Source organism: Bufo gargarizans, chromosome 1 (genome assembly GCF_014858855.1).
Source record: "Bufo gargarizans isolate SCDJY-AF-19 chromosome 1, ASM1485885v1, whole genome shotgun sequence".
NCBI lineage: Eukaryota > Metazoa > Chordata > Amphibia > Anura > Bufonidae > Bufo > Bufo gargarizans.
The window spans coordinates 382315668-382579131 of record NC_058080.1 but is presented as its reverse complement, the minus strand read 5'-3'; the positions used below and the strand labels follow the sequence as shown (position 1 = coordinate 382579131).

Sequence of the window (263464 nt, the reverse complement as noted above, 5' to 3'; positions counted from 1 at the left end):
CTTTTCTCAGACTCTCAGAGATATAAGCACGCATAGCGAGCCTTTCAGGTTGGGAAAGATTGTATAAACGAGATTGAGGCAGCTTGGCGCCTGGGATGAGATTAATAGGGCAATCGTACTCCCTGTGCGGGGGCAAATCCTGAACTCCACTCTCAGAGAAGACATCCGAAAACTCAGAGAGAAAAGGTGGTACAGTCTTAGTAGAAACCTCAGAAACAGATGTCGTGAGGCAATTCTCTCTGCAAAAGTCACTCCAACCATTTATTTGCCTCGCTTGCCAATCAATGGTGGGGTTATGTTTAGTGAGCCAGGGTAGCCCCAACACAAGAGGAGTAGGTAATCCGCTAAGGACGAAACATGACACATTCTCAACATGAGCATCACTCACAATTAAACGAATATTGTGAACTATGCCCTTTAATGATTTCTGAGAAAGTGGAGCGGAATCAATAGCAAAAACAGGAATATCCTTTCCCAAAGTGCATACCTGGAAACCATGAGTTATCGCAAAATGATTATCAATGAGATTGACAGCTGCTCCACTATCTACAAAAATCTCACAAAAAATGTTCTTGCTCTCTAGCGCCACCCTGGCAGGCAGGACAAAATGGGAACTACAAACAAACGGAAAACCTTCAATTTCCGCCTCAACCCTGCCAATAGTAACAGATGGAACATTTTTAAAAGATTTTTCCCTTTTTGTTTCTTTATTACTCCCAGAAAACTGCCTGAATCTCCTAGAGGGACAAACATTTGCCAAATGATTTATACCTCCACAACAAAAACAAACCTTCCCATGCGGGCTGAATCTTCTATTGTCAGAGGCAATCAACCCCAGCTGCATGGGCTCCTGCTCAGAAGGGGCTGACAGCAACTGAGACCCCTGCGCACAAAATGAGACCGCTGCACTGTCCTGGGACTGAGTATGACAGGAAGGAGAGATCTCTCCTCTCTCTCTAAGACGCCTGTCAATACGAACGGCCTGAGACATAGCAGAGTCCAAGGAGATAGGCCTCTCATGAAAAGCAAATGCATCTTTCAATCCCTCAGAAAGACCATGGCAAAATTGACTTCGGAGTGCAGCATCATTCTAACCAGTATCAGCTGCCCATCTCCGAAATTCTGAGCAATATATCTCTGCGGATTGTTTACCCTGGCATAACAGACGTAGTCTAGACTCAGCCAAAGCAACACGATCCGGATCATCATATATCTGACCCAGGGCTAAAAAGAATTCATCCACTGAACGGAGGGGCCGTGCACCCACCGGCAGCGAAAAGGCCCACGACTGAGCGTTACCCCTGAGCAGCGATATAATGACCCCCACCCTCCGTTCCTCATCACCAGAGGAATGGGGAAGAAGGCAAAAATGGAGTTTGCAAGCCTCTCTGAAACGCACAAAATTCTCACTACCCCCGGAGAACGTATCTGGGAGCGAGATCTTAGGCTCAGAACAAACTCCATGAACGCAAGCTGAACCGGTCACTTGAAACTGAGAAAGAGTCTTACGGAGATCAGCTACCTCCAATGAAAGACCCTGAAAGCGTTCAGTCAAAAGTGAAACCGGATCTATGCTTGAGACGGTTTAGGCGGCTTATAATGTCACGGAAGGTGTACAGGTAACAAGACAATGCAAAATGAATGTATGACTCACTGGATCCAAAACTAAGGAACAAAAGGGAGACCCCTGCATAAGACCTGCCACTCTCCCTGACTGCTCAGCCTATGCGAAAATCCCAATGGTAGATGATCGCATATCCTCGTACCTCGACTGTATAACACCTGAACACCCTACAATAGTGAGGGGACACGACCACCGGCTCCCTACACTAGACACAGAGGGAGTCAGGGTCACCTGGGATCCAGCAAACAGGAAATCACAAAAGAATGTAACACTTATCTTGTAGCAGACTGGGAAATAGGATCAACAAGCACACACACTCTGAGAGAGGCTAACGAGATGAAGAACTGAAAACCAAAACAAAGAATAGCTCAAGGAGGAGGTTCTGAAAGGCATCTGTCAGAGCTTCTCAGATGTCTGGTTGTGACACCCAGGTGGTGGTGTTGCTGGCAGATCCTCTGTTTGCTGGGTGGCAGGTGGCACTGTCACTCCAGAGGTGGATGAAGAGGCTGTGACTGCAGCAGAAGAGGAAGCAGGAGGAGCCAGAGACCTTTCTTGGTTTTTGAGGTGTTTACTCCACTGCAGCTTGTGCTTTCCACTTAGATGCCTGGTCATGTAAGTTGTGCTCAGGTTTAGAAAGTTTATGCCTCGCTTCAGGCTCTGATTGCACAGCGTGCAAACCACTCGTGTCTTGTCGTCCAGCACATTGTCTGAAGAACTGCCACGCCAGGGAACTCCTTGGAGCTGGCTTTGGTGTGCTCGGTCCCTTGCTGCAGTGGGCAGTAGCAGGCATACTGTCTAGGGGACGGCCGCTCCGCTTTTGCAGCCTGCTCCCTCTTCTGCTGTGCTGGTAGATCAGTGCGACCACTGCCTCTTCCTCCGAACTACACAGGTCACTCGCATGACCTTGATTCCATCGTCCTCCACATAATCTTCCACCCAGTCTTCATCCCTGCCCTCCTTGTCGGTCTGCACCTATGTTTCATCATCATCCGAGACGTGCTGCAGTGGTCCTCCCATGTACTCATCTTGAAACATAAGTGGTTGGGCATCGGTGCACTCAATCTCTTCCACTTCTGGGGCAGGGCTAGGTGGATGGCCCTGGGAAACCCTGCTAGCAGAGCCATTAAAAATCAGAAGAGATTGCTGCATGACTTGGGGCTTAGACTGCTTGGCTGATTTGCAAGGGGGTGAGGTGAAAGACTGATGGACATCGGCTGCAGGTGCAAACTCTGATCTTTCAGCATGAGACTGGGTGGGAAACAATGTAAAGGAACTGGAGGCACTGTCAGCAACCCAATCTACTATCGCCTGTACTTGTTCTGGCCTCACCATTCTTAGAGCTGCATTAGGCCTAACCAAATAACGCTGAAGGTTCTGTCGCCTACTCGCACCTGAGGAAGGTGTTTCACTTGTGCGTGTAGCTGGCACAGATCGACCACGTCCTCTCCCTGCAACAGGAGCTCCACCAGCAGCACCACGACCGGGGCCACGTCCCTTATTTGACACTCTCCTCATATTTCTCAAATTTAGGATCTTGCCCAAAATGAGAACAACAGTATCTAACGTGTGTATTTCACACTGACAGATGCAGCAAAGGCTGCAAATTTAGTTTTTCGCCCAAAATTGATGTTTTTTTAAATAACAGAATATAACACCAGTATCTAATGCGTGTATTTCACACTGACAGATGCAGCAAAGGCTGCAAATTTATTTTTTGGTCCAAAATGGGTGTTTTTTTTTATATCAGAATAGAACACCAGTATCTAATGCGTGTATCTCATACTGACAGATGCAGCAAAGGCTGCAATATTAAGTACTTTGCCCAAAATGGGTGTTTTTTTTATAACTAAATAGAACAGCAGTATCTAACGCGTGTATCCAACACTGACAGATGCAGAAAAGGCTGTAAATTTTGTTTTTTGCCCAAAATGGGTGTTTTTTTTATAACAGAATAGAACAGCAGTGTTTAACGCATGTATCTCACACTGACAGATGCAGAAAAGGCTGTAAATTTTGTTTTTTGCCCAAAATGGGTGTTTTTTTAATAACAGAATAGAACACCAGTATCTAATGCGTGTATTTCACACTGACAGATGAAGCATTGGCCCCTGATGTAGGGTATTGCCAAAAATGGGTGCTTTATTAAACCCAGAATATTATTGCAGTATTTTAAGCCCTTATATGTCACACTGACAAATGCTGCAAAGGCGCCAGATGTAGGATATTGCCCAAAATGGGTGTTCTTTTAATAACAGAATAATTCATCAGTATCTAATGCGTGTATCTCACACTGACATTTTGTTTTTTGTCCAAAATTAGTGTTTTTTTAAACCCAGAAAATTATTGAAGTATTTCAAGCTTGTCTTTCATACTGACAAATGCTGCAAAGGCACCAGATGTAGGGTATTGCCAAAAATGGGTGTTTTTCTTAAAACCAGAAAACTATTGAAGTATTTCAAGCTTGTCTTTCATACTGACAAATGCTGAAAAGGCACCAGATGTAGGGTATTGCCAAAAATGGGTGTTTTTTTAAAACCAGAAAATTATTGAAGTATTTAAAGCTTGTCTTTCACACTGACAAATGCTGAAAAGGCACCAGATGTAGGGTATTGCCAAAAATGGGTGTTTTTTTAAAACCAGAAAATTATTGAAGTATTTAAAGCTTGTCTTACACACTGACAAATGCTGCAAAGGCACCAGATGTAGGATATTGCCAAAAATTGGTGTTTTTTTAAACCCAGATTATTATTGCAGTATTTCTAGCTTGTATGTCACACTAACAAATGTAGCACAGGCTGCAAAATTAAGTATTTTGTCCAAAATGAGTGTTTTTTTTAATAATAGAATATAACACCAGTAGCGATATGTCAGAAAGTGCGGGCCGTCTGTGCGTGCTTTCGGCGTTCTCACCCTACTGCTGCTCGCCTGTCAGCGCTGCAGCGTAACTTCGGCCTTCCAGTTCACCGCCTCATATGCGACGTGCCCACAAGGTGCAGCTCCACAGTACACATGCTGGCCAGACTGTGTGAGCAGCAGCAGGCGATAGTGGAGTTTCAGCTGCAGCACGCACAGGTAAGTCGCTCTGCGGAACAGCACCACTTCACCACCAATGACTGGGTCTCCATGCGAGACCTGTGTTCCTTGCTGCACTGTTTCGAGTACTCCACCAACATGGCCAGTGCCGATAACGCCGTTCTCAGCGTTTCTATCCCACTTCTATGCCTGTTTGAAAAAACGCTCATGGCGATGATAGAGGAAGATGTGGCACAGGAGGAGGGGGAGGAAGAGGGTTTATTTCATAAGGTTTCCTCCGAGGGTGGGTTCCTGCACCCACAAATAACGCATGTATCTCACACTGACAGATGCAGCAAAGGCTGCAAATTTATTTTTTTGCCCAAAATGGGTGTTTTTTTTAAACCCAGATAATTGTTGAAGTATTTCAAGCTTGTCTTTCACACTGACAAATGCTGCAAAGGCACCAGATGTAGGATATTGCCAAAAATGGGTGTTTTTTTAAACCCAGATTATTATTGCAGTATATCAAGCTTGTATTTCACACAAAAAAATGCAGCATAGGCCCCAGATCTAGTGTATTGCCAAAAATGGGTGTTTTTTAAATGTAGAAAATTATTGCAATATTTCAAGATCGGATTTCACACTGAAAAATGCTGCAAAGGCCCCAGATGTAGGGTCTTGCAAAAAATTGTGATTTTTTAAACCCAGAAAATTATAGAAGTATTGCAAGCTTCTATTTCACACTGACAAATGATGCAAAGGCACCAGATGTAGGATATTGCCAAAAATGGGTGTTTTTTAAACCTAGATTATTATTGTAGTATTTCAAGCTTGGATTTGAATGTCACAAAAGCACATATGCTGTGCTGGTGCACTGAGCTTGCATAAAATGGCCGCCGCCACCCACCTAACTAACAGACGGATAAAAGTAATTTTTCTGAGTCACTGGGCTCAGGGCAGGGTAAAAATTCTGTGTACTGCACCCACAAAACTAAATCTAGGTAGATTGCTGAGTTAACAAGCACTTCTGATTAAAGATTCTTTCCTATATTCTCCCTCACAGCAGCAGCATCCTCTCCCTACACTAATCACAGCAGAGTGACGTGCAGCGCTACATGACTCTAGCTTATATAGATGCTGGGTCACATGCTGCACTGGCCAATCACAGCCATGCCATTAGTAGGCATTGGCTGTGATGGCTTCTAAGGGCACAGAGTTAAACACTTGTTGATTGGCTGCTCTGCAGCATTTCAAAAAGCACCATAAAATAGCCGAACACCGAACCCGAACTTTTACTGAAAAGTCCGGGGTCCAAAAATCCTAAAGTTCGGTACGAACCCAAACTTTACAGTTGGGGTTCGCTCAATCCCTAATTATGAGGTATTAAGTGCAGATCGATGAGGGAAAACGATTTTTTTTTTATTTTAGCACAAAGCTCCAACATAACAAAATGTGAAAATAGTGAAAGGGACTGAAGACTTTCCGAATGCATTGTGTGTATAGTATGTGTTTATATTCTATTGTGATCAAAATATGGGTCTATGAGATTTGCAAATCACTGCATTCTGTTTTTCTGTTTTTATTTAGTTTACACACCATCCCAACTTTTATGAAATTGAGGTTTTCTATATATATACATATACATATATATATATATATATATATATATATATAAACATCCCAACATCCCAACCTGCAAAAACTAATTTCAGGGAGGTACTGTAACAATAAAGCCTGGAACGCAGCGACCGCCTGTGTTACGCTGGCTTGCGCTCCAGCGTGGAACGCAGTGGCCGCCGGGCCTTCTGTGACTCCGCCCACTTACTGCCCGGGCCTTAAATAGTAGACAGGTGCTAAGCAGGGTGTTCCACTAATGGAGTGCGCACCCTGCTAGCTCCATTGCATCTGAGGACTCTGTCCACATATCCAAACCTGGATACCTAACAACTTCGTGAAGGACTGTCTACCTTCTTCCCACAGGCTTCTAGCCAGGATCAACTAACCGCAAGTATATGCCTGTTACCTGCTCTGATTAATGTCCTGGAACACAGAGTGGGGTGGTTACTGCTGGTGTGAGGCGATACTCCCAATTCAACTCTAAACCGTGGACATGCTATACTAACTCTGAACCTACTGCATAGTATATACTAAACTGTGGACATGCTATACTAACCCTGAACCTACTGCATAGTATATACTAAACTGTGGACATGCTATACTAACCCTGAACCTACTGCATAGTATATACTAAACTGTTGACATGCTATACTAACCCTGAACCTACTGCATAGTATATACCAAACTGTGGACATGCTACACTAACTCTGAACCTATGGCATACTATATACTAAACTGAGGACATGCTATACTAACCCTGAACCTACTGCATACTATATACTAAACTGAGGACATGCTATACTAACCCTGAACCTACTGCATAGTATATGCCAAACTGTGGACATGCTATACTAACCCTGAACCTACTGCATAGTATATGCCAAACTGTGGACATGCTATACTAACCCTGAACCTACTGCATAGTATATGCCAAACTGTGGACATGCTATACTAACCCTGAACCTACTGCATAGTATATGCCAAACTGTGGACATGCTATACTAACCCTGAACCTACTGCATAGTATATGCCAAACTGTGGACATGCTATACTAACTCTGAACCTATGGCATACTATATACTAAACTGAGGACATGCTATATACTAACTCTGAAGCTATTGCATACTAGATGCTAACTCTGAACTCTGCACTAGATTATACTAACTTGTGACTCCTGTAATTCTGGGAGTCCCCCCTTGCCATCAGTAAAACTAATTGGATGGATAGCGGTAAATGATTTTGTTACCCCAAACTCTCCACCTAAGACTGAGAGTGACGCCTGGGGTACATACTGAGTAACCGCGAATCCCACAGCCAAACACAAGGGTGGTGGGATAATAGTGGATGTCCATTGCTTCCGCAGTTGAGATCCTAACTGATCAACTAGGTGCATTACAGGTACACTTCTCATTTCAGGGAGGTTTTCTTTTTTTTTCTTTCACAAACTTTTTATTACATTTTCCAAACATATGCAGTATCTGCACACTTTGCTCTATGGTGTGGAGGACTGGGCTCATTACCCTGCCCCAAATTATCATATTTCTGTATATGATTAAAGGGATTCTGTCACCACCTATAAGCCCTGTGAGCTAAACATATGCTCATGTCCAGGGTAGCATTCTGATTTCTAAGGTGGCCTTATAAAAGCTATTTGTGGCTTTATTCTGCGGAAAAACAGGTTTTACTAACCTGTCAATCATTGAATTAAGGTGCCCAAGCAGGGGAGGTCTGTGGATGCATGGTGCCCGGGCGCACGCATCGCCATTCGTGCCCAGCACCGCCTTCTACTCCTCAGTGCCATCTCTCCCTCCCCTCCCGCTTTGAGATCCCACACGTGCGCACAGGCTCAGCCTGATGCGCCGTTGCAGACTGCTGGCATCGGTTTCTTCTTGCACTGTGCGCACGCGCTTCGATTCACTTCCTGACTCGCTGAGTCGGCTCTTGGTCTGAGTCAGGAAGTTTATTCTTTAAAACCCTGTGTGTAATTATCTACCCCACTGTAGGGAAAAAAACAAGCATCCAGGAGGTGTGAATTTAACACTGGGCAGGGGTATAGCTATAGGGGGTGCAGAGGTAGCAGTCGCTACCGGGCCCAGGAGCCTGAAGGGACCCAAAGACACTTGTGCCGCATAAAAAGACACACAAAGCACTGAGGGAAGGGGGCCCAAGCTGAGCTCTTGCACCGGGGCCCATGAGCCTTTAGTTACACCCCTGACACTGGGGTAGATAATATAATTAAAATGGAGGGTTAAATGTGTAAATGTATTTAAAAAAAATACATCTCTCTCAATAGTTCTATAGCTACTGAATGAGACAGAAGAAGGGATGCCTTTAACATATATATCTCCTTGAGAAGCCAATTTGACCCTAAAGGGTTAATTCAACCTGCAATCTAAACTCTGTCCTGTCACTTCTCTTATCTCTCTGCTCTGCTATCAGTAAACCTTTCCGGGATATATTGTTTCACATGGGGTGTCAGGGAGCCGCTATCTAATAGCGGGAGACTCCCTGAACCTCCGGGAGACTTGAGATCCCTGTATATATCTTGCCTTTATCATATAAGCGGCCCTCTGGTAAGTGGTTTCCACTTGTAGTAGGGTCTGGCTGTCATCCTCACCTGCTCTACATTTATATACATGCCGTCAGATAATGTGACGTAGGTAATCTATTTTGGGAGCCCTTCTGACATCCTGGGTACAGGGTAATCACCAAATTCCCACTGCAGACCTGAGAGGCCAGGCCACAGAAGACATGCCTTAGGGTTGGAACATGCAGTGGTGGAGGGGCATCTGTTAGCATCTCCTCCATGCAGCATGCAGCAGGCAAGCATAAGTGGCTGCTGTGGATGACCACTAGTTATTTTGCCTCAGCTTTTAACATGATGGGAATGTTGGATGGCCATATCATCCATCATCCTCATTGAGGGGCACACAGGGAGAAGGGGTTGAGGGCATATCATGGTCGAGAGATGGGGCCCATTTAGGTTAAAGAAGGGCCCATCTTGCACAAATGCAGGACAAGTTGGTAAGGCTGATTAGTCAGCCTGCATTTGTGGGAGGGGCGGAGGCTCTTCATATACGAGCCACACCCTCACTCACAGGTGTGTGTTTTCAGGTGTCATTAGCACACTAGCTTCTCTGGTGGTAGGATTCTTTCTTTGCAGCATGGAGCTCGTTATTTTGCTCTCTGCTACCGTAGCATGCACACTCCATACTACGTAAGTAGGTTGGGCCGGGGCCATCTCTCCAGGCCGGTCGGATCCAACTTTGCTAGCAAACGGGAGGCTTCGCCTCAGAATCTGCTACCTCAGGTTTGCTCGTTGGGCCTAAATACTTCCATTTGCTTTTTATTTGTTTGTTGGTAATAGGAGTTGATTCCTTTAAATCTTACAAGTTTCACTTTGCTTCGTTCGTCTCGTATGAAAAGTTACTTCAGCCGGTTTGCTGTAAAGGAAGAGTTACCTGGGCTGCACGTGACGTCATGTTTGGAGATCGGACGCAGCGTTTATTGTTTAGGCCTTTTGCTGTAGCTGTTCCTTGCCATGTGTCTACCCCCCCCCCACCACCATCTTTAGACTTTTGTAAGCCGTGTACCGGGGTGGGCTCCCCAGGATACAGCAAAGTCACAGACAAGGAAAGCAACACTGACACCAGCTTTATATGCAAGAATATAAACTTTTTTTTGGAAACAGTATTAACACAAGTACAAACAGTATAAGTAATACCCCAGGCCCACAGTCACCGTCCCTGTCCGAGGGACAGGCCTAGCCCGTTGGCGTACACAGCAGAGCCTACAAGTCGTACTGTGCCGCTATAGAGGACACACCTAACCGGTGGCAGATGCAGCAGAGCCTGCAAGTCAATTACTGCGCTGCAGTCCAGTACAGTAAGGCCTAACAAAGCTATAACCCTATCTAACTAGCTAATACAAGGCCTAGGCTAGTCTCTGTTACTTTAGGCGCCAAACAGTAAAGTACAATTGGTAATCAGGTGTACTGACCTGCGTCCGTTCTGGGCCCTAGGATGCCGCTTACCCGGGATGGCCACCAAGCTCTCAGCAACCGTGCGGCCTTGCTTGATGCTAAGGTTTTCTGTCCATACACTGGAACTGGTCTTCCTGGGACAACCTCTCTTTCAAAGAGCTGGATCCAGACAGGGGACAGCAGATACTCTCCTTCCTTGAGTGTCCATTCACTGCCGGACATCCGCAAGCCAGGATGGAATCGGATTCAGCCCCTCACAGCACAATCCTTCCACCATGTCAGATCAACACTTCCTGGTTCACCCAGAAGCATGCTGACTGTGCTGCAAAACAGTGGCCTCTAGTGCCCGGAATGCCAAATGACAGCTCCAATACAATTTAAACATAAATATACAGGCAGAGCTTATCCACAATCTCACACTTTCATGCTCTGCTGTTATCCTGAGCAGCATTTACACTTTCGGCTTTTATTTCATGTCTTATGCTGCATCCGCACGTCCTTACTGTACTGCACTTTTCTACTCTTGGTTCATATTCACTCAGATTGGTCTCACATTCAAGCTGCGTTCACCTGTTGGCTGTTACATCTCATTCCGTCCCCAGCCGACAGCCGGATCCGTATTACATGCCTTCTATTACATGTTGTATACTCGGCTTACAGCCATAGCTGCTACTGTTACTCCATTTTCATGCTCTGGACGCACCACCCTGGTGTTCCCACCTTGCTCCACTCACAACCAGAGCTGCGTTATACCAATTTTCATGCTCTGCTTATACCCAAAGTTGTGTTCACTCTTCTACTGCTTCACCAGGTCGTATACCCCACTCACCAAAACCGCTTTCCATGTCTGCTGTCACATCAAGTTAATATTCCGTTCACATCCAAAGCTGCGTCCGCATGTCTGCTTTTCACATCTTGTCCCATACTCCTTTCACTACTAGAGCTGTGTCCACGTGTCTGATTTCGCATCACGTCAATACTCTGCTTCAGGTTGCATTTGTACGTCTGCTTTATACCATGCTTTTCATGCGCTACCCATACTCAGAGCTGCGCCTATACCATGTTTTTTAGGTACCACTCACATCCAAAGCTGCATTCACCCATTTGTTGTTACATCATGTGTTGTACTCTGCTCCCACTCAAAGCTGCATTCTCCTGTTCATTGCTACATCATGGTTTTGCTCAATCTCACCGGGGCAGTCTGCACCCACCGCTCTGGTACCTCTCTCCTGACAACCATAACTGCGTTCTTTTCAGGCTTACGCTCCCTTCCTCGGTGGTCTGTCACATTCAATAGGCCTACTTTCTGTTTAATCCTGGTTTGTAATCACTCAGACTGGTCGCCTGTTACTTCTGGTTCGTATTCACTCAGATTGGTCTCCTGCCCCAGTTCACCAAACAGCTCCTCAGCGGAGGTCAGTGGGCCAGTAAGTTTCCTGCTATGTTTTCACAAGCTGTTCATTTGTCACGATAAGAGACTTCTCTTAGCGAACTTGCAATGCCCCAGGCATTTCATGTTTACGTTTATGGTTCGCGGTGGTTAGTGTTTTATGTATGCACGTGCTTCGGATTACTAATGTCCATATTTTAAACGCCTGTTGGCAGTCATGTTCCTTAGGCCACCTTCCAGCCAATCCAATCATTCAAGTCGCTTCATATGCCATCAGGTCCGGCTTACGTTTTAATTACTTATCATCACCGCAACGTCATACCTCTGGCTTCGGGGGCCCTATGACTGATCCGGCCTCATGGCTCCGGGGGCCCCATGACCGTTTTTTCATGTTTTGTTTGTTAAGGGTATGACATGGTTGTAGGCTGGTTAGTGTCCCAGGTTTTCTGTTGGAGGGGGTCATGGTTATGCGAGTCCCCAAGGCATTCTGGTGCTGCATAAGTGGTTTATTAAAAAATAAAAAATCATAAGAGGCTCGCACGAGTGGCTTTTCGCTCATAGGACCTCACGACTGGCATTGTCATTCATAGTTCGCACGGTCATCTGATACTTGTCCCACCATAACGGGCTCTCACGCATGGCTCCCGCCATAAGGGGCTCGCTGGAGTGGCTCTTGGCTTAGAGGATTTCACAATTGTCATCAACATTGGTAGGTCATACAGCCATCTGCTACTATTTTCCATGGCACACCTTTCAGAAGTTTTCTTTTCATTTATATTTTACAGATTAGTACTTGCGGTTCATTTCAGCCTCATTTCATTAATAAGCTTTACCCCATGTCTTTGTCTTTCTAGGTTATCGAGTCCCGGTTGATTACTAAACCCGTTGGGTTAAGCCCCAATCTTTTCCCCAGCCGTCCTTAATTCTAAGGTTCGCATCCCGGTGGCTGCCTGGCCCCATGGGCCCCTGGTGGTTGCTTCAGCCCCATGGCTTCAGGGGTCTGACCAATGGTTGTCTGTCCACCTGTGCAGCTATACTTTTGAATGACTCATATCTTTACCTGCTTGCCAGCTTATGTTATTAATTTTAGTTAATGTCCGTTATTATCTCCATTTTCTGTCACGTTTCCCTTAGTCTTTTCAGGTCATGCAGTTGAACTATTGGGGTCACCTTCCACGTCGGTCAGGTCTCGTTCCTAACAATATTTCGTCTTGCATGTTATTCAGGCCACGTAGTTTATCTTGGGTATCGCCTGTCACAACTTTTTATAGTTTTAATTCTTTAAAAAAAAAACTCGGCCCCGTGGCTTCGGGGGCCCGACGACTGCTTCGGCCCCGTGGCTTCGGGGGCCCGACGACTGCTTCGGCCCCGTGGCTTCGGGGGCCCGACGACTGCTTCGGCCCCGTGGCTTTCCACGATCTCCTGACGCTAGGGCATTGCCAGTACTCGCACTAGAACCAAACTTTACAAGTTTCAGTTGGTTTTTATGATCCATTTCACAACGTATCCCCGGTCCTCCATTCCGCTTTGGGGCTGTATCCGCAATATTGAGCATCATGTCTCTGGCCTTGTCATCCACAAGATGGGTTGTAGGTTTCCTACTGGTCTTGCCTAACATACCCCGAATTTTCGCTCTAGATCCCGGACACCTTGCAGTTGGCTTGGGGATTAGTTTGTACATGCCATTAAAATTCCTTTTCTTCCCTACTTGACTTGGTTTTTGCCCACTTATAGGCCTACCCACAATCATTGCTTATGGCACACAACAAGCCATTTAGTCAGGTCAGCTAAGACACGCCTAGCTGGGTTAGGTTGTTCCCGTTGTTTTCTCCCTAGGGTTCTTCGGATATCTCTTGGCCGTAGCCATGACCACAAGTTGGTAAGGCTGATTAGTCAGCCTGCATTTGTGGGAGGGGCGGAGGCTCTTCATATACGAGCCACACCCTCACTCACAGGCGTGTGTTTTCAGGTGCCCCACCCTCCCTCCCTTATCTTCTCATTTCCACAGGGTATGCCCACTTATAGGCCTACCCACGATCATGGCTTATGGCACACAACAAGCCATTTAGTCAGGTCAGCTAAGACACGCCTAGCTGGGTTAGGTTGTTCCCGTTGTTTTCTCCCTAGGGTTCTTCGGATATCTCTTGGCCGTAGCCACGACCACAAGTAACAAGATGTTGTTTCAACTTGCCACTTACTACTCACATATAGAGATGTTGCGAACATAAAATTTTCCATTCGCGAACGGTGAACGCGAATTTCTGCAAATGTTCGCGAACGGGCGAACCGCCATTGACTTCAATAGGCAGGCGAATTTTAAAACCAACAGGGACTCTTTCTAGCCACAGTAGTGATGGAAAAGTTGTTTCAAGGGGACTAACACGTGGACTGTGGCATGCCGGAGGGGGATCCATGGCAAAACTCCCATGGAAAATTACATAGTTGAACAACGTGGTTTAAAACATCCAGTGTGTGTATACGATCAGGTATGATGTTGTATCGATCAGGTAGTGGAAGGGTTACACCCGTTTCACAGACATTTGACAGACCAAACTCCCCTTTTAATGCACAGCAAACAGTCCATTTGCCCAACAGCAAACTTTCCATTTGCACAAATTTGGATACCAAGCTAGCCATGTCCCGTTGATGTCATTGAAGGTTTCTTCCTCCACCCAGCCAAGTACAACACCAAGGGTCCCCGAAAGGTGAATTGAATTGATTTTTCGAATGGGGAGATGGTTAAAAAAACGCTGGCTCCCTCCCCTTTGTTTGAATCCACGCCACGGTCACTGCGTCTGCGCCGTGCAATTTACTGTCACACCCGATATGAGTAGTATTTTCTGTAGTACTATTCTCATCAGTTTAATCCCTGTTATGTCCCCTATCCGGGGACGTGTGTCGAATTGATTAATCATTGTCGAATTAACGACATCCTGAAATAATTTTGTTCTGAGGTCTGTACTTGCTTTGTATTGGAATTGATGGTTATTTTTTAAATTGTCTGCATTATTTCTAATAAAAAAAAATCATAATAAAGTCTCTTAAAAGTATTTTTTTTATGTATTAGAAACCCATACAACTTAAAAAAATAAAATAAAAAATAATGTTTTTTCTATGAAAAATTATCCAGCCGCTTTTAGTCTGATCATAATGAAGCAACGGCCTTATCTGGGGTGTGGCAACATTGCCAACACACTCCTAGAGGTGAAGGTACCGATCACGAAGGGGAATTGACACATGTATGTGCCTTTTTTTGTTTTGTTTTTGCAGCCACAGTGCAGCACTAGAGGCCAGAAAAATGTATGTTTTCCAGGCAGAAAGGTGACTAAAACATTGTGGCTTGAACCCTAGTTGGTGGCGGAGAATTCACGAAAGTCATCCGGTATGCAGACATTAAATACAGCAGCGTGGGGACCATTTTGAGGCCAAGGCATGTCATCAGGCCTTTTGTTAGTCAAACGTATCCCCCACTGTCAGTCCCTTCGGGATCCATGCCTCATTCATCTTAATGAAGATGAGGTAATCAACACTTTTTTGACCGAGGCGACTTCTTTTGTCAGTGACAATGCCTCCTGCTGCACTGAAGGTCCTTTCTGACAGGACACTTGAAGCAGGGGCAGGCCTGAAGTTCTATCGCAAACCAAGATAGTTCAGGCCACAGGTCAAGCCTGCACACCCAGTAGTCAAGGGGTTCATCACTCCTCAGAGTGTCGATATCTGCAGTTAAGGCGAGGTAGTCTGCTACCTGTCGGTCGAGTCGTTCTCTAAGGCTGGATCCCGAAGGGCTGTGGCGATGTGTAGGACTGAGAAAGCTCTGCATGTCCTCCATCAACAACACATCTGTAAAGCGTCCTGTCCTTGCCGCTGTGGTCGTGGTAGGAGGAGGATTACTTTCACCTTTTCCCCTGTTAGATTCCCATTGTGCTGTGACCTCCCCCTTATAAGCTGTGTAAAGCATATTTTTTAGTTTGGTTTTGAACTGCTGCATCCTTTCTGACTTCCGGTAATTTGGTAACATTTCCGCTACTTTCTGCTTATACTGGGGGTCTAGTAGCGTAGCCACCCAGTACAGGCCGTTCTCCTTCATCCTTTTATAACGAGGGTCCCTCAACAGACATGACAGCATGAAAGACCCCATTTGCACAAGGTTGGATGCCGAGCTACTCATTTCCCGTTCCTCCTCCTCACTGATGTCATTGACAGTCTGTTCTTCCCCCCAGCCATGTACAACACCACGGGTCCCAGATAGGTGACAACAACGAGCACCCTGGGATGCCTGCTGTGGTTGGTCTTCCTCCTCCTCAAAGCCACATTCCTCCTCTGACTCCTCTTTCTCATACTCCTCTTGCAGCGTTGCCGCAGGGCCGGCAAGCGATGATGACAAGGCTGTTTCTGGTGGTGATGGTGACCACAACTCTTCCTCTTCACGCTCATCTACAGCCTGATCCAGCACACTTCGCAGGGCACGCTCCAGGAAGAAAACAAATGGGATGAGGTCGCTGATGGTGCCTTCGGTGCGACTGACTAGGTTTGTCACCTCCTCAAAAGGACGCATGAGCCTACAGGCATTGCGCATGAGCGTCCAGCCTCCGCAGAGGCTGTCCTAGCACCCCGGTCATACAAATACTCGTTGACGGCTTTTTCTTGTTGGAGCAGGCGGTCGAACATTAGGAGTGTTGAATTCCAACGTTTCGGTGCTGAATGTCTGAAAAGTGCGCCATGGCCGTGTAGGAACGCCTGAAATCGCCACACACCTTCCTGGTCTCCTTGAGGACGTCCTGTAAGCCTGGGTACTTAGACACAAAGCGTTGTACGATGAGATTCAAAACATGTGCCATCTTGCCCAAATTCAATGCCGCCAACAAATTGCTTCCATTGTCACACACCACTTTGCCGATCTCCAGTTGGTGTGGGGTCAGCCACTGATCCACCTGTGCGTTCAGGGCAGACAGGAGTGCTGGTCCGGTGTGGCTCTCTGCATTCCATGCTTGGCAGCCGTCAGCAGGTTGACCCAATGCGCAGTGTAGGTGATATACCTGCCCTGACCGTGCTTTGCAGACCAGGTATCAGTGGTCAGATGGACCCTTTCCCCAACACTGTATGCCAGAGATGCCATGACTTCCTTTTCAATCACTGAGTAAAGGTTTGGGATTGCCTTATTTGAAAAAAAAATTCGGCCGGGTACCTTCCACTGTGGTGTCCCAATAGCGACAAATTTTTAGAAGGCCTCAGACTCCACCAGCTGGTATGGTAAAAGCTGGCGGGCTAAGAGTTCCGTCAAGCCAGCTGTCAGACGCTGGGCAAGGGGGTGACTCTGTGAAATTGGCTTCTTACGCTCAAACATTTCCTTTACAGACAGATGGGGCAGATGAGATGAAACTGCTGAAGGTGAGAGGCGGAGTGGCGGGTGGTTGAGAGGGGGCAAGGAGGACAGCAGTGGTTGACGTGGCTGAAGATGCTGGACCAGGAGGAGGATGGTGGCTTTGAGCTTGTGTGCTGCTTCTACTCGCCATCATGTGTTGATCCCATAGGCGTTTGTGATGTGCGATCATGTGCCTTCGCAAAGCAGTTGCACCTAGGTGGGTGTTGGATTTCCCACGACTCTGTTTCTTTTGGCACAGGTTGCAAATGGCATCGCTGTTGTCAGACGCAGACACACAAAAAAAAATGACCTCCCCCTGCTTCCAACTCATCTCCTCCTTCTCTCTGTCTCCCCTTCTGAACTTTCCCCCTCTTCTTCTTCTCTTCGAGCAGGCACCCACGTAGCATCCACGGACACATCGTCATCATTAACCACTTCACTTGTATCTGACACCTCAGCAAAGGAAGCAGCAGCGGGTACAACATCATCATCATCATCATCACCACATTGTACGTCCATGTGTGTAATGCTGCCTGACTGAGACATATCCCTGTTATCTACATCCCCTGGCAATAATGGTTGCGCATCACTAATTTCATCCAACTGATGTGTAAATAACTCCTCTGAGGGATCAAGTGAAGCGGCTGTGGTGGTAGTGGTGGCGGCGGGCGGGAGAGTGGTAACTTGAGAGCAGGTGACCAAAGCTGAGCTGGAGGAGGATGGTGCGTCAAGGTTCTTAGCGGAAGCTGTTGAAGATTGGGTATCCTGTGTAAGCCAGTCAACTATTTTCTCCGAATTTTTTTTTCGGTTTAGGGTACGTGGCCTCTGAACACTGGGCATTATTCCAGGGCCAGTGGAAATCACAGCACCACGACCACGACGGCCCCTGCGGGATAGCCTGCCTCTGCCTGACATTTTGTTTTAGATAAGTGGTACTATGCGTGCAAGGTACTGTGCCACCCTATATAAGTTGTGGGCAGTGGGCACAGTACAGTCTGTGTGGGCCTGACACACACGGCCTTGCAATTTTCAAATGTGATTATTTTTTTTATCTACAAGGTATTTGAGTGAATGACACCCTGTAACGGTATGGCGGAGGCCTAGCCACTAGCCAGTGGCCACAATACAGTCTGTGTGGGCCTGACACACACGGGCTTGCAAATGTGATTATGTCACAGAAAAATGTTAAATAGAATTTTTTTTTATCTGCAAGGTATTTTCTGTCACACCATGTATGAATGGTGTGCACTGTAGTGCTGTCTATGACTGAGCCTGCAGCCTCTCACACAACAGCAGCCAGGCAACTGCAATATATATATATATATATATATATATATAAAAATAAAGCACACTGATGTACCAGCCCTGAAAAGGGCTTTTTGGGGTGCTGTCAGGATGCTGTCCTTACAGCAGATGAGTCTGTGGACACAGAACAATGCTCTAGCTAACGCTTTCCCTATTGAATCAGCAGCAGCAGCACTGTCCCTCCTCTCACTGTGAATGCAGATTCCGAATGAATCTTAAAATGGATGCTGTCCAGGAGGTGGGAGGGTCTGGGAGGGATGGTCTGCTGCTGATTGGCTGGAATGTGTCTGCTGACTGTGAGGTACAGGGTCAAAGTTTACTCAATGATGATGTATAGGGGGCGGACCGAACATCGCATATGTTTGCCGGGAACTATTCGCCGGCGAATAGTTCGGGACATCGCTACTCACATATAGTATAATAGGATGGCCAATTGCGATTCGGGCGCCAGGAGGAGAGGTGCTGTTGAATGCATTGGTAGCGCTTGTGGGTGCAGGAAAAGGCTGTCACTCATCGGCTGCCCGGTGGTCCAAACTTGGGTGCTTAAATGTAAATTTCTAATCTGATGGTGCTGGAGAATTGGTAAAACTTCTTATCTTCTGGTTTAGAGATTTAAATGACAACTTGCTCAGCATTTTGGACAAAATCCCTGGTACCTGATACCTGCATACTGAAAAAATATAGTCCCAAAGTCACTCCAGTAGGTGGTGGTATAGAAAACTGGAGTAACATTTATAGACAAAAGTATTAGTTTGCAGTGGCGTTAATAGGGCTGGTGTCACCCGGTGCTGTAGAAAATGGTGTCACCCCCCCCCGAAGCAATCATTTTTTAGCCATATATGGTGGCTATGGTGGTGCTACTGTCATGGGGGCAGTCAGTGCCTCTCTCCTCCCCCCACATGTCCCAGTATCATAGTGCCATCTCCCCCCCCCAAAAAAAAAGTTCCAGTATCAAGTGCCTCCCCCCCCCCATGTGCCAGTATCATAGTGCCAACCCCCCCATGTGCCAATATCAGGTGCCTCTCTCCTCCCCCCCATGTCCCAGTATCATAGTGCCAACCCCCCCATGTGCTAGTAGCCAGTACCAGGTGCCAACCCCCCTCCCCCCCTTGTGCCAGCATCAGGTGGTGCCAACCCCCATGTGCCAGTATCAGGTGCCTCTCTCCTTCCCCCCCCCATGTGCCAGTATCATAGTGCCATCTTCCCCCCCCAAAGAAAGTGCCAGTATCAAGTGCCTCTCTCCTCCCCCCCATGTCCCAGTATCATAGTGCCACCCCCCCAAGTGCCAGTATCATAGTGCCAACCCCCCCCATGTGACAATATCAGGTGCCTCTCTCCTTCCTCCCCATGTGCAAGTATCATAGTGCCAACCCCCCATGTGCCAGTAGCCAGTATCAGGTGCCAACCCCCCTCCCCCCATGTGCCAGCATCGGGTGGTGCCAACGCCCCCATGTGCCAGTATCAGGTGCCTCTCTCCTTCCCCCATGTGCCAGTATCATAGTGCCAACCCCCCACCCCATGTGCCAGTATCATAGTGCCAAACCCCCCCATGTGCCAGTATCAGGTGCCAACCCCCCCCCATGTGCCAGTATCAAGTGTCTCCCGCTCCCCCCATAGCAGCAACAGTAGGGTATAAAAAAAAAAAAAAAACACTTCTACTTACCTCCATGTCAGCGATGCAGCCTCTTCCTGTGTCCCGCCCTGTATGTCCATATATGGAGTCAGGTGCTTGTATTTCAGAAAAGTTTCGGCTGGGCTTCGAACCCACAACCTTCTGTATCAGAGGTAAAGCACCTAACCACACGGCCATAAAAGCTGCCTTGCTGCTGACTGAAAAAATATGAGACTTCTACTGTTATAGCTGGCTAAGTGTACATCTATACCCATGACAGCTGCCCCAACACACCCAGCACTGCTATATCTCTATATGACACCTGTCCCAGCACACTCAGCTCTGCTATATCTCTATATATGATGTACACTTAGCCAGCTATAACAGTAGAAGTATCATATTTTTTCAGTCAGAAGCATTGCAGCTCTTATGGCTGTGTGGGTAAATGCTTTGCCTCTGATACAGAAGGTCATAGGTTCAAAAACTGTTATAGCTGGCTAAGTGTACATCTATACACATGACAGCTGCCCCAACACACCCAGCACTGCTATATCTCTATATGACAGCTGTCCCAGCACACTCAGCTCTGCTATATGTCTATATATGATGTACACTTAGCCAGCTATAACAGTAGAAGTATCATTTTTGTGTATTTCAGAAACTTTTCTGAAATACAAAGATACAGAAGATCGTGGGTTTGAATCCCAGACACATTCTCTCCTGAGATGACTATGCCTGGGATTCGTAAATGAGAAGTGTGCAAGTTGCCGTCACTGGTGTCACCCGGTGCGGCCTGCACCCCCCTTGCAACGCCACAGGTCCAGGGTTCAGTCACATCAGGCCAATCAAAATATAAAGCATTCTATTAAAGAAAGCTTTCAGTGGCCTCTGTTTCTGTCCCCATCCACATGTCGTACCGCCATCTACTGCTGCTATAACCATGGACAGGAGGTTCTTAGTATACATTGTTATCAAAATGTATAAGCCCACTTGCCACGTCAAGGCGACCTCCTTCAAGTGGGTTCCTACACTAACACTAATGACTATCCTATTATTTATTATATACTATTAGAATTATTACTATTATTCCCCTTATACTACTGCTATCCCTGCTGTATTATCCTGACTTATTTCTATTATATTACTACTGATGTTTCTAATAGTATTTAACTAGATCCCTATCCCTAAAACTGTTGATCCAGAAGAAGGCAAAAAACCCTGGACACATTCAGCCAATTCGTGTCACAGGGGAAAAATTCCTTCTTGACCCCTGGAAAAGACGATCTGTCCTAGAACCCTGGATCAAACCCCCTGATCCCTATCCCTAAATTAGTTCCCTATCCCTAAACCTGTTGATCCAGAAGAAGGTGAAAACCCCTGGACACATTCAGCCAATTCGTGTCACAGAGGAAAAATTCCTTCTCGACCCCGGGAAAAGGTGATCAGTCCTAGAACCCTGGATCAAACCCCCTGATCCCTATCCCTAAATTAGGTCCCTATCCCTAAACCTGTTGATCCAGAAGAAGGCGAAAACCCCTGGACACATTCAGCCAATTCGTGTCACAGGGGAAAAATTCCTTCTCGACCCCAGGAAAAGGCGATCAGTCCTAGAACCCTGGATCAAAACTCCTGATCTCTATTTTAATTTATTACTATAGCTAACTAACCTACATATGACATTTATTATTACTAATATTTCTATTGTCATTTTCCTATAACTATAATCTAGATCCCTATCCCTAAAGTAGTTGATCCAGAAGAAGGCGAAAACCCCTGGACACATTCGACCAATTTGTGTCACAGGGGAAAATTCCTTCTCGACCCCGGGAAAAGGCGATCAGTCCTTGAACCCTGGATCAAACAGCCCTAAATCCTGGTATAATTTATTATTATACTTAATTAATCAAAATACTGCAATTACTTTTGTTACTAATATTACTATAGATATTTTACTATAAACTAGATCCCTATCCCTAACATAGTTGATCCAGAAGAAGGCGAAAACCCCTGGACACATTCAGCCAATTCGTGCCACAGAGGAAAAATTCCTTCTTGACCCCTGGAAAAGGCGATCAGTCCTAGAACCCTGGATCAAGCCCCCTGATCCCTATCCCTAAATTAGGTCCCTATCCCTAAACCTGTTGATCCAGAAGAAGGCGAAAAACCCCTGGACACATTCAGCCAATTCGTGTCACAGGGGAAAAATTCCTTCTCGACCCCGGGAAAAGGCGATCAGTCCTAGAACCCTGGATCAAAACTCCTGATCTCTATTTTAATTTATTACTATAGCTAACTAACCTACATATGACATTTATTATTACTAATATTTCTATTGTCATTTTCCTATAACTATAATCTAGATCCCTATCCCTAAAGTAGTTGATCCAGAAGAAGGCGAAAACCCCTGGACACATTCGACCAATTTGTGTCCACAGGGGGAAAATTCCTTCTCGACCCCGGGAAAAGGCGAATCAGTCCTTGAACCCTGGATCAAACAGCCTAAATCCTGGTATAATTTATCATTATACTTAATTAATCAAAATACTGCAATTACTTTTGTTACTAATATTACTATAGATATTTTACTATAAACTAGATCCCTATCCCTAACGTAGTTGATCCAGAAGAAGGCGAAAACCCCTGGACACATTCAGCCAATTCATGTCACAGAGGAAAAATTCCTTCTCGACCCCGGGAAAAGGCGATCAGTCCTAGAACCCTGGATCAAACACCCTGATCTTATTTCTAAGTTTACTAATTATATTTATGTTATTTATTTTTACTACTTTTATAGATTTATTACTATATTACTACCCTTTGACTTATTACAATATGCTACATATTAATATTTAATAATTATGATTTTGTTTTTTTTAGATTTGGTTGCTGCTGGTGGTCTTACAGCTCCTTACCATCCTTCACCGGCAGAATGGTTTGAAGAGGATGGTCCAGAGGATGTTCTTCTTTCCTCTCAGGTTGGTGTTCACATACTGGAAGGTGGTTGGCTGGCGGATCTTCTGTCTTCTTCCAGGCTGATGCTGAACTCTTCTCAGGTTCTTGCTCTTCACGTCCAGTTTCACCATCCTCTGCTCCTTGGCGGATGTCTTCTCAGTCGTTTCATCCTGCTGCGCCCGGGTTGTGTCTGCCTCCTCTCGCTCTCCCTTGCCCTTCTCCACCGTCAGGTCTTCACACAAGCGGCTTGCCATCATCAATGCCGGCTCTGGATCTTCTTCCTCCAGTGGAAAAGGCAGGTATTTCCTTTGAGCTTCGCGGTTTGTTGGCATGAGGCGCTAAGAACAGATTCAGTAAATGGTCTATGAGACGTTCCTATAAATCCTTCACATCTATAGACAGAACATGGAGGAATCTGGAAGACAATATGACAGGCAGTAGGATCACTCACCTCCATCTTGAAGATTGGCGATGGGAGGAATCTCATGGAGTAAATGAGACGTTGTTGGTCTCTCTCCTCCACGGTGCGGGGATAAGCTGCAGAGAGAAGACAACCAGATCATGAGTTTACTTCAGATCAGTCTAAACCTCAAGTTTTCATAGCTGAGTCTTATTACCAAAAATACTCACTTAAGAAGGGTGTCAGGCCATAGATGAACTGCTGGAGGCAGTAGATGTCCTAAAGAGAAGAGAATACAGTGATTGACCACTTACCACTCCTCATGGGTGATAGGACAAAGGGCCAGTATACAATGAAGCCACTTACCTCCAGAGAAGTGCGGCCTGCTACAATCCTATACTCGTCCAGAATTGAAGAAATCATAGCGCGATCTGTTAACCCATAAAAGAGACTTAGTCACAGATCTGATAAAGGCAGTGAATGTTCTCCCAGGTGTAGGACCCTCGTGATCACACACTGATGGCCGGTCCTAGGGGTGGTAATATGGAAGTCCTGGAGGACCATTTATAACTTCTTCATATATCTTTATAGCAGTCATTCAGAGATCAGCTTTCCTTATACAGAGCTCCAAATCACCTGCAGAACCTTAGAATAAAATGATAAATTGTAGCTTCCTGCAGCCACCACTAGGGGGAGCAGAGGAGCGCACTGTACAGGCAGTCATCAGTCCTGAGCTCCCTCTAGTGGTGTCTGCAGGCAGATCTAATGTTACCATTTATATCAGTGCTGAGGATTTGGAGCTTTGTATCAGTAAAACAGAGCTCTGATCACTATAAAAATATATCTAGAAATGAAATCAACATAAAAATTTCCTGATGATAAAAGTCGGACATTCACGTTACATATAAGAGGATAATAATCACATATGGTTATGCAGTATATATATATATATATATATATATATAGTGCTGTCTTTACTGGGTATTTGTAGTGTCCCTTATAGCAGAAGGGCCCATATACGTAATATCGCACATAACACAGAGGGGAGATTTATCTCAACTGATATGACGGAAAACTGTCTCAGTTCCCCGTAGCAACCAATCAGATCGTTCCTTTAATTTTCCAAAGCAGCTCTGAAAAATGAAAGGTAGAATCTGATTGGTTGCTATGGGCAACTGAGCCAGTTTTCCTTTGCACCAGTTCTGATACATCTCCCCCATAATGCAGACTGGATTGTACTGGTGCCGTATACAGATGTATGACATGAAAGATTGTTTTCTAGCCCATAAATAAATCAATACTCCAAAATGTGAGGTAAATTGCCTCAACAACACCATAAACATACCCCAATTAATAATAATATCAGTATGGTGCCCTCAATACTCAATACAAACAATACTGGCAGCAGAGTGCCTATATAGAAACACCTAGCACAGAATTTCCCTTCATAACATTAAATTAACTGAAAAAAAAAATCCAGTTTCCTGCACCAGTCACTAGGGGGAGCTCACTACACCCTATAGTATATAGCTAATATTGGTGCAGTACACATATACAGCTAGCTCCCCCTAGTGGGATGAAGGCTAAAGCCCTCAGCAGATCCCTAATCCTGTGAGTGAAGCATCATGAGAGATGAGATAAGCGTCACTTCTGTCATGAGGGGTATGAGAACTCACCGGCGTCCATCTTCACCTCTCGTCGTTCTGTAACGGTCTGAGGACCACTGACCGTTGGTTTCCTTTCAAACTTCAAGTCCAGCAATCCCATTGGCTGCTGAGCAGTGACATCTGGAAGAGGAAATTTAAAGGGACAGGACGCTGTTATCTCACTGCAGCGCATGGTCCTGTATGTGTGATATCATGAATTTGTGGAGATAATCTGCGGGGACCAGCTGCTATCACTCCTCATATCTCCACCAGGGGGCGTAATATCTGATCAGTGTTATATCCTACATATTATTACACTATTAATGTGCTATGAAGAAATTCATCTAAAACCACAGGCTTTTAATTAAAACATCTTTTTAACCCCTCGCCAACCAGGTGATTTTGAGTCTCTTTGATTATATACTGAGGTTTTTATCTTTTGATCAGTTGGTGTATTTCTCGATATTATTCTGGATACTGAGGGGCACGTGAGGGAAAATATACCCAAAAGTCCTTCATGGTTAGAGGTGCGGTGGTGTCCACAGCATCAGAAGAGGCTCCATTCATATCTTTGCTGCTTCCAAGGGCAGGACAAGCTCTCATGGTGGAGAATTCAGACTGTCCCCTCACCTTTTATCCCTAAAGGACATTTGTTGGATTGACTATCCTGAATGACGTCCTGTCCCTCAACTACACAGACCCTACATTTCCCTCCTTCTCAGCATCACCACAGATCAGTCTACAATGTAGGAATTGCTGGGTTGGTGCTGTGGATATTATTGTGCTCTGGCTACAGAAATAGTGAAGCTCGGGCCCACCGAAGGATCATACACTTCTGTAAGCTCACCCTCTTGCTTATATATGTTTTGTAGCTGCATAGTGGCAGTGTATACACCATTATAGCCATGGGTTAAAGATAGCTTTTTTTTATCCACTCCTTGCACAATTTTTTTATATCATGCAATATTTTTGTCAATTATCCCCTTAGAAAGTACCAATGTCCCTTGATTGACTCTTAAATGTACCTTACTCTGATCCCCCGACAACAAAGTGTTCTCTTCTGGTCTTCAAAATTAGTGGCATGTCACAATTATGTGCTTAGTCATGTGGTCTACAAGTTGGAGTGTAGTAAAAACTGTACAGTTCAAAGCAGACCTGGACCTTTAGGCCAAAAGTCCGAGACCTGTCCTAGTGCCAGCACCCAGGTCTGTGTCTTGATGTTCAGCCTCTGCAAACATGGATAATATATTTAATATGCTATCGAAGGCTATCAGTGGAAACCCTCTTAAGTTATGGAGATCTGAAAGGAATCCTTCAAGTTTTAAAACAGAGCTATAACTCCCCCAAACCACAGGATCTTGTGTTAGTGTTCCTTGAAGGTGTCATTAAAGGTTTCAAGAAGTGAGTTGGGGCGGTGAAGAAGAAGTAGTGACCAAGGAAAGCATGCACCCAGCACCTAGTGGCTGCTAACCTTGACCAGATAAGCTTCTAGCAAGGACATGAGATGATCTTGCTGATATTCTTCATCTCCTTTATCTCAGGTCAGTAAATCTACAACTTTTTATATGACATATTACCCATGCATATTATGACCATTGTTAGACCCTGTGGTCATCCTGAGTCGGATAAAAAAAATTGACTGTTATTTGATTTTGAATATATTGAGAAGTCTTAGTATTGAAGAATGTTCAGCTTCATCGACCTCCTGGTTTGCACCTGAGCCACCTCCATCTTGTCTATGATCATACGATCACTGGTGGAAGTATTCTGGTCACAATATACCCACCAGAGAGAGGCATGGTTCTTTATCATGTCGCTGGACCCCTGAATCTAAGATATTTGGTGAACATTGTCTCCAAAATATGAACACCTATGGTCTGCTTTTAATGTATACACAGTATCAGGGCCGGTTCTAGGTGAAATGGGGCCCTGGGGCGAAAAACAATAAGGTGCCCCCCCCATGACACTTGATGACTTTTACAGAAGAAACTGTATATTGTGGGGCACTGGTGTATGCTATATGAGTATAAAAAACATATTTTATATGAAAACTTCACAATACTTGGCTTGACCATTGGGGATCTCGGACGCCACTTCCACACTTTTGTAGGGGGGCTCGGCGGAGCTGATGTGTTTTATCCTAATGAGAAAGCTTTCAAAATAAGGATTTGGAGAAGGGGCACAGGGATAGCAGAGCAGGGAGAGGCTGGTGCTACTACTAGGGGGCTCATACCATGGGGGAGTAATAAAGCCCACCATAATGCCCCCCCAGTAGTAATAATTATCCTTATAATGTGACAGTGCAAAAAATACCCACTTGTAATGCCCCCAGTTTAGCTAATGTCCCCATAGTGCCCCCATAATGTGGCAGTATAAAATACCCCTATATAGTGCCCCCAGTAAATGCCCCCATAGTGCTCCTCTCCCCCCTCCTAGTGGCCCCCATAATGTACCAGTATAAAATACCCCTTCTCAGTGCCCCCGTAGATTACCCCATAGTGCTCCTCTCCCCCCTTCCCCATAGTACCCACCATAATGTGTCCCAGTATAAAATGCCCCTATACAGAGCCCCCATATAAAATAACCGTTCTTTGTGGCCTCAGTAGATGCCCCTATAGTGCCCACCAATAATGTGCCAGTAAGAATTGACCCCATAGATGTCCCCTAATAATGTGCCAGTAGCCAGAGCCCCACTTATATCATGTGCCAGTAGCCAGAGCCCCCCTATCATGTGCCAGTAGCCATAGGCCCCTCCTATTATGTGCCAGTAGCCATAGGCCCCTCCTATCATGTGCCAGCAGCCAAAGGCCCCCCTATAATGTGTCATTAGCCAGAGCCCCCCCCCCTATCATGTGCCAGTAGCTATAGGGCCCCCCTATCATGTGCCAGTAGCCAGAGCGCCCCCTATCATGTGCCAATAGCCAGAGCCCCCCTTATCATGTGCCAATAGCCATAGCCCCCCCATCATGTGCCAGTAGCCAGAGCCCCACCTATCATGTGCCAGTAGCCTGAGCCCCCCATCAACATGTGCCAGTAGCCATAGGCCCCCCTATAATGTGCCAGTAGCCAGAGCCCCCCTATCATGTGCCAGTAGCCATAGGGCCCCCCCTATCATGTGCCAGTAGCCATAGGGCCCCCCCTATCATGTGCCAGTAGCCAGAGCCCCCCTTAACATGTGCCAGTAGCCAGAGCACCCCTTAACATGTGCCAGTAGCCAGATCCCCCCTATCATGTGCCAGTAGCCTGAGCCCCCCATCAACATGTGCCAGTAGCCATAGGCCCCCTTATAATGTGTTAGTAGAGTAGCCATAGGGCCCCCCCTATCAAGTGCCAGTAGTCAGAGCCCCCCATCATGTGCCAGTAGCCACCAGTATTGACACAAAAAAACTAAAACACTTATACTTACCTTCTTGGCAGCGATGTGATGCAGGCCTCTTCTGGCCTGTGCCCCGCGCTGTACGGCTCAGGGCTCAGGCGGCGCGATGACGTCATCGCTCCGCCTGCGCCGGCCTCTGATAGGCTGCAGGCACTAGGCCAGCAGCCTATCGGAGGAAGGGGAAGGGACACACCTCTCCCTCCCCTGCCCTGCTGCACAGCCATCTGTATCGCTGTCCTGAGGACGGCGATACAGATGACTGGAGATGAGCTCATTCACAATGGAAGCGCTCATCTCCGTGTGACTGTCACTGTCCTGCCTATAGTGAGTTGTGGGCCGGCGCGGGGGGGGGGCCCTAAGGACTCGGGGGCCCAGGGGCAATTGCCCCCCTTGCCTCTATGGAAGTGCCGGCCCTGCACAGTATGACATTAGAGATTGCCAATCTACAAATACCTCACCTCTGTATGTAGTAGCAAAATCCAGTCCAGGCCTTCACAATCCCAACGCTCCATATGGAGACTTTTTATATACCTGTGTGTGCCAGGGAGCCCAGGCAGCTCCAAAACTTGTCTGGCGAAATATTGGCAACACTACTGACATCTGAGGTGTCCTCTGTTATATGCTATCATTCAGACTATTGCATGTTTACTGAAGCGACACCCAAATGATCAACTGAGAAGGTCTAGTTCAGTGTTCTTCACATACTGTGCAGCTAATAAATGGAGATGATCACTTCAGAGCTCACCAGTATATTTTACAGTAGGGTACAGCAGATTGGTCAAACTTATCTGAGGAGTTAGGTTAAATGTTCTGGTAACCTGCAGAGGAGCAGTGAGAATTGATTAGAGGGGTCATCTAGCATTTTACAAGCCTATCCTCAGATTAGGCCATCACTATCTGTTCAGTGGGGGTCCAACACCCCGAACCATCAGCTTTAGTACAGCTCAACATCCAAGCTACATACAGTATCTCTGTCCTCATATCTCCATCTACTGTGCATCTAGTATTCTTACAAGGGAGTAGCACTGCAGTAACCAGCAGCTGCGACCACTACACAGTGGATGGAGCCGTTTAGCTTCTCCGCCAGAGCTAGTGATAGTCTATCCCAGGGGTGGCCAACCTTACATACACAAAGAGCCTAAAAAAAAAAGTATGACTACCAGGAGCCACAGGCTATACATTTACACAGTTACCGTATTTTTCACCCTACAAGATACACCTAGGTTTTAACAAAGAAAAATAAGATTAAAAAAATATATTTTTCATCTGATCTGAGGTCTGCAAAAAATATTTTTTCTTATTGTTCATTAGCAGAGAAAAAATAAAAAATATATTTTTCATCAGACCCCTAAATCAGATCCCCAATCCTTATCTGACCTACAATAAGATCCCTAAACCTCATCAGACTTCCAAATCAAACCCCCAAAATCAGACCCCCAATGCTTGGATCAGACAACACAAATCAGACTCCCAGTGTCAGACCCTCAGTGCTCAGATCTCCCCCACATGCTCAGATCATTTCCCTCATGCTCAGATCTCCCCCTTCTCAGATCTGACCCCCCCATGCTCAGACCTGATCAACCCATGCTCAAACAAGACCGCCATGCTCAGATCTGCCCCCCATGCTCAAATCTGAAACCTCATGCTCAGATCAGACCCCCATTGCTCAGATCTGGACCCCCCCATGCTCAGATCAGACCCCCCATTTTCCAGATCAGGACACCCCCCCCCCCCCATGCTCAGATCAGACCCACATTCTCAGTTCTATCATTTAAAAAAAATCTCTTCCCTCTCCTGATCAGGAACTGGGCTCCTGCTCGGTCGGGCACCTGCTACTCTGCAGGTCTGACATGCTCTCCACTGTGACCTGATGAGCGCAATGTCAGGTCATAGTGCGTGTCTCCACGTACTACGTTCTTACACTGTGTGCATCAGAACATAGTGTAGAGTGAGCTGGAGCTGCAAAGTAGTAACAGTGCCTGATCAGGAAAAGAGATCTGAGCATGGGGTGGAGAGTGCTTCCTGGCTTCACAGCTAGAGCCTCACTTGAAGAAGCAAAGAGCCGCATGTTGCTCAAGAGCCACAGGTTGGCCACCCCTGGTCTATCCTGAGGTTAAAGAGTCCAACCAGAAATAATTGTGCTTTTCTTGACTAGCGTCGACTCTTAATCACAAGCACCCCACAGTGTTTTCCTGTGCCAGGAATGCTCTATATATTTTAAGTTATTGCATATTTTTTAGGTATTTTATAACTAGCTAGATTTTTTGCTATGAATATATTCTAATTTATTTTAGTATCATGCAACAGGGTATCACTGAGTACTATTGTTTGTTTTTGGGGTTGCCAGTCCCTGTGTGTAACCCCCTTAACATTAAGATGATCATACAGTGTTCCCCAGGGATCGTCGAAACCTGGCAGTAAGTGTTCATTTTTCCAGCAGCGCCACCACAGGTGAAATAAAGCATTACACATTGTCCATTCAAAGTAATAGGTTGCCTTTGTAATGCAGGATAAAACAGGTCTTTGAGACGACTGTCCAATGTTTCACCCAAATTTTTTGTGAAAAATGATCTACAGAAGTGATCCTCTCAAGGAAGATGACCACTATATAGAGCAGGCATCCTCAAACTGCGGCCCTCCAGCTGTTGCAAAACTACAAGTCCCAACATGCCCAAACAGCCTACAGGTATCAGCCTACAGCAGGGCATTGTGGGAGTTGTAGTTTTACAACAGCTGGAGGGCCGCAGTTTGAGGATGCCTGATATAGAGTATACAATAGAACTGAAAATCTGTCTGGAGGTGGTCCTTTGGAGAGGGTCACCATATGTGACATTCCCAGCAGGTAGGTCTTTCAGGTTTCATTAATTCTGCCTCAATTTGTGTTTTGCACGAGAAGAAGAGGGTGCTAAGCGAGTAGACGGTATTCTCCACCATTCAGTAGAGTTATATCATCCGGATCTATCAGTTCTTGTTCTAGATGTTATGTGGCAATTTTTTAACCCAAAATAAGACAACCCAAATGGTCAAGTATCATAAAGACCAACTAACCATCTACAGTCCTCAGTTTGCCGACTGTCTGGAGCTGTCCAATAATGGGACCAAGTTACATATCCACGACCTGAGGATGGAAGACACCGGGGTCTACACTGCCATAATAACCTTCAGAAATCATGAAATACATCATTGTTTATGGTATGTCCTCATGCTAAACCCATTCCGTATTTTATCGTCTTTTCCCCATTATGGTCCATTCTTGTTTTAATAAGATAAAAAGGAGGAGGAATGGACCAAGAGTACACTCTTCATGTTCCTTATTTCATTATAACCATGTAATGAATGACACCATTGTCATGGATGGGCTTTTGGACAGATAGTGGACTCATCACATCGCTTGAGGGCTAAACTCAAGGCTAGAGTCTAAGGGATTGTCCATTCTCATAAAAGGGAATTCAAGTCTTTTCCGTCGAGTGGACTCCAATAGCAACAGCTGTTCGCAAGTGGATATTAATTCCAAAGACAGGTCTCAGAAATTATAGGCAGAAGAGTAGTCTTACAAAATGGAGGTCAGGGCTGGGAAGTGGTTGTTATATAGAAATAAAGTAATAAATCAGGAAAGGCAGTAATCAGATGTCCAGTGTGCGGTAGTCAAAGATCTGAGTAAAGAAAAATAAAGCAACTTAACAAATATCAATTGAACCAAAGAACCTTGTTGCTAAGCAGTGGACTAGCTAGGCCCCAAAGCCATGGGATCCCACAAGCCCCCCCTCACAATGCTAACCCTGACTGGGCTGCTAGGGAGCTGTGCCCAGCCACTTCTCACTTGACTTGTCACTGTGCCCTGTGTAGAAGGTGGAGGGGCAAGCCTACAGGAAGAGCAAATCTTCAGTCCTACGGCCAACCTCTGGAGAGCTCAAAAATCTGCAAGCATAGAAGTTGACAGCCCTAGAACCCTGGTCCCTAGTCCTACTTGCCTGTAAGTAAGTATGCCACAGTTGCTAAGGTAAAGTTTGAGAATTTCAGAGCCAGCCGGAGAAAAGAGAAAAGACCAGATGGGGACCAGAAAGCGTTAGAGATTCGTAAGGGGACTTGTGTCTTCTTTTGTTATTTTAGAACTTTAAGAGCTGTTTTCTAAGTATTTTTCCTGCATAGACAATCCCAAATTTTTTTCAGTTCTTGAAAACTCAACAGATATGTTGATGGAGAATGTGGTTTGACTATTGGCTATGTGTAATGACCGGTGTCACGCACAGGGAGGAAAACAGGGAAAGCCCTGCCCAAGGGAGAGGGAAAGGTGGTGACCCCTAACTCACCTTGCGGCTGGCACCTGACTGCCCTGACGTCCCTAGATGGGTTCCTCACCCGTGCGGCGATCACGTGCCTAAACCCTGGCTTTCCCTGAAATGAGCCCTAGATAGTGAACGGGCCGGTGGGATCGCTAGTCCGCACCACTGCACTAAGAGGGAAACACCAGGGAGAGGACAGACAAATACAGACAAACACAAACACCCAGGTGGACGACCACAGCAGTCCACAAAGGTCCAACAGGGATCCGGAGGGTAGCGTTCTGAATCAACAGTCAGAGAACGCAGCAACACAGCTCCAGTGGGTCAGGATAGATGTCCAGGCAGGAAGCTCTATCTCTGGCAACCAGAGAAGTATGAGAGGGGAATATAAGGAGGTTTGGGAGTGCTGGACAAGGAACAGCTGAGGAGAAGGAGCTACGGATCCCTGAGTGAGCCAAAAGGGTTTGCAAAGCAAACTCAGAAAGCTACCATAAGGAAAACAGCCCTATCTTAAATAGAGCGTGCAGCCAACCGCTGCGACTTCCTGACCCCGGGTATAACGGAGTCAGGCGTGATTCTCGATACCCTCGTGACACTATGCCAATCAAGAAGAGTCCCTAAAAAAATTGTGATAGATCGTGTGGTCAGTACCTGGTGTTTTCATAACCAACATGGTTTTCTCATTTCAGTCGGTTCCCGCTCCGGCTATATGGACTAAAGTGATGCCAAACACAAAAAAAATGTAATGTGACTCTCCGTTGTTCTGTCCAATCAAATATATCAGATTTCTCCTATTCTTGGATATACAGACTCCAGGACTCTGGGAACAAGGATATACATAGTACTGGAAGCTCCATCCAGATATCACTACCACCAGATCACCAGGACATGAAAGTCACTCACAGTGTATAGTTCAGAACCCAGCTGATCAGAAGAACATCTCTATCAGTGTGAAATCCTTCTTCTCAACAGATGGGTATACATACATACCAGATCACCAGGACACTGAAGTAATGTCCCTAACCGACCAAAAGAATGTCTCCTTTTAATGTCCCTCATGTCTGCCTTGCCCTAATTAATAAAAAAAAAGTCATGAAACATTCCATAATCCTTTAAAAATAAAGTTCATCCTTTTTTTATTTTAAATAAAGTTAATCATTTTTTTAATTATTTTTTTTTAAATAAAGCTTTACTTTTGACCAACGTTATTTCTATTGGTGAGAAGTGGGAAATCTAGAACATACTGTACTTGACAGCTCTGCAGGAACATTAGGGAGTTCTCAGAAAAAGAAGAGAGTTCCTGGACTCCTGGGAAAGAAGGAAAATCACTGATTATGGGGTTGGTGATCTTGCCTGAGTTGCTGTTAACAGCATTTAGAGATTTGCTTTATAGCAGCCACATAGACCATGAACACAATGGACAGAAGATGGTCATTGATGTCTATGGAAGAGTGTTGTGGGCATGCCCTGTGACTTATGCAAGTGTCATTGTGCAGGGAGGGGGAGTAGATAAGCTGTGACATCCCCTATTGCAAATGGTGGACCTTGTGTTATCTATATATAAATATATTTCGTTATAAAGCTTCCTTAAATGATAATGAGATGACTGCTGAAAAGTGATCCGTACAGAACAGGAAGTATCAAAGGATTGATTATTAGGCTCAGTGTGAAAGATTGACTTGAACATTAGGTCATTTTCTGATGACCATTTTATACTTAATTTCCACTGCGGGTTTGGTCAAGTGTTCTCTCAGGAAATTAGCCATTCCGTGAATCATAAACATAAGAATCCAGGAAGCTGAGGTGAGGAGCAGCTTGTGACTGTCCCTGTATCAACGTGGGACATAGTGGCAACCATGTGGTCACTGGTGCTCTACACTTCCTGACCATGAAAAGAGCAGATCTACAGAAAGAGAAAACTTCTTCTTTTGACTATAGAGACGCTACTTTGTGGAGAACATTCTCTGCATGTCATGGACAGATACAAGGTCCCTAGATACAGTCTGTGAGGCCTCCACCAAACAACACCTCATATCCGAGCTCCAGGCATCTCATAGAGCTTGGCCTTTAATGACAGATCCTACACTGAGAACATTGGATCTTCCTAGTTTTATGGAATATCTTCATATTCCTGACTGCCGTCTGCAGAATACAAGCTGTACATAATGTTCTGCATGTCCTTACAGATGTACCTTATCATAGTAACGTCTCCCATGATGCTTCACTCACAGCATTAGGCTTTGTCTTTTTTATTCTCCTCCTGACTGCACTGCTCATTAGAATGTGGATGGAAGGAAATAAAGGTAAAAATAATAAATATTCACAGTTCTGTAGACCTCAGGTAAAACTTACCCTGCTTGTTCAGTATCTGCAAAGAGTTTTGTTGACTTATAGTCTGGGCGGTGTCATAATTACCCCAGGCACAGTCATCTGATAAAGGAATGACTCCCTGTTTTCATGACAATCAGCAGAATAGTGAGTACAGCTCTGGGGTCTAATATATATAGTGAGGTCCAGACAGGAAAAGGCAGGGCAGTGTAATCCAGGAGGCTAGTGAGTGCAGACTAGCCAGCCTGAGGGTCCTGAGTAAAGCAAGCTCAGAAGTTGCCCCACCAGGAGAAAGGTTTGCCTCCTGAGAAACCAAGTTCCCATAACAAAGCAGAGCAGAGCCAGTATTTCAGCCAGACAAGAGAGCTGAAGGGCAGAAGGATTATTTGGAAAAGCAAGGATATATACATGAGGAAGTTTTCTACCAAGGATAAAGCCAGCATTAGGGCATAAGGGCCTTGGGATTAAGACAGACAGGATTTCTGAGGAAAATTGCACAGGATTTCTGAGGAAAAGGTGCAGCCTGGTCTGTAAGTGTTGTTTTTACCCTCTGAGTATCTTGCAAGAACATTGTGCCTGCCGTTTATGAAAACCTGCTTATTATTGCTACTGCTATGTGGAACTGAACCCAGAATGTACAAAATTAACTGTTTCCAGTAAAGGAAGTTTTGGATTCACCACAACAACGTGTTCCTCAATTATTCCTATCATCCAAATCGGTGTGCCACCATTACAGGGACTGGCGTCACGAACCTTAAAGGGACCTTGCCCCGGCACATTAAACACCTGCAACATCCAGGGCACCTCATCTACCATTTGGCCTGGTCCCTATACACAGAGAGTGCCCCAGAGGTCTCCTGTGCCAGCCTCTCCATCACTGCTGTACGCCTGCCCAGGGTCTTCCAAGAAACTGTGAGTAACCCAGAGCAACCCTCGTTTGCCTAAGTAACCGTGACCTCACCATCGCAATACCCTGCAGGGCTGCGTACTGCACAACTCCCAGCATGTCAAGCCATTATTATTTAATATCAGAGCACATTTTACAGGGGGACGTATAGGAGGATGGGACTACATTTCCCAGCATGTCCAAGCCGTTATTATGTAATATCGGAGTACATTATAAAAGGAAGTATAAGAGGAGAGGACTACAACTCCCAGCATATCCAGGGTGTTGTAATGTACCCTGTTATTATATAATAATGGCCTGGACATGCTGAGAGTTGTAGTCATCTCCTGTTTTACCTCCTCTTGTAATATACTCTGATATTACATAACAAGCTGGACATGCTGGGAGTTGTAGTCCTCTCCTCATACCTCCTCTTGTAATGTACTCTATTACATAACAGGAGGTATATTAGTGATATAATGTTGGCACTATGATAGGCTGCTGGCCTAGTGTCCCCCATAATGCCTCCCAATAATGTGCCAGTAAGTGTCCCCATAGATGCCCCCCATCATGTGCCAGTATCAAGTGCCTCTCTCCTCCCCCCTCCACATGTCCCAGTATCATAGTGCCATCTCCCCCCCCCAAAAAAAAAGTGCCAGTATCAAGTGCCTCTCTCCCCCCCATGTGCCAGTATCATAGTGCCAACCCCCCCCCCATGTGCCAATATCAGGTGCCTCTCTCCTTCCCCCATGTGCCAGTATCATAGTGCCAACACCCCCATGTGCCACGTAGCCAGTATCAGGTGCCAACCCCCCTCCCCCCATGTGCCAGTATCAGGTGCCAACCCCCCCCATGTGCCAGTATCAGGTGCCTCTCTCCTTCCCCCCATGTGCCAGTATCATAGTGCCATCTCCCCCCCCAAAAAAAGTGCCAGTATCAAGTGCCTCTCTCCTTCCCACCCCCCATGTGCCAGTATCATAGTGCCACCCCCCCAAAAAAAAGTGCCAGTATCAAGTGCCTCTCCCCCCCATGTCCCAGTATCATAGTGCTACCCCCCCAAAAGTGCCAGGATCAAGTGCCTCTCTCCTCCCCCTCATGTGCCAGTATCATAGTGCCTAACGCCCCCCATGTGCCAATATCAGGTGCCTCTCTCCTTCCCCCCAATGTGCCAGTATCATAGTGCCAACCCCCCCCCCATGTGCCAGTAGCCAGTATCAGGTGCCAACCCCCCTCCCCCCATGTGCCAGCATCAGGTGGTGCCAACCCCCCCCCCCATGTGCCAGTATCAGGTGCCTCTTTCCTCCCCCCCATGTGCCAGTATCATAGTGCCACCCCCCCAAAAGTGCCATTATCAACTGCCTCTCTCCTCTGCCCATGTGCCAGTATCAAGTGCCTCTCTCCTTCCGCCCCATGTGCCAGTATCATAGTGCCAACCCCCCATGTGCCAATATCAGGTGCCTCTCTCCTTCCTCCCCATGTGCCAGTATCATAGTGCCAACCCCCACCCCCCCCCCAATTTGCCAATATCAGGTGCCTCTCTCCTTCCTCCCCATGTGCCAGTATCATAGTGCCAACTCCCCATGTGCCAGTAGCCAGTATAAGGTGCCAACCCCCTCCCCCCATGTGCCAGCATCAGGTGGTACCAACCCCCCTCCCCCCATGTGCCAGCATCAGGTGGTGCCAACCCCCCCATGTGCCAGTATCAGGTGCCTCTCTCCTTCCCTCCCATGTGCCAGTATCATAGTGCCAACCCCCCCACACCCCCATGTGCCAGTATCATAGTGCCAACCCCCCCATGTGCCAGTATCATAGTGCCAACCCCCCCTCCCCCATGTGCCAGTATCAAGTGTCTCCCGCTCCCCGCATAGCAGCAACAGTCAGGTATTAAAAAAAATAAAAAAAACACTTCTACTTACCTCCATGTCAGCGATGCGATGCAGCCTCTTCCTGTGTCCCGCCCTGTATGTCCATATATGGAGTCAGTGCTTGTATTTCAGAAAACAGAGGCAAAGCACCTAACCACACGGCCATAAGAGCTGCCTTGCTGCTGACTGAAAAAATATGAGACTTCTACTGTTATAGCTGACTAAGTGTACTTCTATACACATGACAGCTGCCCCAACACACCCAGCACTGCTATATCTCTATATGACAGCTGTCCCAGCACACTCTCTCCTTCCCTGCCATGTGCCAGTATCATAGTGCCAACCCCCCACACCCCCCCCCCACACCCCTGCTATATCTCTATACATGATGTACACTTAGCCAGCTATAACAGTAGAAGTATAATATTTTTTCAGTCAGAAGCATTGCAGTTCTTATGGCTGTGTGGGTAAATGCTTTGCCTCTGATACAGAAGGTTGTAGGCAGGGGCGTCGCTAGGTTAAAACATTCGGGGCCTGGGCCCCGGATGTTTTGTCCCATGCCCCGAATGTCCTGCCTGCCAGATACAACTGTATTGCAGTACACAGAACGGCAATACAATTGAATCTTACACTAGGAAGAGGTGAAGGACCTGTGGTGACATCACAGGTCATGTGATCAGCACAACAGTCTGTGATAGGATGACCTGGATGATGTCACCATCATGTGACCAGTGCAGGATTGGACCAGAGTGAAGAGGAGAAGGAGCCTAATGGTGATGTCTGTACACGAGGAGAGGTAAGTTAAGGGAGAGGCAGATGCTGGGAGTTGTAGTTATTTAACTGGGATGTATGTTAGGGCTGAAGGGAGGGATGTTATTGACATGGAACTGTGTGCTTGAGGTGGCTGGGGGAGGGAGTGATGTTATTTACATGGGACTGTATGTGGAAAGTGGATGGTGGGGGGGGGGATGATGTTTATGTACATGGGAATTAATGTTTAGGCTACGTTCACGCTTGCGTTTGGGGATCTGCTTGTGAGATCCGTTTCAAGGCTCTTACAAGCAGCCCCAAATGCATCAGTTTAATCCCATTGCATTCTGAATGGATGCGGATCCATTCAGAATGCATTCGTTCGGCTCCGTACGGTCCCCCGTTCCGTTTTGGAGGCGGACCCCAAATTGCTGCACGCAGTGTTTTTGTGTCCGCATGGCCTTGCGGAGCCAAACGGATCCGTCCTGACTTACAATGTAAGTTAATAGGGACAGATCCCTTTGCATTGACACAAAATGGTGCAATTGTAAACGGATCCGTCCCCCATTGACTTTCAATGTAAGTCAGGACGGATCCGTATTGGGACTTAGAAATTCAAATCTAATACAAACGAGTCGGTCCTGAACGGATGCATTAATTTGTATTATATCGGTGCGGATCCGTCCTGTACAAGTACAGGACAGATCCGCACGAACGCAAGTGTGAAAGTAGCCTTAGGGGGTGATTGTTTACATGGGATTTACATGTGCGTTAGAGGCGGCTGGGGAGGAGGTGATGTTATTTACATGGGACTGTATGGTGGAGGGAGGATTATAACTGCAGTGGGCACTGCAGACCCAGGGGACATTATAGGCGGTCTTATTACTACTGGGGGCTCTATAGGAGGGTCTTATAGATCCGCCTTATTTCTATTAAGCGCACTATGGGGGCCTGATTACTACTGAGGGGTCTGTAGGGAGCTTTATTACCACTGGGGGAACAATAGGGGCCTTATTTCTACTGGGGACTCTGTGAGGGTATTATTAATATGGGAGGGCTCTTCTAATAATGGGGGCATTGTTGAGGAGCATTATCACGGTTGGGGCAGTGTTACTAATGAGGGCATTCTAGAAGGGAATTACTATTGGTGGGACTATGAGGAGCACTATTACTATGGGGGGAAGTAATGTTTCCTCAGGATAGTATTTGGGGGTATTGGGGGGTGGCAAGGGTGTAACTAAAGGCTCATGGGCCCCGGTGCAAGAGTTCAGCTTGGGCTCCCCTTCCCTCAGTGCTTTGTGTGTCTTCTTATGCGGCACAAGTGTCTTTGGGCCCCTTCAGGATCCTGGGCCCGGTAGTGACTGCTAGCTCTGCACCCCCTATAGCTACACCCCTGGGGGGGGGGGGGGGGGGGCACAGCAAGCAGCAGGATAAGACTGTTGGGACTCCAGTTGGGGGATAATGATAGAATGTGAGGAAGCTAAGATGTCTGTGTGTCACACTCTGCAGAGACGAGGCGGCTGAGAGAAGTGTCCGGACCGAGTGGAGAAGATCTACAGAGAAGATGATGACAGAGAGGAGACGTCACCTGGAGGCCCTGGATGTGACAGGTAAGTGCTGCTGTATAGCAAGTACAGCAAAGTGCAGGGGGGGGGGCAACATATTTATTGGGGCTTGTGCCCCGGATCTTTTGAGACCCTAGCAACGCCCCTGGTTGTAGGTTTGAATCCCAGCAGAAACTTTTCTGAAATACAAAGATACAGAAGATCGTGGGTTCGAATCTCAGATACATCCTCTCCTGAGATGACTATGCCTGGGATTCGTAAATGAGAAGTGTGCAAGTTGCCGTCACTGGTGTCACCCGGGGCCCGCAACGCCACTGTTAGTTTGTTAAATTTGGTTCATCGACTTCTGCCTAAATTTAGGTGTACTTTTTTACATCAGAAAACTGGTGTGGGGGAAATGATAAATCCCCCCATTGTGTTTTGGGAAACATAAATTGAAAGCCATTACAGAATATTGGCTTGCTAATAGTGTTGAACGAACACGCCCACTTTTCCATCATAGAGAGAGGTAACAAATGGAGCAGACACTGTATACACGTGGAACCTGTTTACACTCAACTAGGAGGCCTGATGGAATAGAGAGAGAGGTATCATAGAGTAGACTCCCATACAGACAGAGGTCACCTTGCCTTGTTCATTTTATATAGTGAATACAGTAGTACTTCATTTACAGGTGCATCTCAATAAATTAGAAAATTTCATAGAAAAGTTAATTTATTTTAGTAATTTAATTTAAAAAATTTAACTCATATATTTTATAGATTCATTACACACAGAGTGATCTAATTCTATTTCTTTTAATGTTGATGATTATGATTTACAGATAGTGAAAACCCAAAAGTTAGTATCAGAAAATTAGAAAATGATTTTTAATATAGAAGTGTTGGTCTACTGAAAGGCATATGCACTTGGTTACCGCTCCTTTTGCTTGAATTACTGCATCAATGCAGCATGGAATGGAGATGATCAGCCTGTGGCACTGATGAGATGTTATGGAAGCCCAGGTTGCTTTGATAGCGTCCTTCAGCTCATCTGCATTGTTGGGTCTGGTGTATCTTATATTCCTCTTGACAATACCCCATAGATTCTCTATGGGGTTTAGGTCAGGTGAGTTGGTTGGCCAATTAAGCAAAGTGATACTTTGGTTATTAAACCATGTATTGGTACTTTTGGCAGTATGGGCAAGTCGAGCTGGAAAATGAAATCAGCATCTCCTTAAAGCTTGTCAGCAAAGGGAAGCATGAAGTGCTCTATAATTTACTGATAGATGGCTGCGCTGACTTTAGATTTGATATAACACAGTGGACTAACACCAGATGGTGACATGGCTCCCAAACCATCACTGACTGTGGAAACATCACACTTAACCTCAAACAACTTGGATTGTGTGCCTCCCCACTCTTCCTCCAGACACTGGGACGTTGATTTCCAAATGAAATGGAAAATTTACTTTAATCTGAAAACAGGACTTTGGACCACTGTGCAACAGAACAGTCCTTTTTCTCCTTAGCCCAGGTAAGACACTTCTGATGTTGTCTCTGGTTCATGAGTGGCTTGATACATGGAATGCAACAGTTTTAGCCCATGTCCTGGATGTATCTATGTGTGGTGGCTCTCCCCAAATTCTTAAATAGCCTGAAAATCCTTTGAAGGCTGCGGCTTTCCCTGTTTTCATTAATATGCTTGGATACAGTACTATGTGAACAGCAATGACCTTTTGTGGTTTACCCTCCCTGTGGAGGGTGTCAATGACTGTCTTCTGGATAACTGTCGTGTCAGAAATCTTTCCCATGATATTGTAGCCTAATTAACCAGACTAAGAGACCATTTAAAGGCTTAGGAGTCTACAATATTGAAATTTTTCACAATATTATAATTTGCCGAGATACTGACTGTTGGACTTTCATTAGTTGTAAGCAGTGTCGGACTGGGGTACCTAGGGGCCACCAGTAAAATTTATTTTGGGGGCCCACCGTACGGATACATTCAAATATAATAAATAATCTACCAAGTTTTTTATATGAACATAGGCTGGTTCCGGTGCTGTACATTGAATATATGTATGTAGTGCAGTAAATCTACTGTGTTATGTGCCACTTGTGCAGGGGGTGGGAGACTAGGGGCCCACCGGGGGATTCCCCTGTACCCCTGTGGGCCAGTCCGAGCCTGGCTGTAAGCAATAATCATCAACATTAAAAGAAATAAACGCTTGAAACAGATCACTCTGGGTGTAATGAATAAATCTATATAACACCTGTTGTCTGAAATAAATTAACTTTTTGATGATATTCTAATTTATTGAGATAAACCTGTATTCTATGTTTAGAGTGCTGTTGCATTGTATTTGCTATAAAATGAAATATGGCTTGGACATGCCAATAAGAGCTTGGAATTACAAAATGTACCAGTTACATTTTATAGATTTGTAGGATGTTTGCATCATATTATTATGAACTAAATGTTTAATATAATCAATTATTAATATATACACAGTATATATAGTTTTTCAATAATATATACCAATTTATGTTATCCTTTTGTTATTTTTGGCATTTAATACATGATCTGTGCTCTATATATACATATCAGTGATTTCAACAGCAATTATTCCTGTGGTAGAGTGTATTGTATAGGTCTAGTAAGCTCCACAGTCTCTTCCTGGGTATGTCATCAAGAAACCTTAACCACATACTATGAGAATCCATTTTTTGCGACCTCATGGAATAGCTTTCCTGGTGTATACAGGTCCTTCTAAAAAATTAGCACATTGTAATAAATTCCATTATTTTCTGTAATGTACTGATAAACATTAGACTTTCATATATTTTAGATTCATTACACACCAACTGAAGTAGTTCAAGCCTTTTATTGTTTTAATATTGATGATTTTGGCATACAGCTCATGAAAACCCATATTTCCTATCTCAAAAAATTTGCATATTTCATCCGACCAATAAAAGAAAAGTGTTTTTAATACAAAAAAAGTCAACCTTCAAATAATTATGTTCAGTTATGCACTCAATACTTGGTCGGGAATCCTTTTGCAGAAATGACTGCTTCAATGCGGCGTGGCATGGAGGCAATCAGCCTGTGGCACTGCTGAGGTGTTATGGAGGCCCAGGATGCTTCGATAGCGGCCTTAAGCTCATCCAGAGTGTTGGGTCTTGCGCCTCTCAACTTTCTCTTCCCAATATCCCACAGATTCTCTATGGGGTTCAGGTCAGGAGAGTTGGCAGGCCAATTGAGCACAGTAATACCATGGTCAGTAAACCATTTACCAGTGGTTTGGCACTGTGAGCAGGTGCCAGGTCGTGCTGAAAAATGAAATCTTCATTTCCATAAAGCTTTTCAGCAGATGGAAGCATGAAGTGCTCCAAAATCTCCTGCTAGCTAGCTGCATTGACCCTGCCCTTGATAAAACACAGTGGACCAACACCAGCAGCTGACATGGCACCTCAGACCATCACTGACTGTGGGTACTTGACACTGGACTTCAGGCATTTTGGCATTTCCCTCTCCCCAGTCTTCCTCCAGACTCTGGCACCTTGATTTCCGAATGACATGTAAAATTTGCTTTCATCCGAAAAAAGCACTTTGGACCACTGAGCAACAGTCCAGTGCTGCTTCTCTGTAGCCCAGGTCAGGCGCTTCTGCTGCTGTTTCTGGTTCAAAAGTGGCTTGACCTGGGGAATGCGGCACCTGTAGCCCATTTCCTGCACACGCCTGTACGCGGTGGCTCTGGATGTTTCTACTCCAGACTCAGTCCACTGCTTCCGCAGGTCCCCCAAGGTTGCACCTCTTCTCGTTGTGCAGCGTTTTCTGCCACACTTTTTCCTTCCCACAGACTTCCCACTGAGGTGCCTTCATACAGCACTCTGGGAACAGCCTATTCGTTCAGAAATTTCTTTCTGTGTCTTACCCTCTTGCTTGAGGGTGTCAATGATGGCCTTCTGGACAGCAGTCAGGTCGGCAGTCTTACCCATGATTGCGGTTTTGAGTAATGAACCAGGCTGGGAGTTTTTAAAAGCCTCAGGAATCTTTTGCAGGTGTTTGGAGTTAATTAGTTGATTCAGATGATTAGGTTAATAGCTCGTTTAGAGAACCTTTTCATGATATGCAAATTTTTTGAGATAGGAATTTTGGGTTTTCATGAGCTGTATGCCAAAATCATCAATATTAAAACAATAAAAGGCTTGAACTACTTCAGTTGGTGTGTAATGAATCTAAAATATATGAAAGTCTAATGTTTATCAGTACATTACAGAAAATAATGAACTTTATCCCAATATGCTAATTTTTTTAGAAGGACCTGTACAGTGAATGTGTAAGATATACATGACCACCCCAAAGATGCCAATAGTCTCCAGTGTTTTCGACTCAAAATCATAGCTTCATAGACATGTTCACACTCTTCCACAAAATTGTAGATTACATAAATTCCGGGGAAAAAAAGCAGTTTTTAAACAATTTATTGTTATTTATGAAAAGATGAAAGTGTGAGGACATTTAATAATGTTGCACTTATGAAATACAAAATGAAATCCATTTAATATACAGATCTAGCATGTACAAACAATACGAGCTTATACACTTCAGACAGCAGCACATCCACTAACACTTCTTATAAGACCCTCTTCACGGTGATGAAAGACTGCTGCTGGACAATAACAAATGACTAAAATACATTTTCAGTGTATACTTAAAAAAATTACAAAAAAAATATAGTGTCCAAAGGTTAATGCCTTTTTTCCTGCCTAGTTTCCAGGCCCAAAATATACTGAAATACACCCATTGGGCAAGAAAGATTCCAAAAAACAAAAAAGCTTTTGTTTGACATGAATTTATATACATGTATTAAGAGAGACAGTAGAATTATATATAATTTAACATACTATTTTATACATTAAGTTATCTGTTGTGAGTAGCATAGCATAACAAAATTAGCAGTTGTTCGTGTGCCCAAGAGTCTCCTGCCATATACCCAGAATGGCATATTTTCGTGGAATAAGCTCCCAAATGTGTTTTTAAGCCCTCTGTTCACACTTGGTTTGTGAATTCCATTTATAACAGAACATATTGCTGGATTGACTGACAGTGGGGTCTGTTCATTTCCATTGTGATGTTCTTTATTTTGATGGGAAGAATAAAGTTGCATGAAGAGCTTTGCCTTCTGTCAAATCTACCTGGAATGCTGACGGAGGCTCCAAATAACGAAATCAGAGCCTAAAGACTTATGTAACCTAAGCTGGTGTTTGTAGGTATATAGGACAATATACTAAGAAAGTAACCATCAGACACGTGACACCGATGACATTTGGGAAGGTGTCCAAAGCAAGTCTCTAGAAAGAACCCAATTTGGGCATTCCTATTTTATTTCTTGTAAGAATCACAGTTTTTTTTGTAGTTGCGTAGCACAGACCCATTAAGAAGACCAGAAAAGTGTGTCAATCTGCAGTTTTGTAAAACATACAGGTTTTTCCTTTCCAAAGCTGTGAGACAGGGGTCAGATATTTTTATAAGATGCAGTCTATTCCCCTCCACCAGCTGCTGATTGAGTTTTCTCTCTATGTACCGTAATAGGGAGAAAGCTGTCCATCAGTGGCTGGAGGGCAGGAAGCCTGCATCTCATGAATACCAAGAATTCCTGCTCTCGTGTCTGTTCTGATGTCTGTCACTACTTTATGCTACCATCAGAGAAGGCAACATAAAGGGTTGTATATATCCCTTTAATTACAATAATTCTACAATTTTGTGTCTGCAGTTCTCTGTATATGTTACTTCCTTCTGTCGGAGCCCTGCTTATTGCTAATCCATAGACAGTAGAAGAGGGAACATATATATATGTAACCACATAGACAAATATATCTGCATAGTTCCTATATACACTAAAGGGGAGGATACTTTCACAAAGACTTTTTGCAAAGTTGTTTCATCTTTTATTTTGCAAACGTGCCCAGAGGCTTTACTATGTTATTGACCATGGATTTTGGAGAGATTAACCTATGCACTACCAACATCTATGTGTATCTATCCCAAATGTTTAAAATGAAATGTATATTTATAGTGTACAGTGTCCATGAAAGGGTATTCACACCATTTGGGCTTTTAATGTATTAAAATGAAACCACAGCAGTTTTAATTGTGAAGCTAGGGGGGTAATAGGTGCAATAAAACAGAGAAAGACAAAAAAAAAAAAAAAAACTACTGCTAATTACAAAAAGTATAACTTGGAAATGTCTAGTTTCCAGTAAGGGGACCACAAAAATAAAGCTGAATGTACAGATGAAAGAGCAACATGTCCAAATCTCAGTTCAACTGAGAATTTGAGGCTGGACATGACATACTGTACTCTCACAGACCCTATGCAAACACGTTCCTAACAAGAACAGGAAACTTTCCAGTGCAATGAATGCTATAGAGCCTCTACTAATAACAGGAGTCACATAGTTAAACACAACACAATTGAAGCATAATAATGGCAATGGAAAAATATCTCTTTGTAGAGATTCTCTTTAGTTTTTATTTAATGAGTCTTTTTGGTCGATCAGTGTCAAAAATACATAATTAAAGGGCAGGCTCAGACTGGCCCACCAGAGTACAGGTAAATCCCCAGATGGTACCTGAGGAACAGTGGGCCCTGAGTCTCCTACCCTCTGCACACCTGTACCCAGGCTAGTACCCAGGTAGCTGAGACAGCTTCTGTGTGGGCAGGAAACATTTGCATGTAGCTGTACAGTGGGCCCATAGAATAAGTTTTACTGGTGGGCCCTAGGTGCCCTGTTCTGACATCATTACAGGGGATTAGAAAAAGCCACATCTGACCATTGTTCTATCTGGTATTGCAGGACATCCATATTCCAGTACTGTATATGGGGCTGGGCTGCAATACCAGACACAGACAACACACAAAACTGGCTCTGTTTCTGGGGGGAAAAGGCAGACATTTTTTCTAATCCCAGCATCGCTGTGATTTTATATTCTTATACAATAAAACATGGAAAAGCCCAAGGGAGGTGAATACATTTTATAGGTACTGTATGTTCTCTGAGGTCGTAGAATCGCTCATACAGAGTACTGCTGAAGATGAGCTCCATAAAAAGTCTATGGGCTTGTCTCCAGTCTGTCTTCAGCAGCAAGAAGTCACAGCGCATTGTCCGAGTGCTTCTTCGTTTTAGAGATTGGTGGGGGTCGCACTTGGACCCCCACAGATCAATACCATCGATATGTGACTATTAGTGTTGAGCGAATTTTACAAAAATTCAATTTGGCTGCTTCACCATATTTCACAAATAAATCAGCTTTGTGTCTCATTACTTTGCCACGAATTGCATTTCTTTGTAAGTAGCAGGTGCAATTATGGGCAACGGCGATTGCGCCGCCCCCTGCCATTGAACCCCTTAGATGCCACGTTCATCACTGATTGCTGCATCTGAGTATAATAGTGAGGGCTTTCAGGGGTTAATCCGTAAAAAAAAATACTCACCTTATCCGTTTGAGCGCGAAGAGGTCAACGCGGCCATCCTGATTGAAGATCCCATACGAAATATCTTGCGGTGCATAATAATGTCATCACACTGGGCAGTGTGGTCACGTCATACGTCACCATGCATGAGACTTTGCATGGGATCTTCAATCAAGAGGGCTGCAGTCGCCTCTTCGCACTCAAATGGATGAGGTGGCAGGTATAGATCACACTTTGCATTATAATGCAGTTTTTGCATGTACTGTTTTTACTCCAAAGCTGGGAGCACATTTACATAAAGCTCCCCCCGACAGGCTCTTTTCCTGCTTTTGGGTAAAATAGAAAAAAAAGTGAATAAAAAAAAGTGTGAACAGAAAACTTGATGTTACAGAAACTCACGGCACCAAATAGATGCAAATAATCTGCACATGGTTTTTATATACAGAAAGAACAAAAAGTAAAAACATACAAATGCAACCAACACTGTGACGAGGGCAAGCACAGTGATGCTTCGCAGATAATGGTGTTGGCACCTAAACATAGGATTTGATGTTTCCTGTCTCTAGGGGTGACATAATTTCCTTTTGCAGGAAGCTGAATCTCTGATGTGTTTGCTGGAACATGTTACACCTTAAACAGGAAGCTTATAAAGTTAGATTATTAGAAGGGAAAATATGATGGCCTTCATGGTCAGCAGAGTTCTGCATTTACCCAAACTGAAAAAAGAGAGATTTCTGGGTTTTTGGTAGGGGAGAATTTCATGCAGTATCACCTTCAAAGTGTTCTGATTTGTTACGAGTCAATCACTGGTGAAACTTTAGAGAAAAGAAATAAAAAAAACAAGCAGCTTAAGAGAAAATGATAGAATACATGTTTCATGACCAGCTAGATAATGTCTATTTGCTTGTCCGCTCCTGATGCCAAGATTTTTACAAATATGAACAGTCCTTGTCCATCGATTAATATTTTCTTGGGCACTTCATTTTCTGAATGAAAAAAAAAGGGAGGTGAGAAGATGCTGAGAACTTAGTAGCACAATGTTTTAGATTCGAATAAGAATATGATGTTTCCTGTAAGTTTCTAGAGTAGATATTCCAATGGACATACATTGTCTATAGATTGGAACTATAGCTAGATCTAGAGTGGTGGAGTGCACTTGGCTTATTACGAATGTGCCATTACCATTCTGTGATCGATGATGTATCTACTTTGCCTGTGTCCTCAGCCAAGTTAGAAACAGTCGGGTGCTCCACAGCAAGGTCAATGCCATCTTCGCTCTCCACAGCATATGGATCTGTATCATACTCATATGAATAATAGGAGTCTTCTGGCTGGTGTATAGGCATCTCCTCCTCTGTATAAAGAAAAGGAATACTTTAGATGGTTTATTCTGGACTTTTAAGTCAATCTTTCTATAAAATGTACAGTATATGCTCTAGTATATAATATGTGTATACTTTATTCCAATCATATGTTCCAACAACCAGGACGTATTTCGGCTATATCCTTATACATAAACATGATATATAGATATATAAGAAATCTACCAGGCCACTCATAATGACGTCAGATGCCCAAATTGGGCGGTAACTTACAGGTGATAATCAATCCACTTCAAAACAAAGTAACATAAGAAAAAACAAAGAGAAACTTCAAAATAGCAATAGAATAGTAACAAAATAAAAAATGTTATAAACAAAGGATATTACTATGTCACCACCAGGATCCTTCAATGAGGAGCAGAGGTCTATGGAAATGGAATATGAAACAATCATCAGAGAATACAAGGAAAGAAGAATTAAAAATGCATATTTTCATAATCCCTGTTAAGGCCTCTATGATGTACCGTATCTAACACATGAATCCAGTATGCCTCCCTGCGCAATAAAAGCTTCTTGAGTGGGTGACATCAAGAGGCATACTGGATTCATGTGCTAGATACGGTACATCATAGAGGCCTTAACAGGGATTATGAAAATATGCATTTTTAATTCTTCTTTCCTTGTATTCTCTGATGATTGTTTCATATTATATTTCCATGGACCACTTCTCCTCATTGAAGGATCCAGGTGGTGACACAGTAATATCCTTTGTTTATTAAAGTAATATTTTGTTACTATTCTAATGCTGGGACCTGCACCTATCTGAAATTGAGGGCATTTCCTAGTGATTTGCTATCAATGTCCCAGATGGGAAAATGTTTAAGTAATAGAGTGTGCAGCTTTACTACTGAATTTTGTCTGGTTAACTACTGGGCTCCCTGAAAGAAACTGTTGGATCCCATTATAGTCAATAGGGTCTGTCGGGCTCTGCCGGGCTCTGCTTCCATAAGTTTATGGAAACGCTATTTCCATTAGTTTTTTATTGTTCTGCTACATTATTATTAACAATATTAATAAAATATGTCTTTCTTGGCTTTTCTCCACTTTTTTAATTCAAATAATGACACTGTTCAGTTTCCATGTGACACCACCACAGGATACATTAAAGGGACACTTCTATTTTAGAATTTTTGACAGTTTTTATTTTTCATTACAACACTAATATACTATTGAAAATGAATGTGGTTATCTGGGATTTACATTTTAATGGCATATCCTCAGGATCAGAGATGGGATGATGGGTAGGCGCCTGCCTTGGGCGCCACATCACTACCCATAAGAGGGGACGCAATTATGGCCGCATCTGTGGCCATTCAGTCTAAAAAAAAAAAAAAAAAAAAAAGAAAAAAGAAAACACTTACTTTCTGTTCTCTGCTGCCGTCTGCAGACCTCTCCCGATCTGTGGTCTGCAGTGCAGATAGCGGTGGAGAATGGGAGGTAAGTGTTTTTTTTTATTTTTATTTCATAAAACTACACAATGGACAATGGCCTACTGGGGGCACAAAGGAAAGGGGGAGGGAACATTATATCCTGGCACTGGGGGGGGACAGCATTATATACTGGCACTAACGGAGGGCAGCATTATATACTGGAAATTGGAGGAACAGCATTTTATATTGGCACTGGGAGGGGCCGCGTTATATACTGGCACTGGAGGGGGAGCATTATATACTGGTACTGGAGGGGGAGCATTATATACTGGCACTGGAGGGGAGCATTATATACTGGCACTGGAGGGGGAGCATTATATACTGGCACTGGAGGGGGAGCATTATATACTGGTACTGGAGGGGGAGCATTATATACTGGTTGCACAGGGGGTAACATTATATATTAGCTGTGCTGGGGAGAGCATTATATATTGGCTGTATGGGGGAAGTTCACACATCTGTTTCTGAACTGGGGTGGAAGAGACCGCACCTGTGGCATGGCGGACTGGTAAGTATTAATGAATTATCTTTTTTCAACAGATCCAAGGAATGCTTGTATTTTTCATAATACCCAGAGAACTCCTTAAAAGTGACTCAAGTGGATTGCTTACGACTTAAAGACTTATTGTAAGTTCAACAAACCTTTGACATCAGAAGTTTTGATCAGAGGAGTCCAGCACCCCATCAATCTCTAAAATGATGGGAAACAAGCGCTTAGAATTTTATTAACCTGTCTTCAGCCAGCAAGCAGAGACAGCGCTTGGTTCAGAACTTCTGCCCTCTCATTTTAGATATTGGTGAGGATCTCAGTATCCGGACCCACAACAATCAAAACTTCTGACATGTCACTATAATATGCCAAAAATGTTTCTCTTTAATAAGCTACAAGACAAAAAAAATCCAAGGATATAAATTGTTACCACCTTCTACATACATTACACAATCCTTATGTTTCAGCATTTATTTAAAGCTATCCTTCATTTCATCTTCAACCTTTTTTTTCTCAGAATTTCTTGAACCTGAATCGAGGTTTCCTTGTAAAGGGCGTTTACATCACTCTCAGTTTACTGTAATTAATGCCTCATGAAGGAGGAAAGGGTTTCCACCTAAATGTTCTAGTCAGCAAACTGAAGCAACAATATGCTTCACTATAAGTCCCCATTGACACGACCATATTTTTGCTACACATCAGATTCACAAAAAAACATAGAACATGTCCTATTAGAACAGCCATTGTTGTCCACAAAAAAATGGACACAATGTGAACTTCGTCTGTATTTTTTGCGCATCGCAAAATACATACTGTGGTGTGAATGCACTAAACTGAACGGAACGCTCGAAAATGCATTCCGTTCTGTTTGGTTGCGTTCCCATACCACAACATGTTGTAGTTTGCTTTCTATCCTGGGATACGGAGCAAGACGGATCCGGCATGACCCCCAATGCAAGTCAATTGGGACGGATCAGTTTTCTCTGCCACAATAGAAAACGGATCTGTGCTCCATTGACTTTCAATGGAGTTCATGACGGATCCTTCTTGGCAATGTTACAAACGGATCTGTTCATAACGGATGCAGATGGTTGCATTATCAGTAACAGGAGCGTTTTTGCTGAACCCTGCCGGATCCAGTAAAAACGCTAGTGCGAAAGTAGCCTAAGACCTATTATTTAAGACAGAAAAAAAAGTCCTGCATGCATCTGCTTTTCTGACCATGTTCTGTTTACCGTAATTGTATGTTTTCATTCAAATACATTTACAAGTGTGATATGCTGTTCAGTGATGTAATATTTCATGTGATGCACCATGATTCTCACTAAATGTACCACAACCTTTACCTGTTTTCTCTTGGGATTGCTCTTGTTCGGGGAGTTCTGGTAATGCGACAGTATAAGCTTCCTCTTCTGATGCATTTTCTTCTGTTATAAACATTAAGAACAGTATGAGTTGCAAATGGCATTCATAGAAAAACTCCAAAAATTGCTTTGAATTTCAAGAAATACATTTACCTCGCAAAGAGACAGTAGGGGTGGAGTGGGGTGGAGTGGGGTAGAGTGGGGTAGAGTGGGGTAGAGTGGGGTAGAGTGGGGTGGGGTGGGGTGGGGTGGGGTGGGGTAGAGTGGGGTGGGGTAGAGTGGAGTGGGGTGGGTGACAAACAAACAGCATATATGCAGTGCATTTGGAAAATCTTCAGACCCTTTCACTCTTTTCACATTTTGTTATGTTGAGGCCTAGTGCTAAAATAAAATAAAAAATCTAGTTTTTCCCCATCATTCTGCACACAATGCCCTATAAGTGAAAACAGTATATCAGACACCTTTGCGTATTTATTCAAAAGGAAAAACTAAAATCCAGACACTTTACTTAGGACTTGTTGAAGCACCTTTTGCAGCAATTACAGCCTACAGTCTTCTTGGGTATGATGCCACAAGGTTTGCACACCTGGATTTGGGTATTTTCTGCCATTCTCCTCTGCAGATCCTCTCAAGCTCTGTAAGGTTGGATGGGGACTGTTGGTGGACACCCATTTTCAGGTGTCTCCAGAGATGTTTGATTGGGTTCAAGTCAGGGCTCTGGCTGGTCCACTCAAGCATATTCACAGAGTTGTCCCTAAGCCACTCTAGGAATGGCCGAACTGGGGGGGCAGAGCCTTTAGGGGAAGCCTACATGACGGGGGGTTTGGTTCAGGGAGACCCCGGGGAGTAGAGATAGGTCAGGGTTGTTAAAGGGGTTGGGTTAGGGAGAGCCCGGGGAGGTAGGGATTGGTCAGTTTGAGTTTAGGGGTGTGAAATAAAAGGTTAAAAAGGGGGTGCAGGGGGAAGAAGGGTGCCATTTTGGTGCAAGCTGAAAGCTTCCACCCACCCACCCGGTTATTTTGAGTGTTTTGGTTATTGGGGAGTTTAAGGGTGTCTTTTTGGGGCTGTTGGTTTTTGGGGGTGGGTAGGGACGACGGTACATATTTTGTCACGGCGACTGTGGCGGGGGGAGGTCCTTGAAGTTGGTTATGGTTGCAGGTGAGGATGATGGGAGGGCTCCACGGTTGGGGCTGGACTCCCATGGGGGCGACCAGTTATGGCAAAATTAAAGGGGGCCATTCGGTGGTGCTTCGGAGCTGGCGGGCAACGGCTGGAGGCAAGATGGCTCACCCGGTTGGGTGACTCTGTTATTTGGGGCTTCAAGGACCTCCACTGGGAGTAATTGTCATTAGTTTTATGTTTTGGTTAAGAAAAAATTATGGATATATATAATTTATGTTAATAATCGGCTGCTGTGGCCAATTTAATCCAGCCTGGTGACCGAGTCTTTATTAAGATTTGACAGGGTATGGATCATTAGATTGGAGTTAATTGTGGGGATGGTGTTGGAGAAAATGGGGTTAAAATTGAGGGGGCGAATGGAAAGTAACCAATTCCCTTGTCATGTTCTTTTAGCTGTGTATTTTGGGTATTTGGCTTGTTGGCAGGTGAAACTTCAGCCCAGTCTTAGATCCAGGGCACTCAAATTTCGATTTTTATTAAGAATATTTCTTTACTTTGCTCCATTCAGCTTTTCCTAAACCTTGAACAGTCTCCCCGTCACAGCTGCTAAAAAACACTCCCACACCATGATACTGGCACCACCATGCTTCACTGTAGGGAAAGAACAGGGCAGGTGATGAGTAGTCCCTGTTTTTTTCCAGACAGAATGCTTAGAATTGAGGCCAAAGAGTTCAATCTTAGTTTTATCAGACCAGAGAATCTTGTTTCTCACAGTCTGAGAGTCCTGGTCACCCCTAAGACCCTTCTCCCCCAATTGCTTAGTTTTGTGGGGTGGCCAGCTTTAGGAAAAAGTCCTGGTTTGTTCCAAACTTCCTCTGTTTAGGAACTATGAGGTCACTGTGCTCTTGGGATCTTTTAGTGCAGCAGGAATTTTTTTTGTACTTGTCTCCAGATCTGTGCCTCCACATAATCCTGTCTCTGAGCTCTACCGGCAGTTCTTTCCTCCCCATGGCTTGGTGTTTCATCTGATATTCATTGTCAGCTGTGAAACTTTATATAGACAGGGATGTTTCTTTCCAAATCATGTCCACTCCCCTGAATTTACCACAGGTGGACTCCAGTCAAGGTGTAGAAATATCTCAAAGATGATCAAGAGAAATAGGAGGCACCCAGAGCTAACTTTAAAATGGTCTGAATACTTATGTCCATGCAAAATTTTAGTTTTTGCTTTTTAATGAATTAGCAAAAGTCTCTAAAAATCAGTTTTAACTTTGTCATTATGAGGTATTGAGTGCAGATTGATGGGGAAAACTAGATTTTTTTTATTTTAGCACAAGGCCACAACATAACAAAATGTGAAAAAGGTGAAAGGGTCTGAAGGCTTTCCGAATGCACTATATAGCCATTTTATTATTTATTGCTGTCAGCAAGATGCATGTGTAGCTTAAGGAAAAATCTAGGAGTTGTTTTTTTCTGGCAGGCCTGTGCCCCAGGTGCCAACATGCCACTGTAACTTGATCACTGTATTTAGATACAAAAGTAGGACAGCAAACTGAGTCTTTACCCCAGGTGAAGGAAAGCCTAGCTACAACTGTGGGCACATGCTACTACACGTCCATCTGAACCTCAGACTGGAGTACTGTATACTAGTTCCAGCAACTTTAGCTTAAAGCAGACATATCCAAACTGCGGCTCTCCAGCTGCTGCAAAACTACAACTACCAGCATGCCTGGATAGCTTACAGCTGGAGGGCTGCAGTTTGGACATGCCTGGCTTAAAGGAGCGCTCATTACCAATATTTAGCCTTTATAATTGCACCTCCGATCAGCCAATATACAAATAAATGCTTGTTTGTCGGCTGATTTGCATAGTTCGTCAGGATGATAGATGCACAATTATCATCAGTACATCTCCCTGAGTAAATCAGGGATGTGCTGCCAGTAATCATTAAAACGGCATGGTGAAGAATGTTGCAGTAGCAATCATTCCTCCCACATTCACTTTTCATTGGCCTGTGTAATAGGCTAATGAAAATGAACACTGAATATCCTGTTTATCATCATGCCCAAACATGGAGAGGTGTAATAGGTCCCTTATAGAACTCCTGCAAAAAAAACTAAGGTTCCTTCTTTGGCTAGAGACTGGCTGACAGTAAGGAAAAGAGGGGGGGGACATGGCTGAGCTCATTGGACACACAGAGAGGATTTCTCCAGTTGTAATTGTAATATGAGACAAAATAGGACAATGTGATAGGAAGAGATGAATATAGGAAGTACTGGGATACTTTTTTGTACATTTTCAATTTTTTAACAAAAATATTCCAAACACATCTCAGTAGAATGCACAATAAAATTTAAACATTCATATAGCATATATTTGGTACAGAAACACACATCTGTTGTATAATGGTATATATCAACAGATGTACAGTACAGACCAAAAGTTTGGATACACCTCATTCAAAGAATTTTCTTTATTTTCATGACTATGAAAATTGTAGATTCACACTGAAGGCATCAAAACTATGAATTAACACATGTGGAATTATATACATAACAAAAAAGTGTGAAACAACTGAAAATATGTCATTTTCTAGGTTCTTCAAAGTAGCCACCTTTTGCTTTGATTACTGCTTTGCACACTCTTGGCATTCTCTTGATGAGCTTCAAGAGGTAGTCACCTGAAATGGTCTTCCAACAGTCTTGAAGGAGTTCCCAGAGATGCTTAGCACTTGTTGGCCCTTTTGCCTTCACTCTGCGGTCCAGCTCACCCCAAACCATCTCAATTGGGTTCAGGTCGGGTGACTGTGGAGGCCAGGTCATCTGGCGCAGCTCCCCATCATTTTCCTTCATGGTCAAATAGCCCTTACACAGCCTGGAGGTGTGTTTGGGGTCATTGTCCTGTTGAAAAATAAATGATGGTCCAACTAAACGCAAACCGGATGGAATAGCATGCCGCTGCAAGATGCTGTGGTAGCCATGCTGGTTTAGTATGCCTTCAATTTTGAATAAATTCCCAACAGTGTCACCAGCAAAGCACCCCCACACCATCACACCTCCTCCTCCATCCTTCACGGTGGGAACCAGGCATGTAGAGTCCATCCGTTCACCTTTTCTGCGTCGCACAAAGACACGGTGGTTGGAACCAAAGATCTCAAATTTGGACTCATCAGACCAAAGCACATTTCCACTGGTCTAATGTCCATTCCTTGCGTTCTTTAGCCCAAACAAGTCTCTTCTGCTTGTTGCCTGTCCTTAGCAGTGGTTTCCTAGCAGATATTCTACCATGAAGGCCTGATTCACACAGTCTCCTCTTAACAGTTGTTCTAGAGATGTGTCTGCTGCTAGAACTCTGTGTGGCATTGACCTGGTCTCTAATCTGAGCTGCTGTTAACCTGCGATTTCTGAGGCTGGTGACTCGGATGAACTTATCCTCCGCAGCAGAGGTGACTCTTGGTCTTCCTTTCCTGGGGCGGTCCGCATGTGAGCCAGTTTCTTTGTAGCGCTTGATGGTTTTTGTGACTGCACTTGGGGACACTTTCAAAGTTTTCCCAATTTTTCGGACTGACTGGCCTTCATTTTTTTAAGTAATGATGGCCACTCATTTTCCTTTACTTAGCTGCTTTTTTCTTGCCATAATACAAATTCTAACAGTCTATTCAGTAGGATTATCAGCTGTGTATCCACCTGACTTCTCCTCAATGCAACTGATGGTCCCAACCCCATTTATAAGGCAAGAAATCCCACTTATTAAACCTGACAGGGCACACCTGTGAAGTGAAAACCATTTCAGGTGACTACCTCTTGAAGCTCATCAAAAGAATGGCAAGAGTCTGCAAAGCAGTAATCAAAGCAAAAGGTGGCTACTTTGAAGAACCTAGAATATGACATATTTTCAGTTGTTTCACACTTTTTTGTTATGTATATAATTCCACATGTGTTAATTCATAGTTTTGATGCCTTCAGTGTGAATATGCAATTTTCATAGTCATGAAAATAAAGAAAACTCTTTGAATGAGAAAGTGTGTCCAAACTTTTGGTCTGTACTGTATATGTAGACACTTTCTAAATAAAGTATATGAAAATGACCGATTCATATGGGATGACTTTATTAACCTCTGACTTCCACATAGTTAAAATAGATGTAACTGGGTTGCATCACCAAAAAGCGATACATTTTTGTGTAAGAAATAATATTTCTCTTAAGCATATCCTCATACGATTTGACCATTCTTCTTCCACCAAAAGTCCAAGAAGGCAAACCTCTTGAGAACAAGGAACTTGCAATGTGAGAGAGGTGGACAAAAAGTCTATTACTGAAGTCCAACATCTTGCCATCAATAGACATAGCAAAAGAATACACCAGAAATCCGTATCAGTACTGTGACATCTAGGACAATCTGTGGAAGCAACTCTTCCAATCCTAAACATGTGAACTGTGTATGGCTGATGTATGATGTATAAATGAGAAAGGGGATGCAAATTAGCTCTTAGCAAGATCTGCCTCTAATGCCACCTTGTGGCAATGGCAATACTTTCCAATATGATTAAAAAAAAATCTAAAACATCTGATATATCATCCTTAGAAAGTGCTGGTATTTGTGCCTTCCATCTATTCACTACTTTCAAGGGTTAATTAGTAATCTTGTTTAATATAAAATGAGAGTAGAATACATAATCTACACTGTAGTCTTCTGGGACCCTGGGATCTGAAAACAGTAAAGGAAACTGAATAAAGAGATCGTATCTCAGTTGTAAGTACCTAAAGAAGTGAGAGTTTTGAGTCATGTGTCTGCTGTAATTCGGCGTAAGGCTATGTTCACATCACGTTCTTTTCCCAGTCATAGACATATGGCATATACAGGGAGTGCAGAATTATTAGGCAAGTTGTATTTTTGAGGATTAATTTTATTATTGAACAACAACCATGTTCTCAATGAACCCAAAAAACTCAATATCAAAGCTGAATATTTTTGGAAGTAGTTTTTAGTTTGTTTTTAGTTTTAGCTATTTTAGGGGGATATCTGTGTGTGCAGGTGACTATTACTGTGCATAATTATTAGGCAACTTAACAAAAAACAAATATATACCCATTTCAATTATTTATTTTTACCAGTGAAACCAATATAACATCTCAACATTCACAAATATACATTTCTGACATTCAAAAACAAAACAAATCAGTGACCAATATAGCCACCTTTCTTTGCAAGGACACTCAAAAGCCTGCCATCCATGGATTCTGTCAGTGTTTTGATCTGTTCACCATCAACATTGCGTGCAGCAGCAACCACAGCCTCCCAGACACTGTTCAGAGAGGTGTACTGTTTTCCCTCTTTGTAAATCTCACATTTGATGATGGACCACAGGTTCTCAATGGGGTTCAGATCAGGTGAACAAGGAGGCCATGTCATTAGATTTTCTTCTTTTATACCCTTTCTTGCCAGCCACGCTGTGGAGTACTTGGACGCGTGTGATGGAGCATTGTCCTGCATGAAAATCATGTTTTTCTTGAAGGATGCAGACTTCTTCCTGTACCACTGCTTGAAGAAGGTGTCTTCCAGAAACTGGCAGTAGGACTGGGAGTTGAGCTTGACTCCATCCTCAACCAGAAAAGGCCCCACAAGCTCATCTTTGATGATACCAGCCCAAACCAGTACTCCACCTCCACCTTGCTGGCGTCTGAGTCGGACTGGAGCTCTCTGCCCTTTACCAATCCAGCCACGGGCCCATCCATCTGGCCCATCAAGACTCACTCTCATTTCATCAGTCCATAAAACCTTAGAAAAATCAGTCTTGAGATATTTCTTGGCCCAGTCTTGACGTTTCAGCTTGTGTGTCTTGTTCAGTGGTGTTCGTCTTTCAGCCTTTCTTACCTTGGCCAAGTCTCTGAGTATTGCACACCTTGTGCTTTTGGGCACTCCAGTGATGTTGCAGCTCTGAAATATGGCCAAACTGGTGGCAAGTGGCATCTTGGCAGCTGCACGCTTGACTTTTCTCAGTTCATGGGCAGTTATTTTGCGCCTTGGTTTTTCCACACGCTTCTTGCGACCCTGTTGACTATTTTGAATGAAACGCTTGATTGTTCGATGATCACGCTTCAGAAGCTTTGCAATTTTAAGAGTGCTGCATCCCTCTGCAAGATATCTCACTATTTTTGACTTTTCTGAGCCTGTTAAGTCCTTCTTTTGACCCATTTTGCCAAAGGAAAGGAAGTTGCCTAATAATTATGCACACCTGATATAGGGTGTTGATGTCATTAGACCACATAGCCAAGACGGATCTGTCTTGAACACCACTGAAAGTCAATGGAGGACGGATTCATTTCCTATTGTGCCAGATTGTGTCAGTGAAAACGTATCCGTCTCCATTGACTTACATTGTGTGCCAGGACAGATCCGTTTGGCTCAGTTTCATCAGACGGACACCAGAACGCTGCAATCTAATATCACCGCCTTCTTCCAACTGGCGCAGACAAATGCACAAGATGGCGCTGACTCCCGCCAAACAGAGCAACTCGCAACTGTTCAGAACTGTTCTTTCCCCAGGCTGCCCCCGAAGGTGGTTTCGAGCCCTCCACAACAGCTTTTTTCAAACCTGCATGAAAACCCCCACACAAACTGTGAGTAACCATATGTCTCCTGCTCAATCAGCACAAGGGCCTAGTCAGAGCGCCTCGCCACACTCGCAAGTGATATAAAAGATGCAATATCGGCTATACATGTAGACCTAGCAGCCGTTGGTGAGCGCACAACGCATTTGGAAGACAATATGGAGGAGTTTGTAGTGGCCCACAATAATTTTGTGGACACCGACAATGCTATGGAGGATGATATCGCAGCTAATAAATTAAAATTAGCTGACCTGGAGGAAAGCTCAAGGCAGAACAACATTTGCTTCAGAAAAATCCCTGAGTCGGTCACAGATATACAGCTGCAAGACTTCTTAAAAGATCTAATACTGGCTTTTCTACCTGATGCATCAGACTAGGGCTGAAACGATTGCTCGATTAAATCGAGTAATTCGACACAAAAAAATCCTTGATGCAATTTTTTTTCATCGAAGATTCGTTTGTGTCATGTGACCACGGAGCGGGAGTGAAGCGCTTGCTATTACTCCCGCTCCGTGGTCTCCCGCTGCACTTGGAATACTCATTTTTACAGCAGGGGGAATCGGGACACTTCACAGCACGTCCATGGTCCTGTGCTGCACTGACCTCTTGACGTACGTATGCCGTGACCTGACGCGCTGTGTGACGTCAGGCACAGAGCAGCGCGGAACGATGGAGTGTTGGCGGCGCCCCTGCTGGAAAGGTAAGTTGGTGAAACCAAGAGGGTGGGGGCGCAACTAAGGCCGGGGCACCCGGAGTGCACAGCGTCATAGCAACCAATGACGCTGTGCAATCCGGCTGTCAGGAGGAGCAGGGCAGCAGAGACTATGGGACAAGGGGGGAGAGCTGATTGCACAAGGGGGGACAGATGATGGCACAAGGGGGAGAGCTGATGGCACAAGGGGGAGAGCTGATGGCACAAGGGGGGAGAGAGCTGATGGCACAAGGGGGGAGAGAGCTGATGGCACAAGGGGGGAGAGAGCTGATGGCACAAGGGGGGAGAGCTGATGGCACAAGGGGGGAGAGCTGATGGCACAAGGGGGAGAGATGATGGCACAAGGGGGCAGAGCTCATGGCACAAGGGGGCAGAGCTCATGGCACAAGGGGGCAGAGCTCATGGCACAAGGGGGGAGAGCTCATGGCACAAGGGGTGAGCTGATGGCACAAGGGGGGAGACATGATGGCTCAAGGGGGAGAGATGATGGCTCAAGGGGGAGAGATGATGGCACAAGGGGGAGAGAGGATGGCACAAGGGGGAGAGATGATGGCACAAGGGGGGAGAGCTGATGGCACAAGGGGGGAGAGATGATGGCACAAGGGGGAGAGATGATGGCAAAAGGGGGAGAGATGGTGGCAATGGGGTCGGGGAGAGCTGATGGTTATGGGGTGGGGGAGAGCTGATGGCATTGGGGTGGGGGAGAGCTGATGGCACTGGGGAGTGGAGCTGATGGCACTGGGGTGGGGGAGAGCTGATGGCACTGGGCAGTGGAGCTGATGGCACTGGTGTGGGGGAGAGCTGATGGCACTGGGTGGGGAGAGCTGATGGCACTTGGTGGGAGAGAGCTTATGGCACTGGGGGAGTAAAGCTGATGGCACTGGGGTGGGGAGGAGCTAATGGTAATGGGGTGGGGGAGAGCTGATGGCACTGGGGAAACGGACCGGATGGCACGGGGGAAAGCTGATGGCACTGGGGGGAACGGAGCTGATGGCACTGGGGGGAACTGATGCACTTGGGCTGATCGCACAGTGGGGAGCGAAGGGTGTTGGGGACTAATGGCAGGGGGTCTTATGAGTTTTTATAAAGGAAAACTGTCTATTAATTAATTTTTTCTTATTAGATTAATCGATTAATCATAAAAAATAATCGATAGAATACTCAATGACTAAAATAATTGTTTACTGCAGCCCTACATTAGACGCAGACCTCATTATCGAGAGAGTGCATAATCCACAAGTCTAAAAACCTAGCCTCTCATATACCTTGTGATGTTCTTGCGAGAATCACCATATAAAAGAAGTGATCTTAAAGACAGCAAGTCAGAAAAAAAACTATCCCTGACCGCTTCCAACAAATATTCTTACTTTCAGACCTATCTCCTGCTACTCTATTGAGACGCAGAGAGTTTGCAAGCCACAACAAAATTCTGAGACATCACAATATCCCCTATAAATGGTGTTTCCCTGGGAAACTAATTGTACACAGAAATTGATCTACTCATACATTTCTTTCTCCAAAAGATGCAGAAGCATTCATCAAAAACTGGGCAGTAGACGATCCCGAAGCGGGCGACATGTCCCCACACAAGTCTCCTCCAAGGAAGAGGCCCGCACCTCTTGCACAAGAATGGACAAAAGTCAGATCATCACCTAAATCCTAATATGTCCAATACCTGCTAATTTATTCTCCCCACCCAGATGGCAGCTTGGCGTGACACTCCGCCTCAACTACTGTTTCCATGCACTATCCTCGTTCTGTTTAAAACTGAACTCTTTATCCATCTTTTTCCGCTTCCCCCAAAATGAAGCTAATGATGCATACAAATGACTTTTTCTTTGTAATTTGGACTTTGTTTGGACTTTTTCTTTTTTTATAGCTTCCATGACAACAGCTGATGCACATGCTTGGACTCAGAGGTCTGATCCCCAAATCACGTCCTACCTACAGAAGAAAGTACCTGACCTTTTAAACCTCGGGCCACTAGTCTTGGTTACTATATTGCATGCCCATTTCTAAGATGTTACCTACTGTGCTCAATAGATGTTGACAGTTTGATCACACAGTCTTCCTTCTTTAGAACAAAATGGGAATTAAGATACTCTCTTTCAATGTAGATGCCCATCGTCTAGATAATGTTTTCTCATATCTACTATTCTCATGCTGTTCACAAGAAGAGAGGGGTAGTTATGGGATTCAAAAACACCATTGCATTTCAATTACATAAACAAATAATTGATGATGATGGTAGATTCATAATTGTAGTTTGTTTCTTGAATAATGTACTTTACACTATAGTGAACATCTATGCCCCCAACTCTAATCAGATCCGTTTCATTCGTTATCATTAAATATGATTAATGATATTAAACAAGGTTTTCTTCTAATTTGTACTGATTTGAACATTGTCCCTGATCCCACTGTTGACAAAAATCCATCTCTAATTGACGTGGGTCCCTCCAAGTTGCAGTCCCTTTTTCATTCTGAGGGTTTATTTGACATTTGGAGGATCTTATACATTAATGAAAGGGACTTCACTTTCTTCTCTAATCCAGATAAAAAATATTCCAGAATAGATCTATTTATATCAGACAAATGGCTTCTGCAAAGAGTAGATGAGTTCTCTATTTCCTCTATAACTTTGTCAGATCACACCCCAATCACATTAATACTTATGTGAACAATTCAGTTTTCCATTCTCCTCTCCATGGCGCCTAAATAATTCCCTTCTGACCAACTCAAACCTACAAGAAGTCAATGTTCACTCCCTTTCAGAATACTTTCAAATCAATGACAATGACATGGTTTATGACACTACTCTTTGGTGTGCCCATAAAGTATTCATAAGAGGTCACTTTTTAAAAATGGCCTCTGTTCAAAAGAAAAAAAAACACATAAATGCTCTAAACAAAGAATTCCATCTCCGTAGACTCAAAGCTTATCTGTCACGGAAGGTGTACAGAAAACTAGAAGACACAAAATGAAGATCCGACTGACTGGATCCAAAACTAAGGAACAAAAGGGAGAGCCCTGCATCAGACCTGGCTCTCTCCCTAACTGCTCAGCCTATGCAAAAATCCCAATGGTAGATGATCGCATATCCTCATACCTCGACTGTATAACACTTGAACACCCTATAATAGTGAGGGGACACGACCACTGGCTCCCTACACTTGATACGGAGGGAGTCAGGGTCACCTGGGATCCAGCAAACAGGAAAACACAAATGAACGAACAAAACTTATCTGTAGAAGACTCAGTAGTAGGATCAGCATGCACACACTCCAGGAAGTAATATAAACCGCAAGGTGATGCAGTATGGGGAGGGATTTAAAGGGATGCAATCAGTGCAATTACATGACAGCTGAGAGAGGCTAACGAAATGAGAAAATGAAAGCAAAACAAAAGGAACCTCAAGGAGGAGGTTCTGAAGGACGTCTGTCAGAGCTTCTCAGATGTCTGGTGGTGACATTATCACTATAGTCAAGGTAATAGAGCAAATAAACAATTGGCTAGACAAGTTAAATCTAAAAACCTAAATTCGAGAATCCCATTCATATATGACCAGCAAAACAATAAAATTATCAACTAATCTCTGAAGAATTCACAAATTACTACCGAGACCTATATAATCTCAGTACTTCGTCTTCTGGTCCTCACCCCGACATCACAAATATCAATCTCTTTTTAGATTCCATCTCCGTCCCAAAGATAACTACTCAACAACTAGACTCCCTTAAAAGCACAATATCCTCTAATGAAATACTTCAAGCCATTTCATCTCTATAACTAAATAAAACCCCGGGTCCTGATGGACTCACCATTGAATATTATAAAAAGTTTGCTAAGATTCTTACCCCTTACCTCCATCGAACCTTTAATCAAATAATAAAATCTGGATATATACCCACTGATTTGCTTCAAGCCCTTATTAAAACACTCCCTAAACCAGGTAAATCTCCAGATAGAGCCTCAAATTTCAGACCAATTTCACTACTCAATACGGATCTAAAGATTTACTCCAAAATATTAGCTTCCAGGCTAATTGATATTCTTCCAAATATTATTAAACATGACCAAATTGGCTTTATTAAAAATCGCCAATATTCTGATGGAACGAGAAGTTTCATTGATCTACAGACCTCCTGAACGCCTTATGTGCTCCTATCTTTGGATGTTGAGGAGGTGTTCGATAGGGTGCATTGGGACTATATTAAAGAAACCCAATTATGGCCCTTTATTCCTACCCTACAGCGTTAGTATACTCTTCAGGTTTTCTTTCAACTCCCTTTCCCATTTCTAATGGCACATGCCAAGGATGCCCTTTATCCCCCCTCATTTTTGCCCTGATAATGTAGCCCTTTGCAGAACATTTTAGATCCTTCCGATTAATATCTGTTGTGCCTTTTCATAGGTAAATACATTGATATCCAATTCATTCTAGTCAAGATGAATGTGCATTGCCTTTAAGAGCCATGCTCGACTATAGTTACAATTTTGTATGTCTTGAGTAGGCCAAATTAAGGTCGTACAAAGGTTTCTGCTTTTCAGTGTTATTCTTCTCATAAATGTACCAGTCTGAGAAGAGGACTCCTTGTCTACTTTTAAATTTATGACAAGAGATAAAGATAAGCTCTATGCAGCTGGTGATAATTACCTATACAATTAGGCATTTATTAATGAAGCAAAATATATAATATGTATGTATTCATTTAATGAGCCTTAGTCCTTAGCATAAGACAATCAGTAGAACATATAATATATATTATATTATACTGTTATATGTTATGAAGACAACATGTATCCAGTATATTATATATATTTCTCATTAGGAGAATCTTTGTCTCTAAAAGAGTGTCTGTGAAGATGTGTGTTTTGTAACCATGAATCACATCTTTAGGTATGACAAGAGGAGGTACTGATATCTCTGAGAAAGCAAAGCCATTGAAGTTATTTATGATCCACAAATAAACAGTGTGAGAAACATTCAGAGAGACGCCTAGAGGTCTGTCTCTAATTGCTACAAGTGTCAGAATTAATCCCTATAGCTTTGAATTAAAGCTTTTAAGGTCAAAATGTATAGAATACATTTTATTCAGACTTCCATAAGTTAACATTTTATACTATGATGCAAATAGCTTACACAGCAGTGCCACCTAGGTATGAGTAGGTGACATTACAACAGTAGCAAAAGTGCATTCTGGGTAAGGTTATGATGTCATATTTCGTATCAATAGTCACACCCATCCGACAGTGATTGGAAAGTTCCAAACTAGGAAGGTGTGTCTAACTGATAAGTTTGTGATCATAAACCATACACAGGGGGGAGACACACACACACACAAGAAAGAGAGGAAAGAGAAGTTAAGCTCTTTAGAGGGGTCTATCAAGATGAAAGCCATGGTGAGATGCGCTATGATGGACCACCCAGCTTTCCTAGGAGCAGAAGTGAGATTTCTACTAGGACTTGGTAAGAGACACAGAAAATGATATTTCATTTTATTAAGACTAATTTGATAGTGTGGGTGAAATTATACCATCTAGATTGGCGAATAAATACATTAATTAATTGATCATCTCCATATTGAGATGTAGTCTTAGGATACTGTGAGACTTCATTCTACCTGCAGAAGAATCAAGACTCATAATCTAGCAAAGCATTAAATAATTGCTTAGATATATATATATATATATATATATATATATATTGATAGAACATTCTTCGCCAAGCTAAGTGATGGATTCCCACAGGAAAGACTTATTTCAAGTCCTTCCCATTTAAGATATGATCTAGCAATGATCCTAGATCCCTGTTATTTGTCTTAATTGTCTTACCAAAGTTATATGTGTGAAAATAGTCCAGGATGGGGCGGAGGGATACAGTTATTTCTTCTAAGTTATATCCTTGAATGGATTTGCCCATCCTTGAGGTCATGTGATGTGTAATTGGTTAGAGGGGGGCAGAATGTATTTAGCATTCCATATTGATGTCTAGGATTAGACATGCCCGTCCTGATATCATGAGGTTTTCTCTGAACAGCAGTAATGTATATAACTTATGTTCCTACTTTGATATCCTAACCTAATAATAGCTTGGTTATAATGTGACAAGTTATTTCCACTCACATGTATTGTTAAGCTTGTAATGCTATATATATTCATTTGCATGTATCATTGTGTTTATTTACTTATATATGTTTATAACCTTGTGTAACCAATAAATCTGCATATTTTTATAAACCTGTGTATTATTGTATAATGCAGAACTACATGTTTTATCATTAACGTCATCTCACGTCAAAAAGAACTTATTTATCTGAGGAAATAGTCGGACTCAGATGTGAATTGTATCAATTAGGTTGTCAACAATTCACCAGGTCATGATTTTAAGAATTTATGAGAAATTTTATACATTTTATTTTTTTATGGTTAATTATTTCTTTGACCATAATTAATAATTCTTAATTGAATTATTACCACCCGACATAAAAGGAATGAAAACTGGCCTTGTAGAACACTGCATTGGGCTATTTGCAGATGGTTATCATTACTTCCAACCCAGCAACCTCTTCCGATGTCATTAACAATATCATTAGATCTTTCAGCTTAGCTTCGTACTATAAAGTTAATATATCTAAATCCCAAATGCTTAACCTAGGTCTTCCCAATTCCAATATCAATCACTTTAAAACCACGTTTGGATTTTCTATATCTAAAACTTCACTACTACCCTACTTAGGCATTTATCTTACCTTCCCAACATCAAACCTATTTGAACATAACTTTATCCTCCTATTAGAATCTATTAAAAGAAGCTTATCCTTAATTAAAACTACAAAATCTCTTATTGCTGGGCAAACAAGCAGCCATTAAAATGGTAATCTTACCCCAACATCCCAATTTATATCCCTAAAAGATATATTAGAAAATTACAATCTCTCTTAACCCACTTTATATGGGGAAATATTGGATTACACTTACCGGTAATCGGTTTTCTTTGAGCCTATGACAGCACCTCTGGAGACACCGCCTCCACCTCCTCAGGACAGAAAACAGGAACCAGAACCGCATTTAAAAGAAGGGATCATCCCCTCTATCTCCAGTCCTTTTCTCAAGAACTAAGAAACATAACATCTTAACAATCTGATAAATATATATATATATATATATATATATATATATACACAGATATACATCTCTATTCAAATTTTATATAGGGTTGGGAATTAACTGGGTGCTGTCATAAGCTCAAAGAAAACCGATTACCGTTAAGTGTTATCCAATATTTATTTTTCACCTATGACAGCACCACTGGAGAATAGGCAAGAATTTGTCTAGGGTGGGACCACAGCCTGAAGTACTTTACGACCAAAAGTAAGACCTTCATTAGAAGGTAACTGTAGTCTATAGTGTCTAAAAAAATGTATGTGGAGAGTTCCAGTTGGCTGCCTTACAAATCTGCTCTATCGAGGCAGAAGCTCTCTCTGCCCAAGACGTAGAGACTGATCTCATAGAGTGAGCCCCAAACCCTGAGGGTGGATCAGTCCCCCTAGAAGAGTAGGCTAAGGAAATGGCCTGTCTAATCCACCTAGCAATAGTGTGAGAAGAGGCTGCATATCCCTTCTTTGCTCCCTGCTTCCTTTGAAAAATGTCCTCCAAACTCTAAGGTAGATCTTAGAAATAACCTCTTTTCGATAAAATCTACCTCTTAATAAGAAGGCAGTCAGGTGCAGATTCTTCACCTCTGGGTGAAAAACTAGACCCTGGGACAGAAGCTCCTGAGATTCTGGAGGCACCCATGATGTTGCTATCGACATCTTGCGGAGCCAGGAAAACCACACCCTTCTTGGTCAAAGGGGAGCTATAACTATTACCGTGGCCTCCTCCTCTCTGATTTTTTTTAAGACAATTTTTTTTTTTGTGGGGGAAAGGCATACAGAAGGCCCTGCCTCCAAGATTGAGCCAGGGCGTCCAAAGCTCTCTGATGCTCCACCGGAGAAAGGTAAAAGAAGACTTCTACCTTCCTGTTTGCCCTGGTGGCAAAGAGATCTATCTCCGGAGTACCCCATAATACTGCCACTTGATTGAAAACCCCCTGATCTAAGGACCACTCTCCCTGGTTGATGACGACTGAGGAAGTCCGCTTTCACATTGTCCAAACACCTTACTGCAGAAAGAGATAATAGAGAAGCTTCTGCTAGGCTTAAAATCTGATGAGAGAGAGACACTAGGCCCTGAGCCCTTGTACCTCCCTGCCAGTTGATATAGGCCACTGCTGTTGTGTTGTCCGAATAGACCCTTACATTCCTGCCTTTGATGGTCGGGAGACTCTGTACTAAGGCTATCCTGATTGCATCCAATGTCCGAATGGGACAGAGATCTGTTGTCCCAAATCCCCTGCAATAGTGGGGACTCCACATGGGCTCCCATCCGTGGTTAAGGGGAGAACCGCCTCCCTGGTCCAAGGAACTCCTTTTTTTAGATCCATCCACCACCCCAAGGAATCTAGGGTCTGGGAGGATAGAGATATCTCTGTGCCCAGAGAGGGGAGACTTATGTCCCAATCTCGCAGGATCTGAGGCTGAAGAAGCCTTGAATGGTACTGGGCCCATTCCACCCCTGGAATAGTGGCTGTCATGAGACCCAGTACTGACATGGCTTCTCTTATAGTGACTGACGGAGATGAGAGAAGAAGCTGAACTCTTGATCTGATTAGTAAAGCTTTTTGCAGAGGTAACAGGCACTTCTGGGAACTGGAGTCCAAAATCATTCCTAGGAAACTGCATCTCTGGGCATAAGCTGGATTTTTCTAGGTTTATATCCCATCCCAGCTTCTCTAGAACTTCCCTCAACCAGGCAATCTGACCCTGAAGAATCTGACCTTACCGGGCCACCAGCAGAAAATCGTCTAGGTAAGGTATAATGATGATCCCCCTCTCCCTGACGTGGGCCATCATTTCCAAAACAATCTTTGTGAAAACCCTCGGAGCTTGAGCAAGACCGAAAGGTAATGCTCGGAATCAAAGAAGCAGAATCTCTCTTTCTAACTGAACTGCTACCCTCAGAAACCTTTGGTGGCTGAGATGAATGGGGACATGATAGTACGCATCCCTCAGGTCTACTGTGGCCATAAAGCAATCTGGGAAGAGATTGTTCACTGCTGACTTGGTGGACTCCATACGAAATCTCTCGTACTGCAGAAAATGGTTCAAACACTTCAAGTTTCTCATGGTCCGAAACGAGCCATTTGGCTTCTTGCCCAGAAAAAGAGTTGAATAAAACCCCTCTGTCAATTCCTGCTCTGGGACTCTTACCAGCACCCTTTTTTCTATCAGGGAAAAATCTTCTGTGATGATGGCAGATTGTTTTGCGGGATCTGAATGTTAATCTGTAATTACAAATCTCCCTACTGGAAAACTCTGAAATTTTAGTTTTACCCCCCCCCCCATTACAGAATGTATCCAAGGACTGTTGGAGATCTTCTGCCACTGAGCTGCAAAAATAGACAGATGACCCCCGACAGGTGCTCTGGCGTCATTGGGATTGCTTTTTTGTGACAACTGACCCGGAAAAAAGAAATCCCTTACTTTTTTTTTTACTCGGACCTGCAAATTGTTTTGCTCTTTCTTTGCCCGTAAAGCCCCCCTTATTAAATCTGGGATGGAAATACATTCTGGGTGCCTGACTAACAAAAAGGGAAAGCCCTTCTTTCTGTCCGAGGCCTTTTCTAGTGAGTCGTCAAGGACAGGCCCAAACAAAAACTGTCCTTGACAAGGAATAGCACAAAGTTTTGCCTTGGAACTAGCATCCCCATTTCAGGTCTTAAACCAAATAACCCAACGGGCAGAGTTGGATAAGGCGGAAGCTCTAGCGGAAAATCTTAAGGTATCCGCAGAAGCGTCAGCTAAGAAATCTAAGGCATTACTTATTGTAGGGAAGGAAGACAGTAACTGCTCCCTAGGGGTACCCCCTTTAATGTGAGCCTCTAATACTCAATCCACACCTTTGGGGATCTTGCAACAGATGTAGCGGCAACAGCAGGTTTAAAAGTCGCTGCAGAGACTTCCCAGTTTTTCTTTAAATAAACCTCTGCTCTCCTGTCCATCGGGTCCTTGAGTGAACCCATGTCCTCAAAAGGGAGTGCGGCTTTTTTGGACATTTTTGCTACTGGGGCATCAAGCTTAGGGCCCTATCCCAGGGGGCAGACAACTCCTCATCAAACGGATACTTCTGCTTCACCAAAGAAGGGACAAAAAACTTCCTATCCGGTCTTTTCCATTCTCTAACAATCACTTCTTGAATGTTCTTATGCACATCAAACACCTTCCTCTTCTTGGGAGCTAACCCTTCAAACAGAGTCCTGGACTGAATGCTGTGGCCTCTGATCATCTAACACCATAGTCGCCCGCCTTTACTAGGGAGTTAGTATTTTCCACATAAAATAGTGGTCTCCCTGCGTCCTCGTCCTCAGAAGACTCGTCTGATGACCCCCACTCTCCTTCTTCTTCCAGACCAGAAAGTATATGACTGTCACTGGAGGGGGAGTCTTTAGCAGCAGCAGAAGTACTGGGACGGTGCTTTATCAGACCGCTAACCGACTCTCTGACCTCTTCCTGCATCATCTGTTTTATGCTGCCAATAAAAGATGGAGCTTCCTCCTCCATTAATTTGCTGATACACCCTTGACATAGGGGTTTTGGCCAGGCAGAAGGAAGTTTCTTCTTACACACACCAAATCACTTGTCCATTACTCTGGAGATCTTCCTATAAGACTCCTTTTAAACCTAGGCAACAAGAAATGACCCCATAAGCATTAAGATAAATAATTTATGCTGGGGGTATAACCCCTCTTACCCCACAGTGGTACAGATGTATTATTGGTGGTCTCAGTGGGCTCAGCGCACTGTGCCTGCTGCATGTTTTATACAGTCAACACAGCCTGAATGGAGGAACTGACACGTTTTGCCACCCAGCATGGCAGTGAGCCGGCTGGGCTTTTCTCCTCGGCGCCTGCTTCCCTGCATCCCTCCCCTTCCAGTCCGCAGCGTCAGCTTCCTACCACCACCGCAACCCAGAAGTAAATGCAGATCATGATGCGGGCCGGCGGCCGAACATGCGAACACAGCCGCAGAGGTTCGCAGAAGCCCAGGAAGGCCAAGACCCTCTCAGGAACTGGGAAGGAGGATGGAAGGGGTAAGGATAGAGAAGGGAGCCCAGACTTGTGCAGCACCTCCTAGAGGAGACTTACGCCGCACGAGGTAACCCTCCACACACTATCTCAATAGCCAGGGCCCCCTCAGCTCTTTTCCTTGATATTGTCCAGCGGATCTGATTCCCTCCTGCCCCTTAGGACTGGAAACAGAACTGGAGATAGAGGGGATGATCCCTTCTTTTAAAGGCGGTTCTGGTTCCTGTTTCCTGTCTTGAGGAGGTGGAGACGGTCTCTCCAGGGGTGCTGTCATAGGTGAAAAAGAAAAAAAAACCTATAGTTAAAGCTTCAATCCTTATCTTTCACCCTAAACATGGAGGTCTAAACACTCCTTCATTATTTCACTACCATCAAGCTATAATTCTGGATCAAATTAGATCTCTACTTCTTAACGACTCTACTAAACTATGGATTCAAATTGAGTCTCATGGCCTACGCAACCACACCCTCTCTCACTATATAGCCTCTCAGGCCCTCCTTGGATCTCGTACCCAAACCCTATTTACAACACTTAAGGCAATTTTTTGCACGTGGAACTCTATTCCAAACAACACCACATTAATATACCACACGCTACATGAATACCGTCTCAATATACAGTATGTGAGATTGCTATCCTAGGTTTATCACTCTCCATGTGGAGATCTCTCCCGAATTGCCTAACTGGATTGATAACATCTTTGTCACTTTCAATCATCTCACAGTAAAATATAATATTCCTCCTACAGACTTTTTTAAATACTTACAAATTCGACACCTATTGCAATCACCCAGACTATCAAACACCAATACAGACACACATGGACTATATAATTGGCTCTACTGATATAACTTAAGCAATAGATGTATCTCTAAAGGTTACCAAGTTTTCAAGAATCTCTCTGACGATCCTCTCATCCAACTTAAAGATAAATGGCAGAGAGACCTCCAGACCACCATATCCTCGGATCAATGGTTGGACTCTTTCACTATTACCTCTAAACTTTCTAAAAATATTGCCAGGAAAATATTCTATCACTGGTACTACACTCCAGTGTACCTAAACAGATTTATCCCAGATATAACTCCAAACTGTTGGAGATGTCAAACATATAGTGGCACTTTCCTTCATCTATGGTGGTCATGCCCTGTAGTCCAGGGCCTCTGGGGACAGGTTTTTGGCCTCATATCCCATCTGAGTACTGAGACTCCCACTAATCTCTAGAATGAGAGGAGAGAAGCGTGTATTTAGCTCTCTCTCCTCGCTGCAGGAGACCAGAGTGAGACGGGCCCATAATCTTTCTACTGAGTCGGTCTCGCTTCCAGTCCTGCTCGCCAAATGCATGCTTCTCTCCTCTCATTCTAGAGATTGGTGGGGGTTTCAGCACTCAGACCCCCACTCATCTAAACCTTTGATATGTCCCTATAACATATGAAAAGTTTAATGAATGTACAGTGTCACTTTAAGGGAAAATATTTTACCGCTCACCTTGTCTTGGAGAGCATGCAAATATAAGTGTCCAGTTCCCATTTTCGGAGCTGACAATCCCTATTGTCCGGACAAGTATCCCTGAACATGACATTCCCCTCAGGGAATTGAAGGAAACTGTTTTATCACCATTTATGATGCGCATTCTTGCAGGATATACCATAGAATACGAAATATTACTTTGTTTCAGGAGTTATTTGACATCAATTAAAGTGGCTTTTTGCTCTTGTGACTCCATGGAGACGTCAGGAAATATTCATACTTTAGCATTATCATGCCTGATTTCTTGCTTTCATCTAGCCAATTCTAGGATTTTGTCCTGTAACTTTACAGTTAATCATCCTTGCTAATTGAGGTCTCAACAGAGCTCCTAGTACTGGGGGACATGCAGGTACACGATGCGCCCATTCCACTGCAAATGCAGAGGAGAAAGTGACATCCAGAAATAATTCTCAAATGCATTGTTCTAAAAAATCATCTGGAGTCTTACCTTTTACCCTTTCTTGAAGACCAATAATTCTGATATTTTTGCTCCAGAGTCATGTCATCAGATTTATGTTTAGTCATTAGAGTCATTGATCTTGCTGGTTAATTAGGTTTTACAGGCATTAATGGCTGCCAGAACCTGGTCTATGACCTGTTTTAAAGTGAGCCCTTCTACATGGTCATCTGATGCTGAGTCCGCTAATGCTAATTCATGCTGGCGGAGGCTTTGATTTGAATTGTGTGCTGTGGCCCTCCTCTGGCTCCAGTCTAGCAAACTCTGCAGCCAATCTGTGGTATGTTATGATCTCAGTCAGACCATGTCTCTGACCAGAGAGCTCCCCTGTAGGGACTCCGTTAGAGCATAACACATTACACTAATCAATGCAATGTTCTTCTGTGGACCTCTTTATCTAGGACTATAAAGAGAACAATAGAGTTGTCGTACTTTCATCCTAATACTACTAATCTACAATTACACTAGCAGATGTTATATTTACTAACAGGTTTCCTTTAAATACGTTAAAGCCTTACCTGCGATGCAGTGTGACATTGCCACACGCTCTATCCTGGTGTTATTCCTGCATGCTGTAACTTCCATCTGACACTGATTCTGATAAAGAATACCATCAGATCCACACACTGGGTCGCCATCATACCCACAGTCTCTATAGCACATACAGTGTTCAAAATGTTCCTCTTCAGGGCATGGGTATCCACCAGTACAGGGGCCAGTGGGAGTAAAACCTACAAGAAAAATATATAGTCTAGTCACTCTAATATATCAAATTTAAAGTTTACTGGTCCTTATAGGTGTCTTTTTTAAATAAGCTGTAGCACTATTTCTGGCCATTCTATGACTTGTATATGGCATTTGCAGCAGTTTTCCCCTTCTACAGGCTATATTTCTAATTGTCAGTTTTCCTTGAGCTCAGCTCCAGGAGGGGTGAAGACCAGCTGCTATAATGTCCCCTATACATAGCACACATAGAGGTGATCCTGCTCCCTTTTTTCTCTGTAGCACATAGTGGACATACTTACCAACATTTGAGTTGGTAAAATCGGGGCACATAAGACCTGCTGCGGGAACACCCCGAACCCGCCGAAAACACCAGTTTGTAAATAATATACTGTATGTGATACATTCTCTTTAACAAAAATACTTCAGTTTCTCCCATTACACTTCTAAGCCTTATATAAACAAACCAGTAATGTATAAAGTTTAAAGAGATTTTCTGGTAGTAAAAATATTGATGACCTATCTCAGGATAGGCCACTAACATCAGGTAGGTAGGAGTCTGACTCCCAGAATCCTCTCCAATCAGCTGTTTGAAGAAGCCGCGGTGCTCTGGTGACTGCTGTTGCATCTTCCTAGGTCAGTGACGTAACATTGATCAGTCACATGGGTAATGTACAGCTCAGTCCCATTCAAGTGAATGGTCTGGGGCTGCAATACCAAGAACAGCCAATGGCATAGTACTTGGCATTCTCACTGTATGGGGCTCACCAGAGTGCCATGGTCTCTTCAAACAGCTGATCAGCGGGGTGCTGGTAGTCAGACTACCACTGTTCAGATATTCTGAGGATAGGCAATCAATATTGTACTCGCAGAAAATCCCTTTTAATTGGTTATCAGTTATCAGATAGATCTGCATCAGACATCTGGCACCCCCATGGATCAGTGGTTTGAAGGTGCACTGGGCTGGAACTAACACAAAAAACTTGAATGGGACCTGAGCTGCATGGTCACTACACAGAGAACGGAGCTGTACCATTCCCTGTGTTAGTTCGTCGGGTTGCTGGGTGTTGGATCACCACAGATCTAATGCTGATAACCTTTCTTAAGAATAGGTTATTAATGGCGATAACTCCCCAAAAAACTTTAAAAATATATTAAAGAGGTTGCCCCAGAATGACAACTTATCACCTAGCCACAAGATAAGTCTGATTGCTGGGGTCCAACCACTGGGACTCCCACTGATCATGTGAATGGGGTTTCTGTTTCTCTCATTTGACTAGAATAGCTTTCTGGCATGCACACTGTGACTCCATTTAGAGTCTATGAGACTGATACTACCTTCATCAGTCCCATAGACTAGGGAGATAGTACTCCCTTTCTCCTGATTGGCAGTAGCAGGAAGGCATCTTTTCTCCTTTCGCGCAGTTATGTACAGTAGTCAAGAAGATATGTAGCACTCTTACCAGTCCAGTGATTCGTGGAGCTCTCCACTTCATTACAAGTGGTACCATCACATAGCTCTCGGGACAGCGGGCTATTTTCGCTAGCATTGTAGAATCTAGTAGCTTCAAATGCTGTTGAAAGGCAATGTACAAACAATAAATTTATATTTTATATTTTACGGTAAATGGTTATTCTGGTGAAAACATTGAAACAACATATTTTTTAACTTGCATTAAGCTTAGGTTGCCTTCATATCAGTGCTCTTCATTTCCATTCTTCTGCTCTGTTATAAGAGCCGGAATTCGGCAAATAACTAACAGGAACGGAGCCTAACAGATCCCTTTGACTATAATAGGATTCATTAGGTTTATGTTCTGGAGAGCTTTATTTTTAGCAAGCAGAACTTTTCTCTCCTCTATTTTTGACAAACCGTGTGAAGAAAGCACAGAATGGAGCTTCTGAAGCAGATGGGAAAGCAGCCTTACAGTAGAAATTTTGGTAGAATTATACATTATTGCTATTACTAGTGAGTTACAAGTTTCATTGACCACTCTATATACCATAATACATAATTTCACCTTTTTTCATATCAACATTACTGCTTCAGAAATATCGGCCTGATATGCAGTCTCATCCATTACTGGAGCAGCCTCCATATCAAGAGGTTGCTTCCATAATAGATGGAAATGAACATGTGAATCATAAGCTGGCCATACACATTACATTTTTGCCAGAGGTTCAGATTGATTTTGATGAGATCCACTGATAATGTGATATGCATGGGGACAAGGGTCGGACAGGTTAGGCTTTTACCTAGGATCTGGCAGCCAGTTATCTCACCACCCTATTTGCCTACTGTTTCGGTAGACTGGTAGATAACAAACTCTCAGCTGCAATTATTACTAGCTCAGGGTAGTTTACAACCTTGTTGTAAGCAAAAATGTTCCCATTTACTGACAGCAAATGGAGATCCTCTGTAATTACAGGACATATGTTCCCTTAGGCTGGCCATAAACATGCAATACCTGCCAGGTGAGAATGCATGAGTTGTGAATGGGAGAGGGGAGAAAGCTGCTGCCGCTTATCTATGGAAAAAAGGATTGGGCAGTTGAAATCCAACTACTTGATCCTTATCCCCCTCAACATCTGCCACTAGGGGAGAGCCGGAAGGCCCCCAAACACATTAGATGGTTGGCTAGTTAGTAGGCTACTTACTTGGCTCATAGTAATCATAGATTTTCACAGGAACTGGTGAAGTTTTTCCAACAATATATTCCCTGAATGCTTGCATCTGTACGCAGGTCATACACTGACTTGGTATCTGGAAAAGAAATTGTGAAATGTCATGTTTTGCAGCCTTTAAATCTTGAGTTAAGAGAACCTGGAGCTTTCAGAGTACAGGATAACTGGATCCCCGCTGTGTTGTGTCGCTACATCCTTAGGCTATGTGCAAACAGGTGCGGGATTACAAACAGAATTTCATTTGGATTTTTGTGCAGATTTCTCTGCGTTTCGGCACCAAAATCTGCATGTGTTACTTATGGATTTTGTAGCAGATTGTGATGCTAATGTGCCCTGATCTCACCCTTTGCCACGCAAATCTACCCAAACAATTGACATTGTGTAGATTTCAAAATCCGTACAGCAGGTGAACTTCTGTGCGGAAAATATATTAATATTTATTAGATCTCATTCACTTAAATCAATGCTTAGAAACAGTACATAATTCACAACTCGTGTAGGCAGCCTTAGAGTGCAACCAGATAGAACGGCAGGCTGCATGTGTCCAAGCCACGTCCACACGCAGCCAGTGATGGCAGAACTTTGCAATAAAGCACAATTAAATTAGTTGGCTGGGATCTCAAGCCACACACGTCAAGGAAAAAATTTTTAAGTGCTGATTGTTAATGCTGAAGCACACCAAACTCTGGTAATTTGATCACATTTTTCTGGTTATTTGCAATTTTTATAGACAATCCTTACAAATGATTTTTTTATTATAGGTTATAGAGTGAACTTAGTGGAAGTTCGATGGCCATTAGAGCAAAGAACAATGTCTTGTGCAAAAATACAGTGATAGCACTGTCATTGTTCACTGTCCAAAAAGCCAAATAAACAGATTAGAGTTGAGAAACACAAATGATCTACTTATCACTATGTGTTCTTATTGAATTAAGATTTAAAGTTCAGTCATGCCTTTTTATGCACCAGGGAGGTAATTATCTTTTTGAAGCATGTGTGAGCTGATCTAATCCTTTTTTACTAGCTTATGGGTCTTTAACAGATGACAATGTAAATAGGCAATTATATCAGTGACAATAAAGTCAGAGCAACTGAACTTGTATTTTACCTTGATGACGTTTTGTTAGTCATCCAACTGGCTTTCTCAATTAGGATGATTTCTACAAGAAATCTCTGGCATTAAATACTGGTGACTCATGTTTCAGTCAGTGTAATCTGTTTATCATAATCAACACGAGGACCAGGACCTCATGGTGGTAAGATGGTGATAGCAGTTTGCATGGCTTGCTTCACATTTCAGTTATACATCTCTGTCAGGCTTTTCTCCAGGGAGCAAAGTGCCAGAGATGGCTGCATCTGGCACTGCCGGATGCTAACAGATATCCGTGGGCCCGATTTTCTATAATATGGACTGGCAGAGATCCTTCCGTAACCTAGCAAACATGCCGAGAAGCGGATGGACGAAAACCACTGCATGTAGCAGTATGTGTCCTGCCGCTTCTTTGCATATTTGCGGGGTTGCGGCCAGATTGTCGCCGGTCCCCATTATAGTGAATGGGACTGGACGGTGATGTATTTGCTTCCAACAAAGCCGGAATGCAGAGAGATCTGGCAGCTGTTCCCTGCCGAATCTCTAACACAAATGTGAAACAGGCCTAAAGCTGTTAAGTGTGTAAGTGTAGCTACATCTTAAGGACACTTGTTCAATGACAGCGAGTTTTGCATGTTAGACACAGAGAAGGAATGGTTCAACAGAGGTATGAAAGATGCTATTTATGTCCAACTGCAGGGGTGCAGCATTTATTGCCTGCTACTAACAATGCTATTCTAACACCTCTCCAGGGGCAGTTTAATCACACCTAATAGCTTCAGTCATGCAAATGGAAATCAACATCTTACCTTCATGTGGTCTTTGACCTCGTCTTGAGTAAGATGAACATATTATGCTAACTAAAGCATTTGTCACCAGCATTTAATGCCAGCAATTCATTTAATTGAAAAAGCCAATTAGATGACTAGCAAAATGCCCGCTAATTGACCCAGTGATCAATCGTGTGAAAGGACCTTTACAAATAGATTAGTGAGTCAAGAAATAAGGTGTCAGAAATAAGGTCTGTTACCTGGTCAAAGAAAATGCTAAGAGATGGGCAATTCCTTATAATATGCTAGTAACTGCCAGCAAGGTAACATTGGGGTATTAAAGGAGAGTATATTCTGCCCATAGGCCTGACGAATAAGGTACAACACTGCAATAAGGTCAATAGGGTGAGTTTATTTTTGGCACCTGGGTAGACTAAGGCCTGTATTACACCAACCGATTATCTGACCAATATCTTTCCAATTAGACCAATAGTTGATGTGTATAACATAAGATCTGTGTGTGTGATTGGCCATCAGACCAATCATTGGTAAGAAAATCTGTCAGATAATCTGTTGGTGTAATAAAGGTTAGACATCAGTGTTTAGGTCGGTGTTTGATCAGTCATTTCCATCAGTGATTGTGAGCCAGAACCAGGGTGAAGCCTACTCAGATATAAGACATAACGGAAAGATTTGTACCTGTTCAGAGGTTTTGACACACCAGATTTTGGCTCAGCAAAACTGACCAAATACTGACCAAACACTGATGTATGAAAAAGGCCAAAATCTCTCACTAGTTCTCATTACCAGTAACATCATCTTTTTGATTCTGCCATTGATGATAGGCTGGTATTGAGGACAAAAGTATAAATGGCTAAGGCGAAACCTTGAGATCCTTGAGAAATAAGTACTCTTATTAGGGAGTACCTTGTAATAAGTTGCTGTGGTGGAGGTAATTGGTTAGATTACAGTGCATATATTATGGTTTTAAAGGGGTTATCCCCTAAAAAATTGGGCTTTTTTTCTGGAAGAGGATCTTCTTATTCAGTAGTAGAGTTGAGCGGACACCTGGATGTTCGAGAAGTTCGGCCGAACTTCCCGGAAATGTTCGGGTTCGGGATCCGAACCCGATCCGAACTTCGTCCCGAACCCGAACCCCATTGAAGTCAATGGGACCCGAACTTTTCGGCACTAAAAAGGCTGTAAAACAGCCCAGGAAAGGGCTAGAGGGCTGCAAAAGGCAGCAACATGTAGGTAAACCCCCTGCAAACAAATGTGGATAGGGAAATGAATAAAAATAAAAATAAATTAAAATTAACCAATATCAATTGGAGAGAGGTCCCATAGCAGAGAATCTGGCTTCACGTCACCCACCACTGGAACAGTCCATTCTCAGATATTGAGGCCCCGGCACCCAGGCAGAGGAGAGAGGTCCCGTAACAGAGAATCTGGCTTCATGTCAGCAGAGAATCAGTCTGCATGTCATAGCAGAGAATCAGGCTTCACGTCAGCCACCACTGCAACAGTCCATTGTCATATATTTAGGCCCAGCACCCAGGCAGAGGAGAGAGGTCCCTTAACAGAGAATCTGTCTTCATGTCAGCAGAGAATCAGTCTGCATGTCATAGCAGAGAATCAGGCTTCACGTCAGCCACCACTGCAACAGTCCATTGTCATATATTTAGGCCCAGCACCCAGGCAGAGGAGAGAGGTCCCGTAACAGAGAATCTGGCTTCATGTCAGCAGAGAATCAGTCTGCATGTCATAGCAGAGAATCAGGCTTCACGTCAGCCACCACTGCAACAGTCCATTGTCATATATGTAGGCCCAGCACCCAGGCAGAGGAGAGAGGTCCCGTAACAGAGAATCTGGCTTCATGTCAGCAGAGAATGAGTCTGCATGTCATAGCAGAGAATCAGGCTTCACGTCAGCCACCACTGCAACAGTCCATTGGCATATATTTAGGCCCAGCACCCAGGCAGAGGAGAGAGGTCCCGTAACAGAGAATCTGGCTTCATGTCAGCAGAGAATCAGTCTGCATGTCATAGCAGAGAATCAGGCTTCACGTCACCCAACATTGGAACAGTCCATTGGCATATATTTAAGCCCCGGCACCCAGACAGAGGAGAGGTTCATTCAACTTTGGGTTGCCTCGCAATATAATGGTAAAATGAAAATAAAAATAGGATAGAATGAGGAAGTGCCCTGGAGTACAATAATATATGGTTAAGGGGAGGTAGTTAATGTCTAATCTGCACAAGGGATGGAGAGGTCCTGTGGGATCCATGCCTGGTTCATTTTTATGAACAGCAGCTTGTCCACATTGGCTGTAGACAGGCGGCTGCGTTTGTCTGTAATGACGCCCCCTGCCGTGCTGAATACACGTTCAGACAAAACGCTGGCCGCCGGGCAGGCCAGCACCTCCAAGGCATAAAAGGCTAGCTCTGGCCACGTGGATAATTTAGAGACCCAGAAGTTGAATGGGGCCGAACCATCAGTTAGTACGTGGAGGGGTGTGCACACGTACTGTTCCACCATGTTAGTGAAATGTTGCCTCCTGCTAACACGTTGCGTATCAGGTGTTGGTGCAGTTAGCTGTGGCGTGTTGACAAAACTTTTCCACATCTCTGCCATGCTAACCCTGCCCTCAGAGGAGCTGGCCGTGACACAGCTGCCTTGGCGACCTCTTGCTCCTCCTCTGCCTTGGCCTTGGGCTTCCACTTGTTCCCCTGTGACATTTGGGAATGCTCTCAGTAGCGCGTCTACCAACGTGCGCTTGTACTCGTGCATCTTCCTATCACGCTCCAGTGCAGGAAGTAAGGTGGGCACATTGTCTTTGTACCGTGGATCCAGCAGGGTGGCAACCCAGTAGTCCGCACACGTTAAAATGTGGGCAACTCTGCTGTCGTTGCGCAGGCACTGCAGCATGTAGTCGCTCATGTGTGCCAGGCTGCCCAGGGGTAAGGACAAGCTGTCCTCTGTGGGAGGCGTATCGTCATCGTCCTGCCTTTCCCCCCAGCCACGCACCAGTGATGGGCCCAAGCTGCGTTGGGTGCCACCCCGCTGTGACCATGCTTCATCCTCATCCTCCTCCACCTCCTCCTCATCCTCGTCCTCCTCGTCCTCCAGTAGTGGGCCCTGGCTGGCCACATTTGTACCTGGCCTCTGCTGTTGCAAAAAACCTCCCTCTGAGTCACTTCGAAGAGACTGGCCTGAAAGTGCTAAAAATGACCCCTCTTCCTCCTCCTCCTCCTCCTCCTCCTCCTGGGCCACCTCCTCTTCCATCATCGCCCTAAGTGTTTTCTCAAGGAGACATAAAAGTGGTATTGTAACGCTGATAACGGCATCATCGCCACTGGCCATGTTGGTGGAGTACTCGAAACAGCGCAACAGGGCACACGGGTCTCGCATGGAGGCCTAGTCATTGGTGGTAAAGTGGTGCTGTTCCGTAGTGCGACTGACCCGTGCATGCTGCAGCTGAAACTCCACTATGGCCTGCTGCTGCTCGCACAGTCTGTCCAGCATGTGCAAGGTGGAGTTCCACCTGGTGGGCACGTCGCATATGAGGCGGTGAGTGGGAAGGCCGAAGTTACGCTGTAGCGCAGACAGGCGAGCAGCGGCAGGATGTGAACGCCGGAAGCGCGAACAGACGGCCCGCACTTTATGCAGCAGCTCTGACATGTCGGGGGAGTTGTGAATGAACTTCTTCACCACCAAATTCAGCACATGCGCCAGGCAAGGGATGTGCGTCAAACCGGCTAGTCCCAGAGCTGCAACGAGATTTCGCCCATTATCGCACACCACCAGGCCGGGATTGAGGCTCACCGGCAGCAACCACTCGTCGGTCTGTTGTTCTATACCACGCCACAACTCCTGTGCGGTGTGGGGCCTGTCCCCCAAACATATGAGTTTCAGAATGGCCTGCTGACGTTTACCCCGGGCTGTGCTGAAGTTGGTGGTGAAGGTGTGTGGCTGACTGGATGAGCAGGTGGAAGAAGAGGAGGAGGAAGCTGAGTAGGAGGAGGTGGCAACAGGAGGCAAAGAATGTTGCCCTGCGATCCTTGGCGGCGGAAGGACGTGCGCCAAACAGCTCTCCGCCTGGGGCCCAGCTGCCACTACATTTACCCAGTGTGCAGTTAGGGAGATATAGCGTCCCTGGCCGTGCTTACTGGTCCACGTATCTGTGGTTAGGTGGACCTTGCTACAGATGGCGTTGCGCAGTGCACACTTGATTTTATCGGATACTTGGTTGTGCAGGGAAGGCACGGCTCTCTTGGAGAAGTAGTGCCGGCTGGGAACAACATACTGTGGGACAGCAAGCGACATGAGCTGTTTGAAGCTGTCTGTGTCCACCAGCCTAAATGACAGCATTTCATAGGCCAGTAGTTTAGAAATGCTGGCATTCAGGGCCAGGGATCGAGGGTGGCTAGGTGGGAATTTACGCTTTCTCTCAAATGTTTGTGAGATGGAGAGCTGAACGCTGCCGTGTGACATGGTTGAGATGCTTGGTGACGGAGGTGGTGGTGTTGGTGGTACATCCCCTGTTTGCTGGGCGGCAGGTGCCAACGTTCCTCCAGAGGCGGAGGAAGAGGCCGAGGCGGCAGCAGCAGAAGAGGTAGCAGGGGGAGCCTGAGTGACTTCCTTGTTTTTAAGGTGTTTACTCCACTGCAGTTCATGCTTTGCATGCAGGTGCCTGGTCATGCAGGTTGTGCTCAGGTTCAGAACGTTAATGCCTCGCTTCAGGCTCTGATGGCACAGCGTGCAAACCACTCGGGTCTTGTCGTCAGCACATTGTTTGAAGAAGTGCCATGCCAGGGAACTCCTTGAAGCTGCCTTTGGGGTGCTCGGTCCCAGTAGCAGGCGGAGTCTCTTGGCGGCGGGTGTTCTGCTTTTGCCCATTGCTCCCTCTTTTGCTACGCTGTTGGCTCGGTCTCACCACTGCCTCTTCCTCCGAACTGTGAAAACCAGTGGCACGACCTTCATTCCATGTGGGGTCTAGGACCTCATCGTCCCCTGCATCGTCTTCCACCCAGTCTTCCTCCCTTACCTCCTGTTCAGTCTGCACACTGCAGAAAGACGCAGCAGTTGGCACCTGTGTTTCGTCATCATCAGAGACGTGCTGAGGTGGTATTCCCATGTCCTCATCATCAGGAAACATAAGTGGTTGTGCGTCAGTGCATTCTATGTCTTCCACCGCTGGGGAAGGGCTGGGTGGATGCCCTTGGGAAACCCTGCCAGCGGAGTCTTCAAACAGCATAAGAGACTGCTGCATAACTTGAGGTTCAGATAGTTTCCCTGGTATGCATGGGGGTGATGTGACAGACTGATGGGCTTGGTTTTCAGGCACCATCTGTGCGCTTTCTGCAGAAGACTGGGTGGGAGATAATGTGAACGTGCTGGATCCACTGTCGGCCACCCAATTGACTAATGCCTGTACCTGCTCAGGCCTTACCATCCTTAGAACGGCATTGGGCCCCACCATATATCGCTGTAAATTCTGGCGGCTACTGGGACCTGAGGTAGTTGGTACACTAGGACGTGGCAGAACGGCCACGTCCTCTCCCAGCACCAGAGGGTCCACTAACACCACCACGACCATGTCCACGTCCGCGTCCCTTACTAGATGTTTTCCTCATTGTTATCGTTCACCACAACAACAAAAATATTATTTGGCCCAATGTATTGAATTCAAATTCAGGCCTTTTTTTTACAGACACCTAACACTATCTGGCTATCTATTTAGGTACCGTATTACACTAATACAGGCACAGCAGTAACCACAGATTTAGCTGAATATAAATTTGAGGCCTAGTATTTAGGCGCTGGGTGACAGGTATACGTTTACGGACAGAATTAGACTTGGAAATGCACAGTAGCGTGTGTGTGTGAAGTTATTCAGAATGACCCTATGTGCACCTTGAATCTTATATACCCTTTTAGGGATAGATTTAAAATAGCTCGTATACAACAGAAACCACTAAATAAGGAAATTGCTAAATTGGGAATTGTATTTCAACCCAGAACAAAAAATGTGCTTTGACGGACACTAAATAACTTGACCAGCCACAACAGTACAGCAGTAACGACAGATTTAGCTGGATATAAATTTGAGGCCTAGTATTTAGGCGCTGGGTGACAGATATAGGTTTACTGACAGAATTAGACTGGGATATGGCCAAAAAATAACCACACTATTGATGGTTAAATGCACTTGGTGTGACAGCTTGACCAACCACACTATTGAGGGTTAAATGCACTTGGTGACAGGCTCAGCTTGCCCCTGATGTAGTATATGGCCAAAAAAATAGCCAGACTATTGCTGGTTAAATGCACTTGGTGTGACAGCTTCACCCTGATGTAGGATTTAGCCAAAAAACAACCACACCATTGAGGGTTAAATGCACTTGGTGACAGGCTCAGCTTGCCCCTGATGTAGTATATGGCCAAAAAATAAACAGACTATTGCTGGTTAAATGCACTTGGTGTGACAGCTTGACCCTGATGTAGGATTTAGCCAAAAAACAACCACACCATTGAGGGTTAAATGCACTTGGTGACAGGCTCAGCTTGCCCCTGATGTAGTATATGGCCAAAAAATAAACAGACTATTGCTGGTTAAATGCACTTGGTGTTACAGCTTCACCCTGATGTAGGATTTAGCCAAAAAACAACCACACCATTGAGGGTTAAATGCACTTGGTGACAGGCTCAGCTTGCCCCTGATGTAGTATATGGCCCAAAAATAACCAGACTATTGCTGGTTAAATGCACTTGGTGTGACAGCTTCACCCTGATGTAGGATTTAGCCAAAAAACAACCACACCATTAAGGGTTAAATGCACTTGGTCGCAGCTTGTGCTGGCGCACCACAAGACACAAAATGGCCGCCGATCACCCCAGAAAAAAGTGACTGAAAAACGCTCTGGGCAACGTGAGCAATTCAATAGCAGCAGTTCAATCATCCACAGCTGCAGATCGATCTCTGAATGAAGTCTTTTGGACGAGTTAATCACTGCCTAATCTCGCCCTAACGTCGCAGCTGCAACCTCTCCCTATGCTGATCAGAGCAGAGTGACGGGCAGCGCTATGTGACTCCAGCTTAAATAGAGGCTGGGTCACATGGTGCTCTGGCCAATCACAGCCATGCCAATAGTAGGCATGGCTGTGACGGCCTCTTGGGGCAAGTAGTATGACGCTTGTTGATTGGCTGCTTTGCAGCCTTTCAAAAAGCGCCAAGAAAGCGACGAACACCGAACCCGAACCCGGACTTTTACGAAAATGTCCGGGTTCGGGTCCGTGTCACGGACACCCCAAAATTCGGTACGAACCCGAACTATACAGTTCGGGTTCGCTCATCCCTATTCAGTAGTTATTTGCTTCTGTCAGATTAGTCCCACACTAGGCAACGTTTCTTCTCCATACCTTCTTCTATGCTATTAGTACGATCACTTCCAATGTTACTGAAAGTGCAAGTTTCCAAAAATAACTATGTTGGAGTAAGACAACATGGTGGCATGACTTCAAGAATCTAACATAATGGAAAGACAGAACCTGTTTTTGTACTGCATTAAGAAGAACTATATAGAACTACTATGTAGCTGTGTCACGTAAGAAAAACTTGTGTTCTGAGCCCCTTCTCTGTCTATGTGTAGACATTACCCAGTCATTCTGTTTCTGTACTAAATTACATATAGCCTTTAATAAATAGCAAAATATAACTCTTCTAATAAATGTCTTTGTGATAAGACCCACAAGGGTTCATGCACTTAAAGGTAATACAGCTTCATGAATGAATTGTTTACACAGAGCAAAGGAATGCAATTGGCCTTTTCATTTGAGAAAAGGTACTTTACTCACCTCGTCAAAATAGAACAGCACCTTTCTTCCTTCAACCTCATAGCGTTTTAGCCCTATCTGTTTATTTAAGAGCAGCTGAAACATAAAAATAATACATATGAAATAACATGCAGACAACATACTATGCTAGTGAAGAAATTCCTGAGAATCCTCATAGAGATGTGTATCAGAGGATTTAAAGAGCTTGTGTCGGCTCTCCTGAAATGTCTTAGAAAATACTTGCGTTTCTCATGAAATAACACGTCCGGAGAACCGTGCACTGTGCCATTACTCAGTTTTTTATCTTGGGATACGACTACACAGTGTGGCCATACAATGGTTGCGACACAACCATGCTGAGAACTCCAATTAACGAATTAACTAATTAGAACTGCACTGTTTAGTCGGGCTGCATGGTTAATGGCTGCATGGAATTGGGAGTGCAACCGTGGCATGAGGGCACCATGTGGTTGTATCCTAGGAAAAGTACAGTGATTGGACAGTGAAGGGAAATGGCCTATTGATAAAGGAAGTCATCACATCCAGTTTTCAAGCTATTCAGATTTCCAGGAGTATTAAAGGGGTTATCCAAGATGTGCTGCAACTTCTGGGATCACGTGCCATGTATTGGGCATGTGATCCCAGCCTGGGGTTAGAACCCGCAGCGCCTGCGCGATTCTGAATCTCCCACAAGCAATTTGGTGAGAGAATCAGACTCACGCTTGCACTGCAAGTTGTAATCCCAGGCTGTGTTTACGTGCCCAATGTATGGCTTGTGATCCCGGAAGTGGCGGGCTCACGGTGCATCTCAGATAACCCCTTAGAGAAAAACAGAATGCATGGTACAAAGAAAAGCTGCTCCAAAATTGCTGTTTTATGGAAGTATTTACTAAAACATGTCAGAAGAGCGGAAAGGTCCCCTTTAGGGCTCATTTGGGGATTGTGAATTCGCAGAACACAGATGCCGGCCGTATACATTCTGTATTTTGCCGAATGGAAAGGCCAGCCCCTAATAGGACAGTCCTATCTTTTGCAGAAAGGCCATGTGGACATACTGACATGGAATGCACACTTATTTCCGTTTTCTTTGCAGCCCCAATGAAGTGAATGATTCCGCATATGGGCCACCAAAAAAACGTAGCGGACACGGAAAAAAATATGTTCGGGTGCATGAGCTCTTAAGATGACAGCCACTAGGAGTAACAAATCCATGACACTAGGTTTACTAAAAGCCACATCTTTGAGATCAGTCCCAGCCAAAAATAGCCCATAAATTCACATCTGAACCCTTACAGGGCACATGCTGAGTGATAATAATGGAGTCTTTCATTTATTAGCTTTTATTATCAGTAAAACTGACAATATTTCGACAACATCGACCCTTGTCTCATCAAGGCTTACAATCTAAATTTCCTGACAATGACCTATACAAATACATTCATGTACGGTACATGTAGTGCCCTGGAGCAAGAGTACTTTGGAGTCTGGACGTTTGTGGACATTTGCCCTTATTGATGCTATGCAAAGCCATCAACCCCCTACCTTATTGCACTTTGAAGGATTAACTTACACTATGATATATGCCGTTGATTACACTTATATTGTTTGAGTATTGTTGAACTGCATTTTATGTTATTTATAATATATCCTGTTCATTTGCACTGTTATTGCACTATATCTGCACTGCAGTGTGGAAAGGGTTAATGCACAGTCAGCTAATAGTGAAAGACTTTGGGACTTTCCAGCCTGTGCACTGAGAAGCTAGTGTTTTCCTGAGTTACCATAAGGAACTATGCAGAGCTGAGTATTGAAGGGGAAAAAACAGACACAGTCAACTTTTGACCATCTGGTTTAGCTCTTTTAGACTGTTGTTTATATCTGGAAACTGCTTAGGCTGCCTTCACATCTGCATCAGAAGCTCAGTTCGGGGATTCAGTCACAGAATTTGTCAAAAATAGCAAATACAAAAGTCCTGCATGCAGGACTTTTTTCTGCGCTAAAAAAAAAACATTCTCCATAATGGAAACCTAACGGATCCCATTATAGGCAATGGTATCTTTTAGGCTCAGTTCCTGTCAGTTATTTTCTGAATCCGGAACTACCATTATTTTTGCTCTTCATCTGCTATAATGGAGCAGAAGAACAGAAATAATAGCGATGATGTGAAAGCTGCCTTAGTCATTCCCATTGACTTATGCTGAGGCCCAATTGAAGTCTATGGTAGCCTTGAACTGCAGTGTTGTTTCTGTTGGGCTGTGATTCTCCAGCTTCACCCCTCCTACTAGAAGATTCTAAATCAGAAGCCAGCTCAGAGCGTTGCCTGTATGGTTTTGCACTTCAGTTCCTCCAGTAAGCACACTGGTTTACTGCAAACCCTGACTCTCTGGACTTATTTTCCATTTGGGTGCACCAAGCTGTACCAGCCCGTGCAGAAAGCAGAAACATGGCGACACCTCAACAATGTCCAGGGGACCCAGAGTAGTGTTAGGACCACCTCAAACCCAGTCACTGTGTACATACATACAATATTAGGACCAATTACTGTGTAATGTGGACTTACTGGAGTTCTACATCTGTGTCAGTTGCAACCAGTTATACATGTTGACAGCCAGAAATTTCTTAAGTTCACGAGCTGATGCATAAAAGAAATGTGATGGACTCAGCTAACTACCCCCTAAGACTCCTAATGAGGCCAATAAACGAAAATTCTTCTCTTCTCTTCTCCCTGCTGTGACCCCCACATAATTCCCGGATATATCTGTCCAAGAGGGCTCCGTCTGGGCTGTGGAATGCCCAGGACGCTTTGCAGCATGTGGAGCTGGAGACATCAGACTGTCCCCTCTATGTTAACAAAATCATGCTTGTTTGGCTGTAACCTCGACTCGTATCATCATCAGTGCTGATCTAAATTAATGATGTATGGATGCAATTTAGAACCAGCATGTTTTGTACTTCTTTAGGAAACATGCATTTCCGAAGTTTCATCAGAGTAGTTAACTGTATGGATCAGTCTACTTTCCCATGAATAATAAATTGTCTCCTGCAAGGATACATCTGATCAGTCTAAAGAACTAGATATTTTTGCGATGACAAAATCAGATAAATGTCACTAGTAAATTAAAGGGGTTGTGCAGTGGAGTAATATTGATGATCTATCCTTAGCATAAGTCATGAATAGAAATGAGCAAATTTCTCAAAAATTCAATTCGGGCGGGTCGCTGAATTTTCTGAAAAGATTCGATGCAATTTGAATTTATTTATCGCGATTTGCATTAAAAAACTGCTATTTCCTTCCTGGAGAGAGCCTCTATAGTGGTGTAGAACACTGTGCCTCGCAGTAACAAGAATTGGGAGTCTGCTGTGGTAGTGAAACAATACTGTGAGTCAGTATGACACGCAGATGACAGGCGTCACTCATAGAATCACTTCACACTTCACTTATTTGGGCAGTTACGGGGCCAAAACTGACCAAATAACTACGAACTCCGCCTTAGGCCTCATGCACATGACCGTTGTTGTGGTCCGCATCTGAGACGCATTTTTTGTCGCTCGGGTGTGGACCCATTCACTTCAATGTGGCCGCAAAAGATGCGGACAGCACTCTGTGTGCTATAAGCATCCGTTGCTCCGTTCCGTGGCACCGCAAAAAAATATAGCATGTCCTATCTTGTCCGTTTTGTGGATAAGAATAGGCATTTCTACAATGGGCCGCCCGTTCCGTTCTGCAAATTGCGGAAGGCACACGGACGGCTTCCATTTTTTGCAGATCCGCTGTTTGCGGACCGCAAAAAACGGAACGGTCGTGTGCATGAGACGATGTTAGCTTCAAGAAGAAGAGCACTCCTTTTACACCGTCGTCAGCTAATTCCACATAGATGTCTACAGAACCTGTTCTATTAAATGCTTATACAAGTAGAGCCCCCAGCAGTAAGTTTGTGCTGACATCACTGATTATTTTGCCCTTCCTCTGATCCGTCAGAACAATAACCCCCCCCAAAAAACCTGTCTGTTGAACATCCATCTTCACTCGGTCAGCATTTGGTCAGTAATCCATCAGTATTGCTAAAGAAAAAAAACCAGGAGTGGATTCAAAACAGAGATGATACATGAATGGAATCTTTGCATGTCTTCTGTGTTTTGTACCGACTCCTGCTTTTGGCTACCAAATCATAAGCCAATTCTGATGCAAAATAGGGACCATGTCATATAGTGGGAAGAATGTTGGCTCAGTGGTTAGCATTGGTGCCTAGCAGCGCAAGGGCAACATCTGCATGGAGTTTGTATGTTCTCCCCTTGTTTGCATGGGTTTCCCCCGGGCACTCCGGTTTCCTCCCACACTCCAAATACATACAGTGAGCCCCATTGGGGACAGTTGGATGCTAATGTCTGTAAAGTGCTGCAGAATAAAGAAGCGCTATATAAGTGCAATAAATAAAATATAAGCTTTACAGCTGCTGATCTGTTGTGAGGTGGTAGCAGCATGAGGAGACCACAATGTGGCCCAGTAACATACTGTTCAGGTGGCAGCAACATGAGAAGACCACAGAGTAGTGATGTGGCAGCGGCATGAGGAGACTACAAAGTGGCCCAGTGTCAGAGTGGAAAGTTGGAAGCACCACATCGGGCCCAGAGCGGGGTGGCCACTATCTATTTGTTCCACCCTGTGCAACAAGTTGTCAGGCTTCTTTTTGAGCAGCATCAGTCCTCATAGCCTGCAACTTGTGCAATTAGGATGCACATGGTACATAATCTGTGTATCCTCTTACATTTAACTGCCCAACTCCGTGCTGTTTCCCCTGATGAGTCTTACGCTCACCCGTAAGTGAAACATGCATGTAAGGATTTTCTAGGAGAGGGCTATTCAGGGTCTCCAATTCTAGGGTTAGGTTCCGAACGGGACACCCTTGTTCTAGTGGGTGTACCGTAATTAAGCCTTAGGGCTAGTGTAGGATCCCATTAGGGTAAAACTAGGGACTCATAGGCCGGACCCCTATCTGTGTGCAGCACCATCAATACAAAGGACCCATCTTTGATCCGAGAGGTAACTGCAGCACAACTGGAGCTACCCGACTACGCGGTAGGACAAATTGGTTACCATCATACGGGTGCCGCCATGCACCACTTTTTTGTTCTACCTAAGTTTGACGTGTATGCTTTAAATACTCTAATGTCATGTTAGATGTGACACGATTGAAGCTACACATCCTTTTTTGTTTGAGGTTCTATCTACATTTATTTATCTATATAAGGGGCTATTTTCTAAAAGCTTTAATTAAAAGTTATGTTTTAATATCCTAAAAATTCGATCACAATTACCAGATATTTCTGAAAGTTGGAAGCAGCATGAGGAGACCACAGAGTGGCCCAGTGACAGAGTGGGGGTGGCAGCAGCATTAGGAGACCACAGAGTAGTGATGTGGCAGCAGCATTAGGAAGAAACAGGCATCTTTGGTCAAAGTGTAGGTGTGGCACCATGGATGATCTAGTCTGATGTTTGATTCATCTTCACAAAGGTCAGTTTTTCGACATTTTCCCCTTGGGGTAACTATGGCCCCCGCAGCACTAAACACCTGCTCTGATGCCACACTGCTGGCCAGGCAGAAAAGCTTGTCCAGGGCAAACTCGGACAGTTGCGGCCATAAATCGAGTTTGGCTGCCCAGTAGTCCAGGGATTTTTCTATGTGGGGTGTCAGGGTGCACTCCAAGTATGCCATAACCTGCTGGTTCAGGTTTTGCTCTATGTCTATCTGCTGCTGGTGAGTAGTTTCTTCAGTAGGCGGGTGAAGAAAACTGCTCATCAGCGACTCTAGACTCCCCCCAACAGCAGCCATGGCAGTGGAACGTAAGCACAGAGGGCCCCCCCGGGCAGACCTGCGTGAGAATGGGCAATGGCGCACATAGGCAGCGGACAACTGACTACATAGGATGATAGTAGTTCAGTTTGTCCTCCTTCTCAGTGGGTATAAAAAAAAGGCCCCCATTTTTGACCGGTTAAGATCCAGTAGTCATCCCTCTGTCAAATGGTGACAATTCGGCTGTCATTACGAAAGCAAATAAGCATGCATCGGGCCATTTGCGCAAGTGACTCGGAGGGACTCCCTGCCTCCATCTCCACTGGATACTGCCACGGCGTGTCTGGGTCATCTGCCTTATCTTCCTCATCACCCTGTAGCTCCTCTGGCTGCCCCTCCTCTCCTGTCACCTGTGTAGAAAAACCACCCATTTATCTACACATTGATTGTGCTCGAATGACCTCCTCCTCCTCTAGCTCAGCCCCCACAGGGCTCATGTGGCCATTAGATGTAGTTGCCATGTCTCCTGTCCCTTGGCCAGCCAGATTTAGCAGCATCTGTTCCAGGACATGAATCAGTAGAATGGCGTTGTTCATCCCGTAGTCCTGGCGACTGACAGATAAAGTGGCCTCCTCAAGGGCCCAAGCAAATGGCAGGTGTCATACATGAGCTGTCACTGGCTAACATCAAAGTACACAGGGGAGTTCCTCTGTCCGCCTGTATCATCAAGAAATCGTTTATGTCCCTTCTCTGTTCATATAATCGGTCCAACATATGCAGATAGGTCATCAATATTACTCCACTGCACAACTTCTTTAAAACGTGCACAAAAACACTAGAGGAATAGCTCTTAGTCCTGGGGATAGGTCATCAATATTACTCCACTGCACAACTCCTTTAAAACGTGCACAAAAAAACACTAGAGGAATAGCTCTTAGTCAGGGAAAACATTTGTAGAGTGTTGTACCATATTAGTAATCCACAGTGAAAAGAATTGTAGCTGAATTATACACATTAGAGTATTGATGGCCAAACCCAATCCAGGAGATTGGGTTTGGCCATCATTGATGCCTGGCAGCAGCCGTTTCCTTTTTCCCTATTGAAAATACATACATGCTTAGCTGAACCGAAAGCATATTTTTATGGGGAAGTTGGAAGAGATAGCTGTCGGCCAAACAAGCTTGTTTGACCAACAGTGACTGAAGGCGTATGTGCACATTAACTGAGTAGATTACGGATTAGGTCTCCTAAACTGGCTATATATGTTAGATTTATATCAGCCACTCATGACTATTCCAGCGGGCCCAGTCCATCTAATGTGCATCAGAGCAGAGGTCAGGGGAGATAAGGACAGGGCTGTTGGATTTCAAATTGCAACTTATTTTTTGTTCCTGGGGATATAAGCCACTGCCAGTTGGCAACTTAAGGTGGCCTTGGAAAAAAACTCAAAGTGGCCCCATGTTGCAAGCTGGTCCAAAGTGACATAAGGAAGGGCCAACACAAGTCGTTGGGGCCAGCAAAACCATATTGTGGTACAAAACACCTCCCCAAATAACACAGTGCAGCACAGTATACTGCCCCACCAGAACCAAATACTACAGAGCATCACAAAATACTGCCCCTATAAGCTGTCCCTCTGTAATGGAGCACCAGCTGCCAAGTTCCGCCCTTCTGCTCCAGTTGCATCAAGATGGCAATACAGCTGAATTCAGGAGTCAGAAGGGCACCTGCGGCCAGGCATTAATTATCTCCAGGAGCATCAGGTCATTACTTACCTGGCTGGTGGCCATGAGGAGGGCTCAAACGGCCCACAAGGACGTTTCCATGTAGGGTCTATGGCCAGTACATTCCTTCTTATATAGGCTGTTGTTTATGAAACGTTATCCTCAATTAACCATTTAGTGAACAGACATCCTGGTGCTGCGTTATGTTGATCTATTGTGGTTGTTGTTATTGTTGTTATTATTATTCCAGGGCACCGTACATATGAAAAGGGGTTAGCATAAATAATATAAAACAGAGGGACAGAGGACTCTGCCTGTGAGACCTTACAATCCTCATGGACCTTACAATCTCCATGGGAACAGGGAAGAGGTCAATAGGTAAGGCTGAGTTATTGGAGGCTGTAGGCTTCCTGAAGAGTTGGGTCTCACGTTGCTTTTGAAAGTTTGGATGTTGGGAGTCTGATGTGCTGGGGTTCTGAGTTCCAGAGTATGGGAGGATGCATAGGTGAAATCTTGGAGATGACTGTGAGGAGCAGACAAGAGGAGAGCAAAAAAAGAAGTCTTGGGAGGATGGGAGCTTGCATGTGGGGAGGTAGCAGAGATTAAGTCAGAGATATATAGAGAGGAAAGGTTGTGGAAGCCTATTGTGTCATTGTAAATATTTTTAACTAAATTCACTGAGCAATGGGCAGCCAATAAAGGAATTTGCAGAGGGAAGATGTGGAGGAGAAACAAGGCGAGAGGTGAATCAAGTAAGTATCAGAGTTGAGGATGGACTGGGGCAGTGCAAGAATGTTAGATGGGAGACCACATAGGAGGATGTGGCACTAGTGTAGGCAGGAGATAATGTACTAGAATTTTTGTTGACTCAGAGTTGAGGAAAGAGCAGATAGGAGAAATGGTTTGAGGCAGTAGGAATTGGTAGAGGCTTGGATATAGGGTCTGAAGAACTGGACAGAATCAAAAGATACCCAAAAGATCACATTTTTTACACATTGCATTATTTCTATTAAGATATTGTGCTTTATTGTATACTCTAAACTCAACAATTTGTAGATGACCACTGTGGTCTCACTTTTTTGTCTGAAACAACTGACAGTTAAGAACAATTGATGCCCTTCAGTTGTGTAGCAACCACAAATATATTGCAAAACAAGTTCTGTCATTGTTTAAGAACTTCTACATATAGATTGGTAAATGTAACCTGATGCTACTTGTTATTGGATTAACTAACATTTTATGTTGCGTGTTCTTTAATCCTTAAAGCAATGCTTTCCGAATGCCAGCTTCCTGGGGTTAAACCAAGTAATAATAATTTAAATCCAAATTAAACAAACCATGTTCTCCAAACTGGTCACTTTCAGGAGAATTCCAAGACGACTTGAATCTGACCCAATTAAATCCAGATGTGAAAAAGCCATGCAGACCTTTTGGAAGTTAAAAAACAGCTCCCACCAGTACAGATCACTCACCCTAGTCCTTCAAAAATGCATATGTTACCCAGCAGGGGACTTAGAGCATCTCTGCAAAATGGTCATGTTCCTCTAAAGAACGAGTGCTCTCTCTCTGGACACGACTCTTCAAATACTGTACCTGCATTCGGAAACATTTCTAGCAACTCAGTAGTCTCTTATTCTATATATAATGTTATATAATATGCACTGGATACTGCGGAAAAAATTCTCCAGTCAGCAAGTTGCAGGTAGTAGAACTGACTTAAAAGTCATGCAAAATTATATTAATAAGCAGAGACATTTCTACATGAGTACATGGCTATTTCTTCTACAATCTAGAGATGTAACTGAGGGGGCAGAGTTTCAGGAAGGGTCTAAGTGCCTAAGGTGTTGGATGCCAAAGGTTATTGAGAAACTACTCTGCCATGGCCAGTTTAGATACAAGGCTAAGTTAGGATATTTAATTCTTGAGTGAAATTAAAGCATTTAAAATTACCTGTTCCAAACTCTCAATGTCTGCTCGGAATCCTGAAAGCAAAGATAGTTCCAGAACTGCCATGTTAGAAGCACCAGAATGGAGCCATCTGGATAAAAGAAAACCAAGATCAATTACACCACTAACAAAAGTCACCTACTTCATCATCACCAAGTCCAGGAGTATGGAAAACCACAAAATGCAAGTAGAATCAAGGATGGATACAATTGTAAACCCGTGAGACCAGAAAATCATCATGAACCGTAAAATCTTCATGGGAACAGGCAGGGAGTTAGTAGGTAAGGCTGAGTTATTGGAGGTTGTAGGCTTCCTAAATGGTTGGATTTCAGGTTGCTTTTGAAAGTTTGGATGTTGTGAGTCTGAGGTGCTGGGGTTGTGAGTGAACAGATATCTAATGATTAAAAAGGACCTGTCACCATGGAATGCGGTGGAATCTGTAGGCAGCATGTTATATAGCAGAAGAAGCTGCGCACTTGTCATTTTATACGTTGAAATCTCTGCTCTTTCTGAGGTCAAGATGGTCAATTTGGGTATTATCAGCGAGTAATACATTTTCTGTGTAAGTGCTCATTCACATAACTGTATCCATTTTCACGGATACTGGCCATGTGCGGAACTCATTTTGCAGATCGGAATGCTCTTCTCCATGATAGAAATGCCTATTCTTGTCTGCAAAAACAGAAAAGAAAAGGACATGATCTATCTTTTTTACGGGGCCGTGTGGATGCGGACCACAGGCGGTGTGCTGTCCACATGTTTTGCGGCCCCATTGAAATTAATGGGTCTGTATCTGATCAGCAAAATTTCGGATCAGATGCGGAATGAAAAATACGGATGTGTAAATGGGCCCAAAGTGTGTATACATAGATAGCTATCAGTCACTGATAGTTGTACATGGGGGAGGTGTTATCAGTGATTGATAGTATTCTCTGGGTAAGTGTGTATATACACAGATAGCTATCAGTCACTGATAGTTGTACACAGGGGAGGTGTTAATAGTGATTGATGGTATTCTATGTGTATGTGTGTATATAAAGATAGCTGTCAGTCACTGATTTGTACACAGGGGAGGTGTTATCAGTGATTGATAGCATTCCCTGTGTAGTGTGTATACATAGATAGCTGTCAGTCACTAATAGTTGTACACGGGAAGGGTGTTATCAGTGATTGATAGCATTCTCTGTGTAAGTGTGAATATATATAGCTGTCAGTCACTGATAGTTGTACATGGGGAGGTGTTATCAGTGATGAATAACATTCTCTGTGTAAGTGTGCATATATAGATATCTGTCAGTCACTGATAGATGTACACAGGTAAGGTGTTATCAGTGATTGATGGCATTCTCTGTGTAAGTGTGTATACAGAGATAGCTGTCAGTCACTGGTAGCTGTACATGGGGGAGGTGTTGTCAGTGATTGATAGCATTCTCTGTGTAACTGTGTATACATAGATAGCTGTCAGTCACTAATAGTTGTATATGGGGGAATTATCAGTGATTGATAGCATTCTTTGTGTAAGTGTGTTTACAGATATTGCAGTTAGTCACTGATAGTTGTACACGGGGAGGTGTTATCAGTGATTGATAGCATTCTTTGTGTAAGTACTGTAGGAAGGCGCAAGGGGCCGTCATTGATGGAAGGTATGTGTCACTGAGATTCCTGGCCTCGGTGAGGTAAAAGCCAGTAGTTTTAAGTGTCAGCGGCAGCTAGTGCTGACTGACACTGTTTTGTTGTTAGTATGGCTGTAAAGCCGATCCGGGCCGGCTCTTACTGGGAGTAGCCAAAGTGCTGGGTGGTTGGCTGCACCCCACACTCCAGGCCGGGTCTTTTTTGGCCTATATAAAACTCAGCCAGCAGTCTCAACTGGGTGTGGTTTATCCTCCATCTGACAGAGGAGCTGGGGAGTCTATGTGTTTTGGGACCTGTGAATTTGTGCCGTGCTAAAGGGCTGAGAGCTGCATGCCGGGAAACAGGTCCCTAAAGCCTGCTGAGACTGAGGATGGAAAACTGCTAACCAGGTGAAGATTTTGTTCTATGGACATTGCATGGTGTGAACAAACACCAAGACTGTGAACGGTCATTTTGTTTTCTTTATATGTGAATAAACACCAAACTGTTTAAGTTAAAGACTTTGTGATTCCCTCTATACTGCATCGGCTATCCTGTCTACCAGAGCAAAACCCCACAGTACGTATACATAGATAGCTGTCAGTGACTGATAATTGTACACTGGGGAGGTGTTATCAGTAATTGATAGCATTCTCTGTGTAAGTGTATATACATAGATAGCTGTCAGTCACTGATAATTGTACACTATACACTAGATGTGCTATTAGTGATTAATAGCATTCTCTCTGTGTGTATATATAGATAGCTGTCAGTCACTGATAATTGTACACTATACACTAGATGTGCTATTAGTGATAAATAGCATTCTCTGTGTAAGTGTGTATATATAGATAGCTGTCAGTCACTGATAATTGTACACTATACACTAGATGTGCTATTAGTGATTAATAGCATTCTCTGTGTAAGTGTGTATATATAGATAGCTGTCAGTCACTGATAATTGTACACTATACACTAGATGTGCTATTAGTGATTAATAGCATTCTCTGTGTAAGTGTGTATGCAGAGATAGCTGTCAATTACTGATGAGGTGAGAATTCTAACCTTGCGCAGGCTTCCAATGTTACTTTGTATTCCTGATGGTCCTGGTATGAGCCAGGATCATCATCATTGTAAAGAAGTGCTCGCTCTCGGAGAAGTGTCTCTGGACGCCCAGCTTGTCTCCGATCCCTTCTTGGCTTTGGTTCTTTGAGATGGACTTGAAGCATAAATGCTGGCTTGGTAATAGGGTCAGGAACATTGTAATGAACATCAATCTGTGAGGAACAAATCAAGGATCTACATAATGTAAACTAAATTACAATGCAATTTACACAATACCATAAAATAATGCAAATAACTCTTTATACACATTAGGGCACATTTACACAACAATCTATGGGGCTACTGGGGGGGCATTTTATAAACATGGGGACACTATTGGGGGATTTAATATACAGGGTGGCACTAATGGGGGGATGAGATCACAGATGAGATAAAGGCAGGAATATTCCATACACTAGAAGCCAAACATAAGTGATCCGACATTATCCAAGAAACTTGAATATCAAAGTATACATAATTACAAGTTTCGACAAGAACATTGGAATAAGAACATAATCTTCAACAGTTCGGTTGATTTTATTAGTAATACTGCAGTTGTGGATCGTCATGTGCGCGCCCAGCTCCGGATGCCCTCCTCATCCAAATTTACGGAATACATGAGTAAGATACCCTCTCTCAACACCATCACTTTAATTATTTTGCCCTAAATTCTCTCCAAGGAGCCCACAACTTGAAAAATCTACTATGTGTCCTGTTAGCCCAACTTGCCAGCTCCTCCATCAAGAATAGGTCTATTTTTGTGTACCAATCCTCCAAAGAGGGAGGAGTAGGCCAGAGCCAACTCAGCGGGACTAGTAGTCTAGCTGCCTGTACTAGTATGGTTGGTAGGTCCGACAAAGCTGGTCGCCAGGTGTCGGAAGGCAGCCATAATAACACTGATGCAGGGGATACATTTACTTGGCGTTCTACCAACTCCCAAAATGGACGGATATTCGGGCAGAACCAGAGAATATGACCCAAGGTGCCCCTCATCCCACCACAGCGCCAACACAGATCATTCATAGAGAGTCCCATTCTGAAAAGCTTAAACGGGTCATTATACCAGCGAGTCATTTTAAATGAATGCGAGTTTTCAATGAATGTTCCTGTATTTTGATGCATTTGAAAAACCCATGGGATCTCTGGTATATCTGAGTCAGTTCATAGGGGGAGAAAGAACAATCTAAGTCAGACTCCCAAGCCCTAATAAAAGCTGGGGTACCACAGGGCCTTTTAGTCAATAACCATTTATACAGTAACAAGATTGTACGTCTAGGTAGCTTATCATGGGACGTGAGTTGTTCAAACCAAGTAGGGACAGGGGATCTGTCATATCTGGCTATTAAGTCTCGGCAAGCATTCTTAAGCACATTATGTGGCAAGAAATGTTTTACTCCCACTAAGTCGGAGCAGAACGAGGTTATGTCTCCCTCTGTCTTTAATCTGGCAAGGAGGGATGCCAATGAAGTGTTCTTGAGTAGTCCCCAGAATTGTGGAATGGATGGCGTATCAGCTTTTAACAAGAAGGGGATAGCCATAGCTGGTAAATTGTAGGGTGGAGTCGAAAAAGGTTCCATATGGCCCTTGAGGTTTTTAACTGTCATGAAAAGGCTCGTGGTTAACCCCATTGGTTTAGCATCAGGTAGATCAAGTTCCCATAGGCCCGCTGACTGCTTTTCTGTCAACATCGTAAGCTCAATATCTGCTCCCAGGGGTCTGTAGGCTGGTACACAAAGAAGTAGCCATCTCTTTAGTTGTATGGCTTTATGGTAAAAAGCTAAATCTGGGAGGCCGAACCCTCCCTGTGAACGGGGACTAATTAATCTATCATAAGCCACTCTGGGTTTCTTACTCCTCCAGAGGAGTAACGTAAACATTTGACGGACTCGTCAGAAGAATGAGTGCGGAACACTAATCGGCACCATTTGTAACCAATAAAGCAACTTTGGAACTATATACGTTTGCAGGACATTCTTGCGGCCTATCCACGAGCCCCACGGGAGCGATAACGAGTGATTTGGGTTTGTATTTTCCTTAAGAGGGATAAATAATTGATGTTATACAATTTTGAGGGGTCGCTTGTGAGTTCCACACCCAAGTATGTAAGGGAAACGTCATTCCATTTAAATATTCCCATCGCCACCGATTTAGAGTAATTTATTTAGAAGTTAGATAGTTCTCCAAAGGTGGAGAAAAGATCAAAGAAATCTAAGGAAAGGCTTGTCTAGGGTTTGTGATTAGAAGCATTAAGTCATCAGCAAATGCTGCACATTTATGTTCAGCAAGCCCAACCTGCAGACCTCTAATCAATGAGTTATCGCGGAACGCTTGTAGTAGCGTTTCCATAACCATTATAAACAGGGACAGGAATAATGGACACCCCTGTCGGGTGCCGTTGGTGATAGGGAACGGGTTTGACAGTGTGCCATTAACTCGTACTCTAGCGCTGGGGGTGCTATAAAGAGACATTATCGCTTGTATGAACTCAGAGGGAACTCCAAACCTGTGTAGAGTATGCTGCATGTACAACCAGTCTACCCGATCAAAAACCTTCTCGGGGTCAGTACTCAACATCACGAGAGGCTGTGATTTAATGTTTTGACCACAGGATGGCGTTAATGAGACGACAGGATTGGAAGTGTCCCTCTCTGCCCATCACAAAGCCAGCCTGTTCCCTATTAATGATCTTGGGTATTAAAGAGGTCAGCCTGGAGGCTAAAAGTTTGGCCCAAATCTTTATATCCAAATTTAACAACAAGATCGGCCTATAATTACCACACTCTTTCGCGTCTTTACCCTCTTTATGAATGATTGTGATCATGGCCTCTAGAGCCTGGCTAGGGAGAGATATACCCCTCGCCAACGCTTGACACCACTAGGGCAATAGGGATGGGAGAAACTTCTTATAGTTTCCTATCGGTAGACCATCAGGGCCTGGCGCCTTACCCAAAGGCATTCCCATGCAGTGAGTCTGTTTTTTATGGCCTTTTTTCACGTGAATGTAGCCTTTTTATTGAAAAATTTCAAGGCCTCTTATTATTATACAATACAGCCAATTGTGCTATTACTGCCTAGAAAATCAAACTATTTATATCCATGTGACAGTTGGTTTAGTTCCACACCAGTTCACGGACTATTGCTAATATCACTAAAGCATTTTGCTGCTTTCAGCTTTGCAAATTATTATGACAATGATCCTATACGTTAGTCCTCACTGCTGCATAGCTGTACCAGTCAAGGTCAAACATGACCATATCATTGTTTGGAGCTCCCACACCAACTTGCTTATGTGCCGGAATTAGGATTTCCCATAGCTTACCTTTCAGCACACTGGTTACTTGATGTATAACTGAATGCAGACAAAAAAAAAGGAGTTGCCTACAGCAGGAGATCAGACTTTGCTGTCTGCATTATTTGGGGAAAATACTCTAAGTATTTGATACACAGGCAATTTTGCAAGTTTTTCCTCCTACAAAGAATGGAGAGGTCTGTAATTTTTATTACAGGTACACTTCAACTGTGAGAGACAGAATCTAAAAAACATCCAGAAAACCACATTATATGATTTTTTAATGATTCATTTGCATTTTATTGCAAGAAATAAATATTTGATCACCTACCAACCAGCAAGAATTCTGTCTCTCACAGACATGTTAGTTTTTCTTGAAGAATTCCTCTTACTGTGCACTCATTACCTGTATTAAGTGCACCTGTTTGAACTCGTTGCCTGTATAAAAGACACCTGTCCACACACTGAATCAATCACACTCCAACCTGTCCACCATGACCAAGACTAAAGAGCTGTCTAAGGACACCAGGAACAAAATTGTAGACCTGCACAATACCGGGATTGGCTACAGGACAATAGGCAAGAAGCTTGGAGAGAAGGCTGTTGGCGCATTTTTTAGAAAATGGAAGAAACACAAGATGACTGTCAATCTTCCTCGGTCTGGGGCTCCATGCCAGATCTAGCCTCGTGGGTTAAGGATGATTCTGAGAAAAGTCAGGAATCAGCCCAGATCTACACAGGAGGATCTGGTCAATGACCTGAAGAGAGCTGGGAGCACAGTCTCAAAGATTACCATTAGTAACACACTACGCTGTTATGGATTAAAATCCTGCAGGGCACACAAAGTCCCCCTGCTCACGCCAGCACATGTCCAGACCTGTTTGAAGTTCACCAATGACCATCTGGATGATTCAGAGGAGGCATGGGAGAAGGTCATGTGGTCAGATGAGACCAAAATATAACTTTTGGTATCAACTCCACTCACTGTGTTTGGAGGAAGAAGGATGAGTACATCCCCAAGAACACTGTCCCAACCGTAAAACATGGGGTGGTAACATCATACTTTGGCAGTGCTTTTCTGCAAGGGGACAGGATGACTGCACCGTATTGAACGGAGGATGGATGGGGCCATGTATCGCAAGATTTTGACCAACAACCTCTTTCCCTCAGTAAGAGCATTAAAGATGGGTTGTGGCTGGGTCTTCCAGCATGACAATGACCAAAAACACAGAGCAAGGGCAACTAAAGATTTTAAGATCCTGGAGTGGCCTAGCCAGTCTCCAGACCTGAACCCAATCGAAAATCTTTGAAGGAAGCTGAAACTCAATGTAGCCCAGCAACAGCCCCGAAACCGGAAAGATCTGGAAAAGATCTGTATGGAGCAGTGGGCCAAAATCCCTGCTGCAGTGTGTGCAAACTTGATAAAGAACTAAAGGAAACATCTGACCTCTGTAATTGCAGGTTTCTGTACCAAATCTGTTTTACTATTGTATCAAATACTTATTTCGTGCAATAAAACGCTAATTAATTAATTTAAAAATAATACAATGTGACCTGGAATTTTTTTTTTTTTTTTAGATTGTGTCTAATTTGAAGTGTACCTACAATAAAAATTAAAGACCTCTCCATTCTTTGTAGGTGGAAAAACTTCAAAAATCTCCAGTGTATCAAATACTTATTTTCCCCACTGTATATGTGATACACAGCATTATATTATAAGTTGCATTTTCTGCTCCATAGGCAATAAACGCTACAAGATGAATTCAATATGATTTTACCTGCATTAAACAACAGCCTTCTCCTTTTGCACTGACAAACAAACCAGTTGGGATTGTCGGGATCTGAAATGAGAAGGGAAAATAATGCATTGGTAAAGTTAGATGAAATAAAACGTATGCAGTCCATGGCACTTAGAATACTGGTAAAAAAAAAAAAAAAAAAAAGCCTAGCTTTATTCTAGACCCATTTATATTCGCTGCTCACCACAGCTTTCTGCAGGATCTTTTTGTTCATTCTATGAAGCTCAAAGGTCTCTTGATAGTCCAAGTTGGTTGAGGCCAAAGATACTGTGAGATTAACACCACCGATATAGGAAAGGATTGCATATTCAGCCAGAGCTTGCAGTGCCACACATGTGTCCTATGAAAAATGACAAATTTACTTGAATATTGTACACAGACAAACATATAGTAAATTAGGTAAATAATCTAAATTGTGGCCTCTAGTGAATTCCTAAACATTATTTTAGATTCATGTTATCCCTGTCACTTCTGGTTACAGTGTTCCTTTATAAAATGCCATTTACATGAAAAGATCTAGAGAACAGAACAGTACTTTTGTAACTAAGAGGTGTCTGTACATCGTAAATGATAATGGGTTGGTGGGTTGATGTGCTCTGTTTTTCTTCTTTAGCCCCTTCCCTTATATTATATTTCCTCTTGTTTAGGCTTTAGCTTAACTATGTCTTTATGTATTTTGCATCTGTATCACATTTTTATGTATGTAATTTGCATCCACGCTTAAACAACATTTTTTGTGGATCACTAGTGAACCCATTTATTTCTATGGGTCCACAAAAAAAAAAATACTGACAGCAAACGGATGTGATCGCTGTGCTGTCTGCATCTGTATTTCAGCTCCACAAATTCCAGAACATGTTCTATTCTTGTCCATACTGATGGGAGTGAGAAAAATGTGAAGTGCACACGGAAGGTGTCTGTATTTTGCAGATTCATGGTTTGTGGACCACAATATGAACACGGTCGTGTGCATGAAGCATATACAGTGGAGGAAATAATTATTTGACCCCTCACTGATTTTGTAAGTTTGTCCAATGACAAAGAAATGAAAAGTCTCAGAACAGTATCATTTCAATGGTAGGTTTATTGTAACAGTGGCAGATAGCACATCAAAAGGAAAATCGAATAAATAACTTTAAATAAAAGATAGCAACTGATTTGCATTTCATTGAGTGAAATAAGTATTTGAACCCTCTAACAAAAAAAGACTTAATACTTGGTGGAAAAACCCTTGTTTGCAAGCACAGAGGTCAAACGTTTCTTGTAATTGATGACCAAGTTTGCGCACATTTTAGGAGGAATGTTGGTCCACTCCTCTTTGCAGATCATCTCTAAATCCCTAAGGTTTCGAGGCTGTCTCTGTGCAACTCTGAGCTTGAGCTCCCTCCATAGGTTTTCGATTGGATTAAGGTCCGGAGACTGACTAGGCCACTCCATGACCTTAATGTGCTTCTTCTTGAGCCACTCCTTTGTTGCCTTTGCTGTATGTTTTGGGTCATTGTCGTGCTGGAACACCCATCCACGACCCATTTTCAGTTTCCTGGCAGAGGGAAGGAGGTTGTCGCTCAGGATTTCACGATACATGGCTCCGTCCATTTTCCCGTTTATGCGAATAAGTTGTCCTGTGCCCTTAGCAGAAAAACACCCCCAAAGCAAAATGTTTCCACCCCCATGCTTGACGGTGGGGACGGTGTTTTGGGGGGTCATAGGCAGCATTTTTCTTCCTCCAAACACAGCGAGTTGAGTTAATGCCAAAGAGCTCTATTTTGGTCTCATCAGACCACAGCACCTTCTCCCAGTCACTCTCTGAATCATTCAGGTGTTCATTGGCAAACTTCAGACGGGCCTGCACATGTGCCTTCCTGAGCAGGGGGACCTTGCGAGCCCTGCAGGATTTTAATCCATTGCGGTGTAATGTGTTTCCAATGGTTTTCTTGGTGACTGTGGTCCCTGCTAATTTGAGGTCATTAACTAACTCCTCCCGTGTAGTTCTAGGATGCTTTTTCACCTTTCTCAGAACCATTGACACCCCACGAGGTGAGATCTTGCGTGGAGCCCCAGAGCGAGGTCGATTGATGGTCATTTTGTGCTCCTTCCATTTTCGAACAATCGCACCAACAGTTGTCACCTTCTCTCCCAGCTTCTTGCTAATGGTTTTGTAGCCCATTCCAGCCTTGTGCAGGTCTACAATTTTGTCTCTGACATCCTTGGACAGCTCTTTGGTCTTTCCCATGTTGGAGAGTTTGGAGTCTGCTTGATTGATTGATTCTGTGGACAGGTGTCTTTTATACAGGTGACTAGTTAAGACAGGTGTCCTTAATGAGGGTGACTAATTGAGTAGAAGTGTCTAACCACTCTGTGGGAGCCAGAACTCTTAATGGTTGGTAGGGGTTCAAATACTTATTTCACTCAATGAAATGCAAATCAGTTGCTATCTTTTATTTAAAGTTATTTATTCGATTTTCCTTTTGATGTGCTATCTGCCACTGTTACAATAAACCTACCATTGAAATGATACTGTTCTGAGACTTTTCATTTCTTTGTCATTGGACAAACTTACAAAATCAGTGAGGGGTCAAATAATTATTTCCGCCACTGTAATTATTTGTCTGGTTATGGCAGCCTAAACTTCCAAATTTAATTTAGTTTTTTATTTTTCTTCTAAAAACAGGAACTATTGAAGTGGTTAGTAGACGTAAAATATTGAAGAATATATTTATGTTGCACTGAATCTAAAAGTTTCAATAGTTACCTTTTTTATGGATGCAAAAAACAAATAAAAGACACAAATAAATAAACAAATAAACTGGTAAGAAAACACTGACACCTCCAGAACTTGGACCTTTTTGGTTGCAAAACTCAGATTAAAAACAATCCACAAAACTGACACAGACATATGAGGCGGAGTTCACATCTGCAAGTGAAACTCCATTAGGGGCTTCCAACGCAGATTCTGTCAAAAATACGGGACAAAATAGCACAAAATGTTCCACTATTTTGTCCTGCAAAATGATAGACTTGTATAGTCAATTGAGTCCTACCAGCTCTGCTTCTCCCAGTTATGTGCCAGATCTGGCACTTCTATCACTAACGCTGATGTGAACATGCTTCGGTTTCAGTCTAGTAGTGGGTTGCTTTTCAGAAAGTAGGTGGAATTGATCAAGGTAAAAACAAGAAATTGCATATCATCCTGTAACTGTTAAATGGGTATTCCAGTTGTGTGAAGTTATCCCCTATCCACAGAATAGACAATAATTATTAGATTGGTGGGGGTCCTACAGCTGGGACCCCCACCGATCACGAGAACCCTGTACCTGAAATGAATGGAACGACCAGTTGAGCACACACGCAGCCACTTCATTCATTTCTATGGGGGTTCCAGATAGAGGTGCTACTTGTCAAGGAACATAAAAAAGATGGGATGCAGACTTTTCCATAGTGTGTGGATGAGTTTAAAAAAATTGTATCTACTTTGCTGTTACTGTAAAATGGTGCAGATTTTCCACATGAAAATCAGTTGAGGAGAATCCACTGTGCAGTATTTCCACCTCATATGGATGTAACATAAAAATGACTACTTTTACTACAAAGATTTAAAGGTTTTTTTCTGAGATTTTAATACTGATGACCGAACCTCAGGATAGGCGAGTCCGACACCCTGGACCCCTGCCTATCAGCTGTTTGAGAAGGCACCGGAGCTCCTGTGAGCTTTTTCTAGGCCAGTGATGTCACGTCACGTTCATTGTTTATGTGGCCATTCAAGTAAATGCGGTTGAGCTGCGATACCAAGCACAGCCACTTTACTATGTACGGTGCTGTGCTTGGTGAGCTGTGAGAAGACTAACACTTACAGGAGCGCCACTCCCTTCTCAAGACAGCTGATCGCTGGGGGTCCCAGGTGTCGGACCATCACTGATCAGATACTGATGACCTATCGTGAGAATAGGTCATCAGTATTAACATCTCAGAAAACCCTTTTAAGGACAAATGCTTTACAGAATCTTTTCTATGAAAGGCCAAAGAGCGTCTTCCTTATACCCAGGTTGACAAGGAAGGTTTGTTGGTAGGTTCAGAATATAGCATAAATCACTGAATTTCATTCTATTAGTGCTTATGTTCCAGTGGGCATAAATATATATTATAATGTTATCTTCAAAATAATGCATTGAAGCACACACTGAAATTTAATTTCTAACCTGTGTTGATGAAAAGCCCCCCAGGGCATTTCGTTGCTGGGAAAGCCATTTCACTACTGGAAGAGCAGATGCAACGTCTCCAAGAAGGGTATAGGTGAGCAAAGCATAAGCTGTCATTTCTACTTCTGCAGAGATCACTGAATGAGTGAAAAAGAGAAAAGGACCATCAGGTGACTGGGATTTGGAGGCTGGACTCACATCTGTATTTTTTTAAACATCATGCAGTGTATTTGCTAGAAAGGTCTGATGCATACACTGGATGTATCCATTGGCTGCCGTTTGACTGAGAATCCCAATAGAGTATCCTTTATAGCCTCCATTGGTCAGGTATGCTTTAACGTAACTATTGTTGAACTGTATATTGTAGACTGGTCTTTCCTATACAGTGGGTCAACACAAAAAATGTCTGCCGCGCAGTTCTTTTTTATTGTATTTTAACATTGGGGCAACATATGACATTGTATGACTATACGATGGCTGATGTTGAAGCCTTCTATCGGAGGTACACAATATATATCAGTATGCCTAGCTGAAGGCTCAGAAGAGACTTGAACAGCCTAACTGTTAATTTTTATAAAAAATAACTAGCTGATAAAAAAGATTCAACTACTGTACATAAAAAAATTCTAAATGTATGACAGTCATAGAGCTGACATGCTAGATATAATTGTTTAGGCATCAGTTCAAACCTACTTTTAGCTTGAGGAATGCTGCCATTGATCAATTAGCGCTTTGGTTACTTACTGTGCACAGTGACAGATATAAAGGTAGATTAGAGTAGATTTTACTATATTAATAAAGAGGGTAAAGAAGAGGACACAATTAAACGTGGTGCTTTGTAGTGCCAGCAAACACACAAGTACAAGTTAAAGAGGAGATGATCAAATGAATTTCAAATGGTAACACCTTTGTATCTATCAATTCATCAAGAAAATAGGAAGATGTGTGATTTTTGTTGTTTCAATGCTGCAAGTTTCCAAATTTGACATATGTATGTGTTACCTGACTGTGACAGCCCATCGCTAAAACCCATGAAGGTGTCCTCTTCTGTTGCCGATGAGCCAGTCAAACTCCAATGAGTGAAACCATCTTAAATGGAGAGAGACAGAATGATTAACTGTATTACATACTAAATAATAACTGTTAAAAGATGTCAAGTGTTTTCCAGGCAAGTGAGGAGCAGATACCTTTTGTTATAGCCATGCTGTTGAGTCTCCGAAGAGCTGCAGGAGCGTAAGCGCTACGCAGCAGTGTCAAGGCATACGTAGTCAAGGCTGTGGTATAAGGGTCATTTGCTGCATACAAGTGGGTTTCCAAATATATTTTGGCTTTTGAAACAGAAACTCTTTCTTCCTGAGAAACCAAGTAAAAAGACTATTTGGCGTTGAATAAAAAAAATGAAATGACTATGATTCTGTAATGTGACAGAATATTATTGAAATTTTGGTTTATGTCCATTTTCCTCTATTCTTCACATACTTGGAAGGAATTTGTATATTTTTTGCCCTTTCAAAATATCTGCTTTGGCCCTTACCTCAGATATGACGCCAGTTTCCAGTAGAGCGGCTGCAACATATGCCGTTAGAGCAATCCTCCCATGATTCCCACCCTGTGCAAAAAAAGAGAAGTAATAGTTGATACCTACACTGGATTGGACCTTTAAACTATCCATGGATATTTATAATATACTGGTTTATACTGAAAAGAGCTTAATTAGCTTTCAGGAAAGATTAAGGAGAACATAGTCTATGCGCCAGAAACCACTGGAAAGGGTACAATAGAAGACATTAGTTTTCAATAAACTGAAATAACACACTTAACGGAACCTCTAATTCAGGCTTTTCCCATGAAACCTAATTATTTTATCAATCATTTTGTTCAGACAGAACAGGACAGTTGGTTTCTTTGTCCTATAAAAATGATTTTATTTTGCTTTTTCTACTCGTAATTACGCAAACTGTTTTCCTACAATATCTTCTTACCTGAATATCCTTGTTTAGAATTCGCCCCATGGCTGGAAAAGAGCCATCTTTCTTTTGGTGCTGGATAATCCAATCTTTTGCTGCTGAAAGCTCTAATGGATCAATAAAGATGAAGCCACGGGATTGTGCAAATGATTTTAACACAAAAGCTGTGAGCCTGGAAAAAAAGTCAGTATAATGAACATGCAAACCAAGTGGTTGTGAGTGGAGATTGACTCTGCTGACTTCTTTCTTTCTTACCACATGCTTCCAGAAGAGTCTCGCTCTCCAAATGCGCTGTATGAGCCATCTTGTCTCTTGTAAGTTAGCTGGCGTTGATAACCTGTGAAAAGACGAGAAGTACATATTTTTACAATGTTCTACAAATTAAATAAATTATATAAAGGGGTTTCATAACAAGGGCTGTGTAAATTGAGTTCTGCCATGATTTTGTATAAATCGGTGCAAAACACAACAAAAATGATTGCAAGTCCTATGGTAGCATTATAGTCACATGGCAGGTGTCTTGTAGCAGCACCACAGAGGAGGAAGACACATACCAGATTAAGACCAGAGAGAGGCAGCCACAGACTTCTGAAGGAGGTCACCAGAATTAGAGGAAACATCCAGTGCAAGAGAGGCGGGTCACCATAGGGAGAAGTGTGGGAAAAAAAAGGGGAAGCAGTATGTGAGAAAGGGACAGGGGGAACCATCAGGAGCAGTATGTGAGGCAGGAGGTAAATGGAAAGCAGTCTGTAGGAGAGGTGCAAGGGGAGCATAGAGAGCAATACCTGTAAGAGAGGGGCATGGAGAAAAGTTTGTTTGAGAGGGGGCATGGTAAGAAGTATGTGAAAAGGTAGGACATTTGGAGCAATTTATCGGAGGGACATGTGAAAAATCCTGTGAAGGCGATGTATGGAGAATAGTCTATGTGAAAAGGAAGGCCATAGGGAGCAGTTCATTTGAGATGGATTGTAATGGAGAGCTGCCTGTGTGAGGGAAAAAAAGGAAGCTTGGGAAGCAGACTGTATGAGAGAGTAAGGCACAGGGGAGAAGTCTGTGTGAGAAAAAGAAGGGCACGGGGAGCAGTCTGGGTGAGAAAAAGAAGGGCACGGGGAGCAGTCTGGGTGAGAAAAAGAAGGGCACGAGGAGCAGTCTGGGTGAGAAAAAGAAGGGCACGAGGAGAAGTCTGGGTGACAAAAAGAAGGGCACGGGGAGCAGTCTGGGTGAGAAAAAGAAGGGCACGGGGAGCAGTCTGGGTGAGAAAAAGAAGGGCACGAGGAGCAGTCTGGGTGAGAAAAAGAAGGGCACGGGGAGCAGTCTGGGTGAGAAAAAGAAGGGCACGAGGAGCAGTCTGGGTGAGAAAAAGAAGGGCACGAGGAGCAGTCTCGGTGAGAAAAAGAAGGGCACGAGGAGCAGTCTGGGTGAGAAAAAGAAGGGCACGAGGAGCAGTCTGTGTGAGAAAAAGAAGGGCACAAGGAGCAGTCTGTGTGAGAAAAAGAAGGGCACAAGGAGCAGTCTGTGTGAGAAAAATAAGGGCATGAGGAGCAGTCTGTGTGAGAAAAAGAAGGGAATGAGGAGAAAAAGAAGGTATTATAAGTAGTCTGTATTAGAAAGAGGAGGCATAAGTTGCAGTCTGTGTGAGAAAAAGGGTTCTTTGGGGGGGGAGCAGTCAGTGTGAAAAAGAGGCGGCATGAGGAGCAGTCTGTGTGAGAAAGAGGCGGCATGAGGAGCAGTCTGTGTGAGAAAGAGGCGGCATGAGGAACAGTCTGTATGAGAAAGAGGCGGCATGGGGAGCAGTCTGTACGAGAAAGAGGTGGCATGGGGAGCAGTCTGTACGAGAAAGAGGTGGCATGGGGAGCAGTCTGTATGAGAAAGAGGCGGCATGGGGAGCAGTCTGTATGAGAAATAGGTGATCAAAAGGAAGCAGTCTGTAGGAGAAAGAGGGGGTATGGGGAACAGTCTTTATTGTTAGTGATGTGGTGGTTCATTGGAGGCACATAACACATGGTGGGGTGCTTGTTTAATGGTGTGCTGTAAGTAGTGTGTATCTAGTGTTTATGTAGTGTAATGGTGTGTGAATGTGTACTATAGCCTACAGTCTCTACACAGTCTGTAGTGTAGTGTAATAGAGGCGTCCATTTTTTTTATTTGGTCTGATCTGGGTCTCAAATTTTATTATATGATCCGATCTGAGCAGTGAGAGACATGAGCAAGTAAATAAAATTTCCGGCCTATGTGTTACGTGCCGCTAATTTTTACTGATATGAGCAGGAAAGGTGGAGGTGAGGTTAGGTTGATATTGCATATGCACTGGTGGGGTTTGTGTGCCAGGGCTGCTTTTTCATCCCAGTGCAGCCCTGCTAGTAATCATAAGTATAAACTGGTTTCAGGTGTACTAGCAATACGGTTGTACAGTGAGCCAGCTTCCGGGGTTCATCAACAATAAATAAAATGGCTATTATTGATTACTTTGTGTATTTAGAATTTAAATGTGATAATTGCTCACATAACTGGCCTGTGGCAAGCTCCAGAAGTGAGGCTGATTGAGTTATTGGTGATGCCACCAATTGCTTGAAAAGACCAACACTACAATCCAAAGCACCTTTCTTCTGGAGCTTGCCACAGGCCGGCGCAGCTCTGTGATCATGATCTAAGTGTCTTCTGAGGACTGTGGCCCCAAGCCTGCCTGGACTTCAAGATACCATAACCCACACAGAGACCATTGAGCATTGCCACCCCCTGGGCTAGAACTCTCAGCCAGGTAGGCAGGCACATTGATGAATGCTGCAGCTCAGGTGTATGTGAGCAGGGCATTAGGAGGACAATTAATTAATACATGTAGCACAGTAGTCTATTCATCTACAGAGGGAGCGCAAGCCATTAAGGAAGCAGTCAGGCAGATCTGGCACTGCTGGATGACCCTGACTGTGAAATATAGGATTCTTTCTTGCTAAAAAAAAAGTCTGGAAAATATGGGTAAATGCTAGTCTTAATCTATCTCCCGCTGGCATCAGATGCATCACAATTATTAAGGGGTGCAACTCGCTCGATAATTTTTGCGCATCTGTGCAGATCCAAGAGGGTTGGTATAGATTTCACATATAATCTATACCTGTTTCCTGGCATAGATCATCATGAATGTGTTGGTTTTCCTATGCTGACTAGGCACTGTCCACCCTGCTCACCTTTTAGAAAAGTTGCATGTAGGGCTCTAAACACTCAAAAAGTCACACAATTTAGCGCAAGCAGGTCATGCTCCAAATTTTATGAGTTTTTGATGCCAGTTTTCTGGTGCACAGGGGTTGATAAATGTCCCCCAAAGTTCATAAGATTACCTTGCAAAAGGTAGTCCATAGCTTCATTCTCCACTTCGGGACACAATTGCTTGGTTTTCTGAAGATATTTTAGAACAAATACATTCGGGGCAAAGTGTATCATATTTTGTTCCCCGCATCCAAATGGAAGTCGAAGGAGGTTATCCAAGTTACTTACGGTGGGACCCATTACATCTCCTAGGGTTAAATTCAGGCATAATTAAGAACCAAAAAAAATTGATTTTCAGACCTTTAGAATTATAAATAACAATATAAGATTGTCTCTATTAGCCCTGAGCTGTTAAGATCTGTACAGGAAAATCAATGTCAAGAACATGTCTAAATGTGTGAAAACACTCAATGTCTTCCTCACTAAACACCATGTCACAACATCAATGTCTCAATGGTGCACAGCCATGAGGCTGGATGAGGACTTCACTTCAGGAAGCGCATATCAGTAATGGCATATAACGGCAAAGGGGCAACATTATTCCATATATACAGTCTATTGGCAGAAATTTCCTAATTTCAATTTTCACTTTAGGCACAATATAGGCTATAAATATCCCTGCTTTGCTGTACAAAACTCCACTGTATGTTCCATGTCAGTACAATTTTTGGATGTTGTGCTGGTTGACCAAGATAGATAAATTGTACCAAGTACATAACTGTACATAGGCTTAGAAAGTCCGACAACCTTAAAAATAATTTTCTACTTATCAGCACCCCCCTATAATTTTAGGCTTACTTCTCTGGAAACAGAAGTTGCTCTAAAGAAAAACCATAGTTCAACCACAATGATTTTATGTATCTGCCTAAGTACTGATTAACAAAAATATCCATAGCTTACAATGAATGTAAGACTGGTATTTCCTTGACTTAATTACTTGCACTTTTTCCCCAAAACATTTAGGATGAACCATATTTTCTAAACATGTAGTTAACTAGATTTGAAAAAAACTATTACATATAGTATGTATAATTTAGTATGTGAAGTAACAATCATAAATGGTACACTACAATTTTCCAACCCATCTAATAATATACCATGCAAAGGTAATTGATGTTTGGTTCAAACACAATCAATTAAAATAATTATATTGACCTATGATAGAAGCTGTGGCTCTCTCGGACCCTGGAATGACATTGTGTGGGATGCCCAGTGTAAAGGCCTCATTGTGGTTCTCGTCTGTCTCTTCCTTCCTCCAGATTTTAAATTCCCCCATGGAACCCCAGCCAGTTGAAAAGCCGATGAACTTCACGTCCGGCTGCTTGCCAGCTTCCCACTCCACGATAGCAGAGTCATTGGAGCCTTTTGTGCCGTGTCCTACCTGAGGAAGGTGGAGACAGAGAAGAAAGGGAGGTGGGTGGTCTTCACCCAGAAAACTTGTCTACTATTTTAACATGTATTTAAATTAGGTCAATGAAATAAACATAGTAATTACAATTGTTGAAGACAGCCAAGTAGAGAAACAGATCAATAATGATGATGCCACAATACAAACACATTTGTTAAAAGATACCTTTTCAATTTCTGAGCACATAATCATACACTAAAGGAGGGGGATTACATGAAGTCAGTTTTGTTTGAGTTTTGTTTGGAGTACTTTCAGCAAATTTATCAAACACCGCGTGGTGTTTAACAAATTTAATGCGTCATTAAACTTAACACTCTTGTCTAGAAATACTATGACAGTTTTTCTCACCCCCACCCCACTCTCACTGTACAACTTTTTGGGGGACTTTTTCAAAAGTCACAAATCAGAAATCTGCCTTAAAAGTGTTGTAAGCAGAAAACACAACTCCTTTTGTACTCCAAAACCGAAAGTGGTCCCACAAGGTGCTGAGGTCAAAATGTTGCAAAATTTTGTGCAAGTTACCGCATGCAACATTACTTTTAAAATTTAGATAGAAAAATACTGGCACACCAGGTTTCATAAATGTCCCCCCCTAAATATATATAAAATTGTTTACCTGGATTACACCATTTTTCCAGCTAATCCAGAATGCTCGAAACTCATCCCAAGATATGATCGCAGGAGTGTTTGCGCTGGATACAGGTTCTCCCATCTTGCTGGTTGTTATCCAGGTTCTAGAGTTCTGTTGACCACCAATAACAATCTCTATCATTTCAGCCATGTCATGGGGTCCTGATGAGAGCGCCACATGGGCATTATTGTGGGCTTTCACAGTCAATTCAAAGTGGGTCATTCGCTGTGGCTTCTGTACATATTGATATTCAAACTTGTTGGGAGTAGAAATCTGAATTTTCTCTAGGCCAGAAAAGACACTGCATAAATTCACAAAGTATATAAAAGATGACAAGCAACATGCAGTAGAAGAAATGTTAGCGACGCGTGTAACTGCCATTTATTTTTATTTGTGTAATGTATAGGGGCAGTGATGCTGACCATTTTTGTAATATACTTTAATTACTGAAATCATATATTTCTACTAGAAAAACAGCTCTAAAGTGGCCCATTTTGAGCCTTAGCAACACTCCTCTGTCTTCTGTTTACACATCAGTGGAGACTTGCTCAACATTGACTGTGTTATATAAGCAGAAGACAGAGGAGCATTACTAAGGCTCAAAATGGGCCACTTTAGAGCTATTTTTCTAGTAGAAATGTATGATTTCAGTAATTAAAGTATATTACAAAATGGTCAGCATCACTGCCCCTATACATTACACAAATAAAAATAAAAAGGCAGTTACACTTTAAATGCTTTTCCAGACAAAGAAAGACTTAATTGAGCAGTGCCTACACCTATCTGACTTTGATGGCATATCCTAGGGATTTGCCACCAAAGAGATAGCCAACCACTTTAAATAGTTTCTATTGAATACTTCTGTTAATAATCTTATTCACAGACACTCCTACAGGGAAGTTTACAAATTCCAAAAGAAAAAAAAAAACATACCCAAAGTAACCTAGCGCAAACTTGAAATTTAAGACACTTAGAGACACTTTCTTTGAGACAAGGTTGATACATGAGGCCCACTGCACCACACATAATAAAGAGGCTTGTTTATAAAAGAACAGAGCACCAAAAAGGATGATTGATTATGTACTAAAAATGTTAAAAAAGGCACAGTGGATCAGTTCTCACCTTAGGTTGTTGTATTAGTTCACAACAATTATAATGGCTTGTACAGTATAAGCTATCTGGCTTTCCAGCAGGAAGATGCCAGCGAGGAAATAGTAAAGTGTTACTGCATATACAGTACAGACCAAAAGTTTGGACACACCTTCTCATTCAAAGAGTTTTCTTTATTTTCATGACTATGAAAATTGTAGATTCACACTGAAGGCATCAAAACTATGAATTAACACGTGTGGAATTATATGCATAACAAAAAAGTGTGAAACAACTGAAAATATGTCATATTCTAGGTTCTTCAAAGTAGCCACCTTTTGCTTTGATTACTGCTTTGCACACTCTTGGCATTCTCGTGATGAGCTTCAAGAGGTAGTCACCTGAAATGGTTTTCACTTCACAGGTGTGCCTGGTCAGGTTTAATAAGTGGGATTTCTTGCCTTATAAATGGGGTTGGGACCATCAGTTGCGTTGTGGAGAAGTCAGGTGGATACACAGCTGATAGTCCTACTGAATAGACTGTTAGAATTTGTATTATGGCAAGAAAAAAGCAGCTAAGTAAAGAAAAGCGAGTGGCCATCATTACTTTAAGAAATGAAGGTCAGTCAGTCCGAAAAATTGGGAAAACTTTGAAAGTGTCCCCAAGTGCAGTCACAAAAACCATCAAGCGCTACAAAGAAATTCGCTCACATGCGGACCGCCCCAGGAAAAGAAGACCAAGAGTCACCTTGGCTGCGGAGGATACGTTCATCCGAGTCACCAGCCTCAGAAATCGCAGGTTAACAGCAGCTCAGATTAGAGACCAGGTCAATGCCACACAGAGTTCTAGTAGCAGACACATCTCTAGAACAACTGTTAAGAGGAGACTGTGTGAATCAGGCCTTCATGGTAGACTATCTGCTAGGAAACCACTGCTAAGGACAGGCAACAAGCAGAAGAGACTTGTTTGGGCTAAAGAACACAAGGAATGGACATTAGACCAGTGGAAATCTGTGCTTTGGTCTGATGAGTCCAAATTTGAGATCTTTGGTTCCAACCACCGTGTCTTTGTGCGACGCAGAAAAGGTGAACGGATGGACTCTACATGCCTGGTTCCCACCGTGAAGCATGGACGAGGAGGTGTGATGGTGTGGGGGTGCTTTTCTGGTGACACTGTTGGGGATTTATTCAAAATTGAAGGTATACTGAACCAGCATGGCTACCACAGCATCTTGCAGCGGCATGCTATTCTATCCGGTTTGCATTTAGTTGGACCATCATTTATTTTTCAACAGGACGATGACCCCAAACACACCTCCAGGCTGTGTAAGGGCTATTTGACCATGAAGGAGAGTGATGGGGTGCTGCGCCACATGACCTGGCCTCCACAGTCACCGGACCTGATCCCAATCGAGATGGTTTGGGGTGAGTTGGACCGCAGAGTGAAGGCAAAAGGGCCAACAAGTGCTAAGCATCTCTGGGAACTCCTTCAAGACTGTTGGAAGACCATTTCAGGTGACTACCTCTTGAAGCTCATCAAGAGAATGCCAAGAGTGTGCAAAGCAGTAATCAAAGCAAAAGGTGGCTACTTTGAAGAACCTAGAATATGACATATTTTCAGTTGTTTCACACTTTTTTGTTATGTATATAATTCCACATGTGTTAATTCATAGTTTTGGTGCCTTCAGTGTGAATCTACAATTTTCATAGTCATGAAAATAAAGAAAACTCTTTGAATGAGAAGGTGTGTCCAAACTTTTGGTCTGTACTGTACATTGCTGTGTGCTAACAGTGTTCTATCACCATTGGGAATCAGACACCAATGACAGGAGGTCAATTGGCTCTGTACTTCAAGGGAACAGGAACCACACTATAAGTAAGGGTAGCGAAGTGTTAAAGGTTTTTTCAGAGATTTTTAATTTTTTACTGATGACCTATCTTCTGAATAGGTCATCAGTATCTAATCGGTGGGGATCTGACACCCAGGAACATCGCCAATCAGTTGTTTGAGAAGGCAGTGGTGATCCTGTGAGCGCTGTGGCCTTCTCTCTGCTTTTCCTAGGCCAGAGATTACACGTTCATCGATCACGTGGCCTAGGAGCAGCTCAGTGAATGGGGCTGAGCTGCAATATGAGACACAGCCTCTATACAATGTACAGCGCTGTGCTTGGTAAGCAAGAAGGCCACTTGCGCCACTGCCTTCTCAAAAAGGATGATAGTTGGGGGCCCTGGGTGTTGGACACCCACCGATCACCTATCCAGAGGATAGGTCATCGATAAAAAAAATCTTGGAATACCCTTTTAAACCTCCTGGTTATGCAGCAAGAACTGAACTGAGTTAGAGGTCAGTAGAGGGATCACAATTGTAGAATCCTCAGGCTAGAAAGCATGTTCTCAGAGGGGATAAACAGATTTTCTTTGCAGAGTCTCGTGGTTAAATTCAGTGGTAGAAAGAGTGTGCTAGGGAGAAGCTGGTGCTGGAAACAATCCAGCCATACTCCTTGTGTTAGCCAGCTAGCAAATGGAGGTGTGTGGCAAAAGTCAAAACATCACATGTTAATTAGTGTTGAGCGCGAATATTCGAAAAGCGAATTTTTTTCGCGAATATCGCGATTTCGCGAATATTTCGAATATAGTGCTATATATTCGTAAAAACGAATATTCTTTTTTTTTTTTTTTTTTTCACGAAATTACAGTACACATATAATTGATTGTTTCCCAAAGGTCCAAAAGCTCAGAGCTTACTCACATTGCCTAGAAAGTGATTGAGGCGCGAATCTTCGTAAGGCGATTTTATTAGCGCACATGCGAATATCGGCACTTGTCCCAGAACAGAGGCAAAGGGCTTTGCATTCATACTGTATGAATGCAAAGCCCTTTGCCTCTGTTCTGGGACAAGTGCCGATATTCGCCTGTGCGCTAATATAATCGCCTTACGAAGATTCGCGCCTCAATCACTTTCTAGGCAATGTGAGTAAGATCTGAGCTTTTGGACTTTTGTGAATCAATCGAGATACAGTGGGGGGTGATGACAGTAGTTGACAGAGTACAGATCAATGTAATCTGTAAGGTGGAAACTAAAATAAAAAATACGAATATTCGTAAATCGAATTTTACGAAGTTCGAAGTATTCGCGAATATGGTGCTATACTATATGAATGCACATGCACAGGCCTTTGCCTCTCTGTTCTGGGGACAAGTGTAGATATTCGCATGTGCGCTAATAAAATCGCCTTACGAAGATTCGCAACTCAATTCAATCACTAATGTATGAATCATACATTAGTGATTGAATTGAGTTGCGAATCTTCGTAAGGCGATTTTATTAGCGCACATGCGAATATCTACACTTGTCCCCAGAACAGAGAGGCAAAGGCCTGTGCATTCATATAGTATAGCACCATATTCGCGAATACTTCGAACTTCGTAAAATTCGATTTACGAATATTCGTATTTTTTATTTTAGTTTCCACCTTACAGATTACATTGATCTGTACTCTGTCAACTACAGTCATCACCCCCCACTGTATCTCGATTGATTCCCAAAAGTCCAAAAGCTCAGATCTTACTCACATTGCCTAGAAAGTGATTGAGGCGCGAATCTTTGTAAGGCGATTTTATTAGCGCACAGGCGAATATCGGCACGTCCCAGAACAGAGGCAAAGGGCTTTGCATTCTTACATTAGTGATTGAATTGAGCTGCGAATCTTCGTAAGGCGATTTCATTAGCGCACATGCGAATTTTGCATCTCATAATATGTATTATGCGATGCGAAAATTCGAATTATCGCATATGCGAAATAATAACGAATTCGAATATTCGCGAATATTTTACGAATATTCTTTCGAATATTCGCGAAATTTCGCGAATTCGAATATGGGACATGCCGCTCAACACTAATGTTAATTGCAAGAAACATATTTTCCTGCACTTATCTTTGATGCATTTTTACTGGTGGTATTGTGAAGCATCCCTGTAAGTATGGAACGCAGTCCTTCACCTATGCATTATTTCAGGTCCCCATATATCACTTTTTGAAACAAAGTCACAAATCATATTTCTAAAGGGTATTTCAAACATAATATTTAGCCTGGATTGTTTTATTTAATCACCTCTGAGAACTTTTGTTTTAAAAATTCATTTTAAGTTTGGTGTCCACTAATATGGCTAAACATTATACATATTATGCTACGTTGTTTTTAATTTTATATATTTTACTTACCATTTGGGCATAAGAAGACACTGTATGTGTATTCTCGGGCTAAACCCTCTGGCTGGAACAGAAGACAAATATGATTCTTATTAAATGAACAGAACAAAAATACAAAATATGAAAACTTTAAGTACATTTCATGCAAAAGATACACTGACCATAATATTTTTATGTTCTGCTCAGATAATCAGGAGATACATTAATTTCTCAAGTCAATTATAAGACAGGAATACCTATCTGAACAAGTATTTCTAACAAATGCTTAAAATATCTTCCACCCACACAACAGCACTGTTTGCACATGAGAGATAAAAAATACCCCATTCCCCACTCCCATTTCCACAGTCTGCAGTAGTTGCTATGCTCCAATTAAACAGCGCCAGCGCTCCAGTGGACCTGCCGATCTTTGTTGATATTTCTGCAGCAGTGATGTCTTGAACACCCACGCCACTGCAGCAACCAATCACTGGCTTTAACAATCTGGGGCTGTACATGCCACCATCACTACTGAGTGTCTGCAGAAGTCAAGTGGGGGTATAGCATCCATGTTTTCTAAGTGTAACATTCAACTTTATCTTGTACCTGTTGAAAGGCAGCATATTATTGGAGACTGATACACTCTCCTATTAGCCCACATGCCACAAAAAATATTGGGGGTCATTTATTATAACCCACTATGCCAGAAACTGGTTTAAAAAAGTCACATGGGCCCATTTTGCGCCTTTTTGAACCCTGAAGTCCTAAATTTAGGGGCATGTGGCGTTTTTTCGCCACCGTTGCCACTAGGGGGTCAGTACCTGCAAATTCACAAACATTTAAACCAGTTTCCCGGTGTAAATGATGATTGAAATTTACTCTACCTAAGAACTGGAGTAGATTTCAGTCTAGGTGAACGGACTGGTGGAGGATGCACCTAATTTATGACCCGCATTGTCTTTTGGAACTATCAAAGAATAAAGAAGACCCATAGTTATCCTTCAATAGAAAATTGCTCTCCACCAGGCCCATCTCAGCAGTAACTGAGGGGCTGCACTGTATTTGCATTAGTCTCTGCCGAGAGGGGCAGGATGAGGTGTGGTACAATAAATGCCATACTGATGTCATGAAATTCAGAAGACTCTTAAGGGCTCATGCATATGAATGTATTTTTTTTTCGTGTCCGTTCATTTTTTTTTTGCAGCCCGTATGCAGACATGTTTTATTATTATCTGCAATACTGTAAAGGATAGGACTGTTCTATTAGGGGCCGAACGTGCCGCTCCTCAAAATGCAGAATCCGTGTTTTGCAGATCTACAATTTGCAGACTGGAAAACATCCAACGGTCCTATGCATGAGCCCTAAAGCATATTTGGGGGACAATGTGACAAAATGAAATGGATTGTTGTGGTCCAACTTTGCTGCGGAACTGAATAAGAAAAGGATGGAAAATGGAAAGAAAATTGATAAAGTCTCAGGCTCTTGCTACGGTCTCTAAATTCTCCCTTTTTTAAAAATAATACCTAAAAGTGATTAACAGGAGACAAGGAAGCTCACCTCAACAATCACACTTCTACGGACAAAATCAACCCCAGATGGAGATCTCCTCTCACCATACACTTCTTCTGAATATTTGCTGTTTTTAAGAATACTGCTCCCCTCTGCAACACAGTTCGTTCCTGCATATGCCAGACCTCTAGCTGGGAATAAAGACAACACTTTTAAATTAAACATTTTAATAATTTTTTTCCAGTTACAAAGCAAGGGTTAACAGCCAAACCAAACTCAATATTTATGGCCCTGATTCTGTAGTGTACAGAAACACCCCATATGTGGTCGTAAACTACTGTACGGGCACACGGCAGGGCACAGAAGGAAAGGAATGCCATACGGTTTTTGGAAGGCAGATTTTGCTGGACTAGTTTTTTTTACACCATGTCCCATTTGAAACCCCCCTGATGCACCCCTAGAGTAGAAACTCCAAAAACAGTGGAGCCATTTTAGAATCTACGGGATAGGGTGGCAGTATTGTTGGTACTAGTTTAGGGTACATATGATTTTTGGTTGCTCTATATTACACTTTTTGTGAGGCAAGATAACAAGAAATAGCTGTTTTGGCACCGTTTTTATTTTTTGTTATTTACAACATTCATCTGACAGGTTAGATCATGTGATATTTTTATAGACCAGGTTGTCACGGATGCGGATACCTAATATGTATACCCTAATATGTATACATTTTTTATTTATGTAAGTTTTACACAATGATTCTTTTTTAAAGCAAAAAAAAATATGTTTTAGTGTTTCGATTAGAGTCTGAGAGCCATCATTTTTTCAGTTTTTGGGCGATTACCTTGGGTATGGTATGATTTTTGCGGAATAAGATGACGGTTTTATCGGCACTATTTTGGGGTGCGTGTGACTTTTTGATCGGTTGCTATTGCACTTTTTGTGATGTTAGGTGACAAAAAATTGTTTATTTAGCACATTTTTTATTTAACATTTTTGACGGTGTTCATCTGAGGGGTTAGGTCATGTGATATTTTTATAGAGCCGGTCGATATGGACGCGGCGATACCTAATATGTATACTTTTTATTTTTTTTTATGTAAGATTTACACGATAATATCATTTAAAAAAATAAACAAAATCATGTTTTAGTGTCTCCATATTCTGAGAGCCATAGTTGTTTCCGTTTTTGGGCGATTATCTTAGGTAGGGTCTCATTTTTTGCGGGATGAGATGACGGTTTGATTGGCACTATTTTGGGGTGCATATGACTTTTTGAACGCTTGCCATTACACTTTTTGTGATGTAATGTGACAATTTTTTTTTATTTAGCACAGTTTTTATTTTTAATTTTTTACGGTGTTCATCTGAGGGGTTAGGTCATGTGATATTTTTATAGAGCCAGTCGATACGAACGGGGAGTTACCAAATATGTATACTTCCCCCCCCCCCCCCTATGTTTTACCAATATTTTTTTAACTTTATTTGGGGAAAATTACGTTTTTGTTTATTATTACTTGAAACTAAATTTTTGGGGGGGGAAACTTTTTTTCATTTTTTTTGTCCCACTTTGGGACTTGAACTTTTGGTGGTCTAATCCTTTACAATGCATTCTAATGCTTCTGTATTGGAATGCATTGGCTGTATGAGTAATACTGTGTGCGGACTCATTCATTTTCAATGGGGCCGCGGAACAGAAGTGCGGATGTGGACAGCACACAGTGTGCTGTCCACATCTGCACTTCCGTTCCGCAGCCCCGCAAAAAAAATTGAGCATGTCCTATTCTTGTCCGCAGACACGGACAAGAAAAGGCATTTCTATTGGGGTGCCGTCCATGTGCGGTCCGGTGTTTTGCGGCGGACCACAAAACACTTGCGGATGTGAGAATGGACCCTTACAGAAACAACCCACATGTGGTCGTAAACTGATGTAAGGGCACACGGCAGGGTGCAGAAGAAAAGGAGCGCCATATGGTTTTTGGAAGGCAGATTTTGCTGGACAGGTTTTTAGATGCCATGTCCCATTTGAAGCCCCCCTGATGCACCCTTACAGTAGAAACTCCCATAAAAGTGCCCTTATTTTGGAAACTAGGGGATAAGGTGCCAGTTTTATTGGTACTATTTTGGGGTACATATGATTTTTGATTGCTCTATATTACGTTTTTTGTTAGGCAAGATAACCAAAAGATGGCTGTTTTGACACCGTTTTTATTTTTAATTTTTTACAACATTCATCTGACAGGGTAGATCATGTGCTATTTTTATAGAGCAGGTTGTTACGAATGCAATTATATAAAATATCTCTACTTTATTTGTTTGTTTCAGTTTTACATAAAGCATTTTTGAAAAAAAAAAATGTTTTTATGAATCCATTTTCTGAACACCTTATTTTTTTTTATTTTGACGTTATTATTGGTACCATTTTTGGGTACATATGATTTTCGGATCATTCATTATTACACTTGATGGGGAAAGGTGACAAAAAAATTTGTTGTTTTGGTACAGTTTTTATTTATTTATTTTTATAGAATTCACCTGAGGGGTTAGGTCATGTGACATTTTTATAAAGCAGATCATTGCGGACGTCGCAATACCTAATATGTATACTTTTTCTTATTTATTTAAGTTTTACACAATAATAGCATTTTTAAAACCAAAAAAAATATGTTTTAGTGCAGGGATCAGCAACCTCCGGCACTCCAGCTGTGGTCAAACTACGACTCCCAGCATGCTCCATTCACTTCTCTGGGAGTCCTGAGAACAGCCAAGGAGGATTGCATGCTGGGAGTTGTAGTTTCACCACAGCCGAAGGTTGCTGATCCCTGTTTTAGTGTCTCCATAGTCTGATAGCCATAGCTTTTTAATTTTTTAGCAATTTTCTTATGTAGCATTTTTGCGGGATGAAGTGACGGTTTTATTAGTACCATTTTGTGAGACATAGGCCTTTTTGGTTGCTTTTTGTGATGTAAGGTGACAAAAATGGTGTTTATCAGACGGGGTGGATCATGCGATATATTTATAGAGTCAGTGTTTTTTTTTTGTTTTTGTTTTTATTAAAAGCACTTTTTTTCTGTCCCACTCTAGGACTTCAACTTTTGAGGGTTTGTACCCCTCTGCAAAGCATTACAATACATCTGTATTGTAATGCATTGCCTGTTAGTGTATTACATTGAGTAATACACTAACAGGTTGCCTAGGAGACCTATCCTGGGGCTGGATCTCCTTGGCCCCCGTAGAAGGCAGGTCCCGATGCCATGCAAGGCCTTGTAACCCATCGGGTCCTCGCCAGAACGAGGATCCAATGGGCTCCCTCACCCGCCGCAAACCACTTCTAAGTCGCGGTCAGCATTGACTGCGGCTTGGAAGAGGTTAATCCGCCGGCATCGACTTTTACAACAATGCCGGCAGATAGAGCAGGGGCTCGGCTATCAGGGACTGCCGGTCCCCTGCAGTGATCAGGTGCACACCACGTCAGTGCCCGCCCAATTACCATGAGGTAATAGTACATCAAAATGTGGCAAGTCACTTGCCGCCATGACGTACTATTACGTCATATGTCGGGAAGGGGTAAAGGTAATTTTACATGGACTGATTGTCACACAATTTCCTGATACTCTGCTTATGTAAAAGTTACCGGCAATCACTGAATGAACGACTAAACGCTCGTACATCGAGTGATTATGTAGTTTTTCCAGCACCGAAAATTATTATTCCTATGCAGCAGATAGTGCAATCTAAACGAGGATCTGGTGTGCTGGAACAATGATTTTATATGGGGACAATCGCTGTATCAATCACTTGCCCCCAAAGAGGGAAGGTGACTGTTGCATGTAAATGCAGCCCTCATCTCTGCAGTTATCAGGAGCTTCTGCTTTGTTTCCCATAATCTTCCAGAACATCTGTACATGTGAATGGTCCCTTATTCTCTCCTTATCCTTTCTGTCTGATTCTTCTCTATTTTTGCATTTTGCTAGTGTACTTGTCACTACCGGCAGCATAATGCAGTACCTGCAGCTCAGTCACTTTGCACAGGTAGCCCTGCTCATGCAAGATGGCATATCCATTGACTCATTCCATCACAAAGGGTTTGCTGTATCTCCCAGCACAGTCTGAAGAAGGAGATACTAGGACACCACATGTTACACAGGGAGAGCTGGACATTGCCATAGAACGGCATTAACTTATCATTAGGACTGGTACCTGCTTGGTTGTGTGAGGAGCAGGTGTCATAGAAAAAACTAAAAGTGGCCCGATTTTCTAGTTGGACCCAAATTGACATAAGGCAGCACCCCCTAGACATTGGCCCACTCAGAAGTTTCCCTGTAGTGTCTATGGCCAGTCTACCCCTGGTTATGAAGAACAAGCTGCACGCTGACAGAGCCCTACAAAATGACCTCCAGTGGGCTACAGGTCTGCATGTTTATTATTATTACACTCACTTATATAGCGCTACTAAATTCTGCAGCGCTTTACAGACTTTAGCATCACACTGTCCCCAATGGTGCTCACAATCTAAGGTCCCTAACAACATGTCTTTCAAGTGTGGGAGGAAACTGGAGAACCCAGAGGAAACCCACACAAACACGGGGAGAACATACAAACTCAATGCAGATGTTGCCCTTGTTCAGATTCGATCCCAGCGCTGCAAGGCAATAGTGTTAACCACTAAGCCACCGTGCTACCCAAACTGTCAGAAACAGACTCCATGAGGGTAGATTAAGGGCCAGACATCCTGTAATGGGACCTGTGCTCACAGCCCAGCACCTTGCAGCTCAATTGACATTCGCCAGAGAAGATGATAATTGGCGGATCCACTACTGGCACAAATTTGATCCGCTTTTCGGGGCGATTTGAAATCCAGCCCTTAACTGGTTGATGAGTTTGGTTTCCATTTAGCACTGATAAATCATATTTGCTCTCTAAGAATTAGACATTTATATCAGTAAAGATTTTCAACATGAATCTTTCTTTGATTGAGATCTGATGTGTGATTTAAGTATTTCCTTAATTTTTTTGAGCAGTATATATATAGGCTGTATAATTTTAAGCATACGTTTACATTATTTGACAATTTGAAACATAAAAATGGATCACCTGAAATGTTTGCATATCCTAGTTCAGAAAATGAGAACACTGCTAATGTGGGTTTGGTCTCTCCTGAAGCCACACATAACTTCCGAATCAGATGCTGTTTTCCAGGATATCCTACAAACTTAACACCCTTTGTGATCATGATCTTTATATGTACCTAGTAGTAAATATAGTAAAAAAATAAAAAATCATAAATTAATATTAAGGGAGAAGTGAAGAAATAGGACATTATTATAATCCTAATATTCAAATGGCCACTAACTTTTCACACAACTTTGCATAAATCAATAGTACAAGTGAACATAAACAAACTTTGTTATATGTTTTATCAGAGAGCAATGTCTAGTTCTCATATTATAAGCTGTTCCCCTCTCTCTCTTTGAAATGTGTTTTTAATCCGTCCGGACAAGATTGACTCACAGAAGGATCTGGTTACATATGTCAACACAAATCTATAGAGAGGGGAAGGGAGAGGATAGAGCAGGAGCTAAGTGATACAAGACTCCAGGAGACATACCAAGGAGACTACTGCAGCTAAATAGGAAGTTTATATCTCAGCCAAAGTGCTTTATTCACAACTATACATTTCAGTGCTTCTCTGCAATGTCCTTTGTGATTCTGGGGCTGCTGTGTCTCCACCCACCAGATCTAGGGGAACTGCTATCAAGACATACAGCATGCAAAGGGGACACTTCTAAAAAAAAATGCCAGACACAAGTCATATGGTGGTCAGCAATAGTGTTATTCCTCATCCTTTCACTGAACAACTGCCACATTTTCTTTATTAATAACTAGAATTAAAAAACTGAGAAGTATACCAATATTGAACCATCACAAAAAAGTCTGGACAATACCAGATACATTTTAATTCCTTACCTCAACATTGAAAGTAAGGTAATTGTAAACTGTAAGTGGAATTTTGACCTGCTCTCCTCGTATTACATGGTATGGCAATGTGAAGTCAATAAAAAATGGTTTAAATGTTTTTAGATGGGCTGCTTTAGCCACCCCCAGTCCAGTTTCTTCAGATACACCAATTGCTTCACTTATCCATGTAGTGATAGAGTCAGGGACTTCTACACGTAGTTCTCCCTCCCCAGTATTATCACTATGAAGATAAAAAAAGAGTTATATATGCATGTCTATCACCCAGGAAACACCAATGCACAAAAGCCAACATTACTTTGTTTCATGTCTAAAAAGAGTTTGTTTTAGTGTTAGCATTAAAGGGGTTTTCCCATCTCAACATTTGTGGTATATCACTAGGATATGCCACAAATGACAGACTTGTCTTGGCCTCACCTATCTCTAGAGTGGGGCCCCCATTCTAGAAATGCAGCCACCCTCCATTCACAGTTATGGAAGTACCAAAAATAGTCAAGTGCTGGCTTGGCTATTTCTAGCAGTCCCATTGCAGTGAATGAATAGGTGGGCACCTTTTGCTCTTCATTCACTGCTATTTTGCAACTTGTTTGGCTATTTACAGGAGTCCCATAGCAATGAATGGAGAGGACGCTGCCATGCACGGCATGCTCCCCTTTATTCTGGGGGCCCTATTCTAGAGACAGAAGCAAGTCCCACAGGTGGACATACTAGTCATATGACACAAATGTTGAGACGGGAAAACATAAAATAATACTAAAGGTTTTCTGAGTAACATTTTACAGAATACAGAGAAACCTCTCCAAAATCCCACCCCTTGAGGCCAGTTTCCTCAAGGTAGGTTCCATCACTCTGGACATTTTCTCTTGAGACGACCGTCTCTCAAGAAAACTGTTTTCAATGCAATTTTGGCTGGTCATCTGAAAGAGGTTTCACTGTATATCCAAACGATGAATACAATACACTGTCTCAAAAACACCACCTCAAAGTCAAACCTTTATCCAGACCAGATTTATTGTGCAGCTTTTCAGTCCCATAATATACTATGCATATAGGCCAGGAATGCCCAACCTGCGGCCCTCCAGCTGTTCCAAAACTACAACTCCCAGCATACCCTAATAGTTGTCGGCCGTCCAAGCATTATGGAAGTTGTAGTTTAGAAACAGCTGGGGGGCATCCCTGATATAGGCCATTTTAAATGGTTGTCTGAAAGAGGTTTTGCTTGTATAAGAAACAGGTCCAAATACACCAGCTGGGAGGAGAACCACCAGCACCGCAATGACAGCTTTCAATATTCCTCTCACTTCTCTGAGCGCTTATAGCAACTTTCACTCCTTGCTTTTATTTCTGCTTACACTTTCTTCCCCCTTCCATCTGCTAGGAACTGGTTCTGTCAGCCACTCATGCAGGTGCCCTGTCGCATCACTGGAATTGGAACTACAGATCCCAGAATACAGAACAAAGTATAACATTTGTGGAAGGTAATTCACCTAGCAAATATATACCTGACAAGCAAAATGGATTGAGCTCTGGATATAAAGCCTCAGCAATCAGCAACTCCACCCTAATCAACCAGGAAAGCTAGGCAACAGACAAATCCAGATTCAAGAGGCAAGACAGTTGCATAGTAACTGCCCAAACAAAGTTAGTAACTAGGTGAACATGAAGGAGCTGGGAGGCCCCTGTTGTTTGTAACAGCCTCAAGAAAAATAAAGTGCCCTGATATGTCTTGGCAAACAGCCCTAAAAGGTGATAAGGTGGTATAACAGTTTCCTATAAGGTGGTAATTCCTCACAACCTTACACTTGTACCAACTTTTACAGCAATATAGCTAAGTTAAGGGGAAATATATTATTATTATTTATATAAAAATGAATTAGGACACTATAGCAATCTAAAAATGAAAATGGTGGTGTTCTGACTGATGCTGCACTACTGTACACTAAGAAGCCTTTCAAATCTTTAATTACCTGACGTTGAAGCAGTGCCAGACCCAGGTTTCAGGAAAAAACGTCCTTTTCCTCTTCTCAAATCTAAAACATTAAAAAAGAGAATAGCTGTATAATTATCATAAGTATATCACAGATGAAGGACTGCATAGTATGCATGGCATGTTTTCACTTGTATAGATAGAGCAGTTGTAAGTATCATGGGCAGTCACAATCGAAATAGGCACATCACTAAGATTAGAGGAAGCTTATACAATGTAATGCTACCTGTGGCTTTGCAGTCTGCTAGGATTTACTTAAAAAATTGGAATTTTTCATTCAGCGCTACATAATAATAGGCTGTATGATCAATACTAAATAAATAGTTTTTTTAAAATTACTCATACTTTTTATGCAGATTGTAAATTGGAAAAAGTGAGTAAAATTTGTGTATAAAGACATTAAAGGGACACTGACAGGCCCAATAAGCATATTTAGGTATATATATATGACAGTACAGGTCTTATCAAGTGTGTTAAAATCATCTAAGTATCCCCCCTGTCCACCTTATAAATACCGAAAACTAAAGTTTTATAACCTGCTTGTCTCGTCTCCAATCTGCCCAAGGGGCGGCGTTTCATCTCAAAATGCGCACAGCCAGCCGCTCCCAACTGCCGTTCTGAAGCCCCGCCCAGCTCATCAATATTCACTTCGCTGGGCGGCGGCTACAACTCTCCCCTCAAGATCCTGCGCATGGCCAATTCAATCCTCTGGGCATGTCCTCCGTCTAATCTTCAGCGCATGCGCCCGGCCGGGGTCACATCGCGCCTGCGTACAGACAGTCTGCGTCTTAGAGGCCGCTGCAGCCTCTGCTTTATGCGCATGCGCCGGGCACTTGAGTCGGGGAGAGTTGTAGCCGCCGCCCAGCGAAGTGAATATTGATGAGCTGGGCGGGGCTTCAGAACGGCAGTTGGGAGCGGCTGGCTGTGCGCATTTTGAGATGAAACGCCGCCCCTTGGGCAGATTGGAGACGAGACAAGCAGGTTATAAAACTTTAGTTTTCGGTATTTATAAGGTGGACAGGGGGGATACTTAGATGATTTTAACACACTTGATAAGACCTGTACTGTCATATATATACCTAAATATGCCCTTTGTGCCTGTCAGTGTCCCTTTAATGACTCATTTTTTTCATGGCCCAAACCCATAACATGTTTAAATGGTCACTAACTTTTCACACAACTTTCCATAAATCAAGAGTACAAGTGATCACAAGAAACTCTGTAATATGTGTTATCAGTGTCTAGTTCAACTGTTATCAGCTGTGTACCAGTTTACACCCCACACACACAGCTAATTTAATTGCTTTTCACTTTGATGGGACGGGAAACCTCTGCAGGAGTATCATATTACACATGTCAATGCAAGTCTATGGAAAGGGGAGGAGTTAGGAGAAATTGAGGAGAGACAGATAATCAGAACTGCACAGCTACATAGGAAGCTTATAGATCATCACAAGTGCTTTATTAACAAAAATACAGGTTAATACTTCTCTGTAATGTCCTCCCTTATCCTGGGGCTGCTTCTGAGCGACTTTGAGACAGTTAGGAAGGATATTCTCCTCTACTTTCTGTCAAAATGCCAGGTACAAGTCATATAATAGCCAGAAATTGTGTTATTCCTTCTGTACACTGTACTATTGATTAATGCAAAGTTTCTTGAAAACTCAGTGCTGCTTTAAGTACAAATAATTTTGTAAGCGCTAACATGCTTTAGATTGCATTAACTCACCGAGGAGTAATTCTGGTATGGGAAGACGCAATCAATGTTCCTGTGTGTGGCTGGAAAGCTGGAACGGCTTCATCTGTGTACATACCATCATTCTGCCGGTGATTTAAACTGACAACGTCTGTCATTACAACCAGTCCAGTCTCCTGAGAAGTTAACCCAAAGAATGTAATGTAGTATGACCACGATCAGTATATTTTGACAACTTATTAAACATACTGCAAACATTTTTCTTTAAGCTGAACAAAAAAAAACAGACATCAGAAATAATAAGATTATAACAACTAGATATGTGAATGTTATAAACTCATGTGTAATTCTAATTCTGATAAAGTTGTAAAAAACCTTTGAGGTCAAGGTCCAACTATTACAAATTTAAACCAAAGAATACAGTTGGTGAATAAAACAATGTGTCTTTATACACTCTAGACCAGACATGCCCAATCAGCTTTTGCAAAACTACAACTCCCAGCATGCCTGGATTGCCTACAGCTATAGGGCATGCTGGGAGTAGTAGTTTTGCAACATCTGGAGAGCCACAAGTTGAGCATCCCTGCTCTAGACCAATGAACAACAAATTTATCCTGACATTGCTTCATATTATGCTTTTTCAGGGGATATAAGTGTGTGTTCATTGTATGTGCTTTCAATAGTTAATCCACAAAATTCTTTAGTTGCCCTTACTATTAAATGAGTTGTTTTAAAATTAAAAAGTATGGGCTAGCCCCCAATTGTGTAAAAAAAAGTAATGTTATACTCACCCCTTTTTCTAAGGCCTTTTACTGTGCCACTGGTCTGGTCCTCCTGCTGCTGCAGTGAGGATGTGTCGGTATACAGTATGTGACTGCTGCAGCCAGTTACTGCCCTCAACGGCTGAGGACAGTGATTGGCTGCAGTCATCACATGCTGTACACCGGCACATCACCATATTACCACTAAAGTTTATAAACAAGCAGGAGCTGGTGGACTGAGCCAGAATCACAGTAAAATGCTTGGGAGAAAGAAGCACTAGAGCAACAACAATCATGGACTTGCCCTAGATTATGTAGGACAATGCCTAATACTATACTAATAACAAAGCTGTCACTTTATGTCCCACAATATCTTAATTTCTGGGCTACCCACTTACTGTAAAAGCAAAGCGTGCGTCTTTAGTGATGTCCCAGTGCCATGGAAAAACCGATGAACGCCGCCTCCTCTGGGAACCCAATCCTGGCCACCAGAAATGTCCTTCTTCTTTCCCTGTTCCCAAAGCATCAGAGACATCAAAGGTTGCTAGTTCCTGGAATATCTGTAGGATCCAAATTATATAATTTCAATGAGTTTGTTTCATAAATTTCCATGCACATTCCGTCTTATGTCTAACCATGTTTTATGTTACTGTCTTGTAGATTTTCTAACCATGTTTTATGTTACTGTCTTGTAGATTTTCTAACCATGTTTTATGTTACTGTCTTGTAGATTTTTGATTAAGTGCAGGGGTTTGCATAGTACAAATTTAAAGAATGCATTGGCTGACAACAAAAAACCCCAACTGCATATCATATATGTATTCTGTCCCAGACTGCTTCTTGGAAATGATGCAAGCCTATTTCCATGCAACCATCTCTTCCCCTTCCTCCCCCTGTAGTGGGCCTGGGATTGCACACTGCCAATGACATGCATGCTGCCGCACAGGGCACAGTGTGCATCCTCTCGTGTGTCTCATCCTATACCTAAAATCTGATTTAAATGCCCTGCAGCAACTTGTTCATAATTTAGAATTATCTAAATTGTGTACATATTGTGTTATACAGTTACCAGGACTACTGCCTGCAGACAGTGATTCTTAAAGGCTGAATTCTTCAAATTTGAGGTAGCTAATTTAGGGGGTAACAGGAATAAATCTGGAGAGGTTTTTGTTTAAAGAGGATCTGTCTCCACAAAATGCAATGCAATCTGTAGGCAACATGTTATAGAGCAGGAGGAGCTGAGCAGATTGATATATTTGTGGATAGGGTATAACTTTTAGCAACTGTAATACCTCCTGTAGCTTTTGAAAAAAGTTACCTTGACAAAGAGTAACCTGTCCACGTGTACTCACCTGTTCAGGAGTTATTTGAAAAGCACTGCGCAAGAGGTACAGACTCTTATCCACAGTGGACACACACACACAGCTTCCTCTAGTAGCCTTTACTTTAATATCAATCACATCACCCGGTTTGGAGTCATTGGAAGAAAGGGCAATGGAGACCTGTACAGCAAGCCAAATAAGTTCAATAAAAATCATCAGGAAGAACTAGAAAACATTGATACAATGAAAATATTAGGAATGGTTTAATATCTTGTCAAGCAATTATGTAAACTTACAATGGTGTGTTTAAGGTGGGCCTTACCAGGAGATATTGTTATAATTAGGTTGTGTTTCTTTAATGCATCAAAGCATCACTTCACTCACGTGGGCAGGGGGCTGACATATATATATATAATAATCTTTGTTTATATAGTGCCAACATATTCAGCAGCGCTTTACAATTCAGGGGTTCAAGTACAAACAGTCATAAATAAAATAGTAAATGACAAGTCAATAATTACAACAAAAGGAATAAGGGCCCTGCTCGCAAGAGCTTACAATCTATGAGGATGGGGGTGACACAAAAGGTAACAGTGCTTGTTTTGTACAATGGTCCTGTCATTTTGGGAAAATAGGAAGCAGATATAAAGCTGCATGAGCCAGCCACCAGCCGATATATGAAGTACTTCTGGGTGCATGGGTGTGGTGGAGAGTTTAGTTTAGGATCAGGATCATGAACTGATGATAAATGGGCTATATGGAGAGGCGTTAGATCAAGGGATGTGATGTGGCCATCCTAAAAAAATGTCTATTTATAGGCCACCTAAAACTGTGTATATTGTTGTTTAAACAAATTTCTTGGGGTAGGGCATTCGAGAGAACTGGTGCAGCTCGGGAGAAGTCATGGAGTCGGGAGGGAGAGGTTTGGATTATGGTGGATGTTAGTTGTAAATCATTTGCAGAGTGTAGAGCACAGTAGGGTGGTAGACAGAGATGTGGGAAGAGATGTAGGGGGTGCAGCACTGTGGAGATCTTTGTGGGTAAGGACAAGCAGTTTAAATTGTATTCTATAGTGTATGGGCAACCAGTGTAATGACTGGCACAGAGTTGAGGCATCGGAGTAGCGGTTAGACAGATAAGTGACCCTGGCTGCTGCATTAAGGATAGATTGGAGAAGGTAAAGTCTGGTGAAGGAGAGTTACAGTAATTGAGGTGGGAATGGATCAGGGCAATAATGAGAGTTTTTGTTCAATTGTGAGAAAGGGGCGGATTCTATGTATGTTTTTGAGGTGCAGGAGTCATGAGCGGGCAAGAGATTGAATATAGAGGGTAAAGGAAGGATTAGTGTCAAACATAACACAGACAGCGGATGTGCTGCCTGCGTGATGGTAGTGCCACACAGATATCTGGTTCAGGTAAGTTAGTAGATGGAGAGAACACAAGAAGTTCAGTTTTTGAAAGACTCAGTTTCATGTAGAGAAATGACATGATGTTAGAGATGGCGGAAAGACAGTCACCGGTGGTTCTGTAGTATAGCAGGGGTGATGTTGGGGGATGAATTGTATAGTTATCAGCATAGAGATGGTACTGGAAACCAAATCTACTCATGTTCTTCCAATTGGGGCTGTGTAGAGAGAGAAGAGGAGAGGGCTGAACCGTGAGGAACCCCAACAGCAAGAGGGAGAGGAGAAGAAGTGGAGCCAGCAAATAATACACTGAAAGAGCGGTCAGAGAGATATAAAGAAAAACAGGAGATGGCAGTGTCCTTCAGGCCGATAGATTGGAGCATGGTGAGTAGGAGATGCTGGTCTATGGTGTACAATGCCTGGGTAGGCTCTATTTCACCCAGTGGAGCTCAACATTGAAGTTAATTTGATAGTATTTTTGGTACCTTTAGTATCACAGTATACCTTGGAGGAGAATTTTTAGCTAAAAATTAGTACACCGTATTGACCAAAGGTTGTGTTAAATATGAGCTGTATCATGACTACTCACATGCTAAATCATGATAAAGGTTTTTACTTTACATACAATATACCAGGTTATCTTTAGATTTTTCTTTATTAGTTCATGACTGCCACTTGAAGCAAAGCAGTTATATTCTTTAGTTGTGCATTGGTCTTTTGATAAAATAATTTTGATAAAATAACATAAGCAGATGCTGCATGTTTATAATTCATGGTTTAAATATATACAAGTATGATGTTCCATTAGTGAGGATGATATGTGCTGCATGTTTCTGACATGATTCATAAATTACATTAGAAACACATAGGGAGAATTTGATAAGTCCAAATACATGCGCAGATGGGAACAGCAGGATTATACATGCTTGTAGTGAAATTACGTAAATACTGCATTTGCTACTCCTGATACAATACCTGTATTGTATGGGCAAGTGATAGTGTGTATGGTGAGCTGTGCACCAATGGATACTTCAAAAGTCTGTTCTACTGTTATTTTCTTATTACTGCTTCTCTCGATAGTTGGATGCTGTATGTCACTCTCCTTGGAAAGTACTAATCCACCGAGGTGCAACAAGCAGTTCTAATTTACTGTTAGGAGTCAGAGCTTGGGTGGGTAAAATGAATACATAAAGGATACCGAATAGTAACAATTCCTCACTATAGCCCTACATACCCCCCAAAAATAGTTTTATTGGCAAAACATGCTAGGGGGCGGTGTGTAGATAGGCTTTACATTTAAGAACGTAGCCTAGTCCTGGTAATTGCTAATCTAGCTTCTTGACAGTGTGTACTGCAGACACATTGGTCCACATTTACTAATGTGCCTCTCCAAAAAATCTGTCTAAAACGTGTGATAAATCTGGTGCAGGTCTAGAAAGCTGTTCTAAGCTTACGTTGTCTACAGGATTAGTACATCTGCTAGTGTTTGCTAGTGTGTTGCTGTCTGCTAGCAATGTAACAAGGTGAATTGGGAAAGGGGATATTTATTTTATTTTTATTTTGCCACATGGCAATTTATATATACACAATGTAGCATTATCCTTCAATTCACTTGGTATCCACTGTTAGGTATACATTTTTAAGCCCATATAGCTGTGCAGGTGTTTTTTCTAAAAGTATTTGTCCCTCTAAAATTTGTGGAGCCAAACTGTTACCCGATTCATGTATGTATTGAAGTTGCTACTGTATACAGATAAGGGCTCTTTCACACTTGCGTTGTTCTGTTCCGGCATAGAGTTCCGTCGTCGGTGCTCTATGCCGGAAGAATCCTGATCAGGATTATCCCAATGCATTCTGAATGGAGAGAAATCCGTTCAGGATGCATCAGGATGTCTTCAGTTCAGGACCGGAAAGTTTTTTGGCTGGAGAAAATACTGCAGCATGCTGCGCTTTTTGCCCCGGCCAAAAATCATGAACACTTGCCGCAAGGCCGGATCCGGAATTAATGCCCATTGAAAGGCATTAATCCGGATTTGGCCTTAAGCTAAACGTCGTTTTGGCGCATTGCCGGATCCGACGTTTAGCTTTTTCTGAATGGTCACCATGGCTGCCGGGACACTAAAGTCCTGTTTGCCATGGTAAAGTGTAGTGGGGAGCAGGGAAGCAGTATACTTACCGTCCGTGCGGCTCCCGGGGCGCTTCAGAGTGACGTCAGGGCGCCTCACGCGCATGGATGACGTGATCGCATGGACACGTCATCCATGCTCATGGGGCGCTCTGACGTCATTCTGGAGCGCCCCGGGAGCCGCACGGACAGTAAGTATACTGCTCCCCACTACTACTATGGCAACCAGGACTTTAATAGCGTCCTGGCTGCCATAGTAACACTGAACGCATTTTGAAGACGGATCAGTCTTCAAATGCTTTCAGTACACTTGCGTTTTTCCGGATCCGGCGTGTATTCCGGCAAATGGAGTACACGACGGATCCGGACAACGCAAGTGTGAAAGAGCCCTTAAGAAGTAACTGCAGCAGGATTGCCTCAGCATGTTCCTCTAGTGCCCGACAGTGGATAAGGAGATCCACATTTTACATACTAACATTAAAGACCAATGTGCCAACAACATTTCAGGAATTTGCATTCTGGAAGGTAAACATCTAGCAAGCAAAATGAGCGAGCTTAAGTCCATTGTTCTAGAGGAACACATTGATTTAGTTGGTGTGGTGGAGACATGGCTAGACTCTTCACATGACTGGGCTGTTAATTTTCAGGGTTTTCTGCTCTTTAGGAAAGACAGGGCCAATACTAAAGATGGTGGAGTGTTTCTGTATATTAGGAATGATATGAAAGCGAGTGTGAAACAGGCAACTGTGGGTGAAGATGGTGAGGATGTTGAAACCTTATGGGTGGAATTGCAAAGGGAAATAAACACTGACCGCCTAACATCACTGAGGAGATAAAAGTTAATCTGTACAACCAAATAGAGCAGGCTACACAGGCAGGTACACTGGTTATAATTGGGAATTTTAGCTTTCCAAATACTGATTTGGGGCATGGTTATGCCTCAGCTGCAAAGGTGAGAAAATTAAGCTTGATGCAGGATAATTGTATGGGTAACTTTGTAGAAAATCTGTCTTTGTTGCTCATAGCAATCAAAACCAGCACAGATTAGCTGATTGACAGGATTTTCCTACTGCAATCAGCAGCACGGGGCGGGTCGAGCAGAGAGCTCATGAAGATCAAGACTCATCAGCATGCGGTGGAACTGTTCAGTAGAAGACATTAGCAAAACAGCTAGGGCAATTAAAGAAAGTGACCCATCGGTTTTTACTAAGGGGATCTGTTTATGATCCTCTTAGTTAGAACACCATAAAACTGATGACAGATTTTCTTCAAACCCAACATGGATTACAGCTACAGTTAAAGGGGCAATAAAAAGACAAAAAAAAGCACGTTTAAAAATACAAATCTGTATATTTTGAAAATTAATATTAACCCCCTTCTTGACATAGCAATTTTCCATTTTTTCTTGTTTTCCTTTCTTTTCTCCCAGTCTTCCACAAGCTGTAACTTATTTTTCCATTCACATAGATGTATCAGCCTTGTTTTTTGCAGGACAAGTTGTACTTTCTAATGGCACCATTTATTATTGCATAAAATGCAAGTCCACCAAAGTTTTATGGGTTTTATTTTTACGGTGTTCCCTAGGCAGTGAAAATGACATGTTAACCTCATTCTGGGGTAAGTACAATACCACATTTTTACAGTTTTTCTTGTGCTTTAAAGAGCCTCTGTCAGCATGATCAACCCTATTAAACCAGGCACATTGCTGATTGAAACAATATAGTTATTTTCTCTATTCAGAGTTTCTCTATTCAGAGCATCAGAGTTGCTGAGTTATGTGGACTTCTATCTTTATTGAAATCTGGCAGTTGGAGCACCAAGGGTGGAAGAAAGCGATTTGAGCATCTGCTGCTAGCTGAGCAGCGCAGATTCACACTAGGCAGACACTGACAACGTCAATCCACACAAACTGGTGGACATCTGTGGCTACAGAGAACTCTTCTGGGTGTAATGACATCATTGTGAATCTGCTCTGGACGGAGTAAGTATTCAAACTGAGAGCAATAAACAGCATTACACTGTGGGGGGCACTTAAGGATGCATCACTGTGTGTGGGGGTCACTTAAGGGGACATCATACTGTGTGGGGGGCACTTAAAGGGTATTTCTGTGCGTTAGGCACTTAAGGGGGCCTTATGTGATATGAGGGGCACTTAAGGGGGTATGACATTGTGTGGGGGCTTCAAGTGATCTTTTTGCTGTGAGGAGGTATTTCGGTGACATCCTACTGTGAGGATGGACACTTAGAGGCATCATACTGCATGCAGAGGCACTAAAGGCACATCATACTTTATGCACTAAAGGGTGCATCATTCCTGTCTAAAGGGCACAACGTGCTATCATTACTGTCTAGGGAGAACTAAGTGACATTGTGGCACTAGGTGACACCAAGAGGACATTCTTACTGTGTTGGGGCACTAAAGGAGAATATTTACATTGTAGGGACCATTACTGTGTGTATGGGGGGGACGACAACAAAGTAGATTGGGCAGGATTAGAGGCTTGGCTACTTGTCACTGGTGTTTTATCTCCTTATATTTTTCCTGCTTGGACCTTCACCCAACAGCAAACACAGGTATGTGGATCTTTACAAAAAGTTCTTAAGTACCCATTTCAGACAAATGTAATATGTTTGTAAAAATATGTTTCGCCGTTCTGACTCCTCCTGAGGAAGCAGAACGGTGAAACGTACGTCGAGGAGATAGCGTCCACCTGTCCTGACTCTAACCGGTATGACCATTGCTTTTCATCTCTAGTTATCTTTCCAGATATCTGTTTATGATCTGACCTTTATCCATGTTGTTCAGAGAGTGTAGTGTGTTGTGAGCACATTGAGACATTTCCAGAGGGTGGTTCTCACTTCCTTACTCAATGCATAATATGTCCACTATACCTTACTCTCTGTTCAGCATTACTTTATAGATTCACTACCCTTAAGCCTAGTTCACACGAACGTTTTTTTTGCGGGTGTACGGGCCGTTTTTTTGTGTTCCGTATACGGTCCGTATACGGAACCATTCATTTCAATGGTTCCGCAAAAAAAACGGAATGTGTTCCGTATGCCTTCCGTTTCCGTTTTTCCGTTTTTCCGTTCCGTTGAAAGATAGAGCTTGTCCTATATTTGGCCGTAAATCACGGGTCGTGGCTCCATTCAAGTCAATGGATCCGCAAAAAAAACGGAACACATACGGAAATGCATCCGTATGTCTTCCGTTTCCGTTCCGTTTTTTCTGAACCATCTATTGAAAATGTTATGGCCAGCCCAATTTTTCCTATGTAATTACTGTAAACTGTACATGGCATACGGAAAAACGGAACGGAACAACGGAACGGAAACGGAAACACAACGGAACTCAAAAACGGAACAACGGATCCGTGAAAAACGGACCGCAAAAAACTATAAAAGCCATACGTTCGTGTGAACTAGGCCTTAGATGTACATATACTGGTCAGGTGGCGCTTCTAATTGAATATATTCACTATATGCTCATTATTTTGTTATTTTATAGGATCATGTTTGGTTAATTTTTGATTTGTGATTTTTGTTTAAAAAAAGACTATTTATTTTAAATTTTTGGGACGTGAATCTACTCTTTTTTGTGTGATATATAATAGGAATAGAGTATCCCAGTTACAGAAATTGTAGCAGCATTTGACCTATTGGTGATTAATTAGTAATATGTATGTTGCAACTTTTCTGTAATTTAACATGTATTATAAAGCTTCCCAATACAAGATCTCCGATTAAAGGGCCAAATGAAACCAAGACCTCTAACACTTTCATGACTGCTCAGCTCCTTTCACATTCTACGCATATGAGTAGCTGTAGGTTTTCAATAAGAGTCACAAAAAAATAGAGAAATAGCTGCTGATACGCATTGCATTTACTGTAGATAGCCAAAAATTACCTGGTTCTCAAAAGCTGGCTTTACCAAAATCTGGGTGCTGTCAGTAACTCCTTCTCCATTCTCCCTCACGTAATAAACCAAAAATCGGCTCAGAGGCGCCATAGTATGAGTGACAGGGAAGTGGACGTGCGTTATCCACACCTCAGTGTCACTAGAAGAGAGATCTGTTGAAGCTGAAAGAAATTATAGAAGCTAAAACATTTCTGGGAACATTACACAACAAGCAAAACATCATGTCCCGGTGACAGAACTGTAATGCAAGCAGCAAAGCCTAATGACTGCAAATGGAAAAAAACTAGCTTGTTATTGGAATGGATCAGAAGACCTCATCTGAAAATCAGTCAGCTTATATCATGATCATGCTGTTTATTGTAGGTGTGGAATACTGGAACATTATTATATATATATATATATATACAGACGTGGACAAAATTGTTGGTACCCTTTGGTCAATGAAAGAAAAAGTCACAATGGTCACAGAAATAACTTTAATCTGACAAAAGTAATAATAAATTAAAATTCTATAAATGTTAACCAATGAAAGTCAGACATTGTTTTTCAACCATGCTTCAACAGAATTATGTAAAAAAATAAACTCATGAAACAGGCATGGACAAAAATGATGGTACCCCTAACTTAATATTTTGTTGCGCAACCTTTTGAGGCAATCACTGCAATCAAACGCTTCCTGTAACTGTCAATGAGACATCTGCACCTCTCAGCAGGTATTTTGGCCCACTCCTCATGAGCAAACTGCTCCAGTTGTGTCCGGTTTGAAGGGTGCCTTTTCCAGACTGCATGTTTCAGCTCCTTCCAAAGATGCTCAATAGGATTGAGGTCAGGGCTCATAGAAGGCCACTTTAGAATAGTCCAATTTTTTCCTCTTAGCCATTCTTGGGTGTTTTTAGCGGTGTGTTTTGGGTCATTGTCCTGTTGCAAGACCCATGACCTGCGACTGAGACCAAGCTTTCTGACACTGGCTAGTACATTTCTCTCTAGAATTCCTTGATAGTCTTGAGATTTCATTGTACCCTGCACAGATTCAAGACACCCTGTGCCAGACGCAGCAAAGCAGCCCCAGAACATAACAGAGCCTCCTCCATGTTTCACAGTAGGGACAGTGTTCTTTTCTTGATATGCTTCATTTTTTCGTCTGTGAACATACAGCTGATGTGCCTTGGCAAAAACTTCGATTTTTGTCTCATCTGTCCACAGGACATTCTCCCAGAAGCTTTGTGGCTTGTCAACATGTAGTTTGGCATATTCCAGTCTTGCTTTTTTATGATTCGTTTTCAACAATGGTGTCCTCCTTGGTCGTCTCCCATGTAGTCCACTTTGGCTCAAACAACGACGGATGGTGCGATCTGACACTGATGTTCCTTGAGCATGAAGTTCACCTTGAATCTCTTTAGAAGTCTTTCTAGGCTCTTTTGTTACCATTCGGATTATCCGTCTCTTAGATTTGTCATCAATTTTCCTCCTGCGGCCACGTCCAGGGAGGTTGGCTACAGTCCCATGGATCTTAAACTTATGAATAATATGTGCAACTGTACTCACAGGAACATCTAGTTGCTTGGAGATGGTCTTATAGCCTTTACCTTTAACATGCTTGTCTATAATTTTCTTTCTGATCTCTTGAGACAGCTCTTTCCTTTGCTTCCTCTGGTCCATGTCGAGTGTGGTACACACCATATCACCAAACAACACAGTGATTACCTGGAGCCATATATATAGGCCCAATGGCTGATTACAAGGTTGTAGACACCTGTGATGCTAATTAGTGGACACACCTTGAATTAACATGTCCCTTTGGTCACATTATGTTCTGTGTTTTCTAGGGGTACCATCATTTTTGTCCATGCCTGTTTCATGAGTTTATTTTTTTACATAATTCTGTTGAAGCATGGTTGAAAAACAATGTCTGACTTTCATTGGTTAACATTTATAGAATTTTAATTTATTATTACTTTTGTCAGATTAAAGTTATTTCTGTGACCATTGTGACTTTTTCTTTCATTGACCAAAGGGTACCAACAATTTTGTCCACGTCTGTATATATATATATATGTGTGTGTGTAATATCCAAAGGATGAGGCAGCACTCAAAATAAAGTGAAGAAATGGTGGATCTTTTATTCCCCTCTGCAACGTTTCAACCGTCTCAATGCGGTCTTTCTCAAATGAGAAAGACCGCATTGAGACGGTTAAAACGTTGCAGAGGGGAATAAAAGATCCACCATTTCTTCACTTTATTTGGAGTGTTGCCTCATCCTTTGGATACTATACTTACCTATAGCCGTCTGAGCCTGCGGCTGTGAGAACTTGCACCTGTATCTCTGGTCTTGTGCTGCTGTGATTCTTTTTTGGTTTCTATATATATATCTATATATATATATTTCTATATATATATATATATTTATATATATATATATATATATATATCAGTAAAGATAACAAAGACTTCAAAAAGTAATCACTTTGCACTTACAAATAAAATATTATGCTCTAACACTTTAGTTTCCTTTCACGACAAATATATGGCCATATAGTCCCCCGTCCCCCCCCCCAAAAAAAATACTTTTTTCATGTCAATTTTAGCAACTTTGAATAGCAAAGCATCCCACAAAATGCCATACAGAAAAAGCAGTACTCAGATGCCTATGGGTTAAGCGTGCACTAAATGACATATGTTGAACCCATGGAAACCTATAGGTACATCAAATTATGCAATCCAGCAGCGTTGGTCATGTTTGAACGATATAGGAAAAAGTGATGTCCTTTCTGGTGGCCGGAACTGTAGGATTGCGTGATGGAAAATGAATCCAACCAGCAAAGGAGACAATACGGATAATAGCAATACATTAGTAAGTGGCTCGTATTAGCTTTCTCTACCTAATAAATGCTATTTGCTGAAGTGACACAGCCCCTTTAAGAAGTGCCTATGGGACATCAATAACACTGTCCATAATAATTCTATAAACTAGTGAAGTTGCTGTATACTTCGCATACATGAGCTGCAGATTCTGATGGTCCTCCTCTTCATGAAGACCACCATTAATCAGCTACAAGGCATGCCAGCTACAGGAGATCTGACGGTTTAAGAAATTAACTAATTCTAATCATATATATGGAAAAGTTCATTATTATTATTACTATTATATATCTGTCACGGTCCCTTCTGTGACAGAGGTTAGAAGATCTGAGAAACTGGCTGCACGTTAGGTTATCTGACAGCCTATCTGTTTTCACTTGTTGCAGTGATGACCACACCTCTTTCAGGTGTAGCTTGTGGTGATTACTGCTCCTCTATTTAGTTTGGACTCACACTTCATACCATGCGGTTGATATTATCTGCCTGGAGTTGGAAGAGCTAATGTGTGGTCCTCATCTGAGTTCCTGCTCATCCATTTTCCATTAGAGATAAGTGTACTTCCCTTTGTATTTGGTTGTTCCCGTTTGCTCGTTGTTTACTAGGCCTCAGTGAGACGCTGGTTCGTTCATCTGGGAAAGAACCAGGGGTCTCAGACCCTGTCACTACTCCTAGGGCTATTTAGGGTTACTAGGGCCTAGGTTTACGGTGTATGAATATTCCCACCTTCAGGGTCTATTCATACTGACAGGAGTCAGGGCTAGGTTTAGGGTTTCCTAGGTGGTGACCTTTTCCCTTTCCCTAGCCGTGAGGCCTACTTTTTTGTCATTTTCCTTCTCTTGTCATTCTATGTACCTCCCCTACCCCTACATTGTGACAATATCACTAGCATACCCAAACAATCTCATAATAAGAGCTTGCGCAATGCACCCATTTGCTATGGATTTGTATTCCAATAGAAGTCAATTCAAATATCATCTGACTACTGATGTCCTATTTGACTTCAAATTAAAACTCAAGTGCTTTCTGTTGTTGCATAACCAATACATGTTTCAATAAGGGTCTATTCACACATCCGTGGTGTATTGCGGATCCGCAATACACCCGGCCGCCACCCCCCATAGAACTGCCTATTCTTGTCTGCAATTGCGGGCTGCGCTCCGGAAGTGCAGATGTGGAAAGCACATAGAGTGCTTTCCACATCCCGTTCTGCCCCATTGAGAATGAATGGGTCCGCACCCATTCCCGATATTGTGGAACGGATGCAGACCCATTTGCAGACGTCTGAATGTAGCCTAAGTCTGGGGCTGGATGATGATATGTAGTGTGATAAAGAAATGTGTTACTTGTGAACAACTTACTGTCATGTGACTATTTTAGAGCAAAGATTTGGTGGTAAAAACACAGCCTAGTAACAGAATAGTCACAGGCGAGTATCATGTCGCATGTGACTCACATTAAATTCAAAGGAATAAAAGTCGTGAGCGACTTGTGACACAAAATCCTTCAGGTCTGGATTTTTTGTTGCGTCGTGTTGGTGAAATGTCACGTGTTGCAACTTTTATGTCACACATGTCACTGTGTTGCCTCAGCCTTAGGCCCCATGCACACGACCGTGGTATGCTTTGCGGTCCGCAAATCACGGATCCACAAAACACAGATGGTGTCTGTGCGCGTTCCGCAATTTGCGTAACGGCACGGACAGCCTTTACATATAACTGCCTATTCTTGTCCGCAAAGCGTGGACAAGAATAGGACATGTTATTTTTTTTGCGGGGTCACAGAACGGAGCAACGGATGCGGACAGCACATGGAGTGCTGTCCGAATCTTTTGCGGCCCCATTGAAGTGAATAGTCGGCATCCGAGCCGTCAAATCGGTGGCTCAGATGCGAGCCAAAACAACGGCCGTGTGCATGAGGCCTACATTTTCTTCCACCTGAAGGCAATGCATTATTAAAAGAGAAGGATCTGTGAATTTTCAAAAATGTGCAAAAGTGTTAAAGGGAATGTTTCACCAGAAAATGACCTGCTGTTTAAATCACTTTTTATATTTAACATATTTTTAAATAATTTGTAATGATGTTTTTAATTTTCAATGTATTGCAAGATAAAGTCCTGCAGTTTTTGCACTGGCCACTATGTCTAATAATTAGCACCACTTGTTGGTTTATACATCACTTTACTGCAGTTAGCTCATTCTAATCCTGCCTATGATGATATCACCTCTGTGTATAGATAAGACAGGATCCACCATTCACAATAGCTGATTGTCAAATCTGATCTATTCCTTCCTTGCAGGCTCAGACTGGCCCACAGGATACAGGGGAATCCCCCGGTGGACCCCTGAGCAAGGTGGGCCCCTAGTCTCCCACCCCCTGCACAAGTGGCACATAACACATTAAACTTACTGCACTACATACATACACTCACCTAAAGAATTATTAGGAACACCATACTAATAACTTGGACACCCTTTTGCCTTCAGAACTGCCTTAATTCTGCGTGGCATTGATTCAACAAGGTTTCTTTAGAAATGTTGGCCCATATTGATAGGATAGCATCTTGCAGTTGATGGAGATTTGAGGGATGCACATCCAGGGCACGAAGCTCCCGTTCCACCACATCCCAAAGATGCTCTATTGGGTTGATATCTGGTGACTGTGGGGGCCATTTTAGTACAGTGAACTCATTGTCATGTTCAAGAAACCAATTTGAAATGATTCGAGCTTTGTGACATGGTGCATTATCCTGCTGGAAGTAGCCATCAGAGGATGGGTACATGGTGGTCATGAAGGGATGGACATGGTCAGAAACAATGCTCAGGTAGCCCGTGGCATTTAAACGATGGCCAATTGGCACTAAGGGGCCTAAAGTGTGCCCAGAAAACATCCCCCACACCATTACACCACCACCACCAGCCTGCACAGTGGTAACAAGGCATGATGGATACATGATCTCATTCTGTTTACGCCAAATTCGGACTCTACCATTTGAATGTCTCAACAGAAATCGAGACTCAGACCAGGCAACATTTTTCCAGTCTTCAACAGTCCAATTTTGGTGAGCTCATACAAATTGTAGCCTCTTTTTCCTATTTGTAGTGGAGATGAGTGGTACCCAGTGGGGTCTTCTGCTGTTGTAGCCCACCTTTCTTTCCCATTCTGACATTCAGTTTGGGGTTCAGGAGATTGTCTTGACCAGGACCACAACCCTACATGCATTGAAGCAACTGCCATGTGATTGGTTGACTAGATAATCGCATTAATGATAAATAGAACAGGTGTTCCTAATAATTCTTTAGGTGAGTGTATATTCACTATACAGCAGCTCAAACAGCCTATGTTCATATAAAAACTTGTTAGATTATTTATTATATTTGAATGTAACCATACGGTGGGCCCCCAAAATAAATTTTACTGGTGGGCCCTAGGTACCCCAGTCCGACACTTCTTCCTTGTACAATGACCTCTGCACAGGTCACAGAGCATGGCTAGAAAACTGTCCCATAAGGTCCGCAAAAAACGGATCCGCAAAAGCTATGGATGACGTCTGTGTGCATTCCGTATTTTGCAGAATGGAACAGCTGGCCCTAATAGAACAGAACTATCCTTGTCCGTTATGCGGACAATAATAGGACATGTCCTATTTTTTTGCGGAACAGAAATACGGACATACGGAAATGGAATGCAGACAGAGTAACTTCATTTTTTTTTGCAGACCCATTGAAATGAAAGGTTCCATTAAAAAAAACGGAACGGACACAGAAAGTTAATAAGTTTGTATGCATGAGGCCTAAAAGTCAATGAGGCCCCCTCCTGACCATTGTGTCTATGGACCATGGGGCTGCTGTAAAGCAATTTTCTTAATTCTTTCTAAATGCTGTTAAGAACAGCTCAAGCAAGATGGCCGCCCCCATAATCATGTGCAGGAAACAGAAGAAATAAATCTGCATTCAGATTAGAAAAAAGGATATGTGCTACTATCTGATTTTAACTGGCAGATTTTTGGTGACACATCCCCTTTAAGGCCTTGGCTTAATATTTAAAGATAAGTAATTGGCATGTTAAAAAAACATACCTGGTTCATTCTCTGCCGTTTCATTGAAATCCTTGTCAAAGGTAACAGATGAAGATCTCTTTGCCCTATGTAGGGTGATATTTGCAGACTGTTTCCCAGAAAGCACTATGTTTCCACGAGATGCAACCTCATAGTGCAAAGTGAAATTACATGGACAGGTGGACTTCAAAGCAATCAGGGCATCCTCACCCACCTGCCATCAGGAGAGGTGAAACAAGTGACACGAGTCATATTGCACTTTGTCTTCCAACAAAATCAGTATAAAAGAGCGGCATTGCAAGACAGTCAAAGAAACCCACTATGATTCAAGAGCACCAGAAACTAGTTCTTAAGATGTTCTTCACAATGATTATTAGAGACCTCTGTATATTCAAAGATCAGAATAATTAATATAAGGCACATTATAGAAATATTTGTTTCTGCTTTGGTTACATTCCCAATTAATCTGACTAAACCTTGAAATCACATCGTTCTTCACCCCCACCGATCAGATACTGATGACCCATCCAGAGGATAGAGTGATTAAAATAAAGCACTACCTGTTAAGATGTTCTCAATAAGTCCATTCAGTGGCGGTGCCAGTGGTGTCGGATCCTGACCTTTGGGTCCCCAAAAATAGAAGAAAAAAACGCAGCCCTTCAACTTCTCAATGCACTTTTGTGTTTATTTGTCACACAGCATGCTGGAGTGCTGCGTTTTTATTCTTCTAGTTTTTTTATTTGTTTCTATCCAGAGGATAGGTCATCAGTATAATAGTCTTGGAAGACCCCTTTAAATGAGTATTCATCTATAAACCATACATTTTTGGGGGAGATTTATCAAACTGGTGTAAAGTAGAACTGGCTTAGTTTCCCATAGCAACCAGATTCCACCTTTCATTTTTCCCAGCTCCTTTGGACAATGAAAGGTGGAATCTGATTGGTTGCTATGGGCAACTAAGCCAGTTCTACTTTACTCCAGTTTGATAAATCTCCCTCTTTATCTTGCATGTTCTAGTAAGATCTCATATTCTCCCTTTCTCCTAGAATGAAAACCACAGCAGAAAACGGTGGTGCAGGTTTAAATAAATAACAGTCCATCTACTCACCAGCAGTGGTTTATCAGGTGGCTGAATAAGAAGGTGGCACTTGCTTGGAGAATACCAGCTACTTATGGACAAGTAGTTTGGCAAATATTGCTCTTCTGTAGATTTTCCATCTATAGCTATAACCTTTGACTTTGAAACAGAGAAAAGGGGATTAGCAGCATAGAAATATAAGAAGCCAAATAAATAACACATATTTAGAAATTTAAGAAGCCAAATAAATAATACATATTTTGGCCTGTCTAGCCAAACTAGAATTAATACAGCAACATAGAGCCTTACCTCAAGCCATACATATTGAGCTGCTGTTGGGATGGACGGTATCTGAAACTCAACTAAGCCATTTTGGGATACAAGTTCACTGGTATATACATTGTCTTTCTGGGTAAGCTCAGCTTTGATTCGCACAGTTACTCCATCTGCAGGACTTCCATCTGGATATGTAACTTCAACCTAACAGAAGGCATTTCATTTTTTATATTTCATATATTTTTATTTTTATATTTACAATGATATGTATTAAATCTGCATGTAATAACATTCACATTAAAAATACATAGGATTTGGATGAAATGCTGCAGAAATTTCGATTTACGGATACATGAGCGAATAAATATAATCTACTCAAATCTTTTTGACATAACGTACTTTTCCTTGGTAAGGGAGGCCTGGTTTGAACTGTTTACGTGTATCTTTGGTATATTTGATATCAATCAGCTGCTTTTGAACTGGAGTGGTGTCATCGAAAGTGATCTGTTTGCTCCCATCCACCGCAATTACAGTGGCCCAAATATTCACTGTCCCACGGAAATGCTCTGAGAAGTCAGCTGGCATCATATCCTTGGTGCAGATGTCAAATGTTGCTGAGCCATAAATCTGAATTTCAGAAAATATTAAATTAGTATATACAATGTTGTAATTATGGCTTGCTGAAGGTCAGAATTTGGAAGCATTTGCAATTTTCAGGTTTCTCAGATACCAAACAAAATACTAAACATTTCAATAAATATGCAATATATTAATTGAGTAAAAAATGTAAAAAGAAAGCTAGATTTACATGCAAATATTCATCTGATTAATGATCTCAAAATAATCTATTATTTTGTTGCTTTAAAGGGAATCTGTCATAATGATCCTGGACTATTATCTGCTATAATACATAAGTAATATTGCAGATAAGGAGTCCATCGCTATATACATTCTTATCTGCAGTACTAGTCATATTGCACGGCAGATATTAGTCCAAGATCATGGTGACCAATTCCCTTTAACAAAAAAAATACAAAGCAAGATTCAGAAATATTGAAAACCTGCAATTACCCAGATGGGTTTTCTCCAGGTAGTCTGGTTCTCTCCCCTATTCCAGAGGTTTACTGGTAGTTTAAAGGAAATATGTCACCTAAATGCTATCTCCCAGTTAAAACCAGATAGTAACACATCTCCATCTTGCTTGATTTGTTCTTTAGAAAGCATTAAGAAAATTGCTTTATGGCAGCCACATAGGCCATAGACACAATGGTATGGAGGGGACCTCGTTGACATCTATGGGAGTGTTTTCTAGACATGCTCTGTGCAGAGGTTAGGAGGGAGTAGATAAGCTGTGATATCACCTATTGTAAATGGTGGATCTGACATTCTAATCCTTCCTGTGATAATGAGATGATTGCTGAAAAATTATATGTACAGCACAAGAATTGGCACCTATTATTAGGCTTAGTGATTACTACGAAAACTGCAAAATGTTATGCTTTTTGTTTAAATACAGATATTAACATGAAAAATTGAAAATAACATCAACAAAAATTCTTAAAAAATATGTTAAACATACAAATGTGATTTAAACAATAGGTAATTTTCTGATGACACATTCCGTTTAAAGGAAAACTGTCAGCAAGATCATAGTGATTCAGACAGAAGTCAGCGATCATCACTGGGGCCATCCTATAACAACCATGCAAACTAATATTAAAGCTATGGAGGAAATTTAACGTTCCCTCTACACCTCATATTGGTGTTAAAAAGTCGCAAAACCCATCCCATTCCCATAAATTACATGCCTCCTCTGGCAGCGCAGGCCCTATCAAGACTGGCATAGCACATGGCACTGTTGATAAATCAGGGCCTATATTTCCTGTAAATTGTTTCAGTGTTCTGGAGTAAAACAAAGTTTACTAGTATTGTGGGGCAAGTCAAACATTTTTGTTGCTGTGGTTAGGGCAACATGATTTTGCTGATAGATTCCCCTTAAAGGACATCTGTCAGCAGATTTATACCTATGAAACTGGCTGACCTGTGGCATGTGCACTTGGCAGCTGAAGACATCAGTGTATGATCCCATGTTCATATGTGCCCACATTGCTTAGAAAAAAAAAAAAGTCTTAATATGTGCACATGAGCTTCTAAGAGCAACGGTGGTGTTGCCGGTTACACCTGGAGGCCCTGCTTTCTCCCACTCCACTTTGATTCAATGGAGAAATCTATGGCACACCAAACTCTTTTATAAGTGATGCTTTAACACATAACGTGTAGATTTACATCATTTTGTGTTTAAATGTGGATCCGGAATACACCTTCCTCCACCATCAGGCCACAGATCCCTTGATAAAGCTCGTCATCCAAATGAAACGTTGGATTTAAACACAAAATGATGTAAATCTACACGTACACGTACATGATGTTAAAGCATCACTTAAAAAAGATTTTGGTGTGCCATAGATTTCTCCATTGGATTACACTGACACTTGTCTTCTATGAGCACCCACCGTTGATTGGTGTGCAGGTCTCATTCCTCTGTAATATTGTAATATCCTATACAAGTGTATAGAAGCGATCCGTACCATTTAAATGAATGGGACGGCTTGGGTGTAATTATACCTGCTCACCACTGCAGATGCAACGGCGAGCAGGTAAACAGTGAAGAGGAGGCAGCGCTGGCACGGTGCGCGCCTTCCCTTCAAACAGCTGATCGGCGGGGGTGCTGGGTGTCGGACCCCGGCCGATCTGATATTGATGGCCTATCCTGAGGATAGGTCATCAATAAATATAACTTGGACAACCCCTTTAACTATCTAGTGACAGTTGCAATGCACAAGATCGCGTATTTGTCAGTTTATTACTGTGAACTACAGCTGTAGCTCAATAGTTAAAATCAACTAAAATTGCTACAAAGAGTCTAGGTAAAGCCTTACCTTTACATAGGCCAACAATCAGGGCAATTATTGGCAACCAGTGCTCCCAGGAATGCTCATTCCTGATAACTGCCCTGTGTAAAAGTACCACCGATCACTGAATAAATTAGAAAATACTCTTTCTTCGGGTAATGGCATCTTTCCTGTGGCACAACAAATCATCGTTTGCTGCCAGCTAACGATGATTCTCTGGGATTGAATGATCGTGTCTGCAGATATCATGATTGCTGCAGGTAAAGGACGCTCTCCCTCTGCTTAACAATAGGCAACTTTGTATGTTATTTATAAAATAGAATTCTAAAGCAGGCAAAACACAAAAAGAAAGACCACAGCCATCTCCAATGAAAACCCCAAAACAAACACACTTTTTTATGACACAAAAGTCCATGTTAACTGACTAGTTCTGGCAGAATTTATCTTCCCTAATGGAACACAAAACCCAAATGAGAGCATGGTAAAATATGCCTGTTGTTTAAAATCAGCAAGAATAAAAAAAATATAAAAATTCTAGTATCCTACCTCCATGGATTTAAGCACCTGATGTCCAATCTCATGTCTGTAGTACCCAACACCCGTCACAGTCATATTGATTGTTAGTAATCCACTCACAGGCTTCCCAAATGTATATCTAGAATTTGAGAATCACACATGAAATCGGCAGGATTTTAAAACAACTCCTACTCTAAAGAGGAGTGTTAACAAAAGAGTAGAAACAGCATTTTTGAGACATTTTATTACCAAGATTGTCACTTACTGTACCTTGCCAGGATTTTTCCTTTTTCACAAACATTTATTTCACGAATGAAGGAAGGTGGACTTATGACCAGCTCAAACTTTGGAAGTACTGAAAAAATAAGAATAATCAGATATTTTGTATTTCTTGTATGTACAGTATGTGTAGACTATACAGAAGACAGAGCATCTGTCACCAGGACCAACCTTAATAAACGGGGCATACTGCCTAGCAGGGTTGATGGTGAATAGAATGAGCCCTCTACTGCTGCAAATGGATGTACCTTTGCAGATTCATTATTACTTTTATTTTTATGCAAATGAAGTGATCAAGCACCCAGGGGCTTGGCTTCCTCCTCTCCTTGTCGAAACTTCTTCTCATAGCCTGATTGACAAGGACAGGCATCCACACTGTTCAGATGCCTGACAATTAAATCTCATGCTTGTGTCAGTGAAACTTTATTGACGCATGCGCAGTAAATCTCAGGGGGTACTATTGTAGAAATTTTAATAGCATAGACCAGATTATATCTGCTGGAAAGAAAGGTGTGATGTTCAGACTCCGGGAGCAATCCCTCAGTCTATTCAGTTACTACTGGAAGCCCGTGACCGTCAGAAGTTCTTGTGTGGAGTTGACGGGTCCGTACTATTTCCTATGCGGTTTAGCCGCTTATAAGGTAATTCCCCCTAATGCCAGAGGTTCATGTGTCCTGGTGAAGCTTGTCCCTGTATCTTACGTTGCAGCCGATTGGGAGACTGATGGTGTGGAAGGAGGTAAGAAGGGCAGGGAGAGCTGGAAGGGAGTTGTTTTCTGGCTGAACAGGATGGGGAGTTGGAATTATGAAGTGATTGAACAATTCCTCATCCATTGTGGATGAGATGTTCAAAGAAACCGTTGAGGCAGTGAGAGAGATCACCGAGAAACATCAGTAGAGCGTCCAGAGGAGGGTTTCTCTGAATTAGATGACGGTTATGCCTCGCTAGCAGACACCATTGACAAGGGTTAGGCCCATACTGACAGGAGCAGGGCAGAGGCGGAGCTATGACTAGTGAGGGTTGGAATCCTTTTTAAAGCTTTGGGAGGTCTTGGGGCTCACTAGTTTTCCATTGGATCCGGGCAAAAGGAAATAGGACATGTATTTATGTTTTTTTTGTTTCCATTCCTTCTATTCTATAGTGAGATGTTCCTGATGTCTAGTCGACTGAGTTACCGAAGCCCGAACAGACAAGATGCCCTGAAGACCATGGACCAGATGCAGAGGATTCCAAACCAGCCGGCGACCAGCGCGAAACACCACCTCCTGAGTCAGCTCTCGAAGAAAAGAATCTCAGAGTCAAGATTTGTTTTAAGCTACGTGTCAAGATTGACTTTCTGTTTTCTATCATCTGTTTTGTTTTATGGATTCAGGACTTTTCGTAGACAAGACTGTTTTTTTTTTTTCAAAGAAGAAGATCGAGATTCGTCAAGGGATACTGGGGAGCATATGACAAAGAGGAGGGACTGTTGTGGAAATTTTATTAGGATGTGTATTTAATATATTGTGTATTGTCATTATGTCTCTCAGTGTCAGGGTAAACCATTGGAGTGGATATCTTCCCGTGTATGTCCTGTCACAGCTGCTGGGCGCAGAGGTCTCCCTCGGCGAATGGTCCATGTGCTGAGCACTGGGCTGTGGGCCAGGGGAGACTGATGTGTTCAGCAGAGCAGTGTTTTGTTGGCTCGTGTATGGACGCCGGCTAGGGCCCCCACTCAAGACGCGGATTTATTGGCTTGGTGTGGAATAATATAATGAAAGGAACGTGCGTTTGTTGTCTCTAGTGCGCCTGATCAGCCGCTGGAGATAATGACGCTGTACTGTAAATAAACATGCATGTGGATCATAGTAACTTTATCTGGCATTGATCACTGAGCAAGGCTGGATAGAGTTCACTCCAGTGGTAATGGTAAATTATTGTATACATGTGTTTGTTGGCTAGATTATTCTAAATGATGGTGTCTTGTCTTCCTATGTCATCACTTCCTGTATGTCATCACTTCCTGCATCCTTGTCTTGGGCCAGCCCCTTTTACACCTTCTGTGAGTAAATAAAAGTAAACAGACTGAGCAGGGCGGGGCAGATGCTCAGCAGAACTTAACATGAGAACACCTTTGGCTGACTGCGGTTGAGATTTTTAGCTTTCCTTACACAAAGATATTGGAGAGCAGATTACAACTATTTACATTTTCTATTTCAGTACTCCATGCTGAGATCTGCACTGCCCAAGCTCCTATGATGTCAATCTCATTGTGGAAGAAAAGATACCTGACTTCTCTGATCTATAAGCAAAGCCAAGAGTCTTCTTCTACGGTAGGAGGCTGACATCATTACTGCTTACGAAGTGCAGATCTCAGAAAGGAGAGCCTCCTGAGATCAATTGCACATGTGCCCAGTGAAGCCTTGAGATATTTCAGGGCCAGGCATCTGAACAGTAAGGATGCCAGACCCTTTCAATCAGGACATGAAAGGGATTGGTTTTGGGGGTGAAGAGGAGGAGAAGCGGTGCACTGAGGAGCTAGGCCGGCCCCTCAGTTTTCCCATCACTTCATTTTCATAAAAATAAAAGTGCCCCTCAGTTTTCCCATCACTTAATTTTCATAAAAATAAAAGTAATAATTATGCTGAAACGGTACATCTGTTTGTAGCAATAAAGGGCTAATTTTCGTCACTATGATCAACCCTATTAAGCAGTATGCCTGGTGTAATAGGGTTGATCATGGTGACAGATGTTATTTTATTAATGGGAGCATTTTTAAAGCTGAATTGCAAACTCTCTTTATCCTTTCCTTTATATCTAGATTGAGATATGAGGTGAAAATTGCAGGAAAGGTCTAGAAAAAGTAATGTGGTGAGTCATATAATGGTGTGATGTAGGGTATGTTCACATGGCTAAATTTGAAGTGTATTTTATCATTTAAAATGCTCACATTACACCTGAAATGTACATAAAAAATGCTTTACAATAGCTTCTCATTATTTTCAATTTGAAAACGTCCCATTCATATGGCACCTTATTTATGATGTTTTAAAAAAGATACAATAAGAAGTATCGTGCCACTTCCTGGAGTGATTTATGCAGCACTCTTTCCTATTAGCCAATGGAACAGTGTAAAATACTCCTCAAATATGCTGGCTTGTATCTTAAAAAATAATGAATTATTATAATTAATTTTTATAATTAATTAAAATTGAAAAATGCATAGAAAAAATGCTAGTAAATGTCTGGTGTTCAAAGACGTCTGTCTCTTATTCTTCAGACAGAAGAAATATGGGCTTCTTTATATTAAAAATGTTGCACTCTATGTTCCTGTCATATATGATTTGCCAAAAACAAAAAGAGATTACAGACAAGAGGATCTATTTTCGAAAGTGTTTTTTTTATTTTTTTTGCTGTACCTCAATGGTAAATAAATGGAAAAATCCTCACTCCATAAGGTCTGTGTTTAGTTAAGACTACGGCCACAAGGATAAAATTTGACATGAAATTCGTATCAGAAAAACAACCAGGTTGGACTTGATGGACTTTTGTCTTTTTCCAACCTTAACAACTATGTAACTATGTAACCATTTGCCATGGCATATTCCACTATCAAAAAGCCACCAATAGCTTCTAATTGACTTCAGCAGGCTGAGGCGGACTGGGATCTTAAAATGGCCCTGGAAAAAATACTAAAAGTGGCAACATTTTGTAGTTGGGTCCAAATTGATGGAAGGCAGGGCAAGCAATACCATATTGTGGCACATTATACCACCCCAACAGAGCCAAATACCACAGTCAATCACAAAATATGGCCAGCAGCACAAAATACATCCCCCAAATCTTCAACTGGCCGGCAGAGAGAAATTTCCCTGTAAGGTCTATGGCCAATCCGCCAACACCACTACATGCACATGGTGACTTTTTTCTGCTGCTGATTTCAAGTCTGCTTGAGAAATGGCATGTTACTTCATTCAAGTAGGTTTTAAGTGCATTTCCCATTGAAGTTAAAGAGTTAAACTAGCATTTTTTTTTATTTTTTTTTTGCAGTGTTCTCGCCCCTAAAGGTGCACTGTTTACAGAGACCTACTGATCTGCCACTGTTTTTGTCTGGTAGATTTTTTTCTGTGCAACCGCAGCTTAAATGTGATCCACTACTATCTAAATTTCACTCACCGTACTTCTGGACGGAAAAAGATTTGTTAAATACATGGCCTTGAGTTTCAGCAAAAATCAGCCATTCCCCAAACACAGGTTGATCAGACAGAGGAAAACTCATGTTAATAATACCTGTCAAATAAAGAGAAAGAAATGTAATAACATTTAAAAAAATACATTCCTAGTAATAATCATGACATAAACCCACAACAAATCGTATAAAGCTTCACTGCAGATCCATTAATGGACCACAGTAAATAGGGAGATTTATCAAAACTGGTGTAAAGGAAAATTGGCTTAGTTTCCAATAGCAACCAGATCCCACCTTTCATTTTCCAAAGGAGCTCTGAAAAATGAAAGGTGGAATCTGATTGGTTGCTATGGGCAACTAAGACAGTTCTACTTTACACCAGTTGTAATAAATCTCCCCCTGTGTTTTTAGGCAGGAGATGTAAATAACCTTTAATTTATAATCCCTATGTTCTCTGAAAAACACAGAGAATCTTTATTTTAGTTTGCTTTTAGCTAATACAACAAATTTTGCAACCATTTGCTTTCTAAAGAAATTGGTTAACAAGCCTACACAGAGATATGGTATAATGGAAAGATTTGCAAGTTCTGAGTGTAATGATATATGCGACTCCTTTTCTGAAAGTTTTGGGTTATGAAATTTAGCATTTCTTTTACAAGTATATAATATTTTAATATTTTCATTTCTCTTACCAATTTAATACAAGCTAGTTAACTTACCACAGCAGATTGGATTTAGATCCGTCCACTGAGTTATCCTAGATCCACGTGGATCCTGAAACCAAAAGAAAACCAACATATTACGCAGAAAAAAATAAACAGACCACGGTAGAAAGGGGTGTGGAGTTTCAGAGGTTGTGTGCTGACATGACCCACCCTGGCACTCCATCTTGCCAGCAGAGGTCAGCCCATCCAAAGCATTGGCATCCTGTTGACTCAACAGTTCCTGATGTCAACTGTGTGTTACAGACATGGAACAGTTTGATCATGCCCTTGATGAATCCTGCTCCCTGCCACATGTCTATTGGTGACTGTTCTGGGGGGTCTTTTAAAGCCCCTAGTCACCTAGGGAATACTGGGAAGGGAAGTATTCTTATCTTACAGCTACATGGGTTCCACGCTGTCTTCACTATACTTCTGATCCCTGCATGTAAACTTCCTACATCTATGGGGCTATGTTGCCACTGTAGCCAATGACTGGCCTTAGTGGTGATGTGTGCCCAAATCACTGCTGGGTCACATGCTGGTTGAGGACACGTCACAGCTGAAGCCAGTGATTGGCTGCAGTGGCGTACGTGATCCTGTCTGTACAGAAATTTACAGGAAGCCGAAGCAAGACATGGACTCGAAATAGAGCATTGGGGAGCAGGGGAGCATGAGTTTATCAACAGGCACAACACAGTGCAGGGGTCTGTTAAAAAGTCCACAAAAAGTCCACAAGTAGGTAATGGTTACAGGAGTATTTATGCATTAAGTCCCACAAGTAGACAAGCCAGAAGGACTAGTGATTTTATGGTAGTATGTTGACTGAAAGCTATTGAAGAAACGGACATAAGGCTGAAATAAATAGAAGGTGGTGGGAAGGATGGAAAAGCATACCATTTTAGCTAGCAATAGTCTAATCAGAAGGATAATGCTGTTTTTAACTAGTGGTGTAAAGTAAGATATCAGAGTTACTGCTATTTTGAACATATAAACTGAGTGTATGGCTCATAACTTACCATTATGTAAGCTTCAACCTAAAATAAAAAAGGACATGTGAGATAAAGGTGAAACATACTGCTTTATAGGTTACAACATGTCATTAAAAAAACTGGGCACCGGGGACATATGCAAGGGGCTGCGCAAATGTATATATTTTCCCTTTATAATCATTGTCTGGCTCAAAAAAGATAAACTAAGAGGAGATCTCTTTTTTTTTGACAGGGCCAAAAGTTGTCTATTTACACAAGATTATGATCACAGAATTTGGCTGATCACGACATACAATAGCATTTTTAGCAGACAACAGGCAAAAAAATCTAACGTAACCGATCACACTTTTCGGCAGGTCATGGATTACCATCAGCCATTGAGTCATTTGTGTATTATTATTCTTAAATTATGCTCATGGTGCAAATCAGTTATTTTGGCCGACTTTTACCTTATGTTTTTGGGCAGCTTTATTATTCTCCTTGGCCTCATGTGACTGTCCACTGTGACTAACAGCGATTAATAAAAATTATTATTAACCTCCAGTTATTACATGACAATCTATGTATACTTAAATGACATAATTAATTGCCTTTTATATGGGCCATGGATCGGTACAGTTACCAGACCGCCTTGATTAGGTGGTACATATAGGTGTGTGTGCTCTTCCTCTCATTTGTTGCTGGATGCACATAGTGGTGACTAGGCGCAGCACACTATATGTGCAGAGTCTGCTCTCCTGAATGTAGATGCCCAACGGCATAGGTAGGTTTAGGCTGGGTTCACACCTGAGCGTTTCTCAAACGCGCGTTTTACGCGCGTTTTTGTTGCGCGTTTTTGTTGCGCGTTTTTATGCGCGTTTTTTGTAATAGTAAACGCGCGTTTGACGCGCATTTGTGTGAATGACTGCAGTGTCCTATGGCCACAAACGCGTGTCAAAACGCCCCAAAGAAGCTCAAGTACTTGATTATGCGTCGGGCGTTTTACAGCGCGATCGTACACGCTGTAAAACGCCCAGGTGAGAACCATTCCCATAGGGAATCATTGGTTCCTCCTTGTTGAGCGTTTTACAGCGCGTAGGAACGCGCTGTAAAACGCTCAGGTGTGAACCCAGCCTTAGAGTAGGACCTGTCTGACTGAGACCACCGTGGCGATGGGTAGGTGGGCACAGATGTGTTTTGATCAAAATATATTAGCCAAGAGTCTCAGATTTCATCATATCAGAATGAGGGCTTAGTCCATATATAATGCTTACATCTATTGTATTTGTGCATTATTATTTGTTTTCTGTGATTTCTTTTCATAAATGTAGCCATGGACATCCGCATATTTACTTATCATTTCCTGCAGGATGTTTTTATCTTTGTTTTTATCTTTTTTTCAGCTTTATTATGTTTTATGCTTTATTATCAGGGGCAAATGTTAGTGTGAACACAAGTTGGTGATAACTGTCCTCCAAAAAAATACTGTATAAACAGGGATGTACTGCTGACAAATAATGGAACTGGAGCAATGAGCAGGCAATGATTGGTGATCAAATTGCTTATTCTCAATCAGCCAGTGGAAAAGGTCCTAAGGTACCATCAACAGTCTATTCTGCCAACAGTCTAATGTAAAGGGAGCTCCTAACTCTTCCCCGATAGATGATATCCTTTTGTTTTCCTAAGAGATAAGTTGCCACCAGGAGTGTTTGGTAGTGGCTTTCACCTCTCTCCCCAATGACAATGAATGCATGCTTGCTTATATGTGTAGAAGGGAGTCAGGTGAGATGTTGAATGAATGATCGTTCAGCCGACAGCTATTGAATGTATATGGCCAACTTAAGAGTTTCATAGAAATCTTTAATATGTGTGTCAGATGTTATCACTTAATGTTGATGATATCAGAGGATATCACTCACATATTACACAATGTTATCAGTTGCCTATCATGAAAATTAACTTACTACTGGATCAGTGGTCTAAACGGGCACTGGTAGAATTAGAGTATTGTACTTTAAAATGGGATACAAAATTGCGCAACAGATTAAGTAATCTGAAAAATATCACTAACAAATGCTCTATCCTCTTTTCTTTAACCACCTAGCCTTACCATCCTTACCTTTTCCTTTGCTGGGCGTAAATCAGGTGTCACCATGTATATATTGATAAGCACTAGAAACAGAGATTAAAGAAAGCCTATATGAGGACACATGCCGGAAAGAAACGTTGAGGACAGAACATAGACATACACTTCTCACCTTTTTGTTTGGGTTTATATACTGGTTTATCAGTCTGTATAAATAAAGATAACCCTTTGCTATCCACAGTAACAGTGGTAGAGTTGTGGAAAATGAATCCGCCATCATTCAAATGACGATTGCCCCAAACTTTCAGGTGAGCTTGTCCTCTCAGTCCTGGTGGAACCTGCGATACGGAAAAAATAATTGTAAGAATGACTTTTCAAGGTACAGAACATCACTGAATGGACAGAGAAATTCTTATGACCTTCCAGTTATAAAATAACTCTGGTCAGTCTTCAAAACCTTTTTTTATACTGAGCATAAAGATCTTTAGCCAGCATTATAAGTTATAGAGCCTGCATATATAAATGTTTTATTAAAGGGAACCTGTCACCGGGATTTTGGGTATAGAGCTGAGGCCATGGGCTGCTAGATGGCCGCTAGCACATCAGCAATACCCAGTCCCCATAGCTCTGTGTGCTTTCATTGTGTAAAAAAACAGATTTGATACATATGCAAATTACCCTGAGATGAGTCCTGTCCCTGACTCATCTCACATACAGGACTCATCTCAGGTTAATTTGCATATGTATCAAATCGTTTTTTTTACACAATAAAAGCACACAGAGCTACGGGGACTGGGTATTGCGGATGTGCTAGCGGCCATCTAGCAGCCCATGTCCTCAGCTCTATACACAAAATCCCGGTGACAGGTTCCCTTTAAATGTGCAGGTTATTTGGGTGCATATGTACATTTAGACTTTATACATCTAAACATGCATTGATATACAAAACATTTAGCTGTATGAAGAACATAATGTAATGTCCTACTAGGACACTACTTGTGGCTAATAAGCATATCTTACCATGTTTCATACTGTTTTACTTTTGTTTTCAGAAAAATAATGTACTGAACCTTTAAATGGGAATTGGTAAGGCTAAATCAAGTATTTACTAAACCCCTGGGACTCCTATCAGTCAGTGGAGTCCAGTGTGGCTATGTAACACTGAAAGGGAATGCAATGGATAGAATGCACCAATCATATTGGCCATGGACCTTATAGCATATGACTAGGTTTTTGCATTTTGACCGTCCTAATATATTTGCCTGTAGCTTGTTTTGCTGCTTTTTAAACTGTACCTTGCTGCAAGGAATTGCATGAAATATTGGAAATTTGTGTACCCCTCTTCTGGAACTGCAAAGGAATTATGATATTGTCACGGACATTCTGGTGATAGATGGCAGGAGATCGGTGAGACTGGCATGTTTTCCGTATGGATCAAATGACATCTGTGTTGTTTCTGGTGCTTGCCACACCTTATCTCCCCAGGTGTGGCTATTATGGTCATTTATCCTTCTCTATTTATTGTTGTTTCTCCCACTATGCTATGCGGTTTATAGCTTCTGTTGGAGTTGTGAATAGCTGGTGTGTGGATCTCGACTGACTTCCTGCTACTGCGATAGCCACTTGAAGTTAAGTCTTTTCTTTCCCTTTTGTATTTTGTTTGGGCTATTTTGTGTGTTGCATTTCCCTGTCATTTGTATTAAGGCCTGAGGGAGACTCCTGTTTGATCTTCCTTTTGGAGGAATGTAACGTACCGGCAGGACAGGTAGTGGATCCTCTGGACCAGAGAGGCGATGGCGCGGGTTGTACTAAAGGACCAGTTCTAAGCAGTTACTGGTCTTCACCAGAGCCCGCCGCAAAGCGGGATGGATTTGCTGCGGCGGTAACTACCAGGTCGTGTCCCCTAGTAAAAACTCGACCTCTCTGGCAGCTGATAAGGCGTGGTACACAGGGAGAAGGCAAGAGCGTAGTCGGACGTAGCAGGGGTCAGGGCAGGCGGCAAAGGTTCAAAGGCGAGTAGACGGTAGCAATGGGTTCGGCAACAGGAAAGGCAAACTAACACAGTAGGGAACGCTTTCTCTGAGGCACAAGGCACAAAGATCCGGCAGAAAGCTGTGGGAGGAGAAGGTATAAATGGGCAGTGCACAGGTGCAGCCTAATTAAGTCAGCACTGCCTCTCACAAACCTTAACCCTTAATAACCCCTTTGGACCAGGCACCAATCACTGGTGCACTGGCCCTTTGAATCTAAGAGTCCCGGCGCGCGTGCGCGCCCTAGAGAGCGAGGACGCACATGCCGAGACGCTGGAGTGCTGCCTGGGGGCATACGCTGTGAGCGCTCCGAGGCCAGCAGGGGACCCGGAGCGCTCAGCGTAACAGTACCCCCCCCTTTGGTCTCCCTCCCTTTTTGGTACCGAAGAACTTGCGGATGAGACTGCGGTCCAGGATGTTCTCCTCTGGCTCCCATGACCTCTCCTCAGGACCGCAGCCCTCCCAGTCGACCAAAAAAAATCTTTTCCCCCGGGAGATCTTGGTCGCCAAGATCTCCTTGACAGAGAATATATCGGAGGTACCGGCGACAGGGGTGGGAGAAACAAGCTTGGGAGAAAAACGGTTAAAGACAGCAGGTTTAAGAAGGGAGACATGGAAGGAGTTATGGATTCGGAGGGAGGGAGGAAGATGGAGCTGATAAGAAACTTGATTGATACGACTCTTGATTTTATAGGGTCCCAAGAAACGAGGGCCCAACTTGTAACTTGGGACCCTAAATCGGATGTACCTAGAGGAGAGCCACACCTTGTCACCCGGGCGAAATTCTGGAGGAGATCTGCGTCTCTTGTCAGCTTGAACCTTCATACGGGCGGAAGCCTTGAGGAGAGCAGCGTGGGTTTCTCGCCAGATGGAGGAAAAATCCTGTACAAGACTGTCAACGGCAGGTACAGAAGAAGGAGTGGGAGACTGCGGCAGAGGTGGAAGAGGATGGCGGCCAAAAACTACAAAGAAAGGAGACTTGTTAGAGGCAGAGGATTGTTTGTAGTTGTAGGAGAACTCCGCCCAGGGAAGTAGATCAGCCCAGTCGTCATGGCGTGAGGATACAAAGTGACGCAGATAGTCACCCAAAATTTGGTTCACCCGTTCTACTTGGCCGTTAGACTGAGGATGGTACGAAGAAGAAAAGTCTAATTTGATACCGAGCTGAGCACATAGAGCCCTCCAGAATTTGGAGACGAATTGTACCCCACGATCCGAGACAATATGTTTGGGAAGGCCATGGAGACGGAAGATGTGTTGGAAAAATTGTTTGGCCAACATGGGTGCAGAGGGTAGACCGGGCAGGGGTACAAAGTGAGCCATCTTGGAGAAGCGATCCACCATGACCCAAATAACGGACTTGCCATGGGAGGAGGGAAGATCTGTAATAAAGTCCATGGCGATGTGAGACAAGGGAACTTCAGGAACAGGTAGAGGCAAGAGGAGACCCGCTGGTTTCTGGCAAGGCGATTTATCCCGGGCGCAAATAATACAGGCCTGGACGAAGTCCGAGACATCTTTCTCCAGAGAAGACCACCAGTACCTTTGGGAGATTAGTTGGAGAGACTTTAGCACCCCTGGATGACCAGCAAAAGGGGAGGCGTGGCCCCACTTGAGAATTCGCAGCCGCTGACGTGGAGGTACGTAGGATTTGCCAGGAGGAAGAAGGCGCAGGTCCACGGGAGCGACTGTAATAAGGCGTTCTGGAGGGATAATATATCGAGGTGTTAACTCGTCGCCCACCACATCAGAGGAGCGAGACAGGGCATCTGCCCTAATGTTCGTACAAGCCGGACGGAAATGGATCTCAAAATTAAAGCGGGCGAAGAACAGAGACCAACGAGCCTGACGGGGATTTAATCTCTGAGCAGACTGGAGATAAGCCAGGTTCTTGTGGTCCGTGAAGATGTACACAGGATGTGTGGCGCCCTCGAGTAAATGTCTCCATTCCTCCAGTGCCAATTTAATAGCCAGCAGTTCCCTGTCCCCAATGGAGTAATTTCTCTCTGCGGAAGAGAATGTTTTTGAAAAGAAGCCACAAGTTGTAGTCTTGCCCCGGGAAGACTTCTGGGTGAGGACAGCTCCGGCTCCCACCGAGGAGGCATCCACTTCAAGAGAGAAAGGCTTGGTGGAATCTGGTCTAGAGAGAACGGGTGCAGAGGCAAAGGCGGATTTCAGGGACTGGAAGGCTTCCTCGGCTTGGGAAGGCCAGGATTTGGGGTTAGCTCCTTTTCTTGTGAGGGCCACGATTGGAGCTACCAGAGTGGAATAGTGAGGGATGAATTGCCTGTAGTAATTCGCAAAGCCCAGAAATCTTTGTATGGCTCGGAGACCGGAGGGGCGTGGCCAATCCAGAACCGCCAAGAGCTTGGCTGGGTCCATTTGAAGTCCTTGGGCTGAGATAATGTATCCCAGGAAAGGCAGGGAGGTCCGTTCAAAAAGACATTTTTCAAGTTTAGCGTACAGGCGATTTCTCCTAAGACGAGTAAGAACTTGTTGCACATGGACCCGGTGTTGATCCAAATTGGAGGAAAAGATGAGGATATCATCCAGGTATACGACCACGCAGGTGTAAAGTAAGTCCCTGAAAATATCATTGATGAATTCCTGGAAGACAGCAGGTGTGTTGCAGAGGCCGAAGGGCATCACCAAATACTCAAAATATCCGTCCCTTGTGTTAAAGGCGGTCTTCCATTCGTCTCCCTCACGGATACGGATCAGATTATAGGCCCCTCGAAGGTCCAATTTAGTGAAGATCTTAGCCCCTCGGAGACGATCAAATAGCTCAGAGATTAGAGGCAGAGGGTAACGGTTCTTGATGGTAATTTTATTAAGACCTCTGTAGTCAATGCAGGGGCGGAGGGAGCCGTCTTTTTTTGTCACAAAGAAAAAACTGGCCCCAGCAGGAGAAGAAGATTTTCTTATGAATCCTCTCTGTAGGTTCTCACGTATATAGTCGGACATGGCAAGAGTCTCAGGAGGTGAGAGAGGATAAATTCTGCCCGAGGTGGAGTAGAACCGGGTATCAGGTCGATCGGGCAATCATAGGATCGGTGAGGAGGAAGGACCTCAGCTTGTTTCTTGCAGAAGACATCCGCGAAGGAATGGTATGGCTTGGGCAGCCCAGAAGGCGGAGAAACTTGCGGGTTCTGTTTGACCAGAGCAGGCTTGAGACAGCGGTCCGAACAGGAGGAACCCCAACGCAGGATCTCACCGGTGGACCAATTCAGGACAGGACTATGACGTTGAAGCCACGGCAGACCCAGGAGGAGTTCGGAGGAACAGAAGGGAAGGACAAAGAACTCTAAAGTCTCGGTATGAAATAATCTGATGTCCATCTGCAGAGGCTGGGTACGGAACTGCACGGTGGCAGAGAGTCTCTCACCGTTAACAGTAGAGATGAAAAACGGCTTGGGTAGACGGATTACTGGAATACGGTACTTGTCAACCAAGGAGGCGTGAATGAAGTTGCCAGCTGAACCGGAATCCAAGACGGCGGCTGCGGAGAAAGAGGACTTGGAAGAGATGATCAACTGCACGGGTATGATGAGACATGGAGAGGAAGAATCCACACCTAGCAACGCCTATCCCACGTTTACTAGGTGCGAGCGTTTCCCGAACGCGGTGGACGGAGAGGACAATCTCTAAGGAAGTGCTCGGTACTGGCACAGTACAGACACAGGTTCTCGTTTCTGCGGCGGCTTCGTTCTTGCGGAGTCAGGCGTGACCGATCCACCAGCATGGCTTCCACGGCGGAAAACCCAGTAGCGGGTTGAGGTGGACGCAGAAAAACGGGAGCCAGACGAGGAAAGCGTCTAGGACGAGCTTTTTCCTTTTCAAGGAGGAGTTCCTCTTGTCTTTCGGCGAAACGTTTGTCTATCCTAGTGGCCAGCAAGTTGAGGTCACTAAGAGTGGAAGGAAGCTCACGTGCAGCCAGAACGTCCTTTACTTTACTGTTAAGTCCCTTCTTGAAGGTGGCGCAAATGGCTTCATTGTTCCAGTTCAGCTCAGAGGCCAGGGTGCGGAACTGAATGGCATAGTCACCCACGGAAGAACCTCCTTGGGTCAAATTTAGTAAGGCAGTCTCTGCGGAGGTAACCCGGGCAGGCTCCTCAAAAACATTCCGGAACTCTAGGCAGAAGCTCTGGACGGAAGCGGTGGCAGGATCTGCGCGGTCCCATAGTGGTGTAGCCCAGGCCAGGGCCTTCCCGGACAGTAAACTGAGAATAAAGGCTACCTTGGCTCGCTCAGAAGGAAACTGGTCGGACAGAAGCTCGAGGTGGAGAGAGCACTGCGACAAGAACCCACGGCACTGCTTAGGATCTCCGTCATATTTGTCTGGTAGGGACAAACGGATTCTGGAACCGGTGGTAACTGCAGGCGGAGGTGATGCAGCAGGAGCAGACGGAGGAGCTGGCTGTTGCTGAGAAGGCAGGAGCTGCTGCAACATAGCAGTCAACTGGGCCAGCTGTTGACCCTGCTGGGCCACAATGGTGGTGAGGTCCGCTAGGCTTGGCAGGGGAACATCAGCGGGATCCATGGCCGGATCTTACTGTCACGTACCGGCAGGACAGGTATTGGATCCTCTGGACCAGAGAGGCGATGGCGCGGGTTGTACTAAAGGACTGGTTCTAAGCAGTTACTGGTCTTCACCAGAGCCCGCCGCAAAGCGGGATGGATTTGCTGCGGCGGTAACTACCAGGTCGTGTCCCCTAGTAACAACTCGACCTCTCTTGCAGCTGATAAGGCGTGGTACACAGGGAGAAGGCAAGAGCGTAGTCGGACGTAGCAGAGGTCAGGGCAGGCGGCAAAGGTTCAAAGGCGAGTAGACAGTAGCAACGGGTTCGGCAACAGGCAAGGCAAACTAACACAGTAGGGAACGCTTTCTCTGAGGCACAAGGCACAAAGATCCGGCAGAAAGCTCTGGGAGGAGAAGGTATAAATGGGCAGTGCACAGGTGCAGCCTAATTAAGTCAGCACTGCCTCTCACAAACCTTAACCCTTAATAACCCCTTTGGACCAGGCACCAATCACTGGTACACTGGCCCTTTGAATCTAAGAGTCCCGGCGCGCCCGCGCCCTAGAGAGCGAGGACGCACACGCCGAGACGCTGGAGTGCTGCCTGGGGGCATACGCTGTGAGCGCTCCGAGGCCAGCAGGGGACCCGGAGCGCTCAGCGTAACAAGGAACAGGTTGTCTCAGTCCTCACATTAGTACCAGGGTCCTATAGGGTGATTTAGGACACTAGGTATTCCAGTGTATGAACTCACCTACCTCTGGGGTCTGTTCATACTGGTAGTTAGTCAGGACTTTGATTAGGGTTTTACTAGGAGGTGTCTATCTCCTTTCCCTAGTTTCCAGGTCTTATTCCCTCACCCCTTTCCCTCCTATGTTCAGTGTGGTGTTTCACTCCCACACCCGAACGTGACAGATATGAGGTATTGCATCTCAGAGGACAGTTTTTGCAAAGACTGTGTGCCTCCATCCTGTGTGGATGTGTTTTGCATCTTTCTACTCAGTAAACTTATGTCTGCATGTTTGCAGCTTTCTATCTGAACACCAAGGGCATCCCATCAGCCAAGAGTCTCTACACAGGGTGTGGCACAGGGGAGACTATTACTCTCAACATTCCCAGTGCCATGGTAAGTGGATATAGCCCACCCACCATGAGAACCGTGACCACCTCCAGAACTACTACTCCCATACTCTTCACACTCTCCTTGGGTTGCTGCAATAATATATCAAAAACATATGGTACAAAAAAACAAATAAATAATGTTAAATAGTGTAAAATGAAGCAAACCGTAAAAAAATAACAGAATTCTCCAAGCTTTGTACTTATTGCACAGCCCCCTGATGTAGGGCCCAATAATAGGGCACAGCAGCACTGCCCTAATTCTTGCAACAGGATTGACACAGTAGTTGCCACATGAATTGTTAATATATTGGTGTAATTTGGAATAGTGACCTTATACATTTCTGCAATACAATGAACTCAATCTTGAAATTATAGCAGTAAGTGGCAAATGGGTTAATTCGAGTTCAATGTGTTATAGAAGTAAGTGTAAAAACCTTCAAAATTGAAGTTGACATGCATCCTTTCCCCTCCTTAAATGACTAAGATGTGTTTAAGGCGTCCCCTTGCTTACACATATTCCCTCATGGCTCTTATCCTGCCAAACATATGCATTAGTGTCTCCTTTCCATCAGCTCTACTCCTCTTTTACAAGGGAGGCAGCACACAATAAAAGAAGCAAAGAAATGGAAATCTTGAACATTCAAACGTTTATTATTTTATGCGATGTATTTGATGACCTGTGGGCTCCCAAAGCGGAATTTCAGTTGGGTTTCCGATCTAAAAGGGAGATCATCACCAGGAAATTCACTGTTAAACCAGGCATATTATCTAATCTTATTTTATCTCCTGACGAAGCTGAGGCGAAACGCGCGTCGAGGTTTTTAGCCTGTCCCGTGCCTGCTGCTATTACCCTCCATCATGTCTCATGGTATGCTTTAACTCTCTATCTGTTACCCACAGATGAGCTCCTTCATATCCTTTACAATAAGGCTTGGTGTGTGTTGTCTCTTTTATGTGAGGGCTCTATATATATTTACATTTCTTCCCCTTTATTGCTAGACTCTAGCGGATGTTTGATTATTTGTCTTTCATTACATTTTGGGCTGAGCTGAGACTCATCTGGTGGTTATGCACCAGGGTGATGATCACGTGAACTGCAAATGGAATAGTCATATTTTTGGGGCTATTGTGTTGTGAATCACCCAGGTGCATACTACTGGTATACTTGACATGTGTTCCATCTTCTGGCGGGTAGCAGCGACACCGGCCAGTGGATTGCGGCATCCGGTTTTTCTGCTGACTATTCATACCCTTTTCTTGCTATCTTTAATATTTTAGTAATCATGATATGTTTATTATAATTAAATAAAAAAATATTTTTTTTTAATACATTGGGCATTCTTTTGTTTTTTGTTCAACAACACTATAGGTTTATATGGGTATTCATTCCCTTACGGTCTTACATTGAGGCTTTTCTTGTTTGGTTCTACATTATCTTATATGGCTACCTGTCACTTAGCTATCTGTGGCTTCATTCTGGAGAAATAGTCATTTAAAATCATATGTAAATGAGAAGTTAAAAGGGTTTTCCAAGACTTTAATACTGATGAGGTCATCAGTATCTGATCGGTGGAAGGGACACCCAAGATCCCCTCCAAACAGTTGTTTGAGAAGGCACCGGCACTTGTGTGAGCACCACGGCCTTCTCCGTGCTCACCAAGCACAGTGCCGTACATTGTATAGTGGCTGTGCTTGGTATTGCATATCAGCCCCATTCACTTCAAAGGGCTTTGCTGCTCCTAGGCCACGTGACAATATAACATGTCGTCACTGGCCTAGGAAAAGATGAGAGAAGGCCTCAGTGCTCACAGGAGTACCGGTGCCTTCTCAAACAGCTGATTGGTGGGGGTCCCAGGTATCAGACCCCCACCGGTCAGATACTGTTCACCTATCCAGAGGACAGTTCATCAGTATTAAATTTTGGAAAACCCCTTAAGTGCAGTGAGGGTGGGCCCAAGCTACTCTGTACACCCTTTCATCTCCTGCTTCCTCTCTCCCTCTCATTCTTGATTGACAGTGCTGGCAGAGGAAGCAGAAGGAGCAGTGAGGCACAGAGCGACTAGGGTCCACCCTTAGCACACTTACCTGCTCATTTGCCTATGGATTAAATGAAGCAGGATGAAGCAATGGAACACTAAGGGAAATGTATCATTACATTCTGAGTCAGCCCTGCAAAGCATTGTGCTTGGATTAACAGTGAATTTCCTGGTGAAATAATTCCTTTGATTATCTTAATCAGAAAGTATTTTAGGGAAAGAAATTCACAGAGAATGGAGAAAATAATTTAGAGCTGGGATTATTCTTATATTATGCCTTAAATCTACGGTACTTGAAAGGGACACTCACCTTGATTTTCACCGTGCCTTTATCTGGGAAAATAAAAAATAAATCACGATTATGTGTTATGTGAACTACTTGGAATGGCTTTGCAAAGAAAATACTTAGCAAAATACTTTGCAAAGAAAATACAATGCTCCTGAGTTTTCTATGCTTCCTAATTTAAAGAGGACCTATGCTGAAACCTTGAATGTGAAGCAGTGCTTCTCAGATTTATCAAACTGGTGTAGAATAGAACTGGCTCCACCTTTCATTTTTCACAGCTCCTTTAAAAAATAAAAGGTGGAATCTGATTGCTATGGGCAACTAAAGCAGTTCTACTTAACACCAGTTTGATAAATCTTCCCTCTGTTCTTTTGGGTTCCATCACACGTGCTTGGCTTTTCCAGCGTGCAAAGTACAGATACAATATACTTTCTATGTACTCCACGTGCTAGAAAAGCCGAGCAGAGCTAATGAAACCCAAAGGCACACAGCACTATGATAATGTCTGCCGCACAGTTAACGGCTGCAGGAACCAATTCAGCTTTCAAAAACTGCATGTACATAATGCTTTGCGCCACCATTCCCAGGATAGAGATGAATACATGGCAGGGTGGTCCTGCCAAACAGCTTTTGGATAAAAAAAAAATATTGTGCATTGTTTTTATTTTTCTGCACAGAGGTACAGTATTTGTCCAGTCAATTCTCGGAATATTTACCGGGTTGCAGCCAGATCTCCGCCAGTCCTTATTATAATTAAAACGGTTTTCCAAGATTTTTTTTCCGTCAGAATAGGTCATCAGCATCTGATCGGTGGGGGTTCGACACTCAGGACCTCCACTGATCAGCTGTTTTCAGAAGGCAGCGGCGCTCCTGTGAGCACCGCTGCCTTCTCACAGATTACCAAGCATAGTGCCGTACATTATATAGTAGCCGTGCTTGTTATCGCAGCACAGCCCCAGTCACATCAATGGATCTGAGCTGCTACAAGGCTACGTGACTGATAAACGGGTTGTCACTCGGCCTAGGAAAAGCAGAGAGAAGGCTGCGGTAATAATGCATGCGCCGCTGCCTTCTCGAACAGCTGATCGGTGGGGATCCCAGGTGTCCAGATGATAGGTCATCAGTATAAAATCTCGGAAAATCACCTTTGAGAGCCAGACGGCATTCATGTAACTTCCGGCAATGCCGGATCCTGAGAGACCTGACAGGCTGTTCCCTGGCAGAGCAGCCTGCCGGATCTCCTGATCGCTAGTGAGAAGCTAGACCTCAAACATTTCTGACCTTTTGTCTGCAGCTTTCAGGTTTTACTAACTCTACAGAGAGTTTCTTCAGATTCTCACTGAAATCCATCATAGATCTGCTCTGTCAGCTGGATCTGTAGCCGTAACCTCTTCTCTACCGACAGCTCATAAATACTTTTTTAAGCTAAATTATAATCAAACCGACAAGGCTGCTTTCACATCTGCGTCGAAAGCTCCTTTCAGGGCTTCTGTCATGGAATTCGTCAAAAATAGCGGAGAAAATAGTACTGCATGCAGGACTTTTTTCTCCGCTAAGAAAAACGTTCTAGTCATAGCTTTAGTCTATGGGCCCCATTCCTGTTATTTGCTGAATCGGGAAATTCCATTATATTCGTTCTTCTGCTCCTATAATGGGAGGGTTTATTAGCCAAGCTCTGTAATCTGTGCATAGGTCAGGAGGAAGCTGATAGGCTGGGACAATCACCTATTGTAAAGGGTGTTATCTATATAGAGGTGTTCTGTCTGTGGTGATAATGAGAACAGCTACTGAAAAGTTACCTGTATAGAACAGCAAATCTTAACCTATTATTAGATCTAGTAGCCAGTACGAAAATTGCAGGATTACATACTTTTTAAAAAAAAAATATAGTGACATGGAAAATAATAAAAAAAAAATATTAAAAATTTCTAACAAAATTTGATTTAAACAATAGGCAATTTTTCTAATGAGACATTCCACTATTACTCTCAACTCCAACGTCCACATACACATGGGACACTTTACCATAGCTTTTGCTGTACTTTCATCAAAGCCTTCACTTTGTGGAACTTAGTAAGTAAGGCTCCTCTATACAATTATTTTAGTAAAAAAAAAAAAAGCCTTTTACTATTCTGTACAGAGGCAGACATCATGCTGATTCTGGAAATTCCAGGTCATTATTTGTAGAAATCTTGTTGTCCATGGCAGCAGATTATAACCCATGCTGTTCAAGGAATTCCCTTGAATTGGGGAAGTCAAAACATGTTGCTTAAAATGCCTTAAATTCATCTTATTTCTACTTCATCAGAAGAATAATGCAAGCAGTCATTTGTCCTTGGATCAGCTTGTTTTTGAAAAACAATGCTATTGGTTTTCCATTGTGAATTGCCAAACTGTATGAGATTAGAAAAAGATTTCTGCCTTCTTCTAGAAACAGCGCCACTGATGCTGAGCTGCATTGCCATACACGGCTCATGATCAAGAGGTGCTATTTTAGAAAGATAACAGCCATGCTTTTTTAATCTCCTCTAGACAAGCAGGGGCGTAGCTATAGGGGGTGCAGAGGTAGCAGTCACTACCGGGCCCAGGAGCCTGAGGGGCCCAAATACCCTTGTGCTGCATAAGAAGACACACAAAGCACTGAGGGAAGGGGGGCCCAAGTCTAACTCTTGCACCAGGGCCCATGAGCCTTTAGCTACGCCCCTGTAGACAAGCAGTGAAGTGATGATCTGGAATCTACTGATGGTATTTGCTTAAAGGCAGGACGGATAAATAAAGATTAACCATATAAATACATTTCCTAGACACAAATAAATGAAAATAAAATATTATTGCATGGCACACTTTTACATACCTAATACTGTTCCATAACCAGATGCTACAGTTTCGCCTTTCACCACCAGCTTCATCTGGATCTTGGTTTCTGTAAGTGTGTGGAAGATGGTGATACTCACGGCTTCTTCAACCCCTGAACGGAAAACTGATGGAGCAGCTATCAGGTAGCCTCTAGTATTGAGAAATAAGACAACTGTGACAAAATAAAACAAACTCAGCAGAAGAAAGTCCTTTCTATTACACGGGTAAGTTGTGGCAGGTGACGGCCAATGGAGCAAAAATATCAATCAAACTGGTGTAAAGTAGAACTAGCTAAGTTGCCCATAGCAACCAATCATTTTTCAAAGGAGCTGTGAAAAATAAAAGGTGGAATCTGAATGGTTGCCATGGGCAACTAAGCCAGTTCTACTTTACACCAGGTAAAGGTATTCTTACTTTACCGGAAAAAAACTGCAATCCTACCAATGTAAAATGTCCTTCATTTTCATTTTTTATCCTCATTTTTCCACTAGTAAGTAGTCTCAGGCAGATATGTAAATGATTACAGGTTCTGATTAGAATGGGTCTTGTCACAAGTACTTCTCCCGATGCCCTATAAAAAGGCTCTCAGAGGCTACTTTTGGGTAGTGGACCTCTTGTGTTGACTCATACAGCAGGTCTTCCAACTGGCGTTTTTCAGAAGTATATTGCTTCCCATACACAGCAAGGGTTTCCCAGGTATGTCTCCGCTAGATTTCAACACTTCCTTGGCCTGCCCAGTTGCCAGATTTATCACCAATTGAGCATTTATGGGACCAGCTGGGACGACAGCTTTTGCAACTTACAAGTGTGCAGGATCTACAGGCCCATGCAGAAAATATCTGTGGGCAAATTTGACGCAGGATACCAAAAGGAACCTGTATGCTTCCATGCCCAATCGTATCTCATCTTGTATAAAGACTAGAGGAGGCCCAATAGGGAACAAGATCCTCCATTGAATTTTACATTTTTCTCCAGGAAATATCCTTTCCTCTAATATTGTAATCACTTATATATATCATTACATTCACACATAGAAAGATTCATTCCGTTCCAACAACTCCTCCTTGGTGCTTTTTTAGTCAATGAGTGTACATTCTATAAGCACTGAGGTACCTGGAGGCATGTTATGTCAATTATCTTTGTGGGTTCTGCCTCCTTCAACTGATAGCCACATGAAAGAACAGGACACATTCTGATGACTGTAATTAACTACAGAGAAGTTTCACTTCAAAGCATAGTAATGGGTTAGTATCAACCTTTGGGCTGTCTAGAAAAGGAAGAACATAGATATTTTTGCAGTCTAGAGGCTTGAAGGTAAAAGGACAATTTGTAAATCAGTTGAATGTGTGTAGAAATAATTTTAACCAGAAGATGTGTGTATGTATACTCACATATTTACAGCTGGGTCCAAAATATTTGGAAAGTGGTACAATTTTTATAATTTAACAAATGTGCATTGTCATCATAGATTTCATATAGAACCATCAACATGTCACTGAAGTGTAGACTTTCAGCTTTAAAGGTGTTTAAAGGGTTGTCCGAGACCTAGACAAAATTTACAAGATCTTCACTGATCAGAGCATCTTGGTTCGAGTGCCGCAGCTGGAACAGTGACGTGCAACAGTCACATGCCCTTCCTGCGCATGTCACCACTGAAGCCAATGACTGGTTATTTTCAGCATGCCCAGCTCCCTGTAAATTTTTCTACGTCTTGGAACGTTTAACTGTTTCAAAATTGCAGCCCTAAGACACAAGTTCTACTTTTACCACAAAACTATACAGTACAGACCAAAAGTTTGGACACACCTTCTCATTCAAAGAGTTTTCTTTATTTTCATGACTATGAAAATTGTAGATTCACACTGAAGGCATCAAAACTATGAATTAACACATGTGGAATTATATACATAACAAAAAAGTGTGAAACAACTGAAAATATGTCATATTCTAGGTTCTTCAAAGTAGCCACCTTTTGCTTTATGAAAATAAAGAAAACTCTTTGAATGAAGGTGTGTCCAAACTTTTGGTCTGTACTGTATATCTATTGCCTATACCATGCTGCCTGCCGATTTCCCTCATGTAAGAAGTGAATTTTGCTTAAAGAAGCTTTTGGGTACTTTTGTAGTATACTTTGGGTCATCTATACTATGAAGCGATATGCTATCTTTTTGTTGCACCTCAGAATCCGTCCTTCAACATTTCTGCATTTACATAATCATTAAACATCAGCAACCCAGTTTTATTGTCTGCCCATGGCATAACGTTGCCTCCACTATACTTGACATAGCTGTGGTAAACACTTTCCTTTCTTAAACTATTGTCATCATTTTCATACAAGCTGATCTTGCTTTCATCTGTCCAAAGAATGTTGTTCCAGAACTGGTCGCTTTTAAACAAGTTATATTACAAAGTTTTATCTAGCCTTAATGTTTTTGTGCATCACCACTGCTATGCATCTTGCGATAAATCTTCTGTATATATGTTTATGAAGGTGTCTCTTGAATGTAGACTTTGACAAAATTAATCGCTTGGAAAAATGCTGTTAAGGAATTTTTCTTTAACAAGAAAAGAATTCAGCTATAATCCACTTTTTTATTACTTTAAGTGTAATATGAACACAAAAAAAGAGTAATCCTGAAAGACTGAACAGTTGTGGTGTCGTTGTCCAAGTCTATAACTGTAACGATCAGTGGGGGGGACTCCACACTGAACACAGGAGGGAAGGGGAACAGTAACTTGGCCTGGAAACTAGGGAAGAAACAGGTCACCTCCTAGACAACCCTAATCCGGGCCCTGACTACCTATCGATATGAATAAACCTTGAAGGTAGGAATATTCTTGGGTGACCTCTGGGCACCCAGGACTGACTTTATCAGGATGGGCTCTGTGAAAGACCTTCACCAAACGATTTGCATTAACATTGGCCGCTGGAACCCACATCCTCTCCTCTGGTCCTTTAACCCTCCAGTGGACGAGATACTGGAGGGATCTATGGAGAACTCGGGAATCCACAATCCTGCTGATTTGATATTCTAAATTACCATCCACCATGAAAGGAGCGGGAGGCAAGGAGGACAGCTCAACAGGTTCAACACATTTCTTCAACAACGACTTATGAAATACATTATGAATTTTCAAAGCCTGAGGAGTTTAAAGACGAAAGGCTACAGGGTTAACAATGGAAGTGATCTTATATGGACCAATAAATCTTGGGCCCAACTTCCAAGAAGGTACCTTAAGCTTAATGTTTCTTGTGGATAGCCACACAGAATCACCCACTCTCAGGTCCGGACCATTCATACGTCTCCTGTCAGCCACACGCTTATACCTGTTGCCCATCTTTTTCAGGTTATTTTTAATTTTTCGCCAAATCGAAGACAAAGAAGAGGAAAATAGTTCTTCCTCATGAATACCGGAAGTTTGAGAACCAGAAAATGTGCCACACTGGTTGGAATCCATATGCCCCAAAAATCGTCGACATATCAGTGGACTCCTGTCTACAGTTATTAATGGCAAACTCAGCAAACGACAAGAATGAAGACCACTCCTCCTGGTTCTCCGATACAAAACATCTCAAGTAAGTCTCCAGAGTGTGTTTGTTGTGCTCCGTCTGTCTGTTCGACTAAGGATGAAAAGCCCAAAAATTGTACCCTCAGTCGAGTACAGAACAATTTCCAGAATCTGGAAACAAACTGAGTCCCCCGATCAGACACCACATCAGAGGGAATGCCATGTAGTTTCACGATGTTATCGACAAACACCTGTGCAAGAGTCTTGGCATTAGGTAGAGCAGGCAATGCTATAAAATGTGCCATTTTGCTAAACCGATCAACTACCCCCAGGGTCACGTTTTTTCCCCGAAGAATTCGGTAAATCCGTGATAAAGTCCATGGACAAATGTGTCCAAGGTCTGGACGGGATGGGTAACGGAAGAAGAGATCCAGAAGGCCGAGTATGTGTCACCTTAGCACGAGCACAGGTACAACAGGCTGACACATCAACACACTTACGCAGCCCCGGCCACCAGAATACGCACGAGACGAGATCGACAGTGGATCTACTCCCAGGGTGTCCAGCTAAGACAGTACAGTGATGTTCCTCAAATACCTTATGACGTACGTCTGAAGGAACAAACAATTTCCCTGGGGGACAAGAGTCCGGAGAATCCTCTTGGGCCTCCAACACCTTAGTCTCAAGATCAGGATATAGGGCAGATATGACTACCCCTTCAGACAAAATAGGCTAGGATATGTAAAATCACCCCTCCCCCAGGAAAGCTGCGCGACAAAGCATCCGCCTTGACATTCTTAACCCCAGGGCGGTAGGTGACAATAAAGTTAAATCTGGTGAAAAACAACGACCATCTAGCCTGCCTCAGATTCAGTCATTTAGCCGACTCAAGGTAAGCCAGATTTTTGTGATCAGTAATTATCGTAATCGGATGAATTGCTCCTTCCAACCAATGGCGGCAATCTTTAAAAGCCAACTTAATGGCCAGCAATTCCCTATCACCCACGTCATAATTTCTTTCAGCAGTTGAAAGTTATTTTTTAGAAAAAAGCACATGGGCGCCATTTATTAGGTAAAGAACCTTGCGACAAAACTGCTCCCATTCCCTACCTCAAATGCGTCAACCTCTACAATGAATGGCTCAGACACGTCTGGTTGCACCAGAATAGGGGCTGAAGCAAAACATTCCTTCACAGCAGAAAAGGCTTGTAATGCCGCCTTAGACCAAACAGAGAAATTTACCCCCTTCCTAGTCACCTCAGTTAAATCGTTCAAGATGAATTTACGGTAGTAGTTGGTGAATCGGGTCGATTCCAGTCCAACACCGCACAGACTTTCTCGGGATCCATATGAAAACCTAAGGGTGAGAGCAGGTAACCCAGGAATTGCACTTCTTGAACTGCAAAAACACATTTTTCCATCTTCGCATACAATTTATTCTCTCTTAGGATCTGTTACACCTGTCTCACATGATCCTTATGAGTCTCCATGGTTGGAGAATAAATTAGTATGTCATCCATATACAATAACACATCTCCCCACCAGATGATGAAAAACCACTGAAGCGTTGTTTAACCCAAAGGGCATGACCAGGTTTTCAAAATGACCCTCAGGGGTATTAAATGCGGTCTTCCACTAATCCTCCTCCCTGATCCTTACCAGATTATATGCCCCCCTCAGATCCAATTTAGAGAACACCATGGCACCGACAATCTGACTAAACAAAGCCGGAATCAAAGGAAGGGGGTAAGGATCATGGACGTAAATACGGTTGAGCTCACGGAAGTCCAGACATGGTCTAAGGGTACCATCTTTTTTTTTACACAGAGCAACCCAGCAGCCACTGGTGATTTGGATGGTCTGATATGACCCTTTGCCATGCTCTCGGTGATATACTCTCGCATAGCCTTTCTTTCAGGCTCCGAAAGATTATACAACCAAGATTTGGGCAGTTTAGCTCCAGGAAAAAAATTGACGGGACAATCATACTCCCAATGCGGGGGTAACTCCTGGTTACCACTCTCGGAAAACACATCAGAAAATCTGTTTTAGTGGTGACCACAGAGTTTTAGTGGTGACCAGAGAGAAAGACGCCATGCAAAAATCACTCCAATCGAGAATCTGTCTCGCTTGCCAGTCGATGGTAGGGTTATGTTTGCTTAACCATGGTAAGCCCAAAACCATCAGAGCAGGCAGACCCTCCAACACATAACACGAGACAGATTCCTGATGGAAATCACCCACTCGTAAATGGATGTCATTTACCACCTGTGACAGGCATTTTTGGGTAAGAGGTGCAGAATCAATTGCAAAGACAGAAATGCTTCTCTCTAGTGCACTAGTAGTCAACCCATAAAAACAAACGAAATGTCCATCAATCAGGTTAACCCCAGCCCCACTGTCAATAAATACCTCAATTTCCACAGTTCTGGACTCTAGCGCCACCTCAGCAGACAGGAGAAACCGGGTACTACCAGTAAATGACAAAAGTAAGTTTTCTTGCTCCCCACCCACACCACCAATAGTAATTTGGGGATTAAGCATTTTTTTTGTTTTGTTTACACCTTGATGCTGAATGTACGGACAAATATTCACAAAATGTCCCTTCTTTTCACAACAGACTCCCTTCATATGACCAGAGCTCTTACAAGCAGTCCCAGGAGTAGCTCCCCCCAACTGCATAGGCTCCTCACAAGGCATAACCACAGGTGTCTCTTTACCATAAGTGTCAAAGGAAGCCGCCGCCTTATTTGACAGTACGTCCTAAGGACGAGGAACCTTAGATCTCCCCCTCAGGCGTCTATCCAGATGTAAAGCAAGGGACATGGCTGCTTCCAATGACTCATGTTTTTCATGAAAGGCCAACGCGTCCTGCAGCCTCTCAGATAGACCCTGACAGAACTGGCTACGGAGAGCAGAATCATCCCACTTTGTATCCGTAGCCCTTCTCCTAAATTCAGAGCAATTGATCTCCGTGGAGCATTCTCCCTGCCGTAAACCACGTAACTTGGTCTCAGTCTGAGAGATCCGATCCGGGTCATCATAAATAAGACCTAAGGCTCTAAAACATTCATCTACTGACTGGAGGGACGGTGATCCGGTCGGCAGAGAAAAAGCCCAAGATTGTGCATCATCCTTTAGCAAAGAAATGATCATACCCACAAGTTGACACTCATCCCCAGAAGAGTATGGACGCAGCATAAAGTACAATTTACACGCTTCCCTGAACCAAATGAAATTGTCACTACCCCCAGAAAATCTTTCCGGGAGGGCAACTTTAGGTTCAGGGCAGGCCTGGTATCCACCATCAGAACCAGCCGCCTGTGGTCTCTGAATTCGTAAGACTGTCACGCGGAGGTCAGCTACCTCCAAAGACAGTCCCGGCTAAATGAGTACAGAGCTGCACTGACCTGAACGAAATGGCGTTTTTTGTTGGCGGATAATAATGTCACGATCAGTGGGGGGGGGGGGGGCTCCACACTGAACACAGGAGGGAAGGGGAACAGTAGCTGGGCCTGGAAACTAGGCAAGAAACAGGTCACCTCCTAGACAACCCTAATCCGGGCCCTGACTACTTGGAATATTCATAAGAAGTATACCTAGGCCCTGATTTTCCTATAAGGCCCTGGAATAAGTATAGGACCAGAGACAACCCATTCCTCCCCAGATGGACGAATGGAAGTCTCTGTCTCAGGCCCAGATACAACAACAGGGAATATAACAAATACAAACAAACGCGACACTTCTGTAGAGATGTAAGACTAGGAACACCAAAGAGGATCTCACACCAGCTTAGCCAAACCTAAATGAAGCTATCAACCGCATAGTCAGAAGGGTGGGGTGAGAATATAACGCCTCTTTCATTTTTCCGCGCGAGTGCAAAACATTGTAATGCGTTTTGCACTCGCGTGAGAAAAATCGCGCATGTTTGGTACCCAAACCCGAACTTCTTCACAGAACACATCGGTGTTCTGTAGATTGTATTATTTTCCCTTATAACATGGTTATAAGGGAAAATAATAGCATTCTTAAAACAGAATGCATAGTAAAATAGCACTGGAGGGGTTAAAAAAATAAAAAATAAATTTGACTCACTTTAATCCACTTGATCGCGCACCCGGCATCTCCTTTTGTCTGTCTTCTGTGCTGTGTTTAGGAACAGGAACTGTGGTGACGTCACTCCGGTCATCACATGATCTTTTACCATGGTGATGGATCATGTGATGACCGGAGTGACGTCACCACAGGTCCTGTTCCTCCACACAGCTAAGATCAAGATAAAAGGAGATGCCGGCTTTGCGATCAAGTGGACTAAGGTAAGTTAAATTATTATATATTTTTTTTTAACCCCTCCAGCGCTATTTTACTATGCATTCTGTATTTAGAATGCTATTATTTTCCCTTATAACCATGTTATGAGGGAAGATAATAATGATCGGGTCTCCATCCCGATCGTCTCCTAGCAACCGTGCGTGAAAATCGCACCGCATCCGCACTTGCTTGCGGATGCTTGCGATTTTCACGCAACCCCATTCATTTCTATTGGCCTGCGTTACGTGAAAAACGCACAAAATAGAGCATGCAGCGATTTTCACGCAACGTATAAGTGATGCGTGAAAATCACAGCTCATATGAACAGCCCCATAGAAATGAATGGGTCAGGATTCAGTGCGGGTGCAATGCGTTCAACTCGCGCATCGCCTCCGCGCGGAATACTCGCCTGTGTGAAAGGGGCCTAAAGGGTAGAAGTGATGACCACTGAGTAACAGCTGAGAAAAGGGAAGTGGTCATTAACTCTATCAACACTGAATCAATAGAAATCAAGGAGGCTGTTAGATTCCTCCACGCTCAGGCAATCTCCTTGATTCCCTGACATCAGTCACCTGAGGGACCGTGACAATAACTAAAAATAGGTCACCCTTTAAGGACATATGTATGGCATGGTCTGATTACCTAAAGGATCACTGAGTTTTCAAAAAACCTTTGATATGTCAGATTGCTGGAGGTCTGACTGCTGAGATCCCCACTGATCACTAGAATGAAGAGAGAGAAGAGCTTGCATATCGCGCTCTCTCTCTCCTTGCTGCTGGAGACAAGCTCAGTAGAAAATCTATGGGCCTGTCTCGATTCCGTCCTCTGTAGCAAGAAGAGAGAGTGTGATGTACAGTCACTTCTCTCTCCTCATTCTAGAGATCGGTGGGGGTCTCAACATTCAGACCCCTATCAATTAAAACTTTTGATATGTCTCTATGTCACTTTCAGTGACTTTATAATTATATTGATCTTCAACAGCCAATATTTTTATTCTAAATGTTTTAAATGCATTCGCCCATTATCTCATAGTAAAACTTTGTATTCTGACAAATTGCTAGTTCTGTTTTTCTCTTTAGCTAATTTAATTGGGAAGAAATGTTTTAAAAGCATGCTTAATTTAGCCTAATAAAGTAGGTCAAGAGGATGAAATTTTTTTTTATAATAGATTTGGTATGCAGTTGTTAGTGAGAAGGCAAAAAAGTACATATTTGAAAATATCCCAACCTGAAACTTGCAATGAATGACAATTAAGCCATGCTTATCTGCATAACCTCCTAACCGTACTTCTATCAGTTCCACCATTATCATTTATCATTGGCAGCCCATACTTGCAATAATTGACTATAGAACTCTGTGTGTCATATCTGTTTGTAGATTATAGATAATTGTCTTCTCCTAGGGTACAAGTACTCATCAATGTCATTGTGTCATTAGCAGTGCAGGGAACATTCGTTATGCTTGCAACCCTAAATAGTCTGCCTGCTCCTTTGTCACTCATATTGCAGCAGCCAACCCCAATACAGCAGTGCCTGTACAGTATCCTGCTTATGCAAGTCAGAGCTACCAGACTTTCCCCTATTAGAGGGATAATAAATGTACTTTCTTCTCAAATCTTGAAGTCTAAGTGGATGCACCGTGGATGGTTTACATCTATCGTACAGCTTGCACAGTGTTAGAAAAAAGGCTGCCAAGCAAGCTGACCCTCCCAGAGGCTGAGAAAAGCAGTTTCTATCAAAGGGACTCTGTCACCTTGTTTTAGGTTATAGAGATACGGACATGCACGGCTAGATCGCCGCTAGCATGTCCGCAATATACGGTCCTATAGGGCTGTGTGCTTTTATAGTGTTTAAAAAATGATTTTAAAGATATGTAAATGACCCTGGTAAGGAGCCCAAGGGGCTGTACTAACCTTCTTGGAGCCCTGCCACACCCCCCTGTGAACGAGCCCAGCACCGCCTGCGTCCTTCGAATCTCCTCCTTGCTCACAGTTAGATCGCCGTAATCTCGCGATGCGAGAGCTCGCGCATGCGCAGTGCCGGTAAAGTGTTCCTTCCCTGTGCTGGCATCAGCCCCAGGGAAGGAACTGCGCATGCGCGAGCTCGCGGATCGCGAGATTACGGCGATCTAACTGTGAGCAAGGACGGGATTGCGCTCTGAAGACACTGAACTTAACTGAACTCATGCTCGCGCAGAACGGCAAGTAACTGGGAGTCAGGGCCGACGCTACCAATAAGCAGAGTAGGCCACCGCAAAGAGCGCACTCTTGCTGGGGGGCGGTGGAGCTCTGGATTCTGGCCGCCAGTGGCGTTGCGAGGTGGGTGGGGTGGGTGCGGGCCGTACCGGGTGACACCAGCCTGATGGGGTGTCACCCACCGGACTCAAGTTCCCAACACCACTAGCACCCGCCCCCTTGTACTTGTGTTGCTGATCTGATCCTGTACTTGCTGGCTGCGCTGGCATGAGTTCAGTCACTTCGGCGCGCAATCCCGCGAGACCCGTGACCTCAAGAGGTGGGTCTCGCGGAATCACGCGCTGCAGGACGGGATTGCGCGCCCAAGACACTGAACTTAACTGAACTCATGCTCGCGCAGCCGGCAAGTACAGACTGTACAGGATCAGCAACACAAGTACGGGGAGGGGGGGGGGACTACATAAAAGAGGGAAGTCTGGGGGCAAGATTACTTAGTGTGGAGCAAATTACATAATGGAGGGCAGTGTGGGGGCAAAATTATTTAGTGGGGGCAAAATTATTTAGTGGGGGCAAAATTATTTAGTGGGGGGGCAAATTACATAATGGAGGGCAGTGTGGGGGGCAAACAACATAATGTGGGGCAGAGTGGGAGGCAAATTAATGTAAGGAAGTGTGGGGGGCAAATTACATAATGTGGGGCATTGTGGGGGGAAAATTTCTTAATGTGAGGCAGTGTGGGGGCAAATTACATAATGTGGGGCAGTGTGGGGGGCAAATTACTTAACGTGGAGCAGTGTGGGGGGCAAATTACTTAATGTGGGGCAGTGTGGGGGGCAAATTACTTAATGTGGGGCAGTGTGGGGGGCATATTACTTAATGTGGGGCAGTATTACTTATGAGGGCATTCTAAAAGGGATTTACTATTGGTAGGACTATGAGGAGCACTATTACTATGGGGACACTATTATTTCTTCAGGATAGTATTTGTGGTATTGGGGCCGGGGCACAGCCAGCTGCAAGATAACACTGTGGGGACTCCAGGTTGGGGGAAGATGATAGAAAAGTGAGGACACTGAGATGTCTGCGTGTCACCCTCTGCAGAGACGAGGCGGCTGAGAGAAGTGTCTGGACCGAATGGAGAAGATGATAACAGAGAAGATCTACATTGGAGGAGACGTCACCTAGAGGCCCTGGATGTGAGAGGTACGTGCTGCTGTATGTGTGCAATGCTGCTATTTTATGTTTTGCATATGAGAAAATGTTTATAATTAAAATGTTTTAATTAAATGTTCTATTTTACTATTTGTATTATTTGGTCGAAAGGCTGATTGGGGAGGGGGATTGTAACGGGACTGCTGTAGAATATCTAAAATTAGCTGGTCAAGTAAAATGTTGCATGCAACAATCATTAAATAGGTGGTTGACAAAAAAGGGGTGGGTCAAAGGGCGTGGCCAATGGGCAGAGTCAAGGGGGCGGCAAAATGAGATTTTGCCTAGGGTGGCAAAACTCCTTGCACCAGCTCTGCTGGGAGTTTTCTGTGAGTTGGACCTTACGCTCCTGTAATTCACCCACTGGCCCCTGGTATTGCCCATACGGCACAGGTAGGTTAGCGTTAAGTCCCGAGCTACTTGAGATACCTTGGCACGGTCCTCGGGCTCAGATATGTACTTAATATAAGGATATATTGGCTAAATTCTCAATTTTAACACCAGTTTGAGGGTTTAGTCAGATTTGGTTGTTTGCACCCACAGTAGTGCACCTTTCTTATTAATGTTTATTTCATATAGCTATTTACATCCACACATTTTTCTATCTTGTGTAGGATGTCTTTTTGTGGTACTTGTGGTCCGCCGCGGGCATCCTCCACAGTATGCATTTTTGCTGGGGATCACCATTAGCAACAGGCCACAAGTGCAGGATCTGCTCCCCCAGTATAGATGAACAACTGCGTATGGGGTTGAGCACTTCCTGCCTTTTGCCACCACGCCAGTTTGTATATAGATATGTTTGGAGGTATATAAACTTCAAATTTAAATGTGCCCGATTCTCATCCAGAGGCAACATTTAGGTGCACCTGTGAGACCTGGGCCTTATCAGTCAGTCTTGGGTGGGACTCACATCCTCCTCCCTCCTCCCACTGCAAGCATGGCTGCATAAAGGAGGTAAATGGTAATTTGCTGTAAGTCGAACCTTACGCTCCTGTAATTCGCCCACTGACTCCTGGTATTGCCCATACGGCACAGGTAGGTTAGTGTTAGATCCCGAGCTACTTGAGATACCTTGGCGCAGTGCTCGAGCTCAGATATGTCCTAATATAAGGATATATTGGCGATATTCTCAATTTTAACACCAGTTTGAGCTTTGGACCATATACAAAGCTGTACTATCACCTGAAAATTCCCTATATTCTCTACTCAGGAAGACACTATTGTCAGCATTCATAGCACATTTGCTAAATGAGATACAGTGGATATAAAAAGTCTACACACCCCTGTTAAAATGTCAGGTTTCTGTGATGTAAAATGAGACAAAGATAAATCCTTTCAGAACTTTTTCCACCTTTAATGTGACCTATAAACTGTACCACTGAATTAAAAAAACGAACTGAAATCTTTTAGGTGGAGGGAAGAAAACATTTTAAAATAATATAATATGGTTGCATAAGTGTGCACACCCTTAAACTAATACTTTGTTGAAGCACCTTTTGATTTAATTACAGCACTCAGTCTTTTTGGGTATGAGTCTATCAGCATGGCACATTTGACTTGGCAAGATTTGCCCACTCTTCTTTGCAAAAACACTCCAAATCTGTCAGATTGCGAGGGCATCTCCTGTGCACAGCCCTCTTCAGATCACCCCACAGATTTTCAGACTTTTTATATCCACTGTACATTGTGGATAACTGGCTAGGCAATAGAGTACAAGAGGGAGAAATTGGACCATATACAAAGCTCTACTATCTAGTTACACTAGCTACACCTGCCCAACATATAGTATCAATAAATAAACACGATGTTCCGATGCTTATATGATCACTTCTTTGACAGCGAAGCTTTAAAATTGAAAGTTTCTGTTCTATAGTACTCAGCTTTCCGCCGGTGATTATGTACTTAGCTTCAATAAACTTTATGTATAATATATACACTTGTTTTAACATTTCTATGGAATGGCGATAATAAAATGTAAAAATAAAAAAAATAAAAAAATAAACCCTTGCTTCTAAGGGCACATCATACAATAATGTAGTCAATCAGTAATTGTTATGGGCAGGGGGTGTGGAACCACTGTGCCAACCCGCTGGTTTCACTTTGGGTTAGACTTAAGGCCTTATCTTGTCCAGTCCTCTGGTTTTCACCCTTTGAACCCTGTACAAGCATAGGAACTTTGCTGCAAGGGAACAACCATTTCCTCTTGGAATAGTCCCGGTGTGGATGGCAGCATCAAGGGATCAGGTAATACTCATAGTTAGGAAACAGGCAGAGGCCAGGGCAGGCAGCAAAAGGTCAATACAGTAAGCAGGCTAAGGTCAGTTCGGGCAATGTAGTGTCAGAATCAGTAAACAGGAAAAGGTTGTTACACGGACAGAAAGCACATCTTCACTAGGACATAGCAAGCTAGAAAACCTAAATCTCATGCACCCTCATCTAGGGGAAGGTGCCTTAAATTTCCTGAGGAAACTAGGCATTGGCTCTTTATGAGCCAAGAAGCATGTGCCCTAGAGAAAGACTGGAAGGACCTATCAGAGAAGTGCAAGCCACATCGGATGCCAGCGGTCGGACCCACTTCTACTGGCAGCAGAGGGCAAGTGAGTCCTGTCCACTGGGACAGAGGAAACAGGGTGAGTCACACAGCACATGTGTCTGTCCAGAGGAGCCGGACAGTGATGGCCATGGGCCGCAATTTCAGCATTAACCTCATAACTCAAATTTAGCTTTTTGCATCATTTAAGGTTTTATGGTTGTTATTAAATAAGCACTTATAAACTATAGACCATGGACCCATGATTCATATTTAGAAAATTATTTGGCACTATAAAAAGCAAGATGTCATGACACTTTTCCCATGGCATTGTTTTTAAGACACAATGAGCGACTGATTGATGGAGTATGATGGTGATTTCTCAAATGTGTGCGCTAACGTGTACATTTGTACAGGACGGTGGACCCATTATGTCACTATAAGATTGGGCTTTGATATTGCGATTTCCACCTTAAAAGAAGTCTCTCACAGGTGCATGGACTTTGCTCAGTGACCTGTGGCTTGCTGATGGCAATTTCAAATTGTAGTGCCAGAATCAAACAGAACTGTATAGGAACTTCAAAAATAAACATGTACGGTAAATAAGTTTGACCGTTTTCAGAACTCCCATAGTAGCCATGGCATGAAAGACCCCGATCTTGGAAACAAGTACAGTACTGCAATATATTTCAGCACAATATAAGTGAGTAAAATAAATATCAGACATTAATGGCATCTGTGGTAGATATGCCATGTTATAAGGCTTACAGACCCACTGGGTTGCAATGGATTTGCTGGGAGTAGAGTATAAGGACTCCCTATATTAATCTATTAACACAAGTACATGATCTGGATTTTGCTGTAGGAATCTCCAGGTCAATTGGTCCCCAAGAATTGTTTTGTTCTACTAATAACAGCCGATGTGTCGCTTAGCAGATGACACAGGATATAAAAAGATAGAATGCAGGAGTCATATTAGGGTGAGCAGAGGTCAGGGTAGAAAGAGTACTATAGATGGTCTGGAGTCATTAGTTATGACAACACAGTAGCTCAGGAAAAGAGATAGACAATGCCAGGAACAAGACCAGGTGAAACACAAGAGACAAAATAACACCTTAGCAGCTACCTCCACCTAAATAACCTTATTGCTTAAGATCCCTTCACATGGCCCGATGTAGTGAGCGATTGTCAGGAAGACCGCGTTCGTTCCTGACAATCGTTTGCCCATCAGTGGAGGAGAAAGCTGCATTTTCATGCAGTGATCTCCTCCACAATGTGGATTTAGGAGGATGAGGGAAGGTTTGTTTAAAGGCCCGTGGCAGCTGGACATTGACTGGAGAGGGAATTTATTGGGATGAGCTGGCTCTTTAAGAAGTTGAGACACACGTGTACGAGCAGCAGTGAGACGAGAATGATACAAGTGTGGCAGGGAACAGTAGGACATAGGCATGGCTGGGGAGTCAGAGATGGGGCATGGATGGGGGGACAGAAAGAAGGACAACAGACACAGAACCCCCGAGTTTGGGGCTGAATTGTGACGGCCAGTCTGTGATGGGAAAACCATTAAATTATCACAATGGTTGCACTAAATAGCCCATAAAACAAGTAACAGGACCACTTTGTAAGGTAAGCTTGCCCCCTTGTGTTTTCCAATTTCCCCTATGCTTGTGTGTGTTCTTTGAGACGCAGTGAACAGAATTACTGCCAAAAACTTACAGTCATGTGAAAAAATTAGGACACCCTTTGAAAGCATGTGGTTTTTTGTAACATTTTTAATAAAAGGTTATTTCATCTCCGTTTCAACAATACAGAGAGATTAAAGTAATCCAACTAAACAAAGAAAACTGAAGAAAAGTCTTTTCAAGATCTTCTGTAAATGTCATTCTACAAAAATGCCTATTCTAACTGAGGAAAAAGATAGGACACCCTCACATGTATTCCCTCTTAAATTGGCTCAGATCTCACACAGGTATATCACACCAGGTGCACATAATTAGTAGATCGTTACTCTGCATGTTGAATGAGGCTTGCCCTATTTAAACCTCAGACATTTAGTTTGGTGTGCTCCTGACTGTTGAAGTGAGAGTGAGCACCATGGTGAGAGCAAAAGAGCTGTCAGAGGACTTCAGAAAAAAGATTGTAGCAGCCTATGAGTCTGGGAAGGGATTTAAAAAGATCTCAAAAGATTTTGAAATCAGCCATTCCACTGTCCGGAAGATAGTCTACAAGTGGAGGGCTTTCAAAACAACTGCCAACATGCCCAGGACTGGTCGCCCCAGCAAGTTCACCCCAAGAGCAGACCGCAAGATGCTAAAAGAGGTCTCCAAAAACCCTAAAGTGTCATCTCGAGAACTACAGCAGGCTCTGGCTACTGTTGATGTAGAAGTACATGCCTCTACAATCAGAAAGAGACTGTACAAGTTTAACTTGCATGGGAGGTGTGCAAGGAGGAAACCTTTGCTTTCCAAGAGAAACATCGAGGCCAGACTGACATTTGCCAGAGATAAAGTTGACAAAGACCAGGACTTCTGGAATAATGTTCTTTGGACAGATGAGTCCAAAATTGAATTATTTGGACACAACAGCAGAGGACATGTTTGGCGTAAACCAAACACAGCATTCCAAGAAAAGAACCTCATACCAACTGTGAAGCATGGAGGTGGAAGTGTCATGGTTTGGGGCTGCTTTGCTGCAGCAGGACCTGGTCAGCTCACCATCATAGAATCCACGATGAATTCTACTGTGTATCAGAAGGTGCTTGAAGAACATGTGAGACCATCAGTTAGAAAATTAAAGCTGAAGCGGAACTGGACCATGCAACATGACAATGACCCAAAACATACTAGTAAATCAACCAAAGATTGGCTGAAAAAGAAGAAATGGAGAGTCCTGGAATGGCCAAGTCAAAGTCCAGATTTGAATCCCATTGAGATGCTGTGGGGTGACTTGAAAAGGGCTGTACGTGCAAGAAACCCCTCAAACATCTGACAGCTGAAAAAGTTCTGCATTGAGGAGTGGGGTAAAATTTCCTCAGACCGATGTCGAAGACTGGTAGATGGCTACAAGAACCGTCTCACTGCAGTTATTTCAGCCAAAGGAGGTAACACTCGCTATTAGGGGCAAGGGTGTCCTATCTTTTTCCTCAGTTAGAATAGGCATTTTTGTAGAATGACATTTACAGAAGATCTTGAAAATACTTTTCTTCAGTTTTCTTTGTTTAGTTGGATTACTTTAATCTCTCTGTATTGTTGAAACGGAGATGAAATAACCTTTTATTAAAAATGTTACAAAAAACCACATGCTTTCAAAGGGTGTCCTAATTTTTTCACATGACTGTACATCATGGATTATTGATAGGAAACCAGAGTTTCCTGGATTCCAGTGGGGAGGAGCCCAACATGAGTGTAGGCCTATGTCCAGAGCCTGACATGGAAGCAGCATTCTAGTCATAAGGAGTCATACAGGCCATGCAATGCTCCCCTGGAAAAAGGGAATGCAAATTAGGTCTCTTTCTAAAAAGACAGCTGAGCCTTTGATATCACCAGATGTGAGTCAACTCTCCTGTAAGTCAATGTTCAGCCTTTTAAAAAGGCCTTGAGCCACAATTTAGGATCATGGCTATGCCAGCACCTCATCTGCAGACATCTGTTTTGGGCTAATTGCTCCTCATTAGTGCAGAGAATAGATATGTGGTTTAACTGGGTGAGAAGCATTCAGTGGGTACTATTTCTCCTTGTGGAGAACTGTCACTACTAGGGATGAGCGAATCGACTTCAGATGAAACATCCGAAGTCGATTTGCATAAAACTTCATTTCAATACTGTACGTACAGTATTAGAATGTATTGGCTCTGATGAGCCGAAGTTATTACTTTGCGAAGTCTCGCGAGACTTTGCATTATAACTTCAGAAATTGATTTATACTGTAGAAAACCACTTCCCGAACTCGGGTTCGGTTCCAAGGGACCAGTTTTATGTGAATCGACTTCGAATGTTTCATCCGAAGTCGATTTGCTCATCTGTAGTCACTACTTACTAACTAACTCTGTCTCTTTCCTGGTATCTTGTCCAATGGTGCAGGCACAAGATTCACAGGGCCAAGTGAGATGTCTGGCCCTGTAAATCAAGATGAAGGTGGAGAATCTGGAGCACCGAGGTTGGTTTTAAATTAATTCAATTAGTTAGAATTGGTTTGCTCATCTCTAGCCCTTACCAAAGTGTAAAATACAACAGTGACTAGTCTCTTCTCATTCTTCTGGATCTCTCTGCAGCATTTGACATAGTAGACCATCAACTCTTCCTTGCTGTGCTTAAACCTATTAGCCTTAAGTATACTGCTCTCTTGTTGTTGTTTTTTTAACACCCAACGATATACCTTATCCTTTGATATCACACCCACATTACTACAGAACTACACTATACTATCTATACTAACTACAAAACACCAATGGTTGTCTGTCAGCTGTTTCTAACATCATGTCCTCTCTCTACCTAAAACTGTATCTTTCAGAATCTTAATTTCTTGTGGTTTCTCCATCTATTTACCTACCTAAACTTGATATTTCTATTTTAATGTGTGGTACTACCCTAACTCCTAGGCTATATTTCATTGCTTGTCTGCACCTCAAAAACATCTCTAGAATTCATCCTATTCTTACTGTGGAAACAACGGAAACTTTCATTGTCGCCTCAATCCATTAAGTAATGTAACTCATTACTAATTCTATCTTCATTCAGCAGGACCTGCGCTGACGTCACCGCGCTCACCACGTGGTGAGCGTGATGACGTCACCAAAGGTCCTTTTCCAGCCAGGTCCTGCAAGAAGAAGAAGAAAAAGAAGAAAGAAGACGAGCCCGGCTGCGCGATCAAGTGGATGAGGTGAGTTACTTTTTTTTTTTTTTAACCCCACAATGGACCTTTTACTTAGCATTCTGAATTAAAGAATGCTATTATTTTCCATTATAACCATGTTATAACGGAAAATATTAAAGTAAATGGGGTCCCGGGTAACTCATCCCTCGTCTCCTTAGCAACCATGTGTGAAAATCGCATTGCATCTGCACTTGCTTGCGGATGCTGGCAATTCTCGCCCATGTGAAAGGGGCCTAACAATTCTTAGTTTCCACTTCTTTCATGAAGTTTTCACTAAGTTTTAAAATAAATGTCTGACAAAATATGTGTAATTTTACCACATGAGTAAAATGTGCTGATCGTATCACTGCTTACCTTATTGTGCCTCTCCTTATGCATAGTACACAATGGGGTAGATTTATCATCAACAAACATCAGAAATCAGGCATAAAAAAGTTGCAAACCCCAGGTTTGCGACTTTTTAAACTTAATTTGCACAATCATTTCACCGCCATTTTCTAAAAAGGAAGTGTGGCTGGGGTGTTATGTGGTCAGGACCCCAGCAGATTTATCATTATTTACACTAGGTTCCTGGCCCAAATGATGATTGCAATCTCATTCTAGGTGTACAGACTGCCCGAAGATGTGCTTTGTCATATATTAAACTCATCCCCTGGTATAGGGAATATCAAGACCCTCATTAAAAACACCGGCCTTGATAAATCTCCCCAAAAGTTCTCTCTTAGAAGAAGACCTCATGCTTGTTACATAGCAACTACATATCATATACGTCATTACATGTTTCTGCATATTATATTGCAGCATGACATGATATCAAGAGGATCTTACATACTAATTCTAATAAATAGTATATGGATGAAACTTCTTTTGTGGCGGTGAAAACATTTCCCTGGTTGTATGCTGAAAATATAAAAGCTAATGAATGGAAACAATGCATGATATGCAGGCGTAATGTGATTAGAGGTTAACTAGTCTAGTTCAGATCTGTTTGAGGTTTTATCTGTGACTCTAAGCCAATAACCTCTTGACCTTGAATTTTGAGAGCTAGCTTTTTCAGGTCTGCACTGTAAATCTTCAGCATATTTTATATGACTTTTATATTTATTTCTCTCACCTATATAGCGCTGACATATTCTGTACATTCTACAGACATCATCATCACTTGCATTGAAGCTCACAATCTATATTTTAGACTTTCTCTCCATTACGTATAATAGAACTGAAATGTCTAAATGCGAATTGGCAACATGTCTTAGCAGATTCATGTAAATGATGTCTAAAACTTAACCTGACAGAGATTTCATTTGTTCAGCAAAAGTACCAGGCTTGATTTACCATCATCAGGCATGTCACAGCGTACTAACCAAAACTTTTTCATGTATGCTATAGAATCTGTGAATACAACGACATTATCCTTTGAGTGGATGTGAACTTACAAGACCCCATAAAGGGTAAACGCATGTCAGTAGCATTCATATGAAAAGATATGGAGTACTTACGGAGAGTTCTGCGCTCTGCTCAGGCTGGAGAGAATTCCCAAAATCCACAGAAAAAACATATTCAGCAACTAGTGCAGTTCAATCCACACACAGGACTTCACCCAGTGCCCCTACAGGGGTAACAGTCTTCCTTTCCAAGCACACAGCACAGGAGGGGTGAGTGTGCCCTGGGGGTGGAAGGAGCAGCCTGTGCTCTGCTCTCTCTCCCCCCTCCTCAGTTTGTGCAGGATTTAACCCTTGTTCCAACTTGCCCTTATGCAATGCCTGCAATTGTAAATATTCCTGTCTTCCTCTTCCCCAAAAAAATCTTGAACTTATTCCTCTTTCATCTGCACTTTTTATCAGTACAGTATTTTCTACTGTATAATATTTTTTTTCCTACCGATGCAGTATATGTACCTGTCTAAAACCATATTGTCCCTAACTGTATCTCCTTCCCCATTCTCTTCATGTCGGACTGATATATAAAGCTTGAGTAGGCATAATGAAGAAGTATGGCAAGCAGTCTTTTTATAAATATCTGAGCTCTCTACTCTGGCCAGTCTGAAAGGAGTGTAAGTTTCACCAGCCAAGCCCCAAATTGGGGAGGGCTGGGCATTCAAGGAGGGAAAAGAAGGAGGAGGCTTGGTCCTATAAATCACTACTAACAGACCTTTTAAAACAAGATATATAGCATGCTCGCCTTTCCCTCCTCCCTTATTGCTAACTAAATGAATGACCTTAAGCTGGAAGAGGTAGAATGAGGGGGGGATGTTAAACAGTCCCTAAGGGAATTCCCTTTCATCCCCCTGGTATTCTTTTCTGCCAGGTTCTACTAATACTTGCTTTTAGGAGTACATGATTGCCATGGGCTTGTAAGGAAGAAACATATAATATACAGGAGGCTGGAATCAAACATGAAGATTTTGTGGAAGTAGAACTAAAACTGCATCAAAAACTATATGTGGTCAGGTTTCTGCTTGCAGTTTCGGAAGCCAAAACCAGGAGTGAATTAAAAAAAGAGAAGTTGTATCCATCCTTTATACTTTCTCTTTTTTATGATTCACTCCTGATTTTGGCTTTCAAAACCTGACCGTGTGGCCATGCCCTAAGGCCGACTTCACAAATTTTATCAGAATTTGTGGTCACTTTTTTTTTTTTTTTTTTTTACATCTGTAACATGCATTTTTGGATTGCATTGTTTTGTTTCTTGTGTGAATGGATATTACACTAACGTTTGTAGTGTTTTGGGGGTTAATGCATGCTATATTTTGTAAAGAGAAAAATATGACTGACCACCCTGAAAATGCAAAACAAGAACACTATGAAAATATGTTTGTTTTTTTTCCACAAAAAGCTGTATGTGAAGCTTAAAGGGGTTCTGTACCTTTTTATTACTCATGATCTATGCTTTGGATTGATCATCAGCATCAGATGGGCGGGGGTCTGACTCCTGCAGATGGCCTTCTTGCTGTTTCCCTCAGGCCGGTGAGGTCACGTCTAAGTCATGTGGCCTGAGCGCAGCTCAGCCCCATTTAAGTGAATGGGGCTAAGCTACACACAGGCCAGTGAAATAGTTGTGAGGTCATTGGCCTGCGGCAAACAGCAATGCCACAATATTATAAGGGTTGTCCATTTTTCATCTTCAAGCGTATTTAGTGGTGTTTTTACAGTATTTTGCAACATTTTTCTTGACATTTTAACCCCTTAAGGACATAGGACGTACCGGTACGCCCTATTTCCCGAGTCCTTAAGGACACAGGACGTATCGGTACGTCCTGACTTAAAATCGGCATTCCGGCGCTGCGGGGGTTAATCGGAACGGGACGCCGGCTGAAATCATTCAGCCGGCATCCCATAACAACGCAGGGGGGGGGGTCATTTGACCCCCCCGTATCGGTGATCGCAGAAAACCGCAGGTCAATTCAGACCTGCGGTTTTCTGCGTTTCCGGTCCATTCGGGTGTCCTGTGACCCGATGAACCGGAAAAAGACTGCGATCGGTGGCGTAATTATACACCACCAATCGCAGTCCGAGGATTTGAGGAGGCGGTGCTGGCCCTGGTGCTGAACACTGCTGTCCAGGGTGCTGATTGGTGCAGGGGAGAGAGGCGCGAGATTCAAACTTCCTGCGCTCCTCTCTCCCCTCCTCTTCCTGTCCAGCACCCTGACCGTGCAGCATCGTCCAGCACCAGCTCCTGTGTCCCCCTAATCGGCATCCATCACCCTCCTGCACCCATCGCCACCCAGGTAGGTTAGGGTCAGTGAGGGAGAGGCACCGTTAGGCAGGGAAAGAAGGGAAACGTTAGTTAGGAAAAAAAAAAAAAAAAGTACTTTATTCCAAACTTCCATCTATCCATCTAACACTAACCCAGACCTCCCCCTGCCACTTGCCCCCCCCCCCACCAGCCCCAGTGAGGATGAGGATGACCCCACATTCCTTTTATCATCCGCATCCTCCTCATCATCATCGGATGACGATGAGCCACCAAGGCGGCGGAGACGCCGCCAGGCGGAGCCAGGGGCCCCACATGCTAGGGATCCTGTGGCCCACCCTAGTACGAGCCGCCCTGGGGTTCGTACTGGTTTCCCGGCCCACCAAATAAGTCCACCGGAGCCCCCTGCCGATGAACTTAGCTGGTGTCCCCCAGTGGACTTTGAGCCTGAGATTCCGGATTTCGCTGGCAATCCTGGAATCCAGATTCCCACAGTGGGGTTTACTGAAATAGACTATTTTAGTTTTTTTTTCAGTAACCCACTGGTGAATTTGATGGTGGAGCAGACGAATCTGTACGCCCAACAGTTCGTCGCTCAAAACCCAGGCTCATTTTTGGCTAGACCCGGTGGCTGGACGCCGGTCAGTGCAGCCGAAATGAGGACATTTTGGGGCCTCGTGCTGCATATGGGTCTAGTCCAAAAACCCAGTGTCAGGCAATACTGGAGTGGGGACATCCTGTACCAGACCCCACTGTACAGTATGGTCATGACACGTTCCCGGTTTGAGGCCATCCGGAAATGTCTGCATTATTCCGATAATGCAGCATGTCCACCCCGAGGTGATCCTGCCTATGACCGGCTGTATAAGATACGGCCGGTCATCGATCACTTTGGGGCCACATTTCAGCAGGCCTATGTACCTGGAAGGGAGGTCGCGGTTGATGAGTCTCTCGTTGCGTTCAAGGGGAGACTCAGTTTCCGCCAATATATTCCCACAAAGCGGGCGAGGTATGGCGTGAAGCTATACAAAATTTGTGAGAGTACCTCAGGGTACACTTACAAATTTCGTGTGTACGAGGGGCGAGATTCCCGTATTCAACCCCCAGAATGTCCCCCCACTCTGGGTGTTAGCAGGAAACTCGTGTGGGACCTTATGTACCCACTGCTGGATAAGGGTTACCACTTGTACGTGGATAACTTTTATACCAGCATTCCCTTGTTCAGGTCCCTTGCCGCCAGATCCACGTTCGCTTGTGGGACCGTGCGGAAAAATCAACGCGGCCTCCCTGCCTACCCCCTCCAGGTACCTATCCCCAGGGGTGAGACCCGTGCCCTTACCAGTGGAAACCTGTTGCTGGTCAGGTATAAGGACAAGAGGGATGTCCTTATGCTGTCCACAATCCACGGTAACAGCACCACCCCAGTCCCTGTGCGAGGTACCGCGGCAACGGTCCTCAAGCCCGATTGTATCGTCGACTACAATCGGTATATGGGAGGAGTTGATCTCTCTGATCAAGTCCTCACGCCATATAACGACATGCGCAAAACCCGGGCATGGTACAAAAAAGTTGCGGTCTACTTGGTGCAGGTTGCCATGTACAACTCTTTTGTACTATACCGAAGCGCTGGCAGCACAGGGAAATTCCTCCAATTCTATGAGGCAGTCCTCAAGGACCTGATCTTTTCGGACCGGGAAAGAGCAGGCCGGAGTACCTCGGGAACTGGAGGCGCCCGGATCGTCCCTGGCCAACACTTTCCAGGTGTGGTCCCCCATACTGGAAAGAAGGGACGAACCCAAAAAAAGTGCAGAGTGTGTCACAAGAGGGGGATACGGAAGGACACCACTACTCAATGTGACACGTGCCCCGATCATCCGGGCCTCTGCATTATCGATTGCTTCAGGGAGTATCACACTTCCATGGAGTACTAAATTTTTATAATCCCCAACAGTCCACTAGAGAACATAAAACACTATGGCTCTCAGACTTTGGAGACACAGAAACAATTTTTCTTTCCCCAAAAAATATTAGTTTTAGTGCAGGCATCCTCAAACTGCGGCCCTCCAGATGTTGTAAAACTATAACTCCCAGCATGCCCAGACAACCTACAGCCATCAGCAGGGCATGGTGGGAATTGTAGTTTTACAACATCTGGAGGGCCGCAGTTTTATGATGCCTGCTTAGTGTCTCCAAAGTCTGAGAGCCATACATATTGGGCATCGTCGCGTGCGTAAAAGTCGTCGCTATAAAAATAACCTTTGACCAAACGCCTCGGATGAACGGTGTTAAAAATATAAAATAAAAACTGTGCCAAAACACCCATTTTTGGGCAAAATTTCAATTTGAATCCATTTTGCCGGTAATAAAGCAAGGGTTAACAGCCAAACAAAACTAAATATTTATTGCCCCGATTCTGTAGTTTGCAGAAACACCCCATATGTGGTCGTAAATGGCTATATAGCCGCACGGCAGGGCATAGAACGAAGGGAACTCCATACGGTTTCTGTAAGGCAGATTTTGATGGACAGGTTTTTTTTGACACCATGTCCCATTAGAAGCCCCCCCTGATGTAGCCTAGACTAGAAACTCCAAAAAAGTGACCCCATCTAAGAAACTACACCCCTCAAGGTATTCAAAAGTTACTTTACAAACTATGTTAACCCTTTAGGTGTTCCACAAAACTAAATAGCGAATGTAGAAACAATTTTAGAATTTAATTTTTTTGTTACATTGCCTCAAAAAAGAGTAATATAGAGCAACCAAAAATCAAATTTACCCCAAAAATAGTCCCAAAACAACAACCACCTTATCCCGTAGTTTCCTAGATGGGGTCACTTTTATGGAGTTTCTACTCTAGGGGTGCATCAGGGGGCTTGAAAGGGTACATGGTGTAAATAAACCAGTCCAGCAAAATCTGCCTTCCAAAAACCATATGACGTTCCCCTTCTTCTATGTCCTGCCGTTTAGCCAAATAGTAGTTTACAACCACATATGGGGTGTTTCTCCAAACTACAGAATCAGGGCAACCCATTTTGAGTGTTGTTTGGCAGTTAACCCTTGTTTTACTCCTGGAAAAAATTGATTATATTTGAAAATTTTCCAAAAAATAGAAATTTCTAAATTGTTTCTCCATCTGCCATTAACTCTTGTGGAACACCTAAAGGGTTAACAAAGTTTGTAAACCCAGTTTTGAATACCTTGAGGGGTGTACTTTCTTAGATGGAGTCACTTTTTTGAAATTTCTATTCTAGGGGTGCAACAGGGGGCTTCAAATGGGACATGGTATAAACAAAACCAGTCCTACAAAATCTGCCTTCCAAAACCCATATGGTGTTCCCCTCCTTCTATGTGCTACCGTTCGGCCAAACAGTAAATTACGACCACATATGGGGTGTTTTTGCAAACTACAGAATCAGGGAAACCCATTTTGAGTGTTGTTTGGCAGTTAACCCTTGTTTTACTCCTGGAAAAATTGATTATATTGGAAAATTTTCCAAAAAATAGAAATTTCAAAATTGTTTCTCCATCTGCCATTAACTCTTGTGGAACACCTAAAGGGTTAACAAAGTTTGTAAACCCAGTTTTGAATACCTTGAGGGGTGTACTTTCTTAGATGGAGTCACTTTTTTGAAATTTCTATTCTAGGGGTGCAACAGGGGGTTTCAAATGGGACATGGTATAAACAAAACCAGTCCTGCAAAATCTGCCTTCCAAAACCCATATGGTGTTCCCCTCCTTCTATGTGCTACCGTTCGGCCAAACAGTAGTTTACGACCACATATGGGGTGTTTTTGCAAACTACAGAATCAGGGCAACCCATTTTGAGTGTTGTTTGGCAGTTAACCCTTGTTTTACTCCTGGAAAAAATTGATTATATTGGAAAATTTTCAAAAAAATAGAAATTTCAAAATTGTTTCTCCATCTGCCATTAACTCTTGTGGAAGACCTAAAGGGCTAATAAAGTTTGAAAAAACAGTTTTGAATACCTTGAGGGGTGTAGTTTCTAGAATGGGGTCATTTTTGGGAGGTTTCTATTATGTAAGCCTCACAATATGACTTCAAACCTGAACTGGTCCATAAAAAGTGGGATTTTGAAGATTTCTGAAAAATTTCAAAATTTGCTTCTAAACTTCTAAGCCTTGTAACATCCCCAAAAAATTAAATATCATTCCCAAAATGCTACAAACATGAAGTAAACATATGGGGAATGTAAAGTCATCACAATTTTTGGGGGTATTACTATGTATTACAGAAGTAGAGAAACTTTGAAATTTGCTAATTTTTCAAAATTTTTGGTAAAAAATGTATTTTTTTATGCGAAAAAATTAACTTTTTTGACCCAATTTTAGCAGTGTCATGAAGTACAATATGTGACGAAAAAACAATCTCAGAACGGCCTGGGTAAGTCGAAGCGTTTTAAAGTTATGAGCACTTAAAGTGACACTGGTCAGATTTGCAAAAAATGCCCTGGTCCTTAAGGTGAAAATGAGCCTGGTCCTTAAGGGGTTAAAAGATCTCTAAAGAAAAAATGTCACTCTCAAAACACAGCAAGAAAACCAGAAACCAAAATGCTGTATATACACTGTAGACAATTTTATTACAGAAATTAGACTAACATCTGGCGTTTGTATCTCCTGCTCAAATAAGCATTGCAAAACCCCCAAAATGAGGGATCCTGGCTTTAAGGAGGACCTGTCACCTCTCCTGACATGTCTGTTTTAGTAACTACTTGCATTCCCCATGTAATAACAATTATGGCACATGTACTATTATAACTGTTGTTTTGCCATTCCTCTATTGTTCCTGCTAAAAGTTTATTAACCCTTAGACAACATGTGCCATACATGTATCGTGCATGACGTCTCATTAAAGATGGCACGCACTCCGGAGCAGGCGGCATAGTCTCCTGGTGCCTGCTGTTCCACACAGAAAAAATCTGGGGCTAATGTCTGAGATCGGCATCAATGCCGATTGCAGACATTTAATTCCTCAGATGCCTTGGTCAACTGTGACCATGGCATCTGAGGCTGCTTCCTCCCCAGGAGTGCTGCACACCCGGAGCCTGCCCTGCCTGGAGATTGGGGCAATAGTTTTTTCTGGAAGAGCTCCAGGCTATTACAGCGTAGCTGCAAATTAGGATGTGCCAACTTTGTTTTTTGTCTTTTCAGTCTGTATTTGGAGGTGTGGCTGTCTCAATTTTTCTCGTGCACTCCCGACTAACCCATCTTTCCCATAGGCTGATTTTAATTAGTACCAGTATAAATCTGAAGCCTGTATTCATTGGAGGCCAGTTGGCACCAAGAAAGGAATAATACAAAGTGGGTTTGTTGTGTGTATGTGGAGCCTGCCTACTTTAAATTTATTGGAGGTCAGTCAACACTAAAAGAGATCGCATTTAGTGTAGGTACCTGTCCAAAATAGATCACCTTGATGTTGTGGATAAGCACAAATGATTATGATCAAAATATAACTGCTAAGAACTTTGCATTTATTCATATAGTGAGTATAGCATTAGTTTGCAGAGTGATGTTGAATTGTGTTTGATTTTGTATTTTCAGACATGGATGTGCTGACTAACGTCATTATTTGTCTTTGCAGGCTATTACAGCTGTAGTTCTTATGGAGGCCTATAGGTAGCAGGGTTGCATAATAAAATAGAGAAATTGCCATACACTACAATATCAATTAATTGCAGTTTAATCTGTAAGGGAGAAACAATCTGAAGACTGCATATCCAATCTCACTAGGGAGGCTTTAAAAAAAAAAAAAGGGAGGAATAAAAAAAAATAAAAAATAAATATTTACATTTTTTTAAGATTATTACAATTCTAATTACCTCCCTTTCCCATAGTAAGAATAAATTAACAATATAAAATAATATGCACTGCTGTGTCCCAAAATGCCTAATGTATTTAAAAAAAATTATGTATTTATCTTGAACATTGAACTCCACAACGGATAAAAAAAATCAAAATGGCCAATTTGCCGTTTTTTCATCACATCACCTCCCCCCCAAAAATTTGACAAAAAGTTAGTAAAAAGACATAAACACTCCAAAACTAAAAATTTAGTTCACTCCACAGCGGATTAGATGGAAAAATAAAAGTAATTGGGGTCAGAATATGGCAATGCAAGGAAATAAAAAAAATTCTAAAGTTTTTTTTTCAATATTAAGAAAGAAAAACAATATAACTGTGGTATCGCTGTAATCATACTAATTCAGAAAATAAAGGTCAATTTTACTTTATAGATAATGCCGTAATGTTGAAACCCATAAAATTATGGCACAATTGCATTTCTTTACTACATCGTATACAATATTAAATGGTTCCAGTAGAAAGGAAACTTGTCCGGCAAAAAACAAGCCCTCATATGTCTACGTGAACAGAAAAATAAAAAAGTTATGGCTCTGCGAAGGCAGAGAGTGAAAAACGAAAATGCAAAAACGTAATAATGCTGTGCCATGAAGGGGCTAATAAATTGCTAACAGTCTGCAACAAAAATCCAGCTGGGTGTTACGAGGTGGGGTGTCCCTGCATGGTCTGGCACTGACAACACGGATTGGATAGTGCTAGCATTACTGCTGTGTGATGGCACCCACAATGTCATGCAGCTATTAACAATACAGACCAACAAAACGGTTTAGTTTAATTTGAGTCCGCTGTGGCTTGTACAGCCGTGTGCTCAACCTCAGCGCACCCATATCACAACTTTGACCCTTAATTTAGAAAGTAGTGTATGCTTTTTTGACGTTGTGAGAGGTTAATGTTTAGTTAACTGCCTTTTATTCGAATCCCTTTGTATCCAAGGGCTTATCCTGGAATTTATACTGATGACCTATCCATTGGATAGGTCATCAATATTAGATTGGTGGGGGTCCGACAACTGGGACCCCTGACAATAAGCTGATAGAAGAGGTCGGCATTCCGTGAGCACTGTAGCCTCTTCCAAGGAAATATGACTTCACCGTACATTGGTCAGATGGCCTAGTTGCAGCTCAGCCCCATTGAAGTGAATGGGGTTGAGCTGCAATACCAAGCACAACCACCATACAACTGGTGGCTCCCTGAAACAGCTGATTGCCGGGGATAGCGGGATGCGGACCCCTGCCGATGTAATAAGGATAGGTCATCATTATCAATTCCTGGATAACTCCTTTAATGAACAAATATAAACATTGAGGCATAGGAATCTGTTGCTTGAATACAAAACCAAAAAACCCAAACAAATGTGGTCCCAAAGTTAAGGTAAATTATTTTATTGTTCATATTGAACACATTTGTGCTACTGAATTCTTAATGCACAATCCAGATATAGGGGCATGTGACCACTGCAACCAATCAGCTGTAACAGATTAAGGGTCCATTCACACGTCCGTTGTTTCTTTCCTGATCTGTTCCGTTTTTTCAGGAACAGATCAGGACCAGATCTGGACCCATTCATTTTCAATGGGTCCTGGAAAAAATCGGACAGCACAATGTGTGCTGTCCGTTTTCGTTGTTCCGTTCCGCATGTCCGTTTAAATATAAAACATGTCCTATTCTTGTCCTGAAAAATCGGATCCTGGTACAATACAAAGTCAATGGATCCGCAAAAAACGGATGACATTCGGATGTCATTCCGTATGTCATCCGTTTTTTGCGGATTCCGTTCCTGGAAACACATAACAAATTTTTTTTTTTTTCAATTTTTTTTCAAAGAAATCCAAACAACTTTATTTGATTATTGAAATGTATACATGTTCCCGTTTTTTGCGGATCCGCAAAAAACGGATGACATACGGAAACATTTTCAGGAACAACGGATCCGCAAAAAACGGACCGTTTTTCAGGATGAAAAAAAACAGGACGTGTGAATGGACCCTAATGCTGGAACCACTGATTGCCTGCAGTGGTCACATGCCCCTGTGTTGGGATGTCATTGCCAGACAAAAAAATCAGAGAGGCGGGGGGAGGTGAGCACTGCTCTTTTTATTTTTACACAGCACTCTTATTTTTTAACATCATTTTTGGGGATGGAAAACCTCTTAAAAAAAGCATTGAAAATTTGCACTTTGTGTACATGGACAAAACCAGGAATTAATCCAAAAAAGAATAAAGGACTTATATTTCTCCTAAGCAGCTGGATTCACACTTGCAGGTGTCAATGCAGTATTTGGAGCCAAAGCCAGAAGTGGATCCAAAAGGAAGGAAACGTTTAATGTTCTCTTCCCCTATAACAGAGAACGCAAAACAATAGCCCCAATGTGAACAAACCTTGTTGTCTCTTGTTTTTGTTTTGTTTTTGTTTCAGGCATCCAAATCAAATTAGATCCATTCCAAAAACGGATTCATCACTTTACATCTGCTTTTTTTGGGTGATAAAAAATGATCATGTTTTACATTAGTTACCTGGGAACAAGGAAAGTGACTTGTGATTGGTTGAATTTTTGGACAAAGGTTGTGTCAGTGGGAGGACAGACATGCTTCTTAATTTATTCATTTTTTAATTTTTTTAATTTTAAACAGAACAGTTAATCTGATTGAAAAAATAAATACTATTGCATATAGAGATGAGTGAATTGCATATTTTGAAATTCGTTCACTCTTCGTTTACTGGTAAAAGGTGAATTGTGTTATGGATTCCGTTACCACGGACCATAACGCAATTCTATGATTGAATGCATAACGGAATGCCTTTAGAGGCATTTCGTTATTCATTCCATCATAATAGAAGTCTATGGGCTGCAAAACGGATCCGTCCCCTTTTCCGTTATGCATTCCATCATAGAATTGCGTTATTGTCCGTGGTAACAGAATCCATAACGCAATTCAACTTTTTACCAGTAAAACTGCTGGGTGCCGTTATTTTTTAGGGCATTGTGTTTTAATAATTATTGAAGGGGGCGCTATCTGTGTGTAACTAGTATTTTCAGGGGGTTTATCTGTTTCTACAAGTCTTCAGTTTTTTTCGCCGGCGATAAAACCGTAGCATGCTACGGTTTTATCTTTTGCCTGATCAGTCCAGACGATGTTCAATAAAACGAGTAAAAATAAATAAAAATCTGACATTATATAGTACATGACAATCTCTTTCTAACAAAGCTAGAACCAGCCCTGTACCTCACATGGATCCAGAGATCTCCCCATTCTCTGCTCTAATTGTTCCTAATTCTTTTTAGCCTGGCAGCTCAATGGGGTGTGTCCTTTCCGCTGCAGCTCTCTCCCTGTAACTGCCATAGCTTCTAATAGAACATATGGCAGGTTGCAGTTGGAGATTTAAACTGGGCATGTGCGACCCGCTCAGTGAGACGGACAAAAAATAAGGAAAAGAACAAACAGCAGGTGGCGCTATACAGATACATTTTATTGAATAACTCACTGGCTATATTACATTTTTAATTACATGCAACTACAAAAGTATTCAGATCCAGGTGCTGGTTTGAATAATGTAGAATATGTTTTCTGAAACAACCCCTTTAAATAGTATAGGACTCAAAGTTCAAACCATTGTGCTGTGTTCATGTTTCCTCTCCTTATTGTGTAAAGCTTTTATATCTATTTTTTCATTAAAAGATTGTATTTTTTTGCGAAAAATTATAAATTGTCATTCTTTAAAGCGAAGGTTATCTGATGATCTTATACGATATATCAGTATAAAAAAAAGCAGTCTGTGCCTTTAGTGTGATTGCACTGTAGATATGGAGAACTTACAGTGTATTTCTTCCAGACAGGAAGTATTCATGATATGTAGGTTCCCCCTGTAACAGGGAGAAGTCTGTCAATCAGGAATACATTACATTCCTGTTGCTGGCATTGGCCTGAAACAAGTAAACTGTATGTTTTCATATATGCAAATGAGCCTCTAGGAGCAACAGGGGCGTTTCTGTTATACCTAGAGCCTCAGCTCTCTCTGCAACTGCGTGACCTCTGCACGGCAGATTGACAGGAGAAGGCAGAAGGGTCTGGGATCCAAGGAGTTATTGTGATTGCCTGGAGCCGGGAAGGAATTTTTACCCCTAAAAGCAGGAAAATTTGTTTCTACTTCATGGAATTTTTTTTGCCTTCCTTTGGATTAACTTAGAGGATAACTGGCTGAACTGGATGGACGGATGTGTTTTTTTCAGCCTTATTAATGTATGGGGGTAATACTGATCTTCCTACAGTGGTCTGTTAGTAACAGTACGGTGGTAATATTTAGTCACTATTTAGCTGTATTACTAGTAGTCATAGTGCAGCATTATCTAGATTGGGGGCCACTCAGGTGACGGGTGCTGACCCCCTATCTATGCCCCAGAGTCATGCCACCGATGACATCACAGATAGTGTTTCTAAGGAAACAAGAAGTGTTATCGTGCCCGGATTCTAATGATGACATCACAACGGGTGGCTTAGTATGAGAGCGGCCATCTTGAATGTACTTTATTAACCTACCCTTAATAGAGATATCACTAGTGGATGGAGTATTACCTGGGGGGGGGGATCATTTATTTTGAGACTTGTACTAGTTTTCCGGCTATAAAAACAGTCACAAACTTTAGCACATGCTAATTTTATGGAAGAATTCGTAACTTTAAATATTACACTTTTAAATATTGGTAACTCGCCCCTTCAGGATCCAGCTCTGAGCTTACTTAATATACCCTTAGGATACCCATAGAAAATAGGGTCTGAGTATGATTTTTGCAATTTGATCATTAAGAGAAATAAAACAAAATTTTTAAAAACAAAAATACACTGTTTATTTATAAAAGGTTTTAAAAGAATTTTCTGCAGCTTTGGCTCCGTCTTCAGAATTGGCTGGATTCAGGTCCGCTAACTTGTAGAGAGGAGGTCGGGGGTCGCACCTCTGGCAGATTTTCAGGGACAGAATATTGTCACCAGAGGTTCCTGATGTTATTTTGTAGTCAGATCCTAGAAGAGAAAATACCTAACTAAAAAAAAACTGTTTACAAAAACACAAGGCGAAGACGGAGGAAAGCGGCCAAACTTACCGGACCTGTTGGTGCTCTGCTCATCTTCAATGGAATTTCAGATGGTTTGGATGGTAAATCCATCTATAGATGGTAAGTGGGCCCAAAAGGTAGATGGTAAATTGCCCCAAGGGGTAGATGGTAAATGGGCCCCAAGCTGCAGATGGTAAATGGCCCCAGGCGGCAGATGGTAAGTGGGGCCAAGCAGCAGATGTTATATGGTGGCCAAGGGGCAGATGGTATAGTAAGGGCCTATCGGCAGATGTTATAGCCGGCGGCAGATGATACAGCTTGGCCGCTTTCTCTTCCGGGTACTTGAGGCCCTGATGTTAATGGTGTTCCCCGGAAGGTCCTCCATCTCCACATCCTCCGGATACTGGCGAGGGCCAACATCCATTTTATCATCACCGTAATCGGACTTCATGTCAACATCATCGGGATACTGTCGAGGGCCGACATCCATTTTCTCTACTGCATTCATCACAGGAATAGTCTTTGGCATCAACCTCCTCTTCTTCCAGGACTTCCCCATGGTGAGAGCCAGCTAGAGATACTGACACTGCTGCCAGGGTGTGACCCCAATTTACGGGATTAGACCACACCCCCTGATTATTATGTCATACGTAAATGAGTCATGTCCCATTATGACATCACAAGTAAAAAGGTCATGCAAGAGGAGGGGGGGCCAGGGGGACAAGCATCTATTGATGACATCACTAGAAGTGCCTTAGCATGAGAGCGGCCATATTGGATGTACTGAACTCACGTTTTTAATATCACATCATGTACATACATGTTCTTCCCTGAAATTTTCTTCATGTTTTTCCATTCTCTTCACATAGATTTTGGGATGAGGGGTGGGATACATGACCACAGAGGACTTTGGTCCCTATAGAAGCCAATCACATTGCAGCTTTCTATTTGGCTATTTGAAAATAAAAGCTGCGCTGTGATTGGTCGCTATGGGCAACAAAGACAGTTTTACTGTTAATCTGACCCGATGTGTTAGATGATGGGAGTGATATAATGTGTAAGAGATGGTGGGAGTGATGAATTATGTATAAGATGATGGGAGATATGCATTGTGTGTGACACAATGGGAATAAAACATTGGTTGTATGATGGTGGGAGTGATAAACTGTGTATGGGAGGATGGGAGTGATACATTGTGTGTGAAATGATTGGAGTGCTTACAGATATTTATCTATAATGTTTTACAACCAAAATATTTTAAAGATATTTCTGATACTTTACAGTGGATTATTGTGTAATATACAGGACTATACAGGGGGTACAGTATAATATACACGACTAAACATGGGGTGCAGTGTAATATACAGGACTATACATGGGGGGCAGTGTAATATACAGGACTATACATGGGGTGCAGTATAATATACAGGACTATACATGGGGTGCAGTGTAATATACAGGACTATACATGGGGAGCAGTGGAATATACAGGAATATACATGGGGTGCAGTGTAATATACAGGACTATACATGGGGTACAGTATAATATACAGGACTATACATGGGTACAGTATAATATACACGACTAAACATGGGGTGCAGTGTAATATACAGGACTAAACATGGGGTGCAGTGTAATATACAGGACTATACATGGGGGGCAGTGTAATATACAGGACTATACATGGGGTGCAGTATAATATACAGGACTATACATGGGGTGCAGTGTAATATACAGGACTATACATGGGGAGCAGTGGAATATACAGGAATATACATGGGGTGCAGTGTAATATACAGGACTATACATGGGGTACAGTATAATATACAGGACTATACATGGGTACAGTATAATATACACGACTAAACATGGGGTGCAGTGTAATATACAGGACTAAACATGGGGTGCAGTGTAATATACAGGACTATACATGGGCGGCAGTGTAATATACAGGACTATACATGGGGTGCAGTATAATATACAGGACTATACATGGGGTGCAGTGTAATATACAGGACTATACATGGGGAGCAGTGGAATATACAGGAATATACATGGGGCAGTGGAATATACAGGACTATACATGAGGGGCAGTATAATATACAGGACTATACATGGGGTGCAGTATAATATACAGGAATATACATGAGGTGCAGTGTAATATACAGGACTAAACATGGGGTGCAGTGTAATATACAGGACTATACATGGGGTGCAGTATAATATACAGGACTATACATGAGGGGCAGTATAATATACAGGACTATACATTGGGTGCAGTATAATATACAGGACTATACATGGGTACAGTATAATATACAGGACTATACATGGGGTGCAGTGTAATATACAGGACTATACATGGGTACAGTATAATATACAGACTATACATGGGGTGCAGTGTAATATACAGGACTATACATGGGTACAGTATAATATACAGGACTATACATGGGGTGCAGTGTAATATACAGGACTATACATGGGGTGCAGTGTAATATACAGGACTATACATGGGGTGCAGTGTAATGTACAGAACTATACATGGGGTGCAGTGTAATATACAGGATTATACATGGGTACAGTATAATATACAGGACTAAACATGGGGTGCAGTATAATATACAGGAATATACATGAGGGGCAGTATAATATACAGGACTATACATGGGGTGCAGTATAATATACAGGACTATACATGAGGTGCAGTGTAATATACAGGACTAAACATGGGGTGCAGTGTAATATACAGGACTATACATGGGGTGCAGTATAATATACAGGACTATACATGAGGGGCAGTATAATATACAGGACTATACATTGGGTGCAGTATAATATACAGGACTATACATGGGTACAGTATAATATACAGGACTATACATGGGGTGCAGTGTAATATACAGGACTATACATGGGTACAGTATAATATACAGACTATACATGGGGTGCAGTGTAATATACAGGACTATACATGGGTACAGTATAATATACAGGACTATACATGGGGTGCAGTGTAATATACAGGACTATACATGGGGTGCAGTGTAATGTACAGAACTATACATGGGGTGCAGTGTAATATACAGGACTATACATGGGGGGCAGTGTAATATACAGGACTATACATGGGTACAGTATAATATACAGGACTATACATGGGGTGCAGTGTAATGTACAGGACTATACATGGGGTGCAGTGTAATATACAGGATTATACATGGGTACAGTATAATATACAGGACTAAACATGGGGTGCAGTGTAATATACAGGATTATACATGGGTACAGTATAATATACAGGACTATACATGGGGTGCAGTGTAATATACAGGATTATACATGGGTACAGTATAATATACAGGACTATACATGGGGTGCAGTGTAATATACAGGATTATACATGGGTACAGTATAATATACAGGACTAAACATGGGGTGCAGTGTAATGTACAGGACTATACATGGGTACAGTATAATATACAGGACTATACATGGGGTGCAGTGTAATATACAGGATTATACATGGGTACAGTATAATATACAGGACTATACATGGGGTGCAGTGTAATATACAGGATTATACATGGGTACAGTATAATATACAGGACTATACATGGGGTGCAGTGTAATGTACAGGACTATACATGGGGTGCAGTGTAATATACAGGATTATACATGGGGTACAGTATAATATACAGACTATACATGGGGTGCAGTGTAATATACAGGACTATACATGAGTAGTGATGTCGCAAACATAAACTTTTCCGTTCGCGAACGGCGAACGCGAATTTCTGCAAATGTTTGCGAATGTGCGAACCAGGCGAACCGCAATAGACTTCAATAGGCGAATTTTAAAACCCACAGGGACTCTTTGTGGCCACAATAGTGATGGAAAAGTTGTTTCATAGGGACTAACACCTGGACTGTGGCATGCCGGAGGGGGATCCATGGCAAAACTCCCATGGAAAATTCCGTAGTTGACGCAGAGTGTGGTAAGTTGAAATCACAATGCGATTTATAGAACTTGAAATAATCGCATTGCGATTTCAACTTTCTCAAATCCGACAGTACATTCTAGCATGGAGTCGTTCCCATGGTGATGGGGACGCTCCATGAGCACGCAAGTCGGCAGAAGTTCTAAGTTGAAATCGCAATGCCATTAATTCAAGTTCTATAAATCGCATTGCGATCTCAACTTAGAGCTTCTGCCGACTTCTGTGCTCATGGAGCGTCCCCATCACCATGGGAACGGCTCCATGCTAGAATGTACTGTCGGATTTGAGAAAGTTGTAATCGCAATGCGATTAATGCAGGTTATATTAATCGCATCGCGAATTCAACTTAGAGCTGCTAGGTTCCTAATGGTTGTATTGCTAGAATTGGCAACGAATATAGCACTATATTCTCAATCTTCGTTATATTCTATCAATATAACCATTAGGAACCCAGCTCTAAGTTGTAATCGCAATGCGATTAATATAACCTGTATTAATCGCATTGCGATTACAACTTTGTGACACTGCAGCCTCAGAATTAATCTAAGACGGATGCTGTCCATGCTTTTTGATAGGCGGTGGGAGGGTCTGGGAGGAAGGGTATGCTGATTGGCTGGAATGTGTCTGCTGACTGTGAGGTACAGGGTCAAAGTTGGCTCAATGATGATGTATAGGAGGCGGGCCGAACATCGCATATGTTCGCCCGCCGCGGCGAACAAGCTATGTTCGCTGGGAACTATTCGCCGGGGAATAGTTTGGGACATCTCTATACATGAGGTGCAGTCAGGGGCGTAGCTATAGGGCAGTGGTGGCGAACCTATGGCACGGGTGCCAGAGGCGGCACTCAGAGCCCTCTCGGTGGGCACCGACACCCTGGAAAAAGTCTATGGTGTACCGATATGCCTTACACATTTCCTGCCATTCATCAGCGCAGGGCGCACTATGAAGAGCACAGGCAGCGCACTGAATGTAGGCAGGCTATTATAGCTACATGATAAAGTACATGGAAGATACACTGTATTGGTATTCGGGGTAAATTGCTAGGTTAGCACTTTGCGATAAATAAGTGGGTTTTCGGTTGCAGTTTGGGCTCTCGGTCTGTAAAAGGTTTGCCATCACTGCTATAGGGGGTGCAGAGGTAGCAGTCGCTACCGGGCCCAGGAGCCTGAGGGGGCCCAAAGACCCTTGTGCTGCAGAAGAAGACACCAGTATTATAGCAAATGCATACTGGTCAAGTTGCCGGCTGGAGGGAAGGGGTTAGGTCAGGAATTTGGCATGGTGGGGAGGGAGGTGCCGTTTCAATTTTTGCCTCAGGCAGCATGAAGGCTATGTGCTTCCCTGCCCCTGGCCACAAAGCACTGAGGGAAGGGGGGCCCAAGCTGAACTCTTGTACCGGGGCCCATGAGCCTTTAGCTACGCCCCTGTTCTACAGTATAGTTTTGGGGGGCACAGCGTCTCAGTATTGGGGGTGCATAATGGGATGTTGAGAAGGTGGGAGGAAAAGTAGGAAACTAAGATGTCTGTCTGTCTGTCAAACTCTGCAGAGATAAGAGATGGCTGAAAGAAATCATCATGGCGGTCTGAATGAGGAAGATGAAGAAAGAGAACATCTACATCAAAGGAGACGTCACTGGATGTAAGCGGTATGGGCGCGATATATGGGTGGGGCTGTGTGTGGGTGTGGCTTGTGGGTGGGCGGGACACAGGGGCCCCATAATCTCCTATTTCCCGGGGAAGTGCCCTTCCCGAGACCAGGCTCTGGATCCGCCACTGATTCCACTAATGCCCTCTGCTGCTCACAAAGCCTGGCCAACATGTGGAACGTCGAGTTCCAGCTCATTCTCACGTCGCACAATAGCCGGTGATCTGGTACTTAGAAACTGCTGAACCACTAAGTTTAAGATGTGGGCTAGGCATAGGATGTGTCTGATCTTGCCGAGCTCCAAAACCGCCACCAAGTTACTGCCATTATCAGACACAACCATGCCTGGTTCTAGATTGAGTGGCGAGAGCCACAGCTCAGTCTGGTCTCTCATCTCCTGCCACAGCTCTGCGGTGGTGTGCTGTTTGTCCCCTAAGCATATCAGCTTCAGCACGGCCTGTTGCTGCTTCCCCTCTGCAGTGCTACACTGCTTCCAGGTACCGACTGATGACTGACTGGTGCTGCACGCAGATAATTCGGAGGTAGAAGTAGGGGAGGAGGCAGAGGAGAAGCGGGGGTTAGATGCAACTAACGTAGGTACTGGCAGAAACCCTGATTGACGTAAGGTCTGCATTCCTTGGCGTTGGTAGCATCTGTGCCATCCCAGGGTACAACTCGCTCCCGGCCTCCACAACAATTACCCAGTGTGTCGTCAGGGAAATGTATCTTCCCTGGCCATATGCACTTGTCCATGTGTCTGTGGTTAAGTGGACCTTCCCAGTAACTGCGTTGGTCAGGGCACGTGTGATGTTACGAGACACATGTTGGTGTAAGGCGGACACGGCACACCTTGAAAAATAGTGGCGGCTGGGGACTGCGTAACGCGGGACAGCCGCCGACATCAGGCTGCGGAAAGCCTCAGTGTCCACAAACATTTCCATAGCCAGTAATTTGGAAAGCTGTGCATTTAGTGCCATGGCCTGTGGGTGGGTGGGTGGGTGGCTGGGTATTTGCACTTGTGTTCAAATGCCTGGGGTAAGGACATTTGTACGCTGCACTGGGACACGGAAGTGGATGTGGTTGCTGATGGTGCTTGCGAAGGTCCAGGTGCAGGGCGGGAGGAATCCAGGCCTGCGTCTTGGACAGGGGATTGACCAGCACATAACACAGGAGAAGAGGAGGCAGTGGTGTGATCCGCAGACACAGATTGTGGACCCAGGCGTTCGGCCCACCTATTAAGGTACTTTGATGCCATGTGGCGGATCATGCTGGTGGTGATGAGGTTGCTAGTGTTCACGCCCCTGCTCATTTTTGTATGGCACAGGTTGCAAATTACAATTCTTTTGTCGTCCGCACTTTCCTCAAAGAAGCGCCAGACTGCGGAAGACCTACCCCTTGGCAAGAGAGATTTTCGCAAGGGTGTGCTCTGGGGACCAGTTGCGGGCCTGTTTGGTGTGGCCCGCCTTCTCCCTTTTTCCACCCCACTGCCTCTTCCAGCCTGTTGCAGTGCAGCAGATCCCTCCCCCTCTGTACTGCTGTTCTCACTCGGCTTTCCACCTTCCCAGGTTGGGTCAGTGACTTCATCGTCGACCACCTCCTCTTCCACTTCCTCACTCTGCTTATCCTCCTGACTTTTTGACCTAACCACTACCTCAGAGATTGACAACTGTATCTCATCCTCTTCATCAACCTCTTTAGACAGTAATTGCCGTTGAGTAATTGGTAACTGTGTCTCATCATCATCCACCCCATTAAACAGTCATTGCTGTTCCCTACCGTCATCTTCTTGTGATTGTGGATGCTCAAGAGTTTGGGAATCAGGGCACAAGATTTGTCACTCTTCAAGTGTGCTTGGCGAGAGGGCCAAATCAAGGAATGGTGCTGAAATGAGCTACTCGGAATATCCGAGTGTGGGATCACTTGTTTGCCCAGACTCTCCATGGTGGGAGGAAGGACGATCAGGGTGAGGATTGGGTTGAGCAGACTCTTGGCTATGGAGACTGGACTTGGTAGAAGATAGGGTGGTGCTTAACTGACTGGAAGCATTATCTGCTGCAATCCAACCGACCACCTGCTCGCACTGGGCTGACTTCAAGAGTGGTGTCCAGCGCCGCCCTGCAAACTTGAACATGAAGCTAGGTATCGTGGATGAATGTTTTTCTTGTGCTCTGGTAGCAGGCACAGTTTCACTGCTCCCAGGGCCACGGCCTCTGCGTGCACCATCAGCATTACGGCCACTGCCCCATCCCTTACTGCTCACCTTCTTCATATTAAATGTTACATATGATTGAAAGTCTGTCACACATACAGTAGCGTAGGATTTGGAGGTTTACGCGCAAACAAATTTAAAAAGGTATTTGGGATGTGGAAACGTCACACAGGACATATCCTGCAGATAATGTCAATGCTGTCACCAGCGGCTAATGAAAAATTACAGGGAATGTCACAGGTATTTGGGATGAGGAAACGTAATACAGGAGAGGTACCACTGGTAATGTCACTGTCTGCAGCGTCTACGAAAAAAAGTACACTGTATGTCACAGATAAAAATTTTAAACGCACACGTTACACTGCAGATGTGGCACTGGTAATGTCACTGTCCGCAGCCGACACGTCTACGGAAAAAGTACACTGTATGTCACAGAAAAAAACAAAACAGCGCACGCGTTACTCTGCAGATGTGGCACTGGTCATGTCACTGTCAGAGGTGGACACCGTCTATTGAAAAAATACACTGCATGTCACAGATATTTTTTGGATGCGCACACTTTACACTGGAGATGTTGCGCAGCTAATGTCACTGTCCGCAGCGGACACCGTCTACGGAAAAAGTACACTGGATGTCACAGATTCTTTTGGGATGCGCACACTTTACACTGGAGATGCGGCGCAGCTAATGTTGCTGCCTGCAGCGGACTAAACATTGTACGCTAGATATTGCTGCCACACACAATAGTCCTTAGGAGGACTTTTGGGTCTGTAAAGCTATTTAGCGCGGGTTGCGCAAAAAAAATATATTGCCGCTGCCACACAATAGTCCTTAAAAGGACTTTTGGGTCTCTGAAAAGTTTTTTGAATATAATTATTCCTATTTCACTCCCTACACTGTCTGTCCCTTCCTCAGCATAGCTCTCCCTGACTAAGAATGTGCCAACACATGCGTCATCGGGTGCTATATAGCACCCGATGACGCGTTCTGGACAGCCAATCACTGTAATGCCATCAGCCAACATGGCTACGGCATTACAGTGAGGGCAGTACTTACCTGCAAGTTTGTTGGCTGCGTAGCAGCCAAGAAATGTGCGGGCGGAGGCTCGAGCATTGCGCTCGAGCACATGCAGTATTCGGCCGAATACCGCCATGTGCTAAACATGCTCGATCATCACTACTGATGACCTATCCAAAGGATATAATGGATTTAATTGTCGCTCAATTGGATTTCTGTCATTAAGTTCTGGTATGGTCGAAGGTTGTGCTGATAATAAATTGGTATGGTGCTCACAATCCTGTGGCTATTGAAAGGGAACGATGCTTAGTTACAGTAACTTCGAGATATGTTTGGGCCCTGGGAGGTGTGGTGGTCTGTTACTGGTTGCTGGAGGGTGAAAATGCAAGTTTGTTTCTTTGGGATGCAGTTCACTTGAACGACATTGGAATGGACATTTTTCTACATGGTGTTCAGAATAATACCAAGTGTGCTCTTTTACAATTGATGGGTGGGGGGTCAGACAGAGGTGCAGTTACTTCACCTCACTCATGTGGAGGTTTCACCATCTCGTGATATCACCTGGAAGATCATAGACATATGCTTATCTCAGCTGCAATGACCTGGTATTTGAGGAAGAGGGGTGAGTTTTATATTATTGAGTGGCTTATAACTGCTGACAACTCAAGGTGCTCTAACATATTATTAATAAAGCTGTGGCTGACCTTTACTTTACCCATACATTGGTTTTGTCTCTAAATTTAATTAACTAAGAATTTTATGATGTTATATGCAGGCAGGGGTGTCCCCTTGACTTTTTCTTTTGATGTTCTGCCAATCTAAACTAATCAGATTTTGAGTAAAAAATTATCAGTTTAACAGAAATAAATTACGCTGTGTCTTTGTCCTGTATTAGCACAGAAACTACAAGTTTGAGTTTAGCCCAATGGTACACAACCTTTTCTGAGGTCCACGTCATCATACTGAGCCAAACCCAAGGGCCTCAATAAAACATAAAAAGGTATTAATATCAGAGATATTTATGGCATATCAAAAGTATATCCTGTAAATGTTTAATATTTGCTGGTTCCAATTCCAGAACTCTTGCCTGTCAGGAAAATCCCCTCTCTCCTATTCAGCACTACAAGGAAGAGGATATCATTCATGGATATGGCTCTCTCCATTGAAGATCATGGGTGTTGCGGTAACAACCTAGCATTTTACAATTTACAATGCCTAGATGGCCACCTCTCTAATTCATATAATATTTGGAGCGCCAAATAGAGGTCAAGTATTGTTTCAAGTAAGTACAGAGTACAGTTGATGAACAGAGAACACAGAACAAAGAAAAAAGTTAAAATGTTTATAGCATTACAGAACATGCCTAGTATAAGAAAAAAAGTTAAAATGTTTATAGCATTACAGAACATGCCTAGTATAAGAAAAAAAGTTAAAATGTTTATAGCATTACAGAGCATGCCTAGTATTATTAATGCTTTCCAAATATACATCTAAAACAGTTGTTTGCTTCAGGCACTGGCAATTTCAACACTGTTGGCTCACTGCAGACTGAAAATTTAATTCCGTAGCAGATCTCTCTTTTACTTAATCTTTGATTGAATCCTTGATATATAAAATTAATAATCGTACTGATCAGCACAACAAAATTAGACCTCATGCACACGACTCTTCCTTTTTTTGCGGTCTGCAAACCGCGGATCCGGAGTGCTGTCCACATCTTTTGCGGCCCCATTGAATTGAATGGGTCCGCATCCGAGCCGCCAAAACTGCGGCTCGGATGCGGACCCGAAAAACGGTCGTGTGCATGAGGCCTTAACATGTAATTTTCCCCACACAGTGTACAGCGGCAAAACAAAACACAAAAAACAATGCAGATTTGCTGCCCTTTCTTTATCCTGCTTGCTGCTTCCCAATATGGAAATAAAGTCATATGCAGCTCAAAATTGTACCACTGATAATGGCAACTGATCTCACAAAAAAAGAAGCCCTTACACAGCTCCAAAAAAAAGTCTGTTTGAAAGCAACAAAGCCAAAAGGTGGCATTTCCTTTCTGAAACCTGCAGCTTATGCAAACTGCAATGCATATCCACATTTATGCCATTTCTTTCTAACAATTTAAGTAGTGTGGCATGAGTCTCAGATGGCACAAGCTGGGCACAACATATTGTGCACTGTCCCCTGTTCATTCATTTCTGGAAAAACCTGTGTTGTCAAAATGCTTACTCCACTTCTTAATAAATACGTTGAGGGGTATACTGTAGCACCCAAAAAACATTCTAGCAAAATATATGGTTGCAAAAGCCAAATGGATTGGAGTAGAATTTCCATACCCAGTAGAACCTGCCTTACAATTTAAGGGGTGTGGTATGAGATGACACAAACTGGGAACAACATATTTGGGACTGAAATACAATATCTGTGGAAAACACAGTGTTTACATTAAAAAGCTTGCAAAGACATGCTATAGACACCAGAACTACTATGTTTAGCTGTTGTGGTTCCGGTGACTGTAGTATCCCTTAATATAGAGAGAGAAAAAATAATCAGCACAAAAGTATCAAATAAAATGGCTGTATCATTATTCTAAAAATTAAAAAGCACAACTTCTGACGCAAATATATAGTATTTTGCAGATTAGTTTTTATTTTTTTTACAATGTGCAGATCGTACTGTACTACTAACCCCTCCATCCACCCCTACATACAGGGTAATACAGCGCCACATACCTTTTACACCCAGTGACGTCTCTTTGATGTAGATGTTCTCTTTTCTCATCTTCTCCTTTCAGACCTTCAGACCAGACCACCATTTTTCAGCCATTTCTCGTCTGCAGTTTGACAAACAAAATCTTATTTTACTACTTTTCCATCAACCTCCCATCTTCTGGACAAATCATCCTACCACCCCCAATACTGTGCCGCTGTGCTCCCCAATACTATACTGCAGAAACAGACAAACCCCCTGATAATAGTAGTACCATGCAGATAGTGCCCTTCAATAATTATTGGCACACAATGCTCTAAAATAACTGTGCCTAGCAAATAGTGCCCCTGACTTTAATAGTGTAAACATAACGTCCCCCAAAAATAATTGTGGTAACTGATACTGTGCCAAGGTGCCCCCACAGTAATAGTGCTCCCAAAAGTCCCACCAATAGGAATAATTCTCTGCTAGAGCACACATAGTAGTAATAGTGCTCCTACAGTAGCCCCAACATGTCCCCACTGTGCCCCAGAAGTAATAATGCTCCCATAGTGCCCATACTAGTAATCATGTTCCCCATAGACCCCTAGTAGAAATAAAGCCCATCATAATGCCCCCAGTAGTAATAATTCTCCTTGTAATGTGCTAGTACAAAAAATACCCCCTTTTAATGCCCCCAGTAGAGCTTATGTCCCCATAGTGCCCCCATAATGTGCCAGTATAAAATACCCCTATATAGTGCCCCAGTAAATGCCCCCATAGTGCTCCTCTCCCCCCTTCTTCCTAGTGCCCCCATAATGTACCAGTATAAAATGCCCCATATATAGTGCCCCAGTAGATGCACTGTGTCACCCATAATTTGCAAGTATAAAATACCCCTTCTTAGTTCCCCCCATAGATGAGCCTATAATACTCCTCTCTCCCCTTCACCATAGTACCCACCATAATGTGCCTCAGTATAAAATGCCCCTATACAGAGCCCCCCATATAAAATACCCCTACTTCAGTAGAAGCCCCCATAGTGTTCCTCTCCCCCCTTCCCCCTCCCCTGCCCTGCCGCAGCACATCTATCTGTATCGCTGTCCTGAGGACGGCAATACAGATGACTATGGAGATGAGCGCTTCCACAATGGCCCCACTTGTCACCAGGGCCGCGCCGCCTGGGGCCCTCCCCTTACTTTGCCTAATTGGCGGTGCGGCCCTGCTATCGCCCCCTGAAATTTGGCAACGGCCTCCCCCACGCTACGCCACTTGCCAGTGGGGCTCAAGAGGCAGCTGCCTTGGGCCCCCCAGGAGCAACTGGGCCCGGGGCAGCTGCCCCTTTTGCCCCACGTTAAAGATGGCCCTGATGGTGACGGACGAGTGTGGAGCTCCTCAGACTGACAGCCTTCTAGCACTGCAAATTTGCACCCCTTCGCTCCCAATGTGGAAAAGATAACCCAAGATGACACCAAAAGTACAGCTGGAGATTCAATCCTTCCCGCCTGCTCTCACAGTGGATGCTTTTGTGATTAAAGATCGCCATGGTCGAAACACGTGCCACCTTCCCTACAGGACTCACCTATGCTTTAGCTGACGGGTTTATCTTCTACTCTATCGCTTCCCGTCCGGAACACACCAGGGAGTGTGCCACAGGGGAGCTCTTACTCCCGAAGCAGGTAGCTGCAGCACTGCCGGGAGGGGTGGACGGTGTCTTCCCCTGTGCTTCTTCCAAGTGGTGGTATCAGTGCGGCAGACCAGGCGGAACCCCGTCTTGTCAGTCTCTCAACAGACACCTGCATAGAGCCTTCTCCACAGCTAGGCTCTCATAGCCCTATCTCCAGGTGGCTTCATCCTGTCCCCCAATGAGTACAAGCTTCCCCCTGACTGGTGGGCCACGGCCACGTTTGCGGAGCTCTTCTTCTTTGGACACAGTTTGAAACTTCATAGAGACCCCAGGCCCCAAAAGTATCATCCTCGGGTGCTGCTAAGGGAGTTATGGACTATGTAGTGGACAATTCAGACATCACCCAGCTTTTGAGATCTAGAAGCCCATCAAGGCATTGGTATACTTTCTTCTCAGAATGATCTGTCTCTATTGTCCATGCTTATGTCCAACAACTTCCCACTAAAAGTGACTTTCGTGTGCTAATATCTGAAGTTAAAGAAGCATGCAGATCAGAGATTGCTATGATCAGACAAGATGTTCGACAGAAAAACCAACAAGACAGAAGCACAATGTCTTATCAACTCCGGTATGGGTCAATAAAAGCAGCGGTGCATGTAACCTAGGATCCTAGCTAAAGACCAGAAATGCTAAAATGAAGAAGGGCTGCTGCACTCTTCCAGTACTTTGTAGTTTATTAAATCATGTGTATCAAACATGGCAACTTTTCGACTATATCCTAGTCTTTATTAAGCCCTTGATAAAGACTAGGATATAGTCAAAACATTGCCATGTCTGATGCACATGATTGAATAAACTTCAAAGAACTAGAAGAGTGCTGCAGCATTTCTTCATTACAGACAAGATCATCGGCACATTGGCCAATGCCTAGATGAACTTGAGGAGGATCATAAAGTCTCTCTCTTGGTTGTGCGGCATTTACAAGCTAAGGTGTCATGACAATCTATCACCATTCAAGATTTACAGAGGCATGTGGAAGACCTTGCTAACAGAGGATTGAGACACAACATCAGGGTGAGGGTAGTCTCAGAGGCACAGGAGGAAGATATTGCCATTTATTCACAGGCATTTCCTATTATACCAGAGAGGAGGAGAGGGATTGAGTAACTTCTCCTGATCCATAAGGCCTGGATAGCTCTATTGACAGTTTATATCATGGCAACTACCATGTCCCCTAAAGGGAGCTTTTTTATTTGTTCGCTCTCTCTTTTGCGAGCTGTGTTTCCAGTTCAATTGCTCATCATTATTCTGCATTGGTTCCCTTCTGGAAACTGCTATTATGTTTCATCAAAATTGGTTGATTTTTTTTTGTTTATATTCTCCCTTTGATAGAACTTTTTTTCTTTCTGCATTTTATATACCTGCTGTGATTATTGTGAGTGGTTGGAGAAGTCTGGTAAAATCTATGCCTATTTGGCAGACACTCGGGTGTAATTTACTCCTTATTCTCAATGGGTTTTGACTGCTGGTAATTCTGGTAATTTTTTTAAAATAAATGTGAAAGGCCTAAATGCTAATATTAAATGTTGTATAGCCTTACAGAAAATACGCCGTTCTGGGGGCAGACATAGGGTTCTTGGAGGAAACTCATCTTACTAAGTGCAGTTCCTTTAACTTTGCTAAATATTGGTTCCCCATGACATTTATAGCAACTGCACCGACTAAAAGGGCAGGTGTGGTGATTCTTGTGGCGAAATCGTGACCATTCCAAGTTGATGTGACTTTAACGCATCCAATGAGCCGTTATATTATAGTGCAGGGACATTTACTGGGAGTCAAGCTTTTACTATGCAACATTTATGAACCTAACTTGGGTCAAATATCGTCCCTTTCCTCTACGCCTTCCAAATTAAATGCCCACAGAGATACTGCTCTGTTGATAGGGGGGAACTTCAATATCTCATTTTTGGAAATATTTTGCTAGTATTTTGTAAATCCATATTTGGCATTCAACACTGCCTGAATCCTTCTGGGCATGCTCTCGATCAAATTCAAACATGTCTTGACTGAATTCTGTTCCCAGGTCTCCTCTACACGCTCCCAATGTTGGTGCATACTGGTCGACTAAGGCTACTTTCACACTTGCGGCAGAGTGATCTGGCAAGCAGTTCCGTCGAACTACCTGCCGGATCTGGGAAAACATATGCCAACTGATGGCATTTGTAAGACTGATCAGGATCCTGATCAGTCTTAAAAATGCCTGATCAGTCTGAAAAATGCATTGAAATGCCGGATCCGTCTTTCCAGTGTCATACGGCAAAACGGATCTGGCAATTATTTTTCTCACCTTTCTTTCGGTCTGCGCATGCCCAGACCAAAAGGACGGAACCGGCATTCCGGTATTTTGAATGCCGGATCCGGCACTAATACATTCCTGTGGAAAGAAAAATTACGGAAAATCTGGAAAATCCGCTATTTTCTAAATTTGAATTTCTCTGGTTTTAAAACAGATCAGGATACCTCATGAAATAGTTATTAAATAACATTCCCCATATGTCTACTAGATGTTGGCATCATTTTGTAAACGTAATTTTTTTTTTTTTTAGAAGGCTTACAAATTTAAAAGCAGTGATGACCAGTTCGCAGTGTTCGCTGATGAACACATGCAATCTGCCATCTTTATTCCCAAGTCCGGCGATGCAGAGGTAAGTCCCTACCTGTGCCTGCGCCGCGATCCGCTCTGAAACACATACGGTCTTACCTCTGCATAGCCGGACTTGGGAATAAAGATGGCAGATCGCATGTGTTTGTCGGCGAACACTTCGAACTGGCCATCACTGTTTAAAAGCACTTTTTATAATTTTTACTTTCCAAAACCCACTTTTCTTCCAAAACGCACTTGTTGGGCTTACATAATAGAAACCTCCCATAAATTACCCCATTTTAGAAACATTACTGCTGAAATTATTCATAACTGATTTTATAAACTTTATTAACCCTTTACATGTTTCACAAGAATTAAAGGAAAATGCTGATTTTCCATAAGGGAAGGTTTGATTTTTGGAGGGCAGATTTGGCTAGAATCATTTTTGGGCACCATGTCACATTCAAAGAGACCCTTCCATAGAGTGGAAACCCCCAAAGAGTGACCCCATTTTGGAAGCTACACCCCTCATGGAATTTATTCAAGGGTGCACTGACCGCTTTGATCCCTCAGGAGATTCATAGAATTTAGAAACACTTGGCTGTTAAAATGAAAAATTTCATTTTTTCCAATAAAATGTTGCTTTTTTGCTTTAGCTCCATATTTTTCATTTTCACAAGGGGTAACATGAGATAAAAGACTCTGCAATTTGTTACGCAATTTCTACTGAATATGGCAGCACCCATATGTGGTCATAAACTACTGTGTGGGTGTGTCACAGGACTCCTAAGGGAAAGAGAACAATATGCTTTTGGAAGGCCTCATAGTTCACAGTTGTGACCCCATGATGATCTCTTGTCTGCAGTGATGTCTGAATTAGTTTGTATATATATTCATAAGCACTTCCTACTTTGCTCTTGCTATATATATATATATATATATATATATATATATATATATGTATTATACTGTGAATTGTGAACAGTAATGCTTTCTAGGGCAATGTGTTTCCTTTTTTCTATTGTAATACTTTAATTTAAATGTCAGTTCTTGTTCCTCTGTCCATGGCATCTAGGATTGCTCCAAAGAACATTTCATTGTATTGTACATTGTATTCATTGTATTGTACAGTGACAATAAAGGCATCTTATCTTATCTAGCTTTTACTGTGTAAAACGTAACAAAAAAATAAAATAAAAATAGACGCGAGATTTCGTGTGAACGCGTGCACACAAGAACTGCAGGTAAGCGAATGGATCTACAGCCTGCCAGCGGCGATCGTTCGTATCAAAACAGCGTCTAATATACCTGCTACCTGGTCCTCTGGTGGTCCCTTTTACTTGGATCGACCACCAGAGGACACAGGTAGGTCTGTAAAGTAGCACCAAACACCACTACACTACACCCCCCCCGTCACTTATTAACCCCTTATTAACCCCCTGATCACCCCCCTGTCATTGATTACCCCCCTGGAAGGCTCCATTCAGATGTCCGGATGTGTTTTGTGGATCCGTGGTGTCCGTATTTTGCGGATACGCGGTTCCGGAAAACACATACGGACGTCTGAATGGAGCCTTATAGGGTGGTGATCAATGACAGGGGGGTGATCACCCCATATAGACTCCCTGATCACCCCCCTGTCATTGATCACCCCCCTGTAAGGCTCCATTCAGACGTCCGTATGTGTTTTGCGGATCCGATCCATGGATCCGTGGATCCGCAAAACACATACGAACCTCTGAATGGAGCCTTACAGAGGGGTGATCAATGACAGGGGGGTGATCAGGGAGTCTATATGGGGTGATCACCCCCCTGTCATTGATCACCCCCCTGTAAGGCTCCATTCAGACGTCCGTATGTGTTTTGCGGATCCGCGGATCCGTGGTGGATCCGCAAAACACGGACACCGCGGATCCGCAAAACTAAAGGAACAAAATATTAACCCAAATTTACCGTTAATATGAAGTACAATGTGTTACTAGAAAACAAACTTCGAATCGGTTTGATAAGTAAAACCATTTCAAAGTTATTACCACATAAAGTGACACGTCTGATTTTCAAAAATAGTCGGAAGGTGAAAACTGGCCTGTGGTAGAAGGTGTTAAACATCTGGTTGTAAACAGTCTCTAGAAACACTAATGCAAATCTGTATATATTCTCTTTGGGATACAGTTCTTACAACAGGTGTTGTTTATGCTTGATGACTGAGACTCACTCTTAGTAGTAGTCCAGTGCTTGCCATAAAGTATCGCTGCTCCTTCTTTACGTCCCTGGTTCTGGGTCTGGCATACAGTTTATACTTTGCTTGTATCTCAATCTTGCAGCCTGTTACACAGCTCTTTCTGTCTGAATTCAGCAGCTCATACTTGGGGACCAACAGAGGCGGACTGGCCATAGACCTTACAGGGAAATTTCCTGGTGGGGCGATGCTCACCGGGCCACCAAAGCCCTCTTCTCTGCCACTGACTGGGTACTTAATGAGCTCACAGAAGTAATTAACGATGTGAGAATCAGGTACTCATGTACCCAGCCATCAACTGCACATGCCCTCCTGAATTCAGCTGCTGGGGCCCACATCACATCTCGTAAGCCCCTTGCTCACATCTTAATCAGAGACAATTGAAAGAGAGTGACAGAATATGGCAGCTATTGATGCCCACCACAGAGGGACAGCTTTTCGGGCAATATTTTGTACTGCACTGTGGTATATTGTTCTGCTGGGATGTTATTTAGTGCTATGGTATTGCTGACCCCGCCTACTTTTTTGCACTGTTTTTTTTATTAATTTGGACCCACCTACAATATTTATTTTTTCCAGGGCTACTTTAAGTTCCCAATCTGCCCCTAGGGACCAGCTTTTCCCACCTAGGTCTGCAGATACCTCTGTTTATGCTATATCTCAGTCCAAGCACACTATATCCTCTCTGATTGTTTTAGTCCTGGCACTCTGGTACACACTTTTCTGGTACAAATTTCCCCAACTGTCTCCTGAACTTTGGTTCCACTTGCTGACACACAGCACCTAGACACTCTGCCAGGCTTTGTCTGCAGGGGGAGTGCAGATGAATCTCTAGGAGTCACAATATCAAGGGGTTAATAATATCAAGCATTCCTTCCCAACAATCTGCTGCTCACTGGTGGAGAGGACTGCTGCTGTTACATGCAGTGATCTCCACAGTATGGGGAGGAGCGATCGCTAATGCCATCGCTCTTCCCCATACTGACTCGTTGGTTGCCAGCAGCGGATGGTGTTTACACAGCACAATCTGCTGCCAGAAATCCCCAATTTAGTGTGTGCACAAACAACCAGATTACCCGATGAATGAGAATATCTATGGTAGGCCAGACAAAGTCCAATGTAGCACAAAACAGCCGATGCCTGTTTATCCATATCCTCTGTACCAGCGTTGAATAAAGGATAATTGCCTCAATTGGTGAGTGCCATGGATTCGTCTTTGCTGTTTAATATTGTGGATGATCTACTGTATGAGTACCACAGTGTATCGATTTACAGCCTTGTCTGTCCATCACATGGAGTAATGGCATGAAGATTGTTTGTAGTAGTAGTGGCGGTCCTTCTATCTTACTCAATCTAAGAAGGGGTTGGGTTAAATGGGTATTTTGGAACTCCCATAGAAATGAATGGAGTGGCCACATGCATGTGGATGGGGATAGCTTACCTACCGCAATACCCCTTTAAGGCATTTTTCAAAGTGAAAAGCAATCAGCAAGGAAGGGGGGGGGGGGGGTAAACAGGTAACATGAGAACTACACATTTATCTTGTGGTCACTTGTACTTTTGATTTATGCAAAGTTGTTTGAAAAGTGTTATCAATGATTGATAGCAAGTGTGTATAGATAGATAGCTGTCATTCACTGATAACACCTGTAGTGTCCCACTAGGTAAAGGTGGGTACTACACAAAAGGGGTTAACGTGTATGCATTTTCTATGTGTTTTTACATGCAATGTTTTCCCTGTATTGTGCATGTCAGGCCTGTCAGGGTGCAGTTTAGCCTCCCAGACGCTAGAGGGAGCTAGAGAGCCCTAGACATATATAGGAAGGCCCAGACAGGGGAGTGAGTAGTGTATTCCAGGGGACTAGAGGAGTTACCTCGTCAGCCTGAAGCTCCTGAGGCTAAGGATTAGCTCAGTTGAGTCACCCCAGTAGAAGGACAGAACCTCCTGGGAGAAACCCACAGTCCTTCACCATTCAAGTAAGGATATTTCCAACAAAGATAAGTAACACTGATAGGCAGAGGCATTAGAAAGCAAAGCAAGGATTTAATACGAGAGGAAGATCTATATTTTACCAAGGATTTAAACCACCATTTAGGCATCCGGGCCTTGGGATTGAAACCAGACAGGGGTTCTAGGAAGAACAGTGTACTCTATTACTGAGGAAAGGTACAACCTGATTCTGAGTGCATTGTGGATTTACCCTCTGAGTATCTTGCATAATCAATGCCTGCCATCTTGTGAAATAAGCCTGCTTGTGAAGCTTGTGCTCTAAAGGACTGTATTACCATCTGTATGTATAAAGTTGGACTGTTAAGTAAAGCAACGTTTGGTTCACTATACCATCTGTGTACCTCACTTATTCCAACTATCAACCGGTGTGCCACCGTCACAGGCACTGGCGTCACGAACCTTAAAGGGACCTTGCCCCAGGCACTCAAAATACCCGTAACATCCAGGGCACCTCATCCACCATCAGGCCTGGTCCCTACATACAGAGTGTGCCCCAGAGGAACCGTGTCTACCTCTCCTTCACTGCCACATGCCTGCCCAGGGTTCTCCAATACAGTGAGCAACCCTCGATTGCCCATAACCGTGACCTCACTTCGCTATACCCTGCAGGTCTGGCGTGTTGCATAAATTGGCGTCACGAACAGGATACGAACATTCCTGCGCCATTGCGGATACAAAAACTGTGTGCTGTTAATTGCCTTAAAGTGACAAGCCCTAATTGCTTTATTGAAAATTGCTGGGCCAAAGTGAACTGTGATAATTGCGGTGTGAAGATTGTATTATCTGGACTGTTTGCTGCCGATTTAAGTCACCGCTTGCTGTCAGTGAATAGACAGCCATATTGCCCACTTAACCTGATTGGATTACAAGCGCGCCTCGTGGGGCTGTTTGGCGCGAAAAAGAGGACTTTGGCGCGAAAAGAACCAGGCGGAGTTATCGCCCAGCCAACAAGGAAGAAGAACGCCGCCCTGTCTGGAGGAAAAGGTGCCGCCTACCTGAGTCCCGGAGCTACGAGAGGCCGCTTCCATCTGCTGACGCGGTACGCAGGACGTCCAACACCCGTAGCTGCGCATCTCGCGAGACCTGGAGCGAGCACCACCGGAGTAAGTACAGACTTTAAAAACTTTTGCTGGTTTCTCCGCTTACCTTACCGGAAGCTTCCCGACCCCTGCCAGGGCACCGGAGGGACCCCCGTTAGTAACCAAAGACTTGTCTGAAAAAAAATTACTGCTGCTCCGGTCCACTCCGCTACATTTAAAGGGCCATACCCACCTAGCAACGCCATGTCCGAAGCTGAAGAAATCGGACAGGCAGACCCAACCGTGCCTGCCGGAGTACCCGCAGCCGACTCTAGAGCCCCTGCCGCCGCGGCACCGCCAAGCCTGATGCCGCTAACCATGCCATACTATTTCGGGGCCCCCTGGTTCCCACGTTATTCAGGGGAAGCCCACAAGTTAAAAGACTTCAGGGAGGAGATACTGGCCTTGGCTTTATCCCATAACTGCTGAGCAACAAATGGAGATCCTCTTAGCTCAGTTAGAAGGGGCCGCCCGCAGGGAAGTAATGTCATGGCCCCGTTCTGAGAAGAGTAGCCTGGAACAGATCTTTGAACGCTTGGGCACCACATTTGAAGCCAGAACGGTGTCAGAAGTTAAAATGCGTTTCTTCAGCAGAAAGCAGCAGCCTGGAGAGTCGCTCCGCGATTTTGCCCTGTCCTTACAAGAGACGCTGAGAGCTGTAGTCCAAGTGGATCCTAAAGAAGCTGAGGACCAGGACCGGACTCTTAGAGAGCAATTCATTGCGGGCATAAGTACTGAGCATTTAAAGGGCCAGCTACGGATGTTGTCAGCTCAACACCCTCACTGTACATTTTTGGATTTTAAGGAATTGGCCATCAGTATACTAGGCCAGAACCCTGCTCCAGGGCTAACAGCCTTCCCTGAACCCCAGGCTTGTCAGCCAAAGACTGTTAATGTGGGGTCTGCAGGAGTCGGTTAAGCCACCCAAGCTCCAGTCACGGATGTGGTGGCCGCATTAATGGAGCAAGTGAACCATCTTACTCTAAGCTTGGAGAAGGTGTGTAAGAAAATAGAGGAGTGGGAGAGACCTCTGCTACTGGAAGATGAAGGTCCTTTTCCTCCAAGGCTCCCACCTGCATATGGAGATGTATATCCAAAAGAGCCTGATGGGCGACCGAAGTACCGGCCCAGAAGCAGAAAACAGCCTGTCTGCCACCACTGCAAGAAATATGGACATACTGAATCGATGTGCTGGCAGTTAAACGGGTAACCCCTGAGGCAGAGGACCGCCCCTCGGGAGGTAGAACAGTAGGTCCAAAAGATCCAAGCTGGATGCCTAAGTATGTAGGATCCCGTCCGAAGATTAATATATGCATCAATGGGATACCCTTTGAAGCCCTGTTGGACACTGGGTCACAGGTCACCACCATTCAACGGCCTGCCTTTGACAAGTTCTGGGATCCAAGTCTCCTCACCCAGCCACCAGAGTCCTGGCTAGATATCATCGCTAGCAACGGTAAGCCAGTGAAAGTGCATGGGTATTGGGAACCTACCCTTCAGGTGGGAGAAGCCACCCTGCCACAGCAAGGCGTGATTGTGGTACAGGCAGGAGATAAAGGAGGACACCCTGTGATCTTAGGGACTAATGTTCTTAAAAATTGTTACTCCGAAGTGCTTGAAGCATTGAATCAAACCATATCTTCAGCCTCACCTGCTTCCAGAAGAGTTATTCAAAAGACTATTAGTGTGCTGTGTGCTCAACAAAGGTTCGCCAACAAAAGAGGAGAAATTTGCACTGCCCGGATCCGGGATAACCGGCCGGTAATTTTGCCTCCAAATTCCCAGATCATCCTGTGGTGCCGTGCTGTATTAGGGATCCAGGGCCAGGATTATCAAGCCCTAGTGGAACCTATTCCCATTAAAGATCATCCCTTCGTACGGACAACCAAGAGCCTGGTGACCGTGTCTCAAGTGCCTGTCCGTTTAATCAACTTTGGTGATCATCCCGTTACTCTCTTTAAACACTGCCCTGTTGCTCAGCTTTTCCAGGTGTCTTTCCAGGATGTGATCCGTCTGCCTGCCGCGGAGGCGTTCCAGACCACACAGAGCAGCAGCACCCCAACGGCATCCTGGTGGGAAGAACTACATGTGGGGGACGAATCCACCCCAAAGGAGCAAATAGAGGGAGTCCTGAAGCTGGTGAAGGAGCACCACCAGGCTTTCAGCAAACACTCCACGGAATATGGAGAGGTCAGTGTAATCAAACACACCATACCCACTGGCTCTCATCCTCCTATTAAGGAGAGGCACAGACCCATACCACCTACTACCTATCAGTCTGTGAAAGAGATGATACAAGAGATGAAAGACTCTAATATAATCCGGGACAGTCATAGTCCCTGGGCTGCGTCCCTAGTACTTGTTCGAAAAAAAGATGGCAGCATAAGGTTCTGCGTGGATTACAGGAAGATTAATCAAATCACCCACAAAGATGCGTACCCCTTGCCAAGCATTGAGGAATCCTTGACTGCCCTAGGGTCATCAGCCTATTTCTCCACTTTGGACTTAACCAGTGGGTACTGGCAGGTACCCATGGCCCCAGAAGATGGAGAAAAGACTGCTTTCACTACACCTATGGGCCTGTTTGAATTTAATTATATGCCGTTTGGACTGTGTAACGCTCCAGGAACGTTCCAGAGGCTGATGGAACGTTGTTTAGGCCATAGGAATTTTGAGACGGTACTATTATACCTGGATGACGTCATTATATACTCCAAGACGTATGAGGACCATCTAAAGCACCTGGGTGAGGTGTTTCAAGTTCTTACCAAATATGGCCTCAAAATCAAGCCATTCAAGTGCCACCTGCTGAAACCAGCCGTCAAATATCTCGGGCACGTCGTCAGTCCCGAAGGAGTACAGCCTGATCCTGATAAACTTGCTGCTGTCCGTAACTGGCCTACTCCTACGACCGTGAAGGAGGTGAGAAGCTTTCTCAGTTTTGCAGGGTATTATAGGCGTTTCATCCCGCATTTCGCACAAATTGCGGATCCCATCCAGGAACTCTTGAGGGGGCATCCAAAGAAGAGCCAAAAGACTCCTATTCCTGTCGAATGGAATGAAGAGCGGGAAATTGCCTTCCAACTCCTAAAAAAGAAGTTGACTGAACCCCCTGTTCTGGGTTACCCAGATTATCAGAAGCCATTCCACCTCTACACAGATGCCAATAAATGAGGCCTGGGGGCCGTGTTGGCTCAAGTGCAAGATAACAAAGAAAGGGCGATTGCCTTTGCCAGCAGATCCCTGAAGGGAGCTGAGAAGAACGACCAGAATTACAGTTCTTTCAAGCTGGAGTTTCTTGCCTTAGTGTGGGCTGTGACTGAAAAGTTTAAGGACTATCTCGCTGCCACACCATTTGTTGCCTTCACGGATAATAATCCCCTGGCGCATCTGAATACAGCCAAATTAGGGGCACTGGAGCAAAGATGGGCCTCCCGCCTTGCCAACTATGACTTTACTGTGAAATACCGGGCAGGCCGCTCCAATGATAACGCTGATGCTCTGTCACGACTCCCCACTACAGAAGCCCCAGATGAACCAAAAGATGCCTGGAAAGAGGTGGAGATGCCAGCGTTCTACAATAAATTTACCCAGCAGGATAATATCCGTACTGAAGGTTCCCCTGCTGCTGATCCTTCCTCATCAGATGGTCCTGAGTCCAGAGGCGATCAAGAAAGATGGATTAAGCTCCAGTCCGAAAGTAGAGTCCTCGGTGAACTGCTTGACTTCCTTACCAGTGGGAGAATCCCTGAGAGGATCCGCAGGAAGAGTGCAGACCCAGAACTAGTGAGACTGTGGAGACATCGCCACCAACTATTCCTTCAAAGAGGCCTGTTGCTCAGAAGGAGTCTGGATCCAGTGTCCTGTGATAGAGTTTATAAAATTCTCCTGCCACGTCGAGATGCCAGCCTGGTACTGGACATGTACCACAACCAGTTCGGACACTTCGGTGTGCAAAAGACTGAGGCCACCATACGGAGGAGATTCTATTGGATTGGGATGAGAGAGGATATCGAAAAATGGTGCCGAGAATGCACTGCCTGTGCTGTGGGGCGAACTGAACGCCATGACCAGAGGGCGCCTCTCCATCCTATCGTAAGTAAGACTCCGTTAGAGCTTGTTGCCATTGATCATGTAAAGTTGGAGCCGAGTCGCTCAGGGTACACGTATGCCATGACTATAATTGATCACTTCACCAAGTTTGTCGTAGCAGTGCCTGTGAAAGACCTGACAGCCAAGACTACAGCGGAGGCGTTCTGGAAGCATTTCCTGCTGCCCTACGACTGCCCAGAAAGGATCCTCACCGACCAAGGGTCTGCGTTTGAGTCACAGCTGTTCCATGAGATGTGCCTGCTATACAACTGTCAGAAGGTCCGGACCACCGCTTATCCGCAAGGTAACGGACTCTGTGAGAAAATGAATAAGACTCTCATTGAAATGCTGAGAGCAGTACCCCCTGAGACGAGGGGTGATTGGCCTACTCTGTTGCCGCAGCTTATGTACGCTTACAATAACACCATCCATTGTTCCACTGGTTACACCCCGTTCTATTTGATGTTTGGCCGACAAGGGAGATTGCCTGCGGATCACTCCCTAGGGGTACAAGTGCCGGATGTGAGCAACCCACTGCCCAGGACTGATTGGGTAGTGGAGCACCAAAGGCGTCTCCTCGATGCTAAGGAGATCGTCCAGGGACGAATGAAGATTGTTTGGGAGAGGCAGCAAAAGGACTATGATCAGGCTGCCCATGTGGAACCTCTGGCCCTCGGAGACAAGGTGTGGTTAAAAAACAACCACCGGACCAGCAAGTTGGACAGTAAGTGGGAAAGGATTCCCTATATCATTACTGCCATCCCCAATGCTGCAGCCCACATCTATCAAGTCTCCAGAGACGGAAAAGGTTCCCAAGTCGTCCACAGGAACCGCCTCAAGCCTTGTATGGAAGGAGAACCAGCGGCAGAGGATATGGAGCCTGAGCCTTCTGAAGTAGGGTTGCCGGCTCCACCTATGGACCCTATGCGGGCTGTGGAGAACTTAATCCATGATAAAGAGCCGCTCCACTGGGCCCTCACGCCTTGGTTGAATTTATTGGTTCCTGCTCCTGTTCCTGTTAGCCCTCAGCCTCAGGACACCTTATCCCAGAGAGCTCCTGAAGAAGCTCCAGAGGCGGTGGGCTCCTCTGACATTCCCGAAGCCAGGCAGTAAGAATCCCTGCCAGTAAGGAGGTCCACCCGTTCTACCAGGGGGCATCCACCTGTGAGGTTTGGGGACTACATTATGGGCCCATGTAGCCCCTCACAGGAAACCCCTGTTTAACCTTTGCAAGCCTGGGTACGGACTCATGTGATCCTTTGAGCCTCCAAGGACTTATGTTTATTTACCTTTATATGAACTATCCTGGTTTATTGATACGCTGTGCCAGGTCAGCGCCCCTGTTCCCTTATGTTATCCTGAGAGAAGAGAACAACGCCCCTTGTCACCACTCCTTTCAGTGATCCTAATTGTCAACTGTTATATTGTTAATGTGGTGATTGCTGTATATGCATGTTCTCATCTGTCTTTCAGGTTGCCGCTTCCAGATGGGCGGACCCTCCATGTTGCGCCGAGGACGGGCATGTAGTGTCCCACTAGGTAAAGGTGGGCACTACACAAAAGGGGTTAATGTGTATGCATTTTTTATGTGTTTTTACATGCAATGTTTTTCCTGTATTGTGCATGTCAGGCCTGTCAGGGTGCAGTTTAGCATCCCAGACGCTAGAGGGAGCTAGAGAGCCCTGGACATATATAGGAAGGCCCAGACAGGGGAGTGAGTAGTGTATTCCAGGGGACTAGAGGAGTTACCTCGTCAGCCTGAAGCTCCTGAGGCTAAGGATTAGCTCAGTTGAGTCACCCCAGTAGAAGGACAGAACCTCCTGGGAGAAACCCACAGTCCTTCACCATTCAAGTAAGGATATTTCCAACAAAGATAAGTAACACTGATAGGCAGAGGCATTAGAAAGCAAAGCAAGGATTTAATACGAGAAGAAGATATATATTTTACCAAGGATTTAAGCCACCATTTAGGCATCCGGGCCTTGGGATTGAAACCAGACAGGGGTTCTAGGAAGAACAGTGTACGCTATTTCTGAGGAAAGGTACAACCTGATTCTGAGTGCATTGTGGATTTACCCTCTGAGTATCTTGCATAATCAATGCCTACCATCTTGTGAAATAAGCCTGCTTGTGAAGCTTGTGCTCTAAAGGACTGTATTACCATCTGTATGTATAAAGTTGGACTGTTAAGTAAAGCAACGTTTGGTTCACTATACCATCTGTGTACCTCACTTATTCCAACTATCAACCGGTGTGCCACCGTCACAGGCACTGGCGTCACGAACCTTAAAGGGACCTTGCCCCAGGCACTCAAAATACCCGTAACATCCAGGGCACCTCATCCACCATCAGGCCTGGTCCCTACATACAGAGTGTGCCCCAGAGGAACCGTGTCTACCTCTCCTTCACTGCCACATGCCTGCCCAGGGTTCTCCAATACAGTGAGCAACCCTCGATTGCCCATAACCGTGACCTCACTTCGCTATACCCTGCAGGTCTGGCGTGTTGCACACCTACCCGTGAACAATGAATTCAGAAATAGGAAAGATATTTGTATAAATTGAACATTTTTCTTTTGCCACAAAACTATATATCAGTCTGCTCAGGTTCTCCAGTCCTATAACATGCTGCCTTCATGCCTGCCTATTGCTCAGGCAAGGAGAGGAACAAACAGCCCAGCACATATAGGACGGCTGATGAGTTCATTAGAAAACACCTGAATACAGAGTCAAAGGGGGAATTAACCCCTGATGTGCTGCAGGGAGAGGTTCAATGAATATACACTAATACACAAACAGAAAGAGACCCATCAGTCAGGCTGCAGCACAGGATACAGGAGCCTGACGGCCAGCACCTCAAATGCCTTCTCAGTGGACTAGATTGTAGAGAAGGGAACGGGAACATAGGGAAATCTACGTTCGTTATTTTGTGCATGCTATAGAACCAAGATTATCGATCGGAAGGCTCAGTGTCATTGAAATGTGAATGGTGGTAGGTAGAGTTGAGCGGACACCTGGATGTTCGGGTTCGAGAAGTTCGGCCGGACTTCCCGGAAATGTTCGGGATCCGAACCCGATCCGAACTTCGTCCCGAACCCCATTGAAGTCAATGGGGACCCGAACTTTTCGGCACTAAAAAGGCTGTAAAACAGCCCAGGAAAGAGCTAGAAGGCTGCAAAAGGCAGCAACATGTAGGTAAATCCCCTGCAAACAAATGTGGATAGGGAAATGAATAAAAATAAAAATAAAATAAATAAAAATTAACCAATATCAATTGGAGAGAGGTCCCATAGCAGAGAATCTGGTTTCACGTCACCCACCACTGTAACAGTCCATTGTCATATATTTAGGCTCAGGCACCCAGCCAGAGGAGAGAGGTCCCGTAACAGAGAATCTGGCTTCATGTCAGCAGAGAATCAGTCTGCATGTCATAGCAGAGAATCAGGCTTCACGTCACCCAACATTGGAACAGTCCATTGGCATATATTTAGGCCCAGGCACCCAGGCAGAGGAGAGAGGTCCCGTAACAGAGAATCTGGCTTCATGTCAGCAGAGAATCAGTCTGCATGTCATAGAAGAGAATCAGGCTTCACGTCAGCCACCACTGCAACAGTCCATTGGCATATATTTAGGCCCAGGTACCCAGCCAGAGGAGAGAGGTCCCGTAACAGAGAATCTGGCTTCATGTCAGCAGAGAATCAGTTTGCATGTCATAGAAGAGAATCAGGCTTCACGTCAGCCACCACTGTAACAGTCCATTGTCAGATATTTAGGCCCAGGCACCAAGGCAGAGGAGAGAGGTCCCGTAACAGAGAATCTGGCTTCATGTCAGCAGAGAATCAGTCTGCATGTCATAGAAGAGAATCAGGCTTCACGTCACCCACCACTGTAACAGTCCATTGTCATATATTTAGGCCCAGGCACCCAGGCAGAGGAGAGAGGTCCCGTAACAGAGAATCTGGCTTCATGTCAGCAGAGAATCAGTCTGCATGTCATAGCAGAGAATCAGGCTTCACGTCACCCACCACTGCAACAGTCCATTGGCATATATTTAGGCCCAGGTACCCAGCCAGAAGAGAGAGGTCCCGTAACAGAGAATCAGTCTGCATGTCATAGAAGAGAATCAGGCTTCACGTCAGCCACCACTGCAACAGTCCATTGTCATATATTTAGGCCCAGGCACCCAGGCAGAGGAGAGAGGTCCCGTAACAGAGAATCTGGCTTCATGTCAGCAGAGAATCAGTCTGCATGTCATAGAAGAGAATCAGGCTTCACGTCAGCCACCACTGGAACAGGCCACTGTCAGATATTTTTAGTCCCCGGCACCCAGACAGAGGAGAGGTTCATTTAACTTTGGGTTGTCCCGCAATATAATGGTAAAATGAAAATAAAAATTGGATTGAATGAGGAAGTGCCCTGGAGTACAATAATATATGGTTAAGGGGAGGTAGTTAATGTCTAATCTGCACAAGGGATGGACAGGTCCTGTGGGATCCATGCCTGGTTAATTTTTATGAACGTCAGCTTGTCCACATTGGCTGTAGACAGGCGGCTGCGTTTGTCTGTAATGACGCCTCCTGCCGTGCTGAATACACGTTCAGACAAAACGCTGGCCGCCGGGCAGGCCAGCACCTCCAAGGCATAAAAGGCTAGCTCTGGCCACGTGGACAATTTAGAGACCCTGAAGTTGAATGGGGCCGAACCATCAGTCAGTACGTGGAGGGGTGTGCACACGTACTGTTCCACCATGTTAGTGAAATGTTGCCTCCTGCTAACACGTTGCGTATCAGGTGGTGGTGCAGTTAGCTGTGGCGTGTTGACAAAACTTTTCCACATCTCTGCCATCCTAACCCTGCCCTCAGAGGAGCTGGCCGTGACACAGCTGCCTTGGCGACCTCTTGCTCCTCCTCTGCCTTGGCCTTGGGCTTCCACTTGTTCCCCTGTGACATTTGGGAATGCTCTCAGTAGAGCGTCTACCAACGTGCACTTGTACTCGCGCATCTTCCTATCACGCTCCAGTGCAGGAAGTAAGGTGGGCACATTGTCTTTGTACCGTGGATCCAGCAGGGTGGCAACCCAGTAGTCCGCACACGTTAAAATGTGGGCAACTCTGCTGTCATTGCGCAGGCACTGCAGCATGTAGTCGCTCATGTGTGCCAGGCTGCCCAGAGGTAAGGACAAGCTGTCGTCATCGTCATCGTCCTGCCTTTCCCCCCAGCCACGCACCAGTGATGGGCCCGAGCTGCGTTGGGTGCCACCCCGCTGTGACCATGCTTCATCCTCATCCTCCTCCACCTCCTCCTCATCCTCGTCCTCCAGTAGTGGGCCCTGGCTGGCCACATTTGTACCTGGCCTCTGCTGTTGCAAAAAACCTCCCTCTGAGTCACTTCGAAGAGACTGGCCTGAAAGTGCTAAAAATGACCCCTCTTCCTCCTCCTGGGCCACCTCCTCTTCCATCATCGCCCTAAGTGTTTTCTCAAGGAGACATAGAAGTGGTATTGTAACGCTGATAACGGCATCATCGCCACTGGCCATGTTGGTGGAGTACTCGAAACAGCGCAACAGGGCACACAGGTCTCGCATGGAGGCCCAGTCATTGGTGGTGAAGTGGTGCTGTTCCGTAGTGCGACTGACCCGTGCGTGCTGCAGCTGAAACTCCACTATGGCCTGCTGCTGCTCGCACAGTTTGTCCAGCATGTGCAGTGTGGAGTTCTACCTGGTGGGCACGTCGCATATGAGGCGGTGAGCGGGAAGGCCGAAGTTACGCTGTAGCGCAGACAGGCGAGCAGCGGCAGGATGTGAACGCCGGAAGCGCGAACAGACGGCCCGCACTTTATGCAGCAGCTCTGACATGTCGGGGTAGTTGTGAATGAACTTCTGCACCACCAAATTCAGCACATGCGCCAAGCAAGGGATGTGCGTCAAACTGGCTAGTCCCAGAGCTGCAACGAGATTTTGCCCATTATCGTACACCACCAGGCCGGGCTTGAGGCTCACCGGCAGCAATTACTCGTTGGTCTGTTGTTCTATACCCCGCCACAACTCCTGTGCGGTGTGGGGCCTGTCCCCCAAACATATGAGTTTCAGAATGGCCTGCTGACGTTTACCCCGGGCTGTGCTGAAGTTGGTGGTGAAGGTGTGTGGCTGACTGGATGAGCAGGTGGAAGAAGAGGAGGAGGAAGCTGAGTAGGAGGAGGTGGCAACAGGAGGCAAAGAATGTTGCCCTGCGATCCTTGGCGGCGGAAGGACGTGCGCCAAACAGCTCTCCGCCTGGGGCCCAGCTGCCACTACATTTACCCAGTGTGCAGTTAGGGAGATATAGCGTCCCTGGCCGTGCTTACTGGTCCACGTATCTGTGGTTAGGTGGACCTTGCCACAGATGGCGTTGCACAGTGCACACTTGATTTTATCGGATACTTGGTTGTGCAGGGAAGGCATGGCTCTCTTGGAGAAGTAGTGCCGGCTAGGAACAACATACTGTGGGACAGCAAGCGACATGAGCTGTTTGAAGCTGTCTGTGTCCACCAGCCTAAATGACAGCATTTCATAGGCCAGTAGTTTAGAAATGCTGGCATTCAGGGCCAGGGATCAAGGGTGGCTAGGTGGGAATTTACACTTTCTCTCAAATGTTTGCGAGATGGAGAGCTGAACGCTGCCGTGTGACATGGTTGAAATGCTTGATGACGGAGGTGGTGGTGTTGGTGGTACATCCCCTGTTTGCTGGGCGGCAGGTGCCAACGTTCCTCCAGAGGCGGAGGAAGAGGCCGAGGTGGCAGCAGCAGAAGAGGCCGAGGCGGCAGCAGCAGAAGAGGCTGAGGCGGCAGCAGCAGAAGAGGTAGCAGGGGGAGCCTGAGTGACTTCCTTGGTTTTAAGGTGTTTACTCCACTGCAGTTCATGCTTTGCATGCAGGTGCCTGGTCATGCAGGTTGTGCTAAGGTTCAGAACGTTAATGCCTCGCTTCAGGCTCTGATGGCACAGCGTGCAAACCACTCGGGTCTTGTCGTCAGCACATTGTTTGAAGAAGTGCCATGCCAGGGAACTCCTTGAAGCTGCCTTTGGGGTGCTCGGTCCCAGATGGCGGCTGTCAGTAGCAGGCGGAGTCTCTTGGCGGCGGGTGTTCTGCTTTTGCCCACTGCTCCCTCTTTTGCTACGCTGTTGGCTCGGTCTCACCACTGCCTCTTCCTCCGAACTGTGAAAGTCAGTGGCACGACCTTCATTCCATGTGGGGTCTAGGACCTCATCGTCCCCTGCATCGTCTTCCACCCAGTCTTGATCCCTGACCTCAGCAGTTGGCACCTGTGTTTCGTCATCATCAGAGACATGCTGAGGTGGTATTCCCATGTCCTCATCATCAGGAAACATAAGTGGTTGTGCGTCAGTGCATTCTATGTCTTCCACCGCTGGGGAAGGGCTGGGTGGATGCCCTTGGGAAACCCTGCCAGCGGAGTCTTCAAACAGCATAAGAGACTGCTGCATAACTTGAGGCTCAGACAGTTTCCCTGGTATGCATGGGGGTGATGTGACAGACTGATGGGCTTGGTTTTCAGGCGCCATCTGTGCGCTTTCTGCAGAAGACTGGGTGGGAGATCGTGCTGGATCCACTGTCGGCCACCCAATTGACTAATGCCTGTACCTGCTCAGGCCTTACCATCCTTAGAACGGCATTGGGCCCCACCAAATATCGCAGTAAATTATGGTGGCTACTGGGACCTGAGGTAGTTGGTACACTAGGACGTGTGGCTGTGGCAGAACAGCCACGTCCTCTCCCAGCACCAGAGGGTCCACTAACACCACCACGACCATGTCCGCGTCCTTTACTAGATGTTTTCCTCATTGTTATCGTTCACCACAACAACAAAAATATTATTTGACCCAATGTATTGAATTCAAATTCAGGCCTTTTTTTAAAGACAACTAACACTATCTGGCTATCTATTTAGATACCGTATTACACTAATACAGGCACAGCAGTAACCACAGATTTAGCTGACTATAAATTTGAGGCCTATTATTTAGGCGCTGGGTGACAGGTATACGTTTACAGACAGAATTAGATTGGGATATGCACAGTAGAGTGTGTGTGAAGTTATTGAGAATGACCCTATCTGCACCTTGAATCTAATATACCCTTTTAGGGATAAATTTAAAGTAGGCCTGATACAGCAGAAACCACTAAATTAGGAAATTGCTAAATTGTGAATTGTATTTCAACCCAGAACAAAAACTGTGCTTTGACGGACACTAAATAACTTGACCAGCCACAGCAGTAACAACAGATTTAGCTGGATATAAATTTGAGGCCTAGTATTTAGGCGCTGGGTGACAGGTATAGGTTTACTGACAGAATTAGACTTGGAAATGCACAGTAGCGTGTGTGTGAAGTTATTCAGAATGACCCTATGTGCACCTTGAATCTAATATACCCTTTTAGGGATAGATTTAAAATAGCTCTGATACAGCAGAAACCACTAAATTAGGAAATTGCTAAATTGGGAATTGTATTTCAACCCAAAACAAAAAATGTGCTTTGACGGACACTAAATAACTTGACCAGCCACAGCAGTAACGACAGATTTAGCTGGATATAAATTTGAGGCCTAGTATTTAGGCGCTGGGTGACAGGTATAGGTTTACTGACAGAATTAGACTTGGAAATGCACAGTAGCGTGTGTGTGAAGTTATTCAGAATGACCCTATGTGCACCTTGAATCTCATATACCCTTTTAGGGATAGATTTAAAATAGCTCTGATACAAGCAGAAACCACTAAATTAGGAAATTGCTAAATTGGGAATTGTATTTCAACCCAGAACAAAAAATGTGCTTTGAATGACACTAAATAACTTGACCAGCCACAGCAGTAACGACAGATTTAGCTGGATATAAATCTGAGGCCTAGTATTTAGGCGCTGGGTGACAGGTATAGGTTTACTGACAGAATTAGACTTGGAAATGCACAGTAGCGTGTGTGTGAAGTTATTCAGAATGACCCTATGTGCACCTTGAATCTTATATACCCTTTTAGTGACAGATTTAAAATAGCTCTGATACAGCAGAAACCACTAAATTAGGAAATTGCTAAATTGGGAATTGTATTTCAACCCAGAACAAAAAATGTGCTTTGACGGACACTAAATAACTTGACCAGCCACAGCAGTAACGACAGATTTAGCTGGATATAAATTTGAGGCCTAGTATTTAGGCGCTGGGTGACAGGTATAGGTTTACTGACAGAATTAGACTTGGAAATGCACAGTAGCGTGTGTGTGAAGTTATTCAGAATGACCCTATGTGCACCTTGAATCTAATATACCCTTTTAGGGATAGATTTAAAATAGCTCTGATACAGCAGAAACCACTAAATTAGGAAATTGCTAAATTGGGAATTGTATTTCAACCCAGAACAAAAACTGTGCTTTGACGGACACTAAATAACTTGACCAGCCACAGCAGTAACGACAGATTTAGCTGGATATAAATTTGAGGCCTAGTATTTAGGCGCTGGGTGACAGGTATAGGTTTACTGACAGAATTAGACTTGGAAATGCACAGTAGCGTGTGTGTGAAGTTATTCAGAATGACCCTATGTGCACCTTGAATCTCATATACCCTTTTAGTGACAGATTTAAAATAGCTCTGATACAGCAGAAACCACTAAATTAGGAAATTGCTAAATTGGGAATTGTATTTCAACCCAGAACAAAAAATGTGCTTTGACGGACACTAAATAACTTGACCAGCCACAGCAGTAACGACAGATTTAGCTGGATATAAATTTGAGGCCTAGTATTTAGGCGCTGGGTGACAGGTATAGGTTTACTGACAGAATTAGACTTGGAAATGCACAGTAGCGTGTGTGTGAAGTTATTCAGAATGACCCTATGTGCACCTTGAATCTAATATACCCTTTTAGGGATAGATTTAAAATAGCTCTGATACAGCAGAAACCACTAAATTAGGAAATTGCTAAATTGGGAATTGTATTTCAACCCAGAACAAAAACTGTGCTTTGACGGACACTAAATAACTTGACCAGCCACAGCAGTAACGACAGATTTAGCTGGATATAAATTTGAGGCCTAGTATTTAGGCGCTGGGTGACAGGTATAGGTTTACTGACAGAATTAGACTTGGAAATGCACAGTAGCGTGTGTGTGAAGTTATTCAGAATGACCCTATGTGCACCTTGAATCTTATATACCCTTTTAGGGATAGATTTAAAATAGCTCTGACACAGCAGAAACCACTAAATTAGGAAATTGCTAAATTGGGAATTGTATTTCAACCCAGAACAAAAAATGTGCTTTGACGGACACTAAATAACTTGACCAGCCACAGCAGTAACAACAGATTTAGCTGGATATAAATTTGAGGCCTATTATTTAGGCACTGGGTGACAGGTATACGTTTACTGACAGAATTAGACTGGGATATGGCCCAAAAATAACCACACTATTGATGGTTAAATGCACTTGGTGTGACAGCTTGACCAACCACACTATTGAGGGTTAAATGCACTTGGTGACAGGCTCAGCTTGCCCCTGATGTAGTATATGGCCAAAAAATAACCAGACTATTGATGGTTAAATGCACTTGGTGTGACAGCTTGACCCTGATGTAGGATGTAGCCAAAAAACAACCACACCATTAAGGGTTAAATGCACTTGGTGACAGTTTGCCCCTGATGTAGTATATGGCCAAAAAATAACCAGACTATTGATGGTTAAATGCACTTGGTGTGACAGCTTGACCCTGATGTAGGATTTAGCCAAAAAACAACCACACCATTGAGGGTTAAATGCACTTGGTGACAGGCTCAGCTTGCCCCTGATGTAGTATATGGCCAAAAAATAACCACACTATTGCTGGTTAAATGCACTTGGTGTGACAGCTTGACCCTGATGTAGGATTTAGCCAAAAAACAACCACACCATTGAGGGTTAAATGCACTTGGTGGCAGCTTGTGCTGGCGCACCACAAGACACAAAATGGCCGCCGATCACCCCAGAAAAAAGTGACTGAAAAACGATCTGGGCAGCCTAAAAACAGTGAGCAATTCAATAGCAGCAGTTCAATCATCCACAGCTGCAGATCGATCTCTGAATGAAGTCTTTTGGAGGAGTTAATCACTGCCTAATCTCGCCCTAACGTCGCAGCTGCAACCTCTCCCTATGCTGATCAGAGCAGAGTGACGGGCGGCGCTATGTGACTCCAGCTTAAATAGAGGCTGAGTCACATGGTGCTCTGGCCAATCACAGCCATGCCAATAGTAGGCATGGCTGTGACGGCCTCTTGGGGCAAGTAGTGTGACGCTTGTTGATTGGCTGCTTTGCAGCCTTTCAAAAAACGCCAAGAAAGCGACGAACACCGAACCCGGACTTTTACGAAAATGTCCGGGTTCGGGTCCATGTCACGGACACCCCAAAATTCGGTACGAACCCGAACTATACAGTTCGGGTTCGCTCATCCCTAGTGGTAGGTCTTTAAATGGTCCCATAATTTAGGGTAATTAAATAATGTGTACAGTTTTGTTTGTGCTCTCTGAATACTAACTTACAAGAAGGGCTTGGAAAATGCTCTCTTCCATATGAGGCCTTGGATATGAGGGTTAGCCCTCCTGGACCTTATGGCATTTCTATCATGCCCAGGGCTATGACCAGGGCTGTGGAGTCGGTAGATAAATGCTCCGACTCCTCAGTTTTTTGTACTGCCGACTCCGACTCCTCTGTATTTAATATGCGAATGTATTTTATACATTCCTTGAAGGAAAGAAAGGCAACATACATAAACATCAGGAACTTTACAAGTTAAAAAATACAAACAACATTCTGAGTTTACACGTTTTATAGCCTTAGCTGAATGACAGCAGTTTTTCCAATGGTTTACAGCTTCAGTCTTGAACTATTGACCCTCCATTCCCTTCACTTATACAAGTGTCTCTAGTCCTGCAAAACACATATTTACTTAATCCCTTATCAGTGAGAGGCTAGGTAAACCATGGGCATTGTGTTCCCTGTAACATCAGAACACAACACAATGGAAAGTATATGTATTGCCACTCCTAATTGTGCATTGCGTGCCATATAGTGAAGCAAATGAAAAGCATGCTTCTTCACATCACTGAACGCGTTTGTTTTGCGGTTACGTGAGGCACTGCATGCATTGGCCTTTATTCTTACAGTAGAGAAGTCATTAATTATAACTGTTTATGAATTCGGACATTTAAACTTGCTTTTTTTTTTTTTATTCCAATTTAAATTTAGTAGGAGTCGGAGTCGGAGTCGGTTCATTTTTTGCCGACTCCGACTCCAGGTACCCAAAATTTACTCCGACTCCGACTCCACAGCCCTGGCTATGACAATGTCCAAATCTATTTTTATGAAAATAATAAAAGAAAAGAACAGTACAAATGGTTGCTTTTATCACTCTTTACTAATATTGACTAACATAACAAATATGCTTCATTTTTAATGCCAGAGTGATGCTCTGACTTGCAAGGATTTAAAACTCAGACACAGCTGCTGAAACTCTGTTGATAGTCAGAAGACCATTAACTAATTAAACACTACAGCAAACTATAAGAGCACCATAATATGGAAAACAGCCACTGTATACACTAACACTCTATGTAGTTTTAGCTAAGAGAGGGGCCACTAGCAATGCAGCACATGTTACCCAGAAAAACCTTAGGTTTTTATACCTTACTGATGACGGCTTACAAGGCTGAAACAGGGATTTGTAAGCAATAATAAATGTCTTAATTATATTCATATACAGATTCACAAGGGCATAAAAGAAAAGTGTTGAAGTACTAAAATCAATGGACATATTGGTTATTGTACCCTACTGTAAACCTGGCCATACACTTAGTTGGGCGAAAGCTATTTCTCCCCATTTCATCATTTAATTACTGGTAAATAGTCAGAGGGGAATAAGCCATATCAACTGTTACTATGGCGGCTTTGGCCGCCGCTGTCCCACATTCTCAGGCAGGCACTGTCACCACGCACCTCTATGGTCTTGTCAGGTGGCCTAGACTAACTGTCACTCCTCTGCGTCACCTGTTTCGGGCCCGGCCGCCGATATCTAGTTCTGCTGTTGCTGTCTACAGCCAGCACTTCTCAGCTAGAAGCTCCTTGTCTGCCCACAGGATGCGCACGCTCCCCAGGTCTTAAAGGCAATCCACTGAGCCAAAAGCCCCATCACAACCTATCACAGATTCTGTATTAATTCCACCATTTGTAAGGGTTGCTACAGATGCCCCACGCCTGCAACTGACCTGGAGAAGATCCTAGAAGGGCCAGTGCAAATATCTGCAGCTGAGGGACAACCAGTGTCTATGTAAGTGTCTGTGCAAGCGAGCCCCTGAGGAGCAGGTGCAGAGGACGGGAGTGGTAGTGGCCACCACTCCCTGGGGTTCAATGCAGTGAAAAAAGAGATGATGAACCAGGCAGAGATAGTTGAACAGAAAATTTCTTCCTTTACTGAAAGCGAAAGCTGATTCATTAGCAGTTCAATTTCTCTCCTCCCAGATGATTGGAATGGTGGCTGGCAATGCGGCAAAGATGACATTCAGAAACTTGCTAGCTGCCTCTGTATCGCTTTCTCTGGGTTCCATTCCCTACGGCTTTACTCTAGCACATGTGACTGTCAGTGCCCACAATAAGGTGCAAGCTCCTAGCTATGCCTGTCCTAAATTTTTATGATGGTGTCTCAACATGTTTCCCACCACTTTGCAGCAGAGTCTTGATAGCATGGTTGCTTGATCACTCTGTTGACTCTAATACGCTGTAGCTTGCAATTCCTCTGTGGCCTATGGCCCTGCAGTTTCTCTGGGGCAATTATGTCCTCCTTGTTGAGCTGCCTCTGTGGTAAACCTGCGGCAATTACACTCTTCCAGGCCACTTCTGTGGTCCACATGGCCTGGAGGAGTGGGAGGTGGTTCACATTCCTCCTCACTGTCCTCTCTAAACTGACTCTCCGTAGATCAGCCCCACCTTTGACATGAAGTCAGACCAACCCCCTCCTACCCAGAGGGGAGGAAAGGAATGGTAAGTTCCATTCCTGTTACCAAACATTGCCAACCATAGTCCATCTGCTGGTGTACAAAGTGTACTGCATGTCATTATATTCGCATTGCATATAAAACAGTAAACAGTTACAGATGCAATAGTAGTATTCTCAGGTCTGGGATACTACAGCTGGAGATTCTGTGCCATCATAGCAGCAGTCTGCTGCTCTAGCATGCCCACACAAGGAGTGTGCTTCTAGTGAGAGACTCTCCAAAGTTGAGCCATGTTTCCACTAGTTTTGAGTTGGTTATTTACTATACCATCCATACTGTTTTAAGTTGCATCTTGCCTGTGGACACTCCCAAAAATAACTTTTAAGTGTCTTACTAGAATCAGCAATGTCCTATGCCACCCATGTTTAATTTTGTACTGGGAATATAATGTGTTTTGACAGAGGTAGCTACAGAGGTAGCTGCACTAAAAAAATGTATTTAATTTTTTTCACATTATTTTTATTATTGATAATAATATTTTGTAATGGATACAGCTTAAGTGTGGACGCAGCCACTAAGAATGCGAGACACAAATATATATCAAGCGTAAAAGTGGGCGCAACCACTTGGAAAAGTAATCAAGAGGAGTGTTAAATATCGTGTCCTACGGCACCCGCCCGAGTGCTGCCAACATACAACAATATCAAATAAGACAGTATAATAGAACTGTTCTAAGAGCAGATTTAGATGCCAAATAAGAACATTAAAGCAATATATAACAATTAAAAATAAAATAAAGGTATCGATGGTCATCCTTGCCTTTAATAGGTAGTCTTTACTAGTCTAGGAATCTTTACTAGTTTAGGAAAGGTGGATTAAGTCATGGAGGAATGGGGAATTTTGAGAGCCAAGTTGACCAATAGGACTGGAAATGGTACAGCCTATTGGTCCGCTGAGCCCATAGGCGTTCATAAATAGCATGGGTGGAGACTCTATCTTTGAGTTCACTCATAGAGGGGATGGTGGGAGATTTCCAATGTTTTGCGACTAGGAGTTTGGCCGTGAGTAAGATAGGACAAGTCAGTAGTCTAAGGTGACGTGGAATCCCATCAAAATCTAGTGAAAGGAGCGTCAAAACCGGGGTCAGAGAAATTTTGGAGCTTTTTACTTCTCTCACTAGACCCTCGACGTTAGCCCAGAAGGTTCGCATCAGTGCGCACTCCCAAAATATATGTATGAGGTTGCCAGGTGACTTCTGACAGCGCCAGCATGAATTCTTCACATTAGAATAGAATCTACTGAGTTTAGCAGGAGTAAAGTACCACCGTGTAAGTAATTTATGATAGCATTCTAAGAGGTTAGAGCACTTTGTAGCTTGAAAAGTAATTCTTATCGCCGCTTGCCATTTTGCAATAGAATACGAGAGCCGCAAATCTTTTTCCCAATTTAGAAAATGCGCTCTTTTGTCAAGAGCAGATCACCTGTGACAGTTTTATTGTGCTGGTGGGAGTCTGCAAGTCACCTCGCATGTATAAAATATGGTTAAGAAGGGCAGCTGGAAGTACAAACCGGATTCCCAAAAAGTTGGGACACTATACAAATCGTGAATAAAAACTGAATGCAATGATGTGGAGGTGCCAACTTCTAATATTTTAATCAGAATAGAACATAAATCACGGAACAAAAGTTTAAACTGAGAAAATGTACCATTTTAAGGGAAAAATATGTTGAATCAGAATTTCATGGTGTCAAAAAATCCCCAAAAAGTTGGGACAAGGCCATTTTCACCACTGTGTGGCATCTCCCCTTCTTCTTACAACACTCAACAGACGTCTGGGGACCGAGGAGACCAGTTTCTCAAGTTTAGAAATAGGAATGCTCTCTTATTCTTGTCTAATACAGGCCTCTAACTGTTCAATCGTCTTGGGCCTTCTTTGTTGCACCTTCCTCTTTATGATGTGCCAAGTTTTCTCTATAGGTGAAAGATCTGGACTGCAGACTGGCCATTTCAGTACCCGGATCCTTCTCCTACGCAGCCATAATGTTGTGATTGATGCAGAATGTGGTCTGGCATTATCTTGTTGAAAAATGCAGGGTCTTCCCTGAAAGAGATGACGTCTGGATGGGAGCATATGTTGTTCTAGAACCTGAATATATTTTTCTGCATTGATGGTGCCTTTCCAGACATGCAAGCTGCCCATGCCACACGCACTCATGCAACCCCATACCATCAGAGATGCAGGCTTCTGAACTGAGCGTTGATAACAACTTGGGTTGTCCTTGTCCTCTTTGGTCCGGATGACATGGCGTCCCAGATTTCCAAAAAGAACTTCGAATCGTGACTCGTCTGACCACAGAACAGTCTTCCATTTTGCCACACTCCATTTTAAATGATCCCTGGCCCAGTGAAAACGCCTGAGCTTGTGGATCTTGCTTAGAAATGGCTTCTTCTTTGCACTGTAGAGTATCAGCTGGCAACGGCGGATGGCACGGTGGATTGTGTTCACTGACAATGGTTTCTGGAAGTATTCCTGAGCCCATTCTGTGATTTCCTTTACAGTAGCATTCCTGTTTGTGGTGCAGTGCCGTTTAAGGGCCCGGAGATCACGGGCATCCAGTATAGTTTTACGGCCTTGACCCTTACACACAGAGATTGTTCCAGATTCTCTGAATCTTCGGATGATGTTATTGTCACGGCTGGGTGTGAGGGAAACCCCCAGGCGTGCGATGCCAGGAGATGGTAGGGTTACCACTGGCCAGGACCAAAGAGTTAGGGAGCAGGTCACCTCCTATTGCGCCCCTAACGCTGACCCTGACTCCTGTCAGTATGAGCCGACCTTGATGGTAGGAGGGCTCATACGCTGGAACCTTATAGTCCCTACAAGCCCTCAAGTCGGCCCTGAACTAAGAGAACAGAGTGAGACAACCCACTCCTCCTAGACACGGAGGAGCAGGAGTCTCCTAGGCCAAGCAGCATAAAGAGAAACGGAAACAGCTTATGGCAGTGACAGACAAATGGAACCAACACATCACTCACCTGCCACAGACAACAAACCCTGGAACCCATGTGCAGGTGCTGCAGTTCTGAACACCAACGGACACAGCACACACCAGACATAACACAGGAACCCAGGACCATAAGCTGCAATAATAAGTAAACCCCACACACACCAACAGAACACCGTGAAACATAGTTTTATGACCAGAAGGGAGGCCCCCACTGGTAGATGGTAAAATACACAGGAGGCTGCTCCAGCTAGCGGGGCTGAAGCAACCTACTGAAGCCTGCAAGAGACTCAGGCTATATAGGCCAAAAGGCCACACCCACCGGTCAACCTCACCCAGTGACATCACACACACTGGGAAGAAAGTTAACCCTTCCCGCACCACAGGAAAGGGAAAACACCAACTTAAAGGGGAAGTACACACAATACATAACACACACCAACACACTCACCTGTTACCGCCAGCAACGGCATGCGTGGCTACCATGTTCTAGGGAACAGCCAGCAGGCCGAGACCCTGCCACAACATGCACACAGCAACAGACGTTGCCGCGGACAACCGCAGGTGAAGGAAGGTGTCTCCGTGCATACAACACATGAACTCGTGCACAACAAACAAACAAAGGGAGTGCACACAAAAACACGTTGCCAAGGGCAACCGCACGCATGCCTGTTATCCGCGGCAACCGCACCTGAGGCAAACCACCAAGTGCCCCCAGCTGCGGTTGACACAACACCAAAACCGCGGGTAACTGCATGCGGCTCCCAAGGAGTCACGACCATGACCAAGGGTCGTGACAGTTATGCACAGTTGATGATGATAGATGCAAAGTCTTTGCAATTTTTTGCTGGGTAACACCTTTCTGATATTGCTCCACTATCTTTCTGCGCAACATTGTGGGAATTGGTGATCCTCTACCCATCTTGGCTTCTGAGAGACACTGCCACTCTGAGAAGCTCTTTTTATACCCAATCATGTTGCCAATTGACCTAATTAGTGTTAATTGGTCTTCCAGCTCTTCGTTATGCTCAAATTTACTTTCTCCAGCCTCTTATTGCTACTTTGTCCACAGGCAAATTTGAATCAACGTATTTTTCCTTTAAAATGATACATTTACTCGGATTAAACGTTTGATCTGTCATCTACGTTTTATTACAAATAAAATATTGACATTTGCCATCTCCACATCATTGCATTCAGTTTTTATTCACAATTTGTTTAGTGTCCCAACTTTTTGTATTTTATCTCTCCTAGGCCATTTGCTTAAAAAGTGGACTATCCTATTATAGTGGCAATGGTAAGAATCTGGTATCCCATATGATATTTGCAAGCAGGAGAACGATTTCAATATATTATTTTCAAAGAAATCGTTTACTACCCGTAACCCAGCTTTCCGCCATCCTCCCACCGAGAAATCTGTTATATAGTATTGCAAGATCTCTATGGGAATCTGTACCACCCTCTTGGGAGATGTTGAGCTAATACGTTGTAGTAATAGTTTCCATATTTGGACGGATGTTTTCAATGTCAGAGCTGATGGAAGTGGGAAGTTAGGGTCAATAGCATGTACTATGAGTAAAGTATAGAGTGGTTTCCCTTTATTGAGATCTACCTCTATCTGCTGCCAGCTAGGAGTATCATCTTGTCGACACCAGAACCTCAGCTGTTTGAAAAAAAAAAGGATTCATAATATCCCTGTAGATTTGGAACCCCCAAGCCCCCATGAGACCTATGGCTGTAAAGTATAGAGGCTGCTAGTCTATGAGGGCCTTTTTTCCAAATAAATGAAAGCATTTGAGTCTTAAATTTTGCCATGACTGTGGCGGGCAGAGGGATGGGGAGAGTGCAAAAAAGGTAAATGATCTTTGGGAGAACCATCATTTTGTAAGTTACTATTCGCCCTAGCCAAGATAGATTCAATTTGTTATATCGGTCTAGGTCGTTTTGAAGGGACTTATATAATACGTAATAGTTGCATTTGACCAACCGTGCGAGGGGAAAGCAAAGTTGTATGCCCAAATATGTGATCGAGGAATCGGCCCATTGGAAGGGGAATTCATTCTCCAGTGCCCATCGTAGTGAAGATGACACCCTATCAGCTAGTATTTGGGATTTGGATTCGTTGATCTTGTAGTATGAGACATCCCCAAATTCTTTAATAATCTGTAAAGAGGCCCTCAAAGAAGGCAGGGGGTCTGTTAGGGTCAGAATAACATTGTCCGCAAACAACCCTATCTTATGCTGCCAGTTACCAGCTGATATACCACGTATCGACTATGACATCCCTATCATTCCGCGAAGGGCTCGATCACCATTAAAAAGAGAAAAGGGGTGGGGTGCCATTTGTAATAGAAAAAAGGGAAGAGAGGGAGCCATTAGCCAATACTCTGGCTGAGGGAGCTTGGATCGCAGTTTTAATAGGGCCTCGAAAGCCAAATTTATCTAGTACCGCTGAAGCAAATCCCCAATGGATACGGTTGAACGCCTTCTCCGCATCCAAGGTTAGAAGCAGAGAAGGCGTCCCCATCCACCCAGCCTTCTGCAACAGACCCAATATCCGTCGAGAACCGTCTGGCACCTCTCTAACCTTTGTAAAGCCAACCTGGTCACTATGGATCAGCAGTGTCTGCGAGCCAACAGTTTTGAGTAAAATTTCACGTCGCAGTTGAGGAGAGAAATCGGGAGGAAATTGGCAGGGGAATCCATCGATTTACCCGGTTTTGGGATGGTGACTATCGTAGCCTGCAACATTTCAGCTGGAAATTGTTCCCCAGCCAAAACCTTGTTAAACAACTGAACTAAATGTGGCAGTAACGAGGGTAGAAATAATTGATAATATTTATTAGCGTATCCGTCAGGGCCAGGCGATTTATTCGGTTTCAAAGATTTAATCGTAGCTTCCACTTTGGTATCAGAAACTGGGGTATTAAGTTCCGCAATTTGCTCATCATTCAGAGAGGGGAGATTGACTTTTTGAATAAAAGAAGCAATTTTCTCTAAAGCAGGTTGAGGAGTAGAAGGGTCTCCATTAAGGTTATATAGTTTAGAATAATACTGACTAAAGGCTTCTGATATCTCATTTGGGTGAATGATCTTAGACACTCCATCGGGAGCTAACATGTAGGGGATATTTACCTTATGAGTTAATGGTTTAATTTTCCTCGCCATTAACCTACTAGGTTTATTATAGGATTGATCATATAAAAGTCGCATGGAGGTAATCTGCCGATCATAATCCATTTGTAAAATGGAGTGGATTTTATGTCTTATGGACATAAAATTTCTGTGGAGAACTAGGGATGAGTCTAACCTCAACTGTTCTTCTAGTTTGGCCGCTTCATCTAGAAAGTTTGTTAGTTTTGCCTCTCGGGATTTTTTAAAGTGTGAACTTTGTTTTAACAGTTCTCCCCTGACAGTTGCTTTATGAGCTTGCCAAAGGGTGAATGTATTAATGTCATCTGTGTTGTTAAGAGAAAAGTATTCCATTATGATGGATTCGGTTAGTGGTTTATATTTTGGATGACGTAGGAGAAAGGTATTATTCCTCCAGGATCTCTGAGAATTAAAGGATTGAGATGGGGATATCGAGCAGGAAATTGGGGCATGGTCAGACCATGAGGTGACCCCGACAGATGATTTGGAGATCCTGGATAATAATGGCCTATCTGAGAGAAACAGATCGATTCGGGAGAACGATCTATGCCTTGCAGAATAAAAGCTATATTCTTTTGAATTTGCATTTAGGCAGCGAAGGTATCATAAAGTTGGTTGTCTCTCAGCCAACGTCCCAGGGCCGGGGCCTGTGTTCTGTTACAACCAGTTGAATCTAGGTGCCTGTCAGGAACAATATTTAAGTCCCCACATAACATTAAATACCCCTTTTGAATACTACGTGCTTTCCTCAAAATTTTATTTAAGAATCTGATAGGGGATTTGTTGGGGGCGTAGATATTGACCAAGGTCAATGCAACTGATCCCACTGAGCCTACTAAAATAATATATCGGCCTCCCTTATTGACAACTCCTCTATCTGGAAGCCTAGGGAGTCCTTTAATACAATAGCTACTCCCGCTTTTTTCTTAGTAGAGTTGGCCAGTAATAGAGTAGAAAAACCTCGTTGGGATAGTTCTGGGTGTTTATTATGAACAAAATGCGTTTCCTGGACACATAATATATCTATCTGTGAGGAGCATACGTCTCTCCAAAGTGAGGTTCTCTTATAGGGGGAATTCAGCCCCTTGGAATTAATAGACATTATCTTAACCGCCATATATACATAGAATACATAAAAGCTGAATACAGACTAGTACCCTTTCCAGTCGTTTCTGAAGTGCTGTGGGCCTTGCAAATATATGACCATCGAGAAAACAAAACAAAAAGAACACATAAATCAAACATTAGAGAAATCACAACCTGTGAAAAAAAGCATAGGTTAGTTAAACAATACCGAATAGAGCCGGTCTTAGAGGGGTTACGATAAACCCAGACCAGAGAAAGCGGGGATCAACAGTTCAGCCTTGCCCCGCCATCCCTATTAGTTGTGTCTACTCGGCAAGAAGGACACAGCAAACAACAATGGTAATACAACTGAGATCATTCTCCCACTGAGGACCAATCCGGGGGAACATGGGAGGGGGTTTTCTTTCTTGCAGGAACAGGCGATACAGGTTTTCCAGCGTTCCAAGCCTTTAGGAGGCATTCTCCTTCTTCAATATTCTTAATAACAAATCTTTTCCCATCCCTATGGATCAAAAGCTTCAGCTGGAATCCCCACTTGTATGGGATCCGGAGGTCCCTCAATACTTTGGTTATTGGAGAGAGTTGTTTTCTAGCTTGTAGGGTAGCTTGCGAAAGGTCCGTGAATACTTGAATGTCCTGGAATGGAGCTGGCAAACTTCAGTTTTTCCTGATATAGGATACCAGATCTTCTTTCACACAATAAAAGTGGAATCGCGCAATAACATCTTTAAGCGCTGAGGATGGTATGTGCTTAGGTTTGGGCAAATTATGGGCCCTATCAATCAGGAGCAACTGGGGATCTTTGTCTGGAAATATCAGCCTAAGCATGTCTCCCAGGAATAGCTGCAGATTGGCAGGGTGTACTGTATCTGGGATCCCCCTAGATTTTAGCTTGTTGCATCTGTTTCTGTCCTCCAGGTCAGCCAGTTTGGTTTTCAACCCTGCAACCTCATCCTCCAGAGAGTAATGAGCATCGATAAGTTCATTGTGGGAGTTGGTTAATTCACCCATCTTATTTTCAATATGGTTCACCCTTGAGCCCATGTTGTCCATGGAAGATGTAATGGAAGCAGCAACTTGTTGCAGTTGCGAAATAAGTGAATGATGGACGGCCGTCATCATGGCCTTAAGTGTAATCTCAGATACTGTTTGGTCGGTACATGAGAAGTTCTGCAGTGGGTCTGTCACAGCTGCCACATTAAGTATTGCCTGGTCTAAGGCAGTAGTCCGAGACCTATCTGAGGGACCTTTAATAAATTGCAGCAGCGCCGGCTATAGTGTCACAAACCGGCGGCGTGGTCATCATGGCGTCCCATTGTTTAGGCCCAGGAGAGTTGTGGCTGTAGAGTTCTTTGTCCCTAGTAAGGGATAACTGCAGCGCTTGTGAGGGTTCTTTTAGACCCTTTGTGTCCCCAATGATAGGGGGAGAAGGAGGAGGTATGCCCGGTCTTCCTCTGGAAGATGATGAAGAGCCATCCTCGGCCGCCTGCAATGGAGGTAGAGAGGCAGAGTGTGGTGGCGGAAAGCTGCCATCAGACTCCTGTGTCATTTATAAGTCTGTGAGGCGGCGGAGACCCGGACGGGAGGCTTTCTTTCGGGTCATCATGTCACCTTCAAGGTAGGGGAAGGTTTAGAAGCTCTGTTACTCCTTTGCCAAGGTGTTTATAGTCGCTTCACAGGGATGGTGAGCCGAAGCCCTCTCACCAAGCAGCCATCTTGGTCGGCAGCAGGCCACGCCCCCGTAGCTGCACTAAAATAAGACTCTGATAACACGTTACAGTGTTATCTCGGTTATCTTGTGCATTGAAAAAGTCAGCTAACATTTTCTTTCCATCGTTTAACTAACACGTTGACCATCTAGTTTAGCCCAGCTGCATCTATAGTAACTGAAACACACGTCAGGAGGACCTGTCAGCACAAAACGCAGTGCAAATCTGAAGTCAGCATGTTGTAGAGCAGGAGGTGAGCAGATAGGTGTATAGCAGGGATTAGCAACCTTCGGCACTCCAGCTGCTGTGAAACTACAACTCCCAGCATGCAAACATGCTCTGCTGTTCTTGCAACTCCCATGGAGTGATAGCATTCTCTGTGTAAGTGTTTATATACATACTCTACTCACAAAAAGTTAGGGATATTTGGCTTGTAGGGGAAATTTACTCTAACCTTTACAGGTGAACTTAATGTGACCTTCTCTAAACTCTATTTTTTTTTCAAGCATTTTTTTTATTTTTGTTGAGAAAAGTAACAGGACATTCAGCATTAACAAATAGTCATACATGTCATTGCGGGAGGGAGAAATCCCCTTGAATGTATTTATACTGTATTGTCCAGTCAATAATGATGGTGAATGTTCAAATTAAAATAAAGTTATCAACCAAATAAACAATAGAATATCCTGTTCAAGGTGATAGATATCCAGATGCGATAGAGTCTGGTATGTGTTACCTTCTTTGGTGTCTTTCAGTGACTATAAGGAGTTAGAGACCAATATTATCAAAACCTCTGTATTTTGACCGTGGGCTCCAGATGGTCTCAAATTTTTGTAAAGTGTGGAGCTCCCAATGGGCCAATTGTTCAAAGTTATAAACTTGGTCTCCTTTATTTAGCCAGTGGAATATCACGGGTGACTCCGTGCTTTTCCAAAAACTAGCTACTAATATTCGGGTCACTCCCAAGAGCGATTGGGTTAAATGTTTGGCAGCTATGGGTGTGTGTATCTCTGACATAAGACCTAACAGCTAGACAAGGCGGGCAAATCATAATGAGGTTGCTATTATGGGGGACTTCAACTACCCAGATATAGACTGGGAAACTGAAACTTGTATATCTCATAAAGGAAACAGGTTCTTGGCAATAACCAAAGACAATTACCTCTCCCAACTGGTTCAGGACCCGACTAGAAGGACAGCTTTACTGGACTTAGTATTAACCAATAGGCCTGACAGAACAACAGACGTGCAGGTTGGGGGACACCTGGGAAATAGTGACTATAAAGTAATAACCTTCCAATTATCATTCAAAAGAGTGTTTCTACAGGGAGGAACAAAAATACCGAACTTCAAAAAAGCTAAACTTTGCCAACTAAGAGAGGCCATAGGCCTAACTAACTGGGACAAAGTCCTCAAAAATAAAAATACAGCCACAAAATGGGATATCTTTAAAAGCATCCTAAAATCTCATTGAGAGAGGTACATACCGTATGGGAATAAAAGGTTAAGGAAAAAAAAGAAACCAATGTGGATAAATAGAACTGTAAAGAAAGCAATAAATGACAAAAAGAAAGCATCTAAATCACTAAAACTAGCACGGAAGCACGGAAAACTATAAGGAAAAAAATAGAACATGTAAAAAACAAATAAAAGAGGCCAAACTAGAGACCGAGAGATTACTTGCCAAAGAGAGTAAAACTAACCCTAAAATGTTCTTCAATTATATAAATGTTAAAAAGTATAAATCTGAAGGTGTCGGCCCTTTAAAGAGTAATGAGGGGGGAGTTGCAGAGAGCGACGAGGAGAAATCAAAGCTGTTAAATATTTTTTCCTCCAATGTATTCACTAAGTAAAATAAACTTTCAGATGAAATGCTGAATGTAAAAATAAATTCCCCATTAAAAGTGTCCTGTCTGACCCAGTAAGAAGTACAACAGCGACTTAAAAAGCGGACTCTATACTGACAGGGAATATCCCACAGGATTGGCGCATAGCAAATGTGGTGCTAATATTCAAAAAGGGTCCAAAAACAGAGCCTGGAAACTATAGGCCGGTAAGTTTAACATCTGTTGTGGATAAAGTGTTTGAAGGTTTTCTGAGAGATGCTATCTTAGAGCATCTCAACGGAAATAAGCAAATAACGCCATATCAGCATGGCTTCATGAGGGATTGGTCATGCCAAACTAATTTAATCAGTTTCTATGAGGAGGTAAGTTCTAGACTTGACAGCGGCGAATCAATGGATGTCGTATATATCTGGACTTCTCCAAAGCATTTGACACTGTACCACATAAAAGGTTAGTATATAAAATGAGAATGCTCGGACTGGGAGAAAACGTCTGTATGTGGGTAAGTAACTGGCGGAGTGATAGAAAACAGAGGGTGGTTATTAATGGTACACACTCAGATTGGGTCACTGTCACTAGTGGAGTACCTCAGGGGTCAGTATTGGGCCCTATTCTCCTCAATATATTTATTAATGATCTTGTAGAAGGCTTGCATAGTAAAATATCAATTTTCGCAGATTATACTAAACTGTGTAAAGTAATTAACACTGAAGAGGACAGTATACTGCTACAGAGGGATCTGGTTAGATTGGAGGTCTGGGCAGATAAGTGGCAGATGAGGTTTAACACTGACAAATGTAAGGTTATGCACATGGGAAGGAATAAAGCAAGTCACCCGTACATACTAAATGGTAAAACACTCAGTAACACTGACATGTAAAAGGATCTAGAAATTTAAATAAACAGCAAACTAAGCTGCAAAAACCAGTGTCAGGCAACTGCTGCCAAGGCCAATAAGATAATGGGTTGCATCAAAAGGGGCATAGATGCCCGTGATGAGAACATAGTCCTACCACTTTACAAATCGCTAGTCAAACCACACATGGAGTACTGTGTACAGTTCTGAGCTCCTGTGAACAAGGCAGACATAGCAGAGCTGGAGAGGGTCCAGAGGAGGGCAACTAAAGTAATAACTGGAATGGGGCAACTACAGTACCCTGAAAGATTATCAAAATTAGGGTTATTCACTTTAGAAAAAAGACGACTGAGAGGAGATCTAATTAATATGTATAAATATATCAGGGGTCAGTACAGAGATCTATCCCATCATCTATTTATCCCCAGGTCTGTGACTGTGACAAAGGGACATCCTCTACGTCTGGAGGAAAGAAGGTTTGTACACAAACATAGAAGAGGATTCTTTACGGTAAGAGCAGTGAGACTATGGAACTCTCTGCCTGAGGAGGTGGTGATGGTGAGTACAATAAAGGAATTCAAGAGGGGCCTGGATGTATTTCTGGAGTGTAATAATATTACAGGCTATAGCTACTAGAGAGGGGTCGTTGATCCAGGGAGTTATTCTGATTGCCTGATTGGAGTCGGGAAGGAATTTTTTATTTCCCTAAAGTGGGAAAAATTGGCTTCTACCTCAGTTTTTTTTTTTTTTGCCTTCCTCTTGATCAACTTCCAGGATGACAGGCCTTATGTACTATGTTACTAGATATGGAAGTAAGAACCTCTCTCAATATTCGTTAAGGTGTATTTTTGGTAAAAGTAGGGAATAGAGAGAGGATATCTTTTTGATAGGTTCTTTCTGTTGTAAAGCCATCTATTCAAACAGAAGAGGATCTGTGGGGGTTATCAGAGTGGAAGCCAAAGGTCTAAGGTAGTGGACTAACTGCTGGATGTGGAAGAGAGAGGGGCCCCCCAACTGTGGCAGTTAGTTCATAAGGGGTAGGCAGAGAACCTCAATCACATAAATCTAGTAATGGAAGTCGTATAGTACGAGCTTCCAGAGGGAGGGTGTCTCTAAAGCTCTGCGAGGAGTCCAAAAGAGCATCTGAGACCTGAGTAAGATTTAAGGGGTATGATGTTAGGATACGCTTGAATCCACTTTCATGCCAGTGTCTAAGGGTGTTCTTGGTGAGTATGTTGTAAATATCCTTAAGAATGGAAGGGTTTGGGTTCCTACTGGTCAGAGCAGATCTTAGAGCAGGCATGCTTAACCTGCGGCTCTCCAGCTGTTGCAAAACTACAACTCCCATGATTCCCGGACAGCCTACAGCTATCAGCCTACATAAGGGCATGGTGGGAGTTGTAGTTTTACAACAGCTGGGGGGCTGCAGGTTAAGCATCCCTGTCTTAGAGCAATAGGGTTCATGGCATTATCAGCCTGGATGTCTAGTCTCTCACTAGCGGATCAGAGCCAATCAAGGCATCTAGTTCCCTGTATTGATTTGTAATAAACTCTAAAGTCTGGGAGGCCCACCACTCCCCTCGCCACATGTTGAACCAGGTATTTGTGAGTTAATCTCGTTCTAAGTTTTTTCCACAGGAAGGAAGAAATTATTCTCTATAGCTTCTGGAAGAATTGTAAAGGAACTGGGATAGGCAGTACTTGCATAATGTATAATAACTTGGGGACGATAACAGTTTTAACAGGGGCGTAACTAGAGGTGACTGGGCCCCACAGCAAATTTTTGTATGGGCCCCCCCCCCCCTGTGTAAACCTCGCTCCTTTGACTAGTCACGATCTAGACCAGACCAGGCTGCCACGCCATCCTTTTCCTATTATATATGCATACACACACCCTATCTGTCATGTAGTGTCATTCTATCATACATCATATAGTGTCTTATACAACGCATTGCACCCGCACTGAATCCGGACCCATTCACTTCAATGGGCCTGTGTACATGAGCAGTGATTTTCACGCATCACTTGTGCGTTGTGAAAAAAATCTCAGCATGCTCAATATTCAGTGTTTTTCACGTAGCGCAGGCCCCACAGAAGTGAATGGGGCTGCTTGAAAATCGCATTGCGGATGCAATGCGATTTTCACAGATGGTTGCTAGTATATGATAGGGTCCCGAACTTTATTATTTTCCCTTATAACATGGTTATAATGGAAAATAATAGCATTCCTAAAGGGTTTCTACCACTTCAGTTTGACCAAATTAGCTTTCAGACACTAGCGATCTGCTAGGGTCTGATCTCCATAACCATGCAATTCTTAGACCTTTGTGTGGAGCCGTTTCATTAAAAAACTAACTTTTATTCCTATGCAAATGAGCCTCTAGGTGCTATGGGGGCGTCTTTTCAGCACCTAGAGGCTCGGTCTACTCACACTGTATGCCGCCCATCTCGTCTTGAATGCCTGCCTCCATCACAGCCATCAGACGAATTCACGCGCCTGCGCCGTTCACTTCTGTCTTCGGCGCAGTGAGTGAAGGCCGCTCTTCTGATGCCGGCTTCCTCACTGTGACGTAGTCGGCGCAGGCGCAGTGAGGAATCCGGCACCAGGAGCGTATCATTTACTCACTGTGCCTGCGCCGATGACAGAAGTGAACGGCGCAGGCGCCTGAATTCGTCCGATGGCTGTGATGGAGGCAGGCATTCAAGACGAGATGGGCGGGCATACAGTGTGAGTAGACCGAGCCTCTAGGTGCTGAAAAGACGCCCCCATAGCACCTAGAGGCTCATTTGCATAGGAATAAAAGTAAGTTTTTTAATGAAACGGCTCCACACAAAGGTCTAAGAATTGCATGGTTATGGAGATCAGACCCTAGCAGATCGCTAGTGTCTGAAAGCTAATTTGGTCAAACTGAAGTGGTAGAAACCCTTTAAAGGGTTTCTACCACTTGCTTTGCACCCATTTCGTTTTCAGACACTAGCGATCCGCTAGTGTCTGATGTACAATACAAGCTAAGTATTATCTTATTCTGTTCGGCCGTTTTGTTTAAAAAAGCACTTTTATGTTTATGCAAATGAGCCTCTAGGTGCTATGTGGGCGTCTTTCCAGCACCTAGAGGCTCCGTCTACCTTCCTAAACTGCCGCCCAGCTCGTCGCTCCAGACCGCCCTTCTCCTAGCGAATTCGATCCTCCCCCTGCTTCTGGCGTCTGAAATCTCGCGCCTGCGCCGTCCGTCTCTGCATTCGGCGGCATTCGGCGCAGGCGCAGTGGAAATGTCTGAGTGCTCCCTGAAATCTCGCGCCTGCGCCGTCCGTCTCTGCATTCGGCGGCATTCGGCGCAGGCGCAGTGGAAATCTCTGAGCGCTCCCTGCTCAGACATTTCCACTGCGCCTGCGCCAAATGCCGCCGAATGCAGAGACGGACGGCGCAGGCGCGAGATTTCAGACGCCAGAAGCAGGGGGAGGATCGAATTCGCTAGAAGGGCGGTCTGGAGCGACGAGCTGGGCGGCAGTTTAGGAAGGTAGACGGAGCCTCTAGGTCAGGGATGTCAAACTCGTGGCCCTCCAGCTGTTGCAAAACTACAACTCTCATCATGCCTGGGCATACTACAGCTATCAGGGAATGATGGGAGTTGTAGTTTTGCAACATCTGGAGGGCCATGAGTTTGACATCCATGCTCTAGGTGCTGGAAAGACGCCCACATAGCACCTAGAGGCTCATTTGCATAAACATAAAAGTGCTTTTTTAAACAAAACGGCCGAACAGAATAAGATAATACTTAGCTTGTATTGTACATCAGACACTAGCGGATCGCTAGTGTCTGAAAACGAAATGGGTGCAAAGCAAGTGGTAGAAACCCTTTAATACAGAATGCTAAGTAACATGTGGCTTGAGGGGTTAAAAAATTATTCACCTCATCCACTGGATCGCGCAGCCTGGCTTGTCTTTTTTCAGGACCTGGCAGGAAAAGTACTTTTGGTGACATCACCGCGCTCACCACCAGGTTACTAGGAGATATTGTTTGTAAACTTTAAGTTTTTTATCACGTGCATGAAAAACGCATCAAAACGCATTACACCCGCGCAGAAAAAACTGAACGCAATCGTAGACAAAACTGACTGAACTTGCTTGAAAAATGGTGCGAGTTTCACTGAATGCACACTGAACGCATCTGGAGCCAACCCGCATTGTTCGTGTGAAAGGGACCAGCCATTCCCGTATTGCGGACCGCATATGCGGATCAGCAATAAAGGGGCACCGTTCTGTGTGCATTCCGCATCACGGATGCGGACCCATTCACTTTAATGGGTCCGCAAATCCGGAGATGCGGAAGGGTGCGAAACGGAATCACGGAACGGAACACTAAGTAAGCACTACGCAGGGCTTCCGTGGGGTTCCATTCCGCACTTCCGTTCCACCAAAAGATAGAACATCTCCTTTTTGCAGAATTGTGCTTTCCTGGGTAATATACCCGGAGAGGTGAACATGACATCACACTACACTGTATGTACAGTATGACCCCTGCTGAAGGATAGGCGCCCATTCTATGTATTGCTGCAGGGCTGACACCAACTGTAGTCTGTCCCCATAGTCTGAGCCCCTGGTAACCAGTGGAGTAGCTAGAAATGACTGGGCCCCACAGCAAATTTTTAAACGGGCGGGCAGGCGTCATACAGTGGCATTTGATTCTTTACCATACATGTGTTTTTACTGGACTATGACGTACACAATACAAAAATGCAGTACTCCACGCTCTTGTATCCTGCACAGTCTGGTAAAAAGAAAAAATATCCTTTTTTTTTTTTTTTTTTTTTTTAAACAATGAAACTCTATGGTGAACTGATGTTACTGTCATGGCATCAGTATGAGGCATCCGAATACGTTTTTTTGTATACGTTAAACGGATGGGAAAAACGTGATGTGAACCCAGCCTTAAATGTGGGACAAAAATGTGATGTGAACTAGCGGTGCATTGTACAGTGGTTGAAAAAACCATACTCGCCTGCTCCCCGCCGCTCCGTGAACTTCCAGTCCCCGTTCTGGCCTCATAC

General features: G+C 43.5%; 2 protein-coding genes across 2 annotated transcripts; one reads left to right on the top strand and one right to left on the bottom strand.

Annotated features, from left to right (window-relative positions):
• Positions 1-31300: 31300 nt before the first annotated feature.
• LOC122927400 (SLAM family member 5-like) lies at positions 31301-33476 on the top strand. The gene is made up of 2 exons (XM_044279210.1): positions 31301-31499; positions 33307-33476. Exons 1-2 carry the CDS (start codon positions 31301-31303, stop codon positions 33474-33476), a joined length of 369 nt encoding a protein of 122 aa, XP_044135145.1.
• A 14356-nt stretch (positions 33477-47832) lies between these two features.
• CPAMD8 (C3 and PZP like alpha-2-macroglobulin domain containing 8) lies at positions 47833-194912 on the bottom strand. The gene is made up of 43 exons (XM_044270309.1): positions 194394-194912; positions 174267-174418; positions 171437-171459; positions 161595-161760; positions 161456-161508; positions 159385-159402; positions 158384-158438; positions 157652-157765; positions 153488-153572; positions 153248-153356; positions 150189-150416; positions 149823-149993; positions 149544-149672; positions 148457-148649; positions 141511-141683; positions 134103-134252; positions 133149-133310; positions 132023-132165; positions 130274-130336; positions 128298-128529; positions 127425-127578; positions 122379-122521; positions 120854-120905; positions 115527-115825; positions 114658-114883; positions 113574-113750; positions 110497-110578; positions 110257-110413; positions 109809-109883; positions 109462-109627; positions 109277-109363; positions 108275-108411; positions 104263-104418; positions 104058-104120; positions 98952-99163; positions 96279-96366; positions 86834-86908; positions 77090-77195; positions 75895-76005; positions 74227-74439; positions 52069-52149; positions 48603-48774; positions 47833-48406 (listed from the first exon to the last, which is right to left on the bottom strand). Coding segments are annotated over exons 1-43 (5511 nt in total). The 5' UTR covers positions 194453-194912; the 3' UTR covers positions 47833-48405.
• Positions 194913-263464: the final 68552 nt, after the last annotated feature.

Excerpts from the sequence above, each read along its gene's own strand:
- LOC122927400 (XM_044279210.1), top strand. The coding sequence starts at position 31,301 with ATGGTCAAGTATCATAAAGACCAACTAACCATCTACAGTCCTCAGTTT. Across the intron at positions 31,500-33,306 it reads CCTCATGCTAAACCCATTCC|GTAATGTGACTCTCCGTTGT; the intron begins GTATTTTATCGT and ends CACAAAAAAAAT.
- CPAMD8 (XM_044270309.1), bottom strand. The coding sequence starts at position 194,452 with ATGTTTTTTCTGTGGATTTTGGGAATTCTCTCCAGCCTGAGCAGAGCG. Across the intron at positions 157,766-158,383 it reads TCTAAATCCAATCTGCTGTG|GTATTATTAACATGAGTTTT; the intron begins GTAAGTTAACTA and ends TTTATTTGACAG. Across the intron at positions 153,573-157,651 it reads TTTTTCCGTCCAGAAGTACG|TACTTCCAAAGTTTGAGCTG; the intron begins GTGAGTGAAATT and ends TTATTTTTTCAG.